The sequence below is a fragment of the Manis javanica genome, chromosome 12 (genome assembly GCF_040802235.1).
Source record: "Manis javanica isolate MJ-LG chromosome 12, MJ_LKY, whole genome shotgun sequence".
In the NCBI taxonomy this organism is placed as follows: Eukaryota; Metazoa; Chordata; class Mammalia; order Pholidota; family Manidae; genus Manis; species Manis javanica.
Genome location: NC_133167.1, coordinates 24,010,377 through 24,217,965, shown reverse-complemented (window position 1 = coordinate 24,217,965; position 207,589 = coordinate 24,010,377). Strand labels below are relative to the sequence as shown.

General features: G+C 36.7%; 1 protein-coding gene across 1 annotated transcript; it reads left to right on the top strand.

Annotated features, from left to right (window-relative positions):
• The first annotated feature begins 37,538 nt into the window (after positions 1–37,538).
• On the top strand, positions 37,539–161,806 carry CPS1 (carbamoyl-phosphate synthase 1). The gene is made up of 38 exons (XM_073218157.1): positions 37,539–37,810; positions 64,034–64,143; positions 66,913–67,057; positions 68,039–68,128; positions 69,952–70,008; positions 72,515–72,607; positions 77,873–77,962; positions 79,678–79,806; positions 80,365–80,471; positions 81,325–81,463; positions 82,095–82,172; positions 83,697–83,795; positions 85,359–85,454; positions 88,396–88,585; positions 89,580–89,737; positions 91,232–91,360; positions 94,144–94,288; positions 95,892–96,102; positions 97,484–97,682; positions 99,513–99,689; positions 102,994–103,112; positions 121,607–121,748; positions 123,072–123,137; positions 123,973–124,036; positions 125,787–125,968; positions 132,072–132,266; positions 132,673–132,740; positions 134,785–134,860; positions 139,285–139,362; positions 141,822–141,929; positions 143,719–143,808; positions 145,205–145,375; positions 147,604–147,678; positions 150,255–150,353; positions 157,614–157,673; positions 158,417–158,529; positions 159,882–160,011; positions 160,712–161,806. Exons 1-38 carry the CDS (start codon positions 37,685–37,687, stop codon positions 160,808–160,810), a joined length of 4,503 nt encoding a protein of 1,500 aa, XP_073074258.1. The 5' UTR covers positions 37,539–37,684; the 3' UTR covers positions 160,811–161,806.
• Positions 161,807–207,589: the final 45,783 nt, after the last annotated feature.

Below are 207,589 nucleotides of genomic sequence, written 5' to 3'. Positions count from 1 at the left end.
AATAAAGGATCTCCAATTGGATAGTTGTTAGGAAAGGGTGTATTTGTTGTTAATGTAACTGTATTTTCTTTGATAAAACATTGAGCAGATGCTCCAAACCCAGTTCTTCCCCACTCTGGAGGACCTAAGCACATCCTACTATACCCACTTCTTATTTGTTAGGCAATCAAGAGGAAGCAAACTTCTTTCTTAATTGTGATTGGCATTGTTCAGTGTGTCTACACAATCTGAAGTAAGTTTAGGGAACAAGAAACTGGGAGGATGACCCTTGTTTGTTTTGTGCCGACTCACCTCTGAATTACCTGAGGGGCCAGAGATAAGGACCAATATATGTAAAACCAACAGACGGCATTTGGGAGTTTTCCCCACTAGTCATACACTAACTTCTTTATGTCAACAGAAGTCTAGAAAAAAGATACAACCGTTCTGCCAAGGAGAGTGTATTCTTAGTGTTTTTCATGTGATTCTGGGCATGAAGAGAGCAGACAGTAGTAGTTCTCTGAATGAGCTTCATCCAGGAGCATAGAGAAGTATGGTGAATGGGAAATCTAGAAGGAAGAACCTCATATAATCTTTAGGGCTTTGAAATGTCTTCAATCGACATATCATGAAGAAACTAGCCACTGCAAAGAGAAAAAAGAATACAGCCCTTGCTAGAGAAGAATGATAATCTCAGTAGAAGGACCTACGGGTCAGCATCAGGGTGCAGACATCCATGGAGTTGATGAACTGAGACTCAAGATTCAAGACTCATGACTTCATAAGCAGAGCTCAAAGCTTAGACATAAGCTCATACCACAATGTTGGTTAAACCTAATGGGACAAAGGCATTATGGTTGTGCCTGAAGCAACACAGAAAGGCTTTCAGAGAGGGTATTACCCAGAGTCACACTGGTTGAGTGTCAATACCAATTCCTTAGTAAGGATGGACTTTAGACAGAACTCAAAACTGACTAATACCTTTTAGTTTTGGGCATATATAATACCTTGTATATTTTTTCATTTACATGTTGTAGTTTTGGTGATTTTCAACACATTTATTCACTTCGGTATGATTCTCTAGGTAAATAATTTCTCTCAGTTTTATTCTATGTGAGTCATTGTACCATGAATTATGCTGAGTTTCAGATTCATAATCAATTACCTCCTGACATTACCTAGTGGTCCATAGGCAGCTCAGATTGAACATTATCAAAACTAAGCAAGTCCATCTTTCCCCTAGACCTCTTCATTCTCCTGGAAACTGTATGTCAGGGAATGACAAAACCGACTACCTGGTTGATCAAATCTGAAACGTGGTGGGTATCACCTAACACTACTCTCTCACCTCATCCAGTTCATAGTCTCTATCTCCTGTGCTTCTTAAATCTATCTTCTTCCACAGTGCTTTTAAGTTCATGATCTTGTGACTTCTCATTGATATTATCGTCTATCTCCTCTTTGACCACATTCTTATGTATCCTCTTTTGTTCAGTGATTTTTCTAAAATGCATATGGGATTATGTTACTTCTCTGCTTAAACCACTTCAGAAGTTCCATATAGATTTTGGGATAAAGTAAACTTAGTACCTTAATACCTAAAGCGCTTGAGGATTTGACCCCTGCTCCCCTCTCTACCTTCATACCTCTACTTCACCCTTTGCATGTAGATCCTCAGATGGGTTGCTATGTCACATCTTTCTATCTTTACACATGCTGTTCTATTAGCTCCTATTCATCCCTCAAAACTCAGCTTATGCCACTTCCTCCAGAAAGCATATAAATGGTACATCTCAGCTGTATAGTTAAGACTTTGATTTTACTTTGCTTCTCCAGTATTTCTCCATCTCCTTTCTTTACCATTTCTTTAGTGTCAGGTTTTCTTCTTATCAGTTATTTATTAAAATACTAACTTTTTTCTACCATTTCTTTTATTGATCTCTTTTCTTTACCTTTCTGCATAGATTAATATATGCCCATTGACACCAAGTTTTGTTCTACTCTTTTCTGTGTGTCTACTTTATTTCTCTACATATTTGCCCTGTGACATTTTGTGAAAGGAAATATTTCATAAAGGAATTTTAGTCTCATTTTATAAATAACACTAATCTAAGGAAAACCCAGGAACAAATGCATTGAACTTTTCTACCTAATTCCTTTAACTTAGTCTTCTTGCTGTAATAATACTGTTCTCAGCAGTTAAAGGTTCGGCTGCATCAAAGATGAATATACTTTATTGGTGCATAATCTTTAAAGAGAGTCTTATGGTCTCTAAACCAGAGACCAGCACAGGGATGGGTCAGAAGTCCAGAGTGTGCTCATGTGTGTATGACTTATGGTAAGGGAAAGGTTTCTATTTGTCAGCGATAAGACAGGTAGGCAAAGAGCAGCCCCATTCATAAATTTGGTCTGGGTCAAATCCAATTCATAGGTATTCAACCAGCACAAGTGTGAGTTGCAATTGTTCGTGGCCTTGAACTGCCCCACCTTGGATCCTGGGAAATCAATGTGGCTTTGTTCAGCAGTGACTGCCTGAAGGGACTATATAAATCAGGAGCTTCCATCCAAACATTTTATTGTCAAGGTAATGGCAAAGAAAAATGATGGCAGTTATTCTATTTACACAGTTAGGCTTTTTTTTTCTCTTTCTCATTGATGTTTCTTCTAGTTTTCTTTTCTTTTTTTTTTTGTATCTAACAGGAGCATAGAGTTTTTTTCTAGAAGAATATATGATATAAAACAGCATATAGTTCTTAGAAAGATGTCTTAGACTATTTTATTTGATGAAATTCATTATGGCTATGGTACATTTTGAACTGGTCAACCAAATGGCTATCCAAAATGAGGGTGTTATATTTTTGGTAATTGTAAGCCATCTTTTATACTTTCATACCATGATTATGTATCAGACCCAAAGCATTATATATGCTCTCCATGTGATTGCAGTTTGTTCATTTGCTGCTATAAAAAGTGTGATTAATGATTGGTAACCTCAGATGTCTATGCGGTGACAGTCTAAATGCCATCAACACAGGTCTGTGCACTCAAGGGTCATTTCTTCAGATGTAGGTGTTGAATAGTTGAGGGGAAAGTTTGCAGATCTCCAAGTTCTCTCTCTGTGTAGCTCACTCCTCTCTGATAGTTCATACTGAGAACTCTAGCTGCTGTTTTCTCCCCAGATGCTCAGAGGCATGTCCTGAAGGTCAGGGGCTCTGCTACACTCCGCCTCAGTCCCTTTTCCCTGAGCCAAAGGCTGAGAAGCCCAGGCAGCAGGCAGGGGTAATCACAGGGCTCACTTCATTTGTCTCCAGTCTAAATCCTGCCAAAATGGGGACTCTGATTTTGATTGCTTGTCTCCTTAGTTTTGAAAAGCAGTTGTTTCATATATACTGTTGGTGGGTTTTTCTTTTTTGGTTGTTTCATATGAAAAGGTATATTCAGTCTCTTACTCCATCTTAGTGAAAAATGAAAGTCTTCAAAGAGCATGTTTAAATTGTAATTTATATACTATAAATTCACCCATTTTAGGTGTGTAATTCAATGATTTTCAGTAAATTCTCAGAAGTATACAATTATCACCACTATTTAGTTTTAGAACATTTCTATTACTTCAAAAAGATCTCATACCTATTTGCAGTCAATCATATTTGTTCCCATCACCAGTCCAGACAAATACTAATCTATGTTCTGTCTCACAGAATTACCTTTTCAGGACATTTTATCTAATATTTGCATTGGCCTCTGAGTAGATATCTAGGAATGGAACCATTGGGTCATACACTAAATTTATATTTAAAATTTTAAGAAACTGTGAGCTGATTTTAAAGCAGCTGTACCATTTTACATTCCCACCAACATGTGAATTTTCCAGTTTCTCTGCACCCTCATCAACACTTTTTATTGTCTGTCTTCCTGATTATAGCTATCTAGTAGACACCAAGTGGGTATCTCGTTGTGGTTTTAATTTGCATTTCCCTAGTGCCCACTGATGTTGAGCATTGGTTCATACATACTAACCATTTGTATATCTTTTTTGGTGAAATATCTATACAAATATTTGTATGCATTTTAATTGAGATTACTTGTCTTATTATTGAGCTATAGTATCCCTAATATATTCTGAGTACAAGTCCCTTGTCAATAATATGATTTGAAAATATTTTCTTCTAGTCTGTGTCTTATCTTTTTACTTTATTAATGGTATCTTTGAAGTGAAATGATCTAATTCATCATTTCTAAATTTCACAGATCATGTTTTGGTGTAGTCAGGGGTATTATCTTTTTAAGAAATTCTTTTTCTGCGTAAAAGTACCCAGAATAGATTTTATTGTTTACAACTAAGAAATGTGACTGATATGATAAGAAAGGAGAACAGAAGAATCACATTTCCATTCCAGAGATTTTGAATTCAAAATGGGAACAAGCTACTCAGGAATCATACAACTTTGTTTTGGACAGTTACAGTTTCTGTTGCTTGCCTTTGCTGTCAAACAAAGGGTGCTATCAGCTCTTCTACCAACGTCTTTCTTATCTGCTTGGTTGATGCTGTTTTGATCTAAAACACTCCAGAGACCATAGTGGACATTTTATGTTGCTTCTTGGGTCCATGATCTCTTAGAAAGAAAGAGCATATCATCATGTGGGTGAGGCCTCAAATACAAGAAGAGCACCCCAAAGTTAAAACCTTTTATGATAAACTCATGATTTTGGCCTCTATGGTTCTTATGAGAAGCTAGTAACCTTCATGTAGCATCATTTGGATTGAGAAAAAACAAATTGGAGAGATAGAAATGAATAATTAAATCAAGTGGAAGTACTATTTAATGAGCAATTATGGTAGGTGATCTACTACTTATTGTAAACAACTTAAAGCTACCATGGAATCTCAACAAAAAGCAAACTGGCAAAATAAGAAGAGAACTAAATTAGGAGATGGGAAGGCCAAGTTCAAGTCCTTGTACTAAGACTAACTAGCTCTGATATATGGAGCAACTCACTTCTCTTGTTTGAGTCTGCTTTGTTATCTGTAGATTAAGCTAGATACTGCAGAGTTTCTTCGGCCTTTTTAGATCTAACTATCAGCATAGATAACCATCTGGAAACACCTTTTTTTATCTTAACCCAGCAGTCTTTATTTTAGAACAGTGTGAGCTGGATTCTCCCCATATTAGGGGCTAGAAAAGGAAGTTCTTAAAAATGTGAATTGACTGTTGTGTTTGTACATGTTTAAAGAGAGAGTGCTTACACATATAAACTGCTTGGCATTATTTCCTGCAGTGGGTGTCCTTGAGAGCAGGGCAGAGATGGGCTAGAAAGATTGTTGTTCCTCTGACCAGTGATACTGACCCTTTGCTCTTTATCAGAGCCAGGAGCTCCATTGTGCAAAACAAATGTGTGCTTAGTGGAGGGTATCTTCGGCCAAGGGCCAGCCGTGCACATAATTACAGAGAAAATAAAGTTGTTCTGCAGTACTCATTACTATTTGTGTGTTCCCTGAAGTTTTGGTACACTATATTAAGGGAGACAGCATATGTAAAAGGGCTTACCACAATAACTGTCAGAAACTAGACAATTAATGAATATCATTTCCCTTTCTCTGCTTTCCCTATGCCTTGCCCCTAGCACGGACTATGCTGTTTATCTTTCATAAGCCTCTGAAATCCTATGGATCTCTGTTCATCTAGGCTTCTCCATTAAAGTCCACCTTAGGCTTTGATTCTTTTTTAGACTTTTACTCAAAATGTATCTATTGGAAGGGTCCACTAGATAACTAGGTAATAGAACCAAAGAGTAATTTATTTAAAGATGGGGTATTAAATTAATTTAGCTCATATTTATTGAATGCTTGCTGTATGCTAGGTAATTTTCTAATGTTGAAGATATATTAGGGAACAACACAACGTTCCTGTCTCCATGGAGCTTACATTTTAAATAGTGAAAATTAGGGATATGAATAAGTAGTAGATATGCCATTTTGCTGTCCCCAAGTCCATTTGTCTATTTTCTTATTTCCTGCTATTCCTATGGGAAACATATCATCCTCCTTTGGTTGGAGCCTTGACAGAATGGTCCCTCAAGTTCCTCCAATCTCCCTTAGCCTATTTATGGCCAACGTGACCATGCTGGGCCAATCAGAGGCTCTGTCAGATTGAGTAACGAAAGTACTGAAAATTATGGGAGTGAATTCAGCTCAAAGATGGCACTCTGACAAAGACCATCGATTTTTGTTACCTAGAACCTCAGAGCTTGACTAATTCTTGTTGGTTCCTAAAGCTCTTTCTTTGTTCCTTCTATGCAACATTTTCAATGTTTCTTGTTTAAGTTACTGAATTTTGTATGGCTTGGAACCCAGTAATCCTAGCTATACTAAATGGGTTAAATAAGAAGAACCACATTTCTGTATTAATTTAAATTCAACTCTTGATCTCATTCACTGGGTTGGCAGGGAATTAAATATAATTTTTAATGGGGGTTCCTCGTTCCCTGTAGGGATAAGAACTAAAGAGGCTTCTGGTCTCATTAGTCACTTGTTCACATTGGTCATTGTTGAAAGACCCAGTACCCCAACATCTATATCAGACTAAAGATGAGGGAATCTTTGATAAGGTTGGACACCCCTGAACTAGGTTTCAGTTTTCAGGTGCACCATGTAAAGCTTAGTCTAGGTAAATATAAATAATTTTCTGAAACTTTGTACTCTCTGGCTAATTATTCTGATGCAAAACCTTCCTCAGACAGTTACCTTATCTGAGAGCCTGTTCCTTCTAGGAACAGAGGGCAAACTATCATGTTCATTGTGCTTGTTCATTCACCTGTCTTCTCTAAGGGAACCTGGATTTGTGTCCTGAACTCCAGGGAACAATTCATTTATTTATTCATTTAGCATGCACTTACTTTTTTGCTCTGTCTAGGTCCTGTATGAGGCTCTGGAATTGCAAAGGGTAACTTATTATGGTTTCCCCACTGTACAACAGTGACTCATGGTCAGAGGGAAGAGGGCTGGTTAGCAGGGTGGTGGCTGAATAATCAAATAATTGTGGCAGCGATAAGTGCCACAACAGAGGTATGAAAGTAGGCATAATGGGAGCACAGAGGCAGCTCTTGAGTCTGTTTGGGTATGTCATGACTAGGGGGTTTGCAGAGGAGAGGATAACTGGGCTGAGTTTTAGGGAGCAAATAGGAGTTTATTTAATATACAGATGGAGTAGGAGTAATACACTCCAAACAGACTAAAACAGAGAGGAAGAGGAAGAGGAAGAGAGAGAGAGAGAGAGAGAGAGAGAGAGAGAGAGAGAGAGAGAGAGAGAGAAGGAAGGGGGAGGAGGAAGGTGGAGGAAGAGGAAAAGGAGGAAGAGAAGACTGGGAAGGGGAGGCTGAGAAGAAGAGTGGCCTGCGCTGCAAAATGCAGGGAGTCCAGTACGACTGCTATGCCTAGAATGAAGAGTCCAGGCCTCACGGAGGAGATGAGCACGATTAGGCTGCCCTCTGTGAAAACTCAGGTTCTCCCCTTTTGGTACTCTCAACTTAAGAAAGGCGCTTAACTCTGTGCCCTTATTTGTAAAAGGCTAAAGGTAGCAATACCTCCAATTTACCATTATTGTGAGGATTAAATGAATTCATGAATGTGATGTAATTAGCTCAGTGCATGCCACACAGCAGAATTCAAGAAATCTTTCTATTGCCACATCCCCACACACCCTGAAGTTTATCAAAAAAGCCATAAAGCTGAAGGTCACTGATAAAAACTGCTTGGTGGGGGCATTTGGGAAGTAGTGGGAAATTGATTGAGAGAGGATGAAGCTGGACCAAAGAGAGCCTTTAAAGCTGGGAGAAGTATGTGTGATTTAAAAGTCATAAGCTTAAACGTGACTTAATTGCAAGCATTTAAAATGAAGACAGAAACCAATGAAGCAAGTTGCTACAATCTTGTCACCTAATCACTCAATACTGTTATTTATTCACACTTCTATTTGGAAAAGACTAAAAGCTCTACTATTTTCGAATTTTACAGATTTTCACAAATAGTATGAGTAGGATATTTACATTTGAATTTTTACTTAAAATTAACCATGATGCTTTTCAATTATTCTACAGCCTTGTTCTCCTTCTTTATTCCCCTTAGAAAATCATTGTTAATATCTTGATCTGTTTCCGTCTACATATTTCTCTATGCTCACAAACCATATACAAACAAAAACACCTGTATTAAGTTGCTGTTCATTTTCCTAAAAATTAAATAGCCATATATATTTCTTTGTAATTTAATTTTCTTATGTAAAATATATCAGGGACATCCAGCAAATTGCAGGACTCTCAAAATATGAAATGTTATGCCCGTACTGAAAAATAGTCATAGAATCTTTAGATCTGTATGGGACCTTAGAAATCACCTAGTCTACTGGCTCACAAAGATAAGTCTCCCCAGCCTAATTATATTCCTAGCAGGCAATGATTTAGAACATAGGAGAAGTGTTGAAAGTTTCATCAAAGATTAGTCTGGCAGTGAGGTAAAAAAGGGTTTGGAGCAAGGAATCTGGGCCCATGTTTCTGGTCTCATTTTAAATGTTATTTCTTTAGGGAAGCATTCCCTGATAGCCCTGACTAGGATAAGTTACCCTCTTATATGTCTAATAGAATTGCATATTTGTTCTTTGTTCCATTCACAATAATAATGTTAATAAATGATTAATTATTAATGAGTTATTATTCATTTTTTGTGCCTATATATCTTTATTACTTAATATAGTGCACGACAGATAAAAGACTCAAAACTGAATGAATGAGCACAGGGTTTTTTGTGGGGCTGGGGACATTTATTCAGATGTTGAGATCAGATGCAGCAGAGTGGAAGTGGGAGAAGAATGCCAGTGACAGGAAGGTCGCATCTTGAGCTCAGAGACTGATTTTTCCTTGTGAATTTGTGGCAGTTAAGGTTATGTTCCTTAGCATTTAAGGGCCATAAATAGCCTTTGGTCCTCTAAGAAATTATTCCAGTTTGGTAAGAGACTCACAGTAATCAGATGCATAGAGATATTGCTCATGTAAAATAGGGGCAGATCCTTTAAAGTGCTAATATTCTCAACACAAGTCACCCTGTTGCCAGTGTTGTGGGGTATGTGGGGACTTGAAGTTGCTCTCAATTGATTGTTTGGTGAACATATAAAAAGAACAAAAGGGAGGTGATGACCCCGAGCGTATTTCATCCAGGTTTCTATGAGATCAGATAAAACATTTTTACGCCACAGCCGCTGCATCTCTCTGACATACACAATACAACTTAGATCCCCTGACAAGGTGTTTCAACACTGGCTTCTACTTAACTCATTATTTTTTATTTGTCTCATAAGTACCCATTAAGCTTTAGTAAAATATTATAAATTTGGTAGGCATTCTATCTCCTCTTATTATTTGTTGATTTAATTAAACTCAATCATATTTCCCTTTGTTTTAGTTAAGTTTCTCTTGGTTGCAAGCAACAGAAACCAGTAAGTTCAAAAAAAGGTAATTTATTGGAAACACACCAAGTATCTCAAAGAAGGGGAGCATGAGTCAACAATAGTGCCTCAGGAAAGGCACAAATGGTGCTGACTTTGGCGATCTCAGTGGCGAACCCTGTGAAGCCATTTTAGCTGTGTCTGCTGCATTCCTATTTAGTTTCAAGTTCATGGGTGAGAGGGAGGCAGATCTCTGTCATCCTATTTACTTTTGACTATAATAGATAAGATGAAGGGAATCTGAAATAAGGTGCAGTTAATAGTAGGAACTGACAGAACAGTATGGGTTATGAGGGGGTAAATTCTTAAGGAAAATGTGACAGGATGTAGTGGCTAACTGAATATGGGACAGCAGAGAAAAGGATGAATCAAAGAAAGGGTAAACTTTTATAGTCTGGGGTGGTTGGGAAAATAATGATGCCATGAGAAAATCTGGAATGTAGAGTGCTTTTTTTGGAAGGGGGAGTGAGGGAATTAGTATATGTTTGGATATTTATGCATATATGTATTTATCATGATGGTGAGAAAGCCAAGTTTAAGACTGTTAAAGAGATCGATATTAAAGATAAGACTGGAAGTGTAAAGTCAGGTCTTGGCATAGCCATGAGCACAGGATAACTCCCCCTGGAGTTAGTCTTGTGCATTTCTGACTGCCCTTGTTTCCTTGAACATAGGACCTATGCCTTATTCATCTTTCAGTCTCCTAAGGCTTAGCACTCAGTAGGTGCAAAGTCATTGTGATGTTGAATTGAATCGAAGTCTAGAGAGAAAAGAATGAAGTGCTAAGAAATGTCTACTTTCTCCTGGAACTGGTTCAAAATTTTGTCTTCAATTTTAAAAGCTCTACCAGAATAAATTTATTTTAAAGACTCCCTTTTCAATAACAAGGGAGTCCATGCGCACCATTTATTTTCTCCAGTCAGGTTTATATGACTACAGAGGGATTTTTTTCATTGGCCCTCTCTTGGTTGTTAGGTTTATTGCATTACAGATGCTTAAGCCCTAAACATTAGCCTCTTGAGAGAAAGCAATGAGAGACATTTAGCACAAGTTTTTCTTTGATTCTGATGAAAAAGGAAAAAAAAAATCAGGAAAGATGGCATTCCAGAATCTATTCGCTTAGTTGTCACTACTTAATCAATACTTCCACCAGAAGCAAGAGACAGAATGTTTTCTTCACTCGGAAAGTAGAAACTAGGTTAGACACCTTGATAATAAGTGACAGTATTGTGGAGATAGATGGGGGTGGATAAAATATAGATTTTATTTGGTTTCATCTTAAGTGCATTTATTCTATCCCCATTTTATTGCCCATTCATTGCTCCATGTCAGTTCAATTCTATTCTATTTCAACTTGAGGTATACACACAATATAATGCTAGAAATTTTCACTCTAAAGCATTTTCAGACCTGTCACCAGCTAAATCTTCTCTCATGGATTTCAAGTTTCCGATGATGAATTTTAGTGATTTTAAGCCCCTCACTTTAAAAAGCTTGTAGATGTAAACATTTCATTGAAAGTCTAATGCTGTGGTAGCATGGTAAGTATTCATTAACATTTTATAATTATTTTCCATGATAAGCTATTTAATAACCTGCATAAAGGAATGAGGCAATTTATGTAAAAGTGGGGCAAAATTACCAAAGTCCTGTACATAATGGGTTCCTATATGCTAACTGAAATTCAAATTTTGAAGGATGAAGTCACTGAACTCTTTAAATGGAGTAGATTCTTCTGATCTGGAGTCATGTTTGTGGAAAATGATAACAATTTGCTTTTCTAAATATTATTGACCCTTAATTAAATAATTTGTGTCACTTTTCTTCTATCCTCAACTATAAAATAAAACTTTTTACTCTTAGCCATCAAACCCCTTTCATACATTGCAATAATAGCAAAACTATTGAGCAAAACTATTGCCTTGAACTCTGCCAACTGTTTTAGATGAGCTGGGTACTCATTATGCTCATCATGCAGGGGAGGAAACAAGGCACATAAATGTGAATTTGTGCAAATAAGTGATGGCATTAACATTTAAATTCAGGTGGTTTAACTACAGACCTGCATTTCTGACCACTGTTGTCTCCCATTTCAGAGATAGTTGTGTTTGTTACACACGTGAAAGACATAAGGATAACCATCATGAATCCCAAAGCAAAGACGTTTTGTTCCGGCCTGCTGTGAAGGATGCTCAGTTGGAGGGCAGCTGATTTACAGGCATTTTCTTTCACTGAACGTTTTCAGTATTGAGAAGCATCATTAGCATAGTGCTGCAAGGTAGGCATTAATATTTTCATTTCTCAGATGAGGAAACTGAGGCTTACCCTAAAGTAGCAGCTGTACACAGTAGTGGTAGAGTAACTAGCCAGGTTCTAGAATCTTCCTGCAGCATCAAGAATACTGCCTCTCCATTTGTTCTTACCCTGACTTCCATTCAGTCTCTTTCTAAGTGGGGATATAGCCGACAACCCTCAACTTCAGAATCAAGTAGGGGTGCTTGTTAAAAATGCAGGTCCCCAGTTGCAACTGTAGCAATTCACATCAGTAGACCTGGTGTGTGTGGCCCCAGAGACTGCATATTTAACTATCATTCCTTGCTGTCATTTTGCACAATAAGCTTGGAGAACAACTGTTGTGGTTAATATCAGGAAAATGTTTATGAGAGAGATGACTTCTTTATCTTTATTCTTATTTAAGCCTTACATAGGTGTTTTGAAAAATAACTGTACTGGTAATATTGCCCTAAACACTCTTGTCATGTCACCAGTTGAATAGAACTACAAGGCTTGAAAACTCTCCAGGACATGACTTACACCTTCTGGTTTGTGATGTAGAAGTGAGGACAGAAGGAGCCACTTGCATGCAAGTTGAAAGATCATGGCCTTGGGGCTGAAAACCCTGGGGGATTAATGTTAGTAATAATGGGCAAAGACAGGAAAAAGAGTTTGAGCTCTGCTGAACAGATAATTCTATGTTCGGTTTGTAATTTGAGCAGAACTCTTCTGCCAGCAGTTAGCTCCTGTGGCTTTCTATTTAGCATTGTGTAATGGTCTCCCAATTGTCCAGTGATTTACCAGTTATTTTAGGATTTCTATTTCTTTGGTACTTATCATCCCATGCCTACTGAAAAACCGAACAATAAAAGTAATCAATTGGGAACATTTTAATGAGGCAATCAAGCCCAAAGCTTTGTGTTCAAGTATTTGTTCAAATTGGAAGTTAGGCCTCTAAACTCTGCTTTACTTGGCCTAAGGAATGAGAAACCACAAAAAAAGATTAGAACATTGCTGGTAACTTTAAGATGCAGAAAAAAAAGTCACTTAGGGTGGGGAGTTTATAGTAGAATGCTCTTTGAACAGGTGCTTTGTTTAAAGTGTTTGTAATCCACCACCAAAAAGGTTTTGGGAACAAGATTATAATAAGGTGCAACTTTTACCATGTTGTGGGATGTCCTGGATATTTAGGTTTTAGTGCAAATGAGTAGTTATAACCCTATTTTTCTGCTCCTCTGTGTGGTACATGGTTTTCTAGACTGCATTGTTCTTGTGAGAGGGAGACCCTGAATATACATTTCTCTATTTAATTGCTGGAGAAATTTACACACACATTAGGTTAGCAGCTCAGGGTCCCTACCTAAGTCAGTGAGGAGAGCAAGCAAGGGTTTCTGATTGGTTCATGTGAGGGTCTCTTCCAATGGTGCAGGGTTTTGATAATTCTGAAAATCCTGTGGTTCTCTAGCAATCTTAATTAGGTCTCTGATTAACACTACATTTCTCCATCACAGTTTTCACTGAGAGTCGTTGGGGTGAAAGTTTAAGCATTTGTTAGTCTCTACTAGATCACAAAGAGCTATGAGGCATTTTAGGGAATGTGTAATTAATTTTGGAGAGTTATAAGACAGCTCCAAAATTTAAAATAAGGCAACAAAGGTCTGTATCATTTCCAAATCTTAAGAGAAAAGGTTAATTAGTTTTGGACCTTTTAGTCATTTGGATGAAGAATATGTTACCTGGGAAGTACTAGATTAAAAATTATTCTGAAGAGTGTAGAGAGAAACTGACAAAATGCTAAATGAATGTTTTTCCACTTAGTGCTTCTAAATTTGAAATTATGCTCTTGTTTTGATATAGTCTTACATAAAACTGAAGTAGATGTAGATTTTTCTTTCCACTGCTCCCTGTTAGAACTAGGGGTTTACTAGAAAGGGAGACTTTTGCACAAGCAACAGCTGATACATATGTCTGGCTTTAAGCTGAAGTTCTCTGGGTCAGGACAGATAACTAGATGCTTTATATTTTCAATTGGTAGCATATACACTGATGCTCAGAATTCTGAATTGTTCCATTAAGTTAAATTGCTTGCTATATGTTCTTAAGAGATGTGTATCTTTATGTACTACTTAGTGTTACTGGGTGTGAATGAGTACTTTCTAAATAATATTGTGCCATGAAAAAGAAATTGCTTAAATTTAGTGAGGTTATTTCCTTAGAACTTTGGTTTAGCAGATAACTATTTCTAAATAAAAAAATGTGTTTACCATTGAGCTTAGTACTAATAAAATAGTTCCTACACCTGGTGTCTTATACCTGGTAAGCAGTTCCACCAATCTGACCACAAGGCCTGACCCATAGACCAAATAGGAAGATTCTGCGGTTTTTTGTTTTTGTTTTTGATAGGACACTCAACCTTAAAGGTCACACTCTTTGACTGTATTTGACTAGGTCTTCTGGATTAAACACATCTTCAAGAAAATGATCTACAAGAACTAATCTCAGTTATTATCAAACTACAGTGGTCAGCCTTGTAGGAGTGAGTGGCTAATGATGTTGAAAAAGATATGAAAGAGCAGTGCTGAGGAGGAATAACATAGCGTTTCGGGTCTAAGATTTTCCTAGAGAGGGGCGTGACCGTGTAGGCAGGGAATGAGCACCTACCAGGGCCGCCATCGTCGTCCCTGAATTACCTCAAGTCAATGCAGTCGTGCAGACTCAATGAAGACCCTCAGGGTGAAAAGGGTTTCTGGTTTTCTGAAGGCTTATGTTTAGGTCAGATGTTTGGAAAACTGAAAACTTCTCATGAGCAGAGTGTCTCAAGACTGCAAGAATAACAATGACAATGACAAATAGTAGCTAACCCTTCTGTGGTCCTTCTTAAATGCTAGACACTGTTGTAAGCACTCTGTCTATAAATCACTCATTTAATTCTCACTACCACACTACAATGGGCAGCGTCATTATTCTGCTTACACAGATGGGAAACAGAGGCACAAAAAGGTCAGTAGTGTCTTTTCCCAAGGTCCACACACCTAGTGAGTGGTGGAGCCAGGGCCTGAACCAGCCAGCGGGGCTCCAAGTCTGTGTTCTCAGTACAACCTGTACAGAGGATGAGATTCCTATGACATCCACCCACCAGTTGAAGCTGTGCATGTCTAGATTCATAGGGCTGGAAGCAGTGGTAACAGATTATATATCTGGCTTTTTAAAACAATGGGAATTCACCTATTTTTTGGAAAAGAATAATTTTGTATATTTCCTAGCTTTGCAGTTTAGGGATTTCTTGGATGGTCTCTATATCAGTTTCTGGAATAATGCACCAGAGGATCATGCATCTGAGGATCATGTACCAGACAGTGGCCTACCAAGGGGTATCCATCAAATGATTATTAGTAAATGCCATGGGAACAAATTCATTTCAGAGTAATCAAAAATGATCCTTTGTTCCTCTCTCTCTTCAAAGGAAAGCCGTGGGGGAAACAGGGAAACCAATGGCTAGAACTCTGGGTGCCTGGGTTAATCAGACAGTGACCTGTAGAATCAAGCCAGTGTCCTTAGCTGCCCTCTTTTGGCCGCTCCTTGATCAGTCCGAGTGTAATGTGAGTGATAAAGCCACGGCGGATATTTGTGCCACATGTTCTGATGAGTTTGCACTTGGCTGCTGCTGCCACACAGCTTCTTAAAAAGAAGCACTGGCGTATCCTGTGGAGCAAATACACAATGTTTCAAAGGCAAAGGGCTGCTTGTGAGAGGCTGCCTACAGAGGCGCATGCTGCATGGTGCACGGCCAGGCCAGCCCTGCAGTGCCTGCTGGGTGTGCGGCTCCCTCCAGCTCTTTCCCTTCGCTGTGTTGGGCAAGGGATGAAGGGCACCTTGGAAGGAGGAGGAACCCTGCAGACTCACTTCATCTTTCTTCTGCTTCATGCAAACTCATTATGGAAAGATGAATGACGGTCCACTCCTGTAACAATTACCAAGAGCCATTAATATATATCGCTGTGGGTCAGATTTGTACATTTCTAGGATTGTTCCCCTGTGGCAGTTATTGGCTTCAGTACATAGCATTGATCACAAGCTTTTGTTCACTTGAAAGTGTCTTAGAGGGAACAGGCAGCAAGTTTCCAAGAGGTCTCAAAGAACCTGCTTTATATGGAAGTATGTAACTGATAAGACATTATAGTCTTATTCTTTAAAGCACATTTAAAAATTACAGTTGTAACTCAGGTGTAACCAAAATAAATGTTTATTTTTCTATTACTGACACTAACCTAGCTCAAGCCTTTGTTTGCTCAGTTGGCTGAAAACTGTTACTCTTGCCACTTTAGTTTAGTCCAATTACTTCTGGTTTATTCAGTCAAATCCTGTGGTTATCTTTCTGGCCCTTCTTTGATTATCTCTAGCGGCGATGTAAGCTGCTGTGTGGCTTATAGGTCATCCCGGCATTCGGGGGGAGCGTCTTGTTTCCTGGGTTCCCTTTGGTCCTGGCTGGCTTCCACTCAGGTAGAGCAGGTCTCCTCTAGCCCTGGGCCTCATGTGCAGCCTCTGGTGCTAATATTTTTGGGCCTGGATAAGCCTCTGGTTCAGTGGTCCAGACTACATCCCATGCCCCCTCTGAGCACTTCCCTGATTTTCCTTACAGCATGCCCAAGAACTCAGGGCTCCTCTCTGGGCAGAGAGTGGACTCCGTGGCGCTTAAGGTGGCTTCCTGTGGCTCATCTCTCTAGAGCCTCTCCCAGTCATTGTGGTGACCCTTGTGCCATGCTGCTTTGGTGCCATGCTGAATCAGGGATTTCCTAAGAGCATGCAGTGTTCCCTGGCTATGCTTTGAGAAACAAAGTATTTGCCTACCTTTTTGGGTGTTTTTACTTGCTCTTCTCTTCTGGGGTTTTAATCATAGTGGGTGGGCCAGTAGGTATAAGCAGGGCAGGCATGCTCCCACGTCAGCAAGCTACAATATACCCAGCCTCACCTGGCTCATCTCCATCCTCCCACCACCACCCACCTCCCAATAAAGGTTTTGTTTACTTTTTAATGTTGGAAGAAACCTCATGTTTTATCACTGCTCTAAGTTTTATACTCTAACTGCTACGCAGAACCACTTAAGCTCTGGCTCATTGGAACCCATGAGTTGGTTTTCTCACAACAATACCTGAAAGCCTTCTTTTCCAGCCTGTTGTCTCAGCTATTGGCTGTAAAAAAGTCAGATTTGAATATCAAAGCTGAGGAATAACATTTTGATTCTCTGCTGTATTCATACTCTCCTGGAAGTAAGGAATGCAGTTTGTTTCAGTGGGTAGGGCTGGAAACAGGAGGGACTCCTGGAGAAACAAATGTACATTAATATTTCAAAAATATTGCCCCAGCTCTACCACTTTCTGCATGCACTTAAAAAAAAACAACCTTCAGTCTCTCCTCGCTTGTACCTCTCCATGATTTGATGACACTGAAACTTCCTTATTATTGGATGAAGTGCTATTTCTCTGCAGCTTAAAACTGGCTTCCCCAAATCAGATTGCTGCCCATTTATAATTGCATAGACCATTTATAAAATGGGTGCTATGAGACAGGTGTTATTATTTTTCATTTTTTTAGATGAAGAAACAGATTTAGAAAGCTTATGTTTAGATTCACTCACCTAGTAAGTGACAAAGTTGGATTCAGACCCAGGTCTGTACCTTCTTACTGGAATTTTTAAGTTGACATTATCCTGATGTTTCCAGTTCATGTCCATTTCAGACTTGTCACACCCACATTAAGCTAAATCCAACCTGAGTACATTATATGGAAATTAATTTCCTACAAAAGTATTTTATGTGTAAACAATTTTAAAAGTACATACAATTTTTAAATCTGAAAGAAAATCAGCTCTCCAGTTTTTAATAATCTCAAAGTTTTTTCTAGATAATTGAAAGTAAAATTCTGATTATATAATGTTTAGGTGGTGCTGTGGATATAAGCCCAGTAGATTGGCAATTCAAAATGAGCCAGTGGGTCTTCAAAGAATGCTGGAACTACAGATACCAAATGTAGGTACCTGTTGTCATAACACCTGTGTAGAGAAGAATTTGATTTGCCTGATAGATCTTATATCCATTATGAGGGGGGTGAGAGTAAGGGTGGAAGAACATAGAATGAATCATTAGATAGAAACTTACAATAATTTTTAGATTACTTCTAAAACTAAAGTTAAATAAACATGAAGAGAAATAAACATGAAGAGAAAATAAACATGAAGAGCTTCTTAAATAAACATGAAGAGAAATAAACATGAAGGTAAATAAACATGAAGAGAAAAAGCACATGTAGCATTAACAGGTGATTTCACTGTTTCACATGGTAGAAAGATCACCAGTTGAAAGTCTGTGATGAATTTATATCATATTCATGAACAGACCAGAAAGCCAGAAAGATACAAAGTTTACTATTTTCTTCCATAATGATACCAGATGTATTTTAATAGGAATTTCTTAAACTTTTGTACTTTGAAATACTGATAAGCTGCAGAGGTATATCATATATTATCTAAAGATGAATTTTCGGTTATGGATTTCTATTTCCTCAAATCACCACCAGGTTCAGTTACAGTACATTGGTAAGGGGCTAATGTTCAAGCCAATGAGTAGTGAGAAGGGCTAGATATAAGGGAAGGGGCAAAAAAGCAATTGTTGGTAAAATTCTTTCTAAGGGAACATTTTTGTTTGTTTTCTTTTACGCTTGCTGCATATTTGGGATGGAATGACAATTTTGTCTAATGCAGTCTGGTTGGAGTCGTAGGCAGGGGTTTAATAAAGACTTTATGTACAAGAGGGTGAGTTGACTCTAGCATGTAGCAGCCACTCTCCTTCAGTGGTGGGCCTGCTCCACATAAATAATATAACATAACACCTGCCAAAACAGCCCTTGGGGGTACTGAGTACCGACATACCCGAGCATTCTCTGCCTGTTACAGCAGCAATATGCAACTGCTGTTCAACAGTACTCTTAACCACATGTGCTGCCCTGATTCCAAGCTGGATGTCTTAGCCCATCAGTTTGTAGTACCTTCCACATTTCCCTGAGCAGTGTGGCACTTTATATGAAAATTATGACAGCAGTGATTCTTTTAGGATCAGTGGTGATGTGATTCATCGGGTACTGTTGACAGATGATATACATGTGCTGAGTCTGGCCTTGCACAGAGGCTAAAGCTGTCTTTTATCCAACAAAACACATGCCGTTTCTTCTTCCACACATTCTCCAGGGCTACTACTCTTTTCAGGCTGCGAGAACAATTCAGTAGCAAAGGATTCGCTTCCCAGAGAACACAGGTGCTTTGACCTCCTGGCCTTGGGGAGGGCAGCATAATTCCTGATCTTTTCTATGGTCCACTGTATTTGTTCATTTCCGGCAGGATTTGAAATAAGAATAGAGACTGTATAATTATGTAATGAAATTATCTTCCAACTTAATAAGGTGCCATGTTCAGGGTTCCTGTATTGTCCCAATATGCTATTCAAGTTTTAAAGGCCATTGTACACTTTACGAGGGCTCACGTTTCCTATTGTAATAAAGCCTATATCCTTATTTCTTCCCATGTTTATGCATATATGTATATAATGATGCCACATTTGAAACGGTCTACCTTTGTATATTACAGATTATACAATAAAGCTGAGTTCAATTGATCTTTGCAAAAATCAGGAAAACATAATTTTATAGTGGCTAAAGTTAATCAGTGTGTTAAAATCATTTAGGTAAAGATATGCATTGTATTTCAATAACTTCTTTTTTTATTTTTTAGTAGAAATGATCTTGTCTCAAGTAACTATTTTTGTTTGTGTTAGTGTTCTTGAGAGAATGCCATTTGATCTCTATTTAATTACTATTGCATGATTAAAAATCAGTCTCTTGGCATCCAGTGGGAATGCTAAGGTGAACAGAGTGCAGTTTATTAACTTTCAACAAAGGCTTGCATTTTCTTACAATATTCTCTAGCAGAAGTATATTGCAGATAAAGCAGGAAAAAACTGTTTATCATCATATTCTCAGGCCACCATTTTTTGTATCATATATGTTATCAATTTTAGCAACATGAGTAATACAAGGTATTGCCAATGTGGAAACTTAAACCATTATGGATAAGGCTAAAACCTTTGACAACATTCTTCCTTATGGAATAACTTCCTGCTGCTAGTGGGGAGAATATTATTACCAATTTTGTAGCATTCTGTTAGACTTTTTCCAGTCCTCTATAGATAGAAATTTTATCATGTTCATTTGTGCACATGTGTGTTTTATTAATGTTGTACTGTATGTATTTTTTGTAAGTTGCTTTGTCATTCACAAGTGTGCCTTGGAGATCTTTCTGTCTAGGCCTCATCACCAGTTAGTAGGGAAACCTTGCAAAGACAGCTTACCTTTTGTGCCTTAGTCCCCATACATGTAAAGTGAGAAGAGCAAAGAACTTGCCTCAGGATCTTTGGAGGGTGAAATGGGAAGCACGGACACAGTGAAGTGCCTGGGCCAGAGCTGATAGGTCAAGTAAATGCTGTGTCAGTGGTTGCTCTTATTCTATAGAGATCTACTTCTTTAACCTTTTAATCTGGTGCAAAGTATTCTGCAGAATTAGCATACTGTGCTTTGTTTAGCCATATCGCCATTGAATATTTTGAGCAAGGTTTGGAATTACACACAGAAGGCTCAACTGTGCCAAGAAAATACAGCTTATTCATTTATTTCATAACTGATTTGATCCATTTCATGTACTAAAAATTAAGCTTTTGTTCAGTCTGGTAAACATTGTCTTGAGTCCAATGCTGCAGTTCAAACACTCCTTTTAGGTAACTTTGCCTCTGCTTGGCCGACCTATGTAGATGCTCAGTGTTCCCAAGTTCCCTATGCTCACCCTGTTCCTCTTCAAGATGGCATCTGGTTGTTCAGTTCACATGATTTGAAGGTGGAGAAAGGAAGAGTACCTGAACTTATGCAGTGTCTCCTGGATCCTCACCAATATCTGCAGAGGGGCTGACCTGGTCTGCACTCTGTGGTGGTCCCTGTTGTGGTGTTATGTCTCATCTGCTCTTTGGAGTGATGGGGGCTTTAGCTGTTTATCCCTTGCCTGAAATGATCTGCCCGCAGTGACATTTTCATCTCAACCCCAGGCTTCCTAATTCCTCAGGTACTCTCGGAACCTCTGTGTTGCCACAGTGAGGATGTGGGTGATTCTGGACCCCCAGTTTCCAGGCCTGCAAGGCCACGAGCTCTGTCTCTGGTTTACGCGCCTGCTGTTCTGCTGGCTGCTCCTGCCATTTCTGCCCCATGACAATTTTACTTGCCTGGAGAGTGGTCCTGGGTGAGGGGCCCGGGCAGGAGAGGGAAACGGGATTCTGATCTGACCTCTTGGTTTCCTCTGTGTTTCCATCTTTCCCCTACTGCCCTTTAGCTTAGAAGTGGGAGGCTTTGGCCTCCCGTCTACCTCCCCTGTGCTATTTCCTCTTTCTACCTCAATGCCCAGTGATTATAATAGGAAGTTTGGCCTCTTTGCAAGGTGAAGAATGCTAAGTAATTTGAATTTCTAGGCTAACTCTCATAAGTTAATAGGACTTTAAGGATCTTAAAATATATCCTGTATTTAAAGACTATTGTCTTACTGCAAAATACCATTAGAATGACAGAGGATAAATATTAACTTTTTCTTTCTTCTGGTATTCCTGTTGTAATGATCCTAAACTATCCCCCAGCAAATGGAGTGTGTACGTGGTGAAGGTCAGTAAAAATAATTTCTAAAGGGAAAAGAACAGTTACACATTTAAATATTATTCGTATGGGTTCATTTCTGCTGCAGTGAATATCTATCTATCTATCTATCTATCTATCTATCTATCTATCTATCTATTTATCTATCTATCTTAATTTTGTACATATTTTAGTATTTCTCTAAGTTACGTAGTGAGAAGTATAATTGCTGCTGGGTATGCACATTTTACTGTATAATGGCAAATTGTGCTACAAAGGGACTAGGTCAGTTTACACTCACACTGTGAGAGTTTCCTTTACCCACCAAAGCCACACATTTTACACAACTTATTCCACTTAAATCCTCTCAACAATCCCCCATAGCAGATATTCTTATGAGAGATATAAGGATTTTATATATATATACATGTATATATATATATATGAGGAAACAGGTTAGGAGTTAAAACAACTTCCTCAAGCTCACCTAGTAAATGGCTAATTTGGGTACCTTTTCTAACAAAGCATTCAAAAGCCTGCTAGCTATTTATCCCTCCATTCCAGATACCTGTCTCTGTTTTTGGCTAAACTTTATAATCTTGACTACTGTTGTTTTCCATATGTCCTACTTAATAATCTAAGATAAAATAGAAAAAGATACCACAAATAATGGACAACTGATGCTATTTCCTTCGTTAGCTCAGTTTAAACACCTATTTACTGGTGAAGGGCAAAGAGTTGACCTCACAGTTTTCCGACTTATAGTCATTAGTTACACAGGAAAAGAAGAACAAAACTCAGTTCATGAATCATGGCTGGACCTGCAGGTAGTTTTAGTACTAGGAATTGTGAGGCCTGAGGCATAGCCCCACGATTCTAATCATCAGGGGTGCACTGTGTCTAAGGGGACACACACCTTCAGAATTTGCAGCACCTCCTATTACAAGCATCTTTACTGAGACTGACAGAAATGAATTCCTCAGGCCAGAAAACAGAAGAACTCTTTCAGCTGACTTGTGATATTTAAAAATCTCTCTTTGTGAGTCTTTTGCCTGGCCAGTCAAACTGTCCTCACAGAAGAAATTGTTGGATAATGAAACACATATACCCATAGCTGCCGAGTGCTGTCCTATTTACAGCAACCACTCCAGCCTGAGGCACATCTCTGGCTGCTCCTCTTCTATCTATAAGTTAAAGCAATGGCCCTCAGCAAGCAGTACACTCTGTACAGCAGCTGCAACTCGTTATCGGCTTTGTCCAGAATAACAAACAGAACAAACACATTTTGCAAGGGCTTTCTCCCCCTCCTATGTAGAGAAGGGGAATTAAGCAATCAGTGAAATGCTGATTGATCAGTTGTGCTGACTTAGAGAAGTCCAAGGCCACATTAGTACTATTAACCCCTGAAAAACAACAAGAAAAAGTTCTTAGAGCTGTATTTAAACCAATATTTTTGAGACGTGGAGTTGTAGGTATCCCCAAAGGGAAAAAAAACAGGAAAATATTTATGTTTCGCTTAGTACGATTTGCTCACTCAGTTGCTTTGGAAGGTACTGATGGTTTTATTTTTGTAGAGAGAATTCATGTTATTTGGTAAATGCTGGATGACCACAGAGTACCAGAGTTATATGAGCCAAGTGGTCTGATGCAGATCAATTTTAGTTAAACCATCCCACTCCTATGTCTCAACTTCAACTTCAGCCACCAACTCCTGTAGCCACATTCAGACCTCTCTCTCCCAGAAATTGCACCACCTCCAAAATTCAAACATCCCTATTCCCCCTCCCCCGACTATACTCAAATATTCCCACTGTTAACAGTTTCTTGAGCATATTTTCTTGACAACTTTATAATCATTCCTTTGCAGACATCCTCAACTTCTAGACTTCCATTTCTAACTGGCCTGGCAAAACTCAAACCTTTGAACAATCCTCCATCTCTATGCCTATCCCCATGTATCTGAATGTGGTTGGAGAGAGTCACATACGTGGACGTTCTGGTATCCACTATACGTTCATGATTACCAATCTTGAAAGGGAATCCGATACTACTGGCTCTCTGCTGTGGTTCTCTAATGACAACATGATCCTAGTTTTCACGGGAATTATTTTTAATCTTCCCCTACTCAGTTAAAAACTATATATCCTGCCTCATTATAAAGCAGAAACACCAATAGGCCATGCTCTCGTTCTTCCCATGTTGTCTCCACTTCTTTATGTTCCATTCACCCTTTGATTCCCTTAAATTGACTTCTTTCTCTAACACTTAACTACAATTAAATATGTTATCTCAAATAAATTCTAGCGTTGGCCTGATCCACAGGGGAGGGCTCTGGAGTAGGCATTTGACCTTTTACGACCTTGTATTGGAGCAAGGAAACACTCTTCATGACCTTATAACACAGCAAGGAAACACTCGTCACCCAGAGTAATTCTCTGGAAAAGGTGTCAGGTGTGATTGATGAGCAGCCAATCATCACAGCGGCTGGGAGGCGGGGATGCTGGCCTGGTAAAGGGGGTTTGGGCAGGCCACCAAAACAGGTCTGTCACAGCTTCTTACATGGACTTACCTCATATGCAATGTGTTCTCTAAACAGCAATCAGATTGATCTTTTTATAATATATTTAAAAAGTTTATTTTATGTCTCCTCACCCCCAATTCATTTGTTGAAACTCTAACCTCCCAAGTGCTGGTGTTTGGAGGTCCTTTGGGAAGTGGTTAGGTCATGACAGTAAAGCTCTCCTGATAGCATTAGTTCCCTTAGAAGAAGAGGCAGGAGAGATCTTGCTGCTTCTCTCTCTTTCTCTCAACTGCAATGTGAGGAAACCAGGAAGAGGGCTCTCACCAGCACGCAGTGATGTTGGCACCCTGATCTTAGCATTCCCAGCCTCCAGAACTGTGAGAAATAAATGTTTGTTGTTTAAGCTGCCTTGTCTATAGTATTTATTTTAGCAGCCCAAGAAGACACACTATGTTAAGGTCCTTCAAGGGCTTCCTATTGTACTATTAATCAAAAATCTTTATCCTAACGATTCCTACAGAATCTGGGGTCTCACTGTCTCTTAGATCTCTCCTGGTCATATTCCTTCCTTGTTCACCATTCCCTTGTCCTACCAATCAGTTCCTGGAAAGTATCATCTGTTTCTGACTCAAAGCCTCATGCATGGTGTTCCCACTGCTTGGAATGCTTTTCTTCCACATTACCTGTTTAATTAATGCATATCAATCACATCTCAGCTTAAATGTCACTTTCTCAGAGAAATTGTCCCTAACTATCCAATCTAAATTTTGTTACCCACTATTATTTTCTAGCTAAATATCTTTTTTTTTCTGCAGTTATAATTATACATTCTAATATAATTTCTAATCAAATATTGTGTGATTGGTTACTAAGCTGTCCTAATACACTGAAAGCCCTGATTCATCATTTTGTTAAGCATCTTTTATGAGGTATCATGAGGTCTGGAGCCATGTCACTGTTTCATCATTGCCTAATGCTGTATCTCCTATACAGTAGAACATACCCAAATTATTGAATGAATGAATAGATAAATGATGAATAAATTTGACTACAAAATTGGAGGATCAGGAAACACTCATTCCCCCCCTTCTCTCCCCCCACACACTTATCTCTTAGCAGTTCTAATGAGGCTGTCAACATACAGATTTAACTCAGCTTGGTGTCCCTTGGTGCTCTCTTCTGAGGTCATAGAGTTTGACAGATATTCTCTCATTAGCTCTTACACAACCTGCCATGTACATGGCATTGACTTGCCCAGTTTTTAGAGAAACAGGGATGAAGAAAGGTTAATTGATAGACTAAAGATAAAATGAGTTTATGATAGAGCCAGGGATAGAATTTCCCTTTGACTTTTTGACTAGTTTAGCATGTTGCATACTTGTTAATAGTTACAGAAAATATACTGGGCATAAATCCACATCAGTAGGTTTGTAACACTGGAAACTTCCTTCTGTAATGTATTACTGTAAATGTTCCTTTTTTGCACATAGAAAATTTGACTAGATACATTAGGCCAAGAACTCTTTTTCCATGATCATTAATCTTTCTCAATTTCCTTATGAGAAAATGATGTAGACAAAGGTTAAATATCCCAGCCTCTGGGAAAGAATGAATTTATGTCAAAGCTTCATTTGGGGGTTTCTAGTTGTCTTGTATAAAAGTCAAAGCACACAGCTATGTTTTTAATCTTCATTTGAAGAACGATTTATATATTTAATATTAAAAATTCCAACTGCTGATTGCCAAGACTTTAACATATCAAAGGAAGATTACTAAGGATGCTTTGAGCCTTTCTAGGGAAACATGTTTAATAACATTTTCTTTAACTCTTTCTTTGTCATTCATACATATAATATTTCTATGTAAAAGTATTTAAAATATTTTAAAGCCATAAATTATTTTCAGTGGGCTTTAATTAGGATTTTTCCATATGATAGTTTGAGTGTGTAGATATCCCATGAAGTAAACATTACATTAGGTTTGAAATAAAATTAGAAATAAAATTTGGAGCCTATTTCTGCTGATTAATTCAAGGTGTGGTATGACATTTTGAAATATAATATATTTAGGGTATAAAAGAATGATTGTCTTATTTCATCTTGAAATTTATCAAGATATTTAGGACATGTATTTTCTGAGGAAATGTGTTAATTTGGAGAATTTAAAAAAATTGAAGTGTCTAGTACATTTTTCCCCCCAGTACTAATTCTAAGTCAGGTGTTCTGGCAATGCCTCTAATCCTGTTTGTATTAGAATATAACCTGTCTCCTGGACTTTGGAGCCATGTCTTTTCTTTGGAGGAGATAAGGAGAAGTGTCTTATCTTAGGTCTGGAAGAAAAGACGGAGTTTTCTCTTGTATATGGAAACCCCGTATCAAGGTCGTGGAGGAGTAGGAGTTATATTCCCAGCCAGATAACAGGGTTTTCAAGCCTGAAGAAAAACATTAATCTCCTTCACAAAGGGGATTGCTCACTTGGCCTGGACATGGCAGTCCCGTTTCCAGCCCTCCTGTGTATAAGCTTTAATAGTCAAAACCCTGTTTGCTTTGGTTTTGATGTGGCTCATCTTTTCTTAGCTGCTCATATTCAAGAATTGGTAAAGAAGGGACTGTGGTGAGCTGAGTAATTCACTGGGTTCTGACGAGGAGTTCTTGAGAAATTTTATTATTCTTGTTTTAAACCCTTATACCTTTAATGTAACTTTGGTATGAGCCTTTACTTTTCTCTCTTTGATTCTTATAATTATATTTTGGTATTCCTAATGGTGCAATATTAGCTATAGATTTATAATTTCACAGGTGATTACGGTTTTATTTATTTTAAAGCTTGCTGTTTTTTATATTAGGCTGTATGTGTTTATAGCATTCGATATTCAGGTAAATTCATTCAATGCATTTTATCATGAACTCCATCTTTCATGTGTTTTCAGAAAACATTTTTTTTTAAGGAAATTAATGTGGGAATTTGTGGTTTATACCTTATCTTTGGAGTCACACATGCACTGGGCATTTATAATTTTACTTATCAATTTGTTCAGTGTTGACCACTAGACCATAAAGCCAAAATTGCCTGGTGTGAAAGTGTGATTATTTTTGTTCTCTTGAGAAGCTGTTGGGTCTGAAGTGGCTCCTGGGATGTGAGTCAACTCCTTTGGGATATGAAAGATGACATGAGGGCTTTTTACTTTGTAAAGAGCATTAACAGGTGATCACATTTCATCCTGGGATTGTTGCTAGAGAGGGGTATTGATTTGGCCTGTTATGCTTGTGTCTTGTGGGTTTGAGTTTCCTAGGCCTTCAGTTCTTTTTATTATTCTTTACCAGTTAATCTTGAGAATAGAAAATGTATGTCATGTCTCTTTTTAAGAATAAACCTGAAAGGCTTTTGGAGGTCAAATCTGTGTTCAAGTCATATTTCTATTATAGGATTTAGTACTGTGTTGACCCATTAAAAAGCCTTCAATATATGTTGAAGAAAAATTAAAAATTAATTATAACTTATGGGCTATGAGAGATCACAGTTCATACTATTTCCAATTTCTTGATAGAAAATAGATAATGAGGAAATTAATTTAGGATCACACAACATGAATGAGGCATAAAGATCCTAAATCCGTGGAAAAGTATATATATATATATTTTTTTTAGCTTTGCACTGTAGTCAATAGTGTAGAGCTGTTTAATGATTTTAATCAGGAAAGCATCAGTGTATAAAATAAAAACATACAACTTAACAATGGTACAGACAAGATATATATAAAGCTCATAAAGAAAGTATGGTTTCACATGACTTTGAAGGGTTAACAGGATATAGACAAATTGATAAAATTAATCTGACAAACATTCTGCCTCAAATTTCTTCATCAGGTAAACTGTTGCATCATATTATGTTGGCTAAATGATTCACAATCTTATTATCAATTATTTTCCATAGTTTTCTTTATCAACTCCATTTATGAAGAGAAAACTTCAGTAGACAGACGTTGTGTGATCTTTGACACTTGGTATTGTGTCAGGTCACTGTAAGATTCATTTGCATATTTCAAATGTATTGTTTTATAATTGCACATCACTCCTTTGACACCTCCCTGTTCTTGTTCCCTGTTCCCCTTCTATCATGTTATAAGTATTTTCTCTGGTGATTTGTGTGCAGGCTGAAGAAGAGAAGAGAAGAGTAGTGAGAGCTGGGAAGTGCTAAGACGCTGGATGCTAGCTCACAACCACAGCTGAAGGATGATGAAAAATCATCCCAGTAGAAATGGACCCTCCTATTGAATGGCTCTAGTCTGCCAGGAGTCAGGCTTGACCTTCAGTGTTAATTTTTTAATTTTTAGATTTGCACAGGACTGGGCCTTGATTTCTTATAGTAGCATTGTGAAATAGCTGTATGTCTTACCTTCAGTGATCAAGAGGCACCTTGGCCTGTTACCATCCTTGACCTACATCATTGTGTGTGCCTTGAAGCTGAGCCAAAACTTCTGCATATAAACCCCATGGACTGAAAGTAACAGTTAGAACAAAAGGATGGCACTCAATGGGCACATTTGCTGATTTTTTTGTCAGTTAATATGATAAACAACTTTTATTTAGATGTAAACATTATTGTAAAAAAGCACTTGCTCTTTAAAAGAGTGATTTTCATTGGAGTTCATTCTGGCCTCTGAGCAGCGAGTTAGCAGCAAAGACAATTCACAAAACATGCAGGAGATTCAGGACTTTAATTTTGGGTTATTAAAAAAGTTTATTCTCATATTTGAGTTCTGGTTTCTCAGTTCACTGTGATATTTCAATTTGCTTTTAAGTATCATCAAGATAAGTATTGGAACACTTTCACAAAAAAGAAATTCCCTGTTTTTCTTACCCTATATGTTAAAAGTGAAAGTAAAAGTTATATAGTCTAGTGGATAGCAATTCTTTTCATATAGTGTTTGCAGAATGATCATTAGATCATAGGTGCCTGTGAATGGGGAAATTAATCTACACTCCAGAAAGACCTTTAGTTGAAGGTTTCAGTAATTTCCATTAGGTTTTAGGTCTTTCAAATTTCTAGAAATTGAAAAATAAGAAAAAAAAGTATGTCCGAATAAAAGGCCTTTTGTGTAAAGGTTTATCATGCAATAAATTAATCTAGAGAATGTGCAATTCTACCTATTGTGAATTTGGAGAAGTAGATATATTTTTGAGGGAATCGTTGGTTTGTGTTTAGAGTAGCAATGTTTTATAGCTAATCTGTGTCCCTGAAAACTCTGTATCTCTTTCTGTTTTGTTACAGTAAGGAATATTGATTAATTAATCAAGTACTAATTAATCCTTTTAGTTAATGGTGTAGAAATAGACTTTTATGGACACATGACTTTTTGAGTCAGGGTCTTTAATAATTTGAGAGGTGCAGTCATCATTTTTATTATAAATATTATCTAACCTGACAACCCTTTTTTTCCCAAGTTACATATTGGTGTACCATCCAGCATCACTAACACAGTGCTGATACTTCTTCTATTGCACAACTTCAATTTTTTCATTTTGTCTTATTTTTTATATGTCTGATCATTCTTTTTGCAGAATTTTTGTTATTACTGTTTGACGTCAACTTCTAAGAGTCAGTTAACTTTTAAAAACTAATCTTTGAAACCTTGACACAGTTCTCAACTTTCTAATGCTCATTCATTAGCTTTTTCAGTCCACAAAGTTCTAAGCAATGTTCACTTGACATGATCATTTCCCCAATCTCAGTTAAATTAGCAGCAACATTACGTATTTTTCTCTTCCTATCTGCTGAGGATGATCTCGATGAGATCAAGCAGAGGTTAAAAATAAATGACATCAAATGAAGAGTACTAGAATGAAGCATTCAATTCTTCAACACCTAAGGGAGTACCAGGAGTTAATATCCAAGTAGGCACTTTGGACTGTTAGCCATTTGTAGAATTCATGGATTAGGATCTTGGGCTTCATTTTCTTTTTTTTCCTCTTCTTCCCCTTCTCCTTCTCCTTGTTTTTTTCCCCCCTTGATAGCATAACTTTTCTCCAAAGAAATTTAATGCTAATAAAATAAAAAAATACCACCCAGGCTTCCAATGACTTAACTCAGAAATCTCCAAATCTAGAGGAATAAATAGCTGTATGGTTCATTCATTCATGGGAATTTGCAGTCATATTTTAGGAACATGGAACTTTATTGTTTGTGAGAGTAGTGGTGTGATTGTTAAAAGGACAGAATACTTTTTCCTGGAATAAGTTCCCTTGAAAATAGGAGGCTATGGAAGAAATCAGATTTAATATAACAAATGTACTATAAAAGGGAGTGGAGTAGGTATGTACATGGGTGACCTGTTTTTAGTTATTTAAAAAAGTCTTCTACGTCATTCCAGTGTAACCTGCTGCCTCTTACTTCACAATGTCGGTGACTTCTAGACAAGTTGCACAACTTGCTTCTTTGTGATCCTCAAATATGTTTAATTTAAGGAGGGTCCATTACTCTCCTAGCACATGACCTGGATTACCATAGATAACCCCTCCTCATGGCCAGGGTTGCTCTTTAGAGTCTTGCAAAATCATTTGTGTTTACTCTCAGTGAAAATGAAGAAAACAAGACCATCAGAGCTGTTTGTTCTGTTCAGCACATTAGAAGACGATTTTACTGCAGTGATAATCATTGTGCAAAAAAGACTGATGATAAATTAAATTTTGAAACTTTTTCTTAGAAATATTTTACTCTTTAAAATGACAGTTGCCTAATGATTTATTCATTCTCTTTAGTGAAGTTTATATTGTAGGCATGTTTAGGCTAAATTTTAAGAAAATGCTTAGGCAAAATCAAATGTGGAATTTGACTTATATGATTGCTCATTTCTTTCACTCAATGTTACAAAATTTACAAAATTATTTCTATTTAAGATATAAAATTTTGAATTTTGAAATCTATAAAATTATTTGAAATGTAGTAATTGTTCAGAATTTATGTTTCTACAGTGATTTCTACAAGATTTCTAGTATTAAATAACCCCAAAATAATTAGATTATTTTGGCTCATTTAGATACCTATTTCTTTTTTCTATAAAATAAAGGAAGTGGAAACGATGGTTTTAAAGATTCCTTTCAACTTTATCAAATTATCTATGCACATACTTTTTTATTTTTTGTGTTTGATGAGAGATTAGGGAATACATTAAAAAGTTTTTCCATTTCACACAAAGTATCTTTCAACAGAAAACAATCCTGTTTCCTGATATACAACATCTAAAAGTAGAAATTACTCAGCATAGAATGTACTCAACAAATACTTCCTGAATTGGTTACTCTATAAGCAGTTCTAGACTTTACTTATGAGCAATCATGAAAATTCAATACTATTAAATTATCTAGATTCTAGAATAAAGTAAATTCAAGCAATAGAATGTAAGATAGAAAAATATAAAATATCCTTTGCTATTTTAGTAAGTTCAGCCAAATCAGTTAGCCAGCTAGAAGTGTGACTCCCAGGCCAATTAGTTCTACTAGGTAGATTACTGGAAAAAAATGTAGTTTTATTTCTGTATTACCTTCTTCATTTCTTATGGTATTTTAATTTTAAACATAATAATAAACCAGAGAAGTTATCATGCTTTCATTTCTCTCATTACTTGATTTTTTACTGAAGTTACGTTTTACTCATTTTCAGGTATTTAGTATTCTGTGTCACAGTATTTTTGACCATTGCTTCCTCTGCAATCATATATTCTTCCTATGAAAATGAACCTTATCCAGCCCACTCTTACTAAGTCATTTCATGCTTACTGCCTCTGTTTTTTCCCAGATGTAATTCATGTGCTGGAAAGAGGGTGGACATTGGCTAAGAACTGAGTTCTGATCTTGGCTCTGCAACTTACCAGCTTTGTCATCTTGGGCAAGCTGCTTAACTCTGGGGCTCACTCACCATCTTGATCTGTGAAACAGGGATAATATTAGCTACATTCAGTACAGAGTGCTTTTAATATTAGCAAATAAGGCATGCCAAATACCTAGCTCAGGGGCTGGCACTCAGTAGGTCATCAACAAATGGCAAGTGCCTCAACTTTCAGGCAAGATCATACTCATCATCATGGGAGCCATTAAAACTGATTTATTTGAATACCTATTTGTACCACGGGCATAAAAGCAAGTGGTGTATCTATCTCTTTCTATGTAGATATATGCTTATATATTATGCGTATAAATTTCGGTGTTGTAGTTTCTATTGTAGGATTTTTCTTATTTGTTACCCAAGAATTTCCTTTTTTTTGGACTTTCAGGAAGATTGAAAGATTTTTGATGAGCAATCCTGCATGACATGATTTTGAATTTAATACTCATTTCATGGTCGAAATTCCATTTTTAGTATTTGAAGTTACTCAATATTCAACTTTCTAGAGAACTTTGAGTGTCTTCTCTTAAGTTTCACTCTAAATTCTGCTTTCTATTTATGGCTTTAATAATAATATCTGCCTATGACTAACTTGGGCAGCTTGTTGTACTTTACGACCGTTACATAGGCTTCTTGGCTGATTTCCATGCAATCGGACCTCCACAACTTGTGTTTGCAGCCTGTTTTCCTTCCTTTTTATGGACTTACACTTGACCTCAGTTTGTTTGCACTTTACTCTGTGTGTGTTTGATCATGTCTTCAGTTTGCCAAGGTCACTGATTCACTGTTAGAGGGCATTGTCCACTCTGTTCTTCTCATCCCACAAATGCATAAAAAGCCTGGTCTGCCCACTGGCTAATTCATAATGTCCTCTTACATTCATCCACATTCACCTAATAATGATCTAGAATATACAGTACATACTCTTGAATTAAAGTAGATTTCATTTGACATTTTTACTTAGTCTAAAAGTAGTGTCTCATTTTTTTCAGGAAGAAATTAGTATGATAGGATTTATTCTTTATAGATATATGCCACTTGTACTGACTAACCTGTTCTCTTTAAGGCATTTTCAAATGGGGTCTTATAAATGATAGCTTTTTTATTATCCTAGGATATAAATCATGTGTGCCTTGGATTTTAATGTGTGAAACCATTTTTACAAGGTCTCTTTACTAGGTTCATTTTTCACCTTCCTTTGTATCATTTCAACCTTCATGTTATCAAACATTAGATTGATAAGCACAGTGATGAAATTTCATTTCATCCTCATGAAAATATCCCTCAAAATGCCAGTTGGGTCTTAATGCATATGTCTTACTTGTTGGATTTCCAGAGGTATCTGGTTATTTAAAAACCCCATTATCTGACAACCTAATATCTATTGGTTGTCATTATTGGTAAAATTTCTTCCTGGCCAAACTTTATTGAAGGAATTCTTCTACCAGTTTGTCCTAGTTTTTGAGATGGGAGAAAGTATATGCCTTTTATGCGGGTACAAATCCATACCACTTTCCTTCAAACAGTACCCCTTTTTTTCCATATCCTCACTTCTGACAGTGGCCCTTGTTATATTAAGTTAATAAAAATCAGAATTTAGCCACAATAAACACTTGTGCCTTTTATATTCTGTTTTTGTGCATCTCTGCTCAAACACAAAACAGAACTTTTTCTCTTGGGGGTTGTTTCTTCTACTTTTACTCTGAATTTATTTGCTCTTCAGATGTACCTGGCTTCTTGCTTTAAATTTCTCTCTTCAAGATAGCCTTTTGTAGATTTCTTAATTGACAGTTCTCTTTTATTAGTCCCAAACATCTTAATTTCCTCTTATGTTCATCTGACATAATTTAATGTGTTTCTGTTTAAATAAGCATGATTGACCAGGCAGGACTCAGTGCACAGGAATTCATTCATTCATTCAATATTTTTGTCCAGAAGCACCTCTCCCATGCTTGGTATATTAAAGATTTTTGATCTATGCATCCTTTCATAGCCTTTTCATTGCCTCGCAAGACATATTTCAAGAGAGCAGTTGGCAGATTCTGTACCTTTTAAGAAGGAATTATTAACACCACTATTTTCTCTTTATTTCCCAACTTGAAGTCTTTATTCTCCAGGATGATCTGGGCTCATTTTTCCTTATTGGTAGCAGGCTTCCCCTTGCTTATGGCAATGAATCATCCAAATGAAGAGGATTCTTGAAATTAGTACAAATACTAGTACATGCTGACAGTAAGTGTTGCTTTATTTTTCCCTTTAAGAGGTTTTCTGTATCATTAATATTAATTAATTAATTAACACGAATATATTAATATGAATATATTAATGAGATCAAAAAGATGTGGCAAAGAAGAAATAGTACTAAAAAAACAATATGGTGTTTGACCACACTGTAATTTAAAATTGAAATGAAAACAAATACCATTTTCTGTGCTCAAATAAGCAAATAAAAGAGAACACCTAATGTTGGTGAAGATGTGTTAAAAGGGACACTCATATTTTGCAATTAGTATGTAGATGGGTATATTCTCTCTGGAGAGAAACGTGGCAATATTAATTAAAAGTGGCAAACTGATATGCATTGTAGCAATAATAGAAACAATGAAAATGTAATATTTTATAGCCATCTCAGTTAAGGTTTTAAAAGAACATGTCATAAATTGAACATACTTTTAATATATTACATCACAAAAGTTTAATGCAAATGGATCACAGTTTTCAAAACTATATCCTGTGCACAAAAATAAATGCTATAAGTAGTACACTAAAATATTAACTGGTATGTTTGAGGGTGGGCTATTATGTATTTTTCTGTATTTTACAAATTTCTTTAAGAAATGATAAATAATTATACTAGTTAAGGATACTTTTTCTTCTTGTCTCTTTCTCTGTTCACATATATTCATATATATTTTTTAACCTCTCTGTTTATGTGCGTGCACAGACGCATACACACATACATATTCAAGGCATTTTCCAATTTATAGAAGAAATAAAATAATTCCTCAGCATTAGATTAAAAAGTTACTAGAATGTTACTCTATCAAAAGTGAGAAATGTTTAGTTTAAATAATTATTAATATTCTACGTGGGATTATACAGAGGAAAATTGCCCAGTGCTGTAAGCAGTGGTAACTATGATAAGTGTGTTAATAGAAAAGAAAGGCTAAATTTATATAAAACATTTTGCTTCCTTGAGTAAGTGGCTTATCAAACTAGAGCACCGTTGATGACCTGTGTTTTAAATGCACAGATTCCCCAGCAGTCTGCGTGTACAGGCATGCATGCCTGTCACCCTGCTTAGTAGAATGCAGACAGATTATGTCAGGGGAGGACCATGTAAATGCCATCAGAGAAGAAAAATCATTCCAACCTGAAAAACCCTTTCTTTTGAAATGCTTTGAAAAAATGTCTTTCATAAAAGTGTAATATTTCCACTAAAATGTTCAGTCTGGCTCTAATGTTTGCTACCTATCAACTCTTATCAACTCCCCCCTTTGATTTATCCTAATGTAAATGCCCTCAATAAGGTAATTTTTTTTCGGTTTGGTTGCATATTACAGTCTGTCTTGAACCTCAAATGTGAAACTAACATTTTCTTTATTGGCTTTCCCAATTTCCAAGATCACTGTGGAATCATGATGGATGAATGTTCTCTCTCTAATTCAGAATACTTAACCAAATTTTTCAATTCGTCTGCCCCTTCCTTTTTCATTCTGGTGACTAAAAACATGGGCCATAGCCTAACTGTAGGCCATTACAAAATGAAAAATGAAAGGCCATTACAACTCTCAGGTCTACATTTTTCTTTAGGTTATATAGTCCTGGGATGATATCCCAAGTTGTTGACATTGCTCTGGAAAACCGTGTCTAGTTCATCATGCTTTTTGTTCAACTGTTATAAATGGTTATGAAGCCACTTACCTGACTTGAAGCCTCTTCCTGGTTCAAGCTCTGGACTCCTCAGTACTCTGATTGTTGTATTTAATCAAAGCACAGGGAAAGAAGGGAGGAATATACTGCAATGCTCTTTGCCTGGGTAATGGGACTGTGCATGACTGATTTAAATTTATTTTGCATCTTAAAAATTCCCCATAATAAGCCTGTGTATTTTCCTACTAAGGGAAATGCAAGTCTCACTACATATTTTATGTATATGTATTTAGACAAGGGATGAAACCAAGGCCTAACCTAGAATTGGACTAAGCCAGTAAGTACTGTTTCTAAGTTCTTTGTTCTCTTAAGTTGGGAATTTTTATCCTGCCAGTTTAGTCCTCCTCCGATTCATTTTCCATGATCTTTCTTTCACACAAATCTCATCTCTGTTCAAAACACTCCCACAACTACAGAGATCACTATTTATAAAGGACAACCATTTTTAGGCACCCAAAGCATTCAATGTTTCGGTTTCTGTTCACTTCCCCACCCTGTACCCTACATCTCAGCCTTAGCAGACTTTTTCAATTAAAAAAAAATTAATATGCAATTTGATTTCATGTGTCTCCACTGTTGCTCAATGCCACCCCTTCTGTTTTTTGCCCTTCTATCTACTTGGCATACTCTTACGCATCGCTCAGGATAACATGGTTCAGCATAATCCCATACTTAAATTTTACTGGACGTGCACAAGAGAATTGATCGATCTGTTTGTGGTTTATTTTTTCACTGTGTTTGGGCATATTACCATAGCATTACTTACTTTATTAGTTACTTATATACATTAGATTGAGACTGTTTTTGCTGTTTGCTGTCATCAGGAGTTGTGATGTAGTTTGGCTTCTGAGAATGTTTATACATGAATACATTAAGTAAGACAGAAAATTGAAAGCAAACCTATCATCACCCATATCCCCCAACTCTAGCATTTAGCATAATATCAGTGAAGTTCACAATCTGTATGCCATTCTATGTCATCTTTTCCATATGGGAAACCTTTATTTTTTTGGCCTTCTTTGCAAATGTATCAAAGCGTAATGCTACAGTGCTTCCTGATGTACATAGACACATTGAGTCAGTGCTCCCACCAGTCAGTAAGAGCCTTTGGCTGCCTGATTAAATGTGGGATTGAAGGACTAGGTGAATCAACTTCAACTCAGGTTGGATCATGGATGTTCAAGGTTTGAGGCTACTTTGCTCCAGTTGCATGTTTGCTTAAATATAACTGGTTGCTTTAAAATCTGGGTCACAGAACAGTGCAATAATAAGAATTTATATACTACTTTATTAACTTAAAAAACAATGCAGAGAGTTTCACTCTGTATTTGTGGAGAAAAGTTTATTCTGATGTTCTTTTTACTATACATGGTTCCCATAATCTTTTTCAAAGCAGAAAATAGCCAGTCTTCAGGTTTCTGTGGGAGTAAAGAATCTCTTCTGAGGCAAATTAGATATCACATCTAACACAAGTAAAAGCCTTTGATCCTTAGCATTATTATAAAGTTGCTATTATTTAGGTAAGTGAGGTTCCTAAGGTTATCCATTGTGTCTAGGTCCTTCTATTCAGCTGCATAAGCAATTCCTTTGATGGATGACTGGTTTTCTCCAGCAAGAGAAGGTTGTGTTTGATGTGTTGCAATTTGCATTCCACGTCCGTGGAACATCTCTGGACATTACCTCAGGGGGAGGGGTTAAGAGAAGGAGGAGCAATGACTGAAGACATTTAATGACAGAATGAATGGAAATTCAAAGATTGCTGTGCGGTCTCCAACACCAGACTGCACCCCTCACCTTTCTTTCAAGTTAATTTAAACAATCTTATAACAAAATTCCTATAAAGATATATAATTCCATTTAATTTTAGACACAAATCAACATCTTCAAAATGACGAGGATTTTGACAGCTTGCAAAGTGGTGAAGACCCTGAAGACTGGTTTTGGCTTCACCAAAGTGACTGCACACCGTCAGTGGGAATTTTCAAGACCCGGCATCAGACTCCTTTCTGCCAAGGTAATATTCCTGTATTCATAGTCTCTGATAAAATCACATGGGGTGTAGCTAAGCATGAAGCAAAGGCGTCATTGTAAAACAAATACAGACTCAAGCATAGTTCCATAGTGGTTATTTATTAGTAGTTACTTTACTGTAGAAACCACTGATTTAACCAATGCTCACTTTCAGCAGCTCTGAGTAAAATTATGGCAATTTCCATCCAATGTAAAGAAGGGTCACAATTCTTGTGAACATGTAAAACGTAAGTGTTCTGTTAAGAAAAAAATATTTTTATTTTTGACTTATTTATTATTATTTTTTATTAAGGTATCATTGATATACAATCTTATGCTCAGGTTTCACATGAGCAACATTGTGGTTACTACATTTCCCTCTATTATCAAGTCCCCCCCCCCATACCCCATTACAGTCACTGTCCATCAACATAGTAAGATGCTGTAGAGTCACTGCTTGTCTTCTCTGTGCTGTACTGCCTTCCTCGTGCCACCTCCCCAATATTATGTACACCAATCATAATAACCCTTAATCCCCTTCTCCCTCCTTTCTCCCCCACCCTCCTCCACCCCTTCCCTTTGGTAACCGCTAGTCCATTCTTGGGTTCTGTGGGTCTGTGGCTATTTTGTTCCTTCAGTTTTTGCTTTGTTGTTATACTCCACAGACGAGTGAAATCATTTGGTACTTGTCAGAAAACAAATATTTTTAAAGGCTATCAGGGCGCTGTCTGTGCCCAGACACTATTGCTCACAGCTTTGGATTCAAACATGGAGGTGCTTATATGTTCATGAGCTGCATCACAATAGCTAGTGTGTTAAGCTCTGATTCTGTGTTGGTTCACTGTAGTTTTCCCTTTTGAAGTGTAATTTTTTGGGAAAAATTTTGGAAGGAAGATGTCTATATACTTTTGGTTTTTGGAGATCATAATGTAGACACTGCCTTTGCTTTTCCCTTTTTATTCTTAGCCCCTTTTTTAGAAGGCTGAATTTATTATATTTATTTTTCAGATTAAGACACTGAGGCAATTAACAGTAACAATTCTCTTTCTGAGAGTATCTCTGAGGAGCAGGTCTAGGAAGGGAACATTAACTACTCTTCCTGTGTCCTCAGCCATTGAATTATGAAATTCCAGTAGGAAATTCTGTTCCTTCCTATGACTTTATGAAGACATTTATTACCAGAGAAGTCTAAATTACTCCATGGGAGTTTTGCCAGTGAAAATCATCTTTAGTGAATATAAGTTTAAGCAATCACAGTAACTTTAAATATATTGCTTCTTTAGTAGTAAGAGCTGTAAAAAGTTAAGTAGGAAAAAACCCTTAACAACCTCTATGTGTTGATACAAAGATAGGTTCTAGTAGCTTTGAGTGTTCTCCTTATACTTTGAGTGCTTACTAAGAATCCTCTAAATGCTTCCACAGTTTCTACTGTGTATGTTGCTCAAGTCAGGATTCAGTGTGATTTTAGCCCTGAGTGGTATCTGCAGGGCTAAGCAATGCCCACAGATCCTTGTGGCCTCTGCTGGCAGGAGTGGGAAAGGGCTAGGAGTAAAAGGCAAGACAGAGGAAAGGACACAGAAAGGGACAGCAGGTGAGGAGGGAGGGAGGGAGGGTGAGGGTGAGGGAGAGGGAACTAGCTAAGAGCTCAGGAGAAAGTATATGAAACATCCTTTTAAAATTAAGGAACAACCATTTTTTTTGGATTCAGTTTTACTGTAACAAAGAGCCCAGAAAAGGTACATGTTCTAAACCATCATCAATGATGCAGTGACTCGATATGAACTATGAGAGTGAATATTTAGTTTCCATTTAGTGTTACTAATATCTCAAGGCTGTTCATACATCACTTCAGAGGGAATAAATAGTAATAAAAATAGTATCATTTGGAGTTAGATGTATCATCTAAGACTTAAAAGTTTTGTCTCTTGTAATATCTTTCTCTTCTCACAAAAATAGGTGGATCGGGATAGGTGTGTCTCCATCAGACACTAGAAACAGAGAAACTGAGTAACTGCTTAAAATAGCATAGATGGGACAGAAATTAGAAGCCAGCTCTCCATGATCATAAATGCTCTCTATACACCTGCAACTACAACTGTCAGGACGACAGAAGAGTTTAATTATGTGGACAGACTCCTGTGAAAGTAGTTCTTCTAGCTCATGGTGGCAGGTCTGTTTTAAGGGTCTGCCAAAGTTCACAGCTAAGAATGACAAATTTGTAGAGGGAATAAGCCATCATTTCATGGTGTAAAAGCTATTATTCACACTCAGTCATTACTGGCCAGAGTTTTGGAGGAATGCCAGCCATGAAAAATAGAAGTTCTTGAACTTCACGATAGTGAATTGAAATTTTGTATGGTGGTCCAAGGGGACTTGTGTTCTTATTCACTTATTTTGAAATAGTTCTCAACCTACTCTTTTGCTTCCTTCACTTTGAAAAGTCTTAGAAAGATATATTCAAATTTACTCTTTTTAGATGGGCCTCATATTTTACAGTAACACTCATTAGTATGTAGTTACATAATGGTCAGTGAAGGGCAGTGGGAAGTGTCACTAGGTTAGTAGCATTATAGCTGCTACAGACAGGGCATAGATGGTAGAAGACACCCTGGGATCCGCCCTGTAGGCACTGCCCTGTAAACTGGTTGCCTTTCACCACCGTGGAAGGTCACTTTTCCTCTCCTCTAGGTGACAGAGTGGGTTTCATGACAGCAGTGACGCATTTATGCTTTCGTGTGGCCCTTCTTTGCGTATTTGTTTGTGGCTAATATTTACAGAGTGCATTTTTCCAATAGACACAGATGTACTTCACTTACAGGCAAGAGGAAAGACTTTCAAGGTGTATGTTTTAAGGAATTTGATATCAAGGGTATACATGATCAAAACCCATAAAATATGGAAGTTTTAGAGACCAAAATCTTTTCCTATTAGTACTAAAAATGTTTAGTCCTCATTATTATGTTCAGCCAGTTGTAATTATATAGAGGCTGGATGAGGAATAAAAAGATAATGGATTCTAAGCCCTCTTATGCATTTATTAATGCTCTGAACTTGGTCAAGCGTGCTATTCTCTCTGAACCAAAATTGTGTCATCTGAAGTGTGGAAATGATTGTTGGTTTACTCAAAGGATTGTGTGACAAACAAACATAATCAATGCTTAAAATCTATGTAATACTTTAAAAGCAAAAAGGGGATAAGATACTTAAAAAGATACTCTGTTCATTTTAGTAGAAGGATTTCGTGGAGGGTTAGATCAGAGTTTCTTCATGTTTTTCATGGACTTCAAATTATTATAATGACAAGATGTCTGATGAAAATTCTCAAACATTTATAATGATTTTTTTTACCTATCTCTAGGAGAATATTGCTTGTAATGAATTAGACTCATTGACTCTGAAGCAAATGATATTTTTCTCACTATGGTGAATCCAATTTAAAAATTCAGGATGTACATCTTAATGTTTTGTTTCATTGATTAATTAATTAATTATATAACAAATAAATGTGAAACTTCTACTCGGGGAGTATACCCAGAGAATAGTAAGGGGAAATAAATGGATAATAAATGGATAGTCTCTGACTTCAAGAAACTATTTTTATTTAAAAAATCTGAGTTCACAAGTCTTGGAAAGTCACTAAGACTACATAGATTTTTTACTTTTACTTGCAAATGAATTTGGAAATCAAAGGTATTAAATCTAAAAGGTTAAGTTCCTTATGAATAGAAAAAGATTCAACAAGTACTGCTTCGAACATTAATCCACTCAGTTTTAAAAACGGTGACCTGTATTACAATTAAGCCAGTAACTAACAGTCCAGTTGTCCTTCTCTCTGGTACTTCAGCTATGATGGAGCCCCGGTCATTATTCCCTTTGAATGGTTTTCATTTTGTAAGATTTTATATTCTGATTCCAACATAGAAGTATCTATTTAGTTCAGTCTTGAGGAGCTATTGTCGTTTGATTAGAAATTGCAACTCCAAAAACTTCTACAATTAGAATCATTAAGTTATACTGAAGTAGCTTTAACGACATTCACAGGAAGCAGAGTTTATTATTATATTGGTGCCTCTTTGTACATATTAGAGGTGGGTGTGGGGATAGGGTTATCACACACTATCACAAATAACCATTGTATTAGACTACATAGGGGAATGCTTTAGGGCTGAATTTCATCCATCATAATCCAGAGTTTTAAACAGTAAATTATATTCTAATCCCAAATGAGCAGTTTCAGACTTAGATTGGATGATTGACCACCTTACTGTTTTTGGTGGACAATATTTCTTTAATTGGAAAAAGGCCTCTCTTTTGAACATTTTTGTTTATGTAATCTCCCTTTGATGTCCCTCCTTTCTAAGGTATAGACTCATTTGTTTGTCATCAACAGTATCTTCACATTTTGAGTTTCTTGCCACAAAAGTGTTGAAAAGGCTGTAGTCAACCAGGACCTAGATGGGTGTGGGGTGGGGTGACACCTAGGGTGCACCCCTGGAGGCAGCGTCAGTCACTAGCAGGGCGGTGTGTACCTCCCTTGATGTTGGGCCCTGGACATCCTCACGGTTTCATGCTGGTCCCAGCCTGGGGATGTAGCGAAGAATTCTGGCTGTGGAAATGCCTGAGGAACTGGTGGTAGTAGTCTGGGCCTCCAGCTTTCCTCTCCCACTGATGGTTCCTCGAATTTCTGTTTGACCTCACTTAGCTAGACTTACTGATGGCACAGAAGTGAATTTAGGTTCTACTGCTGTGGAAATAGAAAACATTCCTCTACTCTCACATGTTTATGAGACATTCTTCATATTTCCAACTTGCACCAAAGGTTTGGGTGTAGTAGAGTTTTCACTGTCTCTTAAGTAATGGGCATGCCAGAGCTCATGTCAAGGCTTCAGGAGTTTGATATGTGAGACTGAGCATTCCTTGATGTGACCAGTATTTCCTGGGTCTTTACAGTGACCGAGGGTTGATTGAAGAAAGCTACATGGGCCACGGTCAAGCTTGGTCTTGGACCGCTCAGTGCTCATGATCTCTGGCTTACACTTGATTTTTTTCATCTGGTTTAAATGAGTTTCACCTCATGAAAATATTTGCAAGGCTCTTCTCTTCTATTTTTTTTTTCCAACTTAATAAATGTCATGTATTGAATTTTTAAGTTTCATAGGCAGAATATTGGCTCATGTCAAGTTCTTGCAAATGAAGCAATAGGGTTGCTGTATCAGTAAGTTTACTGAGTAAGTTTTTTATATAATGTAAGGCTAAATGTAAATGTAAGTAAAAATTAGCTTAGGATATTAGAAATCCCTCCTAGATTCAGAACAATTTACCACATAGCAGATGCTCATTAAGTGCTTATTAATAAACCTACACTTTATGAACTTAATTTGTAATGGAATTTTTCTAAATGCTCTATTTTATTTATAATGAGAAACATAAGTAGAGTAAAATTACTTATGAATCTGACTCATTTTTGTTTATAAATGTCCAGAATATAGAAATCTTCAAGTAAATTCACCTTGTGATTGCCCTCCCTCCCCCCAGATTGTCTTATGTTTAACCAAAGGCAGATAACTTATTATTAACTTAGGATGTTGTAAGGCTATTAACTTGGCATGTTGTAAGGCTTAATTGATTACTGCTGTTATAGTACTTTGAAATCCTGAAGTGTTAGGCACTGTAATGGCAGAGAAGTCTCATTAAATATTCTAGACATAGAAATTGTGTTGTAATTCTGAATTTTAAAAGTACCCATATCTTGATAGTATAACTCCAAGAATGAAGAACAAGATTTATTTACCAAGAAGAACACTTTAAGATTTTAACTTTTACTATATTATCTATGCAATAGTAAACTAAAAAAAATTCTGGCTTTAAGCTTCCTACTTTTCAAAGCTTGGTCAGATTGATTTATTTCATGAAAGGATGAGTACTGATATGAACTAATAGCTAAGAAACAACAGGTAAGCCAGAAATCAAATATGTTATATAGTCTTAGGCCTTGGTGAAAATGGAAATAAACACATGGGGCTTCCAGTTTTTCTGACATGCAGATAATTTACACAGATAAATGATTTAACAGTAATACAGATTCCCAGAGTAAATCACTGTCATTTCCACTACTAGCTTAAGGGGATTATTGCAGCTGTAATGTTTTATAGTCAAATCTTTTATGGAACTTACTGTTAAATTAGCTGGAGGCTTTACATCCCAGAATATTTTACTGGTGAATTCTCACACTCCAGGAAGAAACAATGCTGTTCTTCCTCTTTCACAGATGTGTAAGTGCTGGACTTAATACAAGGACACAAGAATGTCTGCTTTTGTGCACCAAGTGAAATATGCAATGTGGCCAATCTGATTAGAATTTTAACTGGGCCCAAACACTACATGGATCTTTTTAACTTGGTGTTTTGTTACTGTGCTTCTATCTCTGAAGCCATGGCTGTTTTTTTTTTTTTTGAGAGGGCATCTCTCATTTATTGATCAAATGGTTGTTAACAACAATAAAATTCTGTATAGGGGGGTCAATGCTCAATGTACAATCATTAATCCATCTCAAGCCTAATTCTCGTGAGTCTCCAATCTTCTGAAGCATAACGAACAAGTTCTTACATGGTGAACGAATTCTTACATAGTGAATAAATTCTTACATGGTGAACAGTACAAGGGCATTCATCACAGAAACTTTCGGTTTTGATCATGCATTATGAACTATAAACAATCAGGTCAAATATGAATATTCGTTTGATTTTTATACTTGATTTATATGTTGATCCCACATTTCTCCCTTTATTATTATTATTATTTTTATTTTTAATAAAATGCTGAAGTGGTAGGTAGATGCAAGATAAAGGTAGAAAGCATAGTTTAGTGCTGTAAGAGGGCAAATGTAGATGATCAGGTGTGTGCCTATGGACTAAGTATTAATCCAGGCTAGACAAGGGCAACAAAACATCCACAGATGCAGAAGATTTCTCTCAAAGCAGGGGGGGTGAGGTTCTGAGCCTCACCTCTGTTGATCCCCAATTTCTCACCTGATGGCCCCCCTGCGACTGTGCCTGTCTTAGGTTGTTCCTCCCTTGAGGAATCTTACCCGTCTCTGGCTAACCAGTCATCTTCCGGGGCCATACAGGGAAATGTAAAGTTGGTAAGTGAGAGAGAAGCCATATTGTTTGGAAAGGTTAGCTTTTTACTTCTTTGCAGATTTATGCCCTGTGGCTTCTATGCCCAGCACTTGTCTCAAGGTATCTTTACCACCTGGAGGAATTATGATACTCGGTAAATTCGATATGAGGCACGAATTCTATTTAAGGGTTGTAATTAGGAAGAAAGAAGAAAAGCTACAGATGTACCATATGGAAGAAAACATAGGAAGATTGATTATTTCTTTGACATATCTTCTTGTAGAGTACCTTAAGCATGTATAGGTTTTAAACTACCAACTAATTTGCGCTCACATATTAACATAATAGGAATACGGTGACATAAACAAAGCAAATCTATAATTACCATCCATCTCCAGTGAAGCCGAGAAAACCATTTAGGCACCCTAGGCATTTGTGAAAATTTGTCTATGATATGATGGATATTGTCCAACTGTCCTTGAACAGTCTGAGAGAAATCAGACAAATTAAAGCAGCCCATTTCTGGGATCTGTTCACATCCCATATGTTCTTTTAACTGTAGATAGTCTATAGTTGTAAGATTTTGGAGTGCTACAACTTGCACCCCTCCCAACTCCTGGTTGAGTTCCAACAGTACAGATCCGGTCAAATTTGTTGTCTCACTGTATGCACATGCCAGCCTAGACATCTCCTTCCTCATTCCTATGGCAAGTCCAGGAAACGGTGGGGTGGATGCAGCCACAACCGCAGCATCGCCCAGATCCCTGTGGAGGCTTTTTGATGATCATCCCCCGGCACAAGTCCTCCAGAGAGTGCTGATGCTGAAGCTCCTCCTCATATTGTATCTTAGTTCATTTTCTGGGTATCCAAGCTAGGCCTTGATCTTCTGTTAGTCCATTTTTGGGTTCTGTAATTCCGCTGCTGTTTTGTTCCTTCAGTTTTTCCTTTGTTCTTATACTCCTCAAATGAGTGAAATCATTTGGTATTTCTCTTTCTCCGCTTGGCTTATTTCACTGAGCATAATACTCTCCAGCTCCATCCATGTTGCTGCAAATGGTTGGATTTTTCTACTTCTCATGGCTGAGTAGTATTCCATTGTGTATATGTACCACATCTTCTTTATCCATTCATCTATCGATGGACATTTAGGTTGCTTCCAATTCTTGGCTATTGTAAAGAGTGCTGCGATAAACATAGGGGTGCATCTGTCTTTCTCAAACTTGATTGCTGCGTTCTTAGGGTAAATTCCTAGGAGTGGAATTCCTGGGTCAAATGGTAGGTCTGTTTTGAGCATTTTGATGCACCTCCATACTGCTTTCCACAATGGTTGAACTAATTTACATTCCCACCAGCAGTGGAGGAGGGTTCCCCTTTCTCCACAGCCTCGCCAACATTTGTTGTTGTTTGTCTTTTGGATGGCAGCTATCCTTACTGGTGTGAGGTGATACCTCATTGTAGTTTTGATTTGCATTTCTCTGATAATTAGCGATGTGGAGCATGTTTCCATGTGTCTGTTGGCCATCTGTATTTCTTTTTTAGAGAACTGTCTGTTCAGTTCCTCTGCCCATTTTTTAATTGGGTTATTTGTTTTTTGTTTGTTGAGGCGTGTGAGCTCTTTATATATTCTGGACGTCAAGCCTTTACCGGATCTGTCATTTTCAAATATATTCTCTCATACTGTAGGGTTCCTTTTTGTTCTATTGATGGTGTCTTTCGCTGTACAGAAGCTTTTCAGCTTAATGTAGTCCCACTTGCTCATTTTTGCTGTTGTTTTCCTTGCCCGGGGAGATATGTTCAAGAAGAGGTCACTCATGTTTATGTCTAAGAGGTTTTTGCCTATGTTTTTTTCCAAGAGTTTAATGGTTTCATGACTTACATTCAGGTCTTTGATCCATTTTGAGTTTACCTCTGTATATGGGGTTAGACAATGGTCCAGTTTCATTCTCCTACATGCAGCTGTCCAGTTTTGCCAGCACCATCTGTTGAAGAGACTGTCATTTTGCCATTGTATGTCCATGGCTCCTTTATCAAATATTAATTGACCATATATGTTTGGGTTAATTTCTGGAGTCTCTAATCTGTTCCACTGGTCTGTGGCTCTGTTCTTGTGCCAGTACCAAATTGTCTTGATTACTATGGCTTTGTAGTAGAGCTTGAAGTTGGGGAGTGAGATCCCCCCTACTTTTTTCTTCTTTCTCAGGATTGCTTTGGCTATTCGGGGTCTTTGGTGTTTCCATATGAATTTTTGAATTATTTGTTCCAATTCATTGAAGAATGTTGCTGGTAATTTGAGAGGGATTGTATCAAATCTGTATATTGCTTTGGGCAGGATGGCCATTTTGACGATATTAATTCTTCCTAGCCATGAGCATGGGATGAGTTTCCATTTATTAGTGTCCCCTTTAATTTCTCTTAAGAGTGACTTGTAGTTTTCAGAGTATAAGTCTTTCACTTCTTTGGTTAGGTTTATTCCTAGGTATTTTATTCTTTTTGATGCAATGGTGAATGGAATTGTTTTCCTGATTTCTCTTTCTATTGGTTCATTGTTAGTGTATAGGAAAGCTACAGATTTCTGTGTGTTAATTTTGTATCCTGCAACTTTGCTGTATTCCGATATCAGTTCTAGTAGTTTTGGAGTGGAGTCTTTAGGGTTTTTTATGTACAGTATCATATCATCTGCAAATAGTGACAGTTTAACTTCTTCTTTACCAATCTGGATTCCTTGTATTTCTTTGTTTTGTCTGATTGCCGTGGCTATGACCTCCAGTACTATGTTAAATAACAGTGGGGAGAGTTGACATCCCTGTCTGGTTCCCGATCTCAGAGGAAATGCTTTCAGCTTCTCGCTGTTCAGTATAATGCTGGCTGTGGGTTTATCATATATGGCCTTTATTATGTTGAGGTACTTGCCCTCTATTCCCATTTTGCTGAGAGTTTTTATCATGAATGGATGTTGAATTTTGTCAAATGCTTTTTCAGCATCTATGGAGATGATCATGTGGTTTTTGTCTTTCTTTTCGTTGATGTGGTGGATGATGTTGATGGATTTTCGAATGTTGTACCATCCTTGCATCCCTGGTATGAATCCCACTTGGTCATGGTGTATGATCCTTTTGATATACTGTTGAATTCTGTTTGCTAATATTTTATTGAGTATTTTTGCATCTACATTCATCAGGGATATTGGTCTGTAATTTTCTTTTTTGGTGGGGTCTTTGCCTGGTTTTGGTATTAGGGTGATGTTGGCTTCATAGAATGAGTTTGGGAGTATTCCCTCTTGTTCTATTCTTTGGAACACTTTAAAGAGAATGGGTATTATGTCTTCTCTGTGTGTCTGATAAAATTCTGAGGTAAATCCGTCCGGCCCCGGGGTTTTGTTCTTGGGTAGTTTTTTGATTACCGTTTCAATTTCTTTGCTCGTAATTGGTTTGTTTAACTTTTGTGTTTCTTCCTTGGTCAGTCTTGGGAGGTTGTATTTTTCTAGGAAGTTGTCCATTTCTTCTAGGTTTTCCAGCTTGTTGGCATATAGGTTTTCATAGTAGTCTTTAATAATTCTTTGTATTTCTGTGGAGTCTGTTGTGATTTTTCCATTCTCATTTCTGATTCTGTTGATTTGTGTTGATTCTCTTTTTCTCTTAATAAGTTTGGCTAGAGGCTTATCTATTTTGTTTATTTTCTCAAAGAACCAGCTCTTGATTTCGTTGATTTTTGCTATTGTTTTATTCTTCTCAATTTTGTTTATTTCTTCTCTGATCTTTATTATGTCCCTCCTTCTGCTGACTTTAGGCCTCATTTGTTCTTCTTTTTCCAGTTTTAATAATTGTGATGTTAGACTATTCATTTGGGATTGTTCTTCCTTCTTCAAGTGTGCCTGGATTGCTATATACTTTCCTCTTAAGACTGCTTTCTCTGCGTCCCACAGAAGTTGGGGCTTTGTGTTGTTGTTGTCATTTGTTTCTATATATTCCTTGATCTCTATTTTGATTTGTTCATTGATCCATTGATTATTTAGTAGCATGTTGTTAAGCCTCCATGTGTTTGTGAGCCTTTTTGTTTTCTTTGTAGAATTTATTTCTAGTTTTATACCTTTGTGGTCTGAAAAATTGGCTGGTAGAATTTCAATATTTTGGAATTTACTGAGGCTCTTTTTGTGAGCTAGTATGTGGTCTATTCTGGAGAATGTTCCTTGTGCACTTGAGAAGAATGTATATCCTGTTGCTTTTGGATGTAGAGTTCTATAGATGTCTATTAGGTCCATCTGTTCTAGTGTGTTGTTCAGTGCCTATGTGTCCTTACTTATTTTCTGCCCGGTGGATCTATCCTTTGGGGTGAGTGGTGTGTTGAAGTCTCCTAAAATGAATGCATTACAGTGTATTTCCCTCTTTAGTTCTGTTAGTATTTGTTTCACATATACTGGTGCTCCTGTATTGGGTGCATATATATTTAGAACAGTTATATCCTCTTGTTGGACTGAGCCCTTTATCATTATGTAGTTCCTTCTTTATCTCTTGTTACTTTCTTTGTTTTGAAGTCTATTTTGTCTGATATTAGTACTGCAACCCTTGCTTTCTTCTCACTGTTGTTTGCCTGAAATATGTTTTTCCATCCCTTGACTTTTAGTCTGTGCTTGTCTTTGGGTTTAAGGTGAGTTTCTTGTAAGCAGCATATAGATGGATCTTGCTTTTTTATCCATTCTATTACTCTATGTCTTTTGATTGGTGCATTAAGTCCATTTACGTTTAGGGTGACTATTGAGAGATATGTACTTATTGCCATTGCAGGCTTTAGATTCGTGGTTACCAAAGGTTCAAGGTTAGCTTCTTTAGTATCTGACTGCCTAACTTAGCTTGCTTATTGAGCTGTTATATACACTGTCTGGAGATTCTTTTCTTCTCTCCCTTCTTATTCCTCCTCCTCCATTCTTCATATGTTGTGTGTTTTGTTCTGTGCTCTTTTTAGGAGTGCTCCCATCTATAGCAGTCCCTGTATGATGTCCTGTAGAGGTGGTTTGTGGGAAGCAAATTCCCTCAGCTTTTGCTTGTCTGGGAATTGTTTAATCCCGCCATCATATTTAAATGATAGTCGTGCTGGATACAGTATCCTTGGTTCAAGGTCCTTCTGTTTCATTGCATTAAATATATCATGCCATTCTCTTCTGGCCTGTAGGGTTTCTGTCGAGAAGTCTGGTGTTAGCCTGATGGGTTTTACTTTATAGGTGACCTTTTTCTCTCTAGCTGCCTTTAAAATTCTTTCCTTGTCCTTGATCCTTGCCATTTTAATTACTATGTGTCTTGGTGTTGTCCTCCTTGGATCCTTTCTGTTGGGGGTTCTGTGTAATTCCATGGTCTGTTCGATTATTTCCTCCCCCAGTTTGGGGAAGTTTTCAGCAATTATTTCTTCAAAGAGACTTTCTATCCCTTTTCCTCTTTCTTCTTCTTCTGGTACCCCTATAATACGAATATTATTCCCTTTGGATTGGTCACATAGTTCTCTTAGTGTTGTTTCATTCCTGGAGATCCTTTTATCTCTCTCTATGTCAGCTTCTATACGTTCCTGTTCTCTGGCTTCTATTCCTTCAATGGCCTCTTGCATCTTATCCATTCTGCTTATAAATCCTTCCAGGGATTGTTTCACTTCTGTGATCTCCTTCCTGACATCTGTGATCTCCCTCTGGACTTCATCCCATTGCTCTTGCATTTTTCTCTGCATCTCATCCTATTGCTCTTGCATTTTTCTCTGCATCTCTGTCAGCATATTCATGATTTTTATTTTGAATTCTTTTTCAGGAAGACTGGTTAGGTCTGTCTCCTTCTCAGGTGTTGTCTCTGTGATCTTTGTCTGCCTGTAGTTTTGCCTTTTCATGGTGATAGAGATAGTTTGCAGAGCTGGTACGAGTGACCGCTGGAAGAGCTTCCCTTCTTGTTGGTTTATGGCCTTCCTTTCCCCCTTCGCAAGGCGCTGGGTTCATGCAGGTGTGGATGTGATCTGGATGTTGTCCTGTGTCCTCTGGTCTCTATTTTAGGAAGATTTTTCTTTGTTATATTTTCATAGATCTATGTGTTTTTGGGAGATTTCCACTGCTCTACTCATGCCGCCATCCTGGCTCCGCTCCCCATAGCTGTTTTTGAACCTGGCTTCAGAATGCTCTAAATTGTTTTTCCTGCTGTCATTTTATTTCTTACTCAAAAGAAATAAACCCACTTACATATTGCATTTTATCTCAGTATAAATTAGAGCTTTTTCTTTTTTTGGTTTCATTTTTGAGAACAGATTATTTAAATCAAAGAATCAGTAAGGATTCTTTATATGGCATTAGAAATTTTATAAATAGTATATTTTAGGGCAAAACTGTTCATAGTTGATGTATTTCCTCAACCAAATATTGTCATGCACTGTAACAAAACATGCTGTCTTCCAATTTTCAATTTGTGTCTTTCTCATATAGTCCTATAAACGTTGCATATGCAAAATTCTAATGTGACAGGTGTTCATCATAAGCAATTTTAGACTGCAAGAAAAGTCTCATTGTGACTTGTTTCCAGTGCCTTGAATTAAAAGATCCAAAGAGAACTAGTTGAAAGTGAAGAATCAGTATTCTCAAAGTTAGCCCAGAATGATACTGGGATGTAGAACAATAAATGAACAACAAGTGTATGATTTTTGATGGCATAATACTGAATGTAAAGCAAAAGACTAATAATGATAATAAGCATCAGGATATTTCAAAACTTTCATAGGTTAAATTATAAATAATGTCTAAATTTTGGCTGTTATTTCCTTAGCCTAAGCTCTCTAAATCAGTTGAGCATAGAACAAAGGATACATTTTCAAAGCTTTTTGAAGGAGAATTTAGCTGTGTAACTCCCATTAGTGATGGTTGTGCTGTTCTTGTGGAAAATGCTTTGAAACACCTATCCTCTTAAACTTGACTTCAAACAGAGTTTGGAATATGAAATTCTGGTAATTTATTTGCCATAAAGCTAATCAATCATCTCACTAAGAGATGAAAATATATCCATAACTGTAGGTTTATAATGAATTTTAATTGTAAGGAAAAATATTAAAAGCCCTAAAAAGATGCAATGGTTAGGAAAAATGTCACATCTGCTTTCATGACATTTTTGAGATTTTAAAAATATAAGACACTTTATGATTTGGTAGAAACAACAGTATCAATATCCAGATCAGATAAACCAACAAATAAATAGAGAATTTATTGGAATTTCTACTTATATACAACCCCCCCTCATAAAAATGTATTTTCATAAAAAATGATTAATTATGAAAGATGATCCAGTTTTTACAAATATTAAAAGTACAACATCCAAAGATAGTTCAGTTTATTAAAATGTCCATTTTAAAAGTAATATAAGAATAGTGATCATATAGAAATTAATGTACTAGTTTAGTTTAATTTAGGGAAAAATAAAATTTTAATATGAAAGATAAAAAATGGTAATAACATATACACAGGAAAATTCCATTTTAGTCCACTTAAATATTGTGTGGAAAAACTACAGTCCTATGGATGTTCCTCCTATAAATTTGCAGACAAAGTAGTATTTAGTATTACTAGGACATGGAGGTTACAGTCTTTAACCCTCTAAATCTGGAAACACAATTATAATTATGTATTTTATAATTTCCTGGCTTCCAGATCCACAATATCTGTATGGTCTAGGCTAAAAAGAATCAAACTTATTTGTATAAACTGGTTGTTTATACCCATTTTCCTTGTTATCCATATTGGTTACAAACTCTTGGCCTATTTTTTTAGGAGGGGTAGTGTCTTCTTTGTATGTTTTGTAGACATAATTACATGGGTGGGAGAAACTTAATTTTGAAGAGGTGGAGATAATGTTATTAATTGCAGATACAATTTAAACATTGGTTCAAGGTCACAATAGAGATTTTTAGAAAGTATAGTAGACATCTATGTGTGTGTATGTGTGAATTTTATTTTAGGCAGTTGTATGATGAACTTCTGCTTAGTGGCCCCCCCAAAAGTGAATGTCCACTGCTGAATACTTAACAACTAGGGGGCATCAGCTTTGATCTTGTTTGACCTTTAGGTGCTCTGTCAAGTTCACAAAGTCTGGACTAATTCTCCCTTTTCGGGGATCCATGAAGAAAGGAAACCATTCAGGTGTCCTGCAGTGTTCTACATGCATTTAATTTCTCAATAAGAACCTCCATAAATAGCAGAACTTCATTTCTTGGGACTTGCTAAAGCCTTATGGATTCTTATCCAGACTCATTTAGCTTAAGTGTCCTTCATAGGTTCTCTAAAAGTGGACACTGAGATAGTGTTTAGGGAGCCAGACACTTAATATAGATCAGCTTCTGCGGAGGGAAGGTTTAGGAAACAGGATGGGCAGAGAAGAGGGAAACGGATGCAGGTTTGACAAAGCCTAGGCCAACCTGATAGAAAGCGCTTGCCCATCAGAATTCCCTGCCTTGGGCCTGGGCCTTTATGTTCCTTCCTGGTCCTGTCACTAGTGTGGGCAAGGGACACTCCAGGGAGGGCATGTGGCAAGGCAGCTCTCTGTGGCTGAGGTAGACCCTGACGTGATTGACAGCTGGTGAGTCTGTTGGTCTCACTCCCTGCAGCAGGGCTGCAGATTCTTTCTGGTAGGGGACTGAGAGGTGGGTCTTCCTATCTACAGCATGTGTGGGCCCAACAGTCTTGAGAGCTTGAAAACACAAGAGCCTGGAATCTGAGGAAAACCAGCAGGTTTTGAGAACTTTTCACATTGATTCCAGGCCCTTGTGTTTTCACTTGGAGAATTTACAGACTTACAGAGAGGTAATTCTTGGTTGACTTGGGTATTTCGTTATTTCGCAGCTTACCCATGGCAGTTTTGAATTAAAGTTCTTATAAATAAATTCAAGTAGGGTTCAATAATTGAACTGAATTGTTTTTTATTTCCATTTTTAAAAATTATACATCAGTAATAGAAATAAACTTAGAAAAATAAAAAGGGGTAATATGTAACTCAATTTAGGCTGAAATTTTCTACAAGTTGACTCCACGAGAAGGAAAATGATACAGTTGTGGTGGATTGTGGATTCCAAGGCACACCGATCAGGGTCAGAAACCACTGCTCCACCATTTACAAGTGGAATGACCTTGACATCTCTAAGCCTCAGTTAGCTCAACTGTAAAATGGAGATCTTAAAAATTACCCACCTCATTGTTTTTTTATGAGGATTAGATGAGAAATCCATTGATAGTTTTAGAAATAGTTCCTTGCACATTCATGTTAACTATTATTAATGATGTCTTAAGGAGGTGATCCGGGTGGAGTTCTCAGTGAGGGCAATGTGCTCCCCAAATCGTATTGTTCCAACAAAGCTTCATAATTCTATTTGAATTAAGACACCTTTTCCAGAACAGTAGAAACTTACTGTTCAAATCTGTATACACAATTTATTTGTGCAACTGCATGTAGACTTTAATAAGCATAGATAACTATATAGACAATCTGGTTTATGGTTTAATAGGATCTGATTAAAGCAATGCCAGAGGGTAGAAAGAGGACAGTGACAAGTTAATCTACTTCCATAAGGCATGCTTAAGAAATGTTGATACTTAATTTTTGCAAATAGAAGGATTATTCCAGAATTAAAGCAAAACAAAATAGGAAATACTTTAACATATGGACTCAAACTAGAGAAAAATTGAAGTATTTATGTTTTCTTTAGTTACTATTCTCACGAGTAATTATATAAATATTTGTTGAGTGCCAGGTATGTACCAGCACTATATATAAACTTCAGCAACAATAACAATAAAAGTTCAGCAGCTTAAGTGTTTTTAGAGGGGGCTAAAAATGGACTAATTATTCATTGTAAACTATTAGGCAATTTAGTATAGAAATGTAATGTATGAGACTGCATCAGTGAATTAAAAAAAATAATTCACTGCTGACAAACAGTAAAATTTGGCAATCATTTTGAGTGAAAAGTAAAGAAAGAAAAGAGAACAATTGGACTATGTATACTAAGTCTAGTTTTATTCCTTTTCCCCAGTATTGGAGTATTAGATTTGTTACATGATAATTATTCATATTAATAATATAAACAATTCATTATAAAACCTAAAGAATGAAGATGAGAAATCATCTTTTAGACTCTTTTTCTGAGACATTAGCTCTATGACACCTGTTGAAATGGAAACTAGGGACACTTGCTGGGCAATAGTTGCTACCCAGTTCCAATTCATCCTGTACTTTCATCTTCCATCTGTTAGCATGAACTCTGCCTATGTGGAATATCTGTCTTTACTTTCAAGAGGAAAAGGTAACAATTAGTAAAAAACAAAAACAAAAACAAAATGTAGCCAGTGGGCATCAAAGAGTTGTTTTGAAACACCACAGTGTCTGCATGTGAACAACATTCTAACATCATACAATGATTCATATTTCTATGCATTCACCAAGTATGTAGTGACCACTTTACTGTGTGAACAGCAGTGGGCTATTTCTGTGGGGATACAAAGTTGACTGTAGCATTGGGCTTTCTGTTCCAGAAGCCACAATCTAGTAGGGCAGAAGAATAACTTAACCAGTTAAAATGCAAGGTAACACACACATGGGACACACTGAATGCAGGTGAGGACATAGGACAATTGTGCTGAGTTCTCTATCTATGAAGGCATATTATGAGTAGGACTAGGAAGGATATGAGAGGGTAAACCAGCAAAGAGGAACACATGTAGGGAGGTAAGGAGTCTAAGGGATTACATATAGAGAATAGGTTAGATGAGGGAACTTTGAATGTTTACTGGAAAATTTAAAGATTGGTGTCAGCCAATAAAGATTAAAGAAATATAGACCTAACTGCACTGCATAGGATGGGTAGAAGTGGGCAGAGTTTGGAGGGAGGGGAAATAATTAGGAAGTAGTAAGCGTTAATGGGGTTTTCTTTTGGCTGGTGACAAAATCTGATGTAAAGTGGTTAATTCTAGAACTGAATAGGTGACTATGAGTTATTAATAGTCATTATGAATTACTAGGTACTATGTGATGAGGTGGAACTATTTTATTATTTTACCGCTGTAGGAACACTTAACATGAGATCCACCCTCTTAACAAATTTTTAACTGTAAAATATAGTCTTGCTAACTGCAGAGATGATTTTTCATGGAAGATCACTAGAATTTGTTCATTTTGAACAACTCAGATTTTATTGATTAGCAACTCCCCATATTCCCCTTTTCCCAGACCCTGACAACTACAGTTCTTCTCTCTGATTCTGTGAGTTTGACTATTTTAGATACTTCATATAAGTGGAATCATGCAGTATTTGTCCTTCTGTTACCAGCTTATTTCCCTTAGCACAATGTCCTCAAGGTTGATTCATGTTGCCATATATGGCAGGATTCCTTCCCTTTTCAAGGCTGAGTAATATTCCATTGCATGTGCATACCACATTGTTTTATCCATTCTTCCACTGATGGACAGTTAGGTTATGTCCATATCATGGTTATTGTGAATAGTACTGTGAAGAACAGTGGAGTACTAATATCTTTTTGAGATACTGATTTCAAATCTTTGGATAAATATCCACAAGTAGGATTGCTGGATCATATTATAGTTCCAGTTTTAATTTTTTTTTGAGGAATCTCCAGACTGTTTTCCACAGTAACTACACCATTTTGCATTCCCATCAACAGTGGAATTATTTTTAATTAGAATAATTATTTAAGTAACTATATTACTTAGGCTATAGGACCAGATGTGATTTGAAAGTTGTAACTCCCAAGAGATATTGGGAAAAGATGCCAAAGGAAGAGACAGTGAAACTCTAACATCTTATTAGACTTAATATCTTTGGATTTAAAATATTTGTAAGACTACACACTGCTAGAAAAATATTGAATTAGAAATCTATGTTTTAGAAAATAAGATGAATAGAGAATTTAAAATGTGGTTACAAGTAAACATATCAATTATGAAATGAATGAATAAAAATTTAATATTTACAGTATTAAAAGAAATAATGGGGAAGATGGGTGTGGAAGAGAGTGCTTATTTTTTTGCTGTTATAGCTTCTCCTCTTTTACTGAATTTTTTAGTCATTTAGCAATACTCTAAAGAGTTAGTAGATTATCTGACTAAAGTAATTTTACTAAAGTGTGAATAAAGCCTAATTATGATGTAATGACCTTATAAAATGGAATTGCTCTACCCACTTACATCTTTAGTTAGTGGAATATGGAAGAGAAAATACTATTAAGGAAGGTGTTCTTTATTCTCTTACTAGCGTCTCAGAAAATAAATCACATAGAATTAAAAGAGCTGTAAATTGCCCATTGCTTCTCACCTTTGTGAGCAGTGTCAAAGCGGGATAGTTAAAATATGATTGGTGCAAAGCAGAAGTGCAATTTGCAAGTCAGTTTTGTCCCAGAGAAACAAAAGCAGAATTGCGTAGCATTTTTGCTACCTGACAGTCATTCATTCACTCATTCATTCATTCACCAATTAATATTTGCTAGGTTTTTACTACTGGTGGGATTTTTAGGGGTGATAATCAGTCACACCTTCTCCTACATTTAGAGTTAATTGAGAAATAAGTGCGCTGACCTGTATCTAGAGTCAACTGAGAAATGAGACAGTTTTCAAAAAGATAGAGATCTGAATATCAGCTTTATTACTGTTAAAGCTGTTTGGAAAACAGGGCCTAGCTGTAACCAAATGGATTTCTTAGAACTCGGATTCCCTGAGTCAAATGTATTAACTCACAAATTCACCTCTCCTGCTTCATGCACAACAGAGAACAGGTTTCTTTGAAAAGAGAGTTACGAGGGGCTGAGCTGGTCTTGCTTAGTTCCATTTCCCAAAGTTGCCAGTCACTCCTATTACTGCTTCATTGCGGAACAGGGGTTAAATGGCCTTCCCAAGTCCCTAAAAGTCAATTTCATAGGCCAAAGTATGAATTCAGAGAGGTGTAAAATGGTTTCCCCAATCACCTACTATGTGCTAGACACTGTGTTATGTGCAGGGTGATACTGTGTTCCCATCTGGTGTTACCTTAATTTTATTGGATAAATTATTGGAGAAATTAGTCATGGGTTTGTAATGTAGGGCAGTAAATGGCAAATGCCAAGTTTTGTTTAACCTTAACTTTGGAAGGGGCTAGTCCTTCATTGTTTATTTGGGTTAATATACAAAGAAGATCAAGCCTGGGTTTACAAGCAGTAGAATTTGATAGGTGGAAAGAATAGAAGGAAGGAATGAGGGAAAGAACTTGGGCACACCTGAGTCACTCTGCCTGGTGGCCCTTCCAGGCTTGGTTTGGTGATGGAGAGTCCATAGGCACCTGCAGCATCGATCTTTTAGTACACGACTGATCAAGAGTATAAAACCAACCCAAACTAAGCAATCTAACAAACACCAAAATCTAGTGAAATCTGTATGTCACCAGGAAGGTTATGGGAAAGGAAGAGAGACACAAATGGCGAAAGGTGGAAGAGATGGTCAAGATTTCTCTTCCTAGCCCATACTCACTTATATTCCCTCTTGTGTTGATAAAAAACACAGAATGGATAAAAAGGATTGACATGTATTTGATTAATAAGAGCAGCTTTTAATTGCTAAGCTGAAGACTAGTACCAGAAACTTCTTTGCTATATTTCAGAATTTTATTGTCAATCTGGTCATGTCACCATAAATAAAAGGTAGCAATGACATCTAACTAGTCCTTGGACTTTGAGGCACTTAAATAAAAAATCAGATAATGAATTAGAAATTAAATTTTTTATTGTCTATGATCTTGAGATTTGAAGAATGTTCTTATGACTTTATGTGCATTTAATTAGTGATAAAAAATTATACCACAATGAAAATGGGTGCTCAGTTAAAATTAAGCCACTAAGTGGATCCTGTCACATGTGCAATTTAATTTACATGAAGGTTTTACTATGAAGAGTTAAATATTTAGTTAAAGACCCAGAGGAGGAAAAGTACAATGAAAAGGTATAAGGACATGTGGAAACAATTGAGACTGTTTATCCCATGTCAAGGAGAAGAGGAAGAGGAAAGTGCCCATCTGAGTATAGCTCTTTGGAAGTAGTAAGATCTCATTTTTTGGAAGGACAACAGTTGTTCTTCATATCTATGGAGAACAAGCCAAACAAACCCTTAGTTCCGCTAAGCAGGGGTTAGATTAAACTTGCCTTAGAATTTGCTGCTTGACTGTGCGCTTTATAATGATTCACTAAGAGAGAGGCAGTCACAAGTTAGACTCAAATTTTGAATTGAACAAAGTGAATAATAATACGTGTTTGTTCAACTGATTTTGGTGATTAAAAAGTAGCTGTCAGTGCTCAAAATAACTTTTAATCCCTTCAAATTTAACTTCGACCTTTCACTTAAATTTGCCATGGCAAGATCATATTTTTAATACATGAGAATAATAGGAGAAATGTAAAACAGTTTTGCTTCAAGATTCCTTTGTACACATTATTCTAAAACTAAAAAGAAGAATATAGGATTCTCTTCCCATCCCCTATTTTAGAATACAGATTCTAAAATATGGAAGGATTCTTTACATGTACCTGCAAAGTGAAATAGGGAAGGGGACTGTTATGTAATTTAAGCACTGCCAGCCTCTTTCATGTGCAGTGCCTAGTAAACTGACATAAATTTTTGTTTTGGATTAGTATATTTGTCTTATCTGCACAATGTGTATTTGAACACTCATAAACAGCATACTCAAAACGCAGACCCTTGTGTAACCATCCACTGACCTTTCCTTCCCTTCTCTCCTTTCTCCCTCAGTGTTATTCCTATCTCTTCTCCACCATTTCTCTATATTATGAGACTACACTTAAAATATTATAGAAAGTCTTTATTTGTTAAACATAATGAAAAGGCAACTCAAAACAGGTGTTTACTTATTCTTAAATTAATACCTGGAACAAATTAATAACAGAATGTTTAATAATGCTTTTTGGTATTTTAAATGTAATTTTCTTCAGATTGACATCCTATGATTCTTTATTCATCTAACGAAAAATAAATGATTGTCTGCTCTGTGCCAGGCCCTGGTGTTGGGCTTGGAGGCACATCAGTGAACCAAGAAGACCCAATACTCTGCCCGCATGAAGTTCACTTTCTAGTGGGATAATACAGATAATAAATAAGAGACTGGCTGATGTGTCAGAAGACAATAACTACTGTGAAGAAAGAGTAGACTAAGGAGATAAAGTGCTGAAGGGCACACTGTAATTTTAAATAGGAGGTGAAGGAAGGTCTCACTAAGAAGATGGATGACATTTGAGTAGATGTGGAGGAGTCTTTAAATTTTGGACTTCATGTTTAAAATTTGTTGAGTTTCTTTCTTAAAATTTTAATTTTTTTACTTAAAGCATAAATGGAAAAGAAGGGGTGAGTCCTTTTATTAAAGACAAATCTTCTGAAGGAAAGAATAATATTTTATTTATCTTTGTATTTCTGGTTGCTTCAGTGGTAGTCTTCTTAAGGTTTCCTCTTTTTCACTCTTCATACACATATCCAGACCTTTTGTTAAGTGGGAGGACTGGTGATATTTATCCTTATCCTTGTTATTTCCAGAGACTAACATAGGATTTGTCACATGGTAGAAGCTCAGTGATGTTGTGACTTGACTTATGGCATATACATTTTTATGCCATGTCATAAGAGAGGTCATTTATTTTGTAGAACTCATATTTATATATCCTTTGGTTACTTTTCCTTATTTTATAAGTGTACTGACCTCTCTTCATTAAGGTTTTCTTTGTACTTTCAGAATTCAAAATACCAAAGTGCTCTTGCGGAGGCACTTAAGTCATCACTTAATGATATAGTCTAATTCCTAGACTATGAACATCTTTCTGCTAGGACTGAGGCTACTAAAATATCTTACCATGGTAACAAGGTGATTTCTTTTGGACTCACTGGAATGAAATAGCATTTGGGGAACTGTTGGCTAGAAGAGGGGATTCCAAATAATGGCTCTTTGTTCGGAGTTTCTCCATCAATTCATAGATAAGTCAATTGTCATGCATCATTTTAAACTCATCAGAGACCAATGTAGTTAAGTGGAATATAAAGAGTACTATAGACAATAAACAGAAGCCTTGCTACAATATAATGTGTAGTGGGAAAGAGGATTGGAAGATCTATAAAAACTGCCAAAAAGAACAAAAAATAAAATTAAAGGAACAAAAAGACATATTGAACACAATCTCAGGGACTATTTCAGGCAACAGTAAATGTCTCCTCAAATACCTCTTTAAGAGACTGAAAGCAAAGTAGAAAACTAGTCCCATGGAGAGAAGAAGAAAAATACCAAATAGAATTGTAAGAGCAGGCTAACAAGAGTTGTGTTTGCTTATGTTAATTTTTACCTTTCTTTAAAATAATCAGATGGTGTTTAACCCATAGGTCAGACACTTTGCAATTCTTAAATGAGAAGAGGATAGAGAAAAGTAAAAGAAAAATATAAACAGAGGTGATATTTTAGGCAGATATTGCTCAGAGTAGGATAGATAAATTGGTATATAGAAAACAATTGAAATTTTCAGTTCACATCCAAGCTTTGCCAACTAAGTACAGTTATTTTAGATTCTATCAAACTTAGATGCTATTTATGTTTCCTTCCTTCCATTTTGTGAAAGCATGTAGGTTACACCTGATTTCCTCAAGTACAGAAAATAACATTTTCAGTAGAAAATATTTTTTGACAGTGAATTTCCATTTCTTGGACCAAAGGGTTTTGTCTAGTGAAACATGTCAGAAATATGTTTCTAGGGAAATTTTCCAGTAAACATACCCCCACTGAGAACCATCACCACAGACATTTGATTAGCTTATAATAATCTTAAGAAATACACTGAACATTATCACTCTTACTTCCTAAAATCATCAGTTTCTGTCTTGACTTATAAATAATCATTGACAAATTACAATAAAATATAAAATAAGAAAATCATGTTATCAAAAGAAGTGACATATAAAGGTAATTTCTAGATACAGAAGCAGAATTTAGAACTTGTATGGTAAGCTGACTTCTGCCAGGAAAGTCTTGTTATCATTTATATAACATTAATTACTTATTGTGGTTTCCTTTGTACTGAGTAGTTCTAAAAGCTTTTTTAGTTTAGTGACTGAGAAGATAAGTCATAATTGTTTAAAATTAAAATGTCAAACCTGAGATCTTGAACGCTGGTTCCAAGGCTATACATAAGCAAAACTTTACTTCAAAGATTATTTGATGAACTAAGTCAAAAACAAAGTTCTTTTGGCTTACTGCCCATGGACACATACATACACTCTCACAGAAACAAATTCATATAAAATATGCAGTATAGCACTTTGTTCAGTCTTTCTCTGAAATACAACTTGAAATTCATGCACTGTATCTCTGATTAAAAGAAAAAGAGCTTACTAGTTGAGAGGAGTATCTGAAACCTATGAGTTTTAGTAAGAAATACTAATATAAGGTAATGTGTAGACATACTTACACATAAACAATATTAGGCACATGTTGGAAAGAGAATCAAACATTACATTACATTGAAGAGCAATCAGTCCAATGTTAAAAAAAAATGTGTGAACTTTGTACCAAAAGAGGTATCATATTTCTACTGAGGGAATTACTATAGAAAGTAATGAGGTTTTTCTGCTTTAAAGTAAGTGAATGTTATAAAGCTGGAAGGACATAGAAACAGAGGTCTAGAAATCACTTAAAGAGTTTCTGCTGTATACCAAGGTGTGTGTGTGTGTTTGTGTGTGTTAGGAGTGGATTGGATGTCAGGATGCAAGAAGATTAGACTGGACTATGGGTCCAGTCCTAAAAGTGTAAGGGAAGGAAAATAGACAATCAGTGTGTTTCTGCCTTTAATGGCTGCACTTAACCCTGTAGAGAGAAAAGCAAATGATCTCCTTTACTTCAACAATTTCAACTCATGGCCAAATTTGCTTCATTCACATTCCTACCTATTATTTTGAGGTGAATCTCAGATATCAAATAATTTTACCCTTACGTATTTCAGTGTATATCTTTAAAAAATAAGAACTCTCAAAAATATAAGCAAATATCATCTTCAATCTTCAAAAAATTATACCAGATATAAGAAAAATCAATGTATTATTTAAATTTCCTCAGTTATCACAGAGATGATTTACTTTATAGTTTATTTTTTTAAACCATGTTCCACTTTATTTTGTCCTGTAGTTTTGTACTGAGTCTATATTTTCACCCCCCAAAGTGTGGTTTAATACATTTCTCTCACGTAAATTGGGAGTTAGACCTAAATTGTTTCAACAATAGAATTTAGAGTGTTTTTGAGGACTGGTGATGTGTGCTTCTTAGATAAGGCTCTCTAATTGTCCCTCTTCTCAGCCAAGAACTTTATAGGAGCTGCTTCAAAGATCAGTGTGGTGATGTCATGAAATTCAGAATGCCTTGTAGTCTAAAGAGAAAACCAGACATGGATATAATGAACTCTACTAAAAAACAAAATAGATATATATTTAGATTTTCCATAGTGCTTCCTTTGTGTCAGTATTAATAGAGTGATAAAGTTTTGGCTTCTGTGTGACCATAAAGCCTTTGTGGAGGGGACAGCCCTTGGGACACCTCTGTCAAGCAATAGAGCTCTGTGGGACACATCTGATAGATGACCTTGAAGATCCCTTCTAGCTCTAAGCCTCCGAGTGATGATGAGCTGTACGGGACAATTCACAATGTTTTTGCAAAGTCATGAACTTCCCTTAAAGCTATGCTTGAGGAAAGCTGGGGGATATTAAGGAGGAAAAGGTAGACACAGAGCATTTCAGCTAAATTGAAGTATTCCGAGATTGTCAGTAAGTCTACAAATAGACTTAGACTAGCTATGGTACTGACATGCTTCAGTTCCTCTTTCAAGCAAGACAAAATAAAACACCTGCCATGACAAAAGCCGTACATTTGAAGAAAACTGACAAGTAACAGGAGAGCAACTCCAGATCTAGGCAGTAAGGTTCCATCAATACACTGTGCTTTTATTTCATAAGTTTGTGTATTGTGCCTTTGGATTTTTTTCACCCAGTTGTGCCTCATATTTTGTATTCTGCTAAGATTCGTGAATGTTTCTTTAGGCACAGACAGCACACATTGTCCTGGAAGATGGAACTAAGATGAAAGGTTACTCCTTTGGCCATCCATCCTCTGTTGCTGGTGAAGTGGTTTTTAACACTGGCCTGGGAGGGTGAGTAATTCTTCTCTTTTAAGGTTTTATTCTTCCCTTATGTAAAGGAATAGCTGGATGATCTTGCTCATGGGGAGATGGCAAAACCACATCATAATCTGACTGACTACATATTGTCCCGCGGTTGCACCGTGCCTGTGCCTAGCCTACCAGCCATCCCCAAATAAAGGCATAGGCACTCCTCCCTCCTGAGGTAGCTGAAAGAGGAACATGGACAGTGGTGTTCCCCTGGGAATAAAAAAAAGATTACAAAATTAATTCCAGAAACTTGAGGTGCAAGTGCAAAGACACATGTTACGTGAGATTACCAAGTGGCTTCTGCAAGGGCAGGTATGGATCTGATTAAGGTGGAAGCAGGGAGACGGATGGAAGTCTAGTGCCATTCCATTAGTGAAGTTAAGAATCAACTCTGTAGATCTAATAGGAACTAGTATAAAGAGCTAATAAAGTCCTTAAGTATTTTATATAATTTTGCACCCTAATAAGAAAAGTGAAATAACAGATTAATTTATTGTCTTAAAGTTAGCAGTGGGAGAGCACATGCATTATCTCCCAAGACCTGATATTTCCAAAATTTGTCAATTGAGACCCAACTTAGTATTTAAAAATCTAATAGATCTACAGCAACAAAGGTTAGAATTGCTATGGGAATCCTCTAGCTGTTCTTAACTTGTCAACAAATATTTGTTCACCTGAGAACCAAGAGGCTAAAGTTCTGGTCTAAATTCTAATGATAATTGATTATGTGATATTGAGAAAAGAGAATCACTTAAACTTTATCAATGCTAGTTTCCACATATAAAAAGTGAAGGGGCTGGATTAGGTAGTAATTTACAGCTGGGGATTAAAAAAAATACTATGAGTCTTTAAAAACATATGATTAGAAGGTTTCAAGAAGTTCCCATTAGAGATTCAATGGATTGAACTTCTGTAAAATATATGATAAATTCTTTAGAGAACTTCAGTTAGTCTTATAGAGACAAGGAGACATTGGGTTAACTGATATTGAAGATAATGATTGACTAAACTTCCATTTTATTATTAATGAACATTATTCTCTAAATTCTTGGCTCGCTGTTTGAAAGGAAGAATATTATATGGTTTTTAAAATAGTTCCACTGGTAAGAACATTAAATTACAGTGTATGAAAGCTGTTTGCAAAGTTTTGCTTCAACAGGCAATTACTTAAGCTTTTAGACAGCACTAATTACTAGCTGTGTTAATATACCTGCCAGCAAACAACTGTTTAATATAGATCAGAATGATGGAGGGCACTAGAGTTTTCTTCTCTGTGATAGATTGTGGGTAATAAATCTTGCCACATCACAAAAGTCAAACAGGACCTGATGGATTAATTTGCTTCTAACACTGCAGTTTTCTAGGACAAGCTGTATTTTCTTCATTTACTCATTTACTGGGGAGAGTATTGTTAAGCATATGTTTAAAGGCAATGACCAGTTCTCTAATGGAGAGAAAGAATAAAGGGAAGTAAAATTAAATTAATTGAAGATGCTTTTTGATGTAGAAAAAGGCATTCATTAATACAATGAGTCCTCAGACCCTATTTCCCATTGAGAAATACTGCTTTCATTCATTGTGGGGCTCACTCAGTAGGATGGTTGATAATTAAGAGGGTTATTTTGTTTTTCATCTTCAAGAAATGCATTTATATCACATGTAAGCCTGGGTTAAAAAATTATCAGTTCCTGTCAGGTGAGAAGCGTCTGAGAAATTAGCTGATGGATGTGTGGATGAAAATCACAGTACTCCAGTCACCTTAGGGGTTGCTGAGCTGAAGACTAAACATTCTGTTGACGAAGGTAGTTCTGGAAGGAGTTTGTCTAGATGGGGTTGAAGAATTTATGCTGACTACTGCCTGAGCTGAACTTCATTGGTTCAAGGCTGTTGACTCTGTTCCCCTCAGCATCTGAATTCACTGTCACTAGTGGTCCACAAGAAAGATTTGGCTCGACATTTTCTCTAGAAAGTGAAAATGTAAGAGGAGGGCAAAAACCTCAATTGCAGTGTATGCCAGTGTGTGGAATAGCTGTACTTTAAAACAGTTATTTGGAGTGTTTCAAGTTTGAAGTCAGAAATGCTTGCTGTCAGTATTTGTGGGATTGTTTGTTTTTCCTGAACTGATATGTACTCTCAAACTTACCTCTTTCTAAAATGAAAATGTTTCAGAAATCACCTTTGTTGAGTAATTCTTTCATAGAAATTAATTCAGTCACTTTAAATGGTCAATGAATTTTAATAAAATGTACAGCCGTACAGCTACCACTGACATAATCAGTTAGACTTCAGTATCTTGAAAGATGTTAAAAAAAAACTTTTCAAGTTTTGACAGTTCATATTTTGGTGAAGAGGGCAGTCCTCAATAGTAAATATCAGTTTGGATTCACTCATGTCTGGAGGCTGGGGGAATCTCCAGGATATCTGTGAACTTAAGTATTAAACAGTATTTTAAAATTTAAGACCCTATAAAGGAATTTTTTAAGGAATTAAAAAATTGAAGCAATGGATATTACATGAGAATATGCCTTAGTACTTAAGATTCAGTTTTTCTTTCTATTTCAGTCATATCATGGGCTATATTCCACAATCTATCATAAAATTTCTCTCGGTTTGCTAAAATCTAGAGACAGTCTTATAGGATTTTAATCTCACATTCTCTAATTTTCAAGGGTTCAATAATTAAGAGTATGTATGTAGATGGTAGTTTTGTAGTTGTATGTTTTGTTGGTAATTGTTGGGCATTTTACCCAGGTACCCAGAAGCTCTTACCGACCCTGCCTACAAGGGACAGATCCTCACCATGGCCAATCCCATTGTTGGGAATGGTGGAGCTCCTGACACGACTGCACTGGATGAACTGGGACTTAGCAAGTTTTTGGAGTCTGATGGAATTAAGGTAGCACCAGTGATGACTATTTAAAAAGTCTCAGTTTGGGGAGATGTGGTTGATTTATTTTTACAAGTCTAGGATGGACAAGAGTTTCTCTTCACTATGGTGCTACAAGCCACTGAATTCATGTTGTCAACCTTACTCCTTGGTATATGTGAATAATCTTTAACCTGACATTATTTTGAGTTTCATTTCTCAGGGCACTTTGGATTCATTCTTAGTGCCTTGGATGAAATGTGGCTTCATTTGGAAAGATGCTGTTTTAAGTCTAAATTACAATTATGCTGCAAGAATTGGTGATGAATCACCTTTTAAAAGGTCTTTAATAATCAACTCTTTAGCAACTATTTGCCTCTTAATCTTACCCACTTTAGGGGATGGGTAAAAGATAGCTTATATGCCAGTGTAAGAGTAAACACATTAAGCTTTCCTAAGCAAGATAAATTTGGATAATATCTAAGGAATATAGAGCATAGGAACAATTAAAATATGTATATTCCAGATTCATCACTCTATGTTTTCCTTTGTTTTTGTCATTCTATTTTTGAATGACTTGGACTGATAATTTAGTTTAATTCTGTTTCTCACAATTTTCCCCAGACTTCTCAGTCTCCTTGAAATGTAGGTTACAAAACTTGTTTTAATCTTCCTGTATATTCAGTAAATAGTTATTAATTAGACTGTTGATAGATGGTGTGGAGGAAAAGTACAGGGTGCTGAGAAGGTAGACCCAGCTTAGTCACATTATTTGGCAAACCCGCTAAGACTGTTTCCTAACATAATAATTCAGGTAACAATGATATATTTTAAGATGAAAATGTTTATCATTTTTTTCCCCTTCAAATCTCCAGAATGTTCGCTCCTGAAATGGGTATTATAAAGTTTTTTTTAAAACCATGCAAATCGACTCAAGACAAGCCACACGATTTGGATAATATTTTGTGACCCCCCTCCAAATCCCTTTAAAACAACTGTCTTCCTTTCTAGGTTGCAGGTTTGCTGGTCCTGAATTATAGTGATGACTACCACCACTGGCTGGCCACCAAGAGTCTTGGGCAGTGGCTACAGGAAGAAAAGGTGAGAAATACTATCCTCAGCATCACCTAAGGATAATTGGTGGGGTCTGTGGGAGTTGAGAAGATGTATTTAATTGAAAAAGGCCAATCAGATGAGCAGGTAATGCATTTTGGGATCTTTATATTTCAGAGAGTGATTCGTTCCGTTGGTACTGGTGGAGCTGTCTGGAGTCATTCTCTAAACACTGAGGTCCACGTAGTTTTAGTTTAATCCACTAGGTGGCGCTCATACATGCTTGGTAGTATTTTTCTTTGGGCGAAGGGGTTAGAGAACATTTTTGAATTTTCTGTTTTCTTGAGCAACTTAACCTTCTCCTTTCCTTTTAACCAGGATCATGATACAAAACTTGTGTCATGGGTTCTAGTGCCAGATTTATGTTAATCAGCTGTGTGACTCTGTGCAGATATTATGTAATAATATCACACCTTCATCTTGAGTTCTTGTGAGTTAAAACAGACTGCTATTAACGTTTTTTTTCTTTCTCTTTTTGGCTTAAATATTATGATTCTGACATGCAATTAGACATAATATCATTTGAAGTAATAAATGAAAAAGGTTATAAACCTTATCTTAAACCTTTTTTACTTTAAGCATAGTTTTCTAATCAAATAAAATATTCTCCTGGTTTGAATGTCAGATGTATTCAAAGTTAATGGACGTGCTATATTTAGCTTCATCTCCAGTTTTGCTGTAACTGCTTTTTGTTGAATTGCTGATGGACCTGTAATGACAGAGTATTATTCTAAGAAATCTCTGCCTCTCTGATGAATGGCTACCTACTGGGGCTAACTGTTGCCTTTTTTTGACAAATGAAAAATCTTGAGCTTGGTTTCTGGGTCTCATTCTTTCTGAATTTTTGAAGGGAGAAGAAGGCACCTGTATCATCTCCTGGCTCATTACTGTTTTCTTTTCAGCTATTATCTGAATTTACCTCCACTACCTAGACAGCTCATTTTTGTGAGGAGACTATCCCACCCTTTTAATGTTTCCTTTGTGTTATTTAGGCACGCAATTTTATAGCTGCTCTGTGTCAGAACTAATAGCTTAAGTATAAGCTTAATTCATGGCTTGTTAGTTTGTTTTTTAAAATGTGCCGTGAATCTTTTTCCATAATCACATACACGTAGAGTACAAGAGGGTCTAAGATAATAACCCGTTCACCTTCCCCTACGTGCAGGTGAAGAAAAACACCTTGCTCAAAATCCACCTAGATGATTGGTGAAAGAAAAGAAATTAGAACCTATTTTGCTGACTCTTAAGTAGTTACTCTTTCATTATACTCCATCTCTCTCTATCCAACCTGGTAAAAAATAAATTAATTCAACAAATGGTGGTTTATCTGGTTTACTAATAGGATGGATAATTTCATTTCATTACAGCATGACTACTTAACAAGGGCCTTCAGAAAATCTGCTGAGTACCTACTATGTGTCAGGAACATTTAGCTCAAAACATGGATTTGCTTATTATTTTTCATTTGCTTCACTGCATATGAAGTTCACAAATTGTTATGTACCATATGTATAAGTATTACTTATTTAACATCCTGTTTTAAAAGCACCAAAGCTGTAGTGAAGATTGATGTTCAGAATTTCTCATTTTTTATTCTGAGGAAAGGCATGGGTATTAGGAGTCCTGTTCCCAACTGGAGCAGCAATTTACTGTGCTCTGACAACCCAGTCACCCTGGGTCAAAGAAAAGAAGGAGCAGGGAAATTATTTACTGCTCAAGAAGATAGATGATGCTAAGTTTGTAACTTGAAAACAATATGTTGGATCTAATTTCCTCCAGTTTTACTGTCACTACAATTTTTTTTCTTATAGGTCCCTGCAATTTGTGGAGTGGATACAAGAATGCTGACTAAGATCATTCGGGATAAGGTATGATCACCATCTTTGGCCTTATCTATTCACAGTGTCCAAGAAATCCATTAGTATGTAAAAGAACGAATCTTGCCAATTTCTGCCATTTGGGTCTCTGTCACCTTGTTTTACTATTTCTGATGTTATTTTCAAAACTGAATACTTGACTGGGATGTTTGTTGCTGAATAGATTTGAACTTAATTTACATGGCAGCAGTTTAATGAGTGCCCACTATGTGTTCACCATCCCAACAAATAGGGACCTTTATAATTCAGCTCATGTGACAGGGCTAGTGAAACCAGGGGAGAAGGTAACTCCTCAGAACAAATTTGCCTAAACTAAGCACCAACACATTGAAAACTTCAAACCAGGAAGTGTGTTGCAGTGGTGCTGTTATTTGTTTAGTCCTCTTGGAGGAGTTGTTCATGGAATCAGTGAGTTATATTTCATGAGTGTTCCAAACAAGCCCCTTGTGTTACCTCAATTACATAGCTTTTCTTTGCACCAGTGACCAAAGTGATAAAAGGTAAATTTATCTTATGCTTTCATATCTGGCTGCTGAAACATCCGACCCCTCCTTTGAGACTATCTCATCACCATCTGCTTGCTTCTTCTTATTTATTATAAGCATACGTTATTTTTTTTCTACATGAAACTTTTATATCCCAGACCAGAAAGAAACTTAACCTCACTAATGTTGACTAACTTCCCCCAATGACACTGAAGTTTTCTCGATGAATTATATTATGTAAAAAAGAAAAAGTAAATAAATGACACCATTTTTGAGTGAACTAGATTATTTGAGAAAATCTGTTCCAGATTCCTTGTTAGAACATATGTTGACACAGGATCTCTGTGAATAGAAAGAAAGAACAGCTTTGAAAATAAGGCCATGGCCACATACCTATGATCAGAAGGAAGACAGTGAGAGTTTATGTAATCCTCCTACTCTACTTCTGATTTTATTCCCTTGTCCATGATTTTCCTGAGAATAGATGTTAGTGAGATTAAGTATCTCAAGTAAATTTTTATGTCTTCTTAGCCCAGTGATCTTGTGTGAGCAGTAAATTAATGGTAAGTTTACCAGAATGGGACAGAATACAACGGGGCTTCAGAGAAATTCAAGTTGGGCTTCAGAATTGGCAGGTAGAATAGAATATAGTCAGGGCCAATAATCTGGAAATTGCTTTATAAGATCACACTGCATTCTTCATGTGACATGTTGGTTTAAGATGAACTTCTTCTGGTCAGAGGCAACTACCTTTTCAAAATTTGGCTGAATATCACAGATGAAAGAGTAGTATTGCTCATTATATTTGATTATGAGGGATGCTGGTTCATATTAAAAATGTGTATTATAGCTTTCAATTCTTTTAACTTTAGGTTGAAAAGTAAGATTGAATTTCATTCAAAATGCTTTAAGGAAAAGGGGATGAGAACTCAGAACCAAATTTCAGAACTAGGGATCTAAGAAGGTAGTCAAGGGATTCTGTGACTTGGATTTTAAAAGTAAGTAGAGACCACCATGAGATTTAATAATCCAGTGTGGAAGTGAAAGGTGGTTTTTAGTTATTTTCCCAGAGTGTGAGGTAGCACTCTGGTTTCAGTAAATGCGCTGAACTAACCGTCAAGGTTAAACGACATGCTGGTTCTTTCTCACCTCGCTCATTCCCAAGTGAGACTTCTACCCCTACGGAATACATTTCAGAAGGACGCAAGAGCTTCCTTCTGTGTATTTGCTTCAGTGAAATAATATTCTTGGAGAAGGCAAATCAATGAACTATTTTGACATTTTTCCCCCCAAATAAAGTCTTGATTGATATATGCAATGTGCCATTTTTCTAAATAGATCAAACTAGACTTACTAACAAATAAGTAAATCTCAAAACATAGTTAATAATAAGAAAACATTTGCCATGTTCAGACTAATGAGGCTAATTTGTGAAAACTTCACAGAGGGCTAGCCATTCTTTAAAATTCAGGTTTTTAGGGATACCTGGACATCTGCATATCTAAAGCAGTGAATATTTTCAATGTTTCTTCTCAAAATTTATGACACAGCATTTCACATTTTTTAAAGAATTAATTTTACTATTATATTATAATAAATTCCTGTTCCTTTCAATTTTATGCAATTTTTAGATTTCTTATTTTTTTCTGAACAGATTGTTTTGGCCAAGTTTCCCATGAAATATCTTTAGGTCATAATGCACTAAAGAATAGATACCCTAAATCGTCCCATTTGCAAAAACCTGGAAGCTAGAGACCTGAATTCATATGCCTTTTGACTTTGCTTCTCTGAAGTGGCTCTCTCACCTTAAAGAACAAATTGTATTTCCCAAATGTACTGTGCAAATTTATTTCATCTTTCCAGCTTGAGAAGATGAAGATCTTCTGCTGGTGGTTATGAAGAGTTATAAAGACATCTAAATTTTGGAGCAGCTGTTTAAGTCCCTGTGAATTTATCCTGTCAGCACCTTTATTGTTGCTTGCTTTTAACTACCAAAATTTTTAATTTGATAGGGTACCATGCTTGGGAAGATTGAATTTGAAGGTCAGTCTGTGGATTTCGTGGATCCAAATAAGCAGAATTTGATTGCTGAGGTTTCAACCAAGGTGAGGGATTTTCCTTCATATTTTATAGTTTTATTTTATTCCCTTTAGACTTTCCTTCATTGAAACATCAAAATCTTCATTTAGGCAGAGATCATCTTCTAGAAGTACCAGAATTGAGAGGAAAAAAGGGTCTTAGAGCAGCGAAAATATGTATTACACATTGATGCCTTCAAAGTTAGTAGTTTCACTTATAGGGAAACCTTCATGCCCTGATTTAGAGACTGTTTACTGTCACTTTAACTTTTTTTTTTTCCTTTTCTGGTTCCCCAGTTCAAGACTATAACAATATCAGATAAAGAGGCTATTGAATTGCCAAAGATAGGCATAGTGATGCGTCAGGAGTCAGAGCTCACGGCCAGCCAGAGATCCAAGAAGTGAATAGAAATCAGACATAGTAATCAGAGACTGGGGTCATTTTGTACTGGAAAAGTATTCCTTCACACACCGAGGAGTTACTGTATCATAGCTCGGTTCAAAAATTAATTGTTATACCGGTGATGGCGTCACCCTAAAGTCATTTATGTTTAGTGTATATTTGCAAGAAGGTATCCAATACATCTTAGAAAGATGCCTGTGGGTTTTGACGGAATGTCTTTAAATGCAGTTGTGAGCCTCCTGGGCTACAGTCTCTGTCCTTGGGGACTATAGAGCCTGGTGCGGCAGCCAGACTAGTAATCACCCCAGAGTGGGATCCTGTGGCAGATGCTGTCCTCGAAATGTGCTCAGGGTGCCACAAGAACCTGCACAGGGTAGCATCGGGCAAGATGGGTAGGTCAAGGAAAACTGCAGAGAAGTTAGGCTTGTTCTGAGACATAAAGGGCAGGTAGGTAGATGGAGAACTAGGAGCACTCCATTCAGGCAGAAAAAAATGGCTTGTCTTGAGAGGTGGAGAGCATGGTGTGTTTCTAGAGTCATGCACAGTGCAGTATGGCTGGACCGAAGGGTTCCCACACTGGTTCACAAATTTGGCTAAAGATGAGTGGAGACGCGCTGGGGCTACATCTAGGGGGCTTAGTATCACTGGTTGAATCAACAAGACTGGAAACTACTGAAAACTTATTCTGTGCCATTTTGGAGCAAAGTAGACGAGGTACAACAGCAATTACATAGGAGGTTATTGTAGCAAATCAGGATAAAACTCAGAGAATGTGAACTGAGCAGTAACAGCAAGAAAAGAGTCAGCAAGGGAGCTTGACAGATGGGAGAAGGAGGTGCTGGTTGTGACCGGTAACAGATCACCTTATTTTCTCAGGCAGGGCTTTCAACTAGTTTGAGTGAGCACGGTGAGGATTTCAAGAGGAGTTTGAGATGAGTACAAAATATCACTGGGAAAATTTTTTTAAAGAAAAGTTCTTGGTGCACTTTGAAATTTAAAGGGTAGGTTTCTGTTTTTAGTACATAAAATGGGAACTAAAACAGAGTTTTTTTCCCCTTGGAGTATGTAATTAGATAACATTATGCTTCAAATGTGGAGAATTCAGGTCTCTTGAAATCTTTCTGAAGTCATTGCTATTGGCTGGCTCCATCTTTGAGTTCATTTTTACTACAGGAGCAATGGCTACAAACTTGTCTTGCATCATCAGCGGGGCAACAAAGAGTCTTTCAGAGGAACTCGGTTTTTTACAAGTAGAAAGTGAATGCTATTTCTACAAAGGTCCTTGGGGAGAAAGGATTAGAAAAAAGTGTTTGTGGACACAAAGTTTTATTTCAAATTGATTTACTCTCCACGATATTCTATTCCTAGGAACAACAAACATACAGTGTCTTGTCTAAAACAGCTCATGATCACTATGGTCCATTCAAAGCAGCTCTTATCTTAGAAGAAAATAAAATAACTAGCCTTTTCTAAATGCTCAGTGAATTCACATAAAAACTTCATTTCACAATTGAGGAAACTGAGCTTAACAAGTAAATATTTATAGAGCTAGTTTCAACTTGAACTTCAGTGACTCCAGAATCTGTGTGGTTAACCACATTGTATTTTGCCTGCTGTTTTGGTGTAGGTTGAACAGAAAAGCTTCCAGGAAGCTCCATTTCTAGGATTCTACTGTATGAATTTGAAAAGCTCCCTTAAGCCTCCCTGTGAAGGTATTTGCTCCTTGACCTCATCTGGCAGGGTCAGAATGTGTGCATATTCAGTTCCTTGCCTGGGAGCCCCCTCCACATTTTCTCCCTCCCCTTCTTGCCTCTGAGAAGTTAGCTTTGAGGGTCAGCTCATTGTTCCTCTGTGAAGCCTTCCCTGGCCTGCCCGACCTTTGTATTCACTGTCATTTTATAAATAGCTTTATAACTTAAAAAAATTTGTGTTTAACTCCTTGGAAGAATTGTCTTTCTCACTTGCGTATGGTTAGCTCTTTGAGTAGAAAAGCCATGGTTTACTTATCTGAATCCCCAGCACTTACCACAGCGCATGCTCAGTCGCAGCGTACATCGTAGGTACTCAATAAATATTGAATGAATGAATAAACGAATAACAAAGCCAGTAAATGGTAGTCAGAGCTGGTGGTACAGATGTTACAGATTCTTTTTTCCCCTTCAAAACTGGATTCTTCAGTCAGTGTTTCTGATGGTTTTAGTATCTCCATTATTAATGTAAAATTATCATTATTATTAATAACTATTTTTAGTTTTATTAATGACAATAATAATAGGTGAGATGTACTGAGTACCTAGTATGTACCAGGCGTTCTTCTCAACACTTTATACTGATTTACTTGTTCAATCCTCAGAGCGCTTTTTGGGGATAGGTATTACTAGTATCTCATTTCACTAAAATAGAACCTGAGATATAGAGAAATTGAATCCCTTTCTCAGGGTGAATGGCAGCCACAATTATACCTGGAAAGGTTGGCTCCAGAGCCTGCCCTTAAGCATCATCTCATACTGCATATAGAAATAACAATGATCAGCTATTATTGTCATAATATCATGTAATAACATTCAAACATGTCCCCATAGTTTTATTCCATCTATCTTCTACATTTGCAAAGTGAAGATTCAAGGATTTCTGATCAGAAGCAGTGAAATGTATGATGAGATGGTGGGTGAACGCACCAGAAAACTGACCTAGTTGTGTGGAGCACTCTGCTTCCTGTGGCAACAGACTTTTCTGCAGGATGCTCTCCCTACTTACTGATACCTGTTCACTGGGAAACGATTCATACTATGATCTAGCACAGATCAGAGTGGCTATGCAGAACAATATTTCATGAAAATAATCCCAGCTTTGAGAACTTCGGTGTACCATGGCATTAAAAACAAAGTGTTATTAAAAGAGTAAAAATAGCCAGATTAGTAGCATGTCAGCCTCAGGGAAAACACACATTGATATTGTCTGGTATTCCTATTCCTGTCACATGGAAATGAGGGACGAGGGTTTTGCATCTCTGGGAGTCAGTCCTGAGCCTTGATATCATGTTGGGCACAGAAGCATTCACATCAAACTGAAGCATAAGAAATACGAGTTGTTCAAGAAAGGGAATTTTAAATTAGATGTGTAATTGTATATTTGGAATTTGATCATGCCATGTGCAGTATTCACTTGTTTTTAATTCTAAAATTTGTCCACTCAAACGACATGGAAATATTTTCCCTATATTTTTTCTATACATTTCCCTGTGCAGTGATTTCACTTGACACACAGCATGAGAGGATGAGAGAGGGCTACTTTTTCTTCTAGAATGATAGAATTTTATAATTGAGAACTACCTCAGGGATCTAGTCTAACATTTTCCAAATGTGAAGAACAGTGGCCTGGAGAAATTTATCTTAAAAAAGTTTATGGTCAAATAAGGTTGAAAAACACTGCATCATATATTTTGATCTTGGCAAATCTTAATGCAAATTCATATATTCAGGTATCTGTGAGATCTTGCCTTCAACTTCTGTCATTTGGTGTGGAGAGTATCTGATGTGTCCGTGTTGAGAACCCCTGAAAGGCGCTTATCTGTATTTTTATCAATCAAGGGAGACATTGCAATGGTGAAAGCTGGCCCTGTTTCTTAATGCCAGTGCAATGAAATAATTTCATTTTATCTGTGATAAACTGTATATTTATATCAGGTTATATGTATTCTGTGAGTCTTGTTTGGATACGGTTGATAACCTGATTCACTGTCTTGTAATTGCAATTTGATGCAGCTACAACTAGATGGTAATATTGCTTTATTTTGTAGTAGAAGCGTAAGGTTAAGGATAAATCTATAATTTTTAAATTATCTGATGCGAGATTATCTGTAGCATTCATGGATCAGTTCAGTGATCTGTTCAGATCAAGGAAGAATTGGGGTATTTTTTTCTCTTGAATAATCAGCAGGAGAAAAATACGATAAACTCGTTTTATAATTTTTTCTCAAGTACAGTCTAAGGATTGTGACTTCACATTCTATATACTTTGCAAAAAGGCAGACGTTTCAATTAAAGTAAAATGCTCTTCCAAATATCCAGATTGCAACTTTCATCTAAAACCTTTGGAAACTTTGAAATCATCCTGAATTCACAATGTGCTAGCTAACTCTCCAAGATGGAATCTGTAGAGGACACCCAGGCCTCTGGGCTTTCTATTTCTATTATTTCTCCTTTTATGACTTTCGGGAACTGTTTCTTGGGTAAATGCCTGTGAAAATGGATCTGACTCCAAGCAATACTTAAGATGTAGGTAATGATTATGATATGCTTTGGGATTCTTTTACGGAGTCTACCCTTTAAATGCAAATGATTGCATAGTAACCTAAAGGGACCAGTGGTCTACACCAGCTTAGCAAGTCCTCTGACTCTCATACTGATTTTATTCATTAGACCCACTGCATAAGCCTGATGTGCAATAGCCCTACTCCATCCAACATTTATTGCAAGTTGAAGATCAAGTGGTATTTAAAGCATGATGTATCTGTTACCACATCTGTCTAGTGCTGAATCAGGCAAGAATACTTGAAAATTCCATTGTTACTGGTTGTTAATGAGCAAAACATGGGAAAGATGGTCGTTAACTATGGAAGCAACCAGTTTCTTAGGGATCATTGTTATTACTGTAATCAACATTTTACATAAAACAGCAAAGTACTTTTTCCCCATAAAAACTGATACAGTTGTGGCCCTTGCTGTGCTTTTCCTACAAATTGATTGTAAACTGCCAGTCACTCCCTAGTAGTTAGCGATCAATCTGTTACCAATAAAAGCACAAAGCATCCTCAGATGTGTTTATGAGATTGATATGTAGCTCACAGCAGGAATTTCCCTCTCATTCTCTGGTTTTTAAAATGGCAGGATGTCAAGGTATACGGCAAAGGAAACCCCACGAAAGTGGTGGCTGTCGACTGTGGGATTAAAAACAATGTAATTCGCCTACTAGTAAAGGTAAGTAATTTGTTCCATTTCAAGAATGAGGGTTTGTGATATTGATCGTTAGTGTTTAGCTGATTTCCTTTATCTGTTTCAGAGAAAGCTTGTACATTTTCTCAGGATGTCAGAGGATCTACTCTCTTAACTGCTTTGATTGACAAAATAACACATTTATCCCTGTTAAAAAAATCAAAGATGTAGATTCCTATGTCTAAACGAAAAATGCTCAAAGGCTATAAAAACAAAGAAGAAAGTGATGATTATTCTTATCACTTACTGACTGACATCTTGAGACATGCCATGTTCTCTTTCTTGGGTTTTAGGGTTGACCAAAAAGCTAGAGTCTTTCAGAGACCTCCTCTATTGAACTACATTTATTATGTACTGCATGTTTGCAGGGCTCATGCCTGACACAGTACAAACTTTCACATTGCTTTATAGCAACACTTAGACAACTAATTAATATTAAACCTTAAAAATCCTTAAGGAGAGAGTAACTATTATTACAACATTTTCTTAAACATTGTTTTCTTGGGATTTCTCCTTCTCCCTCCTTTCCCATTCTATTTCTGTCTCAGTTTCTCTTCCTCACATACACAAGCATGTGTGTGTGCGCACACACATACAGATATATTTGCATAACACAAAATTAACATGGGTATAGAGGAATTCTTTAATTCACCCTCTCTTTGTTCGAGAATATCAGCAATATTGAAATCATGATTTCAAATTCTGGTCAATTTCATTAACAAAAGTTTGCATGAACTCCCATAGGAGATGCTGTCGATGCCCTACCCATCTCTCCCTTTTGTTTTACTGTTTTAAGGCCTTTTGCCCATCCTTCAATTGTAAGCAGCTGCATCTCATTGCCTGAGGACACTGTTTGGTTGGGAGGAACATGTGGGCAGGCAAGAAATACAAGGAATTAACGACCCCTGGAGCCGCCCCAACCAATGACTAGGAAGATTGGTGACTAAATATCCCAATTCCTTTGCCTTATAACCAGGCTGTCCTTAAGGTGGATACTCTTTTCTGGCTCCCTGGGCTCCACAGTGGGTTAAAGCTCTGTTGGCCCATGGTAATTGATAATGCGTACTTTACTGGGGTATCTCACAGCATCATTTTCTATTGATATTTCTTCGAAATCCTCCAAAATAAACTTCTTTCTCTTCAATCCTTGTCTCAGGAAACACGTCTAGGGAAATCATAAAGACATCTTCCTGTCCACTTCTGTAAAGAAAAATTCTAATTTTTTCTCTCAGAATATAAATATTATAGATAATATGAGAAAACCCTTGAAAAGAAAGCTGATTAAAATTTGGTCAGACAGAAAAGGCAAAACTGAAAAAAGTGAGAGGTGACCAACTTATATTTTGAAGAAAATGGATTTATCTTTTTTATTTTTTGCAACTCTTTCTCCCATAACTAGTGATGATGACCTATACTCTTGGGTGCCCAGTCCTGAAGCCTCTAGGTTCTGAAATCTCCTGAAGTATGGGAAAGTGCATTCTCTATTTTTTCAGGATCAAATATTTAATGGTGTGTTTTTTTTCCCTCCACTTTCTATTGATCATTGACTTCATTTACATCACACAAAATACAATGAGCCACCAAAGAATTTTTGATTCAGTATTATTTATTTAAATCATGTACTATTTTTTCCTTCCCCTTTAGTGAGTCAAGAGAAGGAAGATGTTATTAAATTGACCATTTTTTGTGTTTTTTCCCAGCGAGGAGCTGAAGTACATTTAGTTCCTTGGAATCATGATTTCACCAAGATGGAGTATGATGGGCTTTTAATTGCTGGAGGACCTGGGAACCCGGCTCTTGCACAGCCACTAATTCAGAATGTCAAAAAGGTGCAGTGAACCTGAGGGCAGTGGTATCTGTGTGTAAGGTGGGAGGAGTCTGCTTTGTACTGCTGAAAAGGCTGTCATGTATTTTATTTATTCAGGTATATTTTTTACTACTTCTGTTTGCGACCTCTGAGGAATGTCAGCACAGGTATTGTGTAGGGGGACCAGTGAGGAGAAAGTACCAGAAGGAAAAGAGCTTTCCTTCAGGCAAAGTAACTGGGATTGTGTCCTCAGGAGAGCTGGAGTCCAGTCTCCAAATGGGTCTTTCTGTACAACTGTGAAGTGACCAGTCACCATGACCTTGGGGCCTGTAAGACTTTCAAGTTCATAAAGAAATATTCCGTTGGATTTAGTGTAGTCTGAATGCTAGGTACAGTTTATTGAATTCTAATGCTACAAATTTTCAATCATGTTCTTATTTATAGTCTTTTTAATAATTCATTTGTTATTATCTTTACCAAGTTCAGTAAGAAAGAAGAAGGATGCTTCGTTTTTATTCCTTCCGAGGTGGAATGTTTTGGAATCGGGTTTTTGCGTTAAAAAAAATTCTCCTTGATTTAGGTTTTGGACAGTGATCGCAAGGAGCCACTGTTTGGAATCAGTACAGGAAATTTAATAACAGGATTGGCTGCTGGTGCCAAAACCTACAAGATGGCCATGGCCAACCGGTAAGGCAGTTATGCTTCTATTTACGGGTCAAACTGGCTCTGACATACTGTTAGTAGCTAAACCCAAAGGACATGGAGAACTTATATTTTATTCAGAAAATAGATAACCTAGCTATTGCATGGTTCACAGTTGTCTGACTACCTAATACAGCTTTTATTGCATCTTTCTGAGGCAGCCTTCTCTAACAATAACTTTGCTAGAGTTTAAAGTTATTTTCCTTCTTTTGGCATAAATTGAGGTTATAATACTCAACCAAATCATATTTCAAGGGAAATCGTTCTGATGTTAAGCTTGATTTCAGAGCACTGATAACATTTTAAGACTCTAGCATGCCTTAAGGACTAAGAAATCTTCAGATCCTCTCTCGGCTTTACTTCCTAATACAAATGATGTTAATTTATTCAACATGGAGCTCTCCCCACAGCCCACCCTTCACATAAAATATAATTCAAACTGATTCAGAACGGAGTAGTCACCTCTTTATTATCCTCCAAGAACTCTCCGAAAAATTTTTTCCCTTAAAGTAAGTCGCTGATACTTGTCTGTCTCTATTAAGCTAGTGAGCAACTCTTAACTTTTTGTTATGAGTACAATTCCCCATTTTCTAAAACTGATTATAGAAGTTTAATAGACCTGATATTTAACACACAACAAAGCTTCCTGAATTGATTTTTGTTGCTAAAATGATTGGGATTAACAATCTGTGACTTTTCTAACAGGGTAAATTTCACTAAGCAATTGAAAGTTTCAAATTTTAATAGGCTGTTCTTGTTCCCTATTTTGCAGCTAATGCATTTATGTTCCTCCCATTCCTTTTCCTTTTTCTTATTCTTTTTCTCCTTTAATCTCCAGAGGGCAGAATCAACCTGTTCTGAATATCACAAACAGACAGGCTTTCATTACCGCTCAGAATCATGGCTATGCCCTGGACAACGCCCTTCCTGCTGGTTGGAAACCACTTTTTCTCAACGTGAATGATCAAACAAATGAGGTAAGTACTCTCAGTAAACTTGTTCAGTTGGTGATAAGGAACCCAGGGCTTTTCATGCTGTTATACAGACGCCTTTCCTGTGTTTATGTGGGCTTTTTGGGGGAGTGTGTCTGTGTGGAAGAACTCTTTTTATAGATTATTTCTTGTAGCCCTCTGCTTTTTAAAAAGTTATTTCTCTCTGTCTTAGACTCTCATCAGTGGACATGTTAAGGCCCTCTCCAGTGGTTTATCAGTTACGGTCTTATGCCCGTTGTTGACGGATGATTGGTGGAGATTTGTTTAGGCCCAGTCGACAGGGTCTCTGGGGTTCCCGGAGTAGTGAAGCAGCCCTTTAGAAGACTCTTGGAGAGGTCGTTGAGGAGTTGGTGATAAGAAGAGGATTTGAGTTAATCTGAAATGAGCCTAGAGGGGCCCCAAAGGCTACAGACTAAACCAGTTATTTTTATTAAGGGAATCACTTTTGGTTGAGTCTCTGTTGGCCTATTTTTATTATTACTGTTTTTTTTTTTAATGTTCTTAAGCATTTAACTCAGTTTTTTTATTTGAACATTATAATTCACTGAATAATACATAGCACTGATTGACATTCATTGGTACAGAAGGAATTTCTTCCCATTTATTTTCCCTTTAGGGGATTATGCATGAGAGCAAACCCTTCTTCGGTGTGCAGTTCCACCCAGAGGTCAGCCCAGGGCCAACGGACACTGAGGTATGTCGGGAAGATGAGGTCTATTACAGACTTAAGAAAAAAAGGATTTTTAAAAATCAGAAATGTATTTATATGTATTTATATGAGAACTCAGGAAACAAAAATAATCACCCTAGATGATCCTGGTACAGAACATTCAAGAAGAGTGCTTTGATACATACATATTGTATTAAAATTTCCCCATGAATATCGTACAGGAAATTTCTACCATTTTTTCAATTTGAAGTAGGAAATCCAATGGTGATGCTATTTTTATTCAAGTCATTATCATTCTAATATATTTAGTTCTGAAATTGACAATTGTTGTACTATGCAAATGAATTCCCTCTTGCTCTCTGAAATGAAATTTTAATCCCCCATCTGTGACTTCACAAAAATCCCTATGGCAACTGGTGGAGCCAGTAAGGCAGAATAAACAGCAGCAGGAGAAAGAAGGGTAGGGGTGTAGTGTAGGGGGGTCAGGTAGGGGAGAAGGCATGCATGCACATACATATGTGTTAGATGGTTTAAGAATCATAAGAAATGCTTCGCAGAGTTTTCTTTTTAACTTAAATATATTTGTGTGTGTGTGAACTTTCGGTTCAATGTTGAAGCACATCTTTCCAAATAAAAGTTTGTGGTGACAGAGAAGTCTGGGAAATCGGCTGTGACTCTCCCTCTCCCACACCCTAGGGTCTCCAACAGTAATGCTGACAACTGTTTGAGAGCAGACACTCTCAGGAAAAGGCATGTAGGTAAAATGAGGAGGAGAATAAGAATTTTTCCTTCTGAAAACTCAGCTTCCTCATCCCTGAATTGCCTTTTCATATATTTGTATTTTGTTCATCTTTTAATATTAGTAGGAAATGATTCTTAATTATTTGTATTTATTATATTTATTATTTATAGTGTATGCTAAATATTTTTTAATTAAAATTTTAAATTATTTGCCTTTTTAGTCCATCAGATTAGGAACATTGAAATTAAGATACATAATATCCAGTATCACATAAACCTTTTTTTGGTCCTCCTGCCAAATAGTTGCAAAATGAATACCTCTGTCGAAATTTGTCGCATCTAGTGAAACAACAGAAACAAATTCATTGGTAAAGTTAATAATAATTTTTAGAGATTTTTTAGAGCTCATAGAAATTAGAAAATGGAGTTATTTCTATCTTTAGGATACATAAGTAATATAGTTTTAATTTTTTTTGTATAACTTGAATTTTATTTTGAAGAAATTCATAATTAAGGAGTTGAAAACTTGACATTCTTGGAAGGCATTACATTGTCTGCTGAAAACTTAATTTTGATAGGATTTGATGTGAGTAGTTAGAAGTGTTTACTTGATCTGATTCTTATAATAGTAAATATTAAATTTTACCAGATTTGGCAAAAACCCCAAAAAACAAATATTGCCTATGAATGCTAATGCTAAGAAATTATTTGTTACTTACTTGTTGAAATTTAACTGGGCATGTGGCATTTTATCTGGCAACCTTTATGAGTTTTGAAGCTTCTAACTAGTGGTTATATTTTTTCTAGTACCTATTTGATTCCTTTTTCTCACTGATAAAGAAGGGGAAAGGCACCACCATTACATCGGTTCTACCAAAGCCAGCCCTAGTTGCCTCTCGAGTTGAGGTCAGTATATGTGGATTTATTTTGGTTTATATATTTTGGGTTTTATCATGTGATAGTGGTTTTAAAATGAATGATGTAAACCATCTTACTGTCTATAAAAGATGATTGGTATATTGGTTTTTACCCATTATTTTAGCATCTCATTATTTGGTCTGTTCTTGATGGTGTTCATTGGAATTTTCATGTTTTGATTTAAAATCAAGTCTTTTAAAGTTTACTTTTTCTAGAATATTTGTCATAAATTAACATAATAAAGAATAGGGCTTAATTTAGTGTAGAATTTGATACACTTTCTATTCCTTAGTCAACCATAGTTCTATGTATGTTTGAGATATAGTTCAGACTAATAGAACCATTATAGATGAAAGAATTTTTTATTTCAACTAGAATAATTGTTATTCAACATCATGAATAGAGTAATGTTATTTTACCTCTGAAGAGCAAATGGATAAGAATTAATACATTTGTAAGGCTTGAACCCTTGTTTGTTTGAATGTGTCTGGTAATATTTAGTTTTCTATCCATTTCCTTCATAGTTAAGTCACACACATACCCACACCATCGTTATATAAAATTTAGAAGGCTGTATTTTCAAGTATATATACATATTGATTCTTTATAATTAAAAATAATTGATTTATATGGTTACATGAAATGGTAAGTTGAATTAGATGGGTTGTTTTAAGGATTTCCATGATAGCTTCCTTTCCCAAGATGGAGAGATTGGAGATAATACAGTCATTCATGTGGAATCAAACTGGGTTCTTGGTAGCTAAGGAAGCCAACAACTGTGTAGTGTTTTTCTCAGAATATCAAACACCTTCTTCAAATGCTTTTCTTTTTTTAATGCTGAGGGGAAGGATATAATTTGGGGTTCCAAAGTGCCTTGCATACCATAGGTACCCAATACATATTTGTTGAAGCAAACCAGATTTCCCACATCTTTGCCTTTTGCAGTGATCAAGAGCATCTTTCTTCTCTGAAAGGCTTGGCAAAATGTGGCTCAAAAAATAAGAAGTATCTTTATTTGCTTGAAATCATATATACAGTGTGAATAATTTGGTTATCTTTTCTCTGTGTATTTTTGGGTACTGAACTGTAAAGTAAAGGCAAAATATAAATATGAAGGTGTACCCCTGTTCCCTTGTCTTCTGTGTTTATGCAAATCCTTTGCCCAGAAGTAACCATGGAATATTGAATACAATATATCAAGTCAATTAAGTTTTAAAGAGATTCTTATCTAAAATATATATACCTACACAGAGATGTATATATTTGCATATATATGTATGTAGTTATTTTTAGATATTTACATATGCTTAAATAAAATGTAGACCTCCTCCCCAAATTTTTTACTTCAGTGAAAAGACTTCATAAACTTTGGAAAATGCTTTGAAATAAGAGATGTTGTTTAAATTTTTTTTCCTCATATATTTTTTCAAAATACTGTACTTTAAATCACCATGTAAACCCAGATAATATAGTTTATCTTCCCCCCTCTTAAAATGCCTTATTGTTCCCATCTTAGTAATAAAAGTAATGCTGTTTCTTTATTGATTACAGGTTTCCAAAGTCCTTATCCTGGGATCCGGAGGTCTGTCCATTGGTCAGGCAGGTGAATTTGATTACTCGGGATCACAAGCTGTAAAAGCCATGAAGGTGAGAGATCTTTGCTAGAATTAATATACTCCCTTAATGAGTCTAATTAGTATTTTATAATTTAGATTTATGGCACTGCCTCTTCAAAGTCACTAACATTAATTTCCTTAACTATTCCTTATGTAAAGGGAGTTTGATCACAGATGAGATTTTTAACTTTCTCAAACGTGCACATCTGCAAATTAGAAAGGTTAGAATAGTCTGCAAAATTATCTACATTACCACCTACTTATACTGAAAACATATAAAGCCACATTTATAAATGTTGTCGCTCCTTCCTTTTAAGGCAGTGAACTTTAAAACTATACTTGTCTTTCACATGAAAGAAGAATTTGGACATTCCTTGGTGCTCTAAAGTATTTCAGACATACCATAGGATGCTGCAGGCATCTCTGTGGTTGAAATGGGAAGATCCAGTTAGGAGAGCAAAGGCAGCAGTGCCTTTTGTTCAAGCTTTACAAGTTTTTGCCTGTCACTAGGGGACTCCGTTCCCTCATCTATGACTTGGACTGGATGACCTATCAGAATGATATGGCTGGATTTTCAAGTGGAAAAAAGGATTTGATACCCACTTTGGAAAGAATACCTTTCTTGTTACTTCAGAGTGTTTTGAGATCTTTCCAACTCTTTATCGTAGTAAAATAAATCTTTAGAAAAAACGCCACTCTCCATGTAAGGTATTTCTGTGTAAGAGCTAACTTGACCTTTCTTTGGTGTCTTCGTTTCCCTGGGTAGTCTCCATTTTTGTGCTCATCAGGCCACCAGAGGGAGCTCTCTGTGACCTTGCCTCAGGCTTGCAGGGTAAAGCCACTCATCGGAGACCTGGCTCAGAGAGCGCAACACAGGGAAGAAGGCAGGAGATCAGGACGACAGACAGGGGAAACAGTTGGCCAAATATTTTTGCTTTTTCTTTTGGATGTATTCAGTATTTTATATGCAAATTTTCATCTGATAGATGTCTGCTGAGAAAGGTAGAACACAGCCCTCAATTACATTACACTTCTTCCCATTTATATTTATTTTTTAATACTTTTATCCATACATGCATTGGTGTACACCCATGTGCATTAATATTTTCAAAGTGTGCTTTACTTAATTGTATTATGATTTAATTTCTCTTTATATTCATAATTAGTGGATATCTAATGGTTTAGATGGATTAGAACACAATCTAAGTGTGTTTAGGGTTTAGAAATACATTTAACTAGCATATAATTTTTTATCCTCTTTGGTAATTGTATAAAATATTAATATTTTTGTAGCTTGTGTTTTTAATGTGTTTTACATTTGTTAGGTGAAGTTCTGTATTTTAACTGAAGAATAGGAATTATTAGATAGAATACTGTAATTCATTAGGAGGTTAATGTAAATGAATATATGAATTAAATATTTAAAAATAATTAGATGGTGCATGTAAAGTAGCCAGAACTAAATTATGAAAAGGATGTAAAATTTGTTAAAATGGTTTAAAATTATTTATAAATTTAAAAATGAATAGACACTCTTCACAGGCATTTATGGGGTATTTTCCTATACAATCTGATTTATAAAAATAGCTATATTCATTGTATAAGCACATTCTGGAAAATACTTACAAATATACTCAAGTCTGTTGGTGTTTTTCTTCAGTAGCAAGATACTCTTGCTTGATTATGTGTTCTCAGTCTGGACTCAGTTGTTTAAATTCCAACCCATATTTTAAATACATTTGCTTATCTGTGTGTATCTGTTCAATATCTTATTGATAATACTCTTTTTAAAACAATTCCTTAAAATCTTAAGAGAAGACTTACACTGAGGAAAGGATATAGGACTTAAATCATAGATTTGGATTAGAGTCCTAATTTTGCCACTTACCAGCTGTGAGATTTTTGGCAAGTCATTTAGTCTATTGACTCTCAACTTATGTTAGGTGGAGATTTCTCTTCTCTTGATATAAAAAGCAAATAAACTAATAAAGTACATCATAAATTGTAAGGCACTAAATGAATTTAAAGTACTATGAAATATATCTGATTTTTCATTCAGATCCTCCCCAAGGCTATATAGAACTTTCAGGGATGATTTCTATGCTTTCCTCTGAATATTTTGTTTTCTTTTTAGGTAGGTAAAATAGTAAGAAACATATAGCCATATTTCATAATAATTATTTTGCTAAGTGTCACCCTCATCCTGGTTTATAAAGCTATTATCCTTAGACGCTTACATGAGGAATTATTTTGGAAGTCTCTCCAGATGTCAGAAATAAGACAGCACTATGAATATCTTTATGCATACACACACACACTCACACACACACACACACACACACACACACACACGTTTTTATTTTATTTTTTTTTGCCATATGTTCATCTTTTAATATAATTGTACAAACAGTTATATAATGTTCTTGTTAGAGCAGATATGAAAAATTTTTAAATAACATAGAAACCAGCAAAAGGCTCAGTACTTCCAGCAAAAAAGGAATACATTATCCTTCATTTTAAATGTACACCCAATGTTGTTATCTGACAAACATTAGAAAGGGAAGCATCTTCGATGTTGCCTCTCATGCCATTTTTTATTTTACTCATATTTACATTTTTAAAATATTTTATTCTTTTAAGATGTTGAGCTATAAAATTCAGTAGTATTTCTGGACTTCTAGTTAAATTCTCTAGATTTTTCTCTAACTTTGCTCGATACCTCCAGTGGTAAGAAATTCAGAGTGACCCTCATGAGCCAGTCAGTTCTTTCTGGATAATTTTATTTTCAAGCAATTTCTGCCATCCTTTCATCAAATGTTTGTCTTCTTTTACTTCCACTCACTAGTCCCATTACTCTACAGCCCTCAGAATAACCTAAAAGCTTTGTTACCCAGTAACACCATTCATTTGAATATGGTCATTCTCTTCTTTAGTCCAGGTATTCAGATTCTGTGTTTTTTTGTTTCTTTCAGGAAGAAAATGTCAAAACTGTCCTGATGAACCCAAACATTGCATCAGTGCAGACCAATGAGGTGGGCTTAAAGCAAGCAGACACTGTCTACTTTCTCCCCATCACTCCTCAGTTTGTCACGGAGGTCATCAAGGCAGAACGGCCCGATGGGTTAATTCTAGGCATGGGTGGCCAGACAGCTCTGAACTGTGGTGAGTTCTTTTAATTGCAGAGTTTTGGCCCATGCACTTATGTAAAATATTTTTTGTTTGACTAATCCATCTAACAGTTGTGCTCTTTGTGTCCATAGAAACTTTCCTGTACTATGTGAGGTTGCAGATAGCAGACACCTGAAAATGTCCTATGATGAATATTACTGGTTTATTTCACAGAACAGCTAAAGGACAAAAAGAAACCTTTTGCTTTAATGTTTCAGGGTGGCCAAGTAGGTTTTTTTGGGTCTCCCTCTACCATCTCAGGATATTGCTTTTCTTTGTTACCATTGGATCTGAGAAACTATTATGAATGGAAAATGAGAATTAGCATTGATTATGAACTCTGTGCTCTTACATGTTGGCTTTGTAGCATTTGGCTTTTGCATGTATTTTCATGATAACCTAGATCGGTTTCTACCATTCCTCCATGTATCTCCTGATTCTAATACTCTGTCTTTAAAATGCTTCAGACCTTTGGAACTAAACCATGAATGAGAATATCATTAGCTGGTTGAGGTAAGAAGTTGGTGATGTAATTTTTACATGAAATATAAAAGACTTAGTCAAAGTTAGATAGCAAAGAGTGGAAACACAAACAATTTTGATGATTTTCACTCACATAGAGGCTCTATTACTGGAATTATTTAAATAAGAGAATTTTATTATAGGAATGAACCCTACAAGAAAAGAGAGTAGACTAATGCCTTCAGGCTCCCTGTAACTACATGATTTTCATTAATGAGGATAATAAAAGTCATTTGGAGAAGGCAGTAATATAAGAAATAGGAACAACAACAAAATATTTTGTTAGAATGTCTTCAGAATTTTTATTAGAAAAAGTTTTTTTTTACTGTAAGTATAATTCTATTGTGAACTGAGGTGGCTTCTTGGAGTTAATTTTAAGATTAAAAAAATTTTGTTCAGGTATCTGTTAAAAAAGATGTTTAGAGTTTGAAATTTTAAAAACTGATTATATTTGGTTCTTTTATAGGAGTGGAACTATTCAGGAGAGGTGTGCTCAAGGAGTATGGCGTGAAAGTCCTGGGGACCTCAGTTGAATCTATTATGGCCACAGAAGACAGGCAGCTGTTCTCAGACAAACTAAATGAGATTAATGAAAGGATTGCTCCAAGCTTTGCAGTGGAATCGGTAAAGAACCTTTATTTTGGAGAAACAAGGCCACTATTTGTCTTGCATTTTGGGGAGAATGATTTGTCATGCCTAAAATAATAGTTGAATTATTATATTTGCATATATTTTCTTCCAGAAATGTGTTATTACCTCAGAGACATTTGTATTAGTTGCTGCAATGCTGAAATGTTAGAGATAGGTATTACTTTTTACTTTCTGGAAAGGGAAACATAAGCCAAGAGATGAAATGGTTTATCAATGGTTCAAATGCCACTGAATATAAAATCTCCTGAGTTAAAACAACCACATCAACTTGCAATACCTAAGTCATTTTACCTTCTTCCTGAGATCAGTCACACATCTTGTATGTGCAAATGACCTGCAAATGGGAAACGATTGGACTAAATTTTTCTTGTTAGAATGGCATAAACATTTTAAAATGAAATTATCTAGAAAAAAAGCCAATGGATCTTATCAGTAATATTTATGACTGAAAAACCTCTGTTGAGATGTTTGAAGGGGACAGATTGTTTTGCATTTCTGTTAATCACTTTCTATCTTATTCTTTACCTGTTGGTAGGCCATTTTACTAGGCACCAGGAAAAAGTCAGTTTGGTATACATCTGTTCCTGTTCTGACTTTATTCCTGATTTCAGGCCTTTAGTCAGTGAAGTAGAGATGGGTTTTGATGCAACTTTCCCATTGTAGAAATAGGCAAATATTTAAGGATAAAGCAAGTACTGCCAGGACAACTAAAAATGGCCTATGTATGTTTCAGAAAAGGATTCTATCAAGTACATACCATGTTGCAAAGCTGTCAATCAGGAGTAGTCCCGGGATAGCTCTGGTGAACATTTGGAAAGCTCCTACCGTACTTTTATTCCTTCATTGCCAGATTTAATTATGTCCTTGCTTCCTTGGGATGAGAAGCAGACATATGGGAAAGGTGTAATTACATTCCCATTGGTAGTGTAATAATATTCCACGACAGAAAAATATAACCACCATATGTTGTATTCTGCAAGTTAAAAAAAAAAACCAAAAAACAAGCTTCTGGGACTACTCTCTGACTGAACTTGAAAAATGGAAAATTTCTTTCTATATACTATTCCTAATGGCTTATTGCAGTAACACCAAGTTAATTTTCAGCAGTGGAAAACCTTGTTTCATTAAGAGATGAAGACTTTTAAACTGTATTTAAAAATTCAATATGGCTCCCATTCTCAAATTAATGATAATTATTTTGGCTTGGCTATTGTTTTATTTTTTTTACTGCAAAATAAAATGAACCAAAAAGGAATAAAAAGCACCTTCATGCTACATTAGAAAAACCCTAGAATTTTACTTAAAATTTATAAAACAGCACTTACTTTGCAAAAGGAGTTAGAATAATAGAACATTTCCATAGTCATGCTCCCCAAATAAACTGATTTTTCTGAGTTGCTAGACTCTCTTGGTGCAGTCCTTTCTGCTAGTGTGGTCAGCTTTCAAAAGTGCTGGTCCTGTTGACAGATTGAGGATGCCCTGAAGGCAGCAGACACTATTGGCTACCCGGTGATGATCCGTTCTGCCTATGCCCTGGGTGGGCTAGGCTCAGGCATCTGTCCCAATAAGGAGACCTTACTGGATCTCAGCACAAAGGTATGTATTTTAACAGGCCAAATTCTCACCAACCAAGAGAACTGACTCAATATACCCTTTCAATTAGAGAAAGTTGTGTAGATGAGGAACGTTTTCTCTCATTTGTTAAACCACTGTCATATTCTTTAAACATGTTGTCCAAAAGATGACACCTTTCAAAGGGAAATGCAGCACAATTATTTACACTGAACCTCGGAGTTAACCCGGATGGTCCCAGGTAAACTCTTGGTCATTCTAAAGTCCATCTTTGTTGTCTGTCTATTGATTTCAGTGATGTGAATTCAATCCAGTTCTATCTTTGCTTCAAGATCTGCTCCAAAACACCCATCATGCTAAAGTATGTCTTAGTGGCTAATAATAAAAAAAAGGAATATAATGTCTACTTTTTCCCATTATTTTTTGAAATAATATGACATGGATAACAGCCAGAAAGTGAAACAAAACAGATGGAGTAGTTTAGCTTTATCTCAAATTTACGTGTTTAAAATGTATATGATAAAACCTCTTATTATTGTAAATGAATGAGCTATCTGCCAACTCCCACACATACATATATAAGCAAAAGTGAGATTTAAGTATTTAAAATTAATATTCTGTTAAAATCACTTTAAAATACTACTGAATACTCTTTTCCTTAAGTATTAAAGGGGAAATCTTGAGGAAATAAATTAGAGATGAACACAGAAAATATGTTGCATGAAAGCAGAAGTTTTGCCTGTGCTGTATTCCCACATAATAGAACTTATTGCCTAGCAATGCTGGGGGCTTGACAGTCATTTCTTGAATTAATGAATACATATGCAGCTAAGAGGCCCATGTAATGTACATGGCAGTCATGGAGGTGAGTGTGACAGAAGTATTGTGAGAGCTCTTGGGGAGAGTGCTGAGTAACTGCCAAGCAGAGCCTATAGCTTTATCACTACTTACTTTTTGGAGTGAGACAAAATAAGTCCCTTGAATTACTGACATAGAATTTTGAGAACAGATAAATACAACTAGATATGTTTAAATAACTATAATGACAAACATACATGTCAACAACTTGCACTTAATTTTCCCAAATAAAATAAAATAAAACAATATAAACTTATTATATTAATAATAAATTAATAAAAAAGGGAAACATATCTAATGTAAATGTTTCTTGTTTCTCTTCTGAATCCCTGAATCATGTATCTAAAGAAAAGATAAGTTTATGGAGGTATAAATTTTCTTTTCCTCAAGCATATTAGATGTTCCCAGTATTTTTGGTATTAGCAATGTCATTATTACTGCCAATAGTGGCAATGTGTATTTTTTCTCAATTAAAAATATATTTTACTGAGTAAAAAGCCATTCTGATATTAAATTGTCTAACAATGTTTACAATGAAGACAATTTGAGAATGTGATAGTTTTTATTTATTTATATTCCTCTAAAATAGTTGATAAGTCATTGGATGGTTTTCTTTGTTGAAAAAAAAAAACCCTAGCTTTTCCCTTGAGAATAATTATGTATCTTTATATCCTAGGCTACACTTTATTTTCTTGAGATTATATTTAGCACCATTCGAAGCTGCACTAACTCATCGAGGTCCCAAAGTTAGTCTTTTGCATAAAATCTGAGACTTGAGAGAATAAAAGGTAACAGGTGATGATGATCTCAATCGTCCTTGTGTCCAAATAGCATGTCTGCTCCATCAGAAGGCTACCAAAATTGATGCCCTTTGTTTCCCAGATTTCTTCTGTTAGCAGTCAGTCTTAATGACATATGAATCATTATTAAATTGTTAACACTGACTACAGTTTCCTAACCACTCATCATAGACAGCTGTGGAGACAAAGGTATTATATTTTCAACTGCACATGCTGGAGCCTGTATTGTTGAGTGAGGTTCAAAAAATAGCGTTGAGACACATTGCAGAGAAACTAACATTGAGTTATTATTTCATTATAGTGCCTGCTAATAATCTGAAAAAATTCAAACTACTTTCCCCAGCTGCTTTCTCTTCCTTTCACTGCCATTGTAAATCAAATATATTATGAGACAAAGGGACGTTTCTGTCTTGGATTTTCAGCCACCGAATGTCCTGAGGTCAGAGACTGCCTCTTTCATATTGCAGGTTCAGTATTCCTCCCACCGGTGGGTACTCAGTAAATATGAAATGATAATTATACTAATTCATATCTGTTTAATCAGGCATACATGATATATGACTCAGAGTATTTAAGCACTTATGCAGTGATTAACCATAATAATAGTTGCATATGACTTCTTCTAATTCCCAAGTTTCACATGCCATCTTGGCTAACTGTTTACAACCATCATCATCTCCTTTCTTCTCCTCATCAACATCCACTGACTTTTATTGTGTGTCGTTGTACAAAGCACCCTCAGCTATTTTAGAGAAAGCCAAAGCCGTTAGACTTATTTTTCCATATTTATTTGCACTTATCACATTTTCTGGTTTCACAGAAGCCTAGCTGCTGAAATAATTTCATTTCTCTCTGCCTGATTGCTCAATTATTTTCTCTTTTTCCTAAATTAGTTTGATTTAATGTCATATCAGCACTTTGAATGGCAAGTGCTCAATAATGTAAATCAGGCATATTCACTGCAGGATGCTATTCCTAGAGCTCACTGATTTACTGACGCACTGCGCCTCCTGGCACGCAGAAGAGGACAGAACCTAGGCTTGAGACTTCCTTGCTGACCAGGATTTAGGCCACAGCATGTTGCCAAATATCCATATTCAAAGCAGTGTCTTTCCTTTCTTTTTGATATGTTTTGCCACCAATTTTCAGGCCTTTGCTATGACCAACCAGATTCTGGTGGAGAAGTCAGTGACAGGTTGGAAAGAAATAGAATATGAAGTGGTCCGAGATGCTGATGACAATTGTGTCACTGTCTGCAACATGGAAAATGTTGATGCCATGGGCGTTCATACAGGTAGGCAAAGAATCTTCAAGAATTATAGTAGTGTCTCTGATGGCCCATAAGTCTCTATTAAGTTCTTTTCTTTAAATCACTGTTCTTAGCTGACAGACTAGTGGTTAAGTTTCACATATATATAGTATTTTACTGTGTTGAAAATACTCTCACATTTAATTTGATCTTCACAATACCTGCCTATGAAGTCAGGCCAGTGTTATTATCTTGATTTCATTTGAGGAAGAGGTCAAATATAGGTACATGGTGAAGGTAAACTCTCTTAAGACTTGATGTTGAGAAGTAAGGAGTGTAGTTAAGAAGGCTTAAGTAGACCAGGGTGTCATCAAGTGAATGAGCCACAAGTAATACAAACAGATGAAATGAATTTCTCAGGAAGGGAAAGGTGATGAATTAGGATTTAAAAATGCTAAATTTGAGGTGTGGGTGAAACTATCAAGAAGAGGGTTGAGAAAGTAGAGCTATAATTCAAGAAAAGGGGCTAGAAATAAAGAAGTTGATACAAAGTTATTGTAAGTTACTAGTTTAAAGGAAATAATTGATGCTTGAGGTACAGGCTAAGTATTGAAAAGCATATGTATAGAAAGAGAGGGAATTGGGTCAAACATTAAGATTTATAGCACCAGAGAAAGAGGAGGGATTAGTGTTGAAAAAGAAGAGGGTGAGGAGGAGGTGATAGGGAGAAAACTAGGGTGGTACAGTACCTTGTAAACTCATGCAAGAAAGTATTTTGTGAAACAGTTTTGGTTTTGGCTTTATCAAATGCTATGAAAGGTCAAGAATGAGGATTTAATAATGTGGTTTTTTGGATGTTCAAGAGGACACTGTACGCAAAGTTGGTTATGTGAGCCATATTGAAAGGAATTATATGGCAATGTGTGATAAGCAGAATTGGTAAACTTTCAAGTTTAGTCATACAAAGAATAAGGGAGATAGTTCCTATGATTGTCTGGCTATGTTGGGAGAGGGGCTTCTGGAACCAGTAGAGATCTTAGCATGTTTGTAGGCAGAAGGGATGGTGCATGATTGGAAAGGAATCGCAACATCAGAAGGGATGAGACAAAAAAAAATAGGTGGATACTTTATGTTAACTGTCAGAGAGATGTTGAAACACTAGGAAGGAAATGAAATTTCTATATATCTGCCAGTCAAGAACCCAGTATCCAGGCAACCTTAATACTTTCAATGACATTAAGGAATTGACAAAATAACTGAGAACAAGGAAGAAATAGAGGAATATTTGGGTGAAGAGGAGATGATACTTTATGGAAGGAAGAACTTGGGAGAGAGATAATCTGAGATGAAGAGAAGGGAAATTGGAGAAGTTAATGTCGATCTTGTAAGTAAATGACTGAAGCCTTGATAACTAAATAGCTTGGGAAAGGTTAGAGGGGTTTCTGTAAGTAGTACACCAGAGTAATACAGGCAGAACAGGAATCGAAAGGAATAAAACCTGACATGTGTTATATGTATTACCTTAAGATAATTCCTTTCCAACTAACCCTGGGACTGTTCTGTGTCTTATATCGCACAGACAGATTAAATCACTAAACTTGGTTATATAGATATCACACCAAATAATGAATGTTGCTTGGATGTACAGGTGATTCAGTTGTTGTGGCCCCTGCCCAGACCCTCTCCAATGCGGAGTTCCAGATGTTGAGACGTTCTTCAATCAATGTCGTTCGTCACTTGGGCATTGTGGGTGAATGCAACATTCAATTCGCCCTTCATCCTACCTCAATGGAATACTGCATCATTGAAGTGAATGCCCGACTGTCCCGAAGCTCTGCCCTGGCCTCAAAAGCCACTGGGTAAGACTAGAATGCTTGACCATGGGTTTGCAGATTCTTCACAGATAGAATTGGGAAATTGATAGCTAGTGGAAGACTGTGCTGCATTTATAAACTATAGCCCCCATTTCTGTATGCTGGTTCCAAATCATTTAAGACCCTGAGGACATGGTTATTAATGAGCTGCTGCCAGATTGAGGCAAATGGTATTGCTAGCTGGCTTTGCTTGCTGGTTAATCATAAGCTAATCAAAACCTGGGTGGTCAAAGCAAGCTGTGGAAAATCTGCTTCTTAATTGCACTTTGCAGATATCATTAAAAAGTGCAAACTGATCCTTAATTTTAGTCCTTAACTGGCTTCTTTAGTTTTATAGTGAATGGGAGACAAATAATTACAGTTCATTAGAATCAAGCATTTAATACACATTATTTTATTTTAACAAAACTCCACAAATCTAAACATTGTAGGGTTTTCTATAGGTAAGTGTTGCAGCCAAGTAAATAAATTTGCTATCCATTGAACAACTGCTAGGAAGCATAATTGGTGGGAAAATTAATTAGTATCTTTTGTTTCTATTAACATATTTAACATCTGGCATTTAAATTGCATGGCATTTTAATGAGAAAAATATTTACCTTAAAAATTGTATTTTTTTTAATGCGGCTACACAGTGTTGTTGGAGTGGTGAAAGGACTTGCTCTAAGCAGGAGACAGGGGGCCTGAATTCTCCAGGTCCTACTACTGACTGTGTGACTTTGGGCACATTGCTAATGTCTCAAGTCAGTTTCCTCATCTGTTAGATGGGGGAGTTGTACTGAAAGACTCATACAAAATTATGTGGCTCTTTGACTGATTTTCTCAAATATAATTACCAAAGCTGACATTCCAGAGGAAGATAGTCAAGTCTCCAGAGTCTTAGTTTTTTAAGGAGCCCAAAGTTGTAATTTGGAGATAGAGCAAAAACTCAAACTTGCAGTGACTCTATTTTCTGACTATTATATACACCATGGTAACCAGCTAACTCCACTATCTTCTAGGTGCAGACATGTATATATTTTTTCAAAAGAATATTTGGCAGATTCTTATCTTAGTGGAAGTTATACACAAGTGAGCACTTTATTTATCAAGAAAGGTATTGATTTTAGATTGAAGAGGTGAAGGTTGGGAATTGTAGCACTGCATGTCAGGCATAGAGAGTCAATTCTTTGTGATCCATGCCTCTATACTTTATCCTGACACATTATTTTATAAAAGACTATTAAATCTTCATAGAATAGAAAGTCAGCGTAGTTTATACCACGATGTGGAATAATACCAGAATTTCTAAGAGAGATAAACTTATGTTTTGGGCTATGTTTAATACTTACTGCTGAAAGAAAAAAAATTGTCTCCTCATTTGTAGGTACCCACTGGCATTCATTGCTGCAAAGATTGCCCTAGGAATCCCACTTCCAGAAATCAAGAATGTTGTATCAGGGAAGACATCAGCCTGCTTTGAACCTAGCCTGGATTATATGGTTACCAAGATTCCTCGCTGGGATCTTGATCGTTTCCATGGGACATCCAGCCGAATTGGTAGCTCTATGAAAAGTGTAGGAGAGGTGGGTCCTTGGTTTATTCCTCTATTTCTTCCTTGTTCTCAGTTATTTTGTCAATTCCTTAACATCATTGAAAGTCTTAAGGTTGCCTGGATACTGGGTTCTTGACTGGCAGATATATATATATATATTTCATTTCCTTCCTAGTGTTTCAACATCTCTCTGACAGTTAACGTAAAGCATTTGTTACATGGCCATTTAATAGATTCTAAAAGCTCCTACTCAAAAGATGAGGCCATATATATATATAGATATAAATACTATTTTTGCACATTTGAAAAAACATATTTGTGTATATATAACTAACTTACAGTGTGTTTTCTAAAAAAAAAAATCAAGAAAATAAAATTATATAAAACACAACATGGTATATCTAAAAGATCACTGAACTTAAGAGTTCAACTTTAGTCCATTCATGCAAATTGTGATTTTACCCTATAAAAGAAGTGGGTTGGACTAGAAGATCTCTCATGGCCCTTCAAGTCTAAAATTCTCAACTGACAAGAGCTCAGTGGAATATTAAGCAAAGACAGTTATTCGTTCCTTTATTATGATGTTTGCTTCTCTTTTATTGAATGTATTCCACATATCATTATGTACAGTGAATTTAAAAATGATAAAAATTTATGAGCTACTTATAGAATTAGTTACTTTAGGGCCATCTTTTAAATATATAATACTTACAAATTTTATTAAATATTCCAAAAATATTTTCTTAATTTGATAGTATAATAAAATATCTTATTTCTGGCAGTCTCTCCCATGGTTAGGCTAGTAAAACTATGAACATATTGTCTGACTCTTCAAATATCAGTATGTCTCACAAATTGCATATCTGAATTGGATGAACATTTTGTTTATTCCTGCTCTTGAGAATTTTTACTTTTACTAATTAAATTTGGAGCAGTGTGAAAAGGTTATCTGTTTGGCTTTAGTGATCTATGAATATGTATCTTGTCACACCATTGACATGAAATTTGCTAAACTGACATTAATGGGAATTCCAGTCTATTTGAGGAATCACAGAAGTTTACTCAGGGCAGTATTATGACTGTTATTATTTTAAATTGGAGATTAAAAATGCATAGCAATCTCTTATTCCATGGAAAGATTCAAAGACAGTATTTATCCACTGAAAATAACTGAGTAGGCTTCAAGGTCAATTTAAGTTTAGTTCTGACTTGTAACTTATCCAAACTAAATCACCATATGGTTTTCCTAATTGATTAGTGTACAATCAGCTGTAAAGATTGTGGAAAGACATGTTAAATTTGTCATGGGAAATTTGGTCTCCACCTACATTTAAAATCTGAATCTGTCAGTATTTGTTTTGATTCTCAAGGTTCTATTAATATTAATGCTTGGCTATAAAGAAAGCTAACCTGTCTTGTATACTGCCTGATAGTCATTTAAAATAGTTCTATTTTTGTGTTAATATATGTCTGGTTTCTCTTCATTTGCCTTCTATTCTAAAGGACATATGCATAAAAGCAAGATCTTATTAAGGAAACCTCTATATGTTGTGGCTGCAGATTCCTTATTTTAATACTGTGGTCCAGAGCAGGTACAGGTGATTTCTACATCAGTGTCAGAAATAAAGCTAAATTCCTTAAGTGGTTGAAGACTGAACAATAATGTTCAAGACTCATTACATCAAAATCATACTGAAAAGGAGAGAGGAAGAAAAATAAGACTACTTAAATTTGAGTGGTAATCTTCTGATACGTTTTGCTTCTAAATCTTTTTGGAAAACCATCCCCTTTCTAGTTCTGTTGCAAACTAAAAATAATTAAGCTCTTTGTTTACATTTGAGCTGTTAAATGTGTATTACAGGTCATGGCTATTGGTCGCACCTTTGAGGAGAGTTTCCAGAAGGCTTTACGGATGTGCCACCCCTCAATAGATGGTTTCACTTCCCGTCTCCCAATGAACAAAGAATGGCCGTCCAGCATAGATCTCAGCAGAGAGCTGGCTGACCCATCCAGCACCCGAATCTATGCCATTGCCAAGGTAATAATGTGACAAGGGGCCACTATTTTTTTTTTCCAGAATATAGTCAGCTTGGATGGACTTCAAAATAAAACTGAATCACAAAGAGGTCTTGAGTTTGGGAATTTTTGGAAAAATTTTAGTTCACTTCAGTAGTATTAAACTGGAGACTTCTATCAATTTCATCAGATTATTCTATAATTAATGAACAATTACCCTTTTTTATTTGACTTTAAGCCTGGGTTTAAGGATACATTGCATTTTTAAATGATGATCACATAGATAAAATGTTCCCTTCTTTTAGTATATACACATATAAAATCAGTATTCTTAAGCAGATTTGATAATATTGGCTTGTTATTACTTGTTCCTTGAAAATGTATAAAATTGTATTTTAAAAAAGAATATGCATAAAATTATATCACTTAGTATATGCTACCTAAGACTTTAGAATAATCTTTATTTGCTTCTTTTTCTATGTTTAAACAACAACAGTAACAGGCTATAAAGAACTTCCATGATTATAGGCCTTTCTATATAATTATTTTATTGGTCTTACTTTTAGAACAAAAGCCCCACATTTCTTACTTCCACCACTAGTCCCTTTTATGCAAATTAAAATCCCTATTAATCTCCCTTCATATTTACTATGCTTAGAGTTTTGAAGCTTGAGCTCATCTGATTTTATAAAAGGTGACTTGGGCAGCTGGGATCTGTCTGGTCAGAAATCCCTGAATGGTATTTTGACATTTAGGGAAGCTTAGACATTAATCCTCTAACAGTATCAAACCACCTTGGAGCTATAAAGCTCTGCTGACCATGTTATGTGTCTGTGTGCGCGCACGCATGTGGGATGAGATGATGTAAATATGAATTCTGTCTGTCTTTAAGAGGGAATCTTTGTAATTTGCCTTTGTAGCAACAGAACAATGCTGTTAGTGATTTTGAACACACTAACATATATGTTATGTCCATATATTGAGAATCCTGCAGAGATGGGCAGGAGAGGAGGGAATGTTTCCTTCATTGCATAATGTATACACTGCTCACCTTTGTGATTTCTAAATGCAGAATATTCTATTGACCTTCTGGGAGATATTAGTATTTTTGATGGACATTGTTCAATGTTGAGTTTCCTGGTGATAGACAATTAACATCTTTCTGAGGTGGAGGGGGTAATGGTAGTGATGCAAGGTCATTCTAGAAAGCTATTTCACCTTCTTTATTGTTCCTGTTTCAGTCCTTTGTTTAAAAAGCAATCTATCATATTCATATGTGTGTATGTATATACACATAAAATTTTTGTCCCAACAAAGGGCAGTAAATGGATTTTTTTCTTTATATCTAGGAATCATATTTCCACCACTTTGAGACAGATGGAAAAGGGAAGTATTTCCAAGTTCCCAATGAGGCTGGAAAACTCAAGTCAATATCTCATTCTTTTCTAACAGACTTATAAAGGATGAGAATTCAGGGAGACTGTGTGGGGATTCTGTCTTGCACAGAGCACCCTATGTCTGAGCAAGAAGTGCATGCATGGTCTGAGGTATAAATTACTGTCTGCCACAATGCCGGGAGAAGGAACTGATTTCTGTATGTTAGAGGTCACCATGACTGCTCATTTCCACAGCAACCGGGGACTTGGCAATTTTGACAAAGAGAGTAAGCATTGTGGAGGGCTGAAGGGGAAAAGCAGGAAGGGAGTGAGTAAATCTTCACTTGCTTTCATGATTCTGTTAGAAAAGGGCAACTTGCTCTGAGGTCTCATTTTTGTAGCCATCTTTTTTCAGGATGACTGGATCATCACCTCTTTGGATTGGGGGGAATACAGGGTATTATTTTTGACTTGGGGAAGATTAGAGTAACCTCATGCTTGTTGGGGGGTCACTATGAACTTCCTTACAGCTGTGTGATGTGGCAAAGCTGCAGTGCTTGAAGACGAAGACCTGAGATGACAGGGTCTTGCTTCCTGCTCGAAAATGAATGTAACTGGCTGTCCTGCTTCACAGTGAGATGACTATGGGATTCTAGGTCCTCCGTCCTTTGCACGGTGATCACTGTGTGTAATCGTGTGAACACTGCCTTTGGTCTGTCAGAAGTGTCACAAGTTAAGGTTCCATGCCGTCGCAGTGTTGATGGCCAACAGCTAATTGTGCCACTAATCATTTGGAAAAACAAGACAGAATATTAACTCCTTGAGCACGTGACTATACTTACAGGGAGAATTAAACAAAGAAACATAAACAGACGTATGAAATGACAATGCCTTCGAGTATTCCCATTAGATGTCATGTTATTCTAGTCAACAGAAATAAAAGCTATGCTGTCTCTCAACGCTTATAATCATGGTCTCTCTGAAGCTAGAAATGAGTTAAGAAAATTAGGCTCCCTGGCCTGAAAGACTACAGCAGAGTTATTAGCAACATATATTTCTTAATGGGATTTAAAAATACAGTGTGCCATTCTAAAATATGGTGTTTTGGAATATTATTTGATTGTTATTTTTCATCGAGTATAAATATCAATCTAAAAATAGTAAAGCATAAGAGTGGATATCTTTTGAATATGAAAGTTTTGGGAGTTTATCTCTTTTTCCATTTGCCTTTTCTACTTAGCTTAATGACCCATAGTTGTGATTTTACTTTTGAGAAATTGCTAAAGTAGGCTTGAGGAAAGAACTGAGCTGCCTATCAGAACAGAAGTTTCTACGACATTGTTTGGACTATATTAGGATTTTGTAAAATGCCTGTCTTAGCACAAAAGTCACAGTAACTCGTTCAAAATAATTTTTTGTTTGAAGTCCTCCATGAGGAAATATTCTGGAGAAATTACACCAAGCTGAATTGATCCATAAATTCTCACTGGTTTGTGTGAGTGTGGAATGAGGTGATAAAAATATGCTAATTATTAAAGGGTAATTATCCAAATACATGTTAAATGATCATTATTTGGCTACTAGATTTTTTTTTTTTTACCAATTTGACGTAACTCTAGCTCTAGCAGATTCTCTAATTCCAAAGAGTGTACCAAATTTAGGATATAATGTAACCTGTCATATGAAAAGCAGGAAAGCAGAGCCTGGTAGGGGGATTTTTTCTGAGTACACACTACTCTGATTAACTCAGGACACCTCTTTATGCCATTTTCAGATGTAGTTGGCAGTATCTATAGGTTTATTGGGAGGGGTGTCAATGATATATGTTTCATCCTCAGTACATAACCTCAGGTACTCTGAATAACATGCAGAGGGATGGTTGCTGTATGTTTTCAACCAAATAAGACATAAAATGTTTGCCAAAGAAAGTACCCCTTCTCCTTTTGGCAGGCCTTGGAAGACAACATGTCCCTTGATGAGATTATGACTCTCACATCCATTGACAAGTGGTTTTTGTACAAGATGCGAGACATTTTAAACATGGAAAAGACACTGAAAGGGCTCAACAGGTAAGGTGGTATTGCTGATTCACTCGGAGATCTTCTGGGCAGTTTTTCTTCCTCGTACCCTTAAACATTTGGGCAAGATCCTGTTTTAACGAAGTAAGTAGTTCCAAGGTTGAAAAGCAGTAGCCATAGTCAGAAGAAAAAGCAGTTTTTAGATGTTTACCTTTTGAAAATTCTCTAATATTTTTAACTATTTTCTACTCCTACCATTGCCTTCAAACAGTAATTTTTTATTAGATCTTTTGAATTTATGAAAATTGGTTTATATATATGAATTACTGTGCTATTTAATTAACAAACATTACCTAGATTTAAATTTTATTAATTAACAAGCAAATAATATTCTTGTTTTCTGTAAATTTTCCAAGTTTGGGGTCTATTATTCTCTTTTAATATCAGCCTACACATTCCTGTATATTGATGAGCAAATGCATTCCTTTTACATTCTACTGATATTTTAACATTGTGATTTCCAGTTCAGCATACAAATAAGCCACATTCAAGATTCTTGTTAATAGATTCTTTACCTCTCACTAATTTACATTTTTATCTCCTTCATGGCCAATTATTTTTAAAGTTTCATTTCATGTTCAGAGTATTCTGATAATGTAAGTGCTTTAAAATCTACTTAAAAATTTTTTTTCATGGGAGGACTATTTGTTGGGGGTGCCTCAGGCTTATAAAATCACAGGTAGGTTTTATACATGGATCTCTGGTAAGAGGAGCATTTATTACCAATTTAAGGAAGACAGTGTAATCCTTTTTAGCTTCTCCCCATAAAAGGACTCTGCAATATACTACCTTTAGAAATAACTCTCACCTAAAAAACTAGGCATATACTTACAGAGGGAAAACATTTTGTTGGTGTAAATGATTCTTGAAATTAATCACTTAAAATGTTGAAGACAGTGGAAGATCTCAACCCTGGATTTCTCAATGATTTATCAACTGCAACATATAATCTGGTTACTGTGTTTACCTAATCAAGATGCACATAAACTGAGCAATAAAAATACTTGCTTTTCTTTTTGAGCAAAACAAGGTCCTTTTTCATCTGTTCAACAATTGTCCACAACGAATGCTTGGTTTTGAAAATTGGGCGTTCCAATCTGCCAAAAATGAAACTAGCTATAGCAGCTTCTAAGTCATCCTTTCTAGTGAGCACTTAAAATGAACTGTAGATGGCAAGTAAGAATCAGGCCTATACATTTATCTTAGAAATTTGCTGACTTGGGGTTTCCTCTCTTGGTTTAGGATGCCAGCAGAACTTCTACGTTGAATTATAGTCTGTTCCACTGTTTTAAGTTTTAGACAACTGATTTCAAATACCTATGAAACCACTCCAATTAAACCACAGGAGGGTGCTAGAAACTTGCAGTATGCCATCTGCAGAAGTGGAAGAGACCTGGGGTGAAAAATAGCAGATGTAATTGTGACTTAAATTTCCACTTGATAGACGTTCTGATTTTTGGAGAAATACAGTGTTTTAATTGAATAGTCTGTTACAACCAGAAGGCAGGTTGAGATTCTAACTAAGCAGAAATAAGTATATATTGATAGTGAAAAAGGTCCTTGGAGGATTAGAACTACTCACTGTTACAGATCATTTATAATATCTTTCAAACTTCTACATTCTGTTGCATTTATTTGCTGATAATTTGACATTTTCAGTCTCCATTTTTCTGGCCTAAGCACATTTGTAAATAGAGATATTTTCTTTTGTTCATAATCTACATAAAACTGTTTTATATAAAGCTTTTAATAATTTTAAATAGTTTAAAAATTATAATGATCTCTTGTTTCAGGAACTCAAAAGAGAATCCATGGTGTTAGTAAATCTAAAACCTGAACTCATTATTATCTGAGTGATACTTTACTGTTGAGTTCATTTTTTAATTTTGAGTGTCATAGATGCACATATAGCAGTTCGATAATGATTATCATTGAGAGGTGTCAGATAAATAAGAGTAGATGGCCACTGAAGCTACCTGTCTCAGTCATTCTGTGACACAGAAGGGTGTGCAGTAGAAAGGATATTTCAGCTGATGGAATATAAATGTGTAGGACTTGAGTTTTCTTGTCTTATTTTGAGTATCTTCACAATTAGCCTGGATTATAACATCTGCTTTTTCTCAGCCTCTAAATATCCAGGGAGGCTTAGTATCAAGGCAGATACTGCTCCAATTATAAGAGTCACTCTCTATTAACTGTTGGCATTAGATGGCTGGATTATGTACTCCCAGTTTGGAGAAAGGTTAAGATCAGTTGTTCTTCTTCATTTGCATTTATTTATGGTTCACTTTGTTTCAAATTCTCAACTGCCCCAGTGTTGGAAGGGCAGGCTTCAAATGTGGGCCAGGAGGTAGTTATTTACTTGGAGTGATTTGAGATCACCCCTAAGTTCCCTAGCTTCAGCATATCTCTGATGCCAATTGTGCTAGGTCCCTTTGCACTTTTCAGGTCCCTGGCAAAATAGGCAATGGGGATCTCAATGGGAGAAAAGGAGAAACTTCAAAGAGATGATGATAGAGTGTGGAATGCTAGCCGGTGGTTTCCACCTGGTTCCTCCTGCTGCCTTGGAAGGAGTCTGGCTTTGGAGCTGATCGGATTGATCAGGGTACAGTCCTGTCCGTGGTGGATTGTGGGCATGTTTCCTCCCTCACCTCTCTAGCCTCACATTCTTCCTGCTAATGTCCACTTTATAGTTTTGTCATGAAGCTTCAGTTGTATAAGTGGAAAGAACACCTGGTACACGATGAGTACAAGAAAGTTTTCTCTCTCCCCCTGAAAATGAAATTGGTAGCTATTATAATGAAAAGTATTTTGTGATTTTAGACCCATTTTCACTTGTTACATTTTCAAAGTCATTTAAGACCCATTTTCAGCATCACAATTTGCATTTGCTTAGATGTTTTGTAGAGTATCATTTATTTATTTTCTTTATGATGCATTGCCACTTGTTTTAATAACAGACCTGTTGTTTTTTTAAGGAAGCGATGATAGCTAGTGACACCAATGCTATTCTTATCAAAAGATCAATAGCACTCCATTATGCTTATGAACAAAAATTCCCACTCTAGAGTTGTTCATCACGCTAAAATTCTTCTAAAATCCAATAAATACATTCCCTAGGAGAGGATGAGAATATCACTTGAATCGATGGCCAGATATGTATATTTGTATTTACATATAGTCATCTGAAATGAAGTCCAGAATTTGACTTCCAAATGGAATATACCCATGTATTTAGCATATATGTGAATGTCCACAGACTGGAGTAGAGAAAATAAGAACAATTATTGTAAGAAGGTTGGCATTATGGTAGACACTGATAAGTTTTTCATGTCTATGAGAAAGTGGAAATTATTGTAAGAAATTCCTTGCCTGGAATGGCAGAGATAAACGTGCATTATGCTGAGGATGGCCTTCTTCACGGTGATGAGATGGGTTAGATGAGTGTGATAATGATCAACTAGGCATCCCAGCTCTGAGTCCTTGTTCCCACCTGGACCCAGTTTGCCATCTCCAATACATGAGCACAGCCAAGGCAGTGTCGGGAGATTTGCAGAGCGATATCCGTTCTTACCAGCTTAGGTGACAACCATGATTCAGACAGCTGCAGCGAAGGATTTCTCTTCCTCTCTTGAGTTCACTGACTTTCTCTTTTTCCTCTTAAATTGTTTATTGCTGCCCAAGGGCATTCTAGGAAAGTTGACTGTTCTAGGCAGTTTTCCAAATTTATGAGCTGGTGTAGTGGCATTAATCAACCTAGAGTGATAACATAATTTTGCAGTGGACTTCTTTAGGTTTTGAAAAGTTTCTCTTTGCTCAATGTGATATGAATTTTTATCACATAAGATTCGAATGCCTGTTATGCATATGCATATGCATTGGGATTTAGATGTTCAATCTATTAACTTCACATTACCAGATCACTTTGCCAGAAGTTTAAGAAAAGTTGAATCTATGAGAAATTTTAATGAAACTGCAACATTTACATAAGCTCTATCCATTGACCTTCACTACTGAGCTACCCAGATTTTAGTATATTTTCCCCACACTCACTCATCTTACCAAAACTGATTCTTTCACACATTATATTCTTCCTAGATAGCGTTTTCATAAATATTCACTAGAAGGAAAATATGCTTATTGTCATAAAAAATTACAAATATCTCACCTGTAATCCTTTCCTCCATTAGTACATAGGCAGATTCAGTTGTGGTCATGCAAAGATATCTGGTCTGGAGGGCAGAAGTGAAAGTGCTGTAAATTAAAAAGATAAACATGTCAAATGTGTTCATCGGCTAGGTTCTCCTGATACAGATGATTCCCTAAAGTAACAAAGGATGGATTTAGAACTTATCTGTTAATACAGAGACTTGAATTTTGAATTAGTCAAACAATTCTGAATGCTTCCAACTAAGATAATTGCCAGACTTATTGACTACATATTAGGTACTGCTGAAAACACATTATTTCATTTCATCCTTACCACAATCTAAGGAAGTCAGTAATCATCCTGATTCTATAGGTAGTAAACTGGGACATTGAGATACTTAGTAACTTCCTTGATAACACAAACTAATAAATGACAGAATTGAGATAAAACTTGAGCAGGACTCCAGAGCTTGCAATGTGCGATATTTAACTCCTACATTATATGTAAGTGTGTATATATGTATACATACACATAACATATGTATATATATATGTACACACACATATATGCATATATGTGTACACAAGCATATATATGTATGCTTAGGGGTGTGGAAACGTGAATTATATAACATCTAGAAGAAATAAGACTACATATAATAGACACTTTCTGGATAGTAACAATAGTCAAAAGAAGATGATAGGCCAATCACCATAGATCTAGCACATATGATAAATGTTTCCACTGTATTAGTGATTAATAGACAAGCACAGGTACAAGGATCTCTCGGCTGAACATCTTTTGCTATAAGTAAGGAAGGAAGTCAACTGCTACACTAAGCCTTGTTTGTAAGCAAGAACTATTTCAGAACATTACAGCCTAAACATTTTTATTTATAATATCAAGTTGGATTCGCAATTTTATCTTGAAAGACAGTCATGATACTTAAGCAACAACACAAACAAGAAAAAAATGTGTGACATTAATCACATTTTTGTAGCATCTGTTTATCTTCTTCCTGTAACTTAAAAAAAATTTTTAATTTCCATATTTTGATTTTTCGGATTCTTTAGCTATCTCTTATTGATATATAGCTCAAGGATTTTTGCCTGTGTAAATTGCATAATTTTGCTTTTCACCTGGCTAAAACTAAGTTGAATTAAGTTTTGAATCTTTCCTTCAAAGGATTAGTTTTAAGACAGCTTCTATTAATGCTGTACCATGTTGATTTACCAAATGGACGGTTGCTGCCATTTATGACAATTGCTTCTTCCTTTGTATTTCATTCAATTTGGGCCATTTTCCTGGAATGAACCACTTTACTCCCTTTTCACATAGTGCTGCAATTTGTGTTGGCAACGTTGTTGACTGTTTACAAGGAATCTGTTTTCATCCATTTTAGATCTTCAAAAGTAGGGGATATAACCATTGTGATACAGCTTATTCCATTTAAGTACAGGAGGCCAAAATTTGGATCCATTTCTCTATTCATTGTTGATATGAACTTAATTTACTATGGGCTACTGTACAAATTATCCAGAAATTGTTTATGTCCAATATTGTAAAGGCTTCATTTTTAAAACTATTTTAATTTTGATTATATTAGTATTCTCTTCCCCTTTCACTGCCACTTACTACTACAGTCAATGCAGTAAAACAAAGAGTAAAATGTGCTTTGAAATGGTCCAATTTTCACCTAAACATCACTATGTTCAGTGTGATAAACTACGTCCATTGGTGAGTGCTGAAAAATCATAGCTTTGCCTATTGCTTAGGAAAACAATCTAGGGCAAGCCTGGCGAGTTCCACTTGGGCATTCAAGTGCTAAATTGAGCTCAGTAAAGTTGGCCATTTCCCTGCAGCCACAAACTTCTGGTAGATGTAATAATGCAGGTGTCACCTTAGCAGGAACACTCCCTTTAAATGTCCTCTCCTACACATGTTAGTTTCTATTGACTTTTTATTTAACTTGCTCATGAGGCATGACAAAACCAGACAAGAACACTTTGTGCTTATATTTGACTGAAGTTTTTTGGGGAAAAGCATCACCTACAAGTTGTTAAAACTTGGATGAAAGACAGAGAAGGGTCAGTGCTTTACCTTCTAATAATAATTTTTACTTTCTCATAGAAAATGAACAATGAACAACTTTAGCTGTAAAGTGTATTAAATAGATAACTAATTTAAGGAAAGAAATATATATATCTCCTTACATGTAACAGAAAATTACATGTTATATTTTTATGATACTTTACTGTGACATAGGTTTTTGATGCTATTGATTGCTTCCCCCATTCCAGTCTGTGGACATACACATATAATCTAAGCATATGGGTATTTATTCTTTTGAATGCAGACTGGGAATGGAGATGGTTGGACTCTTTAATGGAATTGATTGATTTGATTTTGCAGATGATGGATTATGTCCTTTGACTTTCCTATCCACTCACACTATATTCCTGTTTCAGTTTCACCCTAGATAAAAATATATGTATATTTCCTTCTTATCTTATTAGGTAGCCATGAAGCTTAGATGAATATATATTATGTGTGAAGTAATTAATTCTAAAGGAAAATAATTTTATCAGTTACTATATGTTACCATTTTATGGTTTTAGTCTTCATACCCTAACCCACTTACCTAATAAACCTCTTTAAGAATACTAAAAATAGGAGCCTACATAAAATTGTTATTTTTCCTCTGTAAAAGAGAAGTATTACTCTCGGAATTTCCCTGCCTGTGTGAACGAATGCCAAAAATACATCTTATTTTTAATTTGTTTTTATGTTCCACCTGATAGGTATTTTAGGTAATGTCATAGATTTGATAGGCCTCCATTGACTTATTAAACTAATAATTTATTGAATCAGATATAATATAAAATTTTATATTATGTTCTGAGACACCCCTCAATAAATTCATCATTTAGTGTTTTCCTGGTTTTGACATGGCAATTGTCATTTTGAAAGTACTTGTGAGAGAGTACTTGATTCTGACATTGGCAAGATGACTTTTACTTAAAATGTTTTCAGGGTGATCTTCAGATCATTCACAAAATGAATATTATATTGTATATTTTCTGTGTATTCTTAAATGTTCAATAGTTCCAAAATCGTAAGTTGATGTAAAATAATATGTACTCATAATTTGTATGTTTATATCAATTAATAGTTAAGAATTAATAGATTTTCCCTATGTCAGTATCTCTGATCTCAGCATGATGGGTTATGTATTTATTTGATGCCATTTCTCTTTATCAGAAGCTGTTATTGGACCAAATGGCATTTGTTCATATTTTTAGTCTTTACTATGTATTGGGTACCTACCATGTGCAAGGCATGATACTAGGTCCAATACCATTTGTTGGTGAATAATTGTTAGTCATTAACATAAACTTCAATGGGTTTGTAATCTGTTTTTGAAAATTAAATAGATACACATGACTATGCATAAGACAAGATGCTTTTAATGGATCAACAAGAGGCAGAAACAGAAAGCCAAAACAATTTAACGAAGGTTAAAAACAAAAGCTCTAAGATCTTCACATAGGTCATCTCACGTCTCAGTTTAAGAGATCCTAGAGGGTATGCATCTCTACCACATGTTTTATAGATAAACAATGGCTCACAACGTTTAAGTGAACTTCTCAAGATTTCAGAGGTAGTGCATGTTGATTTGAGTTCAGGACTTTTAGAATCCAAAGACTGTGTCTTTGCTTCAGTATATCGCAATGTCATGCTAGCCAGAGGAAGAGGGAATTCAAAACAAAACAAAATCAGCAAAATAGGAAGACACTTTCAACAATATTGCACAGCTGTGGGAGAGCAGTGAAGGAGAGAACTGAGCGAGCCCACCAGATGCTGTTAGGGAGAGAGGAGTAGGAGCCAGACTAGAAGGACCAAATGTGGTAAGTGGACGAATCCTGCTCAGGAAGCGACAAATTGTTTCCTCTTATTTTGTTGCATTTCTTCTATGTTTCATAAAAAATAATCTTACTATGAAGAAATTAAATCTATGAACAGAAATTAAAGCAAATATTATCTACCTATTTTCTCAACTTTTATAGTAGTTGGAGTCACACAGTTTCACTTCATTGTTCTGTAATTATTACATGCATGCTAGTAACATCCTCCAATTAAATTGTAAATTCCATTAGGGCAATTCCAAACACCATTATGTCTTCATACACTGTTACTATAAACTTTTCTTAAGAGCTTTTGCTGATATGTGCAAAACACAGAATAGAGTTTCTCATGCTAAAGGTATAGTGTCAGTTCTGAAACAGATATGACTGGTGTCCAATTCTTTATTTATCATATGTTTTCTTGGGGATTGGCATACAGTGCTTTGCATAGAGTAAACAGTAATATTTATATGATGATATGCCCATTCAACAAATGAAATATTCTTGGTAGAAAGTGAAAATCAGAATTTCTCTGTCATGGCAAAGAAAGGAAACTGTAATGTCAGAAATAGCATTATAATTCCTCATTGCTCAAAATGACCAACAAAATTATTAATTGAAAAATATGTAGTCTAAGATATAAACTCGACTCTGTGTTGGAAGACATAAGTCAACATCTCTAGGTTTCCATATTTTTAAGTGACTATACACATCTACTAACTAGCTAGGAAGGCTTTGAATGAACCATTTTCTAATAAAAGGGGATTCATTTAATTATTTTATATTGTCAAATGGAGATTATATACACCAGAAACACTGTAATAATTATATGGACATTATAAAATCTCTATTCCCTGTTGAAAACAAGCCAAAATTTTTCCAGTTTTAATAAAAAAAACTATTGAGATTGCAAATTTTCTGAAAAGATTTTGGGAGAAATACTCATAAATATTCACAATTGCAGAGAAGGCTCTGATGTAATGAACCAGTAAAGAAGGTTAAGGCAAAAATACATACACTTATTTATAGTGCAGAGATCTCTATTTCTCTGCGCCCATAAAATACATTTCTTTTATAATATAGGTGGAAAATATCACTATGCTATTTTTGTGGATGTTGAAACTGAGTCACATGAGGTATGTCACACCAGTCAGAGGAAAACAAGGAATCTAGCCCAGGGCTTCTGCCTTCCTTCTTAGTCACTAACCCTTTCAAAAGCTTCTTAGAGAGATGACTTTTAAATCGGACAGCTGGAGATCTGTTCCTCCTTAGCTGTCAAGTTTTGAGCTACATGTTTTTGTGCCTGAATTGTTGATCCCACTTAGAGGAGAAACATTGTAAGAGATGTGCCCTTCTCTAGAACTCTTTATAGGGAAAACAGGGGTGCCTGGCAGGGAGAAAGCCTTTAAAAGACGTAAACAGAATTTTCAGGGGTCTGGAAAGCTGGGATAAGGGTTTTCTTTTAAAAATTTTCTGTTTACGATAAAAGACTGTACATATACACGCATACATATATATATATATATACATATTTTTTCTTTAAATAAGATTCAAATGCTTTGTCTTCCATGTTCATGTAGGTGTGAGTAAAGAACTCCTAAGGTATACAATGGAAATTCAATTTTGGCAAAATAGTCTGCCAAAGCCATAATCACAGAAGCTAAATAATCACTCAGTGACCCCAGAATTTTGTCACCTGCTGCTCCTTACCTGAGATGCCTCTGTGGGGGCATAGAGTCTCTGAGTCAGCCTTTGGAGGTGGCATGCATGGTGTCTGTCCTGAGGACTGTAAGGCAGTGGCTGTGCCTTTCTGACAGGGGAGTAGATGCCGGGGTGTTCCTTCTCTCCAGATCAGTTGTAATTTGCAGTGACTACCAAGTATGGTGGCCCTCACCACCGTAAGGTGCAGGTGCAGGAATGCTGCAGTGGACAGGAAAGAGGGCGGTGCTAGGACCAGATCTGGGTAAGTTGCTCCTGCTTCTCCTCCTCCTCTCCCTCTTTCTCCCCTCTTGGGTCAGCCCCTCCCCTTCTTTCCCCTTCTTTGGCATTTGCATTTATGAAGCACTTAATACCCTCTTGGAATTATGCTAAACACTTCACACATTTTTCATTTCATCCGATGATGAGATTTTTTTCTCAACATACTGACTCTAGATTTGGTTGATGATATTTGCCTATCTAAGGTTGAAATAGGCAGTTAGGTACCATTTACTTGTGTAAATACCGTGGTGATAATGTAATGTCCATCACACCAGTATCACCATGACCACGCTGACATCGTGTGTGCTGTCCCAAGCCCTCCCCTACCACCTACTCTTCAGCCAATGGGCCGATTTAATTGACCATCATCCTGTGCTAGAGCAGCTTTAAGAGTGAGCTACTTAAATTGTTCTTGAGTTTATAGTTGGTATGAAGTAGATGAGAATTTTTGCTATCATGGATATTAATGTGAATTTATATATCTTCTTCTGAAAACTCTCAATGATTAAGATTTTTGATGTCCATGTAACTAGTAAGCCTCATGTTAACCCAGATCTATTGTGACATGTCACCAGGAGTTTAATTCTAGACTTTTCCCATATCCTCCTAGGACTGGCTTCTCATGTTCCCCCTTTCTAGAAAAGAATTACATTTTCTCATTCAAGAACTAGAAAAATTTGGTCAAAAATTATTCTTACATATGTTACATTTAACAAGAAAAAATCTGTGCAGCAGTTATCTGTAGACAGGCTTTGGTTAGGTAATATATTTTAATAAGATTCTAAGTAGTTTCTAGAAGTCAAAGAAAGCTGTATAAAATTTATACATTGGTTGCTTGGGACAACATACGTGCTCTTGGAAAAACTGCTCTGTGGAAACATGCCTCACTTTAAATAAAGTTGGAGAGGTTTTAAAATATAGGACTTCCAAATCAACTTATTTGTGAAATGACAGATTTTAAAACATCAAAGAATGCTCATTCAAGCTCAGTTTTCTGCTGAGATCTTATATAGTATTTCCTTTTATCTGTTGAATTTAAATTCTGAACATATAACAAATCTATATTCATGGGAAAACCCAGTATTGCTTACTGAATACATACTCTTATTTTTTGGGAAAGAGTACATTGAATGGATTTAAAATTAGAAGCAGATTTGTTAATCAGATATAACAGAAGCAGTATGCCACAGTATGGACTTTGCCCTTTAGTTCAATATGACCAGGTAACAGCTATTTAATTAGCAGAAGCATGCTTTTCTGAACATGGTAGGACATTGTCCCGCACACTGGTGGGCAGGACTTTGTACTGTGGTAAGGTGGCTTCTGCTTGTTTTTCTTTGTTACCAAATCAAGGGCAAAGAGAGTCATGGCATTTTCACCTAAGAATTCCTGACATACCAAGTGTGATTTATTCAGGATCAAAAATTACAGCTAATCTAATGTTAGGTTATTTCTCCATTATGATCACTTGGTATTTGTACAAAATAACTGTGAGAGTACAATCTGTAGAGTATAAGTAGCCTTACCAGATTGAACGTAATATCATTATATTTCTGGATTATTGGGATCACTAAAGATTAGTAAAAAATGAACATAAGATTCAGAAATTTAAAATTGTCTACTTCAAAATATCTATTGTATCAATTTTCCATAAGGTTTTCTTCTCTTTGATTTTATTGTTATTGTTAATAGTCTTTAGTCTTTAAGGTAATAATATAGTTTTAAGTGAGCCGTCCCTTGAAAGTGAACATTAGTAATATTGGGCCATTAGTGTGATAGTGCTAAGTGGACCCAGATACTAATGGAAAAATTTCAAGATGGCATGCTTTCACATGAACATTGGGTGTAGGTTTTGTTTGTTCTATACATGAAAGATAAAGATTGAGGTTTTCTTTAATTTTTTCAAAGACGTCATTGCTGTACAGAAACAAGGCTTGAAGCTTTCAAAAATTAAGAGAAAATAGGAGTATTTATCTAATTGCTGGAGTTTTATCCTTTGCTTTTCTAAAGTCTACTGCTGTGCCTTTTACATTTCTCTTAAGGAAAGAGATAACGACCTGTGTCCTTGAAAGAAAAGATTAGATGACAAATAAGTTCTCCACTGATTGTGTTATTGTAATCTTGGCATGGTCTTGAATCCATAAAATGCCAAAAATAATCAGTGAAGCTCTGTAGACCTCAGGGGAGAGGCTGCTGAGGGGTCTTGGGGCAGAGAACATATATCTTACTCAGGTCTCTCTTTTTATTAAAGCAGGTGTCATTACAGAGCATCAGGTCTAGTGTTTCTCTCAGCTTCTGCCTTTTGGGGGATTTTTAGAAAAGAAGATAATAATAAAATTGCAAGCCTATCCCATAATTGTAGGCCAAGTGGAACGCTCATTTTCACATTAGAGCTTGTGCAATCTGGAGGGAAATTTGTTTAGTATTACTTGTGAGTTGGTGGATCAGATAAAAGCCAGTCAAGTGGAAGAGAGGACTGTGTGAAGTACGCCGGCTCCCCTGGTAATTGCGGTGCTGCAGGCTTTCCTCCAGTCAGCTAACAGATTTCCCCAGCCCCTCGAAGCCCAGTGAAAATGTCCTCATTAAGGGGAATTTATTCCATTTCCTTTTATCATTTATTATTGAAGACTAAGTACGAATGGAGGAAGTTGCAGAGATGACGGGATAGAATTTTAAACAACAAAATCTACACTGGAAGTCTAAGAGGGAAAGAAGGGCTTGTATTGTTTATAAAACCAGAAAATACGCGGGCGACCTCCCGCTGTAGAAGCTGAACCATGCCGTCTGACCACTGAAAGATGATGGCAGAGTGTGTAAAACCTGATTGTCCGATTTTAAGACATTTCTCCCCTTTACAATTCCAAACTGTCATTTTGTGTTGCTACGTAGAGAGAAACTGAAGATCATGCAAAGGCCAGCATCACAGCTAGTTAGTGTTTCTTTTTTTATTGTTTAGATTCTATTATGCGATGATAAAAGTGTATCCCTTGAAGAGTTTGCCCTTGAACTCTGAAAATCAGTAGGGGAAGGAAAAGTTGTGTATATTGCATATTGCATATTATAGAGGACACAGTTCTGAAGAATACATTTAATGTGTTCATGTTCAAAGGTGTAAACATACACATAAACATACTAGTCCACACAAATACATGTCAAATAACAGAAGGACAATTTATTTATTATACATATTATAAAACTGTGTGCTTTAGTACCATATGCTCTATTCAACTGATAACATTTCTTGTTTGGTATAATGCTCCCTTGATTTACAATATAATATAAATGGAGCATTACCTTTTGAGGCTTCAAAAACCAGCTTTGAATTACAAACTCAGTGTTTGTATTTCTTTTAGTAGTCATTCCGTTTTGAGTTTGTTCCAAATTAAGGTTTTCATTATCCTTTGGAAAAATAGAAATATAGCTCTATCCCTAAAATGAGCATTTACCTAGCTTGAATTAAAAAAAAAAATCTCACTCTGATGGAAATGCTAAAAGCAGACAAAATGGAGAGCAGCCCAATATAGGCAGATAAAGATGAGGAACAGGTATCTGAATCTACACATTGTTATATGAGCTTTATGTTCACTTAAGATTATTCATCTTGTATTTGACTCTGAAGAGGTTTAACCTTATCTAAATCACTGGCCCAAAGCTAATGAATTGCATCTTCAAACTGTCTCTTCTTGTATTTTATTACAATAGGACTCCAAATAAAATTTTGTATCAGAACAAGTAGGCAATAAAGTCAGTTTTTGTCTGTGTGTAATGACGTGGCAGCCAGCTTTGTGCTGTGCAGAAGCAGTGGACAGGGAATGAGGGAAATACAGAGAGGCAACTTACTCCCTGACTTGGAGTTAAAGGTCCTCCATAGAATTAGGGCAGCACTGAACATGGGAGGGGATCTAACTTACCCGCACCTTTGTAATTAATTGTCCTAGTGGGTCAGAATCAACATCTTTTTTCTCAGTGAGGAGGTTTGCAAAGGGCTCTTCACTATTTAATAACTATGCCTAAAGAGTAGAAATGAATAAACAGAGAGCTCATGATTGAACTACTATAGAAGATGTGTCACTTTGAACTTCATATGAACATACCCATCCAATATTTACATTCAAGTTTAGATGAGCATGAATGTATCCAATGCCATTCCAACTTAATACACCCCAATGTGCAAGGTGTTTAAAAACATCATGTTGTGCTGGTGGGCTAGTTATTTAAATATTGGGCAAAAGCTAAAGCAGTTTTTGACTCACCAAGAAAATATTCTGAGAATCAGTTTGTGAGTTTAAAATATGCATTCTGCAGGTCTTGTCTGATGCATCTCTTTCCGTATTCTAACCTGGTATGATCTGAGGGGGTGCCTAGAGAGAAATGGTTGTCTTCCCCCATTCTGAAATTCTATCATTCATGATTCGTTATTTTGTGTTACTGTTGCTCTTCTTGGGCATTCCGTTTAGATAATGAAAACTCTCTGGGGTGGGGATACTATGGGGAGCAGTAATGACTGAGTTAATCTTAGTGACAAATAGCTATTTTTTGGACCAGAACTGAGCACAAAGTTAGTTCACTTTGCTTTTTTATGCAGAAGGCCTATTCTATCACCCAGTCTTCCTTTTTCTTTTCTTTTTTAAATTTGTTGGAAGAGTCCAATTTTATTTGGTGGTGGGAAAGGAAGACTTTGTATACTTAATGAAAATGTCTGTACGCTCTATTGGACTCTTCGTGGAAAAGAATAAGAGGAATTAGGCATTTTTCAGCAACAGAAATGACTGCATTGCTAAATGTGGACAAAACACACGCAAACTTACTGCATCCCTAATAGAAATGTGAGGAATCTAAATGGTTTTTTTTTTTGTTTAATGTCATCATTTATAATTTTCGTTTAAATGCAATGTAGCAAGCAACCTTTGAAGGATCGACTGATATTTCATATAAGAATAAAAAAAATAAATCATTTAAAGCAAAAACAAAACAAAACAACAAATAGAAAAACATGATCAAAACAGCTAATGATAAATACATTACTGTTGGTTGTCTCTGGGCTTGAATAACTTGACTTTATGCTAGTCCACAGTCTTAATTACAGGCACAGTGGTTCTTTTCAAGTCGTGTTTCCTAAGTGTGCCTGGACTGCTGTTGTTCAGGGTTAGGATTTAGTCATTTAAGTTAGAGTGGTTGTCAGTATACTAACATAATACGGATTTTCCTCATATAGTTTTTGCAATAACAAAGCAATGTCTTATTGATGATCTCTTTATTCTTTTTCTTTTTCTCTTATACTGCTATCTCACAGTGATGAGGAAGTGTTCCAGAAAAGAAAATCTGTGGGGAAGAATTGGATCAATGTTATAGGTACACTCAGTGTTTCTCCACCTTGAGCTTCATGCCTATGTTCCTAATAACATTATTGATAACAGAGAAAATGTGTAACCTTTCCCCACCTAAGCATTAATATAATTTGAGATCTTCTGCAAAACTCACGGTGAAATATATTTCTTTAAAAAGAACATGATGCGAAGTTTTAATTTAGAAAAATAGCTTATTTGTCAAGCACTTCCATTTTGAGGGTGAATGCACATAAACAAACAAGGAATTGGTTTAGGAACATGGTCTTGGCACCAAAGTGGACATTATATTTCTAAAAAATTTACGACAGCAAGGAATTCTTCTCCTTTTGTCTCTTTTTTTTTTCTTCACAAAACTGAAGGTAAGCAAAACTGAATAAACCTGGGTGTTTTAAAAGCCATGAGAAGCTCAGTAGTCACCTTTTGGGAAAAGCCTTTCCCCGCTGGGGACACTTGCTCTGAGCCACAACCTCCTCTTGTATACATTTTTCTTCATAGCACCTCTCACAATGCAGACACGTATACGGCTGTTTGTCTCCTAATATACTCTGGCCTCCTTGAATGTAGAGATTCAACGTTTTACCTCTTTATCATTAAAATAGGTAGCACAGAGCCCGATACACAGCCATGTTCACTAAGTGTTAAAGCACTGATGAAAGAATGACAGTGAATTTTGCTCCAACCTTCATCATCCACAGTTCCCTACCAACCTCCTAGCTACAAATCCCCGGCATGTTTCCTGCATCTGTCCTGCCCATGGCTGCCTCAAATTACTGCCAATGCAGTTGCCCTTCCCTATAGCACATCTGTCAGCTCCTTCGTCTATAGAGTTGAACTTTCTTCATGGCCCTGTTCTCATCCCTCTACTGCTGTAATATTTCTCAGCTACAACCACTCACATTGTTTTCTCTTTTCTCTGACCTCACTGTGTACCACATAGCTTATCTCTCCATAAAATGTTTTGAATCCCTCTTTATTATTCCATTGTCTCAAATATTGCTCTTTTTCTTCTTGAGCAACTAACAGACATTCCTGCAATGATAAAATTTTCTGTAATCTAGCCTGTCCAATACAGCAGCCACTAGCCATCTGTGAATATTGAGCCCTTGAAATGTGGGTAGTGCAACTGTGGATCTAAATTTTTGATTAAAAAAAATTTTGATCAATTAACATATAAGTGTAAATAGTCACAGGTGGCTAGTGGCTACTGTATTGGACAGCATAGTTTCTGAGCATGTAGCACAGTGCTTGGCACACATAGGAAATGACTAATAATACTTAATAATCAGATTGTGTTCAAGAATTAACAGGAAAATATGCTGCTCTGGGAGAATGCTTATTAAATATTTGGAAAGATAAAAAAGTCAAAACTGGATTAGAAAAAAAAGAAATTTATTGGAAGAAATAAGAAATTGATTTGACAAGTGGGAATTTAGGTGCCATAGGAAAAGAAATTGTCTAGAACGAGCTGTAGTTTCAAAAATCCCAAGTAATACTTGTATCAAAAAGCCAGAGAAAATAGCAATTAGATATACCAGCCTTATTTTCTATTCTCTAATCTCAGAATATAACTTAATTAAATAGAGAAGATTGAAGAATAGAGTGGACAAAGTAGATTTAATTCAACTACATTCTATTAACAGAATTTCAATGAAAATATTTTATTTATTATTAGATTTTCTGACAACATACTGTTACATTTTAATTTCATTATATTGCTATTAAACTATGATAATGGAATTTTATTGTGGTTAGAGATGCTTTTACAATAGTATTTTAATCTTCTGTACCTTGGCCCTTTACAAATTATTTTTGTATACATTTTAAATTCTAGTTATAAGCTGATTTCAATAATTTCTTTGTTGTTCATATAAAATGAAAAACTGTAGTTACAGTTTCCTTCATTCATTTACTAAATATCAAATGCTTTCTGTGGGTCAGACAGGGTGCCAGACTTTGGGAATGATCTGGTAAATATATTCTTCGCCCTTGTTGAGCTTGAGTCTAACAGGAAGAGTCTGGCTGGTGAATAAAAGCTGAGAAACATAAAAAATATCAGGTGATAGTGACATGCTAAATAAACACTGTGGTTTCAACTGTGCCCCTAGCTCCAAGCAAAGGAGTCAGTTAAGATTGTGTGGGTGGGGCAGACAGAGTTCTTCATGGATGAGTCATGGTTTTAGATGACCTGTGAAGGACAGCTGGGAGTTGGACAGAAGTTGGGTGGGTAATAGAAATGTCAACGACATTAGAGGCGAGAGAAATAATACAAATGCAGTCTGTGCTATGGAAATGAGGACAGGGGAAGTGAGAAGACAAATCTAACGTAAGTGGAAACAAATCATAAAAACAACACAACTGTCTCTTTACTATCGATGGATATGTGATATCAATAAATGGAGGCTGTTTATGGAGAGTATATCTAGTCTGATGCAATGTTGGGATATCCAGGTAACAATCATTCTCAAAGTTTATATATATATATATATATATAAAGATCTGGAGCACAAGCCAAAATTGGAAGGGGGGCTACCAATTTGGAAATCATTGCCTAGCTATGCTACTGGAGCCAATGACGTTGGCTAAATTTAGAGATGAAGAGAAGGTAGTCAGACTAAAGCAGGTAGCAGAGGATAGAGCTTTGGAAAAAATAGTAAATGGTTTTTGTAAGTAATAAAGTAGGAAGCAAGCAGAAGATACCTTTAAAGAATGGAGTATCGAACAGTTCATATCCTGACAGGTTAAGGAGGTGAAAATTGAAAAAGAGCTCCTGGATTTAGTAAGAGGAAGGTCCCTGATTATTTTTGAAAGAAGAAATTCATTATGATAGTAAATGCAGAAACCATTTTTCTGGGAATAAAAAGAGAAGAAGGTGCACAGGGAGAAAGTAGGAAACCACATGTTTAAGAAAGTCATGAAAAATATTAGAAGACTTCACAGAGGTTAGAAGATTTAGTGGGTTATTTATGTGTGTATTTTTAAAAGACAGAAGATCTGAACATGTTCAAGATGGAAAATAAGGAGCTTTGGGTGTTTTTGAAATTGAAAGTTCACTGGTTCTTACTGTGTTTGGTCTAAACTTGAATCTTTTTCATCATATCCTAGTGAGTCCATTACAGAAGAAACCCTGAAAAAAGCAAAGGAGATTGGATTCTCTGACAAGCAGATTTCAAAATGCCTTGGGCTGACTGAGGCCCAGACAAGGGAGCTGAGGTTAAAGAAAAACATCCACCCTTGGGTTAAACAGGTAAAGGAGTTTCCCGTACTCCCCTGCATTTTTAGGGGGAAACATAGGCACCAACTCATTAAACCATTGTCAGTAAAAAAGGGTGGAATTTGAAAGTGACTCAACTTGTCCAATTGATGCCATGATATCACCAGTTTTATTCAGCACAGGATTGATTTATGCTTAAAATAGAAATGACAGGGCACTAGGATGTACAGGTAATGTGGGTACATGATTTTCTTGGACTAAATGAAAAAAAACCGAGAATGATTTCTCCTCTACTTTTTAACTCATTTACAAATGTATTTGTAATAAGAGAAATCCTTAGTGTAATGGGAGGATTTGAAATACCTAGCATGGTGGCTGACCTCTTGAAAAGAATAGTTATCTCTTTCGGTGCTTTTTACAGGGTAATACTTTATTTTAAGTGCCCCATCATTATGGTTCATTTAGTATTCATTGTGATAGGGCTGGGCATAATGAGCTCATCTGCTATTCATGACAATCCCACAAGAACTTTCATAGGTGTGCCATTGTGATTTTTTTTTTTGGCCTTTAGTAGAAGGGATTCCTTAGCTTAAAGTACCACCAGCTGGTTTTTGTCCTTTAAAATCATTGACTTTTCCCCATGTGCCCAGGGAACACATGCATACTCCTAGGTCTCAGGCTTGATGTTGAATATTTTCTACTCAACAATTATTATCTTTCTTCCTTCTCACCGGCCTTACATTAGCTTGCCCTGTCAGCCCTGAATTCTTGCCCACTAAGCTAAGCTCCTTGCCCTTGAGAGCTGAATTGATTTACTTTTTCCAAATACGTCCAATGAGATCTTGTTCCCTTCCCCTTTTCCGCATGCTTTATGGCATTTGTGTCATCCCATTCTCAGTGCCATCAGTAATTTAAATCCTATGCATTAATTTGCAAACCAAAGATATAGTTACATAGAGATCATTTTGCTCTGATTTTAATTTTGTGTGCAGCTGCTTTAGACAGCTGTCTGGTCCTGCTAACCAGTTGACAATATTACCACATTGTCGTGTCTGTAAGAGGCACCACTGTAACAATATGGTGATGCTCTGGGGTACTGTCAATATTTATTGCTCAAGTGATAATTTAGATTGTATCATTGCCCCCCACCCCCATTCCTGCCTTATTTTCAGAATCAGGAAACAATTGGATGGTACATACATTTTTATTGTCTTCATATTTCACAGTAATGGGCATTAAAAGAATAGGAATTCAGCACAAAAAAATAATATACAGTAATTCTTGAAAAAAACAGAGTCAAATCCTTATTTATTTATTTATTTATTTGCTTGTTTGTTTGGTTATTTTCTCTTGCAGATTGATACACTGGCTGCAGAATACCCATCAGTAACAAACTACCTCTATGTTACCTACAATGGCCAGGTAGGAAGTGCCAAACTGCTGTATGTAGAAAGCTCTAGATTTAATAAATGGTCCACATGGGGAAATATATATTTATTTGCATCTTCAGTTAACTAGTGACCTTAATAATAAAAATGACATCATGTGAGTCAGATGTGATATGTTTCTCTACTCAGTCTTTTAAGAACTGCCTCTAGATGATGAAATCAAACAAGTGAAAAGATGATAAAGATATTACACAAACAATTATGCTCTCTTTTGAAACAAGAGCTCAGGTGCTCTGATCACTAGCATAACTATTTTTATGTGCTGAGGTCAATATGCTTATTTGAGTTTCTCTTCAGTAAATCAGGATTATTATTTTTTCATCATTAAAATTATATTTCATTAACTTTGAGGTTCTGAATGTTTCAGATAGGAAGATTATCTACTGCAGAACTTAGCATATAAAACAAGCCAACATGTTGGTGTTTAATTAGTCCCTGTTTTTCCTACTATTACTATAGTGTACATAATGGATCTGAAACTTATAGTTTGGAGTTTTAAAAATTGACTTGAAAGGGCATTAGCTTCCTTACTCTGGATAGACCGGCAATACATTTTTGCCTCTCTTTGTGTTGTAACTTCATACTTCTCTTACCCTTTCCCAATCAAATAATCAAAATATTGAACTTATTTTTTACAAATAAGTAGAGCTTGTATAACACTTTCTACTTGTGGGTTCTCAGAAAATGCATGTCAACAAGAGGGAGAATGAGAAAGACACACCCAAATTCAGGACAAATAGTTTAATTAGATGGAAGAATAACAAGTAACAATTACTACATCTTCTCTTTTTTCTCCTTCCCTCCCTCAGGAGCATGATATCAATTTTGATGACCATGGAATGATGGTGCTGGGCTGTGGTCCCTATCACATTGGTAAAGTGGTAACTCATCTTCACGTAGGACTTTGTAGTTTATATAGTACTTTTCATCCCTGTCCATTCTTTTATTCTGGACTGTCTAAACTAGATGATGTTACAATGAATATTTTGTGAATTAGGAAATCAAGGTTCAGAGAGATAAGTCCCAAACTTATACAGCTATTAGGTAGTGTAAGCGGGACTCAAATGTAGGTCTGCACCACAAACTCCACTTCCTTCCATTTCCTCATGTCTCCCCTTTATCATTTTTGTCCTCATGAACTAAATTGAGTCTCTCACTAGGGTTGGGGAATGAATTGCACTTTGGCCTTTTCTCTACTGGCATAATTTTTCACAAATATTTATATTTGTTCAAGAACTTTATACGTCAGCCAGAAATTACATTTGTAGGTACAGCCTCTGACCTAACATAGGACTTCTGTTAATGACAAATGCAAAGAGCTTTTCTCATTGGTGCATAGCCAGAACATTATGTAATTTAATCAAAATATTCTCACCAGAAATTGTTACATTTCCCTCCAACTCACTTAAAATCAGACATTTGATAATGAATCTAGACCTATTATGGTTATAAGGTATATGTTTAAATAGACATATTTCTCAACAAATATATTGAACACAGTCTGTGCAAGGTGTTCTAATATGGAATGATGAAATATGTGATTTAAATATATATAGCCTTTCTTACTCTGTTTCTTTAAGCATAGTTTATTTTGGTTTTTAGGATTAACTGATTGCTTTAGGGTATGCTAGTTTAGCCATCTTTGGCTAAGTCTAGAAGTGGGCCAAAAGTGGTGATGTTTTTACCACCTTAGTTATCTTATGTCTAAATGGCCCGAACACCTGCACCTGCATCAGGACCTAACATTCTCTCCAGACCTTCTTTCCTTTCTCTTCAAATTTTACCTAATTTAATAAACAATTATGCATTACTCCAGGGACAGGGAAGACTAGCTGAGCTGATAATCAAGTGTATACTTAACTGATAGTGAGAATTATTATGCTACTGTATCTGTTAACCTTTTCATTCTGACAAGGATTTTTAGGAGACGAAGTCCTAATGCAAAGGATTAATACAAACCCCAGAACTTTCAGTTCTATGGCATCCCAGTAGAGCTGGTATTTTGAGGCATTTCTTACACTTTTTTTTGGGAGTCCATTGTATTTCAAATTACTTCCTAGAAGGTCACTCACTCTGCATGGGATGGCCTTGCCAAACTTAAAAGAGTATGTTTGGAAAGGACAGGACTTTCCAATCAGTCAAGCCATGTCAGAACTGCAGGGCACCTCGGGGATCACTGGATTTACCCCTCAGACAGCAGAGTAGAAGGACTGAAACAAGAACTCAGGTGCTCTGATCACTAGCATAACTGTTTTTATGTGCTGAGATCAATATGCTTATTTCAGTTTCTCTTTAGTAAATAAGGATTATTATTTTTTTCATCATTAAAATTATCTTTCATTAACTTTGAGGTTCTGAATGTTTCAGATAGGAAGATTATCTACTGCAGAACTTAGCACATAAAACAAGCCAACATGTCGTTGTTTATTGTTCCTGGTTTTTCCTACTATTACTATAGTGTAATACATAATGGATCTGAAATTTATAGTTTGGAGTTTTAAAAATTGACTTGAAAGGGCATTAGCTTCCTTACTCTGGATAGACTGGCAATACATTTCTGTCTCTCTTTGTGTTGTAACTTCATGCTTCTCTTACCCTTTTCCCAATCTCATTGTCTCTGCAGGCAGCAGTGTGGAATTTGATTGGTGTGCTGTCTCCAGTATCCGCACATTGCGTCAGCTTGGCAAGAAGACAGTGGTGGTGAATTGCAACCCTGAGACTGTGAGCACAGACTTTGATGAGTGTGACAAACTATACTTTGAAGAGTTGTCTTTGGAGAGAATCCTAGACATCTACCATCAAGAGGTAAAAAAAGAAAATAAAAGAAAAAGTAAAGAAAAAAACAAGAAATATATGCAGGGCACACTTTATGTTTATGTATTCATTTATGTAGATTTAACATTGTAATTACCGTTTGGTTAAAGAGCTGCCAATGTCTTCTGTTTTCTAATTTTGTAGTGAAACTCTAAAAGAATCACACCAGCCTTAGGTTCTTGAGGCCCTGGTATAGAGTGATTTTTTTTTTCTAAGCCTCGCAGCTAGACTGAAGTCTCTACATGGTAACGTGTGCCACACACATATTAACTAGCTCAAGACAGTCCCAATAAGTATTTTGAAGAGTGATTTAATTGGTCATCTAGACATACAATAAGCAGCCTCTTCTAGTTTATGTACTGTTGGCAATTTAATGATGAATGGCTCCCAAAGGAGAGAAGTCAATTGTTCACAAAGGACCAGTTAATTCTTTGTGCTATCAGATGAAGCCTTTAGTCTTCAATGTAAGATGGACAAGTCCATTCTGAATGATTTTGGTAACATCACAGCCTTCTCTTACAGTTGCTTCTCTACCTCTACTCCAGTGTTATTGAGTATATTTTCACTGTGGATTCATATGGTCATACATTTCTGTAAGTCTGTGAACAAGATTATCTTATAATTAAAAAAATTACTACTGGAAAATATCAGAGTGATATACAGTAGTTATGTTTTCTGATGTTATTACAGTTAATTCCCTACCACAGAGAATCATCACTAGGTATAAAATATGGTCACTTATTTAAAAAAAATACTGAATTGGAGGCACAGTATTTCAGTTCTAGTTTTGACTTGAGAACTCATCTCCTTGTGCAAGTTTACATATTCATTTATGTAGATTTAATATTGTGCAAGTTACTTAAATTCCCTGTGTTTCATCTTTTTTTGTTAATGAATCGTATGAATGCAAAACTGTGCTATGTGCAGGTGCTATGAAGGTAATGAGATTTGTATTTGAAATCACATTGTGACATGTAAAGTATAAAGGTAGAAAAATGTGATGATTTTATTATTGTAAAGAAAACAGACATATTCAGGATGGATGTACCATCATAGTTGATTTAGGGTTGGCCTACTAGTTTTCTAATATGATGAAACTGAACCATTACACAATTTTTAGTTCTCTTTTTTGATATGGTTTTGCTGGTGATTCCTTAATATTCATTCATTCATTCCTTAATATTAGATGCACAGGTGGGGATCCGAACAAATACATCCTGCACATTATTTCCTGAGTACCTTTTAAATACTAATTTCATCAGGACAGAGTGCTATAAAACCAGGCCCCTATCTTCAAGACAGTAAAATAAGAGTGGGACCCATGACATATACATATGAAAAATTACGTAATTGTTTAAAAAATATTAACAAGCATTACAAACAATAGCAGTGGGCATTTTACACATCATTAATTATTTCTCCATGAAATGGTTTAAAAAAGGATTAAAAACTTCTATGACTGTCTTAGGATGCAGTTACACATGGACATTAATGAGATCCTTGTACTATAACCGAATTCATGATGATAGAAATAAATTGCCCTTTTTGAAGCTAATTGGCATTTATAGTACTACTATATATCATAAGGTAACTTTAACTGTTATTTTGGGGAACATAAAAAACAATATTCCATTGATATATTCTTCAGATTGTCCCACAGGAAATGCTATATAATGTATATACATTTCATATCCACACGTACATGTATGTATTTATGTTTCCTTTTATGAGCTTGTGTATCTCCCCATAGGAGGCTCTGCTGGCTCCTTTCTCTCTCATAACAGATGTGCCTTAACCTCCAGAAGGCTGCCCTTACCTGACCTTGAATGTCCCTGATGATGCTGAATGCACTGAGTCATTTGGCCATAAATTTGCGGAAAATTAGAAGCATGTCTAAAATTATTCAAAAGCATACATTTGAGTCACTTAGAAAGGCAATAGGCTGTTCCAAGGGTGCATAACTACATGAAATAATAGAAATTACGATGTGTCTCCTGGTCCACGTTTATTGGTATACTTTAGGATCAAGGCTGTTTCCATGGCATCAAAGGAGTGCATCTGAAGAAAACATTAAGGGGAATTCAGAAGAGTAACATGCCCTATGAGTAAAGCAGGTTGCTTTGGAAAGAAGTCTTGATCAGAGGTAGAGCAAGAGGGGATGCTGGGAGTGCTGACATCTCCTTCCCACTTGTTCTTAGTATTTTAGAGGGAAATGTTTGCAGACATTTTTTCTATTTTATAAAGAGCAATCCTTTCCACTTAAGTCATTTATTCTTTATATGTTCGTAAGTTCTTCTTCCTGAGAAGAGATTTACATTTTGACTTTTTTTTTTTTTTTGGTGTGTGAGTGTGGGAAAGGGTCAAGAAAGTGAGAAGTTGGTGTCTGCCATCTACAAGGCTTTGACAGATCACAATTTGCCTAGTTCACAATTTTGTTTCTTAGGACATTCCTTGTAAGGGAAAAGATGTTCTCAAATTATCTTGAAGTGTATGAGTTGAAAATTATTACATTATGTATAAAAGTTGCAGCACTATGCTTCTCTTTTATTAGATCTATTTCTTGGGGATGAAAGATGCAATAATCTTTATAAGCTACAATAATGAATACTAATCACATAGATCCTATCTTAACTTCACATTTCCCCTTTCTTTGGAGACTCATGGTTTGAAATGTTATGTAAACAAACAATATTAATTTTCTTCTATACTTAGTTTCCATTTAGGACCCATTTATCAATTATTTGTTATCTGTTCATTAAAAAAATATTGAGTCTAAAAATATCAGTCAATATATCTTGATACCTTATGATATCTCTGTCTCATTTGAGTCCTGCTTAAATAGTTTTTATTGTTTTTGCAATAAATAATTTATTGGATCCTCCCCCATAAAAAATGTACTCTGATTAATGATTTAATTATCCTATTTTTAACACCTAATACTGTATGTGTATATATATAGACAATGTATCCTCTGTAACACAACTTGAGTTAAATGAATGAATGAGTGTTAGACATTAATTGGTGATAGGCAAAACTCACTAGGGAATGCATGACTGTCCACTAGAATTGAAGATCATTCCTAGCATTTGGTTTAGTTGTAGTTAGATATAATCTTAAGGTCCTGCCTACACTTAAAAATATTTTACTAGAATATAAACCATGGTGGATCTCATTGGCAGACATATAAACTGTGGAGTTTAGTAAATTCGAGATAGCACATGAAATTACAAAAGTCAGGGATGTTTTTTAATAAAGTAAATGCTATCTGTTAGTATGACAAATTTTCTCACATTGCATTCTGTCTATAATATAGCATTTAATTTTTCCATAAAACTAAAGACCGACCAAAGTGATTAGTATTTAAGCAAAATTTATATGTTCTCAAATAAGTTTGAAGTATTTAAAAAAATTATTTACTGCTAAAACTAAAGTTGTGGTGTGATTGCAGCTTGACTATTGTCTCAGAAATATTCTTTTTTGGTGTTACCTTAGCTTGGTGATACTGAGTTTAAAAAAATAGGAAACCAAACCAGGTAAAAAAAGATACAAGCATATTTAGGTAAGATCAGTAGAAGGTTGGGACCCTATTATTCTAGGTCTAAAGTATTTAGAAATGTGTAAAACAAATCTAAATTTTAGAATATTTTATTTCACTAAGTAATTTGAAGTGATTAAAGCTTCAGTGATTATGGTAATGATAATTTACCTGTGTGGATTCTCTTTCCTAAATTCTTAACAAATTCTGTGTTTGAAGTTGGGGCCAGTTGAAGAGAATTCTTCCAAAAAACTGTCCAATATTAACTTCACCCTACAAACATGTTCTTGTGTCCTGAATTTCTTTGGCTGTGTGGGCAAGCCTATACTATACCATCTCGCCATTACTTTAAAGCATTCCTGTGGCCGTACTTGTCTTCCCAGTGACGATCTTTATTTCTGGAGGTCGATGATAAGAACAGGGTTTTGCAGTAAAAGCTTTTCTATCTACCACTTTTCAAAAAGGATAGTTTAGAATAACTTGTCTTGTATTCTCTAACACTAACCATCTTGGAAATCAGCCAGAAAAATAGAGTTAGCCTAAGATTCAATGATTTAGCAAAGTTAGGCAAATTGTTTTACAGTATGTAGAGTTGAGTTCAAGTACTGGCTCTGTATTTTGCTGAAGGACAGTATGGACATGTCACTTCACCTTCACTGAACCCCAGTTTCTTTAGTGGTAAGCTGTGGAGGGTGATAACTGCCACAAAGCAGTATTGTCAGGTCAGAACAGATAGTATAGGGTAAATAGTAATATCCTTAACAAATTGTGGCAGTTTATGTTATGCTATGTTTTGAAGTTGTTAATTTCTTGAAAAATATAAATCAATTCCATAGAGCTATTGTGAAAAATATTGCTATATTTATTGATTACAACCTTTTTATTCAGCTTGACCTTCCACTTAGCTCAATTGACTCCAGTTTTTGCTCAGAAGTTGATACTTATCCCTTAATTTTAGAAATTATTTTGAAGTTTTGTACATGAGACTTTGTATACATCTAAATGAGGAATTAGTCTTTAAGCCTCTAAAATATTAACACCGCTAATAAACTAAATTAATAAGCAAATAAAATATTATAGTAAGAAGAATAATTCTAAAAGTTTTGCAAAAATGTGTATCATATGTAAAAATGATAAAAGCTAAGTGCACTTATAAATATACAGAAGTGTGGATTATTATTTTCAATACTGTTTGCAATGCATGTTAACACTTAATTGCAGGGTGTTTGCTTAGGCAGTACTATAATTTCTCTCATTATAAAAAGTAATTAGAAATTAGTATAATCTCTTCTAGAAGTATTTAAGAATGATAAAATAATTTGGCACATATCCATTACTTCAGGAATTCTGATATTCATTAGTAGGTCATTGAGGCAAACACAAATTATGCCAAGATCAATGGCCTATCAAACACTATATTTTCTTATATTAATAACAATGTCTTATTTATACTCTTATAATGGATAAGACCTTTAATGTTTATTCTCTTATTGAACCTATGGTATCAATCTTGTGAAGTAGACAGGTATTATTATCCTAATTTTATAGATAAGAAGACTGACCCTCAGAGGGAGTTTCAGCAGAGGGGACCAAAGTGGGAGGGACTTGTAACCCCGAAGCATCCAGTTCTCACCATCCTGCACTGGCTCACCTTCACCACTGTAACACTGATCTTAAGAAAATTTGAGATTTTTTTTTTTAAATCTTGAAGTTTTGACTGGTAATAGGAGATTAAGGTTAAAGATTCAGGGCCTGCTTATAAGGCAAACAGTAAGGAAATTGGAACAAAAATCAGGTATTGGGTAATGTAGTCAGGTGCCAAAGTAGCAGTGAAGGAGAGAAGAGTCAAAATGGGAGGTAGGATTTTGAGTGGACTTTGGTTTAGGGATAGATAGTTCAGATAAGGGAGAGGAGTAAAGAACAGAAGCAATGGCAGGGGACGGTGGAGAGCACAAGAAGCTGGCTAGTGGGACTGCATAGTTGGGACAGTGCGTAGAGCGGTCTTGTGTCTGAGGGGAGTGATGACAGACAAGCCTGGCAAGTCTTCACTGCCTTGGTGCTAATAAGCTTGCACTTTATCCTTTAGGCAAAGGGAACCTCGGAGAACTCAGTGTAGGAGTGACGCGGTGAAACAGTTTTGCAGGATGACTAATCTAAATGTGAAGTGCTGGGATGGAGGGAATTAGGTGAGGGGAGTATTAGAAGAAGAGATCTGTATCCATGTAGGTAGGTAGTTACAATAGTAGTCCAAAACATAATTGCTTATGGTGTAGAATACATAATGGCTTGATTTTCTTTTTCTGATTGTCACACATACAAACATCACACATTCATGTTCAGCTATATGGAAATCTTACATGGCAATCATGTGGAAGTAGGCCTGGAAAGTTAGAGCTGATGTCATTTATCTCTTTGTGGCATAACTTAACATTATTCATTGATGAGAAAAATGAAAATATTGTAATCTGATTAAACATTTTCAATAAGGAAATGGAGGCACAGTTGTCCATTCTTGATGAAGTTACCCCCAGTGGCTGATATTGAAGATGTCTTTTCCAGGCATGTGGTGGCTGCATAATATCGGTTGGGGGTCAGATTCCAAACAACCTGGCAGTCCCTCTGTACAAGAATGGTGTCAAGATCATGGGCACAAGCCCTCTGCAGATCGACAGGGCTGAGGATCGCTCCATCTTCTCGGCAGTCTTGGATGAGCTGAACGTGGCTCAGGCACCCTGGAAAGCTGTTAACACTTTGGTAAGGGGAGAAACAAGGATCTGTTTTTAATGTTTTCTTTTGAAGAGTTGTAACCTGAATGTTAACTACAGGATGAATAGAATATACAATGCTTAGTGAATTTACTTTAAAGTTGCTGCATTTCCATGATTGCAGTTAAATGCTGGTTATAGATTGGTAGGAGTATCCTCATTAAGATTCAGACAATGAAAAGAAGTTCAAACTGTTTTTGAACTAGGTTTGATATTTAGAATTAGCACCAAGGAATTTTATGTATTTCAATGTCCAATTTACATTTTAATGGTATCTTTTGAAAGAAAGAATAAAAGGAGTTGGGTTACCACTTATTCTAGTGATACCATGCTACATTTTTATTGAATATTTTGAACTATTCATGCATTTTTTTGTTGTTGTTCCTATTAATTAGAATGAGGCGTTGGAATTTGCAAAGTCTGTGGGCTATCCCTGCTTGTTGAGACCATCCTATGTTTTAAGGTAATATATTGTTTTCCAAAATGATGATTTAAAAGTGGGAGGATACAGAACAGCAAGCTGTATGCTAATGGCACTAGGCTTTGATGTATAATAATTTGTAAATCCATCAGCAAACCTTAAACCAACACAGCCAGCTTGAGGGCCTGTGCATGGTCCTTCAGCTCAATGCTTTTCCCTCAGTGGGTGGCAAATCTGAGTCTACAGTCCTATATCTTAGAAGCATGGTGCCTTGCCTGAGAGTTTCACCCCTGAAAGTTCACTATAGATTCAGTGAGACCGGGAAATGACAATGGAGCATTCTTGGGGTTAAAGGGTTTATACCCAACTTTGTTCTCACTGCGGTAGGTTGAGCACTAGAATCACTTCTACATCCAGCAGTCTGCCAGTCCATAATCCCAATCCGCCTCTGCCTCTGCCAAGAGCACTGGGCACAGCTCTGTATATAGTGACTCAGTCAATAATAGCTTAGGGCTTAGTGTGTGGAAGCAGTAGCCTAGTGGTAGGCCAATTACACCATCAAGTAGCTTAGGGTAAGGTGAGGATCCTGGCCATAGGAACTTCCATTTTCCTCACACATGGCTTAGGCATCTCCTTGCCAAACTGAGGGAGGGTAGTTTCACATTATGGAAGAGAACAATTAAAAAACCGAAAAGCAAAAACAAAACAAACTTGGGCTATCTCTTGCCAGTATCTGTTTTTTAATATCCAGAAATGACAGCTTATTTTTGACCATTGTCAGCACCTTCTGATCGTTCCTCTGGTTTGAATTTTTTAGTTTTTGAAATCGTATTTTTTTAATAGATGAATTATAATGGTGAGGAACATGAACAGTGAGCATCTTTTATATTTAACTTTAAAACTGAGTTCCATCATCAAAAGAGAAGTTGTGAATTATCACTTTCTCTCTTCAGATGTTACCACATGCAAGGCACTACTTCACTGAACAGGAGCAAACAAAAGAAAAACGATTTGCTGTGCACAATTTGAAAGTGTAAATGGAATTTGAGATTGGATCCTTTAAAATAATGAAAAATTCCAAATGAGGTGGAAAACTTTCCTTTTATTTAAATGACATTTTGCATAAACCACAGTCTAATAATACTACTTCTTTGAGGTATTAATGTAAGTTAATTGAAACAACACAGACATTTAACGAAGGACTGCAGAAAGCAGCTTTGATTATTGCACTTCCCCATCTCTGCAGTCTATGTCCTTGTCCCAGTTTCCTATACTGTGAACTATCAACATTATTGCTTTAGCCTCCCTGTCTTAAATAAATGAAGAAATTGAAAGCTTTTTATGCAGAAATACATAATTGAGTAGAAAAGGTAAAAAAAATACTACTTTTTAAAAGGCAGTGGAAAGTAATCGCTTTCTTATTTCTTTCCCTTTTCTTTTCCTCATTCTTTCCTCCCTTTCATCTTACTTTGAAAATGTCCTAAAATACACAGTACATTGACTGATTTTACTGGTTTCCTCCTGGTGACTTTTACTTCTGTTAATTACACAGTTGAATACTTCAGTCAGATACTATATGTTGTATTTGCAAATGCTAAAAAATATTCTTTCATAACCTGGTTGAGATATTAGAATGACCTGCTTTGACAGCACGCCCATGGGAAAGATCAGCTGTTGGTAATGAACTCTAAAGAAACAGGATTAGAAAAACTAGGTCCTAGGATGCCTCTTGTTAAGATTTAAGAATTACCTGGAATCAGCAGAGAGTTGAAACAGGAAATCGGGAAGGATCAACCTGGGTGCAGTTCATTCTCTGGGGCTACTGTGGTCCTCCTGGGGCAGCATCACAAGTTTCATTCCCAACTTTGGTGACTTCTTAGTTTGGATGATTGTCCTGGTGATTCAATGGGGGTAAAGTCTTAATTGAGAAAAAAAGCATCTTCTTTCTCAGCTCAGACTAGAACCATAGGTTGCCTGGAATTGCTCTGAGAAGCAGTCAAGCCTAATGTGCCATACTTCCAAAGTGGTAAAAGAAACTGACCTGTTTTGTATGTTTGTTTTGTTTTGCTTTCCCCCCCTTTCCCAGTGGGTCTGCCATGAATGTGGTGTTCTCTGAAGATGAGATGAAAAAGTTCCTAGAGGAAGCCACTAGAGTCTCTCAGGTAGAGTCCTGTTTCCTTCTGTTAATTGCAAACTTCATAGGTTTTTTCTTTTCACTCTACATTGTGAGGATGGTTTTCCTTTTTTGTTCTATCCACTAGTTTCCTATATACGGGAATGACAAAACTTAAATGCATTTAATTATATTTAGATCCTTAGGGTTACTGGGAGAAGAGAAAGACCAGTGTGCATTTGATGAAACATGTATATAGTTTTAGACTCCCGGAGCCAGGCTTGGTACATATCCTTGTCTGTTCAGGAGTAGATGCTGGTCAAGTTATCCCTGGGATCCCAGCCTCAGGGATGGCCCCACTGTGCTTATCACGTACCTGTGAAGGCTTTCCTGATTTTTAATTCTCACACCTGGAAAGCCTTTGCTTTAGCCAGTCCTGCCACTTTAATGGTAAATCCCTACACTCACCTATTGATTTTTTTTTTCATTTTGGTACATTCCATTTGTCAGGTAATAAAAATGTTTATAATTTTGTGGCAACTCAACCACCTTCCTCCACTGCCCCCAGCTTTTACTTTCTCCTTTGGCATTACCTCAGCATGATCCATTTAAGATTTACCCAGTGGGGTTATTGATCTGCAGATCATGTACTGTAGAGGATGAAAGTAATGTTTTCCTTTTAAAAGCTTTCAAAAGCTTGTTGGTGTTATTTTTTTTTAAAAAAAACACAACTCATAGAAAAAACACAAACTCATAGAAAAACACAACTCATAGAAAAAACACAAACTCATAGTTTGATGTTAGGTAAGTAGAATTTGGAGGGAGCTGGAGAGTGAAATCAGAGGTGTTTCCCACCAGAATAGAGACACGGGTTGTAGTTGCACACATGAGGCTGGGCCTCCCTTCGTGTGGTGGCTGCTCCCCAAGGACACTGGGGCAGCAAAGACTGTGGATGAGGATGAAGAGTGGGAAAAGACAATGAGTGTAAAAGAAAGAAAACCAAGTGGATTTTGAATTCACTTTTGCTTGAAAATGAGGTACCTGAGGAGGGAATGTCTCCAGGGGGCCAGTTTTCATTAATGTGCTTGGGAGCAGGCACTGGTTGAACTCACATCTGCCTTATTTCCTGCCAGGGGGCCTGCCACACTCAGAGAAACCAGCAGTTAGACCTGCCTGGTCTCATTTGAGTGATGAGTCTCTTCTGCCTGGACCACTGGCTGTCATAGGGCCTCTGCTTAGTAAAATATTTACAAAATAAAACAATTTTTTTTCTGCTAGTATATAGATAGAACCCCTACTGGACCAAAGTTTTATAATGGAGATGTCCTGACTGAATACCTTCTGGTTCAAGTCTGCCCATCAAACTAGAGCAGAATCTGGGATACTTAATTCATACGCTCAATTGTGTATGCCCATGCACTATTAATAAGACACTCAATTCAGTGAACCTAGAGTAAAATCAGCCCCCATCCATCATTCATCTATGTATATATTCATTCACATTTAGCACCTTCTATATAATGTCATTGCTCTCAAGGTCAGGGTTATACTCATGAAAACAGATAGTCTCTGCTCTCACAGAGGACCTTCTTTGCAAGGGACATCAGATATCAAATAATTGCCATCAAATATGATGAACATTGCAATAAGCAAATACACAGCACTGAGAGAGAGTGTAGCAGTATTGGGGTCCAGCGCCCAAAGAAGGGACTTTGAAATTAATTCAAGATGGTTGATTCAGAGTTAATTGGATGAAAGTTTTCCATTGTGGGTGCGAGTCGGAAGAAAGGACACCATATGTAAAGACCCTCAGCTGAGAAATAGATGGAATTTCTAGGAACTGATAAAGCGTTCACTGTATGGCTGGAAACCCAACGTGGTAGGGAGTGTCTGCTACAATGGTGGTGGAGCTGTAGACGGAGTAATCAGGGAGCACATAGAGAAAACCTTGTCAGTCATTATAATGAATTTGGATTTTAGTTGTATTTCCTGTTTTAAAAAGATCACTGCTGTAAGACAGAATGAATTCTGGGGCAAGACAGAATTTATGGAACGAAGTTAGGGGGATGTTGCTCTAGCTCGGGGCAGAGATGACAGTGCCTAGGATCAGAGTAATGATAGAAAAGATGAAGCAAAGTGCATGCATTTGAGAAATATTGTGAATGTGTGTTGCAGGCAATTAGTGAACGGATGGGAGGTGGAGGGTAAAAGGGTATCGATAAAGGATGACTCCTGAGTTTCTGCCTTGGACAACTAGATGGATGGCAGCACTGGTTATTGAAATAGGGAATGCTGGAGAAGGAGAAATTCTGGAGGGGGAAATCATATATTTAATTTTTGATTTTTTGAATATGAGGTGCCTATTTGGAATCCAAGGGGATATGCTTTGAAAACAGTGTGTTAGTATAGATTTGGAATTGAGGATCGAGATCATAGCCAGAAACAGAGATGTAAATATAGATTAGAAATAAATAGCATATTATTTTAGTTGAAGCTTTGAGAAGCAAAGAGAGGGCACAGAGGCAAGAGGAATGCTGGCACTTACGGACTGAGGAGAGAAGGAACCGCGGAGGAGCCTGGGAAGGAAGCGTGGAGAGGCGGTCGTGGACACTGGAGGAAGGAAGGGTTTTTAAGGAGGCCAGCAATGTGTAATGCCAAAAGAGTGAAATTTATTAAGAAACTTTATTCCTAATATAGTAAGAACTATTTCATAGATTTGTTCAGCTGGCCAGGATGGTGGATGCTGTCATGGGGGTGAGCCCCACTCAGAGCCCTATACTGTGGAAGCCCCTGTCCCCTCACTGTCAGGGCCGAGGGTGACACCTCCCAGCTGCACACCTCCGGAGACCAGTTCTCAAATGGGGGCCTCACCAACCTGGGGGCAAGTTCCCTTGATGTGCCACCACCCTCAAAACACTGGACGGTGAATGACCTGTGCCTCCAGACGGGACTGACTCTGTGCTGTAGTTCATGGCCTGGAGGTTCCTGGTGGATAAGGCTGAATCCAGCTTTCCACTGAGACCACAAACTTACCAGGTTTTCCTGCTGCCCCATTCTGCTCTCTGAAGTCCTTTAAGAAATCTCTTGAACAAGAATGCCTGTCTCAGGCTTGTCTAGAGAAGCTAAGACAGCTGGCAGCCTCTATCATTTTTTGAAGTCATGCAATTATCATCATAATATAGAAAGAAAATCCCTCATAGGTCACAGCAAAGCTCTACCAGGCCTGCCGTAGTAAATGTCCAGTACTTTAAAAAAAGGGAACAGAGATGGAAGAAATCTTTTTTTTTTTTTGACTAATAAACAATTGCATGTCCCATAGATCTTTGAAGAAAAGGAAGTGTGGAAATTTGCCTCATTTAAAATAAATTTGGAGAAGAGTGAAGCTTATTTATGGCATAAAACACTGATTATTTCAATTTCTCACAAAATCAATTCTACTTAAAGTGTTCAATTAAAGGAATAAGATAAATTAAATTTAACACATATACATGAAATGAACTAATGATAGTGGCCAAAAGGGGTTTGTGTTCAGAGAAAAAAAGGATGTTCAGAGAAGACAGCAGGGGGGAGGGAGCATTTGAGTTAGGCCTTGAAAGGTCAGTTGAGATTTGAAAGAGAAAGCTAAGGTGAGAAGGTAGTGTGCATTTGGAGGAGGAGCATGGAGACAGGTAAAAGCAGGATCTGCAAAGAAAACCGCAAGTGGAGCACACTGACAGGATGCAGGAAAGGAGATGCCTAAGCCATTGGGCTCTTCATTAAGTCTGGAAAAAGCAAGTAGTGGTCAGGATGTGGAGGACACCACCACACTGTCACAAAGGAGCTGTGTTGGGGGGGGGATCTTCAGGAAAGAGAAGAAGTCTGAAACAGCAGAGAAAGGATGGAACTTTTAAGATCAATCAAGAAAAATGTTTGATTTTGCAGTTGCAAATGTCACACTTTAGAAGTGGCTTCAGGAATGTCAATTCCAGGAAAAAGATTCCATCTTTGACCTAGAAAAACTGAAACAAAATGCTACTCTCCTAAGTCCCTCCACAGTTCTCGTATAGAGAACTGATTTAGGAAATTGTAGTGCATGGAAAAGCTAAGTGTAGGAAGAAAGAAAGAACCAGAACCAATGATAATATACAATCATAAATGAAATAGCTGCTCATAACTGCACACAGAAAAAAGATGCCCAATTGAGCCCTCTCCGTAGCCTCCTCTGTTATCTGACTCACCTAGAATTGTATGTTTGAAATTTCACAGCTCGTATTCAATTCACTGAGCATTCAGTGAAAGACCCTCTGCCTCACTGTAAGCAGAGAATGACTTTGTTCTTACAAAACAGATTGGCTAATGAGTTTGTGTAGTGCATTTAGCATTAAGGGCTTTTTGCAAGTATTACCCTGGTATTTACTTAAGGTACGTGATTTACTTGACACTCTACAGCAAATTTCACTAAAGCTTCTGCCCTCATGTTTTCTTTGGTGACAGGAGCACCCAGTGGTGCTGACGAAATTTATTGAGGGGGCCCGGGAAGTAGAAATGGATGCTGTCGGCAAAGATGGAAGAGTAAGTACTTTATCTCCATTTCCCCGACCCCTGCTTCCCATCACATTGTTTTTTTCCTGGTAACTTTGAAACAAAACACAGACGAGAGTTCATGATTTCTACCAAACAGGTATCGAATAATGGAGGAAAAGCTGCTCAGTCAAAAAAAAATTTCAAATTCACTGACAATTCAGTTGTGTCATGGGTATTGTGCTGCCTGTGTTTCATACTGTTAGAACATCTCTTTGATGATATTCAAAATTAATTATCATCCTGCACTCACCATTCTTTTTGAATAGATTTTCTCTCATTTTCTTTTGTCTGTGGGTTTGCTTTTATGTTTCAATGGGTATTATAAAAACATCCAATACTTTTCTTTCTGATGTTCCTAATTGAGTCCCTCATTTTTCTACTCTCTTGATTTCCCAGCCTCCCTCTCTTTATTGCGTTAATAAAGACAGAACTAAACAGAGAAGGGTGGATAAGGAAAATAACATAAAATTGGCTCACCATATCACATCTTGTACTGCTAATACAATGAATGCCTCTGACTTTAGGGAGGAATGGAAATGTGAAGAAGGCTTCCCTTTAGTTTCCTAGTTGTACTAATAAGGCATTTATGATTTATCTTGAAATATGGAAAGTTATGCATGGGGAGTCCATGTCACTTTATTTGCTATAAGGAAAGATAAAAAGCTGGCCTTCATCAACTTTGCAGATACTTAATCTTCTTTGTGTGTCATTTTTTTTGTCTTCAAGATTAACAGCAGAAAGTAAGGTTGTTTAAAGATATATATATATATAGTAATGATGACTTATTATCACAGAATCATATAATTTTGAATTTAATATCCTTAGAAATCATTTATTTTAACCCCCCACTCACGAAGGATGAGAATTTTCTTCACAGCACCCCTGTAAAAGTGGTCAACTGTTTTCTGTTTAACTATTTGGTGATACAGAATATGAAAAGTTGTAAGATTTTATACACATGCACACACACACACACACACATCTATTTCTTCTTTTGAATCTCTTATATTCCTCCTCTTAAATTTAAGTCTGCTTCCCTAGAACTTTCATCTCTGACCCCCCTGGACTCTAAAGTTGTACAGCATATGTTTAATCTTTCCCCCTTTCAACATTGTAAGTTTTTGAGACTGAGATATAAAATAGGATGAATGGGATCATACCCATGTGGAAGTGGAGAATCTAAGACTGGCTTAGAGATATTCTTGTTTTTCAGATATGGTGCTAGTAAAGTAATGCTGGTCTGTGGGCCTGATTTGGCTCCAACTTGCTAGAATATGTTCTTGCCCTAAGCTGCTCTCAGACATCATCCATTGTTTATCATCCCAGTCTTCTTCTTTTGGAAGTATTCCAGCTTATTCACATAATTTTAAACAGTCACACTCAGAAATGGACATAGTACTTCAGATATAGTATGATATTTTCAGAACTCATTGGAACTATTACCTCCCCCTTTCTAGACACTATAAAAATGTAAGTGCTTATTGTGCACTAAATATCATGCCAGACATTGTATTATGTGTTCTATTTTATCCCCACAAACATTCTATGAGACAGATATCATTCTTATTCCCATCTTATCAGAAACCATGCACTTATGTTAAGTACCCTGCCCAGGTCACAGAGCTCCTAAGTGACAGCAGGATTACTGAGACTCAGTTGTCACTCTGCTTTAAGTCATCTATAAATCTGATTAACAAATCTTCTCTGTAATTTATTTCTTTTACAGTCATCCAATTATTCTCCCCAACTCTCAGCTTTATCATTTCCCACAGACACACATATTATTAACATTCAAGTTATAGTGATTGAGACTGTAAACTTTGGAGTCTGGCTGATAAGGGTTCAAAATCCTGACTCAGCCACATAGTGGTCACATGTCCTTGGGTTATTTGTTCTTCTGTCGCCTTGGTTTAATTACCTCTAAAAGAGGACACCAGCATTTTCCTCTTGCTTCCCTCCTCTCTCATATTGCAATTTAAGAGTCCCTTGAGCTTTAGATCTTAAGTCTTCTTTCTGGTCCACCTAAATGATGACATTTACCTTGCTAGATATTCACCTCTGCCATCTTTTCTTTTCTAGTATCTAAAACTTAACCTGGAAGGAAAGAATAATGATATCCCCAGTGCCTCCCAAATGCTTTAGTTTCCTGTCTGTTCTTAAAAGTCAATATGAGGTGGTTTAGTTGTCCTCTTTTCCTGTTACTTAAAACCCCTCGAATGAATGGAAGAGGGAGGTAACCTCTCAGCCACCCTCAGCTGCTCCTGGGGCGATCAGTTACTGCACAGAGAGGCTTGGAAAGAAATGTTTAATTTCTGCTCCTTTCAGCAGGGACTAAGCAAAGGACCTGGTTAGAGCTCAAAGCATCTGTCAGAATGAAGGGGGTGGTGAGGCAGTGAGCCTCATTGAAGTAGGTACCTGACAACTCTTCCTTATCTTCTTTTGGCCAGGTTATCTCCCACGCCATCTCTGAACACGTGGAAGATGCAGGCGTCCACTCAGGAGACGCTACTCTGATGCTGCCCACTCAAACCATCAGCCAAGGAGCCATTGAAAAGGTCATCATTTATAAATAAAAGTGGAAGGGGAAAAGGCAGAGATAAAAATAATTTCAACTATGTAGCAATGTCAGATATGCCCCAGGTAAAATTTAATTATGAGGGAAACTTCTTTGCTCTGAGTCAGCTGAATATTTTAAAGATAACAATTTCCTGTGCTGCCTTTTGGAGCCTGTGTGGTTGTGTGCTAGCTAGTGTGGTAGCCCTCTGATGTTAGCATGCATCACAGGCCCCTGGGAACTTGTTAAATACAGATTGCTGGGCCCCATCCCCAGTTTCTGATTCTGTAGTTCTGAGCAGGGCCCCAGAATTTGCATTTTTATCAAGTGCGCAAGTGATGCTCTTGCTTCTGGTCTGGGGACCACATTTGGTGAACCACTTCAACAGGTGCTCCTCATGTCTGAGAGCCACTGACGGGTGAACAGCATGTAACGCAGTGTTTCCCAGTTAGAAGCGAGTTCGTAGTGGTCCTGCGGGAGCCCTCGGAGCCAATGCTCTCGGTGTCTGCCCTCGCCTCAAACCAGCACGCTCTTTTACGTCTCCTTCAACCCCCCTTTTGGAACCAGTTTCGAACCTTCCCAAGAGTGATGATCCTGCCTCAGTACCCAATGTGCATTGCTAGGTGTGTTCTCAGAGACTACCCTCTGAACATACCTCTTGTGGGTGTTCCTTTAGTCCTCAGGTATTTTAAGTCAGGCTTGGCCTTTTCAGTGAGCTTTTCCAGGAATCCTGCCATCAGAATGTAGGCAGGTCTACCTGGCTAGCTGTACATTGGGCTGGTGCTGAAGGCCTTACCTTGTTCTAGAATGTGAAGGTAGCAAGGTGCTTTATAACACCAGCAGCATAAAAGAACAACATCTCTGAATTTCCAAAGTGCTTCAGTTTCTCGTCAGGATAAATGACCTCAAGAGCTCAGATTTTTCCAAATCTTTCAGAGCTCAGTGTGTCATGGACTCTACGTCGTTTTGTAACTAAGTTGCTGAACCACTCTAGTAAGAGTAATGAATGGGGGGTACTTGCTTCCTGTACTTAGTGCCCCCTTTTTGCATGGGAACCTTCTGGCTCTGGTTTGGATATGGGAAAATCCTGTATATGACATGCAGAGCCTCCCTGCAAGGAAACACCTAGGCCATAATATCTACCCTGGTAAGTTCCAGGGCAACAGAAAAGCACATAAGAGAGATTCCTCTGGTCTCTTTGTGGTACCATGTAATTTCAGGTCCTGCACTTCTCAGCAGGTAGGTCATTAGATTGACATAGTCTAGACTGCAGTTTCTGGTGCTGAAACAACTACACTGAAAGGATTCTGTTTACCCTCAAAGTAAAACCAGGTTGTGTGATTGTAGGTGGATAGGGGGATTTGGAAGAAACAGAATTCTGTAAAATTATTTGTTCTTTTTCCTGCTATCCTGTTGTTCTGTTAACAGAAGCCAAACAGTGGCTTCTACTATTGCTGTTGTTGTTGCTCTTGTTATTAGTGAAGGTGTAGCTCAGTAAAGAGAAATTAAAGAAATGTAAATTTAAGGTGCTTTACCTTTTTTAAAAACCATGGTAAGCTCTCTAACACTATATCATTGTCTTTTTCTTTAATTGAAGTATCATTGACATACAATCTTATGTTGGGTTCAAATATACAACACAGTGGTTCAACCTTTACACATATTATTAAATCTTCATGCCCTCTAGTGTGGTCACTATCTACCAATGTAGGAAGATGTTACAGAATCGTTGACTATATTCTCCGTGCTGTACTACCATGCCTTGACCAACTTACATTTTTTTGATCTAGGTGAAAGATGCTACCCGAAAGATTGCAAAGGCTTTTGCCATCTCTGGCCCATTCAACGTCCAATTTCTTGTCAAAGGAAATGATGTCCTGGTAAGAAAAGCCAAGGTGTTTGAGAGGACATCACTGCTAGGTCTTGGTAGTTTGTATCCCTCCAGTAATCTTCTCCGTGGACACAGTCACAGAGCAACTGAGACCCTGCAGCTGTGTGTGTCTGAGTTTGAGATGTACAGCATACAATCCTGCTTGTTTGAAAGCACAGGCTCTTAGTGGTACTGATATGTCAGTCACAGCTTTTTAAACCCCTCTGCTCCACCAGAAAGAAGATCACTGTCTGCTTCCTCCACTATAATTTAGATGGATACAGTGACTATCATAAAGTCATCTGAATGCGTAGAATAGTTATAAATTACGTGCTCTCAAGTTTTGCTTTACAAATTCCCCATAAGAGAAATCTGGCTTAGATACTATTTACCAAAAAAAACCCTGAAAGTGTGAAACCAGCTAGGTTAGTCTTAATTAACTTAGTCTGTTAAGTTAACCAGTCAGGAATCAATATTGATTCAGCACCTGCTCAGCAAAGTCATGTTGGCTACGAGGATGTATAAAGCCCAGTCTCTGCTCTCTTTGTTCTTCAGTTTAATGAGGACTGGGAAAAAAGATGAATTTGTAGGTAATAATATTATAGGTTAGAGTATAATAGCTGCTAGAAGAAATGTACAAATAAAATGGAATTTGAGTCACAGAACAGAGAGACTGTATCTTCTAGTGTGTGTGTGTGTGTGTGTGTGTGTGTGTGTGTGTGTGTGTGTGTGTGTGTGTGTGTGAGCGAGCACATGCAAGCAAATGTGCGCATGGTATTTGAGGGTGATATGCCTGGTTTTGGGTGGATCATAAAAGGTTTCAAGGAAGATTTTATATTTTTATCTGGATTTTAAAGATTGGCTGGAATTTTGACAAGTAAACTAAGGTAGAGAGAACATTACACATAGAACATTTATGCAAAAATTCTGCACATTTTAGGAGACAGTGACTAATTGAGTTTAGCAAGATCATTTTTCTAGGGAAATACTGGCAGGTAAACTTGGAAAGATTGGGGCCAGGAAAGTGGTATAAGTTGACATAGGGGGATATATCAAGGCAAGGGGATAGAAGCCCTCAAGGACTAGACTTCACCTTGATGAGTCAGTGGAGGTTATTTAGTAGGGATGTCATGCTATCTGAGGTCTGCATTCAAATAAATTTGTCAGCAGCATGTGGGGATGGAATTGTGGAAAATGGATGGAAGAAAGTCAGAATTCAAAGATGCTGAGTGAAAGGAAACCAGTTAGCCAAAGAGCAAGCAATGAAGAGAAAAGGAGACGCTGGCAAAACAAGAGCTGGTCCCCAGTCAAGAGCAGCTAGAACCCAAATGGCGGGGAGAATACTGATATGTTGTCATTGGCTCTCACCATCCTCTCTCTTCTTTTGAATTTCGTGATCTCTCCAGGTGATTGAGTGCAATCTGAGAGCCTCTCGATCCTTCCCCTTTGTTTCCAAGACACTTGGGGTAGACTTCATTGATGTGGCCACCAAGGTGATGATTGGAGAGAATATTGATGAGAAACCTCTCCCAACATTGGAGCATCCCATAATTCCTGCTGACTATGTTGCAATTAAGGTACAATTTCCAAAACTTTTCCTCATTTTTAAGTTCCAAGGAGAGTCAAGAACACTTTTCATAAAAAATAATTCAATGTTTTATGAACCATGCGACGAAAGTTCTGTACAAGGGATTTCTGATGTTTCTTTTGCATAATGCAGTGCAGTTGCACTTGAGGCAACTTTATGTGAACTACTGTGCATTTCAAAATGTTTAAGAAATCATTTAGAATTACATAACTTCAAACACCAGCTGAGTGGATTAGAAACTACGTTTGTACAGCTGATGCATCATGGTGTCAGTTTAGTTGGTAAACAGCAATTCTGGGCATGCTTTGTTAGGATAAGGCTTGACTGTGCCCCTTCTGAATTGTGCTGAGTCTTCAGGAAAGCATGAATCTTCTAACACTGTTACCATGTGGTGTTGGTTAAATTCTTAGTACCTTAGCCATCTCTGCTTAGTTCCTATTTTCTTCACTGACACAATTTTTCCACTTGAAAAGTTGAGATAACAGTTGCTATTCATAGTGGTGTCATGAGGTTAATGAAACTGATGGCACTTTTATCAAGAGTGACCAGGAAAATTTAAGGTTTGTTAACTAATGTCATATATATATATATATATATATATTTATAATAATACCTTACTAATAAAACCATTGCGCTCCTCTATCTACCTCAGTAATGCCTATACACAAAGTATTTATAATTATTTAACTATTTCACTGGACAGGCATGAGGACTGGTGAGATATTGTGTAAATATATTTGAATTTTTTAGATGAAGCACACAATGAAATTAATTTATACAGCATAATATATTTATGTGACATTTTCATATTTTGGATGCCTTCAAAAGATTTCCATTCCTATGTGTTCTGGTGACCTTAAGTAATTATGTTAGAGGTGAGACTGACTTCTGACTTCTACAATGGAAGCTTTAAGTTGAAGTATAAACAAAAAAGAAATATTTATTAATCTTACTTAAGTTAATAATTTAGGGTGCCTTGGATTTTACAGTGCATTGCAATGGAATGCCACTCTTTATGTTGGGGAAGGGTGGCATCTCATTCCTGGAAACTATGAGACAACCTAAGTTGTTAAAGCTTTCGGTGGGAATATATATAATAGGATTTTTTTGTTTGAGACCAAAAAATAGAAGGCTCTGAAAAATACCTTTCCACTGGAGATTTTCTATGTGAATTTCAAATTCATGTTTCTTTATTCATAGACCCAGGAGTATATACCCATATGCATGCACATATACATATATATATATGTGTATGAAACAATTTCCAGCTAAAAACAACATTGATGGGTAGATATTCATTTTTCAAAATGCACTGCATCTTCCAGTTTACTTCTTTCCTAGTTATCATTGTATGTGAATCTTGACTTAATTTTTTTCAAATTACTTATTCATAGTCAATCTTGATATAACCCTGGTGTAGTGGGTGAATATCAATAGGTGACGGTATAGACACGCTAGAGAGAGAAATATATAACACATCGCATAAGATGACCCAGTGAAATAACTCCAAGCTAGAGTTCCTGTGATAACTTGGGAGGGGCCAGGATCAAGGGAGGAGGAGTCTAGACTAGACAAATGGATCTGTGCAAGAAATGAGAATTTGGTTCTTTGTGAATTGCACTAATAACATAAATGAAGAAAAGCACTTCTATCTATTTTCTAGTTCATATAAAAGTTCTGGGCAAAAGTGTCTCTAAACAGAATGATTTTCAAAGCTCTTTAAGAGTTGTCAACAATAGTTGAATGTCTCAGAAGTCAGCCCACAGACAGCCATTTCTGGCAAGGTAGCTTGTTATAAGTACAAGTGATCAAAACAAGAAGAGGAATGTTTCAAAAGCCTACCAAGAAAAAAATGTGTTTGAACTCTGTTTCTAGGTAGACCAATGCCCAACAGATTTCAACTTCGTTTGAAATCTCTCCAGTAAGAATATGTTGTAGGCCAGATTAGAAACACTGGCCTAGACTGGTCACAGGGGCCCTATTTACAGAAATTGTGATTATTTAACCCAAGCTTTTGGCCAAGAGCTCACAAAATTCTTGGAACAGAGTTTTAAAGCTATTTTTCAAGTCAGATGCTTGGACCAAAGAGATTTTTTTATGGATCTACCATAGCCTAAATGAATCCTGTGAGGGATGATTTGCTAAATATATTTATCCTCTCTTACTCCTTTTATTACTTTTCTTTCACATATTTTTCCTCACTGTTATTTCTGACAGGCTCCAATGTTTTCCTGGCCCCGGTTGAGGGATGCTGACCCAATTCTACGATGTGAGATGGCCTCCACTGGAGAGGTAACTAGCTAATGAGCCATGGACACTTACATTAAAACTACTTTGAAATCTGTGGTTTTATGATCTGACTGTATTAGAGTTAGTAAGTGGTAAGGGGGACACAAATTTCTTTCTTTCTCTGAGTAAGTGTGACAGGGCTTACAAATTTCAAACTAAAGAAAAATCTTTTATTTTTGTGGACCCCTCTAAATTCCCACTTATGGAAACTTCAATATGTCAATACAATACATGTATCCCTAATTCATTTCCACATTATCCATAGAGAATATCTTTCAAGTATTTCTCTAGAGGTCCAAGTAAATATCTTCTGCATCTTTCTTTTATTCTAAGATTCTCAGGTCTCTCTATAACAGCACCTCTCCTTCCCCTCTTGCCAATATAAAATTAGATCATTGGATTTTTACTAGAAATAGGTAAAATGAATGCACAGCATTAGAAGGATCATGGGCCTAAATATCAGAGAATTTGCAGGAATATGCAAAATACCAGAATCATTTTCAAAACAAATGTAACCTCCTGGGGATTATCAAAAACTATAATGGGACTGGCCACTGGATGTCCCTCTTTCCTTGTTTTGGGTCTCATGTCAGCTGACGTTTTCTTTAAGAATGTAAAATGTGTTTCTTGTAGAGAGCTGTCAGATTCTAGAAAGTTCCCTACATGTCAGTGTCAGGACATTTTATGAATCACCTAGCCCTTGACAGACTTACTAGATACAACCTTCAGAATCTCATCAGTGCACATCAGACTGTGAGGCATCATTGTTTCCTCTTGGTATTAAGGAAAACCTGAAAGAGGAAAATATTTAATTGCAATAAATGCGTGATGTTTGATGTGGTTGCCTGGTTACAAGCAAGATCTGTGATGAGAAGCCAAGTGAGACAGAAATGCAGGCAGTGAGGAATAAATGGCTATCTTGTTTGTATTTGGACAGATGATTGCCTTCTCTTAGCCCCTTTGCTGCTGCTTTTAATTTAATAGGTGGGAAAATCTAATTTAAAACAAGTGACCTACATTGCTTTTCTTGGCTGTTTGAGGAGGTGCTCTTTGGGTTGGTCTTGATCCCCTGGTCACTCAGTAAGGCTGTTTTCAGTCATTCTGGGGTTCAAATCAGGAAGAGATGTTTTCCTCCATGCTGTTTCCTCTAGTGTGGCAAATCTGTTATCAGTGCCTAGGTCCATTCTGCCTCCAGACATACATTATTGGAATTGTTGAAATATGAAAGGATTGAAACTCAGCTCCCCCTTTGTTGCATCTATTTCAGAAGTATAAAGAGAAGTAATTCTTCTTCCATTATTAGAGCCATATTTCCAAGCATCACTAAGTGTGATGCTACAAGGTTATTTTATGGCTGAAATAAGAATAACAATTCTAGCTTAGTGAGATCTCAGGCTTCACAGAGACATCAGTGTTGAGATGGTTTGTTGTGAGAGTGAATGAACCCTTCGCTAGGAATACCCTAATCTAGGTAAGGGGTATTTTATTTTCCTAGTTGTGGGGCAGGGTTGTTATTGCTAACCTTTACTTGAATATCTGACTACTCCCCAGTTTTTTTGTAGAAAACTACTAAAATCTCTATGTGTTGTATCTGCACCTATAATGGGATTGTCCAGGTCCTTTCAGTAGAATTTGGGCCCCATTAGCTTAGGCTGATGTTACTTAAGTTAGTTGGTTAAAGAAAATGTTCACTCTGGAGTGGAAAGCAGCATGTGCTGGTGGTCGACTGAAGTTCACAGTCATGAGAACTTTCCTTTCACAGTAAGGAGTCATTTGCCTAAAGAATGAATTTAGCCATCAGTGTTATTTACTGTAATGGTGGCCCTGCACCTGTGCCAAATGATGTGCATGGCAGAATCTACTCCCATCATGCTCAAATATACCACTCATTCTATAGTTATGGTGACCATTTGTCTTAGTTGTGTTGTAGCACATTACCCTACATGAAGCTTCTGTATGTCCTACCATCATCGGGTAGTTTGAAATTGCTTCCTACATATGGCTACAGTATTCAGGATTAGTAGCAGGGTATTATGGTTCATTTTATGAAAATGATAAAAAAGAACAAGCTCCTTTGAGATTTTCATTCATTTATTGAATTTCTCAGAAGGCTTTCTCCTCAGCTGAATGCAATGACTTATAACCAACTGATCAGCAGTTAATGCATTTGTGCTACTGACCCGTGAATTCATGGACTGCTGCATAGCAGACAGGACATGGACTGTTATTTAAACATTAAGTCATATTAACATACGGTAACTCACCACATTTTGGACCAGAAGCTGTTATTTGTATCAAAATTACTCACAGCAGAATCCAGTGATGTTGCTCCATGGAGTGTTGTTGGATAGAGAAAGAAGTGCTTATTCATTCATTATGCTTAATTAAAAAACATAAGATCATCTGCCCTGGCAGCCTTTTAATCCCTAGATTCAGATTGTGTGGTCTTTGGGCAACTCAGGAAAATCTAGTAAAGGAGTCTCTGAGTAAAGGGCTTTGCATTTGTATTTGCTTGTTGGTAAAGGTGGTCAGCTATTATTTGCTTCCTTTTCTTTTCCTTTTTCATTTACCCTTAACAGGTGGCTTGCTTTGGTGAAGGCATTCATACAGCTTTCCTAAAGGCGATGCTTTCCACAGGATTTAAGTTACCAAAGAAAGGTATCCTGATTGGAATCCAGGTAAGTGGTATGTGGTTGTGTGTATGCCCATGGATGTGAGCTGGGAATGGCTAGGGGAAAGCACCTTGTTCATGGTGTAGAAGAAGGGAGATCTAAATTCCACTAAAGAAAACCACAACTTACAGAAAGAATGGACATTGTTCTCTATATTCTCTGATTTTTGCCTTTTTCCACTGTAGCATCCAATACAAGTAACTGAATAAATAAAAAAATGACAAAAAGCAAAAGTCTTGAGTGAATGGGTATTTGTTCTGAAAGGGATTTTAGGTGCCTTAAAAAGGATTCTCTTTTATTCTTTGTTACGTCTTTTCTTCAGTTTTGCTCTTAGTTCTTCCTCAGCCCCTGAGCATAGGCTTTCCATAAGATTGACTCGTCTCTCCTTTCTCTCTCTCTTTCTATGTCTGTCTCCACTTCTTGACTTTTCCCTTTGCTGGCTCATCTGTCTGCAGTATCCACTCTCCTATCTATAATTATCACCTTTAAATTTTCATTCTCAGCCATTCCATGGTTCCAACAATCTGCTAGATACCTCTATCTGAATGTCTCAGACTCAACATATCCCTGAACTGAAGCCATATTATCTCCTCCTCACCTCTGTTTCTTCCTTTCTTACATTCATTCATTCATTCACATTTCAAGTTTCTGCTACAGATCTCCCTTGACTTTTGATGGGGTTCCCAATAAATATCATCCTGAGTTGAAAATATCATTAAGTCAAAAATGCGTTTAATATACCTAGCCTACCAAATAGCATAGCTTGGCCTAGCTTATCTTAAATGTGCTCTTACATTAACCTGCAATCAGGCAAAATCATCTAATACAAAGCCTATTTTATAACAAAGTGTTGAGTATCTCATGTACTTTACTGAGTACTGTACTGAAAGTGAAAAGCAGAATGATTGTATGTGCACAGAATCGGTTGTTTACACACATGATTGCATGACTGACTGGGAGCTGGGCTTGGCGATCCAGCCCAGCATATTTAGAGAGTATTGGACCACATATGGGTGGCCTATGAAAAGGCCCAAATTCAAAATTTGAAGTATGGTTTCTACTGAATGTATTGCTTTTGCACCATTTTTGTAAAGAAAAAAAAAAGTCAAACCACTGTAAGTAGTTAGGGGTTGTCTACAAAAATTACAGATTCAGAGTTGAAGAAGACAGGAATTATTTGAAAAATTCTCTCAACCTGACACTCCACAATTAATTAAAAGCTCTTTAGAGGCAGTGACTTAATGTGTTCAAGAAAGTCAACATAGCACATACTGTGGGGGTTCTTGAAATATTATTATTTGGTCAAAGTAGGGTGAATAATTCTAAGTGAATATCTTTATACAATGAAAGGGCACTATTGATTTATTATTGCAAGCTAAATGTAAATCTTAGGGCAAAATGGTAGTCAGGAAACTTCTATTACTGCTTGAAAAAATTATTGTACAAACTGTTCTTTTTATAAGTTTCCTGAAAGATACTAGATGCTTCCCAACTGGTCATGCACTTTCATTTGAGATTAGTAAAATTCTCAGATCCTAAAAAAACAATGGATGATCTTTTACATCACCCCTGCTGTACTTTTAATAAGCTCACACCCTGCATGGTTACATAAAAATCAATAAAAATATAATTAAAACACTACCAGGTATTCTAAAACCAGTGGGTGATTATTATAGATGCCATCTCATTAGGGTATCTTAATATCAGCAAATTAGACTCTGGGGACTGGATGGGTTGGCCTTGGAGAACTTTCTGCAAAGAGCAACTTGGGATTTTGCTTTATAAAGGTGCCAGAAGGGCGATGGCGCACAGTCAGAGCAGAGGCTAACAAGATGACTTGCAATTGCGAAGCTTAATGGCAGTTTAGAGATGCATCACGCCATATGAAAGACTCATCGTGCTATAAATGGGTATTAAGTATTATAAAGTCACAAGTAGAAGAATATTTGCCCAACTTCCAGTTATGGCTTAAAGTTTAATGTGAGACCTGGGGGCATTCAGAGGAGACCATGCCCTTAGTTCTCATCTTCACAACTAATCATATTATTGCTAACATTTTAAAATACCAGTTTAAGAAGGCAGTGATGTATAAAATTGTGCCTTGTTTGGTTCCAGTGCTGCAGGGAAATGTGAAGCAAAAATTAATTTGATCCCTGTGAAGTATTTGTGTGACTTTGGCATCAGTGAACAGAATTTTTGCTTTGTAGAAAAAAAAAGGGTTTTGTAGGGAAAAATACATTTTCTTAAAGCCATGAGGTTCTGTCCATTGAAATTCTACCTTTCAATTTTCAATATATTCTTCTTTAAAGAAATCAGGGTTCTAGCAACTATAGAGTTATCCCAAAGAACTTTTTCCCTGTGCATGCATGAATGCATATCATTAGGGATTTAAATATGTGTATTTTCATTACAAAGTTTAAAAAGTATATTTAAAGAAATATTTAATAAAGTTGTATTTAATATCTGCAGTGGTTGTAAAGTTGACCAGCAGGACTCTAAGCCTCCAGAGACAGGACTCATTTTCTGACCTACTTTACATGGGAGGCAAGGAAGAGCTGCTATCATCAACAGTTAATGTGCAGAGTCTCTCCATTACAACATGGAAGATTTCTATTCATAGTGATTTTTAAAAAGATTTAGTATAATTTTAACTGAAAAATATGAAGAATATACTAACTAGAGAGTTAATATCTGTAAAACTCTTTGGGCATCTTCTTAGCTAGGATGGAACCAAATTTAATCTCAACTTTTTACCCAAGATTTGCAAGCAGCTGTGGATAGAGTAATTAGGGTTCCCTATTTCAGGATACATTGTACCTTTTTAAAATTATTTCATTTAACATGGTTCCATTGGTCAGAAGAAGTCATATAAACTCATTCGAATATATGAAGTCAGAACTGAAAAGGACCTAAAATGGTATTGCTACTACATAAATGGTTTAGGGCCAGCAAATACAAGGGAAGCCAGTTAGTTATGTATTGAAGTTCCAAGAAAGAACAACCAAATTGCATTTTGAATCGTAAGATAAACATTCATCTAGCCTGATGCTGTGTAGACTCACAAAAGAGCGTGGTAGCTGGCACTGTTGCAATAATTTGCTTTATTACTCCTTTATGTGTGAATGGGGAGGATGGTCACTATCTATGCTGTTTACTGAAGGTAAAGGTCTTCATTTCTCTTCATCTCCCCATCTGTCTGCTATGATTAGAAAGATTCAATGGAAGATACCTTAACTCACTAATTTTTCACAATAAGCTGCAAGAGAAAATGGGGAAAAAAGAGAAATTTTTCCCATGAGAGGGACAAGTGACTGAGCCAGGCAACATTTTTTTCTTATTGTTAGTAGTTTAACACATATTTTAATAGGAAGTAATTAGTAGCAAGTATCAGGTACTTTTCAACATTTGGTAAACAAATTTCGTGTGTGTGTGTGTGTGTGTGTGTGTGTGTGTGTGTGTGTATACACACACAATCATTCACTATACTGTTGTTTTCGTGACTTTTTATTCCTCTTTCCCACCCTACTCGTTTTCACACACAGACCTTCTGTTTCTGTCCTCCCAAAATTGAATCCTATGGGTCAGATTACCTGGGAAGTTTGAAATACTCATAGCATTAATTTTGTGTAAGTAGGACTTTGGAAACAAAAAACCAAGATTTAGATTTTGTCAAAGGATCCTTGTCGTCTTAACTATGACGTGCATCCTGTCTCTTCCAAGATGTTTTCCGTAGGCATAGATCCTAATATAGGAAAGGCATAGTGCACATTTATATAGCAACAAAATCATCTTTGATTTTCCTACAATATTTCCAGCCTCCTTTCATCCCATCAGGACTAATTTTTAGTTGCTCTGAGAAGACAGCCTGCCTTCTTGTGAAGTTTTCTGGAACACCCTTAACAAAAAATTATTTACTCTGGAGTAGATCAAGAGCACTTGCTGTTTCTTCCCCTCTGATTGGGCTATTCAGTGATGTTTGTGGAGTGGCGAGGCCATCCTGACATCTGCGCCTCAGCTTTGCTCAGAAACACAGAGCAAGCATTTTATTTGAAAAAGACAACTCCAAGTGACATGAATAACCTTTTATTTTCAACACGGAATCATTAGGAACAACCATAGAGTTGTCAATCCTGACTTCCCTGTGGAGTCGGCAGGCATCGCACAAGATTAACGTGGCTTTCTGTTCTGCAGCCAGAAGTTAGAGTCATGTGAAAATGATAATTGGAAGACATATATATATATATATATATGTATATGAATATATATATATCTAAAAATATATATTATATATATATTACCTGAATATATGTATATTCATTTTTAAAGGACTGTCTTTCTTATAATATTTCCAGGAAATCAGCTTGTACTTTTCACCTTTAGTAACAAGTGGTTTCTTACCCAGGTATTTTCAATTGGCTATTAAATCTGGGGCTACTCAGATGCAAGCTGACAGCTGTAATTTCTTTTTGTAGAGAGGCTGTTTTATGTGTCACAAGTGTTCAATACACGTTTGATAGAAGTTTATAATGTGGCTATGAAAGCCAATACCCCAGACCAGAAGGCAGAGTGGTTCTCTGGCTGGGAACTGCCAATACTGTCATGTTGGATAGTTATCTTTTCCACCTGGGGGCCAGCACTGCAGCAGCTCCATAATGAGGTTCTGACTGGTGTCTGCAGGTCTTAGAGGACTTACTGACTTATTTTACTTTAAAATGGCAAAGAAAAAAAATTACATTCTAGTACTCCTCCCTCCCTCATTGTGACTTTGGCCAAGGTTAATGCATCTTCACCTTAAATTGCAAAATGAGGAAGGATGGCCCTTCTATCCCCTATTCCTTCCTATTCCTAAACTTAAGTGTGCATCAGAGTCACCCAGAAGGTTTGTTAATGCAGGTTGCTGGCGTCCACTCCCAGAATGCCTGGCTCCATAGAGCTGGGGTGGGACTCAAATTTTCATATTTTGAACAAATTCCCAGGTGATGTGGATTCCCCAGGGGACCACATTTTGAGAACTACTGTACTTATGAAATGATATTTTAGAAAACCGGTTGATCATTGTTATCACATGGCCATATATTATCAGTGTTTTTTGCTAGGGGAAAATTTAAGAAATTGAGAATATTTCATTCAGTACATGATTAATGTATCAATTTGTCCATAAGTATTGTTGGATACCTTTATGTTGAGTCTTATAATGTGCTTTGGTGCTCACTTGTCCATTCTAGGTTTAGCAAGTCACAGTGCACGGTTACGTATTAGGTGGGTCTGACAGAATTTGGAAGTTCATTGAATATTTCATGTATATTTTTTGTAGACCAAGGAACCTTAAAACATGTAGTAAACAAAATGCCATCTAATTCAGTCCCTTGCTTCCTAAGCAGAATCAAACTTGAATAATCGTTGAACAAATGATTGCCCTGTTCTTCTGCCTAACCTGTTCTTAAAGAGACTGCCACATACCTCATTAAATTGCCTTAAAGTCACTGAATTACTCTCTGATTTTATATTTACTAATTTTGCTTTTTATGTCCAGCCCTGAGTTTCTTGCATCTAAGCCCATTTCTTCCTGTTTGGTCCTAAGTGAGAATGGAAAGCTACTATCTGGGCATGATTGCAGTTCATGTTCTAGAATATTGTCATGAATAACCCCTGAGCCTGCCTTAGCTGAGATTCATCCAGTTGCATTTATCTTTTCTATCTGCCAATACTTTCCTCTCATAAAATTGCATTCTGGGATTGAGAGGGCCAGAATCTGAAATAATTTTATATGTGAACATACTCTTTGGGGTCTTTTCCTAGAATTTAGATATGTTCTGAGAAAGCCTCTGCAAGTAAATAGTAGGAGGTTTTATGAGTTGAGCATTATCAAAATTGTGCAAGAATCTTGAAAGGTTTCATTATCACAATTCTTAGTTTTTCTGAAACTGTGAGATAACATCATATCCATGATTTTTTTCAACCATAACTAAATAGATGATAAAACATTTACTAAAGTAATCAGATTATATCAGCTGTTTACAAAGCTTTTATGAGGGAAAACAGTCAAAATGTTCTCACTTAAAGCCAAATGGATATATTTTTAATTTTGTATGATTTTCATATTCTGTTTAGTTCAGTTACTCAGACACCCAGGTTAGTGAGGTCAAGGTCAGGGGTTAATCTTTGGGTAAGCTACTTAGCTTTGCTTTCTTTCACCTTAACCACTGTCTTGCAAATACTGGCTTTTGGTCACAGGGAGGAGGTGTATTCAGAACTGGGGAACCCTGATGGCAATGGGAAGGAGTTTAGGGAATGCAGGACCTAGAAACTAGTTCCAGTTGAGGCTTTACAAAGATGGGCTCTAAGAAAATATCTAAACAGTGAGATGGAACATTAGGGAAGCCTATCTGGAAATATACGTAGGGAGGAAGTTGGTTTGTGTTGTATGACAACACATAGAGGAACCCAAGTTTGGAACTGGGGTGCAGGGGCAGGAATCCAGTGTCTGGGAGGTTGAATGAGCAATTATTTTAATAATAAGAATTATTATGTGATATCTCTTAGTGGGCAAGTAACTGCTAAGTTACTGTACTAACACTTCCATAGTGCTTGCTTCCAAATGGGCTCTTTGGATTCTCACAATAGTCCTTGAAGTGGATCCTGTTACTACTCCCATTTAATAGGTGAGGCAAGGGCATCACAGAGGGGTTAGGTAAGTTGCTCAAGGTCACACAGTTAATCATGGAGTCCTCAAGAATCAGATACACTATTATCCTCATGCTGTTTTAAAAATAAAGAAACAGAGGCTCAAAGACATTAACTTTTCTAAGCACACACTATGAATGAATGAGAAAGTCAGCATTTGACATGTAGTTTAGTGATTCCAGAGCCCATTCCTGTTACTCTTTGCTTTAGAATAAATGCAAAACCAAGTTCCAAATGATTGACTTGTTGCAGAGATCTGTGCATGTGCTCTTAGGACAGGGCCTAGTTACTGAAGTGCGGTGCACAATCAGAATACAGCAACAGAATGGACCATGTCGGGAAAGACTGACTTGGTGTTGAGCTCCTGGTGTCTATAAATCCTCCCTGAGCAGGGAAAGTGTCTGTGCAGAACTGGGATGGCCCTAAATGTACAGACAGAACCTAAATGGGTTGAATGAAAAGCTCCCAGTAACATGTGGCATTATGTCTTATGATGGCGTGAGAGAATGACCTATTTCTTATAACCAAATAAAGAGCATGTGTATCTACAAAGTGAATTTTGTTAATTTCTTTTAATTTCAGCAATCATTCCGTCCAAAATTCCTTGGTGTGGCTGAACAATTACACAATGAAGGTTTCAAGGTATGTGATACTAATTTTTTTTCCAAGTTGTTCTCTGTCAGCATTGAAATCTACCCACGAAAGAGAATATTAAAAAATCTGAGAGAATGAAAAAGCTCAAAATATGTTCTTTCAATCTGAAAGGTATAACTAACTTAATAGTTTCAAAACATCAATGGAATAAAACAATTAGAGGACTAGTTTTCAGTTTTAACAAAATTACCATGAACTCAATAGAAGTTGCCAGCTAAAAACTTAGAAAGTTTAGCTTACACAGAATTGGGACAAAATTTCAGCATACTTCCACGCATCTTCTGTTTTTCCTTTTATGTGTCCATATGTACTCAGTTTCTAGCTATTACTATTACAGGAAAAACTTCTTTGTCATAAATACCTGCCCACAAGGCCTGGATGTGTAAAACAAAGTGCCTCCCAAGGCTCAGGGTGGGCCAGTGGTCAGGGGGCTTTGTTGATCTGATAACAGTGGATTTCCAGCCATGAATATTTCTTTGTATTTTCCCTCTACAAAGCAATTACAACTGAGGTTATTAAATTTTTCTTCACTGTAAGTATTTAAAAAATGTAAAGCTCCCATGACTCTGAACCATGAGTCCAGATCTCTATTCATGACATCTTACTGCTTCTCGTATTCACCAGTTTGTTCTGCTTCCTGTTTTAAATGACATGTGTGTCCAAGTAGGCTTCTCTGCCCCATGAGAGCCTTCCCTGTGATAGAATAACTGACTTTTCCATTTTAAACGCAGCTCTTTGCCACGGAAGCCACGTCAGACTGGCTCAATGCCAACAATGTCCCTGCCACTCCAGTGGCATGGCCGTCTCAGGAAGGACAGAATCCCAGCCTCTCATCCATCAGAAAGTAAGAACTGGGCAGAATTTTTTGAGACGACAAAATAGATAGGGGGTGAACTTTGGGAACTAGTATGACATGATATAAACACTTTATTGCAAGTTTTTTCAAAGTCCTCTTAGACAATTTAAAATGAGTAAATTTGTAGATGACAATAAAGTTTCATTCTCATGAACTTTGCTATGATTATATTACATATAATTCCATATGTGTACATGATGATATATAGCATCTTCCAAAATATTTCTGGTAAGGGTTCTTTCCTTGATGGATGCCAGAATCTCAGTGATGAGGTCATGGGCATGAAGAATGTAATGCAATGCTTTATACTTTACATCAAACTTCTATTGTGCATATATGCATATATCAAGTATAAGACTGACCAGCTGTATTTCCCTGAGGTTGTGTATCAGTGGATCAGTCCCTTATTGAGCCCTTGCTATGTGCAGGCATCTATGGTAAGTGCTATGATAATCTTATCCATTGAATTACCTAATTTGCTGTTCTTTGATCATTGGTTATTATGCCTTAGGCTGCATGTGGCATCACTAGATTTTGTAAGACATTATTATTTCAGCATGCTGTGTGAGCCTTCAGGAACACCACTGCATCAACGCTTACAGAACTATGTTGCTTAGGTACATAGGGGATAATTCTCAGATGTACCAGATTAGAGTCTACTGAATGCCCAAGTCATAAAAATACTATGCAATATAATATTTGTTAGGGCTCTTTAGAAGGTAACTTATAAATCATTATAAGTTAATAAAAGAAGGGCAAATTGTTCAGGCCTAAGTAGACTTCTGATGATGGTATTACCCCTTGCTTAGGGCTTTGTAAAACAGTAATTAGCACCACTTCATACTTTTGACATTTAAATGTCTCCCAGTGTGTGTAACAACCCAGCAACAGAATATAGAATGGTTTAATTAAAAAATTAGGTGACTTGAATGATCATACCATCAGCCAAGAGGCACTGGGAAGCAGGCAGTGAGGTAAGGTTAGCCTAGGAGTGGGAGTGAGGGGCTGAAGTGGCCTTCAGTGCTGCAGGAATACCTCCTTGAAGTAAATAAATATCTACCACATTACCAATTCTTACTATGGATAGATAGCTTTTTAAATAGGAAACAAACTTTCTGTTAGACTTTTACCAGAATTCTTTCAAGAACACGATAAAAAATTATAATTCCCTGATGAATGTAATTTGAACATCTATGTAGGCATAGAGGGCAGGTGACAGTCAAGTCCGTATGGCATTGAATTGAATGGCCAAGAGAGTAATTTATGTCGGTATTTTAAAACTTATTTTAAACTATATATTGTCACCTTCAAGTTTTTACTTATATTGTTTATTCTTCCAGATTGATTAGAGATGGCAGCATTGACCTGGTGATTAACCTCCCCAATAACAACACTAAGTTTGTCCATGATAATTATGTGATTCGGAGAACAGCAGTTGACAGTGGAATTGCTCTCCTCACTAATTTCCAGGTATGTTCTTTTCCTCAAATTTAGGTTGCATGAGGGTTTTTATTTCTGTAGCTCTCTTATAATCATTCATCCATATATGAACATCTCTCTTCTCCCCTTTTATAATAGTCAAATGTAGGAGAATTTCCAAATAAACCTAAAATCATGGTGCTGTTATGGTAGGTCATGGCCAAGACAGTTGGTAACCAAGCCACTGAGATAACCAGAAGCCCCGGGTAGCCATGACTCCTCATTACCCATATAATTATCCCTCAAATAAAAAGTGTGGTGGGGCATGGAATAAAGATAGAAACTTTTATTCCACTGTTACCAACATATTAATGATAATTGAAGATGCAGATATAGTGCAAACCCTTGTCCAGTTCATAGAAAATGATTGTGTGAGGCTCGTTCAGTTATGACCCACCCCATTTATCTCAGGGAGAAGAAGTCTTCTTTGAGACTCATGAACTTCCTGCCCATCATATTTTTTCCCTTGAGTCAGTTTTAACTCCCATGCTGGCCACTGTGGCATGGGGATAAGCTTACTCATAGTGAGGTCTGAGATGCAGGAGAAAGGCCCCTGACATAAGGATTTTTGCGTCTTTATCCCATGCCCTTTTGGAATTTGGAAGCAGAAACTGTAATGCTGTACTCCTATTATTAAGCATTCACTTTCCTATCGTGTGGGTTGCTAAGATTCCTACCCTTACATTTTCAGGTGACCAAGCTTTTTGCTGAAGCTGTGCAGAAATCCCGCAGTGTGGACTCCAAGAGTCTTTTCCACTACAGGCAGTACAGTGCTGGAAAAGTGGCCTAGAGACGTAGATGCCCAGCTCCCTTCCTAGGCCGACCGAAGACATGTTTATCTGAAGGAACTGATTCCTGACTTTCTTTGCCAGAGACAAATATTGATACCAAATGTTATTTTCGTTTACTTAGTTAGGTCCTAAGATTCTTTTCTTTCACAATTAAATTGTCAGTCACTTTTTAAAAACTTAAAGATTCCTTCCGAAGTCACTTGTTCTTCATGAGAATTCATCTATTTACTTATGCCTTTTTTTTGGTGGCCTAAGCTTTCCCACATGCTTATTTGCAGCTAACATTTTATGGTGCTGATTAATGATGATCAAGATAGAAAAAGCTGCTGCTCTATCTTCTGAACTCTTGCTATATAGACATTGAAGACAGCATTTTCACTGTTCATGAATAGCATCTGCCACACTCAGGACACTTTAACAAGGCAGAATACTATGCACATTTGTTGAAATGAAATATGGATTTAATTTATGAAGCCTTCCATCATGGAGTTTGTCTTCTCGATGATTACTCCCCCTTATCTGGCTCACCCAGGAGTATCATTATTCTCTTCCACAGTATGGAATTTGAGAAGTGACAGAGGTCTTTAAAATATGGGTTTCCTTAAAGGACGCTGGCTTGCAGTTGTGTGTTTTAGGGTATGTCAGTAGGTGGTAGATACCATTGAGGGAGTTTTGTTCTTGTTTTCCTTTGGATTTTAACCTGAGCCAAGTGAAATCTTCAGATTCATGCCATCTGCCCCCCACTGCGGCTTCCCCAACCCCGCCAACTTTGGAGTAGCCGGGGAGTTATACATGCCCTTCAGATTATGGATTCTGTTGATCTGTTGAGCCCTGCCCTGTTCTAAGAAAGTCACACATGTGAAGTCCAAGGTCCCCATTCCTTCTGCATGTGAGTAAAGTCCTCCCTGCAGGGCAGCCTGTGTCACTTTAAAACTTTTGTGTTATTACAAGTGCTCTAATTGTGAACTTTTAAATAAAATACTATTAAGAGGCAATATAGTTGTATCCTTGCATTTATTTATTTATTTATAATGCTAATATGGAAAATCAGTTCACTTGTCTGATTAAACCGGCTTTTCAGCCAGGATCATATCACTTTTTCTTTTCCTATACAAAGCCATATTACATTATGAGCAAATTAATATTAAAAATAATGAAGCTTAGGCTGTTATAATTTCCTTTTTGTTTTTCTTGCCCCACCCTTGCTTATATGACTCATTGAAAATTTTATGATATAAATATTTTATATATATGAAGTGTATATAAGTATACATACACTTTATGTATATAAATAGTAAACTTTGAAACAAATGTTTTGCATAAAACACCGAGAAGGTATTTGAAGGCAGAGACTGATCCATATTGCCTGATGGGGATAGTACCAGTGGCCACAGTGCTACCACATCCCAGAAATACTGCCTAAAATACAGCTTTTTGAACATGCTAAGATGCTGACATAATAGCTCTTATCCCTTCCCTCACCCCACAGTCAAGGGTCTACCACTGGATACAGATCTTCATGAAGGCTTTTCAAATTCACTGTCTCCTTCCCTCCTCCTCGTCGCCCTGTGGATGACTCCTTCATCACTTCTTCCCTGCAATATTATAATAATGTGCTCCCTCATCATCCATTCATTCCTCTGAAAATAGTGAGTTTCTAAACCGGAAGCCTCCTACTCCCATTGCAGTCGTACTTTTCTGATACTGGAATACTTACCATCATCCCACCAACTTCACCACCATAATGACTAGCATCATGGAGCGCCTACTATTCCTCAGGCAGTTCTAAGAACTATACATGAGTCACCCTTTAATCTTTACAATACCCCTATGAGTGGGTGCTGTCATCTCTACATTATAAATAAATAAATGGAGCCACACGGAAGTTAAGTAACACGCCCAAGTTCACACAAAATACAGTTTCTTTCAGTGAAGAAAGTACTTAATTTGCATGCAGAATCAGGCAAAGGCTTTTCAGGGGAGGTGACCTCAGGTGTGTTGTTTTGAATAGTGTGTTACAATTTCCCAGGTAGACTAGAGGGTAGGACACTCATTTGAGGAAATTACATGTAATTTGGTTTGAGTGGAGCTCAGGATATGTGTGGAGAGAAAGGGCAAGGGGCAGAGGTTGAGGCTGGATTCTTAGTTGTGTATAAATAACCTCATGGAAGTTCTAAAACTTCTTATTGGAAATAATTTGGACTTAAACAATGCAAAACTAAAAATAGTTCACCTTTACCCAGATTTACCTATTGATATTTTACCCCATTTACTTTATTATCATTCTTTCTATCATCTATATCTATCTCCCTATCTATCCACATCATCTATCTCTCTAAGTACATGCGTACATACACACAAAGGAAAAGTATGCACTTCAGCCAAAAGTAAGCAGGCCGCTAGTGACCAATTTAGAAATGTAACCCATAGCTTGAAACAAATAATTGTTTGCTAAAACTACTAAGTATTTGAAGAGATAGTGACATTTTGTATTGTGAGATTTTAATAAAGGTTCTTAATTTTTATATTGTTTTGAACAGCTATTTGTGAAATACAGGATGATGAAATCAGTAATAATAATTAATCAAGCAGCATTGTTTCTAAATAAACCCTTTATTTTTGTTGGTGAAACAAAATATCTTTGGAAAACAGAAGACAAGATACATTCCATTGTGCTGAAAATGGAATTATATTAATTTCTGTTTTTTGTTACCTTTCTGTTTTCTAATGCTCCAAACTTTAAGAGACTTACACACAACTAAATAATGTACTCAGAGGCTTTGGTTGGAGAGAAATGCAAGAAAATAGAAGCTGATTTGTTTAGATTTAGCAAGAATTTGTCCTTTTGGACCATTTTTATTCTTTCATATAAACAGGTTAACATATTTTAAAATATCTGACTCTGTTGTCTATCACAAGTGCAGACAATAGAAGGGCTAGGTCCGTGGAGCTGAATAGAAAATCGGAGTAGCTTTTCCCACACTGAGAATTTAATAGCACGCAAGAAGGACCGGTTCGACTGGGTGGGAAGAAAAGGAACTCAGCCAGCTTGTGAAATGAAGAGGAGGAATAAAGAATGATTCATTTATAGTTTTAGGATGTTATGGCTTTGAAAAGGTAAGTAGAATATTTTAATTGTACTTGCATCAAACTTTCCTCTTAAGCAGCATTCCTACTGGAAACTTTTAAAATCAGCTACAACATTCATTTATCTCAACAGCTGCAGGTACTTGAACCTCAGCTTCTACAGTGTCCACAGCCTCTTGAACAATGAAAGTGGAAATTATCAGAGAAACAAACCATGGCTGAATGTAGTTAAGTGCTCTCTAATTACACACCAGTATTACCATTTGGCTGCTGGTGGGGCCCCCCACAGGCACAGGTGCTATAAATGCTCACACACACCCAATCAAATCCACAAAGACCTTTCGTTATATATCATTTCAGACACCCTTCACTTAAAAAGACTTGCTTAACTTTCTTTCTCTTCTTTCTCTTACAGTTTCTTTTCTCTTTGTTCTTATATATAAAAATTCCATTTTTCTTAATGATTATTACTGTGCTATTTTATGAGAAGTGGTTGCAATTGGTGAGTGCGAAGGTAATGTGTGCAGAAAGAAGAATGTCTAGCCTCCTGAGTGGCTCCCCGGGCTCTGTGAAAAACTGGTAATAATTGTCCCTACTTCTTCTCTTGTGCATAATGTACAGTGCAAGGATCCCAGAAAGAGAGTTTAAGTACCTACAGCTGTTGAGATCAATGCAGTAATAGGGGGAAAAAAAACCTAACCAAGTTAAAATTAACATCATTTGTGTATGCTTCTTGTTGCTTAAAGATCATTTTTTTTTGTTGTTTTTATAGCTTTCATTTTATAAAGAACTGGTGTCCACAAAGAAAATTATCGATTGCTGGTCAAAACAAATACTAGGCATTTTTTGTTTAACAGTAAAGGTCCAGTTTCTCTCTCCTGAACTACCAGGCTGGCTAATTATTTCTTTAAGCCGTACCCTAGAAGAAACACATAAACCAAGAGAAGTGCTTTGGTTCATCAAAGTAAGCAACTCCAGAAGTCTCACTAACAAGTGGAAGTTACTGTGTCCCCACATGAGAGTTTTCCATCCAAAGCTTAGTGCTGTTGGCAGCCATAATGATGGCAGATAAGATAACAACATGCAGAAAGGAGAGAGAATGCAACAAGCTCAAAATGTATCATTAAAGAACGGAAGTAACTTGAAAAGTATATCAAGTATATGTATTTTATTAATATAGACAAATTCTAATACCCTGTGTCTGGATGATTATAATTTCCTTTCTGAAATTTAAGGGCATTCAATAATCTCTTTCATAGTCTGTTTTCTACTTGCCCATGCAAGATCCTGAAGGATGAAATATGGCAGGTCTTTAATGTAACACAAGTGTAATGTTAAGTGTTTTCTGTAACTCCTTACAAATTTCTACATAGAATGCTGTGAATGAAATTTATAAGTAATAACTTAATTAGACTGTAACATTTATTATTTTAATCTTTCTATTCAAGAGGATTTGCATATGGATTCCTTTTAAAAATGTTTTCTAATTAGTTGAGGACATAATGTTGTGTCATTTGCCACTTGTAATTAAAATATATAGGAAGCTGTGAGGGGGGAAATGGTACCGTGGCAGTTAAAAATGTAAGTGAATAGGAGTTTTTGGAGATTTTTAAAACTGTGAAGCATAAGTATTTGATGTAAGTTAGGCTCATACTTTATTCATTGTATCAGAATAAGAAAGTAACACTGAATAGACTTTCCCAACACTGGAGGCCTTTAGAGCAAAAAAATCACTTTGTGCTAAACCTATCATTATCTGCACTGGGGTACTGTGTGAAGTCCTGTTTGCTGCAGAAGTAATTCACTAACTCTAGTGCCTGGTTCTATTGAAATCTGTTGGTCTGTGGGGTCTCAGACTTCTGAATGCAAACAGAGGTATTTTATAGGCTGATTCATCAGGGAATGGTCCCTGGCTTACCCTATTTAGGTTTTGCCTTGCTAATCTCCCTGGAAGGCTGATTTCAAACCTATATTCTCAGAAGTATATGAAACACACAGGTTCTTTGGTTACTGTTTTTGTAAGAAGATCCATATAATGAGGTTAGTTTTAATCACTGATGGTTTTCTTTGATCCATTGATGTTATCCTACTATAAATAGTTCCAGAACGTCTCAGCATCCATTATCTTCAACCTGAAATCTGGAGCTGAACCAATCATAAGTCTCTAGAACTTAGGTCTACAGGTGGTAGGGACACATTTGTCTTATTGACTGTTATATTCTCAGAACCTAGTTATAGTAAGTGTTCAAAACCATTAAATTCACAAAATTTTGATCCTGAATAAATGATCGTGGTGTGAAGTGTTTGATCAGCATGATTGTGTTCCTGTTCTTTTCTTAGTTACAGGTTCCTATCTCCTTTCTGGCTACAGGGAGCTTAATCCAGTTTACACTGGGCCTCCACTCTTAAATTCACTTTTCATGTATTCAAACATGCTGGAGTGGTTTATAAAGGAAACTGATTAATTTTCCCAAATCTTCAATCTATTGTCTATTGAAGACTATCATAGATCAATATACTTATTTCCAATTTTAGTTATTGTTTCAATAATCTTATGAATGCATGTATATCTCCCTGCCCAGGATATTTAATAAGCATGTACTTACCAACACCCAAAAGTTTTATTTTATCTATACCTTCATTCATTCTTTCTCCATTACAGTTTGCTCATGGCCACTTACTATTCCTTTACTTCTTTTTAATTTCCTATTATGGAATATTCACACAGAATATTCATGCAAATATATTTTTGCTAGAAAACAGACAATTTAATTTAGGAGTATGTAGTTTCTTATACATAATTCTCTATCACTTTTCCTTAGCCCTTTTGTGTCTTAAACTATATTCATTAATTTCACAAATATTCAATCAGTAGGTACTTTAAATAAAATAGTGCAATTTTTGATTTATGAAACTTAAAGTTTAGTGGTGAATGCAAAGGGTTAAAAAAAACTATTATAATAGAACTTGATAATGCTCTGGTAAGGGAAGTTTAGGAGCTATATGTCTACCTAGGGAAGATCAGGGCATGGTTCTATAAAGAAGTACTATCTAAGCTGAAGCCTGAGGAATAGGTAAGAATTTGCCAGGTGAAGAAGTGTGTGTTGTCCTATAGGGTGTACGCACAATGGAAACAATGTGCATGAAGACTCTGAGGCAAGGAAAACATTTGCATCTGAACAACTGAAGAAAGTTGAGTATGACTGGATCATTGAGTAGGTAGGATTGATGGTGAGGCTAGGGAACTAGAACAGACTAAGACAAGAGGTAAAAGTGCTGTAAGCCACGCTAAGGAATTTCAACACTTTGCTAAGGATAGTAAGAAGCTCTTGAAGTCTTTAAAGTTAGAAGGTGACATAATTACTTTGGCAGTTTGGAAAAACTTACTTTGACTGCAGAATGGAGAAGGGACTAAATGGAGAATGGATTTAAGTGGAGTAATTGGTTAAATGGATTGGAGGCAGAGAGATTAGTTAAGAAGCTATTGCAGTGACCCAGGGAGAGAGACACCACTTGGACTAGAAATCAAAGCGAGGGATGTTGTGTTTGAATGAGCGAGAGGGCTACTTGGATTCAGAGCTCCATGCTGCATGTTCTAGCCTGGGCAAAGTGAGAGGTCATGTGACGTTCCTTGGCACTAGTGAACCCAGGAGTCAGAGCAGGTTTGTGGTTGGAAATTATAAGTTCTGTTTTTGGCACATGAGTTCCAGGTGTCCGTGAGAGGCAGAATGAAAATGGTAAATAGTTGGTGGTTGAAAGCCAGACTCTGCAGCCATTCTTCTTGGGTTGGAATCCAGGCTCTCACCCTCAGTAGCTGCCTGACCTTGGGCAGGTTATTTTAAGTTTTCATACTTCAGTTTCCTCTGTACAACAGGAATGGTAATACCTACTCATAGGATTGTTGTGATGGTTAAATTGAGAAAATGCAAGTTAGGTATTTCAAATAGTGCTGGATACAGAGTAAAGCTATGGTAAGCGTTGGCCATTTTGTTATTGTTGTCATTGCCATGGAGCATCCAAATCAAGATGTTATAGTAGCAGCTGTATATTCAATTTTAAAGATTGGGATGAGATGGGTTATAAATAAGTACATATCTTACTAAATATGTAATATATTCTGGGAAAAAAACCCTGAGCCCTAAAAAGGAAAGTTCTAATCATCATGGACATCTTAACAGTGTAAAAGTGAATTTTACACAATGTTTAAATGTTTAGATATCCCTGAATAAAAGGCATCCTAGGAAGACAAATGGCAAATCACTGTCTCTCTTGGTTGATGTATAAGAGCATATATTTCAGTACCATGTTATACTGCTTGGGCTAAGCTTTGGAAGTTTTAATATTCTGCAAGATCAGATTTACCCAATTTAAGATAACATTGATGAGTCTATCAGAAATAATGTAATTACATTGTACAAAACTACAAAATTATAAACAGCAATTTAGTTGCACAAATCTGGAATGGCCTCAGTGACAGTTTGGCAGTCCATTTCTCAGTGCAGTGGGTCGGATAGTATACTTCTTCACATGATGACGTCCTATGATTTCCTGGACAGTGTGGTTACTTTGACTTGAAGGTTTTGATTATGGTAGAGATAGTCCTGAATGAGCACAAGTAGAATTTAGATTTTTATGGAAAGTAGTGATAGCATGTTGTAGTTAGTAGTCAGACAGGTGTTTATTGGCATGAGTTGACTGGCAGCCTCACTATTGCTTTAGGTTGAAGGATAATAGTAATGATATTAATAATGGTAGACATATTTTGAGCACTTTGTATCCTATGCTGTGCTAGAATTTAGAATATCTGATCTCCTTTTGATACTCATGGCATCCCTCATTTACAGAAATGAAGATTGGTGAAGTGACTGCCCAAGGTCATACAGAGGAGAAGGGAGGAGGTACACAGAAGCAGGAGGTCTGGGAAGTAGATGGAGCTTAGGGGAGAGAGTAAAGGAGCAAGAGAAGATCAAAGGAGCTGATACGGGAGGACTGGACAACCCGATGAAGGAAGAACTGGATGTTGTCTGGATACCTATTTGGTCACATGAGCTGATTTTTGGTCCTTGTGAAGAGGTTAATGAAAATGTGAGTTGCAGTCAGAAGCTGTGGGAGCTGGTGGCCTTCTGCTGGACCTAGAGGATAAAGAAGTCTCCCAGGAGAGCAGCCCACTTGCACAGACTCGTTGCAGAATATACTGGAAACATACTCTGAAAGGCCAGTTGTAGGAGGCAGAAGTCCATGCTTATTTAGTTGGATCCCAACATGGAAGTGAAATCTGCTAATAAATGTGGAAATGACTTCTTTAGGCCCTGAGACTTAAAGATTATGTAATGACAGAATCAGAATGTTGGGTTAATTCCCTTGTGGCAGAATCATATATCATACTCTGTTGTGGTTATCTATTGCTATGTAACAAACCACCCTAAAACTTAGAGGCTTAAAACAACTATGTATATACCATAATTATGTTGGTTAGAAATTTGGACCAGGACTTGGCTGTATAATTCTTCTGCTTTTGTGGCATTGGTTGAGGTGGTATTGTATCCTCAGCTGGTAGATGGGCTGGTTTTGAAGGTCCAAGATGGGTTCACTCACATGTCTAGCACCTTAGGAAGGACGACTAGAATCTTGAACCCAGGTGAGACTGTTGGCCAGAGTGCCTACATTTGACCTCTCCGACATGGTGGTCTCAGGGCAACCGAACTTCTTACAAGGCAGCTGGCTTTCCCCAAGGTAAGCATTTTGAAAGACCTATGTGGAACCTGCGAAGTCTTCTTATGACCCATTCTTGGAATTCCCAGAGTGTTACTTCCTCTGCATTGAAATTGGTCAAATACAACACAAGGGTCAACTCAGATTCCAGGAGAGAGGTAGTAAACTCCACCTCTCATTGGTAAAGGGGGCAGAGATAGTATATAGTTCATAGAATTATAGTACAAGTAAATAAGGTAATCCATGTAGACTGCTATAGAAAAGTACCTGGCACATGGCAAAAATTCAAAAATATTAGTTCTTATAATTAATTTTTAAGAATAAACTGATTTCTAGGGACAGCTTAACACTTTGTGGACAGAATAGTCATTAAATCCATAATGTCTTTTAATACACTTTCAGGGGATGAAGGTCTCACAAACAATAGTTCAGCTACTATAGGATCTGACAAAAGCAGAATGAAATTTGAAATGTTTTGTTGTGTTTATGCTCTCATGCACAGAGGTACCGAAAATCAATGTAGAGGCAGATATCCAGTTGTTCTGAGATGAGAAGGAAATACTTCTTTTAACAGGTAATAAAGATAGAAGTTCTTAAGGTACAGAGAATGCCAACTGTATAAAGACACATCCGGGAATTTCATTTTCAAAAATACTGGATTTAAACAGAAGCCAGTAAGTGTATCTGATCTACCACTACAAGGCAATGTTACACCAAAGCTACTTTAACTAAAACTAAAATGACATTTAAAAAATAATTAACTGTTGGAAAAATGGCCTCAATAAATTTAACTCACTAGCTATGATCAAGAAGCCTATTAACAATAACTGGTGGGTTCTTAGTATTTAAGAATCCATAATTAAATTTTATTGTCTTATAAGTGATTTAGATTAATTATGTCCATAATAGACTGATGCTTATTCCCCACTTTAAAGGAGGACATGGCAGTTTCATAGAATCCAGTCATTTACTGCAATCCTCTAGCATTTTGTTTCCTGCCAAGGCAAATCTGCTACAAAGCCCCAGTTCCTCTTAGGATTTACTGAAAAGTGACAGGTGTTGATTTGCTGGTATCTTTCTCAACAGATCCGAATGAGCTAAACAAAATGACTTCTCTACCAATTTAGGCAGAAAAATAAATGGGGACACCAGCTAATGAGGGATGTAGTTAGCTGGACTCAAAACATTCCAAGCTGTTGGCAGCTGGAATCAAAAGAGGAATCATGCAGACAGTTGCTCCTGTTTGCTGCTGAAAGTGAAATTAGAAAGATGCTTCATCTTCCCCACAGGTGCAAGAACATATAGTTATTAATTACAGCAAAACACATTTATTGAAAACCCCAAGCCTACAAAATCCCACACTCAGCAAACGGCTTTCAAAGTTCATCCAAAAAGCACTTTAGAATCAATACAAAAACATTGCATAGAGTTGACGAATTGTGTGTCTAGTAAAATTCTTTATCTTGAAAGTGTGTCATAGACTATCAATATATATGTAGTTGAACATCATCAATTCTTTCTTTGTTCTTGTAGGGAACATACTAGACAAAAAAATTCCCTGATTTTCTATTGGCTTGATAGGTTAGATTCCAGAATATTAGGGAGATTGAACTAATTTTGTTTTTTGTTTTTTCTTAAATTTTTTATATTGAGGTACATGCAACAAAAGGCATAAATCTTAGTGTACAACTTGATGAATTTTGATGTGTATACATTCATAACCATTGCCCTGATCAAGATATCAAACATTCCCACCAATTTTTCTCCCTTCATCTATTTCACCCTGATATTCTTTTTTAGAGGTTTAAAAAATAATTTTACTCCTTCATTGAGGCATGTGGCATATCAAGCCGTTTGCTCATTCATTAATTTAAAAAGGTCTATTGCATACTATTGGGTGGCAGGTACTATTCTAGGTGCTGTATCCCACATGTATAAATACATGTGGGATCTATATTATAAAACAACTAGAATGTACTCTAAGAGAGTATTTGATCAAATGCTGAATTGTAACCAATAGACTTTAGGAAAACCACTTTAGTTTGAGGAGCATAGACACTTGAAGGATTGCAGAGGGGGTATACTGAGCTTGGCTGCCTAGACTTTAATGGACATGAATATTTTAAGTATTTGTTCTTTTTCTTCAACTTGTCTCATTCCAAGTAGGATTTGAGACAACTTACAGAAATGCATTACATACCACATGATAAAACAAAATAAAATAACAAAGAGATGGGTAAATTGATATATGCAGTGACTCTGGGTGTGAGCTCTGAACTCCAAATGTGCCCCATGAGTTTTTCTGTCTGGCTTTTGAAGATGGGATCTAGATTTGGTCCTGTGTTTCTTGGCAGTCAAGGATAGAAACAAAATAAAGAACAAGAGACATATGATCCCAGATCAGAGCACACAAATTGCTAGTTGCTCTTGTGTATAAATATGCAAGATGAATATCTCCAATAAATCCTTTAAAGGGATATTCTGGAATATAGTAGATTAAATCCTCGAAATTGTCTCTACAATATAAAAGCTAAATTTTATGACTGCTGGTCCCTCAATGTAGGTCACTATTCTGATAATATAACTTTATTTATTTATTCAATTAAGAAATATTTAAAATATTTATTTAGCACTTTCAATGTGTTAGACACTCTCCTAGGCACTGGAGATAGACTGATAATGCACAAGACAGTTAAGATCTCAGAGATGACATACTTTTTGGAAAATGAGCAATAAACAAGAAGTCACAAAACCCACTTGAAATAGTGATAAATGTTATGAAGATGATATAACAGGATTATGTGAGGAGGGGAGAAAGGCCTCTCTGAAAGGTGATATTTAAGATACATTTAAATGACAAGAAGGAATCAGTTGTGATAAGATCAGGAGGAAAGAGACATGTGAAAAAAGCTGTATGACTTGGAAGACCTAGAAAAATGGTAGTTGAAATCCTCTTTGAGTTTTATTTCTTGTCAAACAATCTTAAATGATTGAATATCAGGTACCGTGAAAAAATCTTCCTTGGCAAACTCTGGAAATCAGAAATTCAGTTAAGGCCAGGGCTGTTCCTCATTTCGAATTGCTACCTGAATTTGTGTAGAATATTTGACAAGCTGATTCCAAAGCTTTTTAGTGTCAGGTCTATTCCACCAGACAAATAAAGTGTCACTCAAGTTCCCAGAAGTCTACACCAGAGAACTATAACATGGTCATAATAATTTTATTCTGAATAAAAATCAAAGCAGGTATTCACAATTGTTCATGGTAGCCATAAAATATCAATAAGACAACAACAGAATGCCTAATATTAATCAAAGATAGTTCCTGATATATCTCCAAGATAAACTGGTTACAAAAATATATCCCTAGGTAGCTAAATGAATTGACCTATGATATAAACTTGTTAACTCTAAGCCAATTAAGCTTTGGAAGTCTGCCAAATGATTATTAAAGCCTTCAAGTAGGTGTTATTAAGCCATACTTTCTGACAGTAATTAGGTGACAGGATCAGTTATCTGCTGAGGCCACTCTTAGTTGGTGACAATAAAACATTAGAATATACAGACATTCTCCCCCCTGCCCCACTTTGGGTCTTTTCTTTAGGGTAGGAGAAGACTGATTTTTTTTCACCAGTCAAGTCAGCCAGAGAGAAATCTGAGATCTATAGCCTGGGTCTTAGGGCCTTCTTGATAGAGAAGGTTGACTTAGGAATAAGAATTAGATAATTATTCTAGTCTAGCTACTGGTTTTCACTTGAGATGTTGACAGCCTCACCAAGCCAAATGAGAGGAAGATCAGGCTGGGCAAGAATAGACTTTTAAGTTACATCCCGAGGGCAATGGGAAGATACTCTTTTAGAGAAAATATCATGATTTTTAAAAATTGTTAATTTGCTCTTAGGATAAGTAATTTATGCACTTGGTGCAAAATTCAAAATATAAACAGAGCATGTGATAAAAAGTATGTTACCTTTCCACAACTGTCCCCCAGGATTGTCATTTCTCTCTTCTCAAAAGAACCTACTTTTATGAAAACATTCTAAGGTGTACACATGTACCACAACACACTTTTTAAACCCCACTTTTTAAAAGCATATTCTCCTACATCTTGCTTTTTTCATTTAAGAATCTATTTTAGATATTGTTCCATATCTAACATCAAGGATTGCCCCCATTCTTTTTACTGATTTCATAAAATAACATTGTATAAACAAGCCATATTATGTTTAATTATTCCTATGTTAATGAACTTACAGGTTATTTTCAATATTTTGCTATTACCAACACTGTGGTAATGATATCCTTGTACCTGTGTGGGTATATCCTACATATGCAATATGTCTATGGAGTAATTTCTTATGAATAGTATTGCTGGATCAAAGTGAATGTGCATTTTTATTTTTGATAGATACTGACAAGTTTCTCTCTGTAACAGTTGTATCAGTTAGCCTTTGCTGTGTAACAGGTCATCCTTCAAAACAGTGGATAACACAGCAGTCATTTATTAACTCAAGATTCTGTAGGTTAACAAGTTGCGATAGGCTCAGCAGGGCAGTTCTGCTGGTTTTGCCTGGGTTTCTCCATGTGGCTGTGGTCAGCTCGTGTCTGTTTGGTCCTAGATGGCCTCACTCAAACATTTAGAGATTGGTGGGTCAATGGTAGTGATGAAGCCATGAGTCTCTAGCAGCTTTCAGGAGCGTCTGTTTTTTTACATGGTGACTGGGTCCCAAGAGCACCAAAAAAGCAGAAGCCCCAACATATAAGCATGTTTTAAGCCTCTTCAGGCATCATGTTTGCTGGCATCTCACTGGATAAGCCAGTCACATGGGCAAACACGGATTGAGGAGTTAAGAACTAGATTTCACCTCTTGACAAAAATATTTATATGAGTATTTTCCTTTTTAATGAGTAACTTCATGTCCTTTGATAATTTTTAAAACTAACTTGCAGAAGCTTTACTGTACAGAAGAAATTAGGCCTTTGTCCACTATATCAATTACTTTTCCCATTTGATTTTTATTGTTTGTTTCACTTTTAAGTTTGTGATGGATTTTTAAAAATTTAATTAAGTGTATTTGGTTACAGTGAGGTTTACAAGCAGTTTACATAATTTGGATTTTATATATATAATAGGATTTATATATATAACTGCTTCTCTTGAAAGTTGGTATTTGGAACAGCTGGTCTAAAGAGCTGATACTGAATGCATAAGAATATTAGTGAGTCACAGTAGGATAATGTCCAAGGAAAAAGGTAATTCACCATGAGGTATGATGCTTGATGCTAAAATATGATTTCTGTTGCTTCATTTTTGTATTATTTCTTGATTTTCCCCATGAAAGGCCTGCTAGTAGACAAAACAGCAGATTATCAAATGCTCAGTATTTAAAATGGTTTTGAAAGGATCTAAAGTGATGGCCGAAAGTAAGGTGTCAGACCTGAAGATCAAAGCAAATGAGGCTCTAGAGCTTAGCATCAATGAAGGCAAAACTCTGCTTTACTTGAAGGTTCCCCAAATTATGCCTATAATGAAGATTAAAATCTGGTACTATGGAATGAGTCCAGAAACATAACTTCCAAGATTATCTAATAATTGACACCTGTTCTAAATCTGCGGCCTGTCTAACATTGTACTTGGATAAACTCAGAAGCTGAGGTGAACCTGGTGCAGATGAAAATACCTGGAGTGTTTGTCCTGGCGAGGATGTGTACTGGACTAGCCCAGCTTCACGTGTCTAAGGGTCAGTCTGGACGTAGAAGGTTACATTCACAGGAGGTCTCACTTAGGAGTCATTCCAGTTATTTATGGTTGCCTAACAAACCATTCCAAAACTTTGTGGCTTAATGTAACAACAACCATTTATTTTGCTCATGAATCTGCAATTAGGGCAGGACTTGGCAGGGTGGCTCATCTCATCTCTGTGAGTATCAGCTGAAATGGCAGGACTGGGACTGGAGGACCCATTTCTAAAACAGCTCATGCACATGGCTGGCAAATTGTAGTTGGCTCTCAGCTGGAAACTCAGCCAGAGCTGCAAACTGGGGATTTACTTCATGCCATGGGAAGCTGAGCTCTGGGAATGAGTGTTCCAAGAAGCCAGGTCAGACCGTGCAAGGCTTCTAATGACCTTGCCTTGGAAGTCACTGTCATATTATATTAGTAATTAAGAAAGTCATTAAGATGAGCCACATTCAAAAGGAGAGGAATTAGACTCTACCTTTTTTGCAGAAGTTGTCATTCCCATATTTCTACCTATCAGTGAGGCAATTAGTAATCTCTCTATTATAAATAGTAATTGTGCTTATTTCTTTCTGATTCTTTCAGACAAGTAAATCTTGTTTGATATACCAAGAGGTCTCTGTTTCTGGTCTTTCTAATGGTTTTTTCTTTTCGTTGATATTTGGCAATAACATCTTACACATGCTCCCACATATATCTCTGTGTTTTAGTTGGTGTATTTAGACCATTCACATTTCAAGTGATTATTGACGTAGTTGGATTAATATCTACCATTTTTATCAGTTTTAAAAATACCTGGGTTCTTTGTTACTATCTTTGTCTTCCACACCTTTTACAACTTTTGTGGTTTTAATTGAGCATTTTATATGATTTCATTTTCTCTCGTTAGCATGTCAATGTTTCTTTTAAAATATTTTTCAGTGGGTGCCTTAGAGCTTGCAACATACATTTACAATCCAAGGACACTTTCAAATAACATGATAACACTTCATGGGTAGTGCAAATATCTTATTAGTCAATATCCCTAATTTTTCTCTCCCATCCCTGTATTATATCTGTGATTCATTTCACCTACACATAATTTTGTATATATATTTCACTTTTATATGCATGCTTTTATATCTTTAATGTATATGTATATATATGTGTGTATGTATAAGAAATCAAATACATTTTTATTATTTTGAACACTTAAAAAATATGTGAGATTACAAATAAGAAAAATATATTTTTTTGTTTTAACTTCATGTATTTTAACTTATTTTTTCTCTGATGCCCATTCCATCTTCTTGTAGACCTGAGTTTCTCACTAACATAATTTTCCTTCTTTCTGAAGAACTTTTTAACATTTCTTTAAAGCAGGTCTACTGGGAAAAAAATCCCTAAATTTTTGATTGTTTGAGAAAGTCTTTCTTTTTCACTTTTGAAGGATAATTTATTGGGGTCCAGAATTCCATGTTTGCATATTTTTCTCCCAACATTTGAAATATTTTACTCTATTCTCTTCTTGCTTGTCTTGTTTCTTTGGATATAATTCTTATCTTTGCTCCTCTACAGATAAAAATTTTTTCCCTCTGACTTCTCTCAAGATTTTCTTTTTATCTTATTTTTCCTGAAATTTAAGGATGACATGTGTTGGCATAGTTTTTTTTTTTTAAAGTGCAGCTGATACACAATAGTTTATTGGTTTCACATATACAACACAGTGGTTTAACATCTACCCACATTATTGAATCCTCACCCCAACTAGTACAGATACTATCTGCCAACATAGGAAGATGTTACAGAATCATTGTCTATATTTTCCATGCTGCACTACCATCCCTGTGACCAAATTTTATTATGATTGAGCCCCTTCATCTCCCTCATCCTCCCCACCCACCCAGACCAACCCCTCCCCATGGTAATTACCAGTCATTTCTCAGTGTCTATGAGTCTACTGCTATTTTGTTCATTTTGTTTTGTTTTGTTTTTCGATTCCACAAATAGGAGAAATCATAGGGTCGTTTTCCACCTGTCTTATTTCACTTAGCATAATACCCTCTAGGTCCATTCATGTTGTCACAAATGGCAGGATTTCTTTGTTTTTCTTGCTGAATGATATTCCATTGTACATATGTAGCATATCTTCTTTAACCATTCATCTATTGATGGACACTTCAGTTGCTTCTATATCTTGGCTATTGTAAATAATGTGGCAATAAACATAGGGGTGCATATATCTTTTTGAATTAGGGATTTTGTTTTCTTTGGGTAGATTCCTGGAAGTGGTATCACTGGGTTATAAGGTATTTCTGTTTTCAGTTTTTTGAGGAATCCCATACTGCTTTCCACAGAGTTTGCACCAATTTACATTCCTATCCAGTTGTAGGAGGGTTTTCTTTTCTCCATGTCCTTGCCAACCCTTGTTATTTCTTGTCTTCTGATGGTGGCCATTCTGACTGATGTGAGGTGGTATCTCATTGTGGTTGTGATTTGCATTTCCCTGATGATTAGTGATGTGGAGCATCTTTTCATGTGCCTGTTGTCCATCTGTATTTCTTCTTTGGAAAAATGTCTGTTCGGGTCCTCCACCCATTTTTTTATTTGGGTTATTTGTATTTTTGGTATTGAGTTGTATGAGTTCTTTATATATTTTGGATAGTAACCCTTATCTAATGAATCATTCGTGAAAGTATTCTCCCATACTTAGATTGCCTTTTTGTTCTATTGATGTTGTCCTTTGCTGTACAGATTTTTAGTTTGATGTAGTCTCATTTGTTCATTTTTTATTTGTTTCCTTTGCCTGAGGAGATGTGTCCAGAAAAAAATTGCTCATGCTTATGTTCAGGAGATCTTTGCCTATGTTTTCTTTTAAGAGTTTTATGGTTTCCTGTCTTACATTTAGGTCATTGATCCATTTCAAGTTTACTCTTGTATATAGATTTAGATAATGATCCAGTTTCATTCTCTTACATGTAGCTGTCCAGTTTTTCCAACAACAGCTGTTGAAAAGGCTGTCTTTTCTCCATTATATATTCATGGCTCCCTTACAGTATGTTGATTGATCATATATGCATGGGTTTATATCTGGGCTCTCTATTCTGGTCCATTCATCTGTGCATCTATTCTTGTGCCAGTACCATATTGTTTTGATTACTTTGTAAGAGAGCTTGAAGTCAGGGAATGTAATCCCTCCAGCTTTGATTCTTTTTTCTCAGGATTCCTTTGGCTATTTAGGCTCTTTTGTGGTTCCATATAAATTTCAGGATTATTTGCCCTAGTTAATTGGAAACTACTGTTGATATTTTGATAGGGGTTGCATTGAATCTTTAAATTACTTTGAACAAGATGGCCATTTTGACAATATTAATTCTTCCTATCCATGAGCATGGATAGATTTCCATCTACTTGTGTCTTCAGTTTCTCTCATCAATGTCTTACAGTGTTCAGAGCACAGGTTTCAGCTCCTTGGTTAGGTTTATTCCTAAGGTTTTATTTTCTTGATACAATTGTAAATGGAATTATTTTCCTGATTTCTCTTTGTGCTAGTTCATTGTTAGTATATAGGAATGCAACAGATTTCTGTGTAATTAATTTTGTATTCTGCAATTTTTCTGAATCAGGTTATTCTAACAGTTTTTTTGGTGGAGTCTTTAGGGTTTTCTATATATATATAGTATCATGTCATCTGCAAATAGTGACAGTTTTACTTCTTCCTTAAAAATTTGGATTCTTTTCATCTTTTTATCTTGTCTGATTGCTGTGGCTAGGACTTCCAGTATTATATGGAATAAGTGGTGAGAGTGGACATCCTTGGCTTGTTCCTAATCTTAAAGGAAAAGCTTTCAGCTTTTTGCCACTGAGTATGATGTTAGCTGTGGCTTTATTGTACATAGCTTTTATTGTGTTGAGGTATATTCCCTTTATACCCATTTTGTTGAGAGTTTTTATCATGAATGTATGTTGAATTTTGTTAAATACCTTTTCAGCATCTATTGAGATGATTATATGGTTTTTATTGTTTCTTTTGTTGATGTGGTATATCATATTGATTGAATTATGAATATTGTACCATCCTTTCATCATGTAATAAATCTTACTTGGTTGTGATGGATGATCCTTTTGATGTATTTTTGAATTCAGTTTGTTAATATTTTGTTGAGCGGTTCATTATGGATATTGATCTATAATTTTCTTTTTTGTAGTGTCCTTGTCTGGTTTTGATATTAGGGTGATGCTGGCCTCATAGAATGAGTTTGGAAGTATACCCTCCTCTTCTGCTCTGATCTTTATTATGTCCCTCTTTCCACTAACTTTGAGATTCATTGGTTCTTCTTTTTCTAGTTTCTTTAGCTGTGAGTTTAGACTGTTTATTTGGGATTGTTCTTGCTTCTTGAAGTAAGTGTTGCTATGTACTTCCCTCTTAGAACTGCTTTTGTGACATCCCACAAATTATGGATATTTTTGTTTTCATTTCTCTCCACATAATTGCTTGATTTTTTACTTCGATTTCTACTGAACTGATCCATTGGTTATTTAGAGGTACATTGTTTAGCTTCCATGTTTGTGAGAGTGTTTTGTTGCTGTTCTGTTATTTTCTTCATGTAATTTATTTCTAGTTTAATACCACTGTGCTCTGAGAAGTTGATATAATTTCAGTCTTTTTAAATTTTATTGAGGTTCTTTTTGTGGTCTAGTATGTGATCTATTCTGAAAATAGTTCCATTTGAACCTGAGAGAAATGGGTATCCTGCTGCTTTTGGGTGGAATGTTCTGTAGATATCTGTTAAGTCCATCTGATCTATAGTGTTGTTCAGTGCCTCTGTTTCCTTATTTATTTTCTGTCTAGATGATTTGTCCATTGATGTAAGTGGGGTATTAAAGTCTCCTAATATGATTGAGCCATAGTCTATTTTTCTCTTTAGTTCTGTGAATGTTTGTTTAACATTTAGGTGCTCCTATGTTGAGTGCATATAGATATTCACAATTATTATATCCTCTTGTTGGACTGATCCCTTTATCATTACATAGTGGCCTTCTTTTCTCTTGCTACTTTCTTTGTTTTGATGTCTGTTTTGTCTGATGTAAGTACTGCTACTCCTGTTTTTTTCTTCCTCTTATTTGAATGAAATATCTTTTTCCATCCCTTCACTTTCACTTTTTGTTTGTGTTTAGGTCTGAAATAAGTCTCTTGTAGGCAGCATATAGATGGTTCTTGTCTCATCCATTCTGTCACCCTGTGTTTTTTGATTGGAGCATTCAGTCCACTTACATTCACGTAATTGTTGATAGGTATGTACTTATTACCATTTTATTGTTTTCTCGTTGTTTTTGTAGTTCTTCTCTTCCTTTCTTATACTCTTGTTATTTGATGGTTTCTTTTAGTGTTGTGATTAAATTTCTTTTTTAACTTTTTGTGTATGTATTATAGGCTTTAGGTTTATGGTTACCATAAGGTTTATGGAGAGTTTCCTAAATATGTAACAGTCTGTATTAAGTTGATGGTTGCTCTATTTCAAACACAATCTGAAAGCACTTCTTTTTTTATTCTTCTTTCTCCTTCACTATTTTTGTATTAGATGTCATAACCCGCATTTATTTTTATATATCCCTTGACTGATTCTCTGTATAGTTGGTTTTACTTTTTTTGCTTTGTTTAACTTCTTACTTGTTTGGTAAGTAATTGGTCTACCACCTTTACTTTGGGTTTATTTTCACTGGTGAAAAATATTTAGGCCTAGGAACATGTCTATCTGCAGGAGTCTCTTTAACATATCCTGTAGGGCTGGTTTAGTTGTGTTGAATTCCTTTAACTTTTGTTTATCTGGGAAACTTTTAAAGTTTCAGCTGATAGCCTGATGGGGTTTCCTTTATAGGTAATCATTTTTTTCTCTCTGGGTGCTTTCAATACTCTTTTATTATCCTTGATCTTTGCCATTTTAATTATTATATGTCTTGGTGTTGTGTTCCTGGAGTTCCTTTTGTTAGGGTCTCTGTGCTTTCAGGACCTGGGTGTCTATTTCCTCCTGCAGATTAGGGATGTTTTCAGCAATTATTTCTTCAAAGACACTTTCTGCCCCTTTGTCTCTTCTCCTTCTGGTACCCCTATTATGCAAGTATTGTTTCATTTGGAGTGGTCATACATTTCTCTTAGCATCCTCTTGTTTCTAGAGATTGTTGTTCTCTCTGTTCCTAAGCTCCATTGTTTTCCTGTTTTCTAATTTCCATCTCATTGACTGTCTCCTCTACTTAGAGGAATCTATTATTTATTCCCTCCAATGTATATTTCATTGCAGTTACTGTATTCTTCAGCTCTGAGCAGCTGTTTTTCAGCTCTTCTATCTCTTTGTTCAAATCCTCCCTGAGATCATCAATACTGTTCCACAGATCAGTAAGCAAATTTCTCTGTCATTTTGAAATCTTTATCAAGAAGATTGGTTATCCCCTTTTCATTTAGCCCTCTTTTTGGTGCTTATTCTGTGCTTTCTTGGGAACGTATTCCTCTGCCTCCTCATTTTGTCAGGGTTTCTGTGTTCTTCCTTTGTTAGATAGATTTTCTACACCTCCTGTTCTAGAGAGTAATGGCTTTATCAAGAAGGTTTCCTGTGGTGCCCAGAAAGTCCATACTCTTTACTCACCAGTGCCTGGTTCTCCTTTGTGGTAGAGCCCTAGTTGCTGTTTGGCTATGGGCAGGGCTGACCTCAGTCAGCAGAGATCCTCTGTAAGCCATGCAGCTGGTTCTTCTGCTGTGATCACGGTGGGCAGGGCCACCTTTCTGCCTCTCTGCTGGCAGTGGCTGATCTCAGTCTGCTGTGGCTGGCAGCCTGCCTCAGCTGGCCCTTTGTGAGCCCTGCATCAGAGCCTCTGCTGGATTGTGGGCAGGGCTCCCTCTGCCTTCCTGGGCAGTGGTTATGGTGCTGATGGCCCCACGGGGTGTGTGGGGAGGGTGCACAGGGGAGCTGGCAGGGGCTGGGCCACCAGCAAAAAGGAAGGCGCAGTGGAGATAGCTCCCACAGGCATCTCCTTAGTTGGGCTGAGAGAGGGCTGAGAAAGATGGAGAAACCTCCCTCTGCCTGCCAGGCAGCAAAGTCTCCCTCTCCCCACCACATGGCAATGTCTGACTACTGCTGGGCCAAGCAGGCTGGGAAGGCAGGTGAACACACAAGGAAGTGCATCAGGGTTGAGCCGCCAGTAAGGGGGATGGAGCATTTGATCTGGCTCCCAAGAGTGCTAACCCAGTTGGCTGAGGGAGGGCTGGGGAAGCATTGTCCACCTGCTCTTTCTCTTGTAGAGAGAGCTCCACCCAATCCTTACCCCCTCTGATACCCTTCCCACCACCAGTAAACTTTCAAACTGCCATCTCTGTGTTGGGTGTAAGTGGGACCAATGGACATGCCTATTCTCCACAAGTGGCAGGAGCCTCATTCTCCCAGGGTGCTCCAACTCTCCTTAGTGTCCAGCCCCATTAATCACCAAAGCCCAGTGTCGTGCGGACTCATGTTGCCAGAGCAGATCTCCAGGCCAGGCATGCAGAGTTACTGAGTGCTTACCCTTCCCTTCCCTGTGCCATTCCCCTTCCTCCCAGTTGTGGGCTGGAATGGGGATGGGGCTTGAGTCCTGCTCAGTTATGGCTCTGCCATTTTACCCTTCTCTGTGTGATCTTTTGTTCTTTATCAGGTATAGACATTCTGTTCTTCAATCTTCAGGTCATTTTCAGGGTTAGTTGTTGTGGGATAAATGGAAGTTTTCACCCAAAATTTCCAGAATTTCCCTTCTGGGCTTAGTCCATTTACATAACAATGGCTGGTCACCATGGCAGAGCCTCCAGTTGCTCTGGGGAAAGGGGTGGAGAGAAAATGGCCATTCTCTCATCCCCTCTGTTCTTGGTACCTAATTGGCCTGCCACCCAGCTGTCACCAGGGACATGTCCATGGAGTTCTGCTAGAAGGGGTGGGCAGAGGGAGAGAGCATGCACCAGGGCTGCAAGGGACAGATGGAGCTGGTTTTGCTAGTGGGATCTGGAGTGGAAGGACTTGGGAGTGCACCAGGGGCAGCTGAGTGAGAGACTGAGCAGTGGGAAATTAAACCCTGTAACCCAACCTTCCCTTCCCCTTGTCCTCCTTTGGTTTCAGTGGATTCATAGGGAACTTGGCCAGTTGGGTAAACCACCCTCCCCCTTACTCCTGGAGCTACAGTTGTATTTGCTGTAGTTGCTTCCTTGGTGTGTGTTGGAGGAAGTTTCTTCCTTGCTTTCCTGCTCCACCATCTTTTTTTCCATCTCTTGGTTGTGGTAGATTTTTATTTATTTCTCTGTTAAGAGGGAGAAGTCTATTTTAAGTTGACAGATTCATAGATGATGGGGATTTAGTGTACATTTAAAAGATTTTGTCTGAGATTGCTCCTTATGAAAAGCCCATGTTTTATTTTATTATTTAATGGTTTCATGTTTTATCAACATTTATATTTTTTATGCATTTAGGGATTTAAGAGTGAGGGAGGTATCTAACATTCTTTATGAGACAGGGACTGTGAGTATAGTCAGAGTAGGGTGAGGGCCTCCGGAAAAAGCAAGGCAGGATATTTACAGTCAGAGCAATGTAACAATGTAAAGTCCCTATTGAAACTCTGTGTCCAGCATTATGCAAAGTCAAGGTCATACTAAATCTCTAGGGTAAAGATACCAGACTAGGAATGTAGACATCTTCAGTGAGATCAGTTAAAGGTCAAAAGGCCAGGAGCAACTTGGCCTAGAACGTTTTGAGTGTTCCACAAGGGTATCTCAGCATAACCCATGACTTCCCTGTAAGCAGTCCTAGCAGACAGACAACAACCCAGCCCACCTTGAGGGCAGGGCAGGTGGTACAAGTCCACACCCTAAGCCCTCAATTCCCCTCAACTGACTATAAATCCCCTAGACAATGCACCACCCTGGGCTCTCTTGTCCCCTCCTGGCGTCTCCTCTCACTTTATTTCTAAATAAAAGCCTCTCCCTGGCTCTCCTACCCTGGGTGTTTGCTAAATTCATTCTTTGACTCTGAAAACAAGAACCCCGGCATCATTTATTTCTAGTAGTATACCTAGATACCCCAACACTATTTATTGAATAATTTGTATTTCCCCAACTAATGTGCTTGCTACATTTATTATACTAAATTTCTGTAAGTTTCTGGACTTTGTTATCTGTTCTGATAATCTATTTGTCTATTCATGAGGGATATACTTTTATTCAATATTTATTTTTATTCTGTAGCAATAGTATGTATCAGTCAGGGCTCTGGTAGGGAATATAATCAAAGAGTTACTCAAGAGACTATTTGCAGATAAATGGACAAAATTAAGGGAACCCACAGGGATGGGAAAGCCCTCAGGGAGTACAAACAATGGGAAGTCTTTAATACCCATAGACCTGAATGGATAAGAGCAGGAACACTGTTGCCATAACCCAGGAAGCTCTCCCACCACTGAAATAAATAAGACTAAAAGGAGCTGTGGTGAAAGAAGAATGTAACTGCTTTCAAATTTATAGCCCCCACACAGAAGTTGCTGAGCCAGTGGGAAGACATATTTGACTTCTTACTCCTCCTTTCCTCTAATCTGGTGCCTACCATTGTTGAACCCGACCAGAATCCTGCCTGATGATAAATCAGGTTTCAGCCTCGTAGGGGCACAGAACAAGGTGTGGAAGGCAGATAATGGATCTGGGAAGGAAAACAATGATCAATTTACACTATCATACTTTTAGTTATAATAACTTTGAAATACTATCTAATAAATGGCTTATCTCATTATTCAACTTTTATAATCTCATTATTTAACTTTTGTAAATCTCTTTAGAATATCAATGTAAATATAATTGAGATATAATTTATTTATAACTTTATTTTCAGGTGTATAACATAATGATTTGATATTTATATATATTGTGGAATCTAAAAAAAACCCAGCTAATTCTTCATGTTAGTTTTTCTATATAAAGTTTACCTTATCTTGTTCTAGAAGTTTGCTTTAGTAAACTTCATGTTTGAAGTATAAAATATATACAGAAAAGTGCATCTATCATAAATAAACAGCTTGATGAATTTGCACAAAGTGAACACACCCTGTAGTCATTATCTGGACCAAGAGACAGAACATAACCTGCTTCCCAGAAGCCCCTTCCAGTTTCTACCTCTTCACAAGGGTAACCATTATCCCGCTTCTACAACCATGGGTCAATTGTGACCAGTTTTAGCTTTATGTAAACAGAATCATACACATATGCTCTTTTGTGTCTGGCTTCTTGGCTTAAAATATGTTTATGATGTTCATCCACATTGTTGTGTGTAGCTGTATATTGTTCATTCTCATTGTTGAGTCATAAGTTTATTGTGTGAATGCACCATTCTTTATTCATTCTACTGTTAATGGGATTTGGGTTGTTGCTGCTTTTTGGCTATTCTGAATAACGCTGCTATGAACCAAGTTACATGTTATATTCACACTTCTTAGTTTTTACCTAATATTCTTTTCCTGTTCCAGGATTCCATCCAGAACACCACATTATATTTAGTCATTTTTTTTTCTCTTTAGAATGTTCTTGTCTATGAGAGTTTTTCAGACTTTCCTTGTTTGATGACCTTCATAGTTTTTAGGAATACTGATCAAGTATTTCACAGAAAATCCCTCAACTGGGATTTATCTGAAATTTTCCTCATAATTAGAGTGAAGTTATGTGCTTTGGGGAAAGAGACCACAGAGCTAAAGTATCACTTTCATTACATCGTATCATGAGTACATACTATCAGCATTACTTATCACTATTGGTGTTAATGGTGGCCACCTGGATGAGGTAATGTGTATTATGTTTGTAATGCTCCATTGTAAAACTACTCTTTATTTCTCCCCATTTGATGCTTTACTTTTCTGGGAGGAAATCATTAGGTGAAGCCCACACTTAAGGAGTTGGGACTTATGCTCCACCTCTTTGAAAGTAGATATTTATGAAAATTATTTGAAAATCTTCTGCACTGGAGATTTACCTCCTTCCCCAAATTTATAATGTAGTTATTTATCTACATCAGTATGGGTTCATGAATATTTATTTTATACATTGGATTATAATCTCTTTTTTGTTGCTCATATTGTTCCAGCTTTGATCATTGGAAGCTCTTTCATTTATTTGGCTCCTGTGTCCCTTTGTCTCTTTGCCCTAATGCCATGATTGTGAGTTGTTGTTTTTCTTTTTAGCAGTCACTTTCCATTCTTTTTATCCTTTCTTTCTATGAAATTATTTCCATGGGTTAAATTATTTGTCTAAGGTTATACATTGCTTACCTCCATTAAATAAACTTATTCCCCTTATTGTTTCAATAATGCATTTTATCATATGTATATGAAATCTGAGGGAATCAATGTGATATGCTTCTTTCTACTTTTTTTCCCAATTATCATTTCTATCAGACTTTTATAATTAAAATAAATCCTATCATTTCTGATTTATTTTAATTATTTTCCCCAAGCTTCCTCTCCATATTGTTTACTGTGTTTTAGAAGTCTTGTCTCTTTTTTGTTGCTTCTTTTCTGATGGATTTCATTTTGTGTGATTCCTTCTTATGTTTTTTCTGAGCTCTGCAACATTATTTTTCCATCTCCCTTTCTTGTTTCACTATGTTTCACTATATTCACTAAGAACAACTTAGGAGAATCTGGGGTCCAAGGATGGTTTATCCTTTTTATTTTTTGAGGGATTGATTAAAGCATGTTTAAGTCCTAAAAGACAGGATCTCATAGACGGAGATATTCAGCATAGAATCCAGGGAAGATAATCTCTAGCCAAGGAGCTATGAGAAAGTGGCAGGTAAGGCCTTTCCTAGAAGGAGGGATATTTCCTTCATTTTCAAAGAGAAAGAGGTGAATCTGGGTGCCCATGTGAGTAGGTCTGTGTATTTGGTGATAAAGTTGTTTACAAGTTCCTTTATGATGGTTCTAATTTATTAGCAAAATCAGAGAGGATCATCCAGTGAAATCTCAGAGGATAGAGATGGGTTAGGATTTAGAGAATGCAGACTTGATACGATCATGTAGAAAGCTGGAAAACAAGCCAAGCAATTTTGAGGGCCTTGATGAATTGGGAAACCATACATGCAAGCAATTTGGAGCTATCTGAAAAAGAAAGATTAAAGGTAAGACCAGGTACCTCAATCATCTCAGTCTGGCAGAAAGTTTCTGCCTTGTCCCTTTCCAGTGTACTTAATACCTGACCACAGGGAAGCTAGTTTGATCTTTGTTAAAGAAACTCCCTTTGTTGCTTAAATGAGGAAACTCTTGTGTTACATATACCGTCTAAGGTGATTCTATTCTCTTAAATAAAATCTCCTCCTCGAACAGTGATTAGAAAGGCCAACAAGGTAGGTTTTGAAGTAAGAAATTAAAATCTGCCTTTCATTGATCATGTAGTCATTTGCCTCAACTGTTCACTTCAAATTCAATTTAAAGTGTTTTTTATCATTTATTTATTTTTTAAAAAAAGTTTTTATACTGAGGTACATACAATAAAATCTTATAAATAAGATGAAAATAAAATCTTAATGTAGAGCTTGATGAATTTTGAGCCATATATATACACTCATGTAACCACCACCCAGATCAAGATATCAAACATTCTCACTAGTTTTTTCCCCTTCATCTATTTAATCCATCCCACTATCCTCCTCTCCTATGAAAATCAGCAGTCTTTTTATCAGTGTTTATGAGTCTAAAGTGCTTTTTAAATATTAAAATGTGCCTACCTGTATAGTATGTAGAATAAAGAAATACAGAGCATAGACCTCCCTTAAAGGAATTCATGATATTCTAAGCTTAATTTTAAGAGGCTATTTTCCTAATAGTCACATCAAAACTTTTAAAATATGTTAGCTCTTCAAATACTGAATTTACATATATAAATCTGTGTTTAGACTAAAACCAATCATTTCAAAAGCAATATGTTTTATAATCCCACACTATATTTCTGTAACAAGTTAGATGTAGACATTTCTGGGTTCACTGATATTCTGGTAGCATTTCTCCTTAAAACGAGCAACAAAGTACATTTGTAGACCTTAGGTAAAAGAATTAGTCTATAGATAATTATTTTTAAAATTAGAGACTAAGTTTTAATTTCCCAAACTTCTTTTTTCTTATCTGTATCAGAATTTGAACTACTTGATCTCTCCCTACCTCTCAAACAATGCTGAGGAATGTCACAAAGGTTACACATTTTAAAGTAATTTCTCTTGAAGTGGTAGAGTCTGAGCCACACATGTATTGAAGAATGAGTAGCAAGTCGGGTCAGGGAAGTTAGCAGACAATGCTTTCCAAGAGACAAGAAAGGTAACTCCTTTATTGAGCTTTAAATACTGGGATGCAAGAAAAATTTTCCTGAATATATTCAAACCCAAAATATAGTGAGTGAAATAAAACCTGTCATTTTCAGCTGTTTTAGGTGACCTATTCAGAATTACGGAGAAGGAGAGCTTCGGTAAATCTTTTTGTGAAAGAACTGTTTTTATAAAAGGCATGTATGGGTAGCTTTCATTTAAGACTAAAATATTTTGACAAATCAAAACTTCAACTAGAACCACTGTGACTAAATGTACATCCATATATTGAGATTTAAAATAGCACTAATCACATATTGTAGCTGTCAAAATCCTGGCAGTGTGGATCTATGAAAAAATGTTATAGAAGAGCAAGGAAAAAAATATGACAGCAAGAAAAAGAAGGTTTTGAATGGAATGAATTTTCTCTGTAGATTCAGATGTTTTCACTAAACAAGTCAAGAAAGTATAATTTAAAATCTCTGTAAGAAGATCTACGAAGTCAAAATAGACATGAAAAAGACAGACTTCAAGTGGCAGTTAGAAGAGTGGGAGAAATCCCTAATATTTTTTATGTAAGGTCTTTTAATTTCATTGAATTTGAATGCAATTCTAACTCGGAGACTTTAGGAAATAGATCAGATTTGTTTTTCCTATTGGTATTCAGCTGGAAGGGTAAGTCATACATTTTTAAAATAAAGAATAGTAAATCTATTTGAAAGGGCTAGATCAAACTCATAGAGATATGTATTATTCTCCCAGAACTTCAGACTCCAAAGCCAAACACAAGACCCCAGAGGTCATGCAGTTCATTTTAATGTACTTAGAACACTCCAGAAAGTCAGCTTTGTTTCTACTTATTAATTTTGGAGACAGGCAGTTGCTATACTGCTGGTCCAATTTCTCCCACTAAATTTTGGTTCAATAATTTTTTATCTATCATCAACATGTTTTTTACTCAACAATTTGCAAACATGTAGTATGTATCAGATAATATACTAATCAGTGAAGGTAAATAAGAGGGCTTCTCTCCTTGGGAAAATACAGTGCTAAGTGGAATGAACTGGGTGCCCTGAGAGTTGGGGAAGGGCATCTAAACCAGGTGGAAGGGGCGTAAAAAACGTGCATTTAGACTTAGTCTTGAAGGTTCAGTGCTAATTAGCTAGGAGAGAGTGAAAGAATATTTAAGAAAGAGGACAGATTACATGCAAAGATGAGAGGGTGTCAACGGTGTGATGGGTTCCAGGAGTTCCACATGCCTTGGGCAACGGCTATTGCAGGGAGGGAAATAAATAGTAGGAGGTGAGGCTTGAGCAACACTTTTTCCAAAATATCTTTTGAGGAACATTAGTCCTACTGGAGCACTGCAAAAATGCTTCCAGATTCAGTTGATTTTGGGAAACAAAGTAAATTATATTCTTCTGGGGATTCATAAAGATATGATTTAAAAATCTGTTTGGCATTAAACTTTATTCAATACTAAGCTTATTGTACCAAATAACTTGTTGTTTAAGTACAACAGTTTTAGTACACAGAAATGGGGCTGCATGGTGCATGATTTGGGAAATAGAGAACTAACATGGGAGAAAAGGTCTTGATAGTTTGGCTTAGAAGCCAAACTAAGAACTTTAGCCTTCATCCTGAACACATTGGGGCATAGTTGAATAAATTATTTTTACATTAACTCAACACATTTACTAATATCTTTAATTATTATTTCTTACATACCTGTCTTTTTATGTAGAATCATATTCCTTTCATCTAAAATACTTCCTTTAAATTTCCCTTTAATATGATTCTACCAGTAATAAACTTCTCAAAATTTTCTTTATAAACATTAAAAAAATTTTTTTAGCATATGAAAAGTTGCATATAGTTAATGTATACAACTTGACGAATTTGGAGATGTGTATACACTCATGAAACTATCACCACAATCTATGCCATAACTGATCTATCACCTACAAAAGTTTCCTACTACCCTCTTATTATTATTATGTGTGTGTATGTGTGATAAGAACATCTAATATCTACCCTCTTGAAAATGTTAAAATATATAGTACAATATTGTTAACTATAGGCACTATACTGCACAGTAAATCTCCAGCATTTGTATATTTTGTATATCTGAAACTTTGCACTCTTTACTACCTCCTTGTTTCCCCATTCCCCCAGGTTTGGCAACTACCATTCTACCCTCTACTTCTATGAACTGGACTATTATAAATTCATCACATAGGTGGTCATTTATTAATTGTCTTCTGTGTCTGGTATATTTCATTCAATATGATGTCCTCTGAGTTCATCTGTGTTGTTGCAAATGGCAAGATTTCCTTTTTTAAAAGGCTTAAAAATGCTCCATTGTATGTATATGCCACATTTTCTTTATCGATTCCTGTACTGATGGATATTTAGGTTGTTTTGTCTATGCTGAATAAGGCTGCAATAGAAGGACATATGTCTCTTCCAGATTCTGATTTCAATTCCTCTGAATATGTACCCAGAAGTGAGATTCTTGGATCATATGGCTGTTCTATTTTTACCTTTTTTTTTTTTTTGAGAGGGCATCTCTCATATTTATTGATCAAATGATTGTTAACAATGCTCAATGCACAATCATTAATCCACCCCAAGCCTAATTCTCATCAGTCTCCAATCTTCTGAAGCATAATGAACAAGTTCTTACATGGTGAACAAATTCTTACATAGTGAGTAAGTTCTTACATGGTGAACAGTACAAGGGCATTCATCACAGAAACTTTCGGTTTTGATCACGCATTATGAACTATAAACAATCAGGTCAAATATGAATATTCGTTTGATTTTTATACTTGATTTATATGTGGATCCCACTTTTCTCCCTTTATTATTATTATTATTATTTTTTTAAATAAAATGCTGAAGTGGTAGGTAGATGCAAGATAAAGGTAGAAAACATAGTTTAGTGTTGTAAGAGAGCAAATGTAGATGATCAGGTGTGTGCCTATGGACTAAGTATTAATCCAGGCTAGACAAGGGCAACAAAACATCCACAGATGCAGAAGATTTCTCTCAAAGCAGGGGGGGTGAGGTTCTGAGCCTCACCTCTGTTGATCCCCAATTTCTCACCTGATGGCCCCCCTGCGACTGTGCCTGTCTTAGGTTGTTCCTCCCTTGAGGAATCTTACCCGTCTCTGGCTAACCAGTCATGTTCCGGGGCCATACAGGGAAATGTAAAGTTGGTAAGTGAGAGAGAAGCCATATTGTTTGAAAAGGTTAGCTTTTTACTTCTTTGCAGATTTATGCCCTGTGGCTTCTATGCCCAGCATTTGTGTTGAGGTATCTTTACCACTTGGAGGAATTATGATACTCGGTAAATTCGATATGAGGCATGAATTCTATTTAAGGGTTGTAATTATGAAGGAAGAAGAAAAGCTATAGAGGTAGCAGACTGAAGAAAACATGGGAGGATTGATTATTTCTTTGACATATCTTCTTGTAGAGTAACTTAAGCATGTATAGGTTTTAAACTGCTAATTAAATTTCGCAGACACATTAACATAATAGGAATACAGTTACATAACCAAAGCAGATCTATAATTACCAGCCATCTCCAGTGAAGCCAAGAAAACCAGTTAGGCACCCTAGGCATTTGTGAAAATTTGTCTATGATATGATGGATATTGTCCAACTGTACTTGAACAGTCTGAGAGAAATCAGACAAATTAAAACAACCCATTCCTGGGAACTGTTCACATCCCATATGTTCTTTTAACAGTAGATAGTCTGTAGTTGTAAGATTTTGGAGCTCTACAACTTGCACTTCTCCTAATTCTTGGTTGAGTTCCAACAGTATAGATCCAATCAAATTTGTTGTTTTACTGAAAGCACAGGCCAGCTTAGATATCTCATTCTTCATTCCAATGGCAAGTCCAGGAACCGGTGGGATGGATGCAGCTACAACTGCAGTATCGCCTGTATCTTTGTTGAGGTTTTTTGATGATCATCTTCTGGTATGACTCTTTCAGAGAGTGCTGATGTTGGAAGTTCTTCTTCATATCATATCTTAGTTCATTTTCTGGGTAGCCAAATTAGGCTTTGATCCTTTGTATAAACACAAACAGACCCTTTGCCCACACTTTGATATGCCCTTTATACCACTGTGTAGAACTCATTGGAGGTCACCACACAGGAACTGTTTTCTTTTTTTTAAGAGAAAGGAATATTATCAGAAAAGTGTACCTCCATAGCTAATCATCTGACACCCTTTAAGTGATCAAAATTAAGGATATTTAAGGCATGCATTAATCATTGATTTACAGTTAGTTTTATCCTATCAGGGAGTAATCCCCCTTCTCTCTCTTTCTTTTCTTTTCTTTTTGTTATCTTTAATCTACACTTACATGAAGAATATTATGTTTACTAGGCTCTCCTCTCTATCAGGTCCCCCCTATAAACCACTTTACAGTCACTGTCCATCAGCATAGCAAAATATTGTAGAATCACTACTTGTCTTCTCTGTGTTGTACAGCCCTCCCCTTTCTGCCTCCTCCCAATGAATGCTAATCTTAATACCCCCTTTCTTCTCTCCCCCCCTTATCCCTCCCTACCCACCCATCCTCCCCAGTCCCTTTCCCTTTGGTACCTGTTAGTCCATTTTTGGGTTCTGTAATTTCGCTGCTGTTTTGTTCTTTCAGTTTTTCCTTTGTTCTTATACTCCACAGATGAGTGAAATCATTTGGTATTTCTCTTTCTCCGCTTGGCTTATTTCACTGAGCATAATACTCTCCAGCTCCATTCGTGTTGCTGCAAATGGTAGGATTTGCCCTCTTCTTATGGCTGAGTAGTATTCCATTGTGTATATGTACCACATTTTCTTTATCCATTCATCTACCGATGGACATTTAGGTTGCTTCCAATTCTTGGCTATTGTAAATAGTACTGCAATAAACATAGGGGTGCATCTGTCTTTTTCAAACTTGATTGCTGTGTTCTTAGGGTAAATTCCTAGGAATGGAATTCCTGGGTCAAATGGTAAGTCTGTTTTGAGCATTTTCATGAACCTCCATACTGCTTTCCACAATGGTTGAACTAATTTACATTCCCACCAGCAGTGTAGGAGGGTTCCCCTTTCTCCACAGCCTCACCAACATTTGTTGTTGTTTGTCTTTTGGATGGCAGCCATCCTTACTGGTGTGAGGTGATATCTCATTGTAGTTTTAATTTGCATTTCTCTGATAATTAGTGATGTGGAGCATCTTTTCATGTGTCTGTTGGCCATCTGTATTTCTTTACGGAGAACTGTCTGTTCAGTTCCTCTGCCCATTTTTTAATTGGATTATTTGCTTTTTGTTTGTTGAGGCGTGTGAGCTCTTTATATATTTTGGACATCAAGCCTTTATCGGATCTGTCATTTACAAATATATTCTCCCATACTGTAGGGTTCCTTTTTGTTCTATTGATGTTGTCTTTTGCTGTACAGAAGCTTTTCAGCTTAATATTGTCCCACTTGTTCATTTTTGCTGTTGTTTTCCTTGCCTGGGGAGATATGTTTGAGAAGAGGTCACTCATGTTTATGTCTAAGAGGTTTTTGCCTATGTTTTTTTCTAAGAGTTTTATGGTTTCATGACTTACATTCAGGTGTTTGATCCATTTTGAATTTACTTTTGTGTATTAGGTTAGACAATGGTCCAGTTTCATTCTCCTACATGTAGCTGTCCAGTTTTGCCAGCACCATCTGTTGAAGAGACTGTCATTTTGCCATTGTATGTCCATGGCTCCTTTATCAAATATTAATTGACCATATATGTTTGGGTTAATGTCTGTAGTCTCTAATCTGTTCCACTGGTCTGTGGCTCTGTTCTTGTGCCAGTACCAAATTGTCTTGATTACTATGGCTTTGTAGTAGAGCTTGAAGTTGGGGAGTGAGATTCCCCTCCTTTATTCTTCTTTCTCAGGACTGCTTTGGCTATTTGGGTGCTTTGGTGTTTCCATATTAATTTTTGAATTATTTGTTCCAGTTCATTGAAGAATGTTGCTGGTAATTTGATAGGGATTGCATCAAATCTGTATATTGCTTTAGGCAGGATGGCCATTTTGATGATATTAATTCTTCCTAGCCATGAGTGTGGAATGAGTTTCCATTTGTTAGTGTCCCCTTTAATTTCTCTTAAGAGTGACTTGTAGTTTTCAGGGTATAGGTCTTTCACTTCTTTGGTTAGGTTTATTCCTAGGTATTTTATTCTTTTTGATGCAATTGTGAATAGATTGTTTTCCTGATTTCTGTTTCTATTGGTTCATTGTTAGTGTATAGGAAAGCTACAGATTTCTGTGTGTTAATTTTGTATCCTGCAACTTTGCTGTATTCTGATATCAGTTCTAGTAGTTTTGGAGTGGAGTCTTTAGGGTTTTTTATGTACAATATCATATCATCTGCAAATAGTGACAGTTTAACTTCTTCTTTACCAATCTGGATTCCTTGTATTTCCTTGTTTTGTCTGATTGCCGTGGCTAGGACCTCCAGTACTATGTTAAATAACAGTGGGGAGAGTGGGCATCCCTGTCTTGTTCCCGATCTCAGAGGAAAAGCTTTCAGCTTCTCGCTGTTCAGTATGATGTTGGCTGTGGATTTATCATATATGGCCTTTATTATGTTGAGATACTTGCCCTCTATACCCATTTTGCTGAGAGTTTTTATCATTAATGGATGTTGAATTTTGTCAAATGCTTTTTCAGCATCTATGGAGATGATCATGTGGTTTTTGTCTTTCTTTTTGTTGATATGATGGATGATGTTGATGGATTTTTGAATGTTGTACCATCCTTGCATCCCTGGGATGTATCCCACTTTGTTCATGGTGTATGATCCTTTTGATATGCTGTTGAATTCTGTTTGCTAATATTTTGTTGAGTATTTTTGCATCTACATTCATCAGGGATATTGGTCTGTAATTTTCTTTTTTGGTGGGGTCTTTGCCTGGTTTTGGTATTAGGGTGATGTTGGCTTCATAGAATGGGTTTGGGAGTATTCCCTCCTCTTCTATTTTTTGGAACACTTTAAGGAGAATGGGTATTATGCCTTCTCTGTGTGTCTGATAAAATCCCGAGGTAAATCCGTCTGGCCCCGGGGTTTTGTTCTTGGGTAGTTTTTTGATTACCGTTTCAATTTCTTTGCTTGTAATTGGTTTGTTTAACTTTTGTGTTTCTTCCTTGGTCAGTCTTGGGAGGTTGTATTTTTCTAGGAAGTTGTCCATTTCTTCTAGGTTTTCCAGCTTGTTGGCATATAGGTTTTCATAGTAGTCTTTAATAATTCTTTGTATTTCTGTGGAGTCTGTTGTGATTTTTCCATTCTCATTTCTGATTCTGTTGATTTGTGTTGATTCTCTTTTTCTCTTAATAAGTTTGGCTAGAGGCTTAACTATTTTGTTTATTTTCTCAAAGAACCAGCTCTTGGTTTCATTGATTTTTGCTATTGTTTTATTCTTCTCAATTTTGTTTATTTCTTCTTTGATCTTTATTATGTCCCTTCTTCTGCTGACTTTAGGCCTCATTTGTTCTTCTTTTTCCAGTTTCGATAATTGTGATGTTAGATATTTTTAACTTTTTGAGAAGTTCCAGTCCTGCTTTTCAGAGTGACCACACCAACTTATTATTTACAAGTGTACAAGGGTTCCTTTTCTTGACATTCTCTCCATAATTTTCTACCATTTGTTTTTTTGATTAAAGCCACCCAACAGCTGTGCGGATGTTTGTACATGATGTGAAATATGTGTCCACCTTCATTCTTTTGCATCTGGATATCCAGCTCTCCCAGAATCATTTATTGAAGAGACTATTCTTTCCCCATTGTATATTCTTGTTATCTTTGTCAAACAGAGTTGTGTGGGTTTATTTCTGGGCTTTCTGTTCTGTTCTGTTTGTCTATATGTTTTTATGCCAGTATCATACTATTTTGATTACTGTACCTTTATAATATATTTTGAAAACAGAAATATGAACTGGATATAGCCTCTAGCTATGTTCTTTTGCTCCATGTTGCTTTGGCTATTTGGGCTTTTTTTTTACATATGTTTTCTAGAAATGCCAGGATTTTAAAAGCATTGTGTTAAAAATGCCATTAGAAATTTGATGTCATTGAATCCATTAATTTTAACCTACATTAAATCTGCCCAATCTGTTTATTCTGCATTAAAGGTTGCTTTGGGTAGTATGGACATTTTTAACTGTATTAATTCTTCCAATGAACTTAGGATGTTTCTTCCTTTATTTGTGTCTGCTTTGATTTCTTTCATGGGTGCTAATGTTTTCAGTGTACAGATCTTTCACCTCCTTGATTAACTTTATTCCTTAGTATTTTATTCTTTTGGATGCTATTTGTAAATAGAATTGTTTTCTTAATTTCTTTTTGGGTAATGCACCATTAGTGTATAAAAATGCAACTGAATTTTGTATCCTGTAACGTTGCTGAAGTTGTTTATTAGTTCTAACAGTTTTTTTTGTGCAGTCTTTTAGGTTTCCCACATGCCAGATCATGTCATTTGGAAACAAAAATACTTTTACTTCTTTTCTGATTTCAGTGCCTTCTATTTTCTTTTTTAAGTTGTTCTGGCTGGGACTACGATTATTATGTTGAATAGAAGTGGCAAGACTGAGCATCCTTGCGTTGATCTAGATCTTAAAAGAAAGCTTTCAGTTTTTCACTATTGAGTATGATGTTAGCTGCGGGCTTCTCATATTTGATCTATACTGTATTCTGGTAAACTCTAATTTGTTTTTCTCATGAAAGGGTGTTTCAGGTTACCATGTGAATTTTATCCTTCATTCTGTTAATATGAAATGTTGTATTAACTTATTTGTGTATGTTGGATGATCCTTGCATCCCTGAGATAAATCCCAGTTGGTCATGGTATATGTATACCAAAAATCATCAAATAACAAAGGAAGACAGCCAGAGAGGAAGAGGAATGAAACAATTACAAAAGACAAAAAAAAAACTTACTAAAATTGCAATAGTAAATATTTATCAACAATTACTTAAAAAATAAATGGTTTAAACTTCCAATCAAATGCCATAGAGTGGCTGAATAGATTTTAAAAAAGACCCATGTATATGCTGTCTACAAGAACCTTATATTTTAAGGACACACATAGGTTGAAAGTGAAGAGAAGGAAGAAGATATTCCATGCAAATGGTAACAAAAAGAAAGCAGGAGTAACTATACTTATATCAGGTGAAATACACTTTAAGTTGAAAACTATTATAGGAGACATAGGACATTAGAATATAGTAGAGTCAATGCAAAAAGGAGATATAACAGTTGTAACTGTATATGCACCCAAGATTAGATCACCAAATATATAAGGCGAATATTTACATACTTAAGGGAGAAATAGAAAGCAATTCAGTAATATAGTGACTTTAATACACCACTTAAAAGAATGGACAGGCCATCTGTTACTATAGAGAACATTAATACAGAAGGTCTTATACAGAGGGTCAACAAGGAAATACAAGACTTGAACAACACTATGGACTAAATGGATCTAAGGGAGATAGTTAGGACATTACCCTATGCCAGGATAATACGCATTCTCCTCAACTACACATGGAACTTTTTTCAAGATAGAGCACAAAACAACACTTAACAAATTTAAGGTGATTAAATCAACCATCTTTTCTGACCAATATAGAACCAAACTAGAAATGATAGCAGAAGGAAAACTCTGAAATTCACACATATGTTGAATTTAAACAACACATTCTTGAATGTCTATTGGGTCAAAGAAGAAATCAAAAGGGAATTAGAAAATACCTTGAGCTGAATGGCTTTAAAGCAGGAAACAAATATGATCAGATGTTCATTTTAGAAGTCTTCCTGGCAGCTTTGGAGGCTACATTAGAAAAGGATGAAACGGGACAGAAAGACTAGTTGGAGACCGCTCTGGCATTTAAGAACAGCAATGCAGGCATGAACTAAAATGACAGTGATAAAATGGAGAGGAGAGGATAAACAAGAGGAATGTTGAAGAAGAAGATAGAATTCGAGGGGTGCTCCCAATAGAATTATTGGTTGGGTTCCAGAATCTCTAGGAGGGTTTGGTTGGAAGGGCAGGCATGAGGGAAAGCACTGGAGACAAAAAGCTTGGAGCAGCAGTTGGATTAAAAGCCAAGGTGAGGAGGGAAAAATAGCAGAATCTCCATTTGGAGCAGTGGCTCAGGAACGTGAGGCTGAGGATAATGTCTGGATCTTTAAATTTCTGTCACTACTAGATGGAGGCACTATGGAGGTTTTATCCAAGACTGCATGATTCTTAAGTCTGTGGTCCAGTCAGGCTTTGACACAGATCCTTTCTAGCAAAATGTTCTTTGTTTTGGCTCCTACCCAGTGGGGACTTGCTTGGCTTCCTTTAACCTTCTTCCATCACTGTCTACAAGTAGGTCATAAACTGTAGAAGGTTTCCTCAAAGACAGGTTTGAGTTTTAAGGAAATCTCATTTGACTCTGTCAGCTGTTTACTCATCTGATTCCCCTGTTTATAATCTAGTTCTTGATTCTCACCCAGCCCCTTTAAAATCCTGTAATTCTCATGCACACTTCAATTCAGGATGAAGGATGACAACTTTGTTTTCCCTTTTACTGCTCTTTGAAACTACACTTTCACACTATGGTCATATCTTTGTTGACATCTACATATAGTTTATAAGACTGAATGGGAAGGATAACCAACTGCTCTGATTTGCTTGTGGCTGAAGACTTTCTGGGATAAAGGACTTTCTTTGCTAAAACCAGGAAAGTCCTGGACAAACGAGGATACTTGGTTATATTAAGTCAGTGTCTTATTCACAACTATCTCCCAGCATATTGCCTGCCACATGGTAGACCTTAAATATTTCAAATGAATAGTAGCTTAATTAATTGAGCTTCTATGATTTACTAGATATTTATATTTATATGCATATCTGTCTTGCCGATGGGTTTCAGCCCTGGGCAAGTTCGCTATGGATTCAGTGTGACCAAAGAAAATGACAGCAAAATGTTCTTGGGGGTGAAAGGGTTATAACCAACTTTATTTCCAGGTGGCAGGTTAGTCACTAAAATTCTGTTCACTCAGAGTGAGTCTGCATGCAGCAAGCTGGTCTCTGCTTCTGGGCCCCTCTGTCCGCACAGCTGTCCTCCAGGCCTCTGTCCTCGATGCTGCCACCACTCCAGCCTCTGCTCTGCTTTCCTGAAGTCTAGCAGCAATGCCACCATGTCATGCCCAGAGCACTGGGCGGAGCTCTTTTTATAGAGTCAACAGCCATGTATTGCCCACAGGTGTGCAGTGAGCCAGTCAACCAGGGCCAGGTGAGAATCCTGGCCACAGGAACTCTCATTTTATCTGCAATATCCTTTTATCCTGATGGTAGATAATAATCTATTTATTTTTCATGTGAGAAACTCAATATTCAGGAGATAGTCATTTGCCCAGGACCATATGATTCTGCCATGATTCAAACCCACATCTGTCTGATTTCAAACTCATTTTATTTCCAGAAAGCACCAATGCCTGTATAACCTCTAACCATCTACCTGCTTAAGCTTTTCTGTGAGAGCTGAGCTTTGGGAGCTGTCAGAGACAGGCTCCCAGGGAATGAGAAATGTTAATCGAGTGCAACACTTTGTAAACTCTCAGTAATAGCTACTACCCTTTTCTCTCCAGGGCCCCTTTCCCCAGGGTAGCTTGTTATCTACAAGAAACATGAATTCGTGAGGAAGAAAATTCCTAACTATCAGCATGAATTAGAAACTAGACATTTGTAGTTACTTTTATCTTTGTGCACATATCATAAAACATACTGCTTTAATAACCCTAAGCTCATGTACTGTTTAAATACAGCTTTTATAACTGAAATTAAGATGCTATAAAGGATAAAAGGAAAAATTTCTTTTCTGTGTTAACTTAAAAGTATCTTCACAATGGAACTGGTAACTTCTATATATATTTTTTTGGCTATCTCATGACAATAGATGACATAAGACACCTATTTGGAACAAAATAACTCTCTAATCACTGTGAATTCTCTTCATAGTTTAAATTTTTAATGTAATGTTGAATTCTAATAGAATATTATCAGTTTAGTTACTCATATGTCAGTTATCGTTTTAGTATAATAAACAAACATAGCTCATAATTATAAAATGTATTGTGATTAATGAATATGTTACCCTTGCACAGCAGTAACATATTTGCTCTTTGTTTAATCAAATTTAAAAGGAAATGAAACAAGGAATTATGGTATGACACCTACTGGAGAAGAAACTGATAATGGAGCCTCAGGTCAGTGCTTCCCCTTCCTGTGTATGAGCAGTTGCCTTGATATGAATTATTTGTGTAGCCAGGGGATACTGTGGACCAAAAGGTACACAAGGTCACACATCCATCATTAACTAAATAACTGGGGTGAAAAGTTCCCTTTTTTAAAGAGCAATGAAAATGAAAATACTGAGCTATAAAAATACAATCAATGCTTTGCTTAATGTATATGTTTATAAATCTCCTAAATTGTCATTGTTTTGCTTCCCTAATATGTAAAGTATAGGCAACTCTACCAATTTATAAATTAGTTAGTTTAGCAGATTAAACTTTTGAAAAATGTGTCAATACCATAATCATTAGAATATTCACTAATGAAAATGACATCCTAACGCAGAAAATAATAGCTGATTTTCAAAATGCTTAAGGAAATATTTCTATGAGTAATGTTAAGGCCAATCCTTAATATGCCAAGTCAAAACAAAAATACCTTAGTCTGTAGAAATTGGGCTCCTTTGTAGTTATTATTATTATTATTATATTTTTAAATTTTATTTTGATATCATTAATCTACAGTTACATGAAGGACATTATGTTTACTAGGCTCCCCCCTTCACCAAGTCCCCCCCACATACCCCTTCACAGTCACTGTCCATCAACATAGTAAGATGCTGTAAAATAACTACTTGTCTTCTCTGTGTTGCACAGCCCTCTCCGTGCCCCCCCCCCCAACTATACATGTTAATCGTAATGCCCCCTTTCTTTTTCCCAGTCTTATCCCTCCTTTCCCACCCATCCTCCCCAGTCCCTTTCCCTTTGGTAACTGTTAATCCATTCTTGGGTTCTGTGCTTCTGCTGCTGTTTTGTTCCTTCAGTTTTCTTTTGTTCTTATACTCCACAGATGAGTGAAATCATTTGGTACTTGTCTTTCTCTGCCTGGTTTATTTCACTGAGCATAATACCCTCTAGCTCCATCTATGTTGTTGCAAATGGTAGGGTCTGTTTTTTTTCTTATAGCTGAGTAATATTCCACTGTGTATATGTACCACATCTTCTTTATCCATTCATCTACCAATGGACATTTAGGTTGCTTCCATATCTTGGCTATTGTAAATAGTGCAAGGATAAACATAGGGGTGCATCTGTCTTTTTCAAACTGGAGTGCTGCATTCTTAGGGTAAATTCCTAGAAGTGGAATTCCTGGGTCAAATGGTATTTTTATTTTGAGCATTTTGAGGAACCTCTATACTGCTTTCCACAATGGTTGAACTAATTTACATTCCCACCAGCAGTGTAGGAGGGTTCCCCTTTCTCCACAACCTCGCCAACATTTGTTGTTGTTTGTCTTTTGGATGGTAGCCATCCTTACTGGTGTGAGATGATATCTCATTGTGGTTTTAATTTGCATTTCTCTGATGACAAGCAATGTGGAGCATCTTTTCATGTGTCTGTTGGCCATCTGAATTTCTTCGTTGGAGAACTGTCTGTTCAGTTCCTCTGCCCATTTTTTAATTGGATTATTTGCTTTTTGTTTGTTGAGGTGTGTGAGCTCTTTATATATTTTGGATGTCAACCTTTTATCGGATCTGTCATTTATAAATATATTCTCCCATACTGCAGGATACCTTTTTGTTCTATTGATGGTTTCCTTTGCTGTACAGATGCTTTTCAGCTTGATATAGTCCCATTTGTTCATTTTTGCTTTTGTTTCCCTTGCCCGGGGAGATATGTTCAAGAAGAGGTCACTCATGTATATGTCTAAGAGATTTTTGCCTAAGAGTTTTTCTAAGAGTTTTATGGTTTCATGACTTACATTCAAATCTTTGATCCATTTCGAATTTACGTTTGTGTATGGGGTTAGACAGTGATCCAGTTTCATTCGCTTACATTTAGCTGTCCAGTTTTGCCAGCACCATCTGTTGAAGAGACTGTCATTTCCCCATTGTATGTCCATGGCCCCTTTATCGAATATTAGTTGACCATATATGTTTGGGTTAATGTTTGGAGTCTCTATTCTGTTCCATTGGTCTGTGACTCGGTTCTTGTGCCAGTACCAAATTGTCTTGATTACTGTGGCTTTGTAGTAGAGCTTGAAGTTGGGGAGTGAGATCCCCCCCCACTTTATTCTTCCTTCTCAGGATTGCTTTAGCTATTTGGGGTCTTTGGTGTTTCCATAGGAATTTTTGAACTATTTGTTCCAGTTCATTGAAGAATGCTGTTGGTAGTTTGATAGGGATTGCATCGAATCTGAATATTGCTTTGGGCAGGATGGCCATTTGATGATATTAATTCTTCCTAGCCAGGAGCATGGGATGAGTTTCCATTTGTCAGTGACCTCTTTAATTTCTTTTAAGAGTGTCTTATTATTTTCAGGGTATAGGTCTTCATTGTTAGTGTATAAGAAAGCCACAGATTTCTGTGTGTTAATTTTGTATCCTTCAACTTTGCTGAATTCCAATATTAGCTCTAGTAGTTTCAGAGTGGAGCCTTTAGGGTTTTTTATGTACAATATCATGTCATCTGCAAATAGTGAGAGTTTAGCTGCTTCTTTACCAATCTGGATTCCTTGTATTTCTTTGTTTTGTCTAATTGCTGTGGCTAGGACCTCCAGTACTATGTTGAATAACAGTGGGGAGAGTGGGCATCCCCGTCTTGTTATATCGTGCCATTCTCTTCTGGCCTGCAAGGTTTCTGTTGAGAAGTCTGATGATAGCCTGTTGGGTTTTCCTTTGTAGGTGACCTTTTTTTTCTCTCTGGCTGCCTTTAATACTGTCCTTGTCTTTGATCTTTGCCATTTTAATTATTATGTGTCTTGGTGTTGCCCTCCTTGGATCCCTTGTCATGGGAGTTCTGTGTACCTCTGTGGTCTGAGAAGCCATTTCCTCCCCTAGTTTGGGGAAGTTTTCAGCAATTATTTCTTCAAAGACACTTTCTATCCCTTTTTCTCTCTCTTCTTCTTCTGGCACCCCTATAATGCGGATATTGTTCCGTTTCGATTGGTCACACAGTTCTCTTAATATTCTTTCATTCCTGGAGATCCTTTTATCTCTCTCTGCATCAGCTTCTCTGCATTCCTGTTCTCTGTTTTATAGTCCATTAATGGTCTCTTGCATCTCGTCCATTCTGCTTTGAAGTCCTTCCAGAGATTGTTTTATTTCTGTATTCTCCCTCCTTAGTTCTTGCATATTTCTCTGCAAGTCCATCAGCATGGTTATGACTTTTGTTTTGAATTCTTTTTCAGGAAGATTGGTTAAATCTATCTCCCCAGATTTCTTCTCAATGGAAGATGTAGAAGATGTCAAAGATGTCTGGGTTAGTCTTATCTGGATCAAATTTTTTTGCCTTTCCATGTTGATAGGTGCAGTGGTATGCTGTTTACTTGTCTGTCATCTGGAAGAGCCAAGACTCTTTCCACTTGCTTCTGGCCTTTCTTTACTGGGACAATTGCGACCCCTAGTGGCTCGTGTTGGGCAGTTGTGTGTAGACTGGGTCTCTGTATCTTACCTGGCCAGTATGGAGTAAGCTCCCTTGCTGTGGGCATGGCCAGCCTCAGGCTGCTGCTCTGCTATGGCGGGGCCCCAGTGTGGTAATGGATGGGAGGCTGTTTGGCTGTTTACCTCCATGACGTGTCTCAGAGCTGTTGCCCAGGGGGTTAGTGCACCCAGCGTTCCCTGGAATTTCCAGCTGCTGGACTGTGACCCGGGATGCTTCCGTCAAGTAGTGGGGTCCCTGTCCCTTTAAGACTTTCAAAAAGCACTCGCTTTTCTTTGTCCCAGGGGTATCAGCTTTGGGACCCACTCAGAGGTCTTGCTGTCCTGCTTTCCTTGTTTCTAGCACCCTACGCATGCACTGTGTGTCTGCACTTTGGTGTGTATGGCTAGGGCTGGGTGTTTAGCAATCCTGGGCTCCCTCTCCCTCCCCGCTCTGACTCCTCTCCTCCAGCCGGGAGCTGGGGTGAGGGGCACTTGGGTCCTGCTGGGCTGCGGCTTGTATCTTACCCCTTTCACCAGGTGTTGGGTTCTTGCAGGTGTGGATGTAGTCTGGCTGTTGTCCTGTGTCTTCTGGTCTCTCTTTTAGGGATAGTTGTATTTCTAGGATTTTCAAAAATATATATGTTTTTGGGAGGAGATTCCCACTGTCCTACTCATGCCACCATCTTGGCTCTGCCCTGTCTGTAGTAGTTATTATTTTTGAAGGGAGTGAGAATATTGTTATTTTGACCAAGTATAATGAAGGCTTTGGGCATCTAATGTAAACACTATGAGCGATAAATCCAGTGTATGATAATCTGAAGGCCAATCCCATGGTCATTACTTTAAAGAGATTCAGACTACTTGTTTGACATACTTATTTCATCTTATTTTCTGTCCTTAAAAATCTTCACTTAGTTCCCATTTTCTAACTAATATTTAAGTACTTTGGTGGCAAAAGAGATTTTATGTATCCTTGTATCCCCCATAAAATTCAGCATAATAATTCATACCATTTTAGCACTTGTAAATATGTTTGGTTGCTTGATGTATAATTTTAGAATAGCTGTATTAAGAACATGGAAAGATTGCTGTTGAGACAAGCAAAATAAATTATATGATGTATCTCAAAGTTAAGGGATTAATCAATTGTACTACAATGTGATAGAAGGAATAATATTTTACTAATTACCAGAATTTAATGATCCATCCTTGCCATTAGTTTAGTGCTGTGGCCATGAGCTGGGAGAGGACTTGATTCCTGAGTTGGATGTGGTTGGCTAAACACAGGCTTCTTACGAATGCCCAATAAAGTTCAGCATTTTGCCATACTTGACAAGCACTTATGTCTATTTAAAAGTTTTAAGTTGTTCTCACAATATTATGATCACTTAGGAAATATTGGTGCTTTAGAATGGTTTCTTCAATTACTTGATTATTTTCAAAATGTAAATAGATAATGTTGGGGAAGGTCACTGAGAAGATATGACTACCCCTGGACCTGTGAGCTGGAACCCACCAATCAGAGTCTCCTCATCCCCTCCCATCCTGGGAATACCTTCTCCTCTCCCAGAGGCTGTCTCAAGGACATAGCCTTGAGACACTGATGTGGTTTTGAGATTATCTGGACCGTGTATGTGACTGAAGCCAGTTCAGATGTCCATAAAGCCTTTTAAAATTTGCTGGGCCATGCAGAGATCTCCTCATCTCATGGCCCCCCAAGACAAGCCTTGTATGTAAGTTCTCTTGCTTTTACACCTGCCACTTACCAATCTGAAGCACTCTGCCTTTTTCTTCAGTCTCTCCCACCCTCCATTTATGGAGGCAGGCTTCAGATTATACCTGGGAAACTCTTGAGGATCTTGCAGACCAACATATAATACATCGATTAAGTTGTATCTGGCTCCAGTTTAGGAGTCAAATAACTGCTGGGAGGGAAGAAATAAAAAGAGATGCAAAAGAAAGGACACTGCTCCCTATGAATGCAAACTCTCTGAGTGACCCAGACCAAGCTGGAAATGTAGGGGAAAGTGTAGGGTTTTTTTTCTGTTACATGCAAGGAAGGATATAGAAGTTCTAAACCCAAGTAGGTTGCAAAGGTAAACCATTTTTTTCCTAATTAACATGACACTCTGATTAATAGTTTGAGCTTGTGACAGAGAAGTTCACAGTCTCCTGGGCACTCAAATGTTGAAAACGGTTAAGAATCAACTTCTGGAGAAGTTTTCAACTACAAGCTGAGATGAATAATATGTGTTGAAAGAGAAATGATTGAAGTCTTTTAACATTTTTTCTTTAAAATAATTACTGATAAATATTTCTGAAAGAAGGCTTTCTGTAGAAGAATGATATTTCATTTGTAATATTAACTTATGGGTACTTGCTTTAATGGAGTTAGGTTTCAGTACCAAAAGACATATGCTAATGCCTTTTCTTAAATATACATGGCTAACTTCTGCCTGAAAAATCACAGACAGATGTGGTTCTGCTGCCGGGCAATCCCATCTGGGGAGGCCTCTCCCTGAGCCCTAGGTGGGACCTCAACCCAGATGAGGGGGGAGGGCTCTTTGCCCTGATCAGGAAAGAATCTGTGAACCAGTCGAATGATTTCAGGGAAGAAGGGAATTCACTGAAACCAAAGTAGTAGCGAGTGTCAGCACTGCATAGTGCCAAGAAGACTGGCCCTTTTATTTGTTCAGCTGTACAGGTGGTGGAGAGCAAGGAAGAACAGAGAGAAGAAAGGGAAGCTCACTGAGCTGCTCAGCATAGGACAAATCTCTTGCCAACCCTTAAAAGTCAGGACCACCAAGCATCCAATGTCCTCTTGAATCTGCATGGTGTGGAAACTAAGTCCCTACCACCCCAGGATTTGGGGAAGCTGCAGAGCATTGGATGCAGTGAATTTTGTGTTCTAGGAACTTCCCAAATCAAAGGAAAAGAGGCATTTGGGCAGGCTGCTAGAGAACATGATCAAAGGGCTGCAGTCTCATCCGGGTCACCTAGGCAATGAGAAAGAGCAAGCCCCTCCCTGCTCAAAGTTCCCTACTTGTCAAAAATAAAACAGGGATAGAGAAAAGACATGTGCTTAAGGCTAGGAGGTTCAATGAAACAGCAAAGTGACAAAGACACTACCAGCAGTGGTGAGTGTCAATGGGTTCTCATTTTTTGTGGTGAAAAAG

Excerpts from the sequence above, each read along its gene's own strand:
- CPS1 (XM_073218157.1), top strand. The coding sequence starts at position 37,685 with ATGACGAGGATTTTGACAGCTTGCAAAGTGGTGAAGACCCTGAAGACT. Across the intron at positions 88,586-89,579 it reads CCAGACAGCTCTGAACTGTG|GAGTGGAACTATTCAGGAGA; the intron begins GTGAGTTCTTTT and ends GTTCTTTTATAG. Across the intron at positions 143,809-145,204 it reads TCAAAGGAAATGATGTCCTG|GTGATTGAGTGCAATCTGAG; the intron begins GTAAGAAAAGCC and ends TGATCTCTCCAG.